Here is a 288,358-nt window from a genome sequence, read left to right on the forward strand (position 1 = left end):
GCTTTTAAAAGAACAGCAACTTTAACTAACTTCAACACAATATCATTTTGGAATGAATGCTGCTATAAGGCAGTATATTTCTAACTCACACCAATATGCTAACTACATACATAGACAGCGTTTAATGTTTAAAAAATAGATTCATACTGTTTTGCCGACAAATATCACCAATACCTAATCATATACCCTTTATTTTGTAGGCTGAGTGGTGTTGACAATCATCATTTAGATGCCATATGAACTTGATGTCAAAATCTTATTATGTCATCCATACATTTAGATGGACAGTTGTCCATCAGACCCATAAACTAGCAACATTTACCTGACGAAGATTCACTCCACTGGCTCCCTGGACTGGTGCAAGCTTCATTGCTCAGGAACCCCTTGCCGTCTAAAGTGTTTGTCATCCAGTGTGAGTCTTTCTCCAGTTGCTGGCATATCTGAAAGAGCAACACTGGACTGAGTACGGCTATAATATTTTGCACAATCTGAATTTTCTCACACTACACAGTCAATCGTATTATTTTGGCTATTACTACACAGGCCACACAGGCAGAATAAGACAAACATGGGTATTCCTGTCAATGAAAATTGCATGCTGTTGAGAGTAGGAGCAGAAGGCCATGCTTACCTGGATAATGTCGTCGGTATAGTCGTAATCTGGAAGATCACAGCAAAAAGAGAGAGAGAGAATAAAGGAGGGGATATGAGTACCGAACTTTGAAAATATAATATAACAAGCTATCTATTTGAATTCACTTAATTCCACTTGTGTTCATTCTGAACCACTTGTTAGGAAGGATGCAATACGTGTTGATGTCTTACCAGGGCTGTGTTCAGGTGAAACTTCAAATCTGTGACTGAGGCTGCTTGAAAAGCTCTCAGCACCAATCTCAACTGACAGAGACCAGTCGGGAACTTCAGATGGAGCCATAAATGTGAAGTCTGCAAAGTATAGCAAACAGTAGCATTAAATACACTTGCTGCTCCAGCTTTTAGTGACAAATTCAAGGCAGCATTCACTACACGCTGTAACCTAGCATTAAGAACATTTTATATTTAGCTTCTTGAACACACAGGACAAAGCATTTTGTATTGTGTTAATGTAGTTATCCACTTATTTGACAGTTTGGGCTCTATGCCGTGACATTACAGTATTCCTTCCTCACCTTGCTGCTCTGTGTGCACCGTGCTGTCGACTGTGTTCTCCTGTGTAGACAAAGTGTCTTCTGGCATTGACTGGTCCATTATAGGCTGGGTGTCACTGTAGTCCCCATCTTCCTCCACCTTGACCTCTGTGTTCTGCAGAGACAGATATAAAGTAGCATTTGGTGAGACTTGTGACATTCCCACGAGAAAACCACCTGTATGTCTAGCTACTGCACCTATGCCATTAAAATATCTGGGTCAGTGAGAGTGTGACATACTTTAAATAGACCTCTGACTGTAACAAGTGTCAGAGCATAAACAACAAAAGTAAAATGGCCATTAAATATCAACAGTATAGTACAGTATTTACCTTCTTCCTGGACTTTGTTTCCTTTGCTTTGCTTCGTTTATCTGTGCAGACGAAACAAAGATACTTCAATCACTTGTCATCTCAAACTGCTCATAATGCAACTGTAGAACAAACTGACTGAATAATGAGTGAAAAAGAAAAAGAAAAAAAGAAAAAGTAACCGGAAAACGGTGCACGCCTATGTTGATTCATATTAAACACAAAGAATTGCTCGCCCATTTCCTGTCAGTTATCTTACCTCTAGATTTTGGGGTGGGAGGCAACATCCTGAAGACGCGCATGGCTTGGTGGCCTTTGTTGACGCTCTTGTCTTTCACCTCCTCGATATCAGGCAGTGAGTTCATTGCACAGCGGAAGTTGGCTTTCCATGTCTTTGGGTCACAGGTCTGACCCTCCACGTATTTCCCTGCAGGAGACACTTTATTCACTTTCAAACTTTCAAACTATTCAAAGTTTCTGCTTTATCCGCATGAGCGTTCGTGCTTTGCTCACCTGTGTGGATGGCCCACTGTTTGAACAGACATGCGTCTTTGTCCAGCTCCCAGCCATGACGGGCTGCATGCTTCCAGGGGATAGAGAACATTGTCTTATCCTGGGAAAAACAAAAGGAAATATTGAGTTGGACGGAGGGCATTCTGCACTGGTTAAACATAAATATGAGTAAGCATTTTCAAGCATTGCAAGAGGCTGCCATTCAAACTGAGCATCTAATTCTTAGGCGAATAACAGCCAGGAAGTGTTAAGCCAAATGTCTCCCAACTAGCAACTGGTGCTTCAAACAAGCTCCTGTGAGAGTAACATGCAAATAATGTGAGGTACAATTGGGGACAAAAAGCCCTGTGCAGCATAGCAGAGATTACTCTGTACCTGGTGGGAAGTGCTCTGATCCTACAACAAAACACATTTCTAAATGTCTATCCCTGTTCTTATTTTAACACGCAGACTGCACGTTTTTTAGTAAATGGCATTTACATGACACAATCCGATTCGCTCACCTTGTCCACCCAAGTCAGACCCGAGATGGAGTTGGACTCGATCATCCGCTCCAGCCACGGCCTCATCCTCATCCTGGACACGGGCATATTTGCCTGAAATATGCGGAGGAGAGGAGTGCAGACTCGTTAGATAAAGCGAAGAATGCTGTGTGTGATATACAGTAGTGAGAGCAAATGGCCAGCAGCATCTGTTTCAGCTACGATTTACTGTTGCCTGCAGGCAGCTCAGGGAGGGGAGTTCACGGCCGGGGCAAGCTGGCGAACAGGGGGGCGTTTAGTGCGTAGGAGTCAGAAGTTCACAATAGATAAGAGTTTCCTCATTTGGCGATTTTTAGTACTTTTGCAATCAAGCGTTTTGGGATATTTTACAGTCAAAACCTGTTTTAAAACAAAGTTCTCGTGCAACTTTTTTTTTTTTTTTTTTAAATCGATTTTGTGATTTTATCCAAGCAGGGGCGATTTGTGGATTTGCGCCTTCAGGTCTCCAGAGCGCGTGGGGGAACACACGCCCCTTTGTGCATCGCAGCATGCACATCGTATTCAAGTTCACGCGCTCAAAAAGGTCAATTAATCCATCAGTTTGTGAGGTGAATAAAGTCCTACTAGACGCATGGTGTGCAAAAAAAATGACACAAATTTAACCATCAGTTATTAAAGCGTCCTCGCATTAGTTATTCAGAGATGTTAGAGGCTACTAACAACTTCACCTTCTTGTACATTTATTCAAAATTGTCCTTATTTAATTCAAAAATATCCCCTGCCAGTAATTACGGTCAAATTCGAGGCATCTCGTGTTAGTAGAAGTGATAAATGAATAACAAAATCACTTACAGACTTTGCTTGTTCTTTGATCCGTAAGAGGAAAACAAGAAATAGTCCGATTGGTTTAAGTTTGCTCCAGAGAAGCTTCTTCTCGTCTTTGTGTTATCCACTTGGACACTTGTCTCGATCTCTAGATGTTCAAGTTGCCACTGGCTGCTCACCGGAGATAAGGCGCCGCTTTTAAAGGATCTACAAGCGCTGGGTTTTCCCCGGACTGGCGTGCAGATCTGCACACTGTAAAAAGTGTCCACCCCGGAAAAAAAAAAAAAAAAAGTAAATCACATCGACTAAGAGTTCTGTTGTTTAAAGAGCACTTGAACATATTTTAATATAACTATCACTTAACAGGTTTCTACCACTACAAATTCATGTATTTTCATGATTTGTGTCTGAAATGAAGTGTGCATATCGCGAATAGAGGTAAAGAGAGCAGGTCATTGCATTTAACTCTAAAATAGATGAGCAAAATAAACAACTTTCACCCAAAGTGGCTTCGACAGTAAACACCTGATCTCATGTCGGCACGTTTGCATATCATTTCCGTCACGTTTACACTCCTGATTTGACTTAAAGACGCAACAGGACCAGGTAAAGAAATTAGGTTGTTATTACTTTTTACAGCGTGTTGGCGCATGCGCTCCTGCCTACCCCGTTTCAGCGCTAGAGCCGTTTCCGAGAAATCACGCAGTTGAAAGCAATGAGGAAGTTAGTAACCACACTAGGTGATCACAGCACCCTCCTGCACTTAGACGGGGTCTGCCCTCAGACCGTTAAGCCCTGACTCGTCTGTTACCGTCATGCTTTTTTGTTTTGTTCTGTATTTCACGTTTTTTTTTTTTAACATGAGAAAGTTCTGCACTTTACAGTTGACCTGCTTATTGCAAACGTTTACACACGCGCAGGTACACACATTGGAAAGTTCATCTCAGCGTGAAATTCACACATGAATGAAATACTAATGTATGTTTTATTATTATATTGATACTATAAAACGTGGATTATTATAATGCATCACATACAGTGCATAGTTAAAACTAATACCTGCCTTAGTTTTTAGTAGTAGTGTTGATATAATCTGTAATACCTGTAGTTTTGAGATTGTGCAAAGTGTATTTTACTGAAATAAGAACATGCATGATTAAGGGTCATAATAAACTTCAAATGCACGACTCCCACCCTAAACAGCAGGCACACACCCACGCACCTTCATCCATCCTCAAGGTTCAGCTATCTGCCTGGCACGGTCAGCATGTGTGTGGGACGTGGTCCCTTAGATTAAACAGCAGCCCAGCTGAGAAGTCAGGCATTTCCAAGAAATGGTGTAGTAATTTCAGTCACCAGTTGGGGCAGTGTGCTACAGGCTACAGGCTTTCTCGTGGACTGCTTGTATGTGCACGCAGTGTGACACAACGGTGAAAAGCAGCAGAGCCAAAGTAAGCAGCAAAACGCACACGTGCGGGCTCAGTACGGCAGGCTGCAGAGCGTTTCCACGCGCCTTACGTCGCATGTATGTGACAGTAATTCAGAGAAGGGATTAAAAACAAAAAATGAAGGAATGTGTGCACGAAACTGCAAAGGATGGACTGAAAGAGACAAGACATGATGTGCATTCAAAGATTTGCCTAAATCTTACAATATATTTTGAATTCCGGTGCTCGATTTTTTTTGCAGCTTTGCATGTAAACTCCACAGAATATAAATCCTCCTGTCATATAAGCCGAACAGAATGGAAACTGTGGCGTGCTTTTTTTTCCCGGGAGTTTGGGAAACCCCACGCCAGCCAGTGCTGTCGTGGTCACCGGTGATGTCCTCCCGTCCATCCGGGGGCTTCCCGCGTAACGTGTGTGCGCGCTCGTGCCCGCCCCTTAAAGTGTTTATGCGAGGAGGCGCGCGCCCTCTCTAGGAGGGAATAGCAGGGAGTTTTCCTGCGGAGTTTTCAGCCTGCCGTGGGACTTCCCGATGAAGGCAGAAATTTGGATTCGAGGGGGAAAATCATCCAGATTTTTACGACTTATTATTGTTTTATTTGAGCTCTCCGAGCCGTTAAACACACCCCGTGTCGATGAGTGACCGCAGCGTTGAAGGAAATATGTGAATTATAGGAATTCACTGCAGTGGCCGAGCCAAAGCACATGTGACAGCGCGGGGTTTATTCTCAGGCCAGGCTGTGTTGTTGTCTTTACAACTCAGGATAATCACAAGAAATTATGTAAGGGACTTTTTTATTTTTTATATAGAAATGGTTCCCAACCTGCCGGAAGGGACCTTCAAATGAATAAATACATCTTAGGAGAGGTTTGATAACATTGGAGAGAATTAAAAACAGTTCTTCCACGCAGAATTGTGTTCTTTCTTTTTTTTTTTTTTACTTCTTTTTAGTAATATTTCTTGTTTCCCAGTAAAAGTACTAGATACTTTTGATTCTTTACATGCATATAACAAAGCAATTTGACAAATCACAAATTGAAATCGCTTCATTTGATGAGAACATGAGCCAGAAGAACCACTATGAGAGAGCTATGCATTGGTAGCATGTGATTGATGTGCAACACATCTGTTATTTTATTAATAGTAAGTTCAAATATATCGCTTAACCAGAGTAGCTTTTTTTTTTTTTATTTGTACACGCTGTTTTCCTTCAGGAGGGAATCATTTGGTCACCACCCTGCTCACTATAGTTTCACGTTTCAGCCTAAATCTGCATTATTTACAACCTAATCCTGTGTTTTTCCCACCCACAGTGAAACATTCCTGGACATTTACTGCACCCCAGGCATGCAGTGATGGTAATTCTGATTATTTAGGGCACCTGCAAGGTTAAGACAGTAATTTGAGGCTTTGGGATGAGGCAAGCAGCTTGAGCATTCAATCTCCCCCTTGACCATCTGCTTTGACGGCTCACTGACACTGGATCAAGTCAAAGCCTTGTTAGTTAGCCAGCGACTGCACTGCCACCTCATGTAGGGTAAGAGTGATGGAGCGGGGGGGCATGAAGAGCAGCGTAGATTATCTACTTTTTACTTAAAAAAACATGTTTTACCCCAAATGGGAATTCTGTCCTTTTCTTGGGGCAGTTTTGCATATTGGTTATTTAGTGCTTTGTTTGGAGCTCAAAAGTTTCAGTGTGATTTAACTTTTAGTTTAGTTTAGTATCTCTAGATCCATGGCTGCAGGCACTACCATCACCTTCGACCTTTTAGCACCTTTTATCCTACGTTTTTAATTCAACTGTTGAGGTTGTATTGTGTGCACATTCTTAATTCAAACCTCTCAGGTAATTTTCTTTTTTTTTTTTAACAGTCATTGCTTGACTGCTTCAGTGCTAGTTAGGCTGCCTTCCTTTCTCACACGAGCAGTATTTGAATATCCACGACATCAAACACTGCTTAGAATCACATGTCAAGGCACCTGCAATATACCACCACATGACACACAGGTTTTTAATACAGCTGTTAAGTACAACACTTTATTTTATGGGTTTGTAACATTTCCCAAGAGAAAAAAACAGTATAATATGGTTTTAATCAAAAGCTCTGCACTGATTAATAACCTCTCTAGGTTGTGTTATTGAAATGAACTATTCTGAAGTGTACTGATTGAACACGGTCTCACAACATAGTTCTTTCCAGTAAACTTATTATTGATTGTTTGAAAATGATGGACCCTTAAAATAAAGCAGCACTGGTTTTAAGAAAAAATTTGATCAAATGAAAAAAGATTTTAAAATTCTCCTCAAAAAGTATCAAGGCATCTTCTCGTGATTTGTCTCATAATTTCGAATTCCGCAAGTATTTCCTCAACTTTTGACTTTTTACCCTTAAGTGTTTGTTTTTTTTGTGGCTCCGGCGGAGAGGGAGGGAGACAAGGAAGGTTGGAAAAAAAGAGATTTGATTATGTTGGATTATGGAGAAGGTGAGGAAGTGAAGGCAAAGAAGAAAAAGTGTGCTAAAAATACATTATTGCAACAAGTTGTACAACGTCTGCTTAGAATTTACAGACATGAGTAAACAAGTCAAGTTTCCATTAATAACACTCACATCCCTCAGGCCAATCAGACACAAATTACATCATCACTGCAGGTTTCACCCTAAGTGGCTTGTTGGTGCAGGCTATATATAATGTTTAGCACCTCCTTCAGTCCAATAAGTGTACTGTTAGGGAGTGCCACAGCACAGAGACACAATGCATCACCCTCTCTAAGTTCTTCAAGAGCAGATTAGTTTGTCTGAAATGTTTCAGGTGAGATACTTTTTTTTTCTTCTCATAAAAGTATCCACTCATGAGTAGAAGGCAGTGATGGAAATAATACTCAGATCCTTTTCTTAAGTAAAAGTGCATACATTTTATTGAGTAAATTTAAGTTTTAAAAGTAAAAGAAGGCCTGCTACTTCAATCTGCACCTGTGACTGGTGTTACTTCATTAACACTAATGCACTCACGCATAAGCAGCATTGAACTGGTGCAGCTGGTTTTAAGGACTTTAGAGAAAGTGAGGTAGTTCAGCCCAGTTGTGCCCATGTTCATCAGGGTCACCGGATGAATCTAGGAGGTCATACGTGTTGTAGGAAGAGTTACTTTCTCTGAGTTAGTAATCCATGTGAAAACATGGTTACTGATTAAACTGTGTCGAGCCAGGAACACGGAGGTGGCAGTAAAATATGTTAAAAGGGTCACTGGGTCAAAGTGATGTCACGGTCCAGACGGCTGTTTCTTATCTTTGGTGCTGTAAAACATTGTTGAAACATATGGTCAAATATAGAAACCACACACAGACAGACAGACAGACATCTTTTGTTCACATGAAACTACAGTTTATTGATTTCCATTCCTTTTGTGGGCATGCCAACATCATGTTTAGTCTTTACACAGATGTTTGTTTGTTTTTTCTTACAGATAATCGAAAAAAATAATAAAATACTGGAAATCTGTTTTATCGTCTATACCTATCTTATTTCATCTAAACTAAGACGGTGAACATGGTGCACATTATACCTGCTTAACATCATGTTAGCATTATCATTGTGAGCATGTTAGCATACTGACATTAGCCTTTAGCTCAAAGCACCACTATGCCTAAATAAAGCCTCACAACTCTGCAGGCAGCTGTAGACTCCCAGTCATGTATCATAACATTAACAGGGTGATACCATTGAGGTTTGAAATGTAACCGCTCCTGTTATCAAAACTAGGGATGCTAATTTATAGTTGTTAGAATGTCTTTTTCATGTAACATGCTAGACTCCGAGCTCGTAAACCTACATAAACTTCTTGAATGAATCTTGGACTACTCTCTTCATTACTACAACCACAGAAAAGCATCCCTACAATAGTTAAGTCAAGTCAAATTAAAACCCAGTTTCTTTTAAGCCATTTGCTCGTAGAATATAACTAGAAACATTCATATCCATTAATGAGTTTAAGAGTATCATAAAGAATACAGTGAAGGAGGAATGTCACTGTTTTCCTTGAGAGACCACTATCCTTAAATAGGTGTCAATCTGTTTTATTGTTTATTTTCTATTTGTGTGTCATGTATTTGTGTATCATGTATCTGGCTTTTGATTTTGTATGGCTGCTACCTTGGCCAGGTCTCCCTTGTAAAAGAGATTTCTGATCTCAATGGGACTTCCTGGTTAAATAAAGGTAAAATAAAAAAAAAAATTAAAAAAAGAATATGAGGTTTTTGAGGGACAACGGCCCTGCAGTCATGCTTCATGTCAAGAAACGACATTTTGACCTTGAAACATAAGGAATCCTCAATTCATTCCCATCCTGCCAGAGGAGGGATTTGGAAAGATAATCTCTGTTATTTATCCCTTTTGACACCGCCGACCTGAGCACAAACCTCCCATATCTGTGGTAATTTAAAACTGTTTAAGAATCTCAGTGTGAAGATTTACACACTGAGCAGAGTTTTTTTTTCTTTTTTCTTCTTTGACGCTGCATTTTTTTCCCTCTCCTGTGTACTTTGATCAAACTGCAAAATAAATACACAAAGTAATCAGTGCCCCCACCTAAACCACATTCCCTCTCCTGCTGGCAGACCGCAGGTGACTTGGTTAAGATTCGTGCCAGTTTGCAATTTGATTTGATTATTTCCCCTCGTGGAATATCTGTTTTGATCGTCTTTTTCTCCTCCTCCAATAACAAACGACGGCACCGTTTCTCCTCTTTGCTTCTGTCTTGCCTGATTTCTCTGCAGTGGCATCAGAGAGGAAAAAGAAGAAGAACAGGAGGTTGGCGAGTGGCACCGCTGCAAGTGAAGATTATAGGTCCTGACCCATTTAATAAGGTCAGTCACATGGCAGCTTGACAATAAGACAGTAAACGTGCCGGCCACACTACTCACTGGTAAGGAGTTTTGTGTTGAATAAACTCACAGGCAGAGTCAGTGAATCATTTAGGACAACTATTAGACTGTTGTGATTTGTTGCATGCTTGTTAAATGTTATTTATTTTTGATAAATCTGTTTGTTTGCACTGAAAATGGGGCATTAAAGGTGCCACAGAATTCAGAATTCACAATACAAATGTTACATTTTATTAAATCAGTTTTATTAACCCTTCCAGACAGAAAGATCAAATAAGGGTCAAAGTCATATTTAATACATTATAAGTCATATCAGTCTGAAAACGCTTGAGCTGGAAAATGTAAATGTCACTTTAAATGTAAGCACTGAAGTGGCAGAGAGCCAAGCGGAGATCTCCCAAATACACAGATAACCAAAAAAAAAAAAAAAAAGTAATACATTTCAGAATTTAATTTCATGTAAATTCATTATTTTGTGCTTTTTCTGTCTCATCTACGCGTCACTCACTCACTGTCTGTCACTTTGTCAGCCTTTCTCAAGGTTACTTTAGTTCACTGGGAGTGTCTTATTGCACCACGTGATCCTGATGTAAAGTTACTCTGTGTCAAAGCTGCGCTCAGCTGCAGGCACCGCCAGGCTGCACGGTGTGATGGAGCATGAGCCACAATAACACTTTCTTTTTTCTAGGTTTTTCTTTTTTCCAAATAAAACAACATTTATAACACTTTCAAAATGTATGAAAATACACCCATACATGCTTTGTTCACGAGCATATCTATTCATTTGAGACTTTACAAAATAAGTATTTAAATGATCAAATTCATAGCGTGGCTTTTAGCAACAACTAAACAGAAATTCATGGTTATTTTACAATAAATATGGGAATTAAGTGACGATCTTGGCTAATCCGTGTGCGTGCAGACATTACATTTCATCTCCAGTAACCTTGGCGTCGATCGCATCTTCCGTCCGACCTATAAACCCTCTCATTTCAGCAGGGGTGTCTGCCATTGCTCGGCAGCCAACTAGGTGAAGGTGGAAAATCCACCAGGAGGACGCATCCTTCAACAGACCCTGGGATAGTTGTTTCTTCGGACAGCACGCTCCGTCCCTCAGAAAAACCTGCAGGACACCGCCATTTCTGCCCGGCTCCCCCACTGTGGTCTGTCTCAGATATATTGTCGCCCCCCCCCTCCTTAATCTCCCAGATTGTCGGCGACTTGCTGCAGTCGATGCTGCAGTTTTGAGCCGCTCCTGCACCGGGACAGCTGACTCAATGAGAAAGACATGCTCGCATTCGTGTTGGTCTCTGGGTCGCTCTGGATTATATTAGGTGAGTTTTGAATACATGTTCGTCTTTTGCATTTGTTTTTATGGTTTGCACCTGCCACGCAGAGGCTGAGACGCATCGTGTGTCACCCACTGCCGGCTTTCTCCATCCATCGAGGGCTGGGGCATCTCTTATATTTAACCAACCCTGCTTCATCGAGTGGTTAATCATGCTCCATGGCTGCGGATGGCGCTTTACCTTTTACCTGCACGGAACTGACGCCGGAGACATTTTACATTTTTCTCCCCACACGTGTGTGAACCTCAGCCTCAATGCAAACGCGTGACATTTCACGTCGGCCTGCTCCAGCTTTAAATCGCAGTGCTTGAATCATCTGTGCTCCGGCACTTATTAGAACAACATCGAGGGATGGCTCCAGGTTGGCCTCACCTTAAATTAGGTGCACCGTGGTTGACATGCGGCTGAGCTGAATGCATGTGGGTCATTCTGCAGATCAGCGGTTTAATGTGCGCGTCAAAGTGTGTTTTTACGCAGAGAGCGAAGCAGTTATAGAAAGGATTCTCATTATTAAGCCAAACGGGATAAAAAAATGTGTGCATTTGAGGCCGGCCAGCTGCTAAGGTCGTGTGACATTGTGCGTAGAAACCGGACACACGTCATTTAAAAAAAAAAAAAAAAAACCTTTTAGGACACAGTCAGTCTTTCACGACCTCCTGGAGTAACTTCTGCTTCCAACCAAACGCGGCTGTGCAAACATCCATGCCCCCCCACCTGCTTTGATTCAGCACCAAACATGTCAGTTTGCCAGGAAGCCGGTTGTGAAACTCAGCATTTTGTCTGTGATGTCCTCCGCCATGCCTCGGTGATGGAGGGAGGGAGGATGAGGAAGGATGAAGAAGGGTGACGCGCTTCAAACGACCGCAGCTGATTGGACGGAGCTGTCCATGAGAAAGGGGTGCTGAAATCTGCTGCGGCCTACCGGCAAACTAGCACCGCATGCTCTGCTGTAACAGACAGACACCCCTCCACCCCCCCAAAAGCCGGTTGAGAGAACCGCTTTTAGGAGCATAAAACTGTTCAGAGATCCGGTTGTTGACCTTTAGTCGTCTGCGAGATATTAATAAAGAGATAATCCCTTTCAAAATCTGCTTTACAGTAGTGATAGAGACGAGAACGACACAATAGTGTGGGGTTATCAATGTTATCCAGGGTGTCATGAAAGAAGCCAAATGTTCAGTGAATGATTTCTGCAGTGCATCATGATGCCGGGTGTAGGGGATTATTCTATACATCAGAAATGACTTTATTCTATCCTAATATTATCTCTTCTGTTTCCTGATTAACTCTTTTACATGACACCAAGTGCTGTGCAGACAAAGTGGTCTAAATTGATTAACAGATCATTGTGTAAACTCTCTGAACTGTCCATCCGGGAAGATAAGCCGTGAGCCACTGATTAATTGAATCATATTGCATTGTTAAATAGCCAGTCCAGGTCTCCTTGAGCTCTGTTCAATCAGGCGTCTTGATTAGTCCAGCCCACAGCCTATTGTTTTAGTCTGCCGTTGTTGTTGTAATGGTATAAAAGCAGAGATTTCACCATTTCTCCCCTCTGAGCACCGAAATGCTCATCACAACCATCTGTGATTCTCCTGAATTTATGTAAAGATTCTTATTCCGCAAAGATTCTTCGCTGTAGGTAAGGCTAAGATTTAACGGTGAATAGGCCTAAGGGTAGTTGTTTATTACTCCGCCAAAGAGTATAGGTCTTGAGCCAGAGCTGCACTGCATGGTTGCTTAGTGACAAACAACCAGAAACAGTTGGGATTTTGGTTGGTGCGTTAATATTAATTTGCTGTTACAGGGTTGCAGGTGTTGCATATTTAATAACTGAGGCAGCCAATCGGCATCGAGGCCCAAAATTGTTTAAAACAGACAGAATTTTTTGGCTGAAAAATATACACCCGCGGGCCCCTTTGGGAGACTCATGACACCTTTTACCTGTCATCACATCCCAACACCCTGCTGCTGCTCAATCTAAATAATTCATTTTAATCACCATCTAGTGCAGCCCCACACAGCGTGTAAACCTATTCTTTTTCCCTCCTCAATATTTAATTAAAAGGATTCGTCAGACAATAACTAATGATGTTTTAGTATTCAAGGATTGCAACTCCTCTGCTTAACATGACACAAGGCCAATGTCTGCCAGAGGAATAATGGCTGATTGCTGTATGACTCTTAAGCATGACATGTTGCCTTTTTGTCATTCAAACAACTTTTTGAATGGTATCAAATGGAAATTGTAACAAGACGGAGGGAGGGAGTCTAAGGCGATTGTGAAAACCTGCAAATTAAAGACACACTGCATGACTGCACAATATAACAAAATGAGTGCTGAGTGCTAAGCCTTGCCTGCTGTGTAATAAATGTCCATCATTGTGCACTTGCACTGAGTGTTAGGAGATATGAGGCAAAGGCAGTTGTATGCATCACACTGAGACAGGTTTCTGTACAGTCTTGTCTGACAAATAGTTTTATTTAATTTAGAATTTGGCAGCTATCACATGTCAAGCTGGTGACTTTAGGATCTACTTTCCAAAGACAATACTCTAAAGTCTTAATTCTGGTGCAGTCAATAACATTTGCTGGTCTGGGTGCTCTCAGATCCACATGGCAGGTTTCCATCTGAGAGGCTTTTTGCTGTTACAGCATTCATTGCATCCTCTTCCTCGCACTGTGGGATGCTTGGGAGTAATGGCTCCGCCGAAAGTGCTGAACCAAGTCTGTCTGCCCACTGTGTGCTCAGAAAGTTCTCTTAAAGATCAGTCTTCAGAGTAATGTACAATATCGACGTCCTGCTCCTTTCAGATGAAAACAAGGAAGTAGCGATACGCAGGCGTTATCCTGGTGGTTGGCAGCCTTTTTTGACTCATATCCTCAAAAATGCAGTAGTTGCATGGTTATACGAATCATTTAAAATTTCCAGTATTAATCATAAAAAGATAAACAACCAAAAATGTAGCAAAAATGTGTTTTTCTCACCTTTTCTGACATAAATCGCACCATGACTGAGACAAATGAGTCTTGTGGCCCCTTCAGGGTCTTAACGCTTCATGTTGAAATCCACAGGCCTTTCTTCACTCTCACTTTAATAGTCAAATCCATCTGGGAGCAGCCTCATTGTCTATCGCAGTGTGTAATTTGTTTAAATGCGCAAATCTCAACAGTGTAAGCAAAACTCTTTATTTGCATATGTGTGCCTACTCGTGTGTGTTTGTGTGTATGTGTGTCCACGTATCATTTAGTGAAGGAGAGGATGAGCGCTGTGTGTAGGTAGGGGGAGGGTGTCAGAGAGAGAGAGAGAGAGAGAAAGAGAGAGAGTGACTGGTGGAGGGAGGGGCGGGTGGGTGTGGTGAGCGAGTGCAGCGTCTGTTGAGCTGAGGGTGGTGTGATACGGAGGCCAGCCAGGCCCAATCTAGGCCAAAACGCATCGCGCTGCCGTCCTCTTGCTTGCCTCAGCTTAATCTGGCTGGTGGCAATGGGAAGGTAATCACTAGTTTGCACAGGGTGATGTGATATCCGCCTGAGGCCCCTTGTCACACCACACACACATACACACACACACACACACACACGTAGACACAGACACAGACACATAGCACACCTCACCGGCTGCCTGGCTGCTTCCGACGCCTTTGTAAGTGCCACTGCATAGACCACAGCTGCTTTAACCCTTCTGCAACGCAATGACAGTTTAGATTGACCTGATATGCATTTTAGCCTTTGCCTGCTCTAGCTGTATCTTTTTACTTTTACTTCAGTGCTGCATTTTGTTTTTATATATACCTACAAACCCATTATATATAGCAGTCCTTCTTGCTCAGTTCATTCATAGTCTTTCTCTCGTCTGTAACTTGTATCATTATCTGATTTTATTTTCTGAGTGATTGCATGTAGACATACCTGTTGTGCCGCTGTATCTCACCTCAGGAGTGGCAATGACTGTTTTGTGCGTACAGGACGTGACAGTGTCACTGGCAGTGACCTGAAGAAGCTGTGATTTCACTCCTGGAGGGTGGTCTAAGTACTGGAATGGCAGGGGGCAATAAGGATGATTGGTGAAAGGAGAGAGAGTGAGGAAGTTGGCGTTGTGCAAAGATGATTAAGTATTGGTGGTTAAAATAGTTAAATACAAAGATGCAATGCTATGATGAGAGTGAATCATCAGAACAGAAAAACAGCATTAATAGAAAAGGAGAAAACCGAGTAGCATGTCTTTAAATAGAGTGCGGTAGTGAGGTTACTACTGGTCATCCGCCTTTGTGCTAATAGGCTGTAATCTCCCACGCTGGACTCTAATCATTGGTGACGGCCCTCGGATGGGCCGATGGGGTGGGACTTAAGGATGAAGGGTTGCATTTCCTCCACTTTAAGCCGCACAGGTCACAGGATGTCTAGCTGGCCCATTCATGGTGCTCACGCCACACAAAAATCTTTGCTAATTGGAAATTTCCTGCAGGATGCAGAGAAAGTGTGCTCATGTACAGGTTGTGCATAAAAGTATAGATGAAAAGCTGCTGCGTTAAACAGGCCTTGGTGCAGCTGAGCTTCATGACTAAAAATCAATATTATGACTCATGTTATTTGAATGGACTGAGAGGAGACTTTAGATGAGCCATTTATGGGAATGTAACATATTAACAATTCCTTTACAATCCCAAAATACTGCTGCTTCTCCAGCACATTTAGCTTTTTATGTGAGTGGAAACACATGGATTTTTTTTGTTGCTCTTTGTAAGTCATCTTTAAGTGGAGTGTCAAGTTAAATTGAACCCTTTGTACCCTTTTGTAGAAATGTTGCACCTCAGTATCCCCAAGTGCACACTAAGCCTTTTGTGTGATCTCATAAGCTTTAGGATCTTTTAACTCATGCTGTAGTTGAACTCACTAACAATATCTATCTTGAGCTATTTCAAGCTAGTTTAGACTGATATTTACGGCTGTTAAGATTTGTTCTGATCCATTTTATAGGTGAAACATTTCACCTGGCCCTTAGGACAAAGCCCTGCTCAGTCATCTTCATTCAGATGTCCTGTAGCATGGACAAAGTTCAAAAGTTTATTTGTTTAAATCCAGATGTTCGATGCACAGTATGTGCTCTAAATGTTTTGTAATAGATATGTTTCAGTTTGTGTTATGTTCCCCTGGTACAGTGTTCGACTGTGCACATCTGTCAAGTGTACGCCTGCTGATGTTGTCTCTAAACGCAAACACTGATCAATGTTTCATCAATTTATAAAAAACTAAATTAACTAACTAAAACTCTCAATTTTGTTTTAGTAGATAATTTTGGCTGTCTTGAAAGAAGTCACCTTAGATTAGACTGCAATGTCAGCTGACACCAATCCTGTCTCCCCATTATGTTTCAAAACATGACATACAGATGACAGTTGATGGGATTGAATATTCTCACTAAAATACCAAGAAATTATCCACAAAAAACATGTTATGAATTGTTCATCAAAAGAAAAGTTCACACGCCACAGGCTCTTTAAGAGAAAGCTTCAGCTGTCTATCTAAATCTACATGTTAGGTCTATTGCCTGTTAGTCCCAGATATTCTTGAAGCAAATGTATGCTTTTTTTAGTGGATCAGCAGTGACAGAGATTGTGCTATAAACTGTGGGATTGCACATTGTGCGCACATCAGCAGTCCTTGATATTTGCGCAAGTCCATCAGCTAAATGCTCGAGCTGTAAACGCAACAGGACTTCTGCTGCAGAGACAATGAAAATAACTCAATTTTCATGGTGTGATGTGCTCTTGATATCACAAATGGAACCCTGAGGTCTTTGAGTTTACATGCTGATAAAGGTCATTGTGGTTGCTGATGGCGATGCTGCTGACCTGCTGTTCTTCTGTCGCACCAGCTGTAGCAACAGTCTTTGTAGAAAGCAACAGGGATGGACTTGAAGACCTGAATGTGTACGTGCATGTTTGTGTGCGTGTGTGTGTGTGTGTGTGTGTGTGTGTCCCTGGGGTGTCTTATTTAGGTTACTACAGAACAGAGAGTTGGACACCAAGCAGGGCCATAGGCTGTAGTGGGGAGGAGGTTGAAACAGCTGAGCAAATGACCCTGTTAATCCAAAATAGTTATGCAAATTTAAACACGTGGTCTGATCCTGATGTGGTGCATTTTCATTTGTCTCCCATTTGTGAAAAATGTGTTTTATCAAAAAGAAAACTGTGTCAATCAAATGTGTTTTTGATTCCCACTTGAGCAACAGGATATTCCCTCTGAGAAAGAATAAAGACAGTCAGTCTCTATTCTGGTCCATTTTTAGGGGCTCCGTACACACATGTGGCTTTTAAAGGACTGACAGTTGGTTGGCTGAACCTGAAATGAGACATGTACTGGGAACTCACCCCAAAGTCACCTCTAGTGAAGGATACACTGGTTGTCATCCAAATTACGAAAAGGAAGACTGTCTGACAGGCTTTTGGTGCCGTTGTGGGGTTTTCGGTCCAGAAATATATACGTTGAAGGATTCTTTCCGCAAAGTGTGACACAGCCACTGTCTACGCTGAGGGCTAATTGATTCTTAAGACTTTCCACCATCTCCCACCCAGCACTCAACCCTGTTCTTGTCTTGCTACAGTCTTACATGGCTTTTTAAAGGGAAACATATCCAGTGAAGCATACAATTAAGGCTTAAGTGAGTCATCAGAAGTTGGCATTATGGTTATGGTCAGTGTAAGTCAGAGTCTGCTCTGTACATTTCCTGCTGTGTCTTGTTCTCATGTTTTATCTATTACATTAAACTGACTTTTTTCTTTTTTCTTTAATGGCAGCCAAACTGGAAAATGCAGAAGAGAACAGAACAAAAGCCGATGTTTGCATCACTCATGGTCGTAAATTAGTTGTCTGGCAGGCCGTGAGTCTCCTGCTGCTGTAGGGCTATTTCATGGCAGGAAGGTCTGGCACACTAGCATGCCTGTACTGTTAGTATCCGCTGTTGGTGCCTGCAGGCACCACATGAGAGCTTGTTCCTTCACAAACAGGGTCCAGGAGTGGGTGTCAAATTATGAGTCAGCCGATCATTGTACATTATTTCCAGATGTTGTCCAATTAACTTTGAAAGTTTCCAAAATATGCAATCTTGCATTACTTTGCAGAGATAAGCAACAACGCAATAGGCTTTACTGCCAGTAAAATTCAACATACATCAAATGTTACTGACTATAATCCAGATCTGAAGCATGTTCACGTGTTTGTGTGTCTGTTATTGAAATGTCAGAAAAGATTTTTTTGTTTACTCCTCCAAAGTTGAGTTACTCCAAATCCAGCCTCCTCCATTGCAGCTATCCACACAGAGGTGTCAGTGGGTTATGGAGTCCGTCTATATTTAGAGCTGGTTGAGTCCTGCTTCCCCTCCTCTGCCTCCCTTTTCAAAAACCAACTAATCCACTATGGCTCTGTCATCCCTGCAGCCAAGCCACATTCGCTATTGAGCACAACACAACAAGGCGCACGCAGCGAGCTACTGTTGCATTTATGTCATCTAAGCAGCTCATTTCTGATCAAAGTATTCCCACGGTGATGCTCAAGTGTTTATAGAGAACACTCGATTGGCTTTGATTACAAAATATATCAAGTATGCAGACAAAGCAAGTAAATGAACGCGTCAGCTGTCATTGTCAGCGTATGGTTTAACCTTTGCTTATGATGGGAGAAAGGGAGAACAAAGATCAGTGCCAAAATGTCTCCCTCTTCCAAGTTTTATTAGGTGTATCTGGGACATTCTAACCATAAGTTATAGCATCATCATTCAGCTAGTCAGTCTGTCTCAGTAAGGACATCTGTTTAACTTTAATCTAAGAAAAATGTTGAACTTTAATTGTGGATTATCCACTGAGCAAATCATTTTCCTAATTAGTTTAGTGGTTGTAGTCTCAACACATTTCTCTTAAACATAAAAGTCTCAAAATCATCTTCTGAGGTGGTCATTATAAAGATCAAATACGTTTTACATACATATGGTGGAGTTTTGTTGCTGTTGGCCTGTGTTTCCTAGCAGGGAGATGTGTTCATTTGTTTGTTTTAATGACACAGTTCAGGTCTTCCTGTCCTGTCGGCGCGACACAGACATGGAAATCATTCACTCTGTGTGTGTGTTGTGCTGCCTGCCTGGCTGCTGCTTTGCCATTGATCTCCCCATCAAAACTGTTTAGCTGCATGGGCTGTACTGTGATGTGGAACAGTACCGTATGTAATGTGGAAAATAACGTGTATGATACGAAAGCGTTCACTTGTTCTGTGCAAATCAATCAAGTTTTTAGACTTAATGAAACCACAACTAAACCACAGTAAGCTCAGCAGCTAAGACATGTTGTCTCACCACAGCCAAACACGTTTTTTACATATTCTTTTTTCCTTTTTGGAGTGTTTATCCACTGGCACAGCGCCACATTTTGGGAAATGTACTTATTTGCTTTATTTCCAAGAGGTAAATGATTAGATTGTTAGCAATCTCACGTCTTCGTTTTAAGTACAGAGATGGAGTGAGGATGTAGTTAGCTTAGCTTAGCTTAGCTTAGCATAAAATGTGAACACAGGGGAAACAGCTAGCATGGCTCTGTTCAAAATAGAAAATGAACTTCACCAACAACTGAAAAGCTGAGTAATTAATGAGTTGCATGTGGTTTGATATTCCTCATACATAAACAGAAATGTAAAAAAGACTATTTGGGGTTTTGGGGGGAGTTGCGTGCCCTCCAGTCTCTGTCTAGCAGCCACAATATAGCTTGAAATACTGTAGAAAATTTCACATTGGCATTTTTTACACTTTTATTTGTGTATGAATGAAATAAACCAGATACTATGAGCTTTAAGTTATGGTGGGCATATTTTTAACTTTAAACAGAGCCAGACTAGCCTGATACCCCCCTGTCTTTTTGCTAAGCTAGGCTAACTCCGCTTCACTTCCTTATGATAGTTAAGACACAGACAGGAGACGGATATTGAACACCATTTAACTGTTGAAAGTTAACTGACAGAAAGTGAATAAGCTTATTTCCAAGGAAACATTTCTTTCAATAGTGACAATGTTCAAAGTTTTTTGAGAAAATAGAATGAAATTAATTCTATCTATCTATCTATCTATCTATCTAGTCTGTACATTCCCAATTTGTTAATTTACACTTTTAAATTTACTTTTGAGATGATCTGCTATCGACGACATTCCTCTGAGTTCTCAGTCCATTCCAAAAACCTGAAGCTGTGCCAGGTTCTTTTTTTCAATTTGTCGTGTCTTTACGGTAATTAACTCTAACTCTCGGACAGACCCCTGCTGCACACAGTGGGCGACTCTGTGTACTCAACAGAGCAGTACCTTCATCCCAGAATTATCTTTGACAGTGTAGCTGGTTCCACATCCTTATGCATGCCAATAAACTGTTTTTTTCTTTTTAGTTCAGAACCATCATCAAGTGGTTCCTATTGTGTACTATTGAGCTTACAATTTCCCAGCAACTGAAATTCTCCATCAAGATTACTGGAACTACATAAAGAAGGGACACCAGAAAAAGAGGAAATATCTGTACATCAATCTAGTAAAAAGAGAAGCAAACAGTGCTGGAGTGTTAAAGAGGCAGTACTGTTTTCAGACACTTCAGAGTGAGCTGTCATGCTGTGGTTTTACCGTTACACCAGATAGTTTCAATCTTAACAGAAATGCGAGTTAAGTTGAATTAAAAGGAGTTGAGCCCAAAAGAGATTTTAGGAAGCAGCACCGGGGGAATTCACTGCAGAGCACTTGAAGGTACTGTGCTTCTGACTCTAATCACACCAGTGGAGATGACGAGCATTAGCTGTATGAAGTATGTCAGTACTGCTTCACAAATGACTGCTGATGTGCTGCCTGTTCACAGCATGTGAGTGTGGGTCATGTAGAAACAATGCTTAAGGTACATGAGGGCACGCAGAGGAAATATATAAATACATCTTTAATAATAATCCAAAAAGATTGACCTTGCTTTTGGTGTGTGGTCAAAATGTCTATCGCAGAGGTTTCACAGAGAGCTGAGCTGCTGCATGTACACGTGCCGCCATGTTGACTCTCACGGTTAGGGACGGTTATGACCTCAGTGTTTCTAAAATCCTTAGCAGCCTGTTTGCATCACCTTGTGTCACCCCCCCACCCCTCTGTTCCCTAGTTCATGTGGTCTTTTTCATGATTTCAACATTTTTTTTTTTTTTGATTTGTCGCTCACCTCTCCTCTCATTTCATTCCCTCCCATTGTTTCTCCCTTCACTGTTGATTGTGCCTCCGCCCTTACTCGGTTAACACCTATTTCTCTTTACCTGCCCGCCCTGGTGTACTTGGACTGCGTCTTTCCTTCCTTCTCTGCCAGTTTGTCTTTGTTCCTTTGTTCCACCATTGTCTCCTTGTATATGGTGCTCCCGGTTTGTTTGATCCTTGCTTGTTGCCTGACTTCGTCTCTGCCTAACCCTCTCTCGGATGGCTTGCCTGATCTCTGCGTGCCAACCTGTGCACCGACCTTTGCAAGTAAAGACTTTTTACCTTAACTGCCAGCTGTTTTAGTCGTGCTTTTGAGTCCCTCTGCCTGTGTCTTCCTCCAGTTGTAACACCGTTTATACAACCCATTTATACATCACCTTCATGTCAAAAAAGACTCTTTCATGTCTCATGTCTTAGTTTGGTCTTGCAATCAATTTTTGCTGCATGCATCTGGCCTCCTGTGCGGGTTCATACGATTCAGATTCTCTTTGGTGAAGTACTAGTGAGGAAATAATAGGTGAATAAGGAAGTCAATGTTCCCACGCCCTTCGATATTTATACCTATCAGCCATGCTGCCTATTTGTGTCTGTGGCTCTGTGCACATGTATGTGGGAGATAGCGAGCAGACAGGAAGAGATTCTGATTGGCTGTGAGCTGCAGCATTGCCCCCGCGCCATTCGCTCAGTCAGGTGGTGCTGTCTCTGACTCATTTCCCGGGGGACAGAAGGAAACCCTCCAGTCAGCTCTGCAGCCAGCCTCCCCCTCAGCTTCGGATAAATTATGCATCTCACGGTGTGTGTGCTTGTGTGTGTGTGTGTGTGTGTGTGAGAGAGAGATAGTGGCTGAGCCTTGTGCATGTCTGTGTTTTATCTACTTTCTAGTCCCACCTCTTCTCATTGCTGTAGTGTAGATCTATTCTGAGCTGCCTTTACAGTAAGAGCAAAAACGCGGGGGAAGACCGCTCATTCACCCTTTTTTGAAGCATTAACTGTGTGTTTAAGGTCACAGACACTGGGTGGGGGAGCAGTGAGGTTATTCATTAAACACTTTATATCAAACACAGGGTGGTTTTAAAATGACAGAGACATTTGTAGGAGGATCTGGTTTTGTGTTTCAGTGGTAAATATATGTGCCTGCATCTGGTCCGCTCACTTATCTTTTATCTTTTTTTTTTTCTGTCTTTGAACCCCCACAATTCCACTACCGGTGAAAATACTGTTTCCTCTTGTAGGTCAGACCAATTGCAAAATGTAAAATTGCCACCTAGATGTAGTGGCATTTTGTAGGTTTATATGTCAGCAGCTTGCAGAACTTAATACATTTAGAAATTCCCTGGAAAGTAAGTATTTAAAAAAAAAAAAGATGATTTCTATTTTAAAACAGCAGTGTCTCACAAACCTCTAAGCTAATCATTTAAATGACCCCCTTCATTTAAATACAGTGAATATGTTTGCCTCATAAATTTGTTTTCAGATTTTGGCTGTCATGACAATGCTAATACTGTATAGGTAAATATAGAAGAAAAATCATTCAGCAATCATAAGTCAAAGAGTGTCCTCTATCGTACAGAGCTCAGTTCAACCCTGATGGAGAAGATGCAGGCTCAGGAGATGATGAGTGGCCTGAGGATACCAGAGATGGACGAGCTTGGCCAGTTCTTCCGCTCCCTTCCGACCTCCACGCTGGTGGGCATCGGCGCTCTGACCGCCGTGCTGGCGTACTGGTTGGCCACCAGACCCCGTCCCATCAAGCCACCCTGCAGCCTGCTGCACCAGTCTGAGGAGGTGCTGGTAAGATGGAGCACAGGCTCGCACACACACAAATAGATTCATAGATGCTTGCATAAGCATATAAGGGTTATAGGATCTCATTCGGAAATGCTGATTATATTCAGGAAAGCCTTCACAAACATGCAAACAAACACACTCATTTGCAGACACGCTGGGTGGATAATTTACTCATTTCACATCTTAAAGGACCTATTTTTGTTCCAATAGTTTAGTTTGATTTACTTACCAAAGTCTTTCTTGTCGACCAGCTGCCAAAATGAGGACGAGAGAACTTTGAATTGATTTTAAAAACATGCTGATACAGTCCTTTAGGTCACCTTCAGCTGTTATCCCGCACTCACAGCAGTAAGCTTCAGCGCTTTTGTTTGTTTCTTTACCCTGGGTTTTACCTGCCCTACCAAACTGTATGGAGGAACATGCCTGGACAGTAGACTGAGAGGAAGACTTGCATGTACTAATGTGATCTATGTGATATATTTTTTATACTTTGATTCACACTTTAAATAAAGATTTAGGCACCAGTCAAAGATAAGGCAGTTAAGGACAGTTTAGTGAAGATTGTAGAAATAGTTATTGTTATAGAAATAGTGGTTGGCATTTGCCAGTGAAACTTCAAAGTAGGGTTTTTGTGCATGGTTAATACAGCTTTGTGTTGAACGGACATTATTATGGCACACACATTAACCAATCTATACATCCTTGACACACACAGACACAATTACACACTAGCAAACACACACACACCACATACACCCTTGTGAATGGACTGTTTTGGCCAGTGTGACACAACACACATGCAGTCCCTCTTATCCTAATGCCTAGACAGCAGTGGTATTAGATACACTGCACTTTTCCCTGTTTTGTTTGTTTTTACCTTTATGAAAGAGTCTCATTGAGTCATCTTAATGAGACTGCCTGACTAAATAAAGATTAATATAAAAAATATATATGATTTTTACTGGACGAGAACAACTATAATGTTGTTTTGTACATTTTCTTGTCTTTAACAGCATCATAGATATTTGCATCAAAGTTACATAATTAATAGAAATGGAAACAAAGAACTGTTTGACTTTGATTCAATACTGACAAGCCAGTAGTGCAACATGTCTTTGACTGAACCCCTGCACAAGCCTGCAACACAGACTTGTGCCTTCTCACTGCCAGGTGAGGCTGAAGTCAATGTGGAAATTCTTTTGAAAGGCTCTTTGTGGCTATGAGGTATTTTTTTTGCTAACCTGAGAAGGTGTTTGAAGCAGCGACACTACAGTCTAACAGACTGAGACGACCGTATATCTGACAAGCACACAAATGCAAGCGAAGACACAGAAACACTGTGGTGGGTTTCATGACACGGCTGGCTCCCTAAACTCTTCAATCTACATGACTCATTTGCAAAAAGGAATTTGCTTCAAGCGTTTTTTGTTTTCGTGAAAATAAATTCTAATCACCCAGAATGCATCAGCAGTGTACACACCAGGGAGGAAAATAAAGCTCAGCTCAACTCAGCAGCTCAACTATTTTTATGTGCATTTGTGAGCAAACAAAAGAGATGGACCATCATTTGTAAAACAAGGAAGAGGAGCAAGGAAAATAATTTTCTTCTTACTCTCCCTCAGGCTTTGGTATCTATGGTGTCTTTGGTATCAGGCATCAGACGTCTTTATGATAAAGACGAAGTTGATCTTGTTTTTTTGCAATTTTTGTTTTTCAATGTGACACCAACATAGAGAGTTTAAAGAAAAAGTCGTGAAAATGAATTATGGTGTTTCACTGTTTCTTTGCCTCTCTCTTTGTGTTAGCAAGAAGGCGGAGGTCGCAGGTCCATGATGGGTGACAGCACCAAGCTGCTGTCTCATTACCATGACGACGCCAGGACCATGTACGAGGTCTTCCAGAGAGGCCTCCACATATCTGGTGGGTATGATGTGAGGTGGAAAACATAGCAATATTTAATGATCGCTCACATGTTTCTATACAGACAGATTTACTTATGTATAAGAAAAGCTGAAGCCTGCCGACTATACAAGCTAGCCCCTGTTCCACTAAACGTTCTCCTTCCCCACTAAGAGTTTCTTTCTTCCTAAAATAAACATCATATTTAAGTTTTCTGTCCAAAGATTTTGGGTAAATCTGTCATATCTATAGTATAGCATACTGTATACCTTTATTTAACGAATACAGTTCTCTTATGCAGCGTGTCCTGGCCAAGTTAGATAGATAAGTTACACATAAGACTTAAAATGGCACAGATCAAATATGAAAGAGTAATCAAGGATCAACTAGTGATCAAAATGATAATGATAATGATCAAATACCACCTGTCAATTTACCTTTAGAGGGACTATGACAACAAGAGGTCAATTTCTGCTTTTAAAATAATTTTTGTGTCCTCACTCTTTTTAAACACGAGCAGCCAAAATCCACATGAGAGAAGTTCTGAGTTGATAAGAATCTTTATTTTTATGCAGTACACTATATAACTTATTATTAGATTAAAAATCCTGGCCATATCAGGAGCACATAGAGAATAGCGTATGAATATATAGTAAATGTTGCAGTAAAAAACGGTGTGATATTATTTTGCACAAGATAATTAGACACTCAGTGGTAGTTGTACAACGCTAATGAAAGTAATAACTCCAACTCCCATGAGCCTTAGCCAGAGATGCACTGAAAACATCATGGGAGCATTCAGTTGCTAACGTTCCCACGAGGGAACTGATGGCTTACAATGTTGTCATTGTATGTTGTTTCATCTTGATTAAATTGACGATGTGCTCAAAGTTTACTGCCCAGTACATTAGTAGATTGATTTAGCTTATGGACAAAATCCCTGTATCATTTTCCAGATTCACAGAAAGAAATGATCTATTTAAGATAGATATATGTCATTCGTAACAGAATGAAATACACAAATTAGTGAGAAAGGACTTAAGCAATGATGATCTACCCCTTTTTCGTCATCACAGACTGCTAGACGGTACACACACACACACACACACACACACACTGCAACACTGTACAGAGATAGCAGACAGTTTAACAAAGCTGTGATCTGACCATAACACCTCGAATCACGTCTCATGTCTCTGTCCTCGAGTCCCGTGTGTTACCAAGGTGATGGCCATCGTTGCTAACGGTAACTGTGTCAGGGCTCACAGAGAGTTATAGTAAGTGACTAAGTGACTGACTCACAATGCAGAGATACTCCAAATAGCTGTTCGACCACACCTGCATCCTCAGAAGTAACTCATTGATGGTAGTTTAAAACTTTTTTGAAGCAGTTTTAGAATAATTATACCAATGTCACTACTTAAAGGGACCGATTTTAATGAATGACTAGTTAGTTAAGCTACAAGATATCCCATTATCATAAGTTAAGGCTTCACCTACAAAATGTCAGTGCTGCGTGCTGTTCGATGCAGAGCATGTAGTGTACAGCGGGTTTTTAAAGGGCTGCCTGCTGTGGCAGAGAACTACACCATGAGAGTGAACCAAGACAGTAAAGATGTCTGCCAGGTAGTGAACCAGTGAGCTTGTTGTAAAACCGAAGGCAGCTGCAGATTTGTTTAATAATTCTCTGTAGTTTCATCGCTACACTTCACACTGTTTTACATTGCTATCTGATACATTGTTATTATAAAAATATTGACTATAGTTGCTGTAGGTGACTGTTTTATCTTACGTAGTCTGAGTTTACGGTATCAGGACTGTTCTGAATTACCTTTTCAGCCTCGGGGCGGTGCGTTTTCCAGCTGTTTCGTACACCAGGAAGGTTCTAAGGTTACATAGGTTTTGTGTTACCCTGATCTGTCCATCACCATCTGGACTGCTAAGTGTTATCTTCATATCCTGTATGTCAAAGTGTAATGGTTTGTTCACATTAAAGATGTTCATGTTATCATCACATAGGTTTTAAAATGTTTTGCTCAGACACTGATATGATGTCTCACTGTGTGTTTAACAGGTGATGGACCCTGCTTAGGCTCGCGGCTCCCCAACCAGCCTTACAAATGGATGTCGTACAAAGAGGTCAGTGCCATTCAGGGGACATGTTGCCTTCTAGTAACAATGACAGGTGCACTCCTAGAGGAAGAAGTGTGTTCACCGTGCTGTAAAATGCTTTTTAGAGTAGTAATAAAGCAGAATTAAGTTTAAAGGTCTTTGTTCACAGTGGTTCATGACCTTTTTTTTTGCAGACATTATCATATGTCTTTGGCAACACTTATAGGACATCTTTATAGTTTTAAACAACTTTATAGTTGTACATGGAACAACTTTACCATCATGTATTGGCTTCTGGCCATCAGAGTCATCATGAAACACAATTCATAGAGCATTTGAATAAGGAAGGTATAAAACAGACCAATCATGCACATCCACACACTTATCAGCCAATGGAGTACTGACACAGATGGGCTGGGCATATGGTCATGTGGCTTCAGGCCAATCACGTTCTCACACTGGCAGAAACGCAAGGGGAATCCCAATAAACGGCACACGTAACACCATATTTTGTCCATTAAAAGGAGGTGTACAACTAGGGGGTTGTACTTGAGTATGTAGAGGAGGTCTAAAGCCTTATGTGTGCCTATTTGATGTGGAAACTTTAAAAACACTTTACTTTAAAACCTTTTATAAAGTGCCACATGTAGAATATTCTATGTATAGGACTTTATAAAGATTGTACTGAGAATGACAACATCATTATCACTCAGCGTTAGACAATTGATGAGCTATAATCTACCCATCCAGTCCACTGTGTAAGTCTAGTCTGCAACCTGTGCACCACAGAGGCACTGTCGCACCAAAACTGCCTAGCAACCAAGTCTGGCGCCATCCTTGGTTTAAATAGATAACAACCAGCCCTAAAAATGTTGCAGTGTGAGTCTTCTAGATCTCAGTATGGTTGGTAGAAAAAGCCTTAAAGCTAGATTCCAGGAAATTTGACAGACAAAAGTCTGTTTGATATGCCTGGTTGTCAGATCACTATGCTGCCACAGTGGCATTAAAGTATTGTCATGAATCGCTTCCTTTCAAAGCTGCAACAACAAAGGTTATACATCTTTGCTATGTCACATCTACCGCGAGCTTCTTGTAAATAAGGTAGATAGTGAGTAGCAGGAATTTTAGAACTGATATTATCTAGATGAAAGTAGGACTGCAACGATTATTTTAATTATGAAATAGTTTTGCCAGATTATATAATTCATTGTTTAGTCTAGAAAATGCCATAATATAGTGAAATACGGCTTAGGTCATGAGTGAGTGTTGATGAACAATACCTTATTCTGGGGAAGTAAATCTGAATGGGTCACCTTCATTTTAAGAGATAAGATAATGTATTCCTTTATTAATCCCACGATGGAGAAAGGTACAATGTCACAGCAGACAGGAGGACATATTAAACTATATATATGTACAGTTAAAACAGAGGAAGTATAAAAATAGAATCAATAGGGGGAATATTTTAAAAAAAACAAAGCGGAGATATTAGAAAGTATTGCTAATTTTACAGAATGAGGTTGTTCTGAATAAATATATTGCACATTGTTGTACATCATAGTGTCGTTAACCGCACGGACGTGTTCATGTGTAAAATGGTAAAGTGGTGGATTTCAGTTGTAGCACCAATGGTTATATGTGGGACATACTGTAGATCAGCGCTGCCACACATGCGTTTCCCTCTTTTTTGCATTGCAGTCTATGAAGTCAATTGTAGCTGTCAGATAAAATACGTCCCTGTGTAGAAACAAGTTGTCTTCTCTTGAGTTTTATTTTTAAAATGTGACGTTGTGTGTAGTTTGGAGGCTTTGTCTGTCGTGAGCACTGTGCTGGCCAGACATAAGCAAATTTCACAAATGCATTGCAGTTTTTGGCAGCTCCTACGCCAGCATTGTTAGCTTGAGGCAGTTTCAGGTTCCAACGAATCCCTGAAGACAGGAGATAACCTGACATGTTTTGGAAAGTCATGGTCATGGTGGTGGCAGCTGGGGGGGAATTTTATTTAGACAAGTGGTGTAGAAATCTACTGTAAAGCAATGCGTAAGGCAATAAGAGAAATTACGCAACCTTCAGCATTTATTAATTACGTCATGTCATTTTACAACAAAGTGGTGGGTGGAAGGTTTTTTTTTCTATTCCCAGGAAAACCATCAGTTCAGTTTGGAAAATAATATACAGAGACTTCCAGTGAAGACAGAAACATGTGAAAGTTATTACTCTATAACTGTCCCTGTTGTCTGGTAATGTTGATCCTGTTTTGTTTGATGTCTGTCACAATCATGGTAACTCGGTTAGTAACATTTTGGCAATTCAACAGTTTACCTAAGAATTCTACAGTTTACAGATGAACTTTGATTGTGATTGTGATTTATTGCTAAGGCAAGGCAGAAGATAAACACCGCTCTATGACCAACACAACCATGCATTTCCCTTTATTTGTGGTAATGGTTCCCGAAATAGTTACTAAATAGTACCAAACTAAGCAATAAGGAGCTTCCCACTCTAATTGTTTCCCAAGAAGTTGAAAAGCAGAATGAAAATGAAAAAATGTATATTGTTCATTTAGAGTTTGTATTACCACATGAGGTAATGGCTAATTTTGGAAAAGTAGCTGGGCATTTCTCTGGTTTTTTTTCCACCTGGTGCAATCGGCTGATGTCCCACTCTTCCCACTCCGTAGGTGACGGCCCGGGCTGAACATCTGGGTTCAGGCCTTCTGCACCAGGGCTGCCAGCCCAACCCCAACCAGTTCATAGGAGTGTTCGCCCAGAACAGGCCAGAGGTGACTCTCACTCTTTGTCTCAATCTCCATCTCTCTGCTTCACTGTGTCGCACCCACTGGCTCGGACAAAATATGCTGAAACCACGTTATAGATGGTTTCATTCATACAGGCCACTGATGTAAACACAGACACACACACACACACACACACTGAAACAAACTGGACACACTTCTGTTAACAACTACACGTGGAGATCCTGTCTCCTTTTTACAGATTCATCTTTTCTGTCTTGAAAAATGTGGGAAAAATAAAAATGTATTGGCCTGAGGTGACAATAATAGGTATAAACATTGTCTAAAATCTAAATAAAAGAGTAACACATGTGCTTTAATTTTTAAGTATGGTGTGTCGTGGATGAATGAGCAACCTTTCCTTTGACCGCTGGCTTGTGTGTGTTTTTAGTGGATCATCTCAGAGCTAGCTTGCTACACCTATTCCATGGTGGTGGTGCCTCTTTATGACACACTGGGCCCAGATGCCATACGGTTCATCATTAATACTGGTGAGAACACACACACACACACACACACAAACGTAAACAAGAAAATAAACCTGCAGATAAATAACTTTACCTATTGCACATATAGAGTATGTGTCTGTATTTTAAGCAGTAGCATTTAGCAGTGGAGCTCCCCCCACTGGTGACTGAGAGCACTGTCGTCAGCTCAGCCATGATACACAGTGTGTTATTTCCTGGATAAGAACTTGTTTAAAGAGCGAAAATGTCATAGAAACGGTCATGATGTGACAGATCTGCTGCCCATATTTGGCTGCTGAACCATTAACCTTAAAAAACAGTGCTTGCATCTGCTTAGTTTTGTATTGAACCGATCTGTTTGAACCAGAAAAGGATTGAACTTCAAGCAAGTCAGTGAACTTAGTCATTAACATTTGATAAAAATGTCAACTGAATCTTTTCTGGGTCTTTTTGTTCCTTTTTCGTTTCTTATTCTGCTGATATTCACACAAGGGTGCGTGTGCTCTTGTGTGCTTGTGTCATTTCAGCCGACATCTCCACGGTCATCTGTGACAAAGTAGAGAAAGCTCAGGTGCTTTTGGAAAATGTGGAGCGGAAGGAGACCCCGGGCCTGACAAGAATCATCCTGATGGATGCCTTTGACTCCGCCCTGGTGGAGCACGGCAAGAGCTGTGGCGTCCATGTGCAGGCCATGCAGGAAGTAGAGGTATGCAGGAAAAAAACACAGGAAACCAACACACGCAACTACAGTTACAGTTACAGTCAAGTGCCCCCTTAACAGAGGCCAGAAAGTACTGGTGTGGTCTGAAATTACTCTTTAAAAGTTAGCTATTTTGATATATTGTTATGGGTGGTTGTGAATGGTATTTACATCTGACTTACATTTACTGCAAATCAAGAAGCAGTGCTTTACCTACTCTCCATCCCTGTCCGTTTTTACGCTACTCAGTTATATCTTCAAGGTTTACTGCACTCTAGGTTCATCTGAACAAATGCAGAATCATTAAAATCTTTCAAAATGTTATTTCATGTCAGAAAATGCAGGTTGTCACTTTTATTGTTCTCCAAAAAGTTGATTCCCTTTTATATTTCCCTTATTGTCCTAATCAAGATGTAAAGATGGTTCACAGATGTACAGTTTCATTCTAATGCCTAAGTTACAAAATTACTACAAGTTTGCTGATTGATAATTATCGACAAGTAAATTAGGTCTACTAGAACCTGCTGGTTAGGGCTATGTTACTGCACAGACTTTTCACATTCATCTTGTGGTCACATACATAATTAATCTTAGCCTAGTGACTGTGATTAAGCCAAACATGCACGCTTTGACTGTCGGTGAAAGTGCATTTACTTTACAACTATGCCACTCCAGTAATGGCAACAGTGATACCCTACTTTTTTACAGACTGCAATAAGAGCCTCAGCTATGCACAAGCTGAAATTCAACAAACAAGCAGTCAAAACAAAACTGATGTTTAAATTTGGTCTTGCACACGATCAGAAAATAAGTTGATTTGATAACATCTTTATCAACTCCGCTCTGGCTGCACAGAATCTGATAAATGTGGCATCACACAAGCACAAAATTATTCACAAAGAAAGCAAAAGTACAATAAAAATCCATGTGTTGTTACGCCTTTGTGTCTGAAGCTTTACCACCATTATAACGTCCATCATAACGACAAAGGCAGAGAAAAGGGGAAAACACTTTGCACGCTAGAATAAAATAACCAAGGGATTTTAAAACACATAGAGTACATTCCAATGAGTTGCAGAATGCCAAGACAATCACAACAAAGTGTCTGGAAGTCACATGTGCACATAGCTGTCATTTTCCTGTGATGATAAACCTACTTGTAAATATCCTAATTGTGTCAGTGTGAGAGACGCCCAGCCCAACAGGTTTACCTGGTGGCTTACAAGAAATGACAGGACTTATTGGACTTTTTAGCCACAAAGTGTGCACAAAGTGGGCTTGACAAATATTATATTATTATATTTCTGCAGAGGGCTTCTCTTGTTTTCTCTCCGTCAACATATAACCACCTTTGATAACCATGGTGATGGCCATGGTGTCTTTGGCTTAGAGTTAGGGTTATTTAAGGAGTCATGAGAAATAACACTGAAACTAACACCATCATTTTAATGTTATTAATGTATATAAAGTGTCAACTTCACTAACAGTTATATTCATGATGGCTTTTCTTGCAGGCTCTGGGCAGAGAACACCATAGAAAACCTGTAGTAAGTACTAATTTTGGTTTTTCAGTTTGGTCCACACTGAAATATCTCAACTATTGGATGGACTATGATGATATTTTGTAGAAACATTCATGTTCCCCAGATGGTCAGTCATACGTGAACATGAAAAACATTATATCCTCATAAGATCAGCATGTTAGCATGCCAGTGTTAGCCTTTATAGCACAGCCTCGCAGAGCCGCTCACATGGCTGCAGGGTCTTGCAAGTCTTGTTTTGCCTGTAAATGAAGATGAGACACAAAGTCTTGGTGTAAATATAAACTCAATTAATTTAATTGTCATTGAACTTGTTTAGAGCCTGTCTAGAGATGCATGTAATAGTCTGTGACATTCTGCTATAAATAAACACTACAGCAAAGCAACACACTGTTTAGCTGAAAGTTTTAACATTTTCTGTTCTGCCCAAAATAAAGCAAACGATTATCTTTAATGTGATAATTCATTTACATTTTGCCGGTGTGTACAGATAAAGTCTGCCCCTGCCCTCTGGCTACTGGGTGTTAACCTGCTAGTCTAGTATTTACACCCTGTTAAAAATTAAAGAGACTTTAAACACTAAACACTCTGGTTGACAGCATTTTGGCAACTTACACCTGAGTCCTGCACGTACTTCTGTCGGTACGATGACAGAGAAATGGGACAAGGCCAGTGAGTTTGAATACAGCTAAATGTATTTAAATATTCAACGTTCCTTATTCTATAGTGACATGTTGGTGCAGGTTGCTGTGAAGAAAGCTGAAAGAAAGTAGAAGCAAATCTCATGATAGCTTAGATGTCAATCTCATGCTCTGACCAACACTGTTATTTCTCCGCAGCCGCCAGTACCAGATGACCTCTCCATTGTGTGTTTCACCAGTGGAACCACGGGTAATAATTGCGGAAACTGTGTGAATGATATGAGTTACTTGTGTTTGGTGCTGAGAAACTCACTCTCAAGTCATTCAGGAACATGGGCAATGCAGCATTCTGCCTAAAAATGATGTCAGTGCTTTGTAATTCATGTTACCGTTGCTATTTTGAATAACAGATGTTACAACCTCTTAATAGCAGAGCCAGTCACACATGTTGATCTTTTAATGAGAAATAAGAAAAAAAAAAGTCTTGATAGTAAAAAATGCAACATTAGATTTGGTCCAAGTATCTAAAAAAACACAATTTGGGTCAAAATCTCTCATTTTGCTGCTGTTGAACTGCTTCTCTGTGCAGATCTGTGTGCATCCTCAAGCAAAATATTCCCAAGTCACACCATTCTCAAATATAATTAGCAGGCAACCACACCATTAACAAGGTTTCCCTCTCTGTTGTCAGACCAAATAATATTTTGTCAGCTTTTTACAGTTACAGCTGCACACTAAGTCCACTGACCTGATATTGTCTTGATACACCTTGCTGTTTATGCATTTACAAGCTATAAAACAGAATTTACTGTAAATCAAACCAGTTGCTTCATAGTAGTAAACTGACATAATCGTGAGACGGCAATTTACCCTCTTTTCATTATTTAACTGTTCGCTCTGGACTCGCTGGCATGATCTGGAATGCCAGAGAGCGGCACATTAATGTGAGTAGTGATGAATCACAGCTGCTTTTTTTAGGAGGTCTTATCCCACAGGAGCAACAGCCTCTGAAACCAACAAACAAGGGAACAAAAGCGAGGTCATCAGAGGACACACTGGTGTCAGTTTACAAGCGACACCAGCGCTGCCACCTGCTGGCTTTGAGAGAGACATGCAGCCGCCCCAACATGGGGTTAAATTTCCAGATATCGCCCTGCATTTCCCGAGAATCCGCTCTGTCTTGTTGCAACATCTGTCCAGCTCTGAACATAAAGCAGCAGTGATTGCAGCTGTGGGAGTAGGTGCCATTGCTTCACATACTGTGTGTCAGAAAAGGCTGAGCAATCACCGTAAATGAGAACAGAAATTAGAAAGTCTGTTATAGGAATTGCAAAACACTCCATAACAACTCAAGACAGACTCTAATTCAGGGTTTGTTTTTCCTGAGTAATGAGCTGACTAAGAGCAACAGTGCTCCCAGTCAGTAGATTGCTAATTTTACACTTAGTAACACTTGACTTACTAAATCACAGTCTAGTAATGTATTGAGGCCAATGATGATTCACTTGAATGTGTATATACAGTAATGCTTTGAGTATCACACAGCACAAAATTACAACATAAAAGCTCCTTTGTCAACACTAATTGTTCTTCCAAGACATGAAATGTGAGTAAAATGGATTATTCACAGAGCCCAGGTGTGTCTTTCCATGTCAGATTCCTTTTAGCTTCCATTTGGATGACTGCGTGCTCCTCGGGCAGGTGAGGGGAGTTTCAGTTCTGTGATGCATTTCTCCATGTGCTTACACAGGAAACCCAAAGGGAGTTATGCTGACCCATGGGAATGTGGTGGCAGATTTCTCAGGCTTCCTCAAAGTAACAGACGTGAGTGACTGTCTCTTCTTTTGTCCAGGAAATCTTTTCCACGACAGTCCCCGCACATCATTTAGTAATTTGGGACTTTGCCTGTTTTTTTTTAATTTAATTTCTTATGTGGGATTGTTTTTAAAGTTATCTGGGTTCTAAAGTTTCTTTTCTTCTGTCTCCTGCAGAAAGTCATTTTCCCAAACCAAGATGATTGCCTCATTTCCTTCCTGCCACTGGCCCACATGTTTGAGAGACTCATTGAGGTAAATGGGCCGAGATGTTTGACCACAGGAATGATAAAGCTTTGTTTGAAGATTTTAGGAGAGTGGTGGGGGCAGAGGAAGGATGTATGTGTACAGCAAGAATTTGAAGGTGGGTGTTAATTTGAGATGATTTAGCGAGTGGGAGGGAGAAAGAGAGGGAGGGACTCCTTTACCACTTTTCCTGTCCTTTCCTTTAGTTTCGTTTTCCAGCTCTGAGGATGAATGCCATACTTTCCTTTTACAGCCACTGGTGTGCATGTTGCAATACTTTCCTAGCATACTGAAGCATGCAAACACACACACATTCATACACATGTAAATGTGTGAGAACCCTCAATCTTACAAACAAGAAAGCATTTTTTTTAGATGATTCAGGGTAAGGCAGGAAATCAGAGGGCATATTTACATGCACTGCAGGAACCCATTTACTGTAAAACCTGTGTTTACTTGCAACTAGGTTTCTCCTCTACTGCACCTCCTACTGTATTTTTGCTCCAAAGCTGGCATATTTAAGTGTATTCAGTTTGTGAGAGCATGCAGTGTCACAGTGTCTGAACTTTACAAAGAGTCTACTGTTCAACTGTTAGAAACTGCTTGATTTTTCAGTTTCATTGAATTTTAGTCAGCAAAGCTACGCAGATAGTTATTAGATTGCATATAACCACACTAAAAATCCATTGGAGAATCTGTTCTCTAAAACCACAGCATTCACCACTGCATTTCAAAACTAAACCTTAAAAAAGTAAAGGATGACAAAATGACTCTGTTGAGGGATTTTCTCCATCTTTCTGTCCTGGCAAGGACAAGTGTTCCCCTGAGATACAAGGAGACATACACACACACATGCACAGTGCTTTAGAAGGGACCCTTGGTGTTTGTGTCTGTTTAGTCACCTGTCAAATCTGCGATATCAACAATACCACCACAAGACATAAAAGCACACAGGAAACATCATCTTTTCCTTTTTTTATTGTTTTCTCATCATACTCAGTTGGGTCAGCTTGGTGTGGCTTCCTTCCTATTGAGAACAAATGAAGAATAATTTTTGCAAAGATGTTAAATTTTCCATTTTGCAGAGACAGTTTGTTCCTTGGCATTCAGGTTTCAATGTTTCACAGACAGAATTGATTACATAAACTAAACTGTTTTAGTCTGAATCAGGCTTCCATCCAAATTTTGACCAAATGTTGACAGAAAATAAAACAGTGACCCTCCAGGCCTCAGTCAGAGTCAGAGTGTTAGCTGGCATTGTTTTTACTGAGAATCTGTGAAACCAAACCCTGTCAGTCAATAAGGCTTTTCATCACTGGTTCAGGATCAGTCATAAAATGTGACTTTAAGCACTAAACAACTGGAAGAAGTTGTGCCAGGACTGCAACTCGTCTCCTTAAGTGACTCATTAAGTCTCACAATGTATCTTTTTCATTAGGTGGATCATTAAGTATATGTATAGATCAGTACATAAATGTGAGTGTGCGTGTGTGTGTGTGTGTGCCTTCACATGTAATTGTCATATGCTATGTGTGTATCACGCAGCCAATCAGGTTGCATCAGGTTTAACCAGCCTGGTTCATTTGCCTGAAGCATCGTTGTCAGCAGTATGAGACTCAGACACAGGAAACCACCTAACTTCCCCAGAGCGCAGCACATCAGATCACACATTAGAAGCAAGTTCAAAAGTCTCTTCTCTCTCACACACACACACACACACACACACAACCACTGTCACTATGGGTGATGTCTCAACCGAAGGGAAGAAAAGATGGTGGACCTTCTGCCTCGCTCTGTCCTCAGATGGCTTTAGAAACAGGAAGAGGGTCACGTGCGGTGCATTTTTTCACAGCCAGCAAAAGAATGTGTGCTGAGCTAATCCTCCGTTCCGTAATCTCCGGTCCGTGAAAGTGCCACAATCTGCATATGATATCTAAATGTGGGTGTTGTGTGTATGGGGGGGATCAAAACACTTCAGGCCAACCGGACATGCAGTAGCTCTCAGTTAAAATATCTTTTGTATTTGCACTTGTCAATTTGCCCAGCGGTCTCCGGGTTGCAGCAAAATGTACACGCTGCACATCGGTTTTCTCGGTTTGCTGATTTGTTGGTTGTTGATATTTAACGTACTTAAGTAAAGGATCTGAGCACTTCTTACCACTGATAGAAAAATAAACAACAGCCTCTACGTGCTATAATCCTTATTTTAGCTTAGATAGATAATAGAGTGTGTAGGTCCTGGCGTGCATAAGCTCTTTGTCTGTTTTGAGGAATCATTGACATAATTGTAAAAAAAACAACAATAATGAAGCATTTTGTATTACATCACAATATAAAACAGTAAAACATTGACGTTTTGTTGTAACCCTTTACAACACATACAATGACTGATACATAAGCCGGCGTGTCACATGAATGCCTAACAGGTGCTTGTAAATGTATCTCTTATCCAGTGTAACGCAATAAGTATAGTGTAGTATGAATGTTGCCTATCAGCTTATGCTAACCTACATTTCTTGTTCTTGCACTTTTGAAAAGTGCTACATGAATACAGTTTACTTCCATGATCAAAGTTTTATCCAAAAGCTGGAAATAGACAGGGTTGTTTGCTGAGATTTTGTCTGTAACAAATATACCAGATATCTCAAAGCGTTAAGCTCACTGTTTGTGTGTGTGTGTGTGTGTGTGTGGTCTCTGCAGTCTGTGGTGTACTGCCATGGTGGACGGATCGGGTTCTATCAGGGTGATATCCGTCTCCTTCCAGATGACATGAAGGCCCTGCGGCCGACCATTTTCCCCGTGGTGCCTCGACTGCTCAACCGCATGTATGACAAGGTGAGAGGAACAGATTAAGAACAGGCTTTTACAGAAATTTTGGCTTGTACTGGCGATGAAGCGATTTAGCTTGTTCAGATGATGGTGAGTTCCTCTGAAACAGTCAGCTGTGAAACATTGGTACTGTTTGGGAAACTGGCAACTACACTAACAGGGATTTGTGGTTTAAAATTTGGTTACCACTACCTTGAGTCAGAAGGATTTTAGCCATCCAGTATGATAGCTGTGGTTTAGGGACAGATTGAATCGTTGGTTTGACTAATGTTTTTCAGCTGGTTTCTTGCATGCATGCTGTGTAATTATAACCTCTAAACTGCAAAACAATTGCTACAGAGAAATATGTCAGAGAAGAATTTAGAGTTTCGCTCTTGCACTCAGGGTGGTGTTATCTGCTTCCTGATAATTTGCACGTTTTTATTAGCTGGACTGAAAGGGACCGTCCCCATCCAAAAAAAAAATATGTGTTTTGTGTCTCCTCTGCAGATCTTCAGCCAGGCTAACAGCCCGTTGAAGCGCTGGCTGCTCAACTTCGCTGCCAAGAGAAAAGGTGCTGAAGTCAGCAGTGGGATCATTCGAAACGACAGCATTTGGGACAAAATCTTCTTTAGTAAGATTCAGGTAAACAGTGTTTCCTCTCGTGCGCCTTTGAAATGATCAGAAAGCTGTCGTGTAAAATAACAAGAAAATTACAAGAAAGCAAAAAAAAGCTGTATTTATTTTGTGTTTCCTCTCTGGACAGGCCAGCCTGGGAGGAAGGTTGAGGATGATTATAACAGGAGCAGCTCCTACCTCGCCCACTGTCCTGGGATTCCTCAGAGCAGCTCTGGGATGCCAGGTCAGACACACAAACACACACACACACACACACACACACACACACACACACACACACACACACACAAACACATGCGTTCTTCTGAGAAATCTCATTGACATAATGAATTCTCAAGGCCACAACCTCAACCAACATGCCTACCCCAAACCCTTACTCTGTCCTTAACCTAAACCTTGCTCTGACCTTAAAGTGGATGTAATATGTAATAATTTGTATGTATACATCAGATGACAATGTCACTATGTACAAGAGATCACTCATAATGATGAACCTGCAGGAAATTACCTGAATATTTAAAGCTTAAAGCTTAAGAAAGCAGATATTTTTCTCAGGAGTTGGAAGAGGTAATGTAGAAGGCTGTATTCACGAGATGGACACAGACATGATTCCATGTTGCTTCACAACTGCTAGATGTGTAATGTCTGCTAACAAGTTTGCAATTTCAACTTAAGAGGTGATTATAATTTGTTAATGCTGCCATTGAGTGGCCAAAAAAAATTAAATGAATCCTAAGTTTAAACCACCATCAAAGAGCCCTTTTAAGAAGTGGAGATCAGAGAAAATGTCTTTACTCTCAAGGTCCAAAAGTCAAATACAGGAAGCTATGTACAACCAGCATACAGACCATGCACACACACACACACACACACACACACACACACACACACACACGCTTCTAAACAACACATTCACTGCAGTTCACACGCTCATCTTCTCAACAATGTCTATGTCTATGTGTGTAGGTGTACGAGGCATACGGCCAGACAGAGTGCACAGCTGGCTGCACCTTCACCACACCTGGAGACTGGACTCCAGGTGAGCGTCAGCGTTCATGCAACATGCCTAGAAAAAAAAAAAAATCTATTATTGCTGCCCGACTCATTCAGCTTGTTTACTTGTCTAGAGGCTCAGTTCAAAGGTCTAAAATGATACGGTCCAGTCGTGACTGTAAGTAATAAACAACAGCTTGTTCAAACTTATAATAGTGTTTAATTGAGGTCACTGTGTAAACGTGAATTATTCAGAGCTGCTCCCTGAATTCTGATTAAACGTTTTTAGATGAGCCTGCCAAAGTTCAAAATTGCCACCATGCACTCCACACCTGCTAACCTGTAACTGCTCACATACACAGGCCTTATCTGTTCCCGATGAACATTTTATAGATCACACCCAGTGAGGACAAAAGCAGGGTGAGAATGAGGGGGAGGCTGTTACATGAAGTAGGTTGACAAAGAAAAAGAGGTTAGGAAGGGTGAGACAGATGGAAGAAGGAGCTAATAAGCCACGTCATAATACCTGCTTAGGTGATTGCCAACATCAACAAACGAATGTAAAAGACAAGTAGCTGTCATAACCGCCTGCATTTATGATCTAGTATGCAAAACTGTCGTGTTAAACCTGCTGATGTTGACTTTGACTTTCTCAGAGGACAATTACACCTAAGCTCTCCCTTCATTATAATAATAAGAATACCTTTTATTTATAGGCGCCTTTCAAGGCACTCAAGGTCGCCTTACAGTAAAAGACAATAAAATTATTAAGCGTTCTAGGCAATTGCATCTACTTTTGTCTCAGCAAAAACACACATAATGGGAACCACAATCTAGAGGGGTTGGCACAAAAATATATATATTAATTCTAAAGTCTAAAATTCTTATGGAAATGCCTAATTGTGAACATAATTGGAGATTTACAATAGATTTAGTGAAAGATTTGTTGTTGGCATCATGAGAACATCTTGGACACCTTTCCAATATGGAGGAAATTCATTGAAATGAATGAGAGCTGATTATGCCCGTACACCTAAAAAGATGTTTTCCACTTTAAGGCATTCACTTCTGTCTGACTGTCTGTCGATATAAATACAAAAAAAAAAAAGCAGTTGCACAAGTTTGCTCTGTGCAGCAGATCCTTAACAACAGTAGTCTTTGTATAAAATAGGCTCAGTAAGGAAACCACAGTGAGCAATTGAGCAATTTAATCTCTCTTTAAATTCACCAAATAAATCCACTTAATCCCTGAATGGAAGGTAAAGTCAGGATTTTAGTAATCTTGAAAGTCAACATCTGGATTCCGCACGCTGGGATACGACTTAACAGGAGAACGAGTCTCTTTGAGTCGTGTTTGTCAGATTTAGACATTGATACTGATGATGATTTCATACTGTATGTAAAACTTTTAGAATTTAGAAACTTGAAACCGAGTATCACTCATGGTGTCATTTCTTGCCCTTTGTATGGAGCACGTAGGCTGTTGTTTTGTGAACTCACTGGATTGAATAATGATGATTCGTCACCTTTATGACCTCGCATTGTTGATATGGAATCTAAATCCCCGATTACAGCCATTAACCTTTGAAACACAAAGAAGCTACTGCAATTTGTAAGACTGCATAGTCCTTTTCAACCAGATTAATTTTTCTTCTTGTACACGCACTGGAATTTATTTTTGTAAGTAATTAGGAATGGATAAACCGAGGAAGTAATAAACTAGAATTCTTTGAATTAACCATTATGTCTTTTGTCACTTATACTTTGTTATGATAATACTGTAATCAAAATTAAAATCAGTGACTCTAAAACATTCTCAACAAAGCACAAGACCACTAACAAGCTACTCAGTTACATTAACAGGAGTAAATGCAATTTGTTCTCTTGACCCTTGACTTCAATGTAAGCCCTCCTCCCACATATGTTTTACATTAGCGATGGGTGAAGCAAACACTGTACATGGTATGTGCCTCAGCCTGTTCTAACTCTCTACGCTGAGAAAAATCAACATGTAGTCTCGTATCACCCCCTGCTGCTCACTTCTGATACTCCATGAGATATTTGTAGTTCTAAGAAAAAAATGTAATGAATGACCTTTCTGTTTTTTTTTCTTTTCGATTTCATAGACATACGTTTGTTTCTTTTGAACGAATCCAAACCAAACGTTTGCGGTTGAAAATGATCCCTCCTCTCCACATGTTCGGTTTGATATGAACATCACGTGACTTTGCTTATTGTTGAGATTAGAGTACACTGTACAAAACATTATCATCGGTGGGAAATTCATTCAGCAGTGGACAGTGTTAGCAGTGACAGGGAAAAGGGGAACAAATATATGAGAAGAAAAAGGTTATTTTGTTGAGATTGAATTATTTCGCTTGTTCTGACCCTGTGAACAGGTCATGTCGGGGCTCCGCTGCCATGTAACCTCATCAGACTGGTGGATGTTCCTGAGAAAAACTACTTTGCCACTAAGGGAGAGGGAGAGGTGAGCAAAGGCACAACCATACTATGCATGTATGTGATATGAGATAAAGAAACAAGGCCCAACATGTGAAATTATTACTTGTGTAGGTGTTGTTTTTTTTAATCTAGGACATACAGTCCAAAGAAAGCTCATTACTTCTCATTGAGAAATGTATGTCCTGTTCAGATCATTTTTGCCACAGAATCTAGTGAATGGAAGTGTAGAATAAACATAACATATATGTTTTATAAGAATAAAAAGGTATTACCATTTCAGACTGCGTTAGTGGTTGTACAGAAAATAAAGTGTATATGGTTCCTCTACGACCTCGACCCTTTACCACTTTTCTAACCTCTCATCTAGGTTTGTGTGAAGGGACCAAACGTGTTTAAGGGCTACCTCAAAGACCCGGAGAGGACTTCCGAGACGCTGGACGCAGAAGGCTGGCTTCACACCGGAGACATCGGCAAATGGTTACCTGTACGTGCACACGGCTCACATCACACTCCATCATTTAGGCGTCATAATTAAGTATTTTATGTTATTCGCTTTGAATACTGTATTATTTTTACAAGAGGACCCCCCCCCCCAGGATGATTTGTTCGTTCTTTCCTCTCCTTTAGAATGGCACACTGAAGATCATTGACAGGAAGAAGCACATCTTCAAGTTGGCGCAGGGCGAGTACATCTCCCCTGAGAAGATCGAGAACATCTACATTAGGAGCCAACCTGTGGCGCAGCTCTATGTTCATGGGGATAGCCTGCAGGTGAGAGGACTAAACACCCACACACACACACATGCTCACTCTCTCAGCATCTTAAAGTCCTATAGACCTTAATCAATCTAAGATCTAAGATCCCCAAGGTATGAATGGATGTAGTGGTTCCTGAGATGGCAGTGCTTCCATTCTGAGCCAGGACAAATGAAACACACGATCGACCGTCTGATGCTCATTTCGTGTCGAATTAGTACACAATGTCTTAACTTTTCGCTCTTGTGTTTGTGTTTGTTCTTTCCAGTCCTGTTTGGTGGGGATTGTCGTTCCTGACCCTGAAGTCATGCCTGAATGGGCCAGGAAAAAAGGCATATTTGGCACCTACAAGGACCTGTGTAAAAACACAGTAGGTGGAACAAGCCTCGAACGCTCCACAACACTGGTAACAATAGACGCTGAGAATACTGAAGAATTCTGTGGAAGATAACGTCCTCCTTTTGTCTACAGGAATTAAAGAAGGCAATCCTTGAAGATTTGGTGCGTCTGGGCAAGGCCAGCGGTCTCCACTCCTTTGAGCAGGTGGGTGGGCAGTTAAATGTTTGGGTTTGGTGTAAAAGCAGCTAATATCTGGTCTGGCTTTTGTTGTAGCAGTATTCTTTATTATTTTTAGGATGCATGTACAATAAAGCTCCAGATATGTGCCAGCCGTATCTCGAATAAGATGTCTTTAATTGTGTTGTGATGTCTTTATATGGTGCTTGAGTAATGCAGTTATTCAAGGACTTACTCATTGTATTAAAGACAACTAAAGCTTATACCAAATAAGACAGAGTTGTTGACATAGGCTCTTGTTTTAGCAGAAACATTCTGTGTACTACAGTTCTTTTGCCAAGACTTGTGTCATTTATAATATTGCCTGAAATGACACTAACCCGGTTATCGTCTATTTTTGAAGTTATCTAGCCGATGAAGCTTACAGTAACTTGAGGGAGACTCTCAAGAGTCTCGGTCTCATTCAACATGTTTTCTATTCTTCTCCATTTTCCTTTAAAAGGTGAAGAACATCTACATCCACAACGACATGTTCTCCATTGAAAACGGCCTCCTGACTCCCACGCTAAAGGCGAAGAGGCCCGAGCTGAAGGAGTTCTTCAAGGCAAAGATCGACCAACTGTACAGCAGCATCTCCATGTGAAGGCCGGCAGACCTCATTTTCCCTCGAGCATCCTAAAACTAAGATCTGCTTTGGTGTCACATCTTTGTGGGACAAAGACAGCGACACCTTAGGCTTAACATGCTTGGGGAAAGCCAGCCAAAACTGGCCCTCCTACGGAAGATTTAAAATGCCCAACAAACAAATCAAAGAAATAAAGCGAAATACGATACACATTGTTATGTGTATTTCCTTTTTATGTATGCATTTACTGTGTCATAATTACATGAAGGCATATGTTAAAAGGAAAAATTACTTAGTTTTTAGCCTATCACGGAATGAATTGCTTTTGTTGTGACATGAATTTTCCATGCCACATTAAACAAGCAAGCATTGTACAAAGAAACACTTTTGGCACAGTTTTTGGTCAGTGTTGACGGTTAGCTAGCTTGTGTTAGCTTACAGTGAACTCTGGGAGGCCTAATGGAGGAGGTTAAGCTAATGCTAATAGACAGATAGCAAGAATTGCCAGACAGGCTGAATATGTTTTGCAATTTTGACTACTGCTCACAGTCAATTGTCACTATTACTTTTGTTCTGAAGTGCTACATTTCAGGAAATTACTGTAAGAAGGGGCCTAATATGTGTGTGTTCTTTTGTATCTGTAAGTTATTTGTTTTATTGTCAAAAACTTTGTGCTTTCATCAACACTAAGTTAGTGATGTTACATGGCAGATTTAAACTGCTCTCACACATTGACTTTGTTTTCAGCAGTCATTCGGTTGTTGAGGAGAAAAAGCTAAATTTAAACTGTCCTTTAACACGTGGTTTTCATTTCATTCATAAAGAAAAAGGAGGTACACATAACAATGTGTATGCCTATGTATTTCTCTTTATTGTTTTATGTGATTTGTTTTAATTCAGGCAGTTTGAATCTTTCGCACATTGTTACCTGCGATCCACTCAAACGACCATCAAATGCTCCGTCCCAAGCACCAAAAACTCATCGGCACCTTTGCGTTGCGCAATCCATTGCTACTTCTCGTCAGTCCGCTTCTCTTCTCTCCTCCATCAGTTTAAACCCACCAGCCAAACACGACCTAATTCCACAGTTGTACGACAGCAAGTGTGATGTCTTTGTGTATAGTGTAGCTCGAGGAGATGTCTAGATCTGTAATAACGCTGACACCTTGTAGGAAATGGACTTCATCCTCAGTGGAAAACAGTAGATTTTTTCATTTGATTGAACGACTTCTGATAGCTTGAACACCCCTCATGTGACACAACAAGGATTAAACCTATGTTCAACCCAGACATTGTGACAATTAGACCAAAAACACATCCTCCTGTTTGATGTCTAAATTAAGATAATAAGGTAGGGAGAGTAGACGCTTCTGCCTTACAAACCATTGCTGTCCACGCTGTTCCATGTGGAGCATCTGAATGTTTGAGCCACATCCAAATCACAGTCCATGTCATGCCAGCTAATCATCCACTCAAGCCACCTCTACATGGCTGTGATCAGCAGTATAGCATGCAAGCTCCTTGATTATATGAAGGACTGGCCCACTGTAACAATCATCGAGGTTCACACCCTGCAGTTGGCTCAATCACAACTTTCTTTACGTCTTTCTTTACACAAAGAGTATGTCAGGTAAAAGAAAAAAATAATGAAATAATGCAAAACCAGGGCTCAGGGCAAAGCATGCAGTTTGCCCTGCAATGCTGGGACCGATAGCATTTGACTTGAAAAAAGACCAGTATATCTTTGTGGCCATTAATAGCAGGTTGAATGCTGCTGCACGCAGCCACTGCTGCTAGTGCGAAGCTTTGTAATGTAGGCAAAGCTGATGAATTCCACCCACTGATGGAGAACAGAACAAACATGAACTTTTAAACAAAATAAACACATTTTTCTGGAGGGTTTACACATAGAAGTAATGTATAGGCTTTTTAAGTTGATTACCGTCCCAAAGCATAAACAACGTGGATGTACATAAATGAGGACAGCTAGATGTAATCATATTTATTAAATCAATGGTTTGAATGGATTTTTTTCTCTCTTTTTGCGTGTAGTGAGATGAATTGTACTTATTTATTTATCTATTCTGCTGTAAAATGGAATCAGCACCATATCCTTGTAATGATTGAGTGCAACAATAGGGATGAGGGAGGGTGGGGAAATAGGACACGGGCAATGAAATAAAAGATATTCTGGAATGATTTTGAAAAATAGTGTCTTGTTTGTTCTTTCATGCTGTGTTCAATGCATTTTTGTACAGGTTTTATTTTGAAGGTTTGCCTCCGTTAATGCCGGTGCCTCAATGTATGCAAGCAGCACTTTGGAACTGGTTTGAACTACAGTGAGATGGTTAACGAGGCAGGGAAGAAGGTTTTAATGTTTGAACAGCTCTCAAATTTTTACTATTTGTGAAACATTGGGAGCTTTTAACTCTTTGGGCCTCAAACAATTATGCAAAAGAAGCCGTCTGAGAAGTTAAGATAGGGGGAAAAAAATCTGGTAAAACTGTAACTTGTAAACACACGAAACACGACAAAGAGCCCCAGCCTGGTGCTTTATTGTTCAAGATCACATACCAAAAAGGTCAGGAACCACTGGTTTCTTCTTTAACAATAAATTGTATTTTATAAACATGTAATGTTTTTTTTTTACTAAATCTGAATCTGAAAAGTACATAGTAATTCAATCTGTCAAATAAATGTAGTGGAGTACAAAGCTGCCCTTTAAAATGTAGAGGAGTAAAAGTACTCAAGTAAAGTACAAGTGCCTCTTAAGTACTTAAGTATACTATAGTAATTGAGTAAATGTACCTAGTTACTTTCGACTAAGGCAGACTAGAAGGCAAATATATATTGTTATTAAGGCAATAATTTACAGTTATGATATTATTGTTGTCAGTTTTGTTTTATACTATTGTCCCTATATTTTTATGGTGTTGTAATTAGTCACTTTGACCACTAGAGGACAGCAAGTGCTCCTCATATACAGTCTGGGTTACACAGTCAAACTCCACCTTCTTCTAGGACACGTACTCAGTTACGTACCAAGACTTTGGTTGAATACTTAATAAAAAATAATAATAATAAAGAATAAAAATGTAACTAGTCTTATAGATATCACCATGATACAAGATGGATTTTTTTTTTTTGTATTACGAGTTTTTTTGTGTTTAAATATGCAAATGATGCATTACATGATTAAAAATGCACTAGGCATGCACACATCTTCAGACCAGAAATCTGAACAATATATAAAGCCAGGTTCAAAATGCTTGTTTCCTGTTTTTACAGAGGGAATTTTAAATATACTTTTTTTTATCCCACTATAAATCAGAAAATACTGTAAACAACCATAAGAGAACAACAGGAATTTAATGTAAATCAGAATAAAATGTAAATCAGGCTATGAACGATATATCAAACTGGATAAAACTGGAAAGTTGTATGTAAATGTTACTTTAGTACTAATTACTGGCTCAGACAAATTTGTATTCTGGTCATTTAATTTCCAGTAGTCTGACAAAAGATGTGATGTTATGGAAGCAAAATCACCCAAAAACATTATGAACATGAACTAGTGCGTGTTTTCTCTGCGGAGTCTCATCAGCGGCTGATTGATTGTGTGCAGGTGTGACCCGTTGCTAAGCAGCGCACCCTGAACAGTCTGGGTTTGAACTGTTTCTCCCACTTTTTACGAAGTAACATGACACTTTCAGCGAGGTTAATGTGCTTGTAATAAGTCTAACTCTAACGCTGATAGCTCTTCGTCTGCGATTTGGACGTGAATTTCATCAGGAAATGGGTCGAGTTAAGTGCCGAGAGGGTGGATTGACAAAGAAAGGAGATACACCCGTGAAACCAGCACCGAGAACACGAGACAGTAAGAAACCATCATCCAAACACACACAGGAAAGTAAAAATGAGGTGTGTTTCTCTATGATGGATAATTAGCCCATGATATGATCACAAAACACTAGTGTGATATTTAATTGTAAAATAAATGATCTCCTTTTGCTTTTTAACATCCTCCAATACCTTTATGCTGGACCCTACTTAAATGTAGTTAATGTTTTAGGATGAATTTATCAAGGAAAAGGAGAATTAAATGCAGATAAATTGTCGACCATCCTCTATAATCCTTCTCAATGTCTTGCAGAGTGCAGGAGGCTTCTGGCCAACAAGCATTATGAAGCATTTCCAGAGGAACCAGAGGAGATGAGTTTCCCCGCTGTCACACCAACCAGTCCAGTGTTGGTGAGCAATCTGATCTATAAATAGATGTTTGGATATCATGCTCTCATATCTGTTCTCATTATAATAGTATTGACATGCTGAGGTAAGGAAGCATTAATATGTCTAAAACAGCTAAACACTCAATTCAGCTGCTTTTACTGAATTTTAGTTTGAATGTCACTCTCTTTTTCTTGGATGTGGATGTCTGTCTGGGAATGTAGAGTTTCCACGTCTAGTTGTTTGTTGAGGTTCCTCAAAGTTTTCTTTTTTGTTTTACACTCCCCTCATTTTCTGTGCTTATCCTTTTACAGGCGACCATTAATCCTGCCCACTGCAGATCTGCGTTACGCTTGAACAGCCATGCATGTACTGAAAACCCCGGAGGCAAAGCGGCCCGGCCTGCCGCACCAGCTAATAAAAACTCTGGCTACCAGGTGTCACCTGCCGATCACCCGACCATTCAGATGACTCCCAACCCCGAGGCTTTTAGCATCACACCCTCTAGCGTGGAGTCAGACATGACGTTCAGCTCTGATGATGATGATGATGATGATGAGGAAGAAGTCTGTTTCTCCTCTGCTTCTACAGCTTCCAGCAGCCTTCCCTCCCCGGAGATCTTCAGAGGAGAGAGCTATGGTGTGTGTGTGTGCATTTTTGTGTATCCACAACCGAGATATAAGGTTATTCTATTCTAGTTTTTTTTGTCTCTTCACTTCACAGTGGAAACGTTGACCTTCCCCTTAAAGGAGGAGCTCCTGGGTCTCCACCTTCACATAAAAAACTCCACCTTGTTGGATGTGAGCCACGCCGAGAGCATCCACATGCATCACCCCCCCAACCTTTCTACCATCATCGGTAATAGTGTGAGGAAGGTCCCACACGTTTTTGATGTTGTGTATAAAACAGAAAACTATAGGTGACATAAGAAATCTGGTTATTATTGCTAATTTTCTAGGATATTTAGACCTGATCCCATAATATTGAGAAGTTTAGAAAAATGTCATGGTTTTTATTTTTGGAGTAACTCATGGTATGATTTTGCTAGTCATACTGGATTTCAAATTTTAAAAGAAAACCAGCCAGAGAACAATTATGAGAATATGAATAGTCCTTTTGATCACAACTTAAAGGCATATGATAGCAGTTGGAGCTGCAGGTGGATTGCATGCATATACACAATTGTTTGAATCCCATTTTTAAAAACTCATGTCATATACAACTTGTTATTTTAATGACAGAAGAACATGCGATAGCATAATATAACTTGGTGTCTCAGTTTATCTTTAACCGGTCGACAGATGGCTGATAAGAATTAAACCTCTGTCTGCAGATACCTCAGCGATTGTTGCTGAAAAGAACGATGAGATCAAGTGAGTTTTTCAGTTGAATTTGTTTTGGAAAAGTCACTTTACACCATTTAGTAGGATCAGTTTTATCAAAATAATAACACCGAAATATTTAATTTAGCTCTAAGCTCAACATTGACCAAACTTAGTTCAGTCACTCTCTTTTCTTTTTCTCACAGAGGACCTGAAGCTGAGACCAGAATACATACAAACTCACTTAAATCAGGTACAAACATTTTAATAGAGCTGTGTATGCAAAGTGTAAGTCTCACAATGAGCCAAATAATCATAATGTCAATCATTCATTACTGTGGGCTTTATTCATTCATTGTTTATTGCAAAAAACACAAATTCTTCACAAATTCCTAATCAGTAATTGGATGTTTTTTAATCTGTAGACAAATTCTTCAAGAGGAAATCCCCAGTAAAAGTAAGACAGACAGCTGGCTATCTATTACATGCGATCTAAAAATCTGAAAAAAAAAAAAAGTTGAAGTCAAAAGTAAGAGGGATTGTGGTCATAATCAAATATAGTTTTCTCCCTCAGCTCCCCAACAGAAGGCCCATTCTGTACAAGAAGAAAGTTTGGTTTAAAAGCCCCCTCGTTGCAGAGACCTTTGAGGCTAAACACGTCCCAGCCACCAAAGTAACCATTCTCAAAGCCAGTGAGCCAGTCCACACATCCAGCCCAGCGGAGCAGACCAAGGCCGGCGCAGACACATCCAGAGCGGCTGAGATGGAGTCCAAGGAAGAGCCGTTATGTCTGACTGTGACGCTTAAAAGGCCTGTAAAAAGTGACCCGGAGAGCGTCATGTTCTTTGACTTTGTCGACAGTGACCTGGACGCGTTCTTTCAGAGGATGAGAGAGAGGTGTGTCAAACTCAGAAGTGCTCCTTTATTTCCTCTCACAGCTTCTGTCCCGTGACGCCTGAAGCCCAAATATTGACTGGAAAGATTTGGGCTTTCTTCCATAATCTAGATCAAGGAAGTCTGTATGTGAAAACTCCTGTCAAGACTCAGTGTAAATGTATGAGACTGTCTGAACGCCTACAAATGAAATGTGGTGCACAGTTAAGTATTTAGATGTATTACTTGTACTAGTTAAAGAAAATAATTCAAAGGGAGGGCACACCTTGCCATGCATGTAGGTGTGAATGGCCTTTCTGCTTACATTGACCTCATTTTTTCTTTTGCACAGCCAACTGAATAAGCTGTGGCACGTAACTGGTCTTTTAAATAGATAAATTTATGAAACTACACTTTTCATTGTACTATTTTTACACACTGTAAACACTCAAACCCCCATCTTCTTTTTTGAATTTTCCATGTGCCTGTTGCAATTTGACCACTAGATGTCAGACCTGTATTTTCTTAGTTATCTTTGCTCTCTCCCCAGAGTAATTATTTTTCAAATTTAAATGTGAATTGTTCATGTTGTTTGTGCTTCTTTATCTGTATTTTTTTTTATTAACTCTTTGTAATGTGAGAATGCCATAAGAGCTTAATCTAAATGTTTAATGTAAGCTAAATGTAAAGTTAAAATGTAAGTTTGTTTTAGACATCATTTTATGGGTTTTCTTTATTTGTGAGTCAAATTGTGCAAATCTACACATTTATGAACGTCAAAAAAACATCCAAAATGAATTGATGAATAATAAATAAGAAATAAACCACTGCTGTTGGATACCTCTCTATTTGTTTAGCATAATTCTGGCTTTTGCTCTTAACTCTTTTTCTCATGTGGGTCTCCCGAGGATCTTCGATTGCCTCTTGCAAGCAGCTCATCGGTCGCACTTTGTACGATTTCTGTGCATAAATTTCATGCTGTCACGACTCCCGACAAAACATCAACACAGCGAATCCACTGACCACGTGGTACCGGGCCAAAAATACCAGCCAATCAGGTAATTTGTAGTAGCAGCAGCGTCCGGGCAGCCAATCAGAAAAATGTAGTGCGTTACCAAGCAGCTCCCGTGACTAATGCCTGTCATATGACTGTGACACCCATGGAGACAGTTACAAGGAACAAGATTTCCTCTCGGATTTGAAAAACTTACCTACTGTACCTACTTTTTAGAGGTACAAAATGCCTCCGACTCTCTTCCAGAAACTTTTCAACAAGAGAAATGCGTTTTCGTCGCCGCCCCCGAGATGTAGCAAAGAGGACCCAGCTTTCAGGTACCTATTGTGTGTGTGTGTGTGTGTGTGTGTGTGTTTCTGGTTTGTGTGTAACGTTGTACGTGTGTATGATAATGCTATTTCCGACTTTTCTCTAAGGTGCCCGGGTGCATATTTTAGCACTGGCTGACATTTTGAACTCGCGGCCACTTTACAAATCAACGCTGTGTAGTTTTATTAATTCAAAACGGACGTGCTGTGCCTGTTGGTGAGGTTAGCTAACATGCTAATGCTAGCCACAAGACGATAGCGGGGCTGCTGCACACGCTGTCTCTCGTGTTGGGACTCGGCTCGCCTCATTAGCTAGCACTTTTTTCTTTCTTTTTACCCGTTTAGACAGGCATGCTGTTCATAACAAGGCGACCATAAGTTGATAATACACGCTCTCTTCCTTCCTGGGGTGTGATATAACCAGCACATCTGCACTATCGCCTGGAAGTTGCAGAAGCAGTGTCCTGCTCTCTCCTTTGTCTCCCTCGTGTCCCCCCTTTGTGTTTCTTCGCCCTGCGTGGCAGCGGGAGGACAACAAGGCAGCCGTGACAGTACAGTCACGCTCTTTTGTCGCTTATTTCGTGCTAAATACCACCGGCGTTAACTTGGAGCGAAGTGCAGCTGGCTTCTCTCAGTCCTGCGACGGGCGCTGTACTCTTCGCCAGTGCCGTCAGACAGCAGAGGAGGACACAGTGTGCTCTGTGCTGGAGCACATGTGATCACTTCAGTGGGCCACCGATGACAGACAGATCCACCGCAAACCGAGACTTCAGCCGCCGTAGATAGACTACAGTCTGGGGAGGGAAGGGGAGTGTGCAAAATGTTAACATTTCCCCATAATCGCTTGTGTTCAGAGCAGCTGATATGGATGTTTTTCGTTTTGTGGAAATGCCATCACGTGTCTTGTTTACACCGGCGATGCCTAGCACCAAGGAAAGATGATCTGTGCTACGCTGGTTGCAGGTGTCTCACATTCACTAAAGAACATGATCAGGAATGACTGCAGTTTCACATGCTGAATACGTATAACAATTTAAAACCTCCGTGCACTTCGATTTCTATCTTTAAAGCTCACGTGTTGGGCCTGTTTGGGGAAAAAATGCGTCATATAAGTGTTTATCACTCATGTTGTAAAGCAGCCATTAATTAATTCTGACATGCTTTCTATAGTATTGTGCATCCCTAACAGAGGTTGCTTTTTTTTAAAATTTTGTTCCGAATGCAAGTCCACACAGGTAAAGCATGACACTTAATGTCACTAAAATAAGCAGTACTTGTTATGAGCTACTTAGAATTCAGCCGGACTGAGTAATGCACCATTGAGCTGGCTGGTATAGGATACTCTATTTTCCCAGAGTTGATTTGCAGCTTCCCTGTGTATATGCTGCACACATCGTGGTTCAGGGTCAGGTCAACCACCAAGGGGAAAGTGTTGTTTTTAGTTTTTAAATACACTTGCATTGGAAAATGTTCCTCTGGACCTGTCACCCATGCTGGATATATTTACCAGAGGACCTGAAAGCTCACCTCCTTGTGATGCTACTTGCACTTTGGCCTATGTGTGTGCCAGCACACGTTCCAGGGCCATAAAGGTGCCCAGTGAGATAAATGCTGCGTGTGAGTGTGGTTTAGCTGGCTTCAGTCCTAGAGCAAACAGGCAGACAGCAGGCGTTTCTGTTAACTCTGTGGTCAGCTGTGCTCCTCATACCTCTGGCATGAGCTCCCCATTCATCAGGCATGAATTGCCCTGGAGAGGGCAGAACTGTTTGAAGACAAAGGCAAGTAGGAGAGATGAATGGAGAGGACACTTCAGTGGTAGCAGGAATAGGCTAGAATACAGTATTTAAGTTATAGGGGATTCTAGGTTGGAGAAGATTGGTTTGTTTTGAAAGGAAAGAAGAGAACTATGATGGTGGGAGATAAGGTAGGATGACCATATCCAGTTTGAGGAAAAGAACAAGTAGAAGAAATGGGAATTACAGAATTCTGCAAAGGCCCTGCTTTTTGGGAGAGGGGTAAATAATGAAAACGGTAAAGTTTGGGTGGTTAGTAATTTAGAAGGCAAAGTTAGAGGATGTATAGAGTAGAAGAAAAATATGACTGGAGACGACTGACTGTGATGGACTGAGAAGATGATGACCCTCACAATATTTGGTTCTCCACCTATGAATTAATGGTTTAAAAACTGCAAACAAACACTAGGCACCTGCCTTATGTTTGTTTGCACCCAAGACCACTTATGTAAGAGAGCAGATACTATGAATACAGTTGGCCGGGTACAGTGGGTGTTGCAATCCATGTCAAGTAAGACACGGAAGGAAGACACCAACTTGAACTCCTCTGACAGATTGCCTCAGAATAATACTGTCCCTAATGAAAATACTAGAAAAGTACATTCATAAAGGAACCGGAGCTCCAAGCCCAAGCTTTCATTAACTAAATCTCTCACAACTTCTTAGAATCTCAGGCTAGATTTAACTTAGTATAGCCAGACCAGTATATCTTAAGAGGCAGTAAAAAAAATCCATTAAGGGTATATACAGTGTACTGTTAAACTAGCAGAGATCTTAGTGGGACTACTCCAGCAAAAGGCCATGCAGATGACAAAAACAAGCATTTGCTGCTTTGCAACTGTCTTGCCCATCTTAATGTGTCACCCAGAGTGCTGCGACAGCACAGCATTGTGCCCTCCAGAATACCACAGAGGGCAGCAGGTTGGCTGACCCAGGGAGGAAAGCCTAAAAAGCCTCTCCTGTTTCCCTGGCTGCAGCACCTGACAAGGGACAGCATACTGCACATTACACCGAGAGCTCCTGGCTCGTCCTGTAGCCAGTCAGTGGCCTGATTGCCAGCCAATAGCTTTGTCCTCCCCACCCACAGCCACGCTGCTTGTCCTGGCTGCCCCCTGCCACTGCAGCCTGCTGAGGAAACTTCCTTCTTGACCTGGGCCAACTCAGTAAAGCTGTGTTTATGCTGAGACACGAAAAGGAGGGATTGTGTGTCAGTGAGAGAGAGGATAGGATAGGATGGGTATGGACAGACTTTTTATTTTTACACACCATTTTGTAAGTCCTCAAAACCCAAATCAAATGTGTAAATGGGTAAAGTGATGCCTGAAAGCAAAGCAGTTTGCAGTTTCTGAGGTTTTATGCAAATGAGATGGTACTGATACTTGGACTGAATATTTCACCCATAACGCCATAAGATACTGCAAGATAAAGCATTTTTTATAAACCAGCTCACAGCCTTTACCTGATACATTTTCTTAGTGCACATTGCAATTTGTCGTATGAAATGGGCATTAGTCTGGGCCAAAGCAAAAACTTTGTGAAATCATGTGGTGAATTTAAAATGCAAATTCCATGATGCAGAACAAAATTTTACACCACATCAGATTTATTTATAGTGATACATTTTCCTTGGTAGTTTACAGGAGAAGTAGTGTCTCTGGTTCCTGATTGGCATCATGTCCTTCCTCCATTGCGCGCTTTCATAACTCAGTGTGTCATGTGAGGTTTTCATCAATCTCAGGCTGTCATGTTTGTGGGACAGTCACATGGCTGCGTTCTCAGTGCCTCACATACAGCTACCAGGAGGATAAGTAGAGAGAAGTGTGTCTGCTTGCCTCAGTGTTTTTGCTACTTGTGCATATAAAAGTCATAGATTCATGCATGTATTATAGCCTTGCATTTCAAGGTGGCTTTCCTGTGTGTGTGTGTGTTAGCACGCGTGTGTGTGAACGCTGCAGGCATGCCAGGGTTCTGTAAAGACAGCGGCTGTCATCAGGTTCCTATCAGGGCTATTTTAAGTGGCCACACTCTGGCTTCTCAGAACTGCAGGGTCGTGGTAAAGATATATGTAAAAGCTGCACACGCATCACACACAGTAGCGTTCTGCTGAGTGCTATTATGTCAGCTTAACATCTAGTTAGGCCTGCATGTATTCTAACTTTGTGAGGACACCAATTCAAGCAGTTCAATTCAAGTTTGTCCTTTCCAGATTATAGTCAACGGCCATATCACCATACTAACACATGAATTGTAAACATGGAGAACTACATGTTATATCTGTATTCATTGACAGATTTATGTAGTTTTAAATTTCAGGAGTCAGAATGATCACCAAGCAAAATGTTTGTTCGTGATCAGTTTCCAGGTTCACAGCTAATGCTGATACATGATACAAGGACAGCAAGACCTCACAAAGATACAGTGCTAAACATACTACGAACCGTATCCGGGATGTCCCTCTACAAGGGATGTTGTGAATTGGATATAGTGTGTGCTCTATATTCAGTTTAGAGTATATATCCTGTCACCTCAGTGACATGTTAACCCTCCAATTTAAAAACTTTAAGGGAAGCAGGGTACCAACATTTAGAGGAAGCATGCAAGACTGTAATCTGAAAATTCTTTTTACCTAAAATGAGCCTAAAGGCACCTGCTTTCTTCTCAGTATTGAAGACTTTTTTGCCTGTATAAATGTCTTTCGAGGACCATTTGCTGTTGAAATGACTGTATTGTAGAACATTGTTTCTGTCTACATTTACCATAAGTTTATTTGTTAATTCACAGGAAACACTACAACATGGTATATTTCTTTAACCTTGAAGGCAAATTAAATCTTACATGCAAACTTGCTTTGTAAATCATAAAACCTTTATCAGCACAGGACTGACATAGTGATGTTGCATTAAAATGTCCACAGATAACCAGCAATGTGATTAGTTTGTCTGCTTAAATCCTGAAAGTCAAACCAAAAAGTCACGTCACCTAATTAGCCTACTTTGAGCCTCTAGATGAGAAAGAGGGAGAAGAGAGAAATGAAGGGAAGGGAGGAAGATGGGGGAGGTGGTTTGACAGAGAGGCAGGATGTGCTGACTGACAGTATAATGACTTTGCTTTAACGCTGAGCAATTAATCATGTCTATCATATGACATTTTCTGTCCCTTTTTAATTTTCAAATGGAGCAAACAGGAAAGAAAAGTTTGATTTTAACGTGTAGCACTTGTTCATGGAGGCAAAAGACCTTTTCGCCTTGAAAGCTAAATTGACCATACGCCTCGATTTCCACATAGCTTACAACACTCCTGTTCAGTTTGATGATACGTTCATGTGATTCTCTGTGAGACAGTCATGCACCCGTTACTCTCATCACTCCCTCTCTCATGTGTTGCTGATTCCAAAGAAATTGTGACACAGGAGTAAGCCACTATGTACACATAGTCATTAGCAGACACACACACACACACACACGGACAGAAGCACACAATAAAGACCAACACAACAAACACATATGCAAGTACAACTTGTTTAATAACCTGCAAAGGTTTTACAGAAAATGTAAATCTTGGGTATTTAAAAAAGAAAAAAAAAAACTCTCTTGGCTCTAATATCTTTATGTGTGATCTCTTTGAGATGGAACAACATTTATTTTCGTCTATTGTCCACAAATCACTGTGAGTTGGACTCCTTTTGACGCGCTGAAAATGTACAGAGTGATTCCAGCTGATATCAGCCTCTGGTTATACGAGTCCCCTCAGTCAACTAGTTGGTATTTGAATGTGTTGTAGATGTGAGTACAGTGAGCTCTGGGCGTTGGAGCATCTTCACACACTCAGAATCATGTGATAGCTGGAATGCAGATGTTCGTAATGCAACATAACCAGCAGAGAAACCAGCAGGTATGCAGGTAGTCAGGTGCTTTTTGTTTGCCAGCTCCCTGAGGGACTCGCCGTTTACTCGAACTTAGTCAGAATGAAACAAGGGTTCGTTGAAGGAAGTGCAGTACTTGTGTCGGTGTGACAAGAGGCATATCCTGTATTCAGTTTCAACCTCTAGAAATTGGGACTTGACCTCTTTAGTAGCAAAGGAGTGTCTCCTATTAGGGGTTAATTTTCAGCCCATATAGCATTACACAGGTACACCAATCTCCACATGGAAGGTTTCAAATTTGACAAGAAGGCAGACTGTATTTCTGAGACTGTACTGTTGCTTATTTTATTTCTTTTCTCTCTATTACTGCTTATCTTGCCCTGCCTCTGTTGCTGCTGTAATATGTAAATTTCCCCCTATGGGGGATCAATAAAGTCTATCTAATCTAATCTACGTGCAGAAGGTGCCCCCACGAGACTCGAGATATCTAAAAGATTAGATGTGATTACTGTTGTTATGTGTCACTCCTGTGATGCATATCTTGTAGTATCACTAATACGCTTCCATCAGGAGAAGGATGACGGCACAGAACAAGCCACAGCTTGAAAAAACAGTGGTCAGACTCTTACATGTGTGTTAAACCTGTGATACATGAGGCAGTTTGTCAAGGTGACTCATGTGAGACACGGGGCTAAATACACACCTGCCATGCGATCAGTTTGAGCGTGTGGAGATTTGGGTTTGCTAGTGCTGCTTCGTAATGTTTTCTGAACGCTGGTCACCTCAGCAGTCATCGCCCACAGAGCCCATGGAAAAACAACCCTTTCTCCTTCAAGACTGTTTCTGGTGTGGTTTATTGGATACCACACTTGTGCTCAGTGTAAGGGGTTTCAGTTTTCACTTGAGACCTTCGTCACAGGTTGCCTATTTTATGCTATTTGCTCAGTATCCGATGGATTAGCCTTTTCACAGTAAATCAAATTTCAGCAGAAGAATAGCTATAATGTCAAATCCAGCACTGACAGTACTGGGGCAGCAGTGAAACCTCAACTACCTTAAGCTGGTACAAGAATTTACAAGTTAAATGTCACAGTGCAGATAACCCAGAAAAGCATGTCCGTGAGAATGCTAGATAACTGCTTTCTCACTGTATTAGTGTAGTCGTTTATATATATTTATCTTATCACAGCACTGAGTATCGGCTGTCTGCAGCATAAATGCCTTTTTAAAAATACTGTGGTGTGGCTGCAGGACGAGCTGCTGGACCTAACAGAAACCTCTGTCACACAGCCGGAAAAACGTCACACAGCTTGGACTCAGAGGATATTTATGTAACTGTCTCTCCGTCTCTGACAAACACCAACACACACACACACACGTGCACAGATGTTCCAGTGGCAGTGGAGGGAGAGCGAGGGCTCTTTGAGGTCAGCAAGTAGGCTGATGTCAGACTCACCACAGTTAAGGAAACTTGATTGCTTTGTTGTGACCTTTCATCACTTTACACCTTGGCCAGGAGCAGCTGTGGATGCTTTTTCCCCACTGTTGTATACTTTGTGTCACTGGCCGGTTCAAAGTAATTTTCCCAGGACTCCGATAGTGTCAACATATGTGGCTTCCATTCATATGCAATTGAAATTCCCAGTGCATCAACTTCAGTAGCATAACGTCTACCCTAACAGGTGTACTCTTTATATTCCTCAATTCTTAATTTTTCTGTTGGACCAAACTCTCTGGATGCATGGGTGTTGTTAAGATGCTGTGGGTGTTGGTTATAGTGGTTGTCAGAGTACATATCCTTTTTGGACACGAGCATCAGGTTAAGTTCCGAAATGTAAAATATTACTACACAATATATCAGCAGCATTTAGCAATTTATTTATAGAATTGGGTGTTAAAATATTAATATCTTTGAATTGTAATGTTTTTGCAGAGGTATCAAACTTTGTGGTGGAATCATTTATTCCCAGGCTGCTATACTACTAGAATGATGCAGTGTAAAACTTAAGTCCTCACCAATAGTCACCAGAGTTCAGGAACAGACATGATAATCCATTGGGATGTTGTGGCAGATGTGCAATGGCAAAAGTTTCAGTTCTCCCCACTGACTACTGCTCACTTTGCCGCAGACTTCAATAAGCTGCCATTTGTCATAAAACTAACCACTATCCAGTTATTTGTGAAGGAAGAATTAAAGAGGAATCAACATCTGAGAAGCTCTTACTTATACAAGCATCTGGATTTTAAACTGCTATTTGTCTCCCTGCTTTTACTTTGAAGACTTCTTTTATTATCAGGACAAATTGTACATTTATGCATGCCTGTTGTAAATTTATTGACGGAAGAAAGATAGAGAGAAGGAGAGGGAGCGCAAGGGAGAGAGGAACAAAAAGAGTGGGATTAAGAAACAACACACAAACAAATCCCCTCTGTCACCCTCTTATCGCAGTGCTTTCTGGCAGTCAGGAGTTCGGGCTCGCTGCTGTTGCTGCCTCTGTACTGTCCAGCACGCACAGTGCTCCTGCGATCACCTGACAGTCTCATGTTGTTGTGTGAATTTAGTTCACCGCTATTCTTAGACCCTGCTTTGGCTGGGAGAGGAGAGAAGAGAGAGGAATAGAGAGAGAGAGGGAGAGGGCTGGGGAAAGACTGGCAGACTCGCAATGATGCCCAGGTAGGAGTCGGTAATATTTAACCGGGCTTATGTGCTTCCAAGTGGGCACGGTGGTGTTGGTCAGAGGAGGTTTGAGCACAGTGTCTGTGGTGTCATTTGTTTTAAGCATTGTCTTCTGCCTCACTGTTGGCAACTTGTAGCTGCTTTCAGCCGAACGGCATTTGCAGTTTGACGTAGCCTGGGTGCAGTTTTCAGCATCAGGCGTTGTGGTGCTGACAAAGATTGATTCTATCATTTTAGGTCAATGTTATATAATGAAGATTAATAGGTTTGTGGTGAAGCATGCCGTTTATGTGTTGCTGTTTATGGATAAGAAAAAAATTGTGGCATACGTGGGTTTGGGTGGAGTTGTAGTTTAAAGGGAGCTTCTCTTTTTCACATGTGATCTCAGATTTGATCACTTATGCCAAGGAAGAAGATGAGTAATTTCAAAGAGGATAAGCTCGTCGTCCTGCTTGCTGCCTTCTTGGCATTTTGAAATGTAATCCAATCAAAACGGCTTCCTGGGCTCTCCCTTAAAAACAACAGGTTGTTCAAGGAAATGTATACCTGTCTGTGTGTGTGTGTGAGAAAGTTTGAGTCATTTTTAGTTCAGACAATAGAGGTCAAGGAAGTACAAGTATGTAACAGTCATGAAGTCATGTGCTGCTTTTATGAATGACTCCCCTCTCTCTTCTGTCAGCGCTGTGACTGTCACAAGCTCACTGATGGGACACTTCCTCCTTTGCTGTCGCCTGGTCTTTTCTTTCAAACGCCTTTCTGTCTGTTTCAGATGTTCTTGCATTTCTGTTCTCTGTTATGTTTTCTCTCCTTATCTAAGCTTAAATCAGGTTTTCTCTCCATTGACCTTCAATGTTAGCTGCGTTTTCTTATTCAACAATATTATTATCTTTTGTTGTTCTCTGCTTTTGTTCTTCGTTATTTCACGCCTACCTTTGCCGTGAACCCCATCTTTATTTCAGCTCTTTATCTTTTCCTTATTTTAGGAAGGATTTTTCACTCTGTTTTTGCTGCTGCTTATAAAAGGGCTCTGTCTTTTTGACTGTCTTTCTAGCTTTCTGCCTTGTGTTTATTCCTTCTTCCTCGCATCTCTCACTCTGTGTTTTCTCTCTGTTATGTTTAAAACAAAGGGAGCAGTGAACTTGGTGTCAAATTATGCAGATTTCCTCTGGGCTGATCTGAAAACAACACATCTTATTTTTGTAATTCTTTCACCCATATTTGGCCACAAAGTGAAACATGTCGCATATACAGTACCCTTTAAGCAACTTGATTTTTAGTTAATTAAGAAATGTATTTGGACCTCAGATATAATCTTGGTTAAAAAGAGCCTATTCAAAATGATAATTTAAGAGAGAAGGGCTGCAACTTGTTGAATAATCTGTCAAATATTTTCTTGACTAATCAATTAGTTGTTACTCTATAATATGCTAGAAAATGGTGGAGCATTTTAATTAGTCCAAGGTGACATCCTCAAATGTCTTCTTTTTTTTGTTGTCCACAACCTATAGATATTCAATTTACTGTCATAAGAAGAGTAAATAAACCAGAAAATATTCACATTTAAGAATTTAGAATCAGATCAATCAATTATCAAAATAGTTGCCAATTAATTTGTTGATAACTAATCAATTTATTGTTGCAGCGCTACATGAAAGGCACTAGTCCACTTACAAAAAGGCATGTGACCGACTAGAACGACCACCTGATGTGTAAGGTAATCTTACACACTAGTCTGAGAGCTTAACATCAACCCAGCCCCATACAATGCAATTTGAGCTCATTTTGTAGGCCAGGCAGGCATTACATCACCCATTTAGCATTCAGACTGGGAAAGAGGTTGGGGTCTTCCCTTGGATAGGAGCCGGGAGAAGAAAACCCAAGAGGTGATTGAGCACTCACTAATTAACTGTTTGTCTAACAAAAGAGCAGAAGAGCAACAATAGAACTGCCATTCACCAGAGGAGTATATCTTAATCACCTCCAACCCATGCAAATCCTGGTTGGATGTTTTCTTGGGTCTTGAGATAAATTTCCAACACATTACTGTAATGGTCTAAAAGGAGGGTGACCGTCAGTCTGGTCAGAGATGTGCCAGTGAATTATGAGCTACTGCCTGGTTATCACTTGCAGCTTGTGTACCTGTTACAATTGTCCCAGTTAAATGTAAAACTCCAAGTCTGGACAAATTTGAATGTTGCAGCCAAATTTTAGAATCACATCCATGTCAAGAGAGTGCTAGAGGCTTCTCACAGTGGTTATTATGGTAATTATATCAGACAACCTTCCAAACAACTTGTGACCAGAATACTAATGCACAAAGAACCTGCATGGCAAGACTCCGCCAATGCCCTGAATCATAAACCTGAGTGTCAACAATAGGTGCATGTTTTTGCTTAGTTTTTGAGAACTCATTACATGCCTAAGAGGTCAGTAATACTTGGCCTAGGTCCACAAGGGGCAATAGGAGTGTCCTAAATGGATGGAGCTGGTGTTAAAAGCTACGGACGAGGTGGATGTTATTTTGAATGCGTGTCTGAGGGAGACGGAGGTGTCTGTCTGTTGGATTCATTGCAGACGCATTGGAAGTGGTGTTATCCTGCAGCTTCATCATTGATTTGGCTTTTAAGGCAGAAACCCATAAATACATGGTGATGTTTGTATGTGTGTGTCAAACCTGGGCACAGACAACAGAAGACAGAAGCAGTGTGCCCGTACACCAAAAGCCACTTGCTTATTGTAGTTTAACTTTTCCTGCATGTGCATAATGAAATGGCAATGATAGGCTTCTGCTTTGAAACCACCCTAGGAAGTGTTGACACTGCCGACGTGGTTGGCTAATACTACTTAAGGTTGACTTAGTAAACTTTATCTAAAGATAGATTTTGACATTTAACTGTACTTTTTAATCTGAAGGTTGCCTTAAACCATTGCAAGGATACAATAAATGTTATGCATTATGCCTGGTAATGCATTTACTGGTGTTACATCTTAAGAATAAGGACCTTTACACTGGAACAACAGTATATGTTTTAGCAGTTCAAACACACACTCACACACACAATTCAGATCTTGGGTTTGCTCCATTTTGGTAGGCAGCGCTTCTGGTAAAAACGAAGAGAGCTACAGGATTGGATGCTGTGGATGTTTCCATGCAGAAAAGGCGCCTCACCATTATATAATACGTCCCCAAAAAGTGTACTTTTATATGATTGCCTCTCAAGGCTCCATCTGACAAATGACTTTGGTTTGACAACTTAACGCTGCGGCAAGTTGCAGCACATGACTCCCTGCCCCTGCTCCCCTGCAAGACTGTATTTTCTCGCCTCCAAGAATGCTGGTCATACTTTGACACCAGTGTTTGGTAAATAGTAGCTCACATGCATGGGAATGTACACATAGACACTCTCTCTAACACACACAGAACCATCCACCAACACAAAGGTATTCCCTGCCCTGCCAAGGCTCACTGACCAACAAGTGTTGTTTTTTTAATGTGGGCTTGTATGCGTGCTATTTTGTTGGCAAGTGAAATGGACTTAACTGTTCCTTTTCCAGCCCTCCCCGCCAGCCCTTTAACTGTAAACACTTTTGTTTGGTAACACTCCCTGCTCCCCAATAAAAAGCTATATTTAGGTCCAGCTCTGTGTCCATCTGCCTGACCCACCTATCTGTCCGATCAGACAGAAATCCTCGACTGTCTGTCTGTCTGTCCAATCTTCTGTCATCTTTATAGCCTCCACTAAATCAACCAGGGGTCAGTTTCCACTGAAGCGGAGGAGAGAGGCTGCCAAAGCCCCTTTAAGGCCTGCTAGTGCTCACAGTGGGGGGTAAATGTGCCACAACATCCTTCACAACATTACCTGAGAGGACCAGCATTAATAAAATGATCTGAATGAAATCAGTGGTAACCTAGCAACAGGCATGAGACAGAGGCTGCCAGTGAAAACAGCTTAACTATTATTTAACTGTTAGACTGTGTTTCCTGCCAGGAAAAATGTGCCACTGCTAAAGTCTATAACAGTGTAAAATCTTATTTTTTTTTAATGACTCAAGTTTGATTAAGGGCAGCCTTTGTAGTATTTCAAACAGCATTCAATTGTGGAGTAGTGGAGTCTTGATTGGCTAAGAATTTAGAATCTAATTGATTGATTTTATTTTAGAAATGTGGATATTTAAATGTTACATTGTGATTTAGTGGAAATGGAAAATGAGCAAATGTTAACTCAGCTAGTGGAGCTACACACTGGTTAAACTGGGTGACTGTCACTGTGTAACTATATGAATGCAGAGCAGGGAGGATTTGCAAACAACGTATGCTGAGCATAGGCAAATATTCCTAGGATTAGTAAGGAAAAAGTTAGCCTAGTTTTGAAACCAGCTGATTGAGTGTCAGAAGTGGCTGCTTGTTGTCTGTGTGCACTATAAATCTTTAGTGGTAGGTTGGAAGTAGATTGTCTTGGCATATATTTGTTGCTCCCTACTAGTTGCGATATGAGATGGATGAATGGTAGCTATGGCATGGAGGTGTTTGGCTCTGCCATGCCCACTGTGAGTGATGATGGCTCAAGCAGATTTTCTAAAGCTTGTTAGTACATTTTTTTTTCTACCTTTTCCCTCCTGCTCAAAGCATAGCCAGTTTTCTGGCCACATGGATCTTTGGAAGATGCCTTGCAGTAATTGGATACTCAGCTTAAATATGCTACGCAGCTTGAAATCAGCTTTAAATAGGAGCTCCATCGATATTACAAAGTCAAAGCCTGCATACAAGTCCTCTAAAAAGTGCTGCCACAAAAATTACTTAGTAATGACTTGTGTCAGTACTCCTGTGTCAGTTATCAGATTCATGTTCTAAAAAGTTGCAATGTTTCTCCACCGCTCCATTCACTACTATGTGTTGTCAATAATATGCAAATTCCCAGGAAGAAATAATCTGAGAAAAGCATGAAAGATGTAAGAATATGTAAAATTCTTCTTGACTTTACCGTTTCATCCTCACTGATCCCTGCCAAAATGCCACTTTGTTTGTACTAATGGCTATTTTCTCTCACCTTCCCACCCTACATCCAGCTCTCTTCATAGCTCTCTAATCTGTCCATTTATCCTTCCATCTAGCTGGCCAATACCCCAGCTGGAGCCCAGTCAGATCAGGCTGATAGTGTACCAGGACTGCGAGAGGCGCGGCAGAAATGTCCTCTTCGACTCCAATGCCAAAAAGAGGGGCACGGAGGAAACCCCCATCACTGTGAGTCCCATGTTTGGTTTGTGTGTGTGTGTGTCCTTCTACTTACCGCTACACAGCTACAGTTGTTTCTATTTTGTTCATTTGAATCCCAGGTAACATTTAAAAGGTTTTAAAAACTAAAATTTGGCATGAACAAAGATAAGAATAGAGAGGCATTCGCAGAGGCGTGCCATGCAATAGTGGTCATGTGATGGTTTCATGATGTTCAGAGGACACAAGCTGCACCTTATCCTGCTTATCCCGCGGGACGCCTCACTGCCCCACAGTGAACAGCGTCTGACCGCGGGATCAAGCATGGGATGGCAGGGAATGTGTCCCGCTGGACAGTGTGCAAGTCCTGTTTGTGATGTGTTCCTTGTTTATGAATCAGACATTTATTCACTTATTTAATGTCTTATTTTTTTATAAAAGGGCAGTAATTGACAACAGAATTTATTTTTCCCATTTGAGAGGAATGCTATTAATGTTAAAATGTTCCCGCAGGTTTGTAGCACCCAATGTTTTTTAGACATCTGTCTCACCCAACACGCCCATTTCAGCCAGTGAGATGATAAAAAGTGTTTTACAACAGCATAGCAGTGTTTTATCAGGGTGTGTGCAACAATAGCTTTTGATTGTCGATTATGTGTTTTGACTACCAGCCCTGGGTGTGCAACCTCTCCTGTACTGCAGCTGCCAGCTGATTTTTCCATCAAACAGTCACACAGTCGCTACTCTTTTCTTTTTTTTTTTTTTTTTCCCTTTTTTTTAAACATTTTTGAATGACATGCCTAATATTTTCACAACTCTGCTGCATGTTCTGTCTGACCCTGAGAGGTTTGTTCTGGTGCTCTTATCTCCAATAATAATAGCCTCAGCTGACAGCCCATGTCTAAGCAGCATTCTTTCATCCTCACATGACGGCTGTGTCACACGCTGCCTGTCTTTTTCGCTCTGTCAGTCAGTCTTCGTCTGTTTCTTCTTCTCCTGTCTCACACTCAGCCATTCTTTCTCCTTCTCTAAATCAGACTGTCTTTTCTGTCTCTCTTAATTCTGTCTCTCTTTAATGTCAGGATTACTGTCCTCTTCTAAAAAACCTTCCTATAAATTCATCTGGATATATTGGTCTTTCCTGCATTGTCTGTGTATTGTCTGCCTCTCTGTCTGCCAGCTATAACTACCCTTTTCTAATCCTCCCTTTCACTCTTTGAAATCTCACTACCCCTCTCCATTTAAGAAAATATCCACGATTTCTTTATTTTTCCAGATATTGCTCGACTTCAGCTTTCTTTTTTGCTTTTGCTCCTTTTTCTCCCTGCCATACAATTGTAGACACTCGACGAGTGTCTCACTCTACATTTGTCTTTTTCTCTCATCATGTTTCTTCACACCTGCCACTTTCACCTATCTTTTTGCTTCCTCTTTACTGACCAGGTTTTCTGTATTGCCTCACCTTCTCTTCACACCAGTCTGTCCATTTGCCTCATTGTCATGTCACAACCTTGTCATTATGAAACCCTGACATTAAGAATTGGATTGTCTGTTTGCTTAACTTTCTCAACTCACACATGCGGATTTACAGAAGCTGTACATTTGGGGTTGGACTGGTGCCGGGTATAGAGTGTGTGTGGGTGTTACTCAGTGATATTTGTTTGAAGTGAGCTTTTAAAATAATGCATAGAGAAATGCAGAAGAAATGAGTAAGCAAAGTCAGTGCAATGTGAATGTTTTCTAGTCCGATAACAATCATTTTGGTGCATTCTGCACCGTTAGGACTTTGCTAGCAACTATGTGACTTGACTTTTATCACATGATGGCTGTTTTTTTTTTTTGTTGTTTTTTTTTTTGTCCACTCAGGGGAATTTATTTTGGAGAGATCAACAGCGGGAACAAACAAAGCAAAGCAGGTCAGAGAGGAATATAGAAACAAGGAATTTACAGAGACGTTTGGAATGGGTGAAAAACTATTTAGAAATGAAGAAAAAGTACGGGGGTTGGGGGAAGAATAAAATGTAAAAAAGGAGAGAGCTGGAAATGAGAGATCTGGTCTGGAAAGATATTGAAGTATTAAAGGGGGAAAGGAAAGCTACAGTGGTAGATCAAGAAAGGGAGGGAGAGAGAGAGGGAGGGAGGGTATGATTGCAGTGCTGCTCGCTCACGAGTTCCCGAAAGAGTCATATGACTGGCAGTCACATGCTGCTGGCCTCTGTGTACACACCTCACACTGCACTGCAGTGGACACACACACACACACACCCATGTACACACTCAAACACACACACACACACTCGTTCAGAATCAGCGTGGCTTTATTAGCATGAGCACGTGTGTGTGCGCCACAAAATCGCTCCTATCAATGTATAAAAAATGTCGAGAGCAAGTTGCAAACATGTCTGCAGTGTTTACTAACATACAAAAGAGCAGAATGAAGTGTTTTCCTTCACTCCTCATCTCATTCTGTTTCTGACTCCCTCTCATTTTTCCCTTCCTCTCTCTTCCTCTCTTACATTGGCAGCAACAGTGGTTTCAAGTGAGCCATTACCAGAGCCTAGCTTAAAAAAAAAAAAAGACACACACACCCTCCCCCTCTGCTTCCCACCCTTCCAAATGCATTCCTCTTGAATAGACTGCCAAGTCAAGAAGGCACATGACACAGGCTGATTGAGCTCACGTTGCTTTTAGTTTGCTGTTTACACAAGTGCCTCAGGGTTAGGTTTCTATGTTTTCAACAATTTAACTTCATTTATGTTTTCCATTAAGAATTTTACTTAATATGGGCCAGTGACTTTGTATTTTTGGGACTTGTTAAAAGATCAGGGTGAAATTAGACAGAAAATTTGCCTTTTTATAGGTAAAGTGAGCACTCTGTCACTCACAGTCACAGAGGCCTCCATGAATGAAGTCCCACTACAATAAATCCTCTTGACTTTGTTGTCTATTCCCATGTGTATGGGCTGTTCTCACATGAATGGGCACAAACCTTTTTAAACAACTAAATGTCTGCATCTATCTTGGTAATCTCTGTCCCAGAGATATACAATATAGCTATGGATTCCAGTTATTTTAATTGTTGTACATTTTTTGTGTTGCTGATTTATTAGGATTAGTAAATACAGTTGCAACTAAAAAGCCATATTAACTGTTTAGCCATTGCCGGTGAATGTACTTAGTCTAAAGGGAGAGCATTTGTGTAGGCCTCTATATTTGAAAGAAAAAGGGGAAAAAACTCAACTTGGCTGATGAAACGATTGCAGTGGCTGGTATGCTTTGTACTGCACCGGTTTTATATATTTTCAGAGGCTGCTTAAGATTGTTTATATTCTTAATGACTGCAAACAAAGCAGTGAAAAGTGCTTTTTCATTACTAAGTCAAACTCAAGTTCAAATATGGGCATAAAATGAAGATTGTGGCTTTGAGTGAATAAAGTGTTGTGTAATTTTCTGATGTAACTCGAACCTTCTGCAGTTAAATGAGCCTGTGTTCACAGCATACTCTATTTTTTGTTTTTACTCCATAGAGCACTGAGGGCCAGGTGAAGATGTTCGGGAAATGCTGCCAGCTTCGTCCTACAGGAGGCAGCAGCAGTTCCCTGGACAGCAGCTCCTCCTGTACCTCAGAAACAAAGGAAACCAAGGAGCAGGGTCTACGCTTCCAGGTACCGCATATGAGACTGTGCAAAATTAATGTACTCCTCTGCAGTGCAGTATGTGTCTACCCATACATTCACAGCTAAATAAGCGGGCATACAGACAGAATGCTCACACATACACACATTGCTCTTTAAGGGTAACAACATTAAAAAATGTGTGCTCCTCCTCTCTCTCTCTCTCTCTCTCTCTCTCTCTCTCTCCTTCTCACCAGGGTTCGAGGTGTTCGTCCGATGTGGTAATGCTGGGAGAAATGATGTTTGGCTCAGTGGCTATGAGCTACAAAGGTTCCACTCTAAAAATCCACCAGATCAGGTAAGAAGAACAGGGATGCATTGATGCCCTTTTCCTCACAGCTGGTACTGGTAGAAAAACAAAATGACAAACAATTCTTTGAGATGGAGATGAAATATCTGTGGTAGAAAATCTAAAATTCTGTGACATTTTACATGGCAGTTGGTACAGATTTTTTGGGGGGAGGGATTCTTTTTTACATTGGTTGAAGGGTAGTAAGTGAACGAAGAGGAGGAACAAGAAAGAAAAGGAGAATTTGAATTATTGAAGTAGAAGGTTGGATTTGAAAGTGTGCACAAGCATATAAATTGAGCACACGTGCTGATGATCTTTGTCCCCGCACTATCGTCATATCAGATCGCCACCTCAGCTGATGCTGAGTAAGGTCTTCACTGCCAGGACGGGAGGCAGTGTGTATGGCAGCCTCAACACGTAAGCACACACGCGCTTATCAACACGTACACACACACACACACACTTCTCGCTCTGTTTCCTATGGCAGCCTCTTCCATAAGCCAGCACATGCAGATACACTTTGATGTCATCTTTGTCTCCCCCTCTCCATCTGTCTCATTTATGGTCTATGTTCTTTGTGTTTATGTCACCCAGGGACACTGTCCTTCTGTCTGTCTTTGTTTCTCAATGTCTTTTAGTCTCCATTTTCTGTCACTCTTCTGTATTTTTAGTTTAGTCGTAATTAGTTTTATCTTTATAGTTACTGTGTTTTCTCTGTTGTAAATGAGGTCAGCTTTCACAATAAAGTAAAAAGCACACTTTTTCAAATGTACATACAATACATGTCATGTTATATGTGCATGTTAATCAACCAATTAAACCCCATAAACCTAATTTGTATCCCCGTTGTTCTGTTTCATGTCCCTCAGGTTACAGGACAGCCTGGAGTTCATCGGACAGGACAGCAACACCCTAAGGCCTGATCAAAACACCGGGGCCAACAGTCTCCTTGGAAACATAGGTAACCACAGAAACCCGGTGCCACAACGAACCTTCTTAATCCACCATTGACACTCCTCCTGTTTCCTTTCAGTTCCCTTGTGAATTGTGAGTAGAAAGTGGTTGAAATGCTTTTGTTTTGATCGTAGCCAGAAACTCAGTGCAGTTACTTTCTTCTCAAAACGGCGTGTAGAGCATGTACAATTACATAGTTAGGTCTTATTTAGCATTTAAACCTTAAGTACAACTTGGATGGCCTTTTTTGTTTAATTTATGCACTTTATGGTGCCTTGGTAGGATTGTGAGGAAGCAGCTGATTTTGTTTCTCTCTTTCTGATCCTTTAACATTCCTGTTTGAATACAAACCAGGCTGGATAGACTCTGCCAACAGCTCTCCCTTGCTGCTACAATAAACTCGTGAACAGTTGGAGAACTTTCAAAGTGGCCTCGCAAGCGCACTTTCTTAGGAAATCGGCAGAATCAGCTGTTGCCTTGTCAAGAAGAATATAAAGAACTGTTGGCATATTCTATCCTTTTGTGTATTTCCTCTGTGTCATCCTCACAGAAAAGACAAAAATGATCAACTTGTACACATCAGAAGTATAAAGCCCGTCACAATTTCGTTGATCAGGTGTCTTCTCTGTGAGTGATACCAGGTTTTTTGTTTGTCACTGACTGACCGACCAACCTACTAGATGATGGTCATTGTTTCATTCCAGACTAAAATGCTCCTGTAACTCAATTCTCTACAAGATGTGTCGGACGACGTGAGGCAACCAGCCTTCCTCTTTGCTCACTCACTAACCATGGTTCATGTTTTTTTTTGTCTTCTTCCCTCTTCCTCCCTTTCTTCTTTTCCATGTTTTTGTTCGTGCTGCGCAGGATTTTCTCAGCTCTGCAGCCCTCGGCGGGCCTTCTCTGAACAGGGCCCTCTGCGCCTCATCAAGAGCGCATCTTTCTTTTCAGGTTGGCGCTTAAAACTGGCCATGACTGATTTGTGCCAGTTGCATGCGTGTGTGTAGGCATAGTGGTAGTACAGGCCGTGACTCTCAGCGGCTGCATGCCTGTGTGGTGATTCTGGCCCTAGAAGTGGTAGCAGTAGTCATAGCATGCAACGTCTGCAAATAACTTGGGTCAGATGGGACAAACAGAAACAATTCTTTGAGGTGGTTCCTATCAGATATGTTTGGTATGTTCTGGTATGTTCTTCTTCAAAAACAAGATAATGTCTTTGCTTAACTTGGTTCATTTGCACAGGTGAGAACATTCGGATTAAAATCCAGGCAGCATCAGATTACTGTGAAAATGCTGCTCTTTGCCCTTTCGCTCAGACATAGCCCCAATATTAAAGGGCCTATTTGCAAATGCAAGTTCACTTTAAATTGACAGGGAACCTAAACAACACAAACAGCCACTGGGAGGGATATGAATGGCTTCAACCACTTTCCATTCCTTTGTTTGGCTATTGGCAGTGTCAGATAAAACATCACCTGTCACCTCTAAGTGATCAAACAAATCATAAAATAAATCCGTCGGTACTATCTGACCCAAGCTTGCAGGTGTATCATGCGCGCACAAGTGTGCATGGGTCCTCACTGGTGTGCATGGGTCCTCACTGGTGTTGGTGGCTGTAGTTCTAGCTAAAGTTATTGCTGTTCCTTCTCCTTTTCTTTAAGTTCCTCACTCACACACCTCCACTAACTTGTCTCTGAAAGTGACTGTGATACTTGGGCAGTGACGTTTGTCTTTATGTGTGTTTTAATCATCAACTATGACAACAGCTTCAGTAGTCTGCCAGTATTTAATGAACAGTTGTATTTTAAGTTTTCGTTTTCCTTTATAAACCTTCAACGATGCAGTGAAAATTGCTCAAGCACGTATGTACACATCCAGGAACATCCTGGCTCACATCTGTAGCGGGCCACTGAGCCGCTCCACTTGAGCAGCTGGTGGTGTCTTGTTCAAAGGCACCTTGGCAGTAGTTGTTGAAGGAAAGGAAGAAGTCATTCAATATTCCGCTTTCTCCGCTATCCAGCAGCAATATTCAAGCCACAGTCCCACTTCCTAAAATGCTGTGCATATTATGGGTGGGCACATTGGGGCCATGCTAAAAACGGGTCCTTTACAGCCTGTGTGATATATTTGCTTTCATAGCTGTAACATAACACTCACTGCATTGCCCATGTATCATCACTGTAAAGCAATGAACTGAATTCTCCCCACATTAGCTTTTTGATCAGCGTGGTGTTTTCTAGCAAGAAGAGTACTTAAATATGCAAATACTCGACATCCAGATAGCTGTGCATTAAAAAGACAACTGGGAATGAGCGCAGCAATAGACTAATGAACTGTAATCTACTCAAATTCTTCCTGTCGTTCATTATATCATGCTGGTCAGAGAGCTCACTGTCAGAAGTATTCAGCAGTTATTCCTCCCTCCCTCTCACGTGGGGGGATAAAACCTCTGCCCTTGCTGTTGTAAAGTGATGGAGATCCTGTCTAGGGCGCCCTTCGGTTGGCATGGCATTTTGTTTGCGACTCTTCCTATTTTTTTGTGTTCGAAACAGGATGAGAATCAGTCAGTAATGGCAATCTCACATGAGAAATGAGCCCAGATCAGATAATCAATTTCAAACATTGTCAACCTAATGTTTACTATATGTACTTTTTGAGCCGTTACACATGGGGATTGGTTTGCCTTTGGGGACAAACTGAGACTTTCTTTCCAATAGCATTCACCGCTGTTGTTGTTTGTTGAGTAGAGGAGCACTGCGAGGCTCAGACTTGGTTGCGATAAGAGCTTCCTCAGCATGCTTGGTGTTCAGTTTTGTTGATCACATTTCCTGTATTTCACTGGTTTCACTGATTTCATTGGTTTTTATCACCCCCCTCATTTCTCTCTCTATATTTTTTGCTTTCCTTCTCTCTTCATCTTTGTCATTCTTGTCCATTTTTCTTGGTTTCCCTCTTTCTCTCCTCTCTGTTTCTTTGTCATCCATCTACGTTTTACCTTTGTTGCACCCTGCCCTCTCTCTTGACCCCTGTCCGTTACCTCTAACCCAATCCAACCCTTCACTCTCTCTTTCTTCCTCCTTTCCTCCAGGCCACAGTCACCCAATGGACATGCCTGGCCGAGGGCTTTACGACGAGAGAGACAGCGGCATCGCCAGATCAGGTAGGTTAATGAGACTAGGAGCCAAAGCCTGGATTGACCTACACTCAATGCAGCTTTCAGTCCTACAGCTGAGCTTTGAATTGGGTTCATTTTTATTCTTGTCAAGACCGAAGAGGTTAAGGAATAGAGAAGATCAAGTGTAAGTTTGGAAGTTGTTGGGCTATCACACTTTAGTTTTTCTTCCTTTTCACCTCAAAAACATCACAGGCTACCATGAATGTTTTCTATCTCCGACATGCATCGTTTGCATTGCCCAAAACACCAACCTGCCTTTACTTCACCGTTCAAGGTCAAGAGCATGACCAGTTACACAAGCAGTGGTTACTTTAACCGTCGGTGCTTAAGCTGCAACTTCACTCACATGGTATGCAGAGTCATATGCAAAGAGTTTTCCGTTCATTAAAATGACCCATAGGGGCACCCTGTCAAGGCTGATAGGGGTATGTACGGAAAGAAAAGGTGAACAAGGTGAGAGATGCGAGATAATGGAGAACATTCCTCTTTCCACTGCCAATACTGAAAAGTTGTTTGACCTAAAACCAGAAATAAGGAAGATGATGGTGGAAAGCAGTATGGAGGTATGTACAGAGCCTCAAGGGGCTGGCAGACCTTGTTCAATGGAAACTGACCCCTGCCACCCCCTGCTCTGCCCCCACCTCCCTCCTACAAACATCTCCATGCCCCACTAACATGACTGGTATGAGGGGAATTGTGCTTTCTGCTCAAACCCGGGTCACATGCAGTGGATTAAATATAGCAGCTCTCAAAACCCGCCACTAGTAAATGAGCTTCTAATTCAAGCCTCGTCCTCTCATCTCCACTCTCTCCTCCTCCCCACTGCGGTTGGGCTGGAGAGCTCTTTATCTAACTCTGACACACACAAATACACACACACGTCCTGCTGTGACTCAAAATCTCCTCCCGTCTACCTCCCTTCTTTTACTATAAGTCTTCTGCAATGTCCATAACTCTAGCACAGTTTTCTATTCACACATCATACATTCACTTACATCGTGAAGTTATCTCTCCTTATCTTTTCACACACACAAGCTTGCACACCATCTAAATGGTTCATGTGACCATTGATCAGAGCCTGCTGCCCGGGCTGTAAATAACCTTGTGATCAGGGCTTATATTCTGTGTCTGTGTGGGGAGGGGGGGGTAGGTTGTCATTACCATGCCAGCCTGGTGTAAAGCCAGGTTGTCCAACAACTGCAGCATGTGACTGTTAGGAGGCTCACTGACATTAGATCTCTTATGAAAGCTATTCTGTAATTAGGGGCTGTGTTTGAGGAAAAGGGGAAAGAGGGGTTTGTGTGTATTTCGGTCTGTGTATCTTTGTGGTTGTGTGCTGTATTTGTTTGCCCTTTTCAAGTTCTTTGTCTTAGTAAGAACAGTTATTGTCCTCTAGATTTCTGTCTAGCTCTGTGTGGTTGTGTGTGTGTGTACAATGTGTTGTTCAGAATGAGTAACCCTACGCATTTGTTGTCTGACTCACTCTTGTCCTTTTTCTCTTCTGTCACCCACCATTCCCTCCATCTGTTCCCTATTGCCTTCTGTTCTCCTTCTCATTTTTGCTCTCTTAATTTCTCTACCCATTCTCTCCTCTCTTTTCCCCCCCTGCACCTCCAACCCTCTCCATCTGACCCTTTTAGCTTCTCTGAGCAGCCTGTTGATCACTCCCTTCCCATCTCCTGGGTCCTCCCTGACCAGCAGCTGCGCGTCCAGCTACCAGCGCCGATGGCTCCGGAGCCAAACAACTAGCCTGGAAAATGGCGTCTTCCCCCGATGGTGAGGCACATAAAACCATATGTACACACACCTGTGTAATGTACCCGTTTAAAAATAATAATTTTATATTTGTGTGTTTACAACAAAAAAAAACTTGCACATATTGACTGTGCATGTCATGAAGAACTAAACAGTCAGCTTTGTCACACATACATTAACTTAGAGTAGTTAAAGTAACCCTTAGGAGAGGGAGACCATTGTTTTAAGATCCCTAGTCTTCATAGTCTTAACAGTCTCCCTCCCAATCACTAACCTCCCTCCCTTTTTCAGGGCCTCAGTCAGGCTTTTCTAAAGTTTATCCTGCAAGGACTTCCTTAGAATCCAGCAGGCAGCAGGGAAAATGACACACACTGCTGCTATGCACAACAACTGCACTCATAAGTACACATGCAGAGCTGTGACTAGACAGGATGCCATGTTAGCCTGTCACTGTAAATACAGCTGTCAGCCTCTAAGTGCTCTAATCTTATTAAATGTCTCTTTACTTGTTTTCTTTGCTTAATATGTGGCAAAGTATCTTTTTTTCTGCCTAACTGAAACAGGTAAAATGTTTGCTGTATGTACAATATTTACTGGTAAACCAGTAGCAGTCATCAGCATTAACTGGCCACAACTTAAAACAGTATTCTAACTAGTTATGTGAGCTCATATGTATGGTAAGATATAACCTTTTTTGATTTTCATGGGCAAAAGTAGTATTAGATCTGCCCCCGCTCAGAAGTTTACTCCCTGTTTATCCTGTCCCGATCAGGTCAGTTGAGGAGAGTTTCAACATGTCTGACGAAAGCGGTGGACCAAGCCTCGGTGTGGCTCGGAAGAAGAAGATTGCCATCGGAGTCATCTTCATGCTGTCCTCTAACCCGGAGGAGAACAACCGCTTTCAGGATTTCTTTTTCTCCCACTTTCCTCTCTTTGAAAGCCACATGAACAAACTCAAGAGCGCCATCGAACAGGTGAATTTATGTGTATGACTGGGATGATAAACCAACTGCATGTTGTTGAGTCTGACTTCTTTTTTGATGTCTTCTTTTTATTTACTCCAAATATGATTATTATGATGTTGTAGAGGTAGCAGCTTATTTCCCTTTATGCTTTTATATGGGCAGTGACAATTTTACTACATTTGTGTTCTTTATCAACTCCCTGATTGACATTGTGGACATTAGCCTGTCAGTGAAATCCATTTAGCAGTTAGATATGAATGGTAGCCAAATAATCCCTACACCCTTTGCTGTTGTAATGACCAGAGTTGCTGTCAGAATGATGGCCAATGGTCATGCCATCTCTTCGTTTCTGTTTACTGATGTCTGTTGTTGGCACAGTCAAAGTACTGGATGACTTCCAGTTTTACCCTCCCTATTCCCTTCTGCCCCCCTCCCCCCCTTTTCACTCACGAATTCCTTGCTCCACCTTTCCTGCAACTTTGAGATATTTGGCACCCATGACAAACAAAGTGCTTGTGTGTTGTGTCACTCTCAAGGCCATGAAGATGAGTCGGCGGTCAGCTGATGCCAGCCAGAGGGCCTTGGCTTACAGCCGAATGGTGGACGGTCTCAACGAGTTCAGGTTGGGCAACAACTCACATTCTCCATCTATAACATGGACAATAATCCATTCCAGTTTCTCTCAAGATCAGTCTGGCAAACAAGGCCTAAACACTGTTGCGTTGTTGAAAGCACCTTACAACATAATTGACTTTTTACGGAGTGCTTATCCCTAAATAAAGGGACATAATGTATTTAACAACTTTATTATTTAATTACTGAGATTATCCTGCATTATAACACAAGGATTGAGTAAAAAAAACGCAATCACTTACTCAAGACAGAATGTTTACTCTGTCTTTACTACACGCTTATCAGTGAAATCTCAAACACTCGTTTGACCAAAGCTAACATTGTGATGTCATTCGCCTTCATGCTGCAGAATGTAGCATTCGTTTTGTCGATAACAACCCTCACCACACATCATGAGATATTTGCTTGCTGTGTGGTTTGCAGGATTTTTGTTTCCTGGTAGTGAGGAAATATGGGCAGGTTAGGATGCGGTAAAGGCAGGTGTGATTAAAGGAGAAGGGAAAAACAAATGAGTAGCTGCTGCACTGATGAACAAAGGTGGAAAAATGGGATTGAAACTAAGCTTGCAGTGCCATATCTTTCAAATAGCTTCAGCTAACCTCTGTTTTTTTTTTTCCCCCCCAAACTAAGCTTTTTCAGTATTGCAATTTTGACAGAATTTCTTTAAGTGAAACATCTTTGTCATCACAAATTTGCCATTTTAAATCCTTAAATATAGTGCATCCATATCTAAACTGCTTATCCAAGGCCTAGTCCTCTTACAGTTACATACATCAGTAGCGAACTCTCACTGTTCCTTAAAATAGGTCACCCAGTGCCCATACTTATCCTATGCTGTTCATGTTATGGCACCAACATTTGGGCAGCTTTAATGACCCGAGAAGTATTTTGCACATCCCTTTCATTCCAAGCATAGTTTGTTAAGCTAGTGGGTTACCAGGCATCATTTATAGCAGTAAACTCTGTTTTTACTGATAACATCCGATACCGACCAGTTGCTGCAGCTTGCAGACAAAAGAAGCATCTCATCTATCAATGTGGTTTACAAGAGAACCATTTTTGCTCTCAACATTTGTCTAAATATAAATGTTCACTAGTCAATGGTCACGTTATGTTATTTTTAATTCAAACAATACAATACAATAGTGCTTTTTATTGCTAAGATGATAAAGGACTAGAGAAAGGGCTGTGTTAGCATGTGCCCCATGATAACTGTCAGTCTTTCAGTGTCTCAAGGTGATGTGAAGGAATTCTGTAATCCTGTGCCAGTTACTGATGCCGTGTGCTGAGGTGTCACAGCAATCAATAATAGATGAGTACTCACTGTGGTTTATGTTTGAGGATAGTGTGATGCTAACAGTCACTGGCCTTCCTCACATGTTCCTTTTTTGCTCCTTTTTAAATGAATTCATTGTTTTAAAAAAGTTGAACAACATGCAAACTAAACCCAGTAAGGGATGCTGAAATATGTTGAGTAAAAGAGAGGAGGAACACACTGTTCCCTACCTGTCTTGAGCAAACCATAGATGTTGCATTATAACTGCTGTGCATGCTGGAAGCTTTGGTCGTATTTAGAGAAGCTTATTTGAGTGTTCAGATGCTACCAGTTACTTCTCAACTCTGCACCACAACTACCCTTTTGTTATATTTAATCATTATTTGTGTTGACGTGAAATATAAAATCCTACATTTTTTACTGATTAGGTTGCAAAATGGTTCATTTGCATGTGTGACTGGATGAGATTTGCTTGTCAGCACTGTATGACTGTTTGTTACTCATTAAATACACAAACTTATGTGTACGTATGCATGACTATCTTCAACACGGCTTTCACTTCTCACACACACACACACACACACACACCCACACACACACACACACACACACACACACACACACACACACACACACACACACACACTGGCAGGCAGTTCCCTGTCTGAGGTCTCCTCAATGCTGCAGTCATATGCCTGTTGGCAGCTGGCCACAGCAACCCAAGCCTCCTGAGTGGCAACCCTATCTACCTCAGACACTGGCCACGAGCACCAGAATAGTAAATAATATGCGAGTGCCAGCAGGAGGAACGCTATTGCCTGGGACAAACAAAATATCTGTAAAATCTCACCTTCAGACAGCTGCCAAATATAAGTATAGCCACCTTTGCCATTAAGCGGTTTTAACATCATGGAACATCACAGAAGGAAACTGGAAAAAATGCCTTTGCTTGATGCTGATGCTGCTTTGACGTAGTTGGAGGGTGGGCCGGCACACATACCCACGCATGCTGGGAAAGATAAGCTGTGCACTTAGGAGAGGCATGTGTACATAAAAGTCACACCAGCCTATACTGGGGTTATGTTAAGGTTTACAGCCAGCTCTGAAAGCACTGTTCTGAAAAGCAAAACCACTGAACACACCAGGGATAGGAGTCCTGTTTTATCTCACATACATAAAAAATGCACTTTTCCTTTTCTGAAGCGTATTGAACAAAAAAAGTTTTGTTCAGAGTTTTGGTTTTTGGTGCCTATAATGGCATAAAATGAACTAAAACAAAAAAGCAGTGACTAAACAGAAGTTAAAATTGTAGTTTTATACTATACTAACCATCTGTCTTGTTATTTGCATAAAGGTGTTGGAAATGAACTGCTACTAAAAATACAGTTTTACTCCAAACTGAGATTATTGATTAGTAGCTGGATCCAGACTATAACTGTGCAGCTATAATTGGCAATATGCTAGAAGCTCTTCAAATAAAAAAAACACAGCACATAATAAAGTCAAAAGCAATAGATGAGGTCAGGCGCTCTTTAAAGTTCACCTGAACAGCTGCGACGGGCAGGCTGAGAGTAGATCGCCAGCTCATCTAGCGCTGGCTTGGCCTCAGACCTCTGCGCACTGGGGGACTTTCAGCAGGTGAATATACAGCAGACACAGCAGGGTCAAGTGGGGCTTCAAAAGGCCACTAATAAGTCAACCCATTTATAACACAGGAATGAATAAAGCATTATTAGCTCATTAGCTGAGTTCCAAGTGACATCAAGTCCGTTCTGGTTTACCTTGCAATGGACACTCAGCACTGAGTGTTAATGATTCATCAATCATGAATGAAGTCTTGTCAAGACTTTTATCAGTTAAGCTCAGACTATCCAACATAGCATTCAGTCAATGCAAAAATCATTGTAATTTTTCTTGCCAGAAATTAGATATTGAATCAACCTAAAGGTTTAAAAAAAAAAACACCAAAAAACCATGATATAGAAATAAACCAAGTGGTTTTTAAGGACCAGTCAATCAAGCAATTTTCTCAGAATTGAGATCCTAGTACTCTACCACAAAAACTGTTGCAATTCAGTTCAATTCATTAGTTCCTCTTTTCGCTCTCTGGTTTAAAAGAAGTAGCTATCAACTGAGACTACACACACTCATCCTGTTTTCTGCGAAAAAATACAACAACTTAAAATAGCTTGATTACTGGAGTCCCTGTGAAGGTCACTTTCACTGTGTGACACCTCTGCTTTCTCTCAGCATGCAGCCTGTCTGCATCTCCTCTGTCACTGGGCTCTTCATAGGTCAAGTAGGTTGTAGGTTTACTGCACAATTAACCTTGCTTATAGTCTTATATCTCCCACTGATTTCCGTAAGGATAAATCGAACTTGGAAAAAGAAAAGAGTTTTGCTGTTGAATTAGATGTAAGCAGATAAAACCGCCAGAAAAACCTCATCTCTTCTTTTTTGTGATCTGTACAGTTTTGCATTTTGAAACCCAGAATCAAGCAGCTGCAGTCCATATTTCAGCTCGGACTAAAAACGTCTGATTCTCCGCATTCCTCAGGCTGTAGAGATTCCCCTCTGCCCCTGTGTCAAAGCTTGGCCCCTAGCCGAGACATGCTCACCAACACGCCCCACGTTCCATGGAAACTCCAGTCCTTCTCAATGGACAAATGCCCCAACTGAGCCACATACAGATAGATGTACACACAAGCACACACGCACACTGTACAGAGCAAGAGACAGGGTTATGTGTGAGTGCGCGCAAGTTCGTCGGACTGTCCCAAACACATACACACACACAACCAGGGTCTCCCATGGCCTCAGTGCAGACAGCGAAGCTCTGTGAACTGAGATCTCTTTTGTTTACCCCGAGAGACAATAACGTGTCTGTTCCCCCTCTGTCTGTTTTCTCTCTTTTCCCCTGCTTCCCTTTCATTCGCTCTCTCCATGCCATCTCCCTCTTTCATCCCTCCCTCGCCGTACCTCATCTCCAGGATGACCATCTGCGACCTATACACCATGCCCCGAGTGGCTGAGCCCGTCTGGTTGACTATGATGTCTGGAGCATCGGAGAAGAACCAGCTCTGCGGTCACTTCATGAGGGAGCTCTCCCTGCTGATGGAGCAGGCCTCCAAGAACCAGTTGAGTGTCTGCCTGTACTGGCATCTAGTCTGTCATCAGTCACTGAATTTCCAAATTGAGATCAAGGGAACTTTATCAGAGTGCATTTAACATACACATGACATTACACGGTGGTTTTGAGCAGTTGTACGGCCACAGCAAACTCCCTATTGTAGAAACCTGACGCACACACTTACAGTATGGATCTTCTTTAAGCTGAAAGGCATAAAAAAGTAGATAGTATTCAAGCAAACTGTCAGATATAAAGAGGGACAGGACATGCAGAGTAGCACTCAAACGGTAAGAAATGTTACACATGCATAGTTTTTCCACATCTTTTGTTTGCTTGTACTTCCTAGACGACCGTGTCAACAAAGAAACATGCAGGTTCACACACACACTATTCATTCACATATACACATATTCTATGGTCTATTCTCTCCCTTTCTTACACATGCACACACGTGCACACTGTGAATGTTTCCCCCTCTTTGTATTTATTTGTCTGCCTCAGAGGGAGCTGTGAATGAGAAGATCCCTGCCAGTCTCTAATTGCTTATTGTTGCTGTTATAAAGCCTCGTCAAACCACTGCTAATTGTACATTTATGAATTGGTAGCAAGGCCTTTATTGAACATAGCACCCGTATCCACTACAGTTCATTTAAGTAGCATTCAGTACACTGAACTGAATTATTACGTCAAGTTGAACTTAAAGGACAGGAATAATTGCTAATATTTCTAAAAGATGAGTTTTTCCAATCTAGATCACTGACACAGTAAAGATTAAGCCTATATCTACTGCATGTTAGAAGCTTTTATGTTGTTAGTACAAGGGCTATAACTAATGCTTTTTCATTTAGTTACACAGTTATTTATACAGCAGTTAACAGTCTATACGACTTAACCAGTTAAAATTAACAACAGTTAACATGGGTATCCTGAGTACACAGGACAATAAAAGCAAAAATCCAAAGATTAGGCAAACAAAACTAAAACGCAAATGAATAAAATCTGAGCACAACATGATGAAGGCTAAGTTAACTCTAAAGATCTACACCTCTCTCAGGCCCGACCAAGTTTATTGCTACAAATCATTGCTTGATAAATGACTTAAACGATGGATTATGACAATGGTGTCTTATATGTTTCAGGTACGAGCAACAGTAGAAAAAAACAGAATAATTGTGTATTAAATGCAAATGACCATGGCCAACATTCAACCTTCAGCAAATTCAAACATGAGCAACAGAAACTTATCCATACCAGAAATTGATTCTTTTTTTTTTTTAAATGCACGACGTGGTCTAATGTAGTTTCTCATCTTCTCTAAATCCCTGCATGCTCTCTAAATGTTGACCATGAATAGAAACTGCATCTCCAAGGCAACCGTTGGAGTTGGTGTTTCTCTATCAGCATGACGTCTCAGACACTTTTACCACTAGCACTGGTTAGGATGACTTACTAAGCAACTACTTCAATGTCATGTCGATTCTTGAATGAAGCATTGTGTCTCCCTGACAACCACTGGTTTCACTGTATCACATCATGTCCCGAGGCACCCCCTCAGTATTCCCATGACTGATGCTTTTGATGACTGCAGCAGTTAAAACTGTGTTCTAGCACATGATTGAACTTGACCACCATGACGGTGTTGAGTCATGAGACAGGAAGGGAAGTAGACACTTGTGGTTGGGACTGAGAAGTGAATTGTGCTAATAGAATGTGTGTGTGTGTGTGTGTGTTTGCATGCTTCTGTGCATGTGTGTGTTGCAAACAATGATGTGTCTATATAATATCCAGTTTCCCGTATAGTGAGAGAACATGACCTAACCAAACATGGTCAGGCTGGAAACTGTAATTTCTGAGTGCAGCCAGTAAGGAAGTACATTTCTGGATTCTCCTCACCTTTCTGCTGACCAAACCGTTTGTTATATTCCAGATTCCTCCCTGCACTATTGACAGCCATCCTGACCAATCATCTGGCCTGGGTGCCCACCGTCATGCCCAATGGGCAGCCTCCAATCAAGATCTTCCTCGAGAAACACTCCTCCAAGAGTGTTGACATGCTGGCAAAGACGCACCCTTACAACCCGCTCTGGGCACAGCTAGGTGAGGCAGTCAAACACTCGGTCACATGCACACAGAGTGAGTTGGATGTACCTTTGTTTTCTGTCAAAGGACCAGGGTGGCTGTGGAGTAACACCTGTGTTTGCAATTCATCTTGGCTGAAGCTGAATTGCGTCCTAACCTGCCATTTTTAATTATTACCACAATCAAAACAAATTACAACTAGACTTTCTTCTCTACGTGCAAATCCATTAAGTTTTTAATGTCTTTTAGCTGTTTGTGTATCAGTGTCACAGGTCCACACTGAGACGTGAAGACATTTAGTTTTTCACTAGAGCATGTTGCATCAATAGAGATCCATATATTCATTTCATTGAAAATAGTTTGCAAGTAGCAATGTCATATAAATACACAGACATCTTAATAATATGTTGAGTAGTTCACACATTTCACCACAAGTGATATGGGAGACGTGTAGAAAGTGATTCCACGGTGACACCTAGTGTTAATAGCTGAGAACTGCACACCAGAGCACCACTGTCATATAAAAAAGTGGTAAAAACAGAGGTAAGCAAGAATGGTATGATCAAAAACTGTAAAGATGTTTTAGTCTTAAAAAGAGGAATTGTGTATGTTTAAATGATAATGGTTAAACATGCCCTTATCAATTTGGGAATGGTAAATTCTGTATTTCTTATTATTTCGCATTATTCACTAAGCACAATTAGTTCTCTCCCAACTGAAATATGCAAAGATAAATAAGAAAATTGGTGAATTTTAGTTGTATTTCCTGTTTTACAAATGATTGAATAGACGTCACTTTTTTAAAAGATGTTTTCTGTTCATCACTGTGTGTAGGCGACCTGTACGGCTCCATTGGGTCACCGGTGCGGCTCTCGAGGACGGTGGTGGTTGGCCGCAGACAGGAGCTGGTCCAGAGACTCCTCTACGTCCTCACCTACTTCATCCGCTGCTCGGAACTGCTGGAGACCCACATGCTGGACAGCGCCGAGGATGAGGCCATTGTCATGCCTGGATCCCTCATCACCACCTCCCTAAGGAAAGGAGAGGTGGAGGAGTCGGACTATGTCCTGGTTACTGTCCATAAACCCAGTGGAGACTATTTGTCCCAAGGGGCCCACGGCCGGCAGACTGAGGCAGAGGACAGCAGCTACCCTTCAGACAACAGCCTCCAGAGCAGCACATACACAGACACAGAGGTGGAGCACGGTGCTGGGGACACGCCCAAGGAGGAAGATGAGGAGGACGAGGAGGAGGAAGATGAGGAGGACAGCAGTGAGAGTCAGGGGTCCAGGAGCAGTGTGCTTCAGACGGGACACAGCCAGGGGAGCAACCCTGTTATCAGGACTGCTGAAGCAGCTGAACCCGGGGAACTACGCAGGGAGTCGAGCAGCCCACTGGCCACAGAGGCCCGACTGGAGACGGTGCTTCGTGTTGGCTCAGCCTCCCCCAGGGAGCAGGTCTGTGTGCTGGATACAGAGACCAAGGGGGACCTGAAACTAATCGTCCCATCTATACCCACAACCCTTGCATCGAGTCTATCCCCTACTCCTGCCACCACAGAGGGTAAAAACTCTGGGGCAGAGGCTGGGATGGATGTAGCCATGGGGAACCAGCCCACAAGAGTGCTGGCTACTCGTCCTTTGGGTATCCCTCTAGAGAAGAAACCCCCAGATAAGAACCTGGCTTCCGCAATGCCCGTACCAGTGATACCAGGAAACACAGCGACGGGGCCTATGGCTCTGACCTTAACAGAGGAGGAGGAGCCGGCAACAAAAGTCACTTTTCTCATCGGAGACTCCATGTCTCCTGAGTCAGACACAGAGAGCCGGAGAAGGAAGGTGGAGGAGGAAATCAAAAAGCACAAGAAACTCCACAAGGACAAGCATCCACTTCACCAGCAGCTGCTGCTGCATCAGCAACAACAGCATCATCAAGGGCAACATTATCAACATCAACCGCAGCAGCTGCAGAGAGGAGCAGATTCAAAGACCAGCAACACCAGTGCATCAGAGGACCAAACCAAACTGACCAAGGCGGCTCCAGCCCTGCAGTGGGTGTCCAGTCAGTGGAGCCCAAACTGTGTGGACGATTTTGATGAGTATTTCAGCCTGGAGAATCCTGTGGAGACTAGGACTATAGATGATTTGGCCAAACGACAGGAGGCCAGCACCAGAGACAGTATGCACAAAGACTTGCTAGACCCCTCGGGACGCACCCGGCCTGGTGACTTGGGGTGTCACAGCTTACAGGGTGCAGTCAGGGGTCAGAGTTTGGGTCTTTGTTTAGGTTCAAGTAGTGGAGAGATGGGGTCCATCCGGAAGGGGGAAACTTTACTTGATGTCCAGAGGAGGTGCAGGTGTGGGTCTACAGATTCCTCCGACACCTGCAGCTGCAGGGGCTGTTCTGCTGAGCAGGACAAGGGTCTTCTGTTGTCAGTCCCCGTCCCCCAGGATGGAAGCAGCAACAACAAAGAGGACCAAAAGCGGAAAGCGATGCCTGTCAACGACTGGGAGATACCACGCAACGAGAGCTCAGACAGCGCACTAGGGGACAGTGAGAGCGAGGAGACAGAGGACTGGCAGGAGGAAGTGCTGGTGCCCTTCCCTGGGTGAGCATCCACACGTTCGTTCAGACTTCCGTGCTGACTTTTCCAATAATCATCAGATTAATAATTCTAGGGAATATGTGAGATTAACAGTGTGTTCTCATTTGAAACCAAAAAAAACAAACGTGTGATGTCATATGTATGATTTATAGGTCCAAGCTAGTGGAGAACTACTCAAAGCCAAGCATTGCCAATTTCGGCCGCTCTCTGTTTGGAGGCTACTGCCCCACCTACGTGCCAGACTTTGTACTGCATGGGATGCCCAGCGACGAGAAGCTTCGGCAGAGCCTCATGGCTGAATTAACCCATGCTGTTCAGGTAAAGGACTGAAGTGTTTGGACCTGTTGTTTATGCAGGACTGGGTAAAGTAGTGAAAAATTTACTCTCAAGTAAAAGTTTAATCACTCCCATAAAAAACAACTACCATTTGAGGGACCTACTAAAGTAAAAAAAAAATTCCTATAAGCCAGTACTACTCAAAGTAGATAAATGCTAATTGTGAATTATTTACCAGCACTAATTCAAATGTTTTAAACTGTTTCACAGTGAAACAAGCAATTGTCTCATTACACCTTATTAGGTCCCACCATTCAGCAGTTTGAGGCATTAACATGGCTTCATTTGTGTTTCACTGGTTTAAATGACTGTTGTCTTGTCCTCTGTAGCATCCAGTGTTGGATGAGCCCATAGCAGAGGCCGTCTGCATTATAGCAGACACAGACAAGTGGACAGTGCAGGTGGCCAGCAGTCAGAGACGAGCCACAGACGTCAACAAGCTGGGGAAGGAGGTCCTGGTGTCCAGCCTGGTTTCCAGCTTATTGCAGTCCACTCACCAGCTCTACAAACTCAACCTCTCACCCAACTTTGTATGTTATACTCCTTAGTCTTTCTGCTCTAATGTTTTACTTGCCTGTATAAAGTAATCACCGCTTTGATTCTTGTGCTTTACCGACCATGTTTGTGTCTCTCTCTCCTCTCTTCCTTAGTGCATAATGCACCTTGAGGACCGTCTGCAGGAAATCTACTTTAAAAGTAAGATGCTTGCTGAGTATCTGAAGGGCCAGACAAGAGTCCATGTGAAAGAACTGGGCATGGTCTTGGGGTAAGCAGTTAACCTTTATTCTCAACTGAACATCATAAAATCATGATTTGAATTGACCCAGTAGTGCTGTGGAGCTGTTTTTGTTAGCAGGTCCCTGCTTTGTTTGATGCATATGAACACGCACTAACATGGATATTAAAATAAATAGTCAATTCAAACTATTCTGCTGATCTGCAGATGGCAGTAATGATCCAACATGCACAGCAAGGTGCCAAAAAAAGGCCAAAAAGAAGAGTGCTAGCTAGTAAATACATATGAAAACAATGCAGGGTTCAGACTTGGGAGAAATCCCACTGAGGTCAGAGTTGTGAAATCACAATCCTTATTGAATCACAGAACAATGGTGCTGTTATTGTAAGTAGGACGCTTACATGTTATCATGTTCTGATCTTTGCTCTGGTGTTTCTGCAGGATCGAGTCCAGCGACCTTCCCCTGTTGGCTGCAGTGGCCAGCACCCACTCCCCATACGTGGCCCAGATCCTACTATGAGACTGCGATGGCAGCGAGGTGCCTGAGGATGCCAGTCAGACCTGGGTGGTGCCAACCAGGCCCCAAAAACGGCCGTCCATGCTCCACAGCCGACCCCAGTCTTGGGTTCCTGACCTGCGTGCCTGGGCTAAGTGGGCTCTTTGCCCTGAGCCTGAGCAGTGCACATCTCCATGGACCACAGCCACAGCCAGCGCCTCCCCTCACCACCACCACCACCACCACCACCACCACTGCTGCTGAATTTGGTGCAACGCTGACGTTGCACCACAGGGGGGAACTAGAGACCAGAGTCCCACAGATGGAGGAAGGCTTTGCGGATGACTGAAGCATCCTCTGAAATGACCTTCTCCCGTTGTTTGAATGTTTCTTTTAAAACAAGACTCTTTTATTTTTGGACACAAAAGCCAAAGACTTTAGTCTTTTTTTTTTTTTTTCAGTTGAGAATGAAACTTTAAAATATCTCCAGTATAATAATAACAGTGGGTTTTGTTTCTTCTACTACTTTTTTTTCCCCTGTACAATCCAGTCGTACGAAGTGACGGACTGCAAGTTTAAAGGAAACAGATGAACATTTTTAAACATTACTTTGAGGTAAATATCATTGACAACTTTATCAATCTCATGCCAATTATGTTATTTCATTTATCTTCATGTATTTGTTTACAAGCCAAATTTTCCCTCAATGACAGCTTTTGTTTTCTCTCTCAAACTGAAATGCACACCTGACTTTAAAAGCTTGTTTTCAGTTCGTTTGGGGGTAATCGACGCTCTCTGTGATTTTTGCTTCTACAAACTGGTTTCAAAATGGCTAAAAGTGGCTTTGACATTCTTATCATAGGTACAGCACTACCTCAGATCTTCATATGGGCAGCGGATGACACACACATTTACAGCTGCTCCATAGAAAACCCTGAGGTATACTTTTTAAAGCTAATTTTAATCAGAGGAATGTCAGCGTCAACTGCGTGCAAACTCTATGCTGTGTTCTTTGAAAAAAGGGAAGGCTGGTAAATTCCTAAGGATGATCGTTACACAAAAAAATGGAGAGAAGAAAACATGTTTTTGCTTCAGAATGTGATGAAGGGAAGAGAGGGGGTCCCTTTCTACTGTGGAAAAGCTGAAACATGCATCATCTACATATATTTTAAAACCAAAATGCTGAAGTATTTTCACACTTTTATAGCTTCCCCACCTTTATACGACGTTTACAGCTTCGATGTTTGTTGCAGAGAGAAGAGGAACACAGTAGGCCTTATAGTGGGCGAAATATGTATCAGTCAACACTATTTTCAAACATGTTTCTATACTCGCAAAAACACACAGAATACAAAATACAAAACTATAGCGGCTCACTTTTTTCTTTTCTTTTTTTTTTTTTGTGATTTTTTCCATTACATTGACAGATTAAATGATTTTGATTGCTTTGCCATATAACAAGGGTGCGATTTGCGGAGCGTAAAAAGGAGCTCGAGTAGCTTTCACAGCTTCTGATTTTGGATTCTCTCCTGGGCATAAAGTGTAACCTGCAGCAGGGCCAGTGGGACATTATTTCACAGTTTCCATTATTACATTTTGCCGCCATCAGCTGGCAGCATAGGAAATTAATCTATATTTTCTTTTGATTTGTCACGGCCGTAAAAATTCCCCAAGGAGTGACTTCATCATTTGTAACAAAGACGGTCAGTTTTAAATGTATATGCGCGTCCATACAGTACTCCACAGCTGTACTGTGGGAGTTGCAGGCAGAGGGACTAAGTTGATTTTAGTCAGCAGATAGCTCAATAAAAAGCAGAGTAGTTTCTGGAAAGTCATTTCTAAATATCTTACCTAAAGATTGGGATGCGTCTCAGGCTTCTCAAGCACAGTTTGTCGAACTTCACGCAGAGATCGGCCTATATTGAGAGAGCAGGAATAACTGGCAGTGTAACTCTGAGAATAGTCTACAAACTCAAATCGCACCCTGTATACGACCCAAGTCTTAACGGAGATGTGGCACGAACGCTTCACATGCGTCTGGAAGAGCTCATTTTGCTGTTAAAATCGATATGTATACATGCTTGTTACTGTATTGAAGATGCTCCGCTGTATCAGCCTACGTTTTGTACAACCCAGCCATTATGTTTAAAAGGTATGACTTTATATCTGCTTTTTTTTTTTTTTCTTCTCTTTGTATATAAATAAATTATTTAGTTGCCCATGGTATGTGTAACGGTTCATGTAAACTGTACATACTCAGTTTATTTCCATGTATTTGTACAGAATGTCTTTTAAGAATTATCTCCACAGATTATTTTTTCCCAATTTTATGGGAATGTTGTGCAATAAAGATGCCGATGTTAAGAATTTTTGTGTCTCTGGGAATGTTTTCTGTTGCAGAATCAAAGGGATCCTGGAAAAGTAAATATTGGATGTGTGAATGTGAGGTAATTTTCCCAAAACTGAAAAGCAGACATCCAAGAGCTATAATTCAGACTCAGGAATTGATGAGAAGCGAAGGGGGAAACAAAGAACCGTACACACAGTGAGCGGTATTGCCCAGAGAGACTGTACAGCACTGTACAGTACCATCACACAGTTTGGTTTTTACTTGTTTAGAAGGAAATGCATTAAAGCAACATTACAAACCGTCGGCTTGGCTCTAATTAAACGGAGCAGCTCCACCTTAGTGTTTCCTCACAACAACAACAGCTGTGGTTTCTTTCCTCTTTTCCCACAAATCCCACTGAATAAACCGTCCCAAGACCGTATAATCATCACACGTGAACCAGTTTCAGACATTTGTCCCTCTTTCCCTCCAAAGATACACACATTTCAGTTTTAAACGTTTTATATTCGTTGTAATTTATCTGTGGCTCTAAAATTGCCTCAGACTGGAAAGTAGCTATAAATCAGTGCAAGAATAGCACTTCTGTTTTGATTGGTGGTGGTTTAACTCCTAATGCTCAACATCTGGATCACACATTTTACCCACCTTTGAATTCACCACCCTGCAACTGGTGCTGTGACTCCACCCCACCCTCCCCGCGGCACTGGAGGTAAAATGAAACACACACACACCGCAGTTATGCAATGAAGGAAGGAGTGTCCCTGCTGTAGGCAAATACACTGGCACCAAGTGTGAATGTGCCTCCTGTCAGTGAGGACATCAGTGTGATCCCACTCCATATGCACGTGAAGTAGGCATTTCGAGAGGCGAGCAAACACGTGGTGGTGATTTGATTTAACAGCACAAGTTGTAAAGTAAAATAAAAAAATAAAAAGAAGTAAAAAGGTGGGTGTGACGGGTGATTTTCTGCTTAAACCAGAGGACGTGAGCGTCTTGAGCGAGCTGCTGCTTCACTAATGTGATTGTTCCGCATTTGGAGCAGCAGGCGTCCATGCAGGCGGAGATCAGACTGTCAGGAGTCAGAGGGAGGATCTGTGCTGCGTTCACGGACTCCTGCCCAAGCTCCTACACTCCACCTCCAAGCCTAGTAAACGGCTCTCTATGCTTTTATAGTTAGATAATACAAACAGAAAAAAACATGTCTTACAAATGAAAAAATATGACTGTTCTCTTTGCTAGTTGTGCTACTGTTACAGTACTTTTTGTTTAACATCCCCTCTTCCCATAGTTGTAACTTGTTACACCATTTAGGTGATTTATTTTCTCTTGACTGTATCAGGTGACTGAAGAAAAAACTATTTAAATTATTTCAAGACAATTATTTTATTCCTCTATATTATACAAGATGTTGTTTGGTTAAGCTTACGTCTTTATAGAAGACAAAAAAAAGTTCAGGAGCAGCATTTCATTTGCAATAAATAAAGGAAAAGCAGGACATTAGCCGTGTGTGATATAACTTAAATAGCTGGACACAGAAAATCAACAATACCCGACCATATAAATCTAATTAATCAATCACAGTTTGTGTGGATCATGCCTACAAAAGTGACTCATTTTTGTTTTTATCTTCTTTTTTCTCCCCTTAAGCGATCTACCACATTAACTCTTACACAGACGACACCTCAAGTAGGTTAAGAAAACTGTAGGATAGGATACAACATTATGAATAAGATAAGATAAGATAAGATATTCCTTTATTTATCCCACAATGGGGAAATTTCAAGTCAGCAGCAGTTCTGATTCACACATACAAGATACAGTTCACACATACAAAGAAAGGGAATAAAAAATATAAAATATATATATGTTTACATGTACAGTATATACAAAAAATAATGTATGGTGAAAGAATGAAAGAATGAGGTGATAGAAAGGCTATTGCACATGGGGGAAAATATAAATATATAAATATATATGAAATATTGCACTTGTTCCTTTACTGAGGGAAATTATTGTGCGGCAGTTGCATAAGGACGCGTGCAAACACTAGAATATAAATATGAATGATCCACCATATGCTCAACCTCAGAAAAAAAAAAAGCAACATTTTCTCCAGTAAATATTTATTTCACAATGTGCAGCAAACAAATCCAGTGTCAATTTGTGTCATCCATGTGTCCCTGCTCCTGTAAGTTGTCTTTTTTCCCACAGCTTGTGAAGGCAGCATCCTGTCCGTGCAGACAGATGTCGTCAACTCCGATCTGCAGCAGCAGGAGGAGGAGGAGGAGGAGGAGGAGGAGGGATCTAAATCTGAACTCCTGGATCTGCTACCGAGGTGGACATGACTTTTCCTAAACATGCTCACGATTCAAGGCGGCAGGTCCCTCAGACTTCACTCTCCGTCTCACTCCTGTAGTGTTCACTCCGGCTCGGAGGGAGTTAGTGGTGAAAGTTAAAGTTTGCGTCTTTCTTCTCTATCGAGTAAAAAAAAACTCCATCCATGCCCGGCTCGGCTCGGCTCGGCTCGGCACGGCACGGAGAAGGACAAGACCCCACGGGGATGTGAGTTTGCTCGGCTCAAACTAGGAGACGTGAGGTTTACTGAAGAGGAAGTAAAAAAGAAAAGAAAAGAAAAGAAAAGAAAGGTGGATTTGAGCCGAAGTTATGAAAATGACCGGAGCCACGGAAACTTCTTTCAAACTGGCCCTGAAGAAGCCGCCCTCACTGCGGACAGCAGAGGTAAACAAAACTAATGTGTCTTTAATTAGCTTCGCCTGGCTAATGTTAGCTAAAGTCACACTGCTGCTACACCTACAGCACCAACTACACCCGAGCTCACAGGGCAGCCTGACTGACAGGAAGTTTGTGGACAATTGACATAATTGGGACTTTTCCACACGGTCACGTGGTAATTAGGACACACTGTACATGATCTAATTAACAGCCTGTAGCTCCACTGGAACCAGCTAGCTAGCTACAAGTCAAGGAACACACCGCTGAGGCAGCGCTCAGCCTTGTGGGATGCGTTTGGGTGTCAGTGCAGAGAAGCTCAGAGAAAAGTAAAAGGCACACAGGACAGAGTGAGTCAGAGGGGGCACCCAAACTAGGGTGCAGGGACCAAACTGGGCCCTTGAGAGGGGGTCAGGGGACCTCATCAAAGTGTGTGAGGCTTTCAGGGTAGTTTTATCATCTTTAGGCAGGGAAGATTTTTTTTTTTTTCAATCAGACAGCTGCAGGACTTTTTCCAACTTTTCAACCCAGAAACTGTTTGGTTTTGGTTCCCTAGTGTGGCTACAGGTGGGGGGAACCCTCTTATTCCTCTATGGGCCTGCAAACACAGTCCAACAAAACACAACATCACAGCTTCCCATCACAGGGCTCACGTCTAAGCCCTGGAGATAGTTTGCGTAAACTTTAGCCAGAAGGAGGCCAGTTAAATTTAATCACTGCTGCTTTCTCATCCCTCCTCCTCCTCCTCCTCCTAGTCCTCCTCCTCCTCCTCCTCCTCTCTCCTCCCTGTGGAAACACAGCTGGCTTGTCATTGCTTTAGTTACGCTCCGTGCCCAAAAATAGCTCACGCCGCTGTACTCCCATCCATGTTCAGCTGCTGGTAATAGTTTTGAAGTGTTAGCACTTCTCAAAGCACTATCGGAGTACAAAAAAAAAAAAAAGAAGTTTCACAAAGAACAGCCAGGCTTCAGTTTTGCATGACGCGTTTGAAAAAGGTCTCTTTTTATGGCTCTGATCCTCTGTTTGTTTGTGGGTGCACGGTAGGTAGAAAGCCTCTTTCACACCTTCATAGAGGGCTTTTGTGTGCACTGGAACAAACCATAACAACCGTGTTTAGTCCACAAATATACGACACAGTCACGGCAGTGAAGTGGATCTGTGTGATTTGCCATCAGCCACGCGATAGGCAGCACTTTGATTGTACGAGTCACTAAATTTAGCCAAATGAAGTGGATTTATTTTTCTTTTCCACGGATGCTGAACACACTGTTTCCCCTTCAAAGTTTGAAGCCAGCATTAACGTAGCTGAGTGGAAGACGGACAAGGTGAAATGTTTCCGTGCAGTTATTCATAATATGTAGGGATTGGTTGCGTTTTCGTGTTTTGCAAGTGTTTCTCAGAGGTAAAGCGCTTCTTTTTATGGTGGAAGTAATGCTTGCAGTTGAGAGAAAAACATTATACCTGTGATTGTGTTACACCTCGAATATCCACCTGAAACTGAAGCCGCAAGAAGCCGGTGTGTCAATGTGTTTAAAAAGCACAATAAAGCCATAATGTAGACTGCAGCCGTCTCAGCCTGTCGATCACGATTCATTGAACAGAACGTTGATATTAAGACACAAGTGGTGGTGGTGTCGCTCTCACCGAGCATCAGCAAAATCATTAATCACGTCCTCCGACAACCACAACACCAAGCAACTGCTCAGAATAAGAATAAAAAAATCTTGCCAGGTTGTGAGAAGGGTACAATCACAACATGCAAGTTCACAAATTCTCTCTTAATCTGATGAACTTCAGGAAATGTGAGACTGTTTAAGTTCCCCTGTTAGTGTTCATATTCTCCATTGTTAATCATTCAGAACCCAGATCTGAGCTGTTAGCTTGAGGTCACCCTGGCGCACGTGCGTGACCTCTTCTTCCTCACTCACTTGTGTTTTATTTGCATTGGTGTGTTGGTTGCATTGTGTTTTGCCAGACCATTTTTTTTCATGAGCCTGGACTTGCTCACAAGCACAGAAGTGTGGCCTCCGGACACAGAAAGTGATCCGAGGATTGTCTAGTCAGCGCAGGCCGAGGTGATCAGGCAGGAGGTACAAAGCAACACTCCAGCTTCCTTCACTAACTAACGTCCAGGGACCTTTCCCAGATTTCAAGGATGTTACTGTGAGACCGCTGGTGAAGTTCAAATAGTGCAAATTGGCAACTGTTTTGATAATCATTTCATTTGATGGTCATTTCTCAAGCAAAACGCCAAACATTTGCTGGATCTAGATTCTCCCAAGTGAGGCTTCACCTCTGTTCTTTATGACATCTGATAGGAAACTGAATATTTTGCAGCTCTGGATTGTTCATAAGACATTATTCAGCAGATTAATCAATAATGAAAATAATCGTTTGTTGCAGTGCTACTGAAGGAAGTCAGAGTAGTTGTTCTTCATGCTTAGATCCTGTGTACTGTTTCCACAATCATCACCGAAAGTGCCTCTGGTTTAGATTGCTGGCTAAATTTCTTGCATGCGAGCGTCTTCGAGCTGCTGTAGGTGCGTCTGTCTCCTGCACAGATGTTTGGCCGTGCGGGGGAATCTCTCCTACCGCAGATTTTATGCCTCGTCAACCTTTCCCAATTTCTTCGGTTTTCCGTCCAGCTCCTCCCTCCCTGCCTACCTTTCTCAGCGCCATCCGGACAGACAGCAAATCACGCCTGGTGATTTATAGTGGTTTTGCCTGCGCTCAGTGCAGATCGGACATTTATGGGAATTCCAACCATCACAAAGCCACAGGCTCCCAAGGGAAGGTGAAAGTGAGGGAGAGAAAGAGAAACACAGACTTAAGTGGCGACTTCTTGCTTTCTAAGCAAGCAGTGGAGCGAACAGAACAGAGGAGGAGATGCTGATCGGTGTGTGTGGTCGATGCCATATTCTTGGAGTGTGTGCAGAGAGATTCATTTCAAAGGAGCCTCTGTCTGCTTCAGCAGAAGCTACCAAAGAGAGTGGTTTGCTCGGTGCTGATGCAGCTCAGCAAATTAAAGGGTAATACCGGTGTGTTTTTTATCTAAAAAAAGTTTGTCGCTTCTTTTTAGAGGCCTTTGGCTTCCATTCATTCTTGTGCTGTATGATCCACGGCTTTCATCATCCTGGAAAATGCCCAGCCAAAATGATGCTTCATTGTTAATATGGCACGTGGTTTGCCAAACTTCACTGTGTCGGAGTTGTTCATTGGGTTCTGCATCCATGCACACAAGTTACAGTCAAAGTCGGTCATTCACATCTGAATGAGCAATTGAGAGGTCGGGAAATAATGTTCCCGTGTGAACCTTGCATGGCCTTATCTTCTTCTTTTAGGCATTTTCTGGGCAGAATGAAGTCTACCGTACAACACTTGCATGGCTAAAATTCTAAGTGTCTAAATGTGACCTGTCTTTTGTGGCCTTTTGGTTTGGGGTGTTTCGCTGCTTAAGGAAGTAAATGTAGGTCACATAGGACTGTGAGAAACAACAACAAGTTCACCTGTGTGTGTGCTTCCCTCTGTGCATCTTTATTTGTAGCTGTGTGTTCATGTACAAAGTGTGCCCACATACAACTGTGCACACGTACGTTTCAAGTAGTACAAGAACATGTCCATGCGTGTTTTTACACACTTATTTTTCATTCAGGTGCAAATCAAGACATATCTTTAACACTACGACTTAGTCTGCTTGTCTCTGGCTTCCGTTCCTTTTCGTGACGGCATTACTTCAGCTGTCTCCAGTGTTTCCCAGGGCGTCATTGTGTTGTTGGTACAAGATACCTGAAATATCCTCCCACTGCGATTTAACTCAGTGATACACGCAACAGTAATGTCCCACCTGCTTCACAAGTAGACAGAAATGAAGGCACAGTACTGCCAGACACTAGTAATTATAAAACAGGTATTTTTAGCTGTGATATCTGATTGGTCAGAGATGCATTCCTGCAAATATCTATAAAGCACTGGTAGCTGTAGCCATCAGCTGTTGGCAGTTATATGAAAAACAAGGATGTCATCCTTAAATGAATTGAGTTTTGGTTAATGGGTTCCTATTTATTGGACTGATGGAAGGACAAACCCCTTTACAGTTAAGCTGAGACAAGCCCAGTTGTGGGGTTTAATAAGTAAACACGACAAATGATGAAGCTTTGAGTGAAGTAATAATAACTTAACATACAACAGTATGAGATTTGTGAAGCGTTTATCTAAACTAATGTTCCAAAACTGTCAGTCTCATTTCTCACAGAAGTATTTCTGCATTTCTTTCAAATGTTAAAGAAAACAGGCGCAGTTTCACTTTCATGCAGTCCAATGTGGTGGGTTTCTGGTAGGCGATTCACCGAGAGAATTCAGTAAACCAGTGGTTCACAAACTTAGAGAAAAATATCTTTATCTGCGAAAGAAAGCCTTAGATAAAACACATGTACGGATATTGAAATAACATTGTCATCATTCATATTTTTCCATTTGGTCCAACCTTATTTGATTTAATTTTAATTCCCACAATGCTTTAGGGTTATGTTGACACTTATTTGTGACCTTATAGACAACTTTTCATGCAACGTACATGCGTTAGCAACTGTACTATCAAATACTACAAATGCAAAGACATGCATACTCGTCTCCTGTTGTTGTCATCCTGGACTAAACGCTGTAGTTTGCTCAGTATGTAAATACTCCATTCAGACATGAGCTTTCTTAAAATGTGAGCAAACATGCGTGTTCACACACAGCCAAGGTGAAAACCAGTTAGACATCAGTGTCGTCTTGACAGAGGCCCGAGGGCTCATCTTCACAGTTTGGGGTAGGTCCAAGTGCACTGCGTCTTATTCAAGGGAGACGCACAGATATATTGATCAGGTGGCCTTCTAGCAGTGGTTTTATTTGGAAAAAGAGGTTATGATATGTTATTATTATAGTGACTTCAACTTTGCTGATCAAAAATTGTCAAAAGTAAATTTTGAAAGCTAGAAATCTCAGCGTACCTTGGCACGAATTTAAAAGAATCTTTAATGTTTGTTGTGACATGTTTAAGAATTATGTCGTGCCGGGGCTTGGCTGCTTTTGCCTGGATTTCACCCTGAGGAGAAATTTGTCGAGGTGGATAATGTAGAAGTAGTGTTTTTAGAGGATGAATTAACCCTCCAAACCTAAAGTGGCTTTTTTAAAAAAAATACAAAATACATTCTTGGCTCTGGTTGTGCCGGAAACACGATTTTAAAAAAGGATGTTTGTCTAGACCTGAGTTTGTTGAGAATTTCTTCTTTAGTCAAAGTGTTTGGTTGGTGTTTTGTGTTAGTTTCTCACCTTGTTGGATGACTTGTGGGTTAGGGCAGCTGTTGATATGAAACTGTGGTGGTGCCATTTCCTGTCACATTGATATACTTTTAGCCGCATTACACAGCTGATAACTGACTTGTTAAACTAGACTGCAGGGGAACAACAAGTGAAATTCCTGTATATATAAATGAATCAAAAAAAGGGATATGAGACAGAAACAAGAATAGAGACATAGGAAGGTAAAGTGGTTGCTGAACAGAAAGCATGGGACAGATGCTCTCATTGTTACGGCTGATCTAGCAAGGTGTTGGAGGCTATCACCTGAGATTTGGCAGTGAGCATATTGGCAGGTAATCAGAAAAGATGTCTGATAGAGAGAGAGAGAGCTGGGAGGGAAGATATGGATGTTTAAATCGAGAAAGTGGGAGAGTCAGCATAGAGAGAAATAGGGCTTCACATAATCAATTTCTGGGCAAAGAGACTGAGATGAGAGCAGCAGAGACAGTTGGAAACAGAGAAAACTTCAAATGAAACTTGAGAGTTGGCAGAGAGCAGAAGACAGAAAGTGGGAGTGAGAGGTTGTACGTATTGCATGAGGTGAAAGAGTGTGGGTGAAGTATAGACTGATATTTCATGTCATAGGGCATGTGTGTGTGTGTGTGTGTGTGTGTGTGTGTGTGTGTGTGTGTGATCTAAAATTAACTTTCTTACTACCATGCGGAGGAGGAAAATAATTAAAACCACTCGGCTTCGCCTGGACTCACTAACGCTTCAGAAACGGAGGGAAAGCAGCATGGCAAAAAAAAAAAAACTCACTAGTTCTAGGCTTTTCTTAACCTGAACCTGAAAACTTGGCATCAGAAACTTAAGTAGTTCTCATCCATCTGCTTCATCAGGACCATGTGGGTGTGGTTTGATCGGACTTGACTGACAAAGACCAAACAATCCACCGACGGTCATCAGATTCTGATCAGATGTTACTGGATTGTGATTGGTGCAATGAATGAATGAATGAATTAATGATAGAAATCTCCCATTAGAAATAACCACATTTCAGCAGGAAATTTTTGGGTTCACGTAGAAGCCCTTGGCATTACACTGATTCAGAAAAGATGTTGTCGGGGCTTTTAAAGTGTCCACGTCCAAGATGACAACTCTGAGTGTCTGTTTGCTGCCTGCGTCACCACATTTGGTGACATTTGTAGGGGAAATCTGCCAACGTCTTCAAGCTGAGGCTGTTTTTTTTTTTTTTTTTCCCCTGTAAAGTTTTAGTAAATCCAGCATGACGTAAATGCACTTCACACACACCTACAGTACCCACACTCAAAATACACGTACAAACACACACACACACACACACACACACACGCCAATAACAACATCAACAAACCTGAATGTGCCAGCAAACTGCCGGCTTGAGAGAGAGTCCACAACGAAAAGGATACAGAGGAGTCAGTGTGTGTGAAACAGGCAGCCGTGGAAGACGGTGTGTTTGTGTGTGTGTGTGTGTGTTTGTGTTTAAATGGGTGAATAAACACAGCCTTCCCCTGACCCGGAGTACTGAAAGCTGTCCTTGTGGAGCCAATAAAGGCCCCTCCTAAGGAGCTGAAGGGCCTGTGGACTGGAGGGCAGACAGACGCTAACAAACTGTAGTGACTCGAGCTTCGAGTGCAAGTTCTTGGTCGTCCCTGCTCCACGGTTTGAGGGGGTTTGGTTTCAAAGTTCTGTGACACCAGTTCCCCACTGTGTTCATATATTTCAGCTGCATGGTGAAACCTGAGAAACAGCACCAGGGCGACATGACACCATTTTAAAGATGCTTTAAGATGTGTGTGTGTGTGTGTGTGTGTGTTTTGAATGGTTGATGCACCTCCGCTGTGTAATGATGCATTACACTCGCATTTGCATCCAAGTTTGATTTTAATGCACTGTTTGGCAGGACAGACCAGCAGTGTATTAAAGACAGCATTTGTTCTATTTTCTAGCATGTTATTCATCAGATGATGCATCGATTAATGCAATAATGGATCGATAACCCTTAGTTTCAGCTTTTAGATGCACGGAAGTGAAGTGAAACAGCAGTCCTCCAGCGAGGTCGGTTTTCTTTAGTCAGTTGATCCTTTCTGAGAAGAGCAGTCTAGTTGGAGTTTTGGGTTTACTGCTTTAATGATGCTGTAATCCACTGTGTTTACTTCATGTATTTAATTATGAGCTTGTCGGTGAAACAGAACCACATGTAATGCCAAGTTTGTAATAGCTTGGCTTTTTAAAACCTGTTCTGAAGTCCCTCATTCACACAGTGGGCCACAACAACAGCCGAGCTTTGTGCTGCTGGGTATTGTTTGAATGTAAACATGTCAGCTTTTCCTGTGGGTGCTGCGCCAACCTCACAGCACAGCAGCCCAGGGTTCCCAGTGCGCACATGTTTTCCTGCGCATGCACGTGTCGTGTAGTGTGTGTGTGTGTGTGTGTGTGAGATGTGGGAAGTGTAGCTACATTCCACGCAGGACAACAGGCGTGAACAGACACATATTGTCAGCTCTGACCTGTTTGTTTGTAGGGAATGCAGACCGAGGCTACAGGTGGACTCACCTTGCAGTGTTTACTCAGCCAATGACTCGGTTACCTTGACATTTTAGAACATCACTTGATCATTTGCTTTCCTCACGAGGCTAGCTGTTATCAGCCACCTCCTCTGCACGTACACGGCACGATTCAGAGACTGTGTGTAGAACGCCAGGCAGAGCAGAGCTAAGTCTTCAAGAGTGGAGCAGACGTGGTAATGTCGCTGACGGAGCAATGTCTGGGAAATTAACTTAGTGGGCTTTTTTTTTTTTTTTTTTTTTCTTTCATTGTCCTCCGTTTGCGGGCACTGACCAGATCAGGCAATGGGCTGATTCTGAAGATGAACAAAGTTACAAACAACCACCAGTAAGGAGTCAAATGACAGATAATTGAAATTAAGGGCAAGGAAGATGTTTTGGGTTATGGTCAGATAAAAAAGATGAAGGTAGTATTAAGGAGTAGGTCTGTATCCACTTATGATTTTCAATTAATATAATGTTATTAGTACAGCTGCCCATTTTCAGTTCCTGCAGGAAAGTATGGATTAGGATTAGATTTATTTGCCCCTTTTTCCTGAGCAACAGCAAATCTCAGTATTTGCAAAACTGCAATTACTGGCATTTGTGCCCCATCTAAAGTTTGGTATTTTTACTTGATAGAGGACATAAAATGACTGATTATTGAAATTGTTCTTAGTTAAACTTCAGTCCCATTGCTTTTGCACTAAAAGGGTGTGAGACGAGAAATACCTCAATTTTCACTTTTTCACTATTTTGGTTTTACCATTTCCTCCTGAGCAGAAGTAGGCCAAAAAGCAGCCTGTATAACAACCTGTTGCCACAGTAGTCTTATTAAAGCAGTTTTATGAGCTTGCAAAACTGGTAAGGAATGTTTGTCAGAAAAGGGAAGCAGCAGCAGATACTTCTAGCTGTGTGTTTGTGTGTGAGTCTGCTGGACTCATTTTAATTGTACACATTTTTATTTTATGTGCAATGTAACGATTTACGGCTGGATAATGGTGGACAAATAAGAGCAATAGTAGTATGGTTTTATTTATTTTTATTTCTTTTATGCACAAACAATAAAATTACATAATGCCACCACATGTATGCAACAACATTGTTACAATATTATATTGTCCAGCTCTGAAGGAGTTTCTTTAAGGGAAAATCTGTAAGAAACGATATGATTCTCTTGATATTCCCCCATTGCTTCTCTTTATTGCTACATATAACAACTTATTTAGGAGTGCAACTAACAATTATTTTCATTATTGATTTATCACTATTGACTATTTTCTTCATCTATTGATTAATTGTTTAATCATAAATGTCAGAATGTCAAAAAATACCCATCATAGCATCCCGAAGGGGAAGGGGACGTCTTCAATTCGTCCAATCAATAGTCTAAAACCAAAAGATAGTCTAATTACTATGACTATCTAAATAGTTTGCTTACATCAACTAATCATTTCAGCTCCAAGCACAAGAGTAAATTAACTTGCCCTCCTTTTATGGAAGCTGTCAGTTTTGCTGTTTGCTGCTGGCAACTTCATGTACTATTTCTTCTGTGGGTGTTTACAAAATGACACTGTAGCTTTAAACTCTGCAGTATGGCAAGTACTTTTTTTAAGAACCAAATATACTCCTCTCCACATTTTGAAAATTACCAGTTGATCCCAGTTGGATATCCTACACTATATGTGGTGAAGCTGCCAGCTGTGACTACATTTTGAAAGCAGAGTGAGGTTAGAGATACAAACCTTCTGCAAAGCACTATTGCATGCAAGGTCACAAAAATCCCCCCCGACTGTTGACCCCACAGAGATCTGGCAGATGTTTGCAGCTGTGGGGTTCCCTCAGGTAGCTTGGCCATGCTGGTATGCAGAAAAACTCATAGACTGCGCTTTGAAAGCCCTGAAATCAAGTTGTGCGGAAATGATCCCAATCCTGCTCACAATTCAAAATGTTAAAGGAACTGACAGAATCTGGCTGAGATTTCCCATTCACGTCAATGGTACTTTGACTTACAGCACAACCCCATCTGTTTATCATCTTTGTGTTTTCTGTAATTCATAGTTAGTGTTGCATTTGGTAAAGCCACGCTGCCTTCACGTTAAGCAGAGAAAGCATTTAGCATCTTTCCACACTGACTTGATGAATGAACTTAGTTATGAGACACAGTCTCCATAACCTGTGTGATACATCTCTGATTCACCTATCTTTGTGAAGATGGAAAGAAAAGGAGAGGAAAGAAAAATTCTTGAGGCCTACATGGCAAAACAAATTTATTCCAGTCCCAAAAAACGGGTTACAAAAATGCACAAAAGTCCTTTCAATTTGTTGCTGACACGGCTTCTCGTTCTTGCATTTTTGACCTTTCTGATTTTGAAAACATTTGTTTGTCGCCACAGTAATAAAGCATGCTGCCTATGTGGGGAGGGTTAGCAGAGCACAGGCAGCATGTAGGCTTCAAACATCCTGTCCTGTAAATCCCAAAGAGACTGGGCTGTAGTCGACAGCAGCAGCATTCCTCGCAGTAACCAAGCAGTGCTGATACACCAGGGAGCACAACCTGGAAAAAGAACTGATGTGCTTTCTTATTTTAAACTTGTACCTGCCCCTTTGTTTTGCCCATGAAGAGAAAAGATGTTAAGAACAGTGCAAGGTCAGTGCACAAATTCTCTCCAGAGGTCTGAGCTATTGACAGTGAGTTATGCAGTCTGCTGAGATGAGTCAGGGCTTTGAAGACAACAGATTAAAAATGTTTCAGTGTCTTTGTCTGTGTGGCTTTTTCCACTGCTTGTGTGACCGGTCTGTGATTAGTGCTACACACTGATACAATGGCAAGCGATTTAGAGGCAAGATTAATTCAGATCCACTTATTAAAACTCATATAGCTCTGATAGCAGCTGTTTCTGATTTTCCCCATTTGCATTTCAGTCAGTACGTTGTGCATGATGATCGGAAGCTGGTTTGAATTTTGCTTTATAAACAGTTACTAGGCATAAAGAGCAAATATCTCAGCTGTGCATGTGGGAAAGCGTGTAGACTAGCACATGTGTTCTGTGTTTGTGCGAGAGGAAATGACTACTCAGCTATTTGTAATCCAGAAAATATTGCATTAGATAAACTGTCCAACCCGTGTCATGTCAGCGTGAATCTCTCGTCTGATTGACTCATTATGTGCTCAGATTTCTAGAAGATCCCATATTCTGGTCATTTTCAAGGTCATATTTGTATTTGGAGGTCTTACGGGAACAGGTCCAGAAAACGCATGAATCTTCTCCCACAGATTCAATTCAGTTCAATTCAATTTATTTGTATAGCCCAATATCACAACAGAGTGTCTCACAGTGCTTTACAAAGTTCACTGAAATAAACAAGTGTAAGCGAACAAACAATCTAATAAAGAGTCCAGCAGTCGATGAGGCCAATGGATCAGTCTGATGGATCAGTCCGAGGCATCACCCGCCCTTTATGACCCTCCTTCTTCGGGAAGGAAAAGCTCAAAAAACCCAGTGGGAAAAGAGAAACCTCCGGGAGCACCACAGTGAAGGAGAGATCCAGCTCCCAAGGACGGACAGGCTGTAGCCTTGGACAGACGCACATCCATTGGCTGATGGAGAACCACATCAGCGGGACCAGGACCAGGATCCATAGGAACCAGGGAACCACATCAGCAGAACCAGGACCAGGACCCACAGGAACCAGAGAACCACATCAGTAGGGCCAGGACCAGGATCCACAGGATCAACTTGAACCTGAGAGATGAGAAAGCACAGAAAGGCTCCGGGGAAGGTAGCAAGTTAGAGGCAGACATTTGGCTGACATGAGACATAACGATGCAGATGTGTCTGCTTCAGACAGCGAGGTGGATTCAGAAGGTTTTCAGTGGGCGGGGACAGTCGGCCTGCTGAAGAGCTAAAGGGGTCACATGATCAACAGATCCACCTATGACATCATAAAGAGAGCCAAATCTAAACTGAGTGTTTTTACAGGTTTACTTAAAGATGGAGCAGGAGAAACAGAGAGGATGGTCTTTTCTCATAGTTTGAGGGTCTGTAAACACACCGTAGACACATTGTTTTGTTGAAAAGTGCATTTTGTACAACATGGGACCTTTAGTAGAACACTATCCTGATAAAGCCCAAACTCCTCACTTATTCAGTCAAAAGTAACAAATTATGTTTTTGCTTAGTCTGACTGTTCTTTTTTTTTTGCAAGTTTTTTGGAGCTCTGCCTTTCACATGTTTTTCGTGGAATTTTTGGAAGCCACTTTGTAGTTCTTGGCAGGGTGCACAGGTAGAGGGTTATACAAAGAGGCACACCTGCTACACATCCTTCAAGACTTTGTATATATTCTTTAACTTTTTCCAGCCTGGGACCTTTAGACATGTTGTCTCACCAAGGGATTCCTGCTCAGTTACTGTTATTCTTGTATGTGGTTGCACATCAGTTACAAACCGTGACCAGTTTCTGACCCTAATCTATAGCATTGTGTTATGAAGGGGTCAAATACGATGCTTTTGTGGGGGCCCAGAATTCCTGTGTGTACAACATGGGGGAAAAAAAACTGTGGGAGCAGGTGAAATTAAGCTGCTTAGCAGAAGATGACCACAACTCCTCCTTGTTCTACTTTTTCACCCTTTTAGTGCACCAAAATTTAGGCCTAACAACATTGTAGCAAAATCTGATAGCAGTTGTGTGGTTGTTTGCTTATTTTGCCACCACTGCCAGTCAAATCTGATCCAACCACACCTACACAGTTGTGATAGCAGATTAGCTAGATTTTGAAATATTCTCAATAAGTATTCATAATAAATAATAAATAATGGTAATAAAGAAGAAATATTTTTGTAATTTTATTTTAGTTATTAATTGTTTTTACTTAAAAGCAAGTTTTCAGAGGTTGTAAGAGTCATATTTCTCCATTGTAGTCCTTCAGATAACTAAGTTGAAACAAGTTCTTTCCACAGTGAGGGGAGATGCACAGTAGAGTGGGTAATAGTTACCAGTAATCTGTGGTTGTTTCTGCTGAGTCTGCCATTTCACTCGCCATTTTGGATCCTGGCAGGGTCCAACTCATGGTCTGAAGTGTTTTTTCCATTCCAAATTTGTATATGGTTCATCAAATACAGAAAGTGTATCCTGAGTGTATGAATCCACCAGTCACTAGTGGATTTCAAAAGTATAACTTCCTGCACAGTTGATATTTCAAAAGTTTGTGCTAACTGTCTCATCACATCTATTTGAAACTGAGCAGCTGCCAGCTGCTCCTATTGAGTGTGATTGTGTCTGGAGCGCTGACAGAAGCCGTGTTGTGGGAGGCCCCATGTTTGGCAGATCCCACTGTGGAAACACTGAGTCACTGTCCACTTCACAACGAAACCCCGGGATGATGACTACCGTCAGCCCTCTGCTTCATAGTCACTCTTGGCTCAAACACCACTCTTTGCTGAAATATTAGCATCCTGGTTTTGTCTGACAAAGTATTACACAGCCTTTTGAGATAAAAAAAGAAGGAACAATCTTTTAAATTGTGTTATATCTTTTCCAGTTAATAATTGTTCTAAAATCTAAATGATTAGATTTTCAGATCATTTGTAGATAATAGCATATTCTGTTGGGTGGGAAAAATGCAAAAGTAGTCCGTGTAAAAGAGGTTGTTTGTGCATATGTGTGCTAGCAGGCAGCTACATTTATTTGTTCACATCCTTTACTAAATCTTATATAATATATAAGCCGGAGATTTTGTCTTTAAATCTGATTTTTTAAAACTTTATTTCTATCTCTATCTATACTCCTTCCATCAATGCGTGCCTCACACACACTGAGAGCAGCAGCTTACCTGTTATTTTGATAATATTTTGGAGCTTATGCGGTTGGAGCTAGCTTTGGGCCTGCAGATGTGGGATCAGATCAGTGTTGGGTTAAGTGAAAACAAGACACTTACAGACAGGAATGTTGCTTCTGTTGCTACATTCCCATCTGAGAGACTGAAGCCAAGTCAGTTTGTCTTCACTTTCTCCGACATTTCACAAGACTGAAGCTGGTCTGGAGAGGACGGATGCAAACATGACTGAACAATGCGAAGGTGGTTAAGTTTGTTGACACAGTCACATAATTGGCACACACTTACCAAGTATTAGAATTAGATGCACAACATTATCTTATTAAATGCGCAGGTCTCATTTGATCAGGGCTGTTTTTAACATTGTAAGTGACCTCTGTATACACTGACATGCTACAAGAATATAAGGTTATTCTTTATATAAGAGTATAATTACAGTATCTGCAAGTTTGTGCAGTAACCGACCTTCCAGCGAAAGCTCATGTGGCCTGCGTGGAATTCAGCAGTGTGCACCTGGAGGCTAGCAGCGTGATTGAGCAACATATGGTTAACCAGAGTTGGAAGTACATGAGATGGTCTGTGAGCAGCGATGTTGTTCCCGGAGGCGTACGTGGTTTGGTTTACAAAGGCATCTGAGCAGTGCAAGTCAAGTCGCACAAGGTGATGACAATCTGTATGCAAACATAATGACATATGTAGTTGGTGCAGGCAATCCAAGATGACAGCGAGAATGCAGTCCGTTTGATGCTTGAACTGTGCGTGATTCTGATCTACTCCATCCCTTGTGTGACAAGTCATCCATTTTCTGCCTTCCTCACTTCATGAATCACTTGTTTGCTTACTTACTGTTTAATTCAGTTAATTTATTCGATCCCTTGCATGCTCAATTACCTGTTCACTCACTCACATTTTCGCAATTGTCTGGTTATTAATTTGCTTCTTTTATTTGTTCAATCACATTCACTTGTGTCCTTGTTTGGTTCATTGCCTCATTCTCTCATTTTTCTGCTTTCTCTACACGCTCACTAAAGTATATGTAGTCAGTCTTTGACTCACAGAAAATGCTGTCGGACATTTGCATGCTCACTCATGTCACTCACTGGAGCACTTGTTGGCTTGTTCGGTCAACTTCTTCGCTGACAAGTATAAAAAGAATGCAGAGCGCTCACCTCTGGAATGCTGGGAATGTGACGGCTGGATTCCCTGAACTTCCTGCCTGCCTCAGCTGCACCATTGTAAAAAAAACAATGAATGAGGAATTCAGAAAAACAACATTACGTTCCCATTGGCAGTAACACAGTATTTACTCTATTAGAGCTTCAAAGATTAGTCAGTTCATTAATTAGTTGTTTGACCAAACATTAATCTGCAACTATTTTGGTATTCAATTAAGCATTATAAGTTATTTATGATAAAGAAAAAAATATTGGCAAAATAATTTGGTTCTAGTTTCTCAGATGTACATTTTGTAGTTTCCTTACTGTTTACTGGAGGTCTTTGGGTAATAGATTGTTGGTTAAACAAAACAAGACATTTGAAGATCTAACTTTTTAGTTTTTTCTTTTTCTTTTTTGAATTTGCGTCACAATTTCTCATATCAATCTCATAGACAAATGACATATTGATTAATTGAGAAAATAGTCTTCAGATTAATAGATGAGAATAATCATTAAAAAAAAGTAAAAAGTATAGCAGTCCAGTTATACATTAACAGTTATTTCTAACATTCATTCAGATAACTCGTATAATGGCCAGCTTCATGTGCAATACATTTATCGCAAGAAACCTAATCCTAACAAATAATGTTCCAACCTTTGGGGAGCGGATCAGAGATGCTTGTCAGTATTTGGTAACAGATCTAACAGAAAGCTGAATGTAACAAAGTCAGTTAAGCAATAACTGTAATCGACTGTGCCAGTTAGGGTTACTATAGCAGCCAACTATAAAAACCACTCGCTGCTGGCAGACTATTTCTTTTCTAGATGAACCCTGAATTGTCATTTTGTATAGAGTTTATGTAAAACGGTGTTATTGTTTTAAAGTAATATAATATTCTGCACTGAGGTTTTGTCCTTCAGGCTTAACTGCTGTACGTGCTGGTCTTATCAGCACAGTCTTGGCCTGCCCTTTTCACACAGTCAAAGCATGTATCACACCCCTCTACCAGATCAAATCATAGCCGCTCATTCCATTCTTATCAGGCACTTACACAAAACCATAACTGACACATTTATGTAAGGCCAGTGTGTGCAAATGTGCAGCTTGGGGAAAATACTGTGCCACAATTCAACACTTTCCTACAATACAGAAGTTTTCAAAGTATTCAAAGCCTTGACATTAATTAATTTCATCATTAAATCTCTGATTCAGATTCAAATTTCCAAACTTTTGCTAAAGATGAATTGTTTTGAGGACCTTGCATGATTGGCAAAACAAATCAAAAAGTAAGTTAGAAAATTATAAGTGCCTAGATTTCAAATTTTACAGTATAATTGTGCAATATAGTTACAAGAAACTGCTGACCTAGGATCAATTAGTTCAGTTACTTTTTGGCAGATGATTTGATGATTAGCTTGCAGTTAATACTCCTCAAAGTGCTTCGCCCCGGTGACAACCAGAGCAGAGATCATGACGTGGGAAGTTTCTGTGTCTGCTCTCAGTTGGAGCTGACCCAGTCCAGTTCATTGATACAGATCAGATCAACTTCAATGGCCTGACTGACATTGTGTTTAGGAGGAGGGTGGGGTGGGGTGGGGCTGCACTTCACGGGAGTACGTCCATTGATTCAGCAACGGTGAGCAGACAGCGGCGCAAAGTAGGTGTGTTAGAGGAACAGATGGAGACAGATTGATCTCTCCATATGGAAGCAACTTCCACGCACGTATCCTTTTAGATGACTAAAGTGAGGTTAGGCTTTAGTGATGTCAGTGATCACTTACTGTATCTGCCTTCAACACAAAAAATGTGATGACCATGCGTCTGATACATGCGGTAATGTGCCTTTGTACTTTAGTGTCGCAAATTCTTCTATGCATTCTTACAATACTGTAGTTTGTTAGGCCTGCTTTACCTGATCACCTGCTAAAACTTAATCACACTACGTAATGTGACTTTACATCAATGACTTAGATGACTTAGAAAGTAGAAAGAAGCACCAGATAAAGTTAGATGCCTACTTTGGATGGATTTTCTCACAAAAAAAAAAAAAATAACACAAATAAACTAATCTGACAACAGCAATAAACAAACATGGCAGACAACTTGCACAGTTTCTATTATGTATAATTTTATTATTGAATATGTCGTAGGTTTAGTAGCAATATACATACATATACATGTAATATCATCACATTAATAACTTATCTTTCTTACCCATTCGTAGATGAATTTAGCATTTTCTCAGCGTGAAAGTGATGAACCAGATCAGAACAGGTTTAATCTAGAACAGAAAACTTCATACAGTCACGATCACGCTGCTCTTTGAGATTAGGAGTTGCTTTTTAATGAAATAATTTTCTCTTGAAGAGTGTGATACACAGTCCTTAAAATTCCTTTAAATGCTTCTGGATTACACTTTTTTCCTGTCATGTCTTGATGCTGGTTGCACCAAAGCTACATGCATTAGATTTTTTGCTTCAACGGGGTGGTCTGGACTGCATTAGCCTTTTTCATTCGACTGGTTTTCAAGGCAGAAACTATATTTGTCCACGGGCTGGGAAAGTTTCAAGTACCTAGAGTTGAGTAAGTGAGGGAAATGTTTTTTTCGCCAGCCTCTGTGGCCTAATCTGCAGTTGGTGAGCTCAGTCAAATAGTCCACCGTTCAGTCAGTCCACTGTTAACTGAAAATTACATTGGGTTATGCCTACACAGATAAGACGCCGTTCACTGGCAGGGATTTTGTGTGCGTGCGTGTCAGTGTAAGGCCACTGGGCGTTTGGCAATCTAATTTAGGTGATAACATGTTGTACTGGCCTCTGATGGCTCGATTCAGCTTGAGGCACCGTGATATTTTCCATGCAAACATATTCAAACTATATGTGAATGATGGCACATGTTCATGCACAGGCTTATTTTAATGTTCTGGGGGAGACAACCAGAAAATGTGGATTTATATAGTGTCATCACAATGCTTCTGGACATGGAGGGAACATTTTGGCCAAGATTTTTTTATGAATCTATTCTTTTTATACATTTTTTTAAAAAAATAGCTCACTATGCTCGCTGCCACTTTTTTCCAGCATCAATGGAGATTATACATTTCTATTTAGCATTTGTACTGAGTTTGCAATTTCTTGGCTATGGCTACATTTACACACACAGGATTTTAGCCTTGATTTTCCTCTTGCTGTCTGTTTTTAGAGACAAAAGCCCACAGATCAGAGGTACATCGGCATTCGCTTGGCGCTCACAAATCTGCGCGTGGTCGCTATGTGTGAACTGTTGCAAAAAGACAATCAGAAAGGTCGCTGATGCTTTGCATATGCCCGACAGATATCAAGCAGGCTAAATATCTGGTTGTGCTGGGTGTGGGTCGGGGAGCCATGCAACAGGCTCCAGTCAATGAGAGCAGACACAGGCTCTGGAAGGGGAGGAGTCCAGAAGGAGAGACAGAAGAGACGGAGCAGCCGCCAGAACCTACGTACAACACAACAACAGCAACTGCTACATGGCTACAAGAAAGGCTATATTACCTTTTCGGACTTCTTCCATGTCTCTTCACCCGTGTGTTTTTATAGCAAAATGTGGTTTGGAGATCAGACAGACTCTGTCGCTGACCAGTCATATCAGCGTAAACCACAACAACCTCAAAAATGCTGCTTACAAGGCAGAAAGTTGAGTATTGTGAACAATACAGCAATCTGGCGACTTTGAACGTCATGTAGACCAACCATTAACTTCTTATAATCCCTCGTCAGCCCCTGTGCCCCCAACATAAATGAAGGTTTAACTCTCTCACTTTCTGAATCCTTCAATGGATGTTTGCTGTTTTTTAATTTTTTCCTCTGACCAAGAGTAGTCAAGCTTACATATGAGTCCCATTTCTTCAGCGTTCGTGGTGGTAACATTTTTGCTGATGTTTGCGCTGATCTCACTAGAGAAACCATGCATTCCAGGTTCACCTGGTTCGTACACGACCCTGGGGGCTTCAGAAACATCTGAGGCTTGCATGAAACCAAACCAAACAAAACCAGAATTATTTCTTAAAGTCCCACAGGCTTGCTAAAGCTAGTGAGCTCATCTGTAAGACACTTGGTGGTTTTTGTCTTTGCGGTCTCATACCATCTCCTATGCAAACTTCAGAATAGTTTGAGAGCACGGGGCTATGCTTGGCGGTTCTGTTTTTGATTTATGCCGCTGCAGTGAGAGTGTGAGAAGCGGAGCACAGCTGCCTGTCTGAACACATTGGTGAAACAGATCAGCTCTCTGTTCCATATCTTGGCTATCTGACAGCCCGCCTATGGCTCCGAGGCCGTATACTGCAGACGACAGCTATGCATAGGCCAAGTGGGTGTGTGCATCAGCTACTTTAATTTGACTCCTGTAGAGAACCAGAGCTGCAGCATTCATTTACACGCTTCTTCATACTTGCGTTTGCACGTCTGTTTGTGTGCCTGCCTAAACTTAGAAACCCACCCTCAAACTTCGCCTGACAGCCGAGCTCTGTCTGGAAGGAACCTGCAGTAACTGCGTTCAGCTCGGTACTGTGTGTTCACTCTCTTAACATCTGCTTCTTTGAACACACACAGACCTCTCTGGCTGCTGTGTCCTCCAGGCCGGCAGAGCTGGAGAAGGGAAATGACGGAGAAGTTAGAGAGGCAGATGCATGAAAGACAAATGAGTTTATAACCGCAGGTGATGAAAAGCTAAGCAGCTAAGTGTCGAACTCTCAAAACTTATTGCTGGAATAATTAAGATTAACTGTGGAATAATGTTAACAGCTGAGTAAATGAGAGCGTGTAACAAAAGTGCAGACTGTGCTCTTGTCAAGCAAGGGAAATGATAGATGAGTGCAAAATGAGTTGGTAATGAGAGGGAGCCGGATGGAGTGAAAAACACATGAAATTATTTTGAAGGGTGTTTAAGATGTCTTTGAAATGTTTGAATCCCAACAACTAGTTTGGGCAAGAAGTGCAGTATAATTAGTACAGATGAAACATCAATCCTAGATATGAAATTGCTACAACTCATATAGCTAATTAGAGTTGTAGCTTTTTTTCTATTCATGGAACATAATTGACACACAGGGAAATTATATATTGTTTTTGACTGCATAAAGCTGATATTGATGGGGTGCGTCACACGTTTTTGAGTAAGGGTAATGATTTTTTCCATCCATAAAACATCCTGAAAATAGCTTTTTTCTTTTGCAATGTAGCCTTCAGCCAAAACCACCAAATCACAGCCAGTGAAGATGTTTGATTGTGCAGTGGAAAGATAAATAAATGCTTCAAACAGCCACCGCTGAAGTATTATCAGTAACAAAGAAAGCTTAAAATGTGAATGTGGGCCTTTTCCCGCCGCCACAGAAAGTTCATCGCAGCCAAAAGAACTGTGTATGCCTACTTCATTCATTTCAGCAAAATAAAAAAAAAAAAAACTGCAGCCAAGATTGCATAAAGGGTCAGATTTTCCACATCTGTGTGTGGCAGTGTTTTTGTGCGTATGTGTGTGGCTGTTTGGTTTGGCTGGTAGAGAGGAGGCAGCTGGTATGGCGCTCTCTGGGCCAGACTCACTCTTCACCCTCATTTCTAGTAGGAGGTAAGATGGAGCACACCATCCCAATACAGAGTCTGAAATTATAGTACAGTACTAACAAAGTCACAGTGTGAGCTTTTTTATTTTTTGCACTTAAGTGGTAAGGATTTGCCATTCTGCACAGTTGGCATCCTTCCCAGGAGGGAAGTAGTGATTCATCAAGTGTTCATACCCTCTGTGTACACAAATTGGGCCATTCATTTTCTGTTTAGCTGTGTTTAGAGATGTTATTTTCTCCAACTCCACATGTTTTGCTGGTGATTTGACAAGCCAATACTGTAAATGCAGTCATCTGGTCCATATGCTGGTCTGAGTCGAGTCGAGTTCTCTCTACTGGTCATGACTGACGCCTCCCCCTGCCCTCCCTCCCTCCCTCCCTCCCTCCCTCTCGCTGTTTCCATAACCCGCTCCACCACCAGCACCACCACTGTCGTCACTGGGCTTTTTATGAACCCAACTCCTTAGTTTTCAGTGCGGAAACTCTCAGGATCCAGGACTTGCACCGTATTTGTTTTCAGCGTTCTTTTGCTTAGCAGACATTGGCAAGTGTCTGTGCGTTATTTAGACGATGTGCCAAATGATCTGATTCCTGATTTAATTGTGCTGGATCACGTTTTGGTGAAAGCTCGGGGGAAAAAAAAAGCTCTTTGAAGCTTTTTGTGCGAGCAGTTTCAAGCCCCTTTCTTCAACCTGAAAATAATTTCTTTGTAGTGGAGAGGAGGCTGAGCTGTGAGCACAAAGAGGGGATTTAAGATTTAAGTGCTGGAAGTGTACTTGAAACCGCACACTGACGCTGACAGTGATAAGGCCGGGCTGCGCAATAGAGCAGGGGATTGCCAGTGAGCCTCTGTGTTGTACGGATAATGATCCCGTCTGGAGTTATGATACCATGGGATCATAGTTGACCTTGTAGGCACTTGTAGGTTTAAACCATTAAGGCTTTAGGAATATTAATGTTATGTCGTGCTTGATGTTAAGCTTTCACTTGAGCCTTTAAATGTCGGGTAAGGAGATTGCGGAGCCATGAGAAATGACCATTGGTACATTTTTCTCGGCTTCTGCAGTGTTTTATTTAACGCTGACATGATGTTTTATCAATAATAAATGCATAGTGTCATAATCACCATAATATAGTAAACATAACCAGTCAATTTCTTTAATGCTTGGATTCATGATGAGCAAAGTTTTCATCATGTGCGCACAGTTGGATGAATTTCAAATCTCAAAACACTGAAATTATAATGATTTCAACAAAACAAAAGCTCCAGAATCTAATCAAATCATCTTCTCCCTGTGGAAAGCCTGGCGGTGTTGAGCAGGACATTTCTGTCACCATAACGGCTAAGTAGGTGGTGGCCCATAAAACCAGCGACTAAAGCACACAGACATTAATCTTTTATTGATGTTCCTTGTCAGTATCATCATGGTATCTACGATAGGTTCTCTAGAAAGTGACCTGGAGGAGTACAGGCCCTACGACTGCTTGTCATGACTTTCCTTTAAATGACAAGCAATAGATAGCTATTGAAGCTCAGTCTCCATCTAATTCCCATGACCCACTGGCTCTCTTCGGTTTATGGTACAGTAGAGACCACTCATGTTGAATTCCCATCTCATGCAACCTCTGACAATCTGACATTTCTGGCCCATTTGCAGTCCCGGTGTCCATTACTGAAATTGAAACAGATCTCCATTACTTTAGTTTATAGAGTAGAGTCGACCTGTTTTTCCACAGACTGAGTATTGCAGCTATGGTCCACAGGCTGAGCAGAGACACTGTGTGATTTTTGTATATGTCAGAATATTTAAACATAAACTAAATGGCTGTTAGACAGGACTTAATAGCTCTAATACCCCCCCCCCCCATTTGATCCACCATTTCACATATAACTTGAATATAATTGTTTTCTGTGGTTTGCTGTGCCTTTCTAGTTGTGCAACTATGTGCAATGAATAGAAAGATTCCCTCCAAGTCAAACATTACACCATTTTAAAGGCCTTAGATAATGATCATGAGGGTGAATCACAGATAAGCAGATGGTATTACTATGTTATGATATGACTCCTCAGCCTCACCACAAGTAAACCGAACATTGAGGGTGTTTAGACAACTTGATCACCTTTGTTTGGTTTGAAATGTTTACTGATGCATTTCTCTTTTGCAACTTTAAATCATCATATTCTTCTTATTTTCCTCTGTGCAATTCATACAAATGTTTTTGAAGACTTTCCCAAGTATTAATATAAGTGCATTCTTATTATTCTGTACTCTAAAGCATTTTGTTCCCTGGCTTTTAGTCATGTTGTTACAGCACAGCACAATGTTGACACAGAGACTTGGGGAGTCAGTAGTCTATGTAATGTAAATGTTAAAAGCCGGCTATGCAGGCAGGATGTAAGCCAAGCTGTTTGTGCGGCTGGCTTGAATGGACGTGTTGTATCATCGGTCCACAATATCCTCTCTGTGTCGGTGGCGGACTCGACTAGCATACTGTACATTCTGGTGGAGGCGGGTGTGGGCTGAGGGGTGATTGAACTCTCTACAAAGGCAGGCTTAGCTGGAGACGGACCTTCAGGTTCTTCCTGAAAAGTCTTTTTTTTTCCTCAGATATCCAGCGGAAGAATTTTGAACTGCAACAGGTTTTCAATGTTTTTACTGCCACCACAAGTTCATGACCCCATCTTTATGTGGCATTTCAAACCAGCAAATGAAAGCAACGGCACTCTTAACAGCATGTATTAAAAAAGATTACATCCATGCTTTTGTTACAGGCCTCAAAGGGCTGAAAGGATTTTGAAGGCCTCAGGGACATTAAACATACCTGGTACGTAAAAAAAACCCAGCTCAAATTACAATCAGTTCAAGTTAGAAATGAAAAAAGCAGACCTTCCTCAGCTGGAATTTCAAGGTTTTTGCACAACAGCATCCTGCTTTTTCCGATTCACGTAGGAGTGGCTCAGAGTATCATGAATTCTGTGTCTCTTGATGAGACATGGAGAAATGTGGTGGGTGGAACAGCAGCTTCTTTACTGCAGCAACTTGCGTTTGTATGACTGGTCCTAGTTGTGTGCTGCCACGGCTTGTTTATGTTTGAGTAACAGTCATACAGTCATGGCAGGTCACATGTCAAAATGTCAGTATCCTGTCAGGGTTAGGGGTGCTAGAAAAAAACACACACAGATGTACTGTTACTGTAAAGCATTTACACAATTCACCAAATTAAGGTGAGTCGAGGTATGTGGTCAGGTCACATGACCGCTCAGACACAGACGGCAAACTGGTTTCAGGTCATCATTCTAAAAAAAAAAAAAAAAAAAGTAAGTTTTTTGTTTGGTAACTGTAATTATAAATTTTTTACAGCAAATGTTAATTCTTGAATGTGTTCTTGCTGCTACTACTTCCCTAATGAGAAATGTAACAAATATTTTTTAGATTTGTAACATTTTTTTGCTTTTTAGTGTCTTTTTTTTCCACTTTTTTTTTCTTTTTTAGATTTGTTTGCATTTTCTTATAAATCTGTCAGTAGGTAGATATACAGTGTCTGTTGGACCAAGTCTTATTAAAGCAATGATGTTGCTGCCAGGAGGTGGCAGCAGCACTGTAGCTACCTGACTCACACACATGGCGCCAGTCAGCACACACACACACACACTAGGAACAAGCACATCGGACTCAGACCATCACTGATCAGCTCGGTGGATCACCTTCATTTGTCTTACTTACTAGTTTGACAGCCACAGTCCTGAAGATGAGACTAGACTTGATTTTTAGAAATATTTCTGCTCTTCAGTAACTTGGAGAAACAGCCCTTTTTCTCTCGATTGAATTCTGCTCGTGTGCTGTGAAGCAGACTGCAACTTCAAATAACACATGAATAACATACTGCTGCAACAATAGTAACTCATTATCTTTGTTTTGATACTCACTCATCCCCAGACTCACACTTGTCACTATGAAAAAATATCACCATAATATTGTGATGTAAAAATATGAAAAAATAAAACCATCTTTTCTCTGCTTTTTAATGAAATGAGACGCTAGAGCCTCAGCTGGTGATGAGTTAACGGATGTCTCTCCTGAGGTTATGACGGCCTAATCACAGGTTGGGTCATCAGGCCACTTCACGAGCCTCTAGGGAGGACAGGCCAGAGGTCAGAGGTCACATGGGAGGGTTGTGCCGCTGCTCTGTGCTGTCCCGAGGGAGGGGAGGACAGCGAGACAACAATGCATGGCGTGTTGGCTTGAGCCGAATGACATAAAGGACATGGCTTTGATAGCTGCACATGTAAACCTAGATCCAAACACACCGTTTTCAGACCTTATTTAACAACGAGAACTGTGTGTGTCGTTTTAGACATGCAGAAGATTTGGCCCTCTGATAATCAAATCAGGGGCATCAGAGATGTTTTATAGTAGACTTGAGTAGTTTCTGTTTATGTTAAAGCAAAGCAAACCTTGTTAGAAAACAAAAGAGGAATTACTGTCTACGAAGAACAGCCTTTAAACTTGAATGAATCCTGTACATGTAACATATTTAACAAAAAAAGCGAGGCTGTGTGTTGGGAAAATTCTATTACATTGGAGTCAGGTTTTCCATGTGGGTTTGGGAATGGAGGCATCATTGCACGATAGATATGTGGATTGACACCGCTACACTAAAACATGGGGATCGTTTCCCTAGTGTTGGCCAACTAAAACCAGACCGCAGCCACTACACCTCCATTCAAGTCTAAGCAGCGTGTATGTATGTATTTGGGGCACAGCAAGAGAGAGATTGGCGTGGGCGGTGTAGTGATCACATTACCATCCTCTCTCTGAGAGACCACCGATTGAAGCGACACAGCAGAGATCCCTTCCTCGGACATCCTGCTATCTGTCTGTCTGGGTCTATTGATGACCTGCTTTACACTAATCAATACATGAAACGGGGACGGTGGGCTTCATGGATGTATGTACTAGCAGCTGTAGAAGAACTACATGTGTTGTTTATGGGTCATGCTGTAAAATAAATCCATACATTTGCTATTTATGGGTTGTATGTGCCGTTACAGCAGATCAGTAACATCATATTTTGCTTCAAATGGATTCACCTAAGCAGTCAGATGATCCCAGGTTATGTCAGTTAAGATCATTATTTAAGCCTGAGACAAAGTCTGACTTAGTGGTGGAGGGAGGCTGATTTTTCAGCGCTCAGATGTTGCAGACAAGAGACGAGGCAGCGGTTTAGAAAGTTCACTAAAGCCACTGAATTAGCCCTGAATAAGCAAAATAAATTTTTGAGCTGTGGGGGACTTTTTAGGAAGTATAGATGTGAATGTAGATCTGTGACTTTAAAGGTATTGATGTGGGACATGTCTCTAATCAAGTTGCTCCAATAAGCCAACCCCAGTTAAGAAAAATGTGTCACAGCGACATTATACATGGTAAAATAATGTGGTTGGTGCTACCATGTCTTTTTTTTTTAATCAGGCGGTGTATGTAATGTAACCCAGGAACACTAACAAGCAGGAGAGTGGTGTGTGTGTAAGGGCTGTCTTGCCTAATCCAAGCCCCCATGCTAGCTAGTCGCCTCAGGCCTGTATGTCTTGCACACACACACACACACACACACACACACTTACTGTACATACACATGCACTAACACACATGCGTGCTCAGCAACATGACAGGAGTGCTTACTGCTGCAGTTTGTTGTGCTCACTAACCCAGTTAACTGTGATTCGAAGTCAATACAGTTCCACTTCCTCACCACCGTGATCCAGGCCCGCTCTCCGCTCACTGTTTCTGCCTCAGGATCAGTAAGCGGAGGTTACAATTCTCCCTGTGAAGCAGCTGGCCAGGTCAGGCTCTCTGTCCTTCAGCATTTAACTCTTATTTAAACAGCTGAGACAGAGTGCCCAGTTGTCAGTGTCTTAAATGGCTTGCTGTGGTTTCCTCATCGGGGAAACTAAGTTGGTTCCTCTTCAGTGAATGGTAAATGGTCTGTATTCTTATAGCGCCTTTGTAGTCATTTCAATTACTTTTTAAGTGCTTCACACATCATCCCTACAGGAGGAATCTAAGTTCTTTCACACACGTTCATGCACTGAAGCTATGCTTCAGAAGCAAGTTTGGGGTCCAGTGTCTTGCCCAAGGACACTTCGACATACAGACATGTGAGCATTTGAGCCCTCTGCTTTGTGACCATAATGAATAAATGGGGAGAAGAACAGAATCCAACAGGGCGATTACAGCAGAGAAGCTTTCCCAGGGGACGAAGCACCTTTTGAGGAACTAAGGAACTAAACTTGCATTTGACTAGAGGAACTAGAAACTAAATGTGATTCCTGTACGACAGCTGCAGGTGCTACAGAAATCCCCCTCCAGAGCTACTGCTTGCTTGTTGCTGGCTGGTCAAACATAGACACAACAGCAACTACAGCTTGTCTACCACCTCATTCATAAAGCAAGGAAGTGCTCTAGCATCACCACCATCTACATTTCTTTTGTTAATTAACATTAGAAGCACAGTTGTGGCAATTAAATCTATGAATAAGTCTATGAACTTTCTCTCTGGCATTACTGGTGACAGTTGTACAAACCTAACAGACTGTTATTCATCTGATTTATTTTTCCACCTTTGTCTTTTATGCTTAATGTTTAACCCTCACCTACTTCCCTTGTTTCTGTCTTTCTGTCTTGGTATCTCCTTTGTCTCCCTTCCTCCTTTCTCTCTGTCTCCTCCTCCTCTTCACTGAAGTCCTTCCCTCTTACATCAGACAGAGCCAGTAACACATCAGAGGTGTGTTGGTCCATTGCATTAAAGGCTCCCAAGTCCTTAGTGATCACCTCTGCTTCCGCTGACTCCCACTGCTTGACTCTTTTCACCAGTGCACACATGCCATGTTCACACACACACACACACACACACACACACACCACAACGCTTTCACAAAAGCATGTTCCTTTTCTCTTTCGCTCTCTCTCTGCTGTATTGCTGTTATACTGCTGTAAAACTCTGCAATACCTTCTTCCTGTGTTTGGTTCGTTTTTGTGTTCGTGCATTCATTCCTTCGCCAATCTGTAATATCTGTTATACTACCTCAGACACCACTGATCAGAATTTGTGGGATCTTGGTAAGAGTTTGCATCTCATCGCTGTTGTTTACAACATATCAGCAAAATGGCTTTAGCTGTTTGAAAACACAGTTCATCATTTCTTACTTTGTGAAATATCTGCACATTTGCATATATCTTTGATGGGTGAGATTTCAAGCTGCACACTCTCTAAGTACATGTGAAAGTTGTGCTCTGTTGTCAGTGTTTGTTTGAGGATTTGCTTTTCAGCCCAGAATTGATAATCCAGCATTTCAGTCTGCTTAAGCACAATGTAAACAAAACCACTGGTGAGGAAATGGAGTTTCAACAAAGGCAACACACTGCAAATATGAATTTGTGCTCTAGGGATTTTTTGATTTATTAGTTTCAGATTAGTGCAGTAGCTGTCCCAGTTTCTTGTGAAATTCTTGCTAAACTGCAGATGTATTTTGGCTTCACCCTAAAGAGGGATGATTGTTGGGAAAAACTATGCTGTACAGATACGAGGGTGGTGTCAATCCTCTTGTACTTTCTTGCCAAAAGTGACATATCTCCCCAAATGTTTTGATGTACTCCTCTAACCTGCTGATTTACTTTAAACTCTTATGCATTGCAGTCTTACAATACGCGATACGCAGCATATCATCAGGCAGACTGGAATAGAGAATAGACAGATTTCCTAGCAGAGAGAAGACCTGTGGCTTGTCTCTGTGTGTGTCTTTGTGTGTGTGTGTGTGTGTGTGTGTGTGTGTGTGTGTGTGTGAAAGTATGTGTGTGTGTGTGTACATAACCAGCCAACCATACCCTCCACCTGTTTAAAGTAGTTGTCCAGTGGCCTCTCTTGCCGCTGTGTTTGCTTGATCCTACAGATGCTTATATGAAGCTGTTTCCCTCACACACACACACACTCTGTCAGCCTCTTAATGTTTTGACAGCTGGCCCTGATAGAGTACTATTTTAAGGCCGTGGGTGGATATATCTGTGCTTGTCTCACTGCTGTCATGTGCGTACATAAGTGGTATGCCTGCCTGTCTGGTTTGAGGGTGTCAATTTGACAGGCAGTGTTTGGCATAGTCCAAGTGGCCTCTGTCAAAGTGCTGCACTCGATGTGATTTAGATGGTGCTGAGACATTCCACACACTCTAAACAATGAGCTAATCCTTTTAAAGCTTTCACTTTTTACACTCTAAACATACTCTCAGCAGTTTACAGAATTTGCAAGCTTGTGTGTGAATATATATTATTATTTTGAAAAAGGCAGTGAAATTTGTTTCTCAAACGGCCTCCCACTAGTCGCACTGATCACCACAGCGTGTGCACACACCATGTCTTAGGACGTGAGAGTGTTTCCTTTTGTGTGCATGTGTGAAAATGTGAGATCATTTAATAATTTCTCTTAATTTCTATGTTCTTGGTGACATGTTTACTAGTACTGACTTCACTGCCTTTCTGCCCTGCAGGACCTGCACACCATCTACTGCCACCTCTACCACATGGACGTCCTCTCTCACCTTAGGGAACATCAGCTTAGGTGAGTCGCTTTTATTCTCCTTCCAGAGTAGCCTTTAGGCTTACTGTCTGTGTTTAACTGCCGTATGTTGCACACCCTATGCAAACGAGTTGTAGAGTGGTTAGAATTTTTTTGCAAATGCCTTTTGCCCCAGGTTGGCTTTCCACCCAGGCTTTATCATTCACATTATCATTCGTGCTGAGGTGCCTTTTAGACACTCACATCCTCATACCAAGCATGTTTGAAATGTCCTGTTTTAACTCTGGGATATTTTCTTTGCTGATTTGAGTTTCATTTCAGCAGGTGATAATGATTTGTGACATTTGAACAAGTGTTCATATCAAATTCTGGGTCTTAGCCCTCTTCCTAACAAAAAAATGGCGTGAGATTATAATCTGAACCATTTACAAGAAATAATTCCACAATGGAGTGTGTTAGGGTCACACAGAGACAGATATAAACATCCGATAGACAGCAGTTTCTCACGCTTGGTAAATAAATGATAAAATGCTCCCAAATCTCTGTCCAATTATCAAGACACAATACTTGTGAGTCAGTTTGACTTGTGTCTACAAACCCTGGTTCGCTTGTGATTGGATTCAATCGACCAAAGACGCAGCACATTTCTGCTACAACTCAGACCAAAGAAAATGAAATGCGGGTTGGGCTGCAGCCAGAAATTGAGCAGCAGGTCACCTTTACCACTCTGAGCTGACAGACAGTAATGACAGTGTCCAAAATGGGAGAGCTCTGTGGCTTTTTGGAGAAAATGTTTAGGATGCATACGTGACGGATTGTGAGAGATAAAGAAATGTAACGGGAGAGAAAAAGTTAACATCTTTGCCTTTCTGTCTCAGGTCGATGTGCACCTCGGCCAGGTATGAGAGACATGATGCTAACCACGTCCTGTTCTAGTAAGTACACGCTCTCACGCTGAGCAGGAAGTGCTCTGCTGTGTTTTGCTTGCACTCACCCTCTCATCTTATTGAAATATCTGCTGAGGAATGTTTGTTTTATTCAAGTGGAAGCAGTTATCTTTTATTGTTTACCCATTCATAATATTTTTACAAGAATGTCCTGCTTCACAATCAAAGCATCCTTGACATTACCATTTTGTAGCCGCGTGGAATTACTAAGCAGCTGCACTAGAGAAAATGATGCCTTGTTCAAGAGCGCATTAGCCTAGTTGACTTACAATAAGTGCATTCAAACTGTGAGTGCATCTCTCTCAAAGAGAGTTTTGCACGAGTATTTCGAGTCTTATCCTGTTTTCTCAGTTTGTTGTGTTCTTGTGTGTATTTTGTTTAAAAAAACTGGATTAAACTTGGTCTTAAATGCGGTGTGAAAGGATATGTCTGGTGAAATTTTCTATGCTTGTCATTATCAACAAATCCTATTAAAAAGATCAAAAACAGCACCGTCACATACAGCCTTAGAGTCTTTGAAATTAAGAACTGGCTACTGTGGTTTTAAACAAACATTACCCAAACGGGAATGGATCGTCCATTTGTGGCCGTGCGTATGCTAATGAAGGAGTAGCTGTTGGATCACTTAATTGGTTTTGGGCTTTTAATGGGATTTGCTGATAATAAACAAAAAAATATTTCTACATTTACCCTTTAGTTTAGCCTGGAACGGGCAAAATTCAGCGTTGTCAAACTTGCAGGTATTGTGAAGCAGGTGATATCTACCTATGATCATTTCAAGAGACACCTCATTGGTTATGTTTCTAAACGTTCATATCTCACAAAATATTGCAAGGAAAAATGTAAATTATGGCTGCTGTAGAATCATCCACAATCCATGTTGCTTTTTTAAATAAGCTCATCAAAACCTCAAGCCCTCTGCTGGATGTGGTTTTGCATTTATTTTATGTTACTTTTTCTGAGGCCCACTTCAGTTTTAAAACACCATTGTCTGAGTAAGAACATAAGTTTAGAGCTGACTGTAATGTTGACACATCCCCTGATAGCCTGTCTGCCTCCCTTTCTGCCTGTTTGTCAGGATGTGTGAATAATTGGATACTGAGATGGATGAGTCAGATGGGGGGGGGGGAATCATTTTAGTATCATATGCGGTATGGATTCGGAGGAAAAATAGTCAAGAGGAAGGTTGATTAGAAGAAGAGGAATGAGAGATAAGGGGACGAGGTAATGGAGGCTGCTGAAAAGAAGAGAGAGTATGTGATGAGGTGAGAGGAGAAGGGAGGAATTGGCGGCAAATGAGAGATGTGAGGAGGTATATTAAAAGAGAGGACATGAGAGGAGAGGACTTCAGAGGCGGAGAGAAAACAAGAGGTGAATACGCTAAAAACAACAAAGGAGGGAGGGATAGCAATGTCGAGAGGGAGGAGACATGAGAAAATTAAGTGAGGGGAGAAATTAGGATTTTGCGGCAAGGTAGAAGAGGGAGGGCGGCCGAGATGTGGCGGAAGAGTGAGAGCTAGAAGGAGGACAGAGACAGATGGAAGGATGAGAGATAAGCTTCACATACTGTTGATGTATTATCACGCTCACCAGAATCACATTAGACACTCAGTGCTTTAATTTGCCATCAAATAAACACACATACACACACAAAATCTCTCTCTCTCTCTCTCTCTCCATTACACCCTCCTGTCTCTCTACCAGGGGTTAGTCTTAAGTACCTTAACCCAGAACAAAGCGCCTGCCATGTCCAATTAGTCAGCTGTTACACACACACACACACACACAGACACACACACACACACACACTCACAGACTCTACAGACAGCAGATGAAAGCAATCAAGGTCTCTCCAATGAAACCATGATAGTTAATCATGTTGGCCTCACTTAAACCCAAACAGTGCAACAAGAAACAAAATCTTTTTTATTTCTTCCTCAAACATGCTTATGTTGGCCTGCTATTACTATACATAACATTCACTGATAGATGAGCCCCAACGACACCGAAGTCAACAAAAAAGATGTGTGAGAAGAGTGAATGAATTGTGCATTGTGTTTTGTTATTCAACAGTTATTTTCTAATCAGTTGGTTAATTTATAAATGTCCCCTCACAATTTTCCAATGCCAAATGTATTTTTGAATTGCGGTTTACAATGACATTTCAAAAAAGCTCTAAATCTTCAAATTTAGAAACTTGAACCAGTGAGTTTTTGGCATTTCTGCACAATAAATGATTTTCTATTTTGCTCTGCACTTCCCATAGATCCCTTTTTAGTGTATCCAGCACTATTACATCTTTTTGGGTTTCTGTAGATGAAACAATAGCTTCTGCAAATATCACTGTTTTCTTTTTTAAATCACAGTGTCTGTTATTGCTTCTTCTGTGTAGTACAAACAGATCAGCTCCTGCCACACGAAAATCTTGTATAGTATTCTTTGGTATTTGTTGAGCAGGACTTTCCCAAAGTGTTTGAACCACAAAGAGGCTGAATCAACACTTAATACAATACTTATCATATAATCACACATGAAGTGTTTCAGTCTCCTGGAAAAAAAGAAAGAAGAAAACACCTCCCAAACCAATTATAGCAATATTCAGGTTTGTGTTGTGCTCAGAATACTTTGTATGTAGTTTGGATGCACCTCAGCGACTGTGTGCACCCAAGTGATGCAAAGACATAGATAGTGTGGTAGGAGATGGTTTACTAGAACAGACACTTATGGAGATGTATAATGATAATTTTCAGTCTCAGTGTGGATACGTGTGAGTATCATCTTATAAAATCTGAGTTTGCGAATTCGATTTAAAAATACCCAGTGAAAGGACAAATAAACCTGAGGTGAAGGGAGTTTATTGTATCATGTTACCGTCGGCTGGAAGCTAATTTAGTTAAAACTCCCGATATGGCATAATAAATCAAATGTGAATAACTGCTGATGATGTCTGGAAATTCATCTGCACCAAAATGAGATTAACAGTGTTTAGACAGGGTCAGTAGGAGGAATGCAGCATCATTATTTAGCAATTAATTATTTTCTATTAGCTAATTGATCGATGCAGCTTATCGATTCAGTGCTCACATTTTAATCCTTGATTTTCTTACACAACCATCTCGCAGAGCCACGTTTTATTTCAGTCCTTTATTAGTGATTTATCATGGAAGAGAGATAATACCAGTTTCCTGAAATGCAGACTCTCCTTTTAAATATCCTATCTGTAATTTTAGCGCGAATGTCGTCCTGTTTTGAGGGAGAAAGACGCTTTTGTGGTGAGCCAGTGCATTTATATTTATTCATTCATGTTCTTGAAATGAAATCTCTATTTGGTGGAGATCTACTTGGTCTGTAGCTGCCAATGTGTTTCACCTTGTAGATAAATAAGCTCTTTGTTCTATCCAATTTGTTCAGCGCATCTAGAAATTGTTTGTGTACATAAATCACACAGAAAAGCTACTGTCCTTCGTTTTGTCAGGCCAAGACATTACATTCTCTCCATATGGCGTTTCTCTTCCCATTGTGGTGCACCTCTTATCTCCACTCTCACAACGGCCCTAATTTCTCAGTCCACATTCCCAGACCATGTTCCCGGACTCTGAGACTATTCATATTCATAACCACAGGCGCGGACGCAGTCTGGTCTCCTCTGACTTCTGACTCTTCTTCATGTATGATTGCATCTTGGCTTGCTGCTGACTTGAGTACCCAGCTTATTATGAAGGATTTAGATTTAGGACTAGGAATTAGACTGGTGTACATGAAATAGCACGGACGTGTCGCATTGCCCATGTTTTCCATTTGTTTATTGTCAGATGAAATAACTTCACGTTGCAGCTGCTGTGAATGAATCAGATTATGTGACTGTGTTCTGTGTGGTTTATTCCAGCCTTTTTAGCGTGGCTGCCTGTCTTTAATGGATTCTCTCCATCCACCTTGCAGTGATGGCACATTATATCATGGCTCTATAGTGCTTGGCATCCTAAGAATACATTTATGCTAATGTAAAATGCACTACTTGGGATTCAAAGCTCGGATGCGCACTACATTTTTTCTTTCAGACATTTCGGTCTTCAATTCTTTTTATACGACTGATATATTTTTCTAAGCCTTCCGTAATGGCACAAAATAATCCTGGCTTGTATTAAACTGTTCCTCCCACTACATTGAGCCATAAATGTACGGATGCCCATGATGAATCGCGTAGCCTTCGGTGCAGAAATCGTCTTTAGCTCACAATCATAAAGCTTAAGGTGACACCTATAGCAAGGCTACAGCAGAGGTGGTGGAAGAAAATCACAAAAATGTATCAGTTTTAACTTCAGGAAACTTTTAATCTCTCCAAAAAAGAACTGCATAAACTCTTCTTTGGGAACAACCCAGACTCATTAGAAATACATGGCTGAACCTGTTGTAAATGTGTCTTCTTCACAGCCTTATCGTTATTCTCATATTTAAAATATGCTGCTATTTTGCTTCTAAAAATGTTCAAAATTTCACAGTGCAGATTTAAATTGTACTACTATTACTACTATCACTACTACTACTACTACTACTGATAATAATAATAATAGGGTATTACTTGCTGATAGAAAATAAATATGTGCACATAAGGCACAGAGTACAGTCCATTAACCATTAGACTGTGAGGTGTAACGACTGTTGAAGTGTTTCACACCAGTATGTTCCTCCTCTCTGTTCCAGCCCAGACAGCATCGCTACCTGTTGGTACATCCTGCTCTCTGGATCCGTCTTCGTCAAAGAGCACATGTACCTGGCGAGGTGCTGGTATGTAACAATCACAGACACACACATACACGTACATACACACACACACACACACACACACACACACACACACACACACACACACACACACAGGAAACATGAGAACAACATCAAGGTGGGGTGAAACAAGAGGGTGTCATACGTAGTGAGAGGAGGTGGGATTTGTCTGACATTGCAGCTGACGCTACCCTGTCATGTCGTCTTGTCAGACAGAGTATTTGTGTGTGTGCTTCTGTCTGTCTGTCTGTCTGTCTGTGTGTTCATCTGTAACATGAAAAGGGAGACGGCATGTCACAGAGCTGTAAGGAAGGTATGAAAAGACAGGTTTAACTGGCATGTAAGGGAATGCCGTACACATAAAGGAGAAAAACGCACGCACTCACACTTGTATGTCACACTCGTGTGATTTAGTGTCAGGTTGAGCTGCGTAAAAAAGATCTCTAGTCTCACATGATGTCTCACCTCCTTCAGCAAGATTTTTTTGACTGTCGAAATGTCGTGCAGTAGCTCGAATGTGACCTAGTGAACCGTTTTTAAAGAGAAAATCCAATTTAAGTAGATGTGTTCCACTCTTCCACTGTGTCCTCATTTTAGGTGATGTTGTTTCTTGCATTTGGTTTCATTGTATTTGTATTACGGGCAAATATGGGAATAGTTTAAATGTGTTGCAAGTGCATGAATTTAGTGGACTAATCTTGATCAGGTTTTATGATGACATGTCCTGTCATGGGGCATGTCAGCTGTAAGAAACACCAAAAAGAAAGCGTGCAGATATTTGGAATTGAAAGACTTTCTGTAAGTGAGACCTGCCTATCTTGAAAATACAAACTGTGTGTTCTGACATTTGTCAGAGAGGAGCCTTGAGGTCTGGGTGTAGATTCATCTGGAACGCCATGTGGTCTGATAAACCCATATTGTAAGAAAATATAAGGCACCCCCTACCAAAGAACGCCTTTAAATACCTAAACTGAGATGGTGCACCTGTTTAAACAATGGATTTGATTGTAATAGGGAAAGCTCTGACAGAAATTGCAAGAGGTCGCCCTTCAACTCCATGTTTACCTTTCCGCTGTTGTTGTAGTTGGACTGAACAGAAGGAACACATGCCAGCAATGGGAAGGAGGGGGCAGGTACCTTCTGTTCAGTAATGTCTAAATTTAAATAATTATGACCGTCTGACACAGAGCTTCACCTGCTAAAGGGTGTTGGTCATGAATTGAAAATAACAGCCGAACTGTGGTCTCACACACCATCATACGTTCATTTTAGCCTCGCAGTCGTGGAATTATTGGAAAAAGAAGCAGCTTTTTTGGGAGCTGTATCCCAAAGAGGACCAGGCAATTTACCATTGCCATTGATTTTTCCGGAACTAAGTGAAAGCCATGAAAATGTATGGATTGCTTGACCTGCATGTTCCATATGAATACATTTCATTATAGTACAGACTCCAGGAAAGAACAACATGTTTTGGTAACATCCTCGCATATCTTCTGTTGTCCAATCAACACTTCAAAGCCTAAACATATTAAATTTCCTATCACATAAGTTGAAGAACAGCATCAAATCCTCCGAACTGATGTGGTAGATTTGTGGAAGGTTTGGCATTTTGTCTTATAACTGTTTCATTCTTCTCTGTATTGCTAGAAAAAGAAAACAGCTACGTGCAGTAAATGTCCTCAGCGGAAGTGCTGGACACCTACTTTGGCTGAATGGGCTTAGCTGAAATATAGCCTTAATGGAACAGTTGATGTAGTTGCTTGTAGTGAAGACTGACTTTCTACTGGCTGCATGTTGAAGGAGCAGATAGATAAAAGTGGCTGGTGTGATGTTAAGGCAGTTTATCCAACAACAACAATGGCACAAAGCACCAACTGTAGCAGAAAGAATAGCCGGCCAATTATCAATAACCTCAGGGCAGCTAGCACTGATTGTGTGTGTGTGTGTGTGTGTGTGTGTGTGTTCATTCCAGTGTGGACTAGTTGATAACAGAGTTGAGGGTGGGGTGGGGGAAGGTTGGTGCCCTGCAAAAGTACTGGAGGGTGTGTGTCTGTGGGTTGGAGTACACACAGGGAGCAGGGGGGCTTGGAAAGGGTCACAGAGGGTGCTAGTGGGAGAGTGGGGAGGGGAGGGCACTGCACTGCACTGTGTGTGTGTGTGTGCGTGTGTGTGTGTGTGTGTGCGCGTGGAATGCGGAACCCCTGGCAGAACAGTGGCTGGCCATGTGTTCCTGAGCAGCCTGCCCGCCTGGAGCCCAGAAGCACATCCAGGCAGGAAATGAGCAGCCTACACACACACACACACACACACTCCCTCTGACACACATGCACACACCATGATACGCACACACACACACACACACACACACACACACACCTCCCTGGAGCCAGCAGACAGACAGACAGACAGACAGAACAGAACAGAGTAGAGCGGGAGGGAGCACACACTCCTCCCTCAGTTTAAGACAAACTTAAGGGCTTGACAGTCACCCACTTCTGCTTTCTGAGGAAACTTTTTACTTGCTCACTCAGTGGAGTATAAACTAAACACACTTGGATCTAAACCGGGATTACTGGAATATTGTACTACCCCTCTCCTCATTGTGGATACTATGCTGGATATTATTTCACTGACAAGGAATCCAAAGAAGTGGACCCCCAAAACTCCTGTTCTTGGTTAGTGATCTTAAAGTTTTTGTTTCTCCGTCACGCTGATTTGTATCTTTTAATTCAGGGACAGTTGCTGTAATGTAATCGTGAGTGCTGGCTTATTCCGTTGAGATTTTTCAAAACTCCCTCTCTTTCTCTGTGCGTTGTTCAACTCGGCATGCTCCATTTCCTGCCTGCCATCATTTACCAACTGGATAGCAAGGAATTCCCCACGGCGCTGTGGCAGGATAGCTAACTACCACTGGGCCCCACAGCTCTGAAAAACACACAGCTAACTCCTTTTTTTATCTACACTGATTATCTTAACAATAGCATTACAATGCAAGTATATTACAATACAGTTACAAGACAATAAAACATTAAATAAGTCAGAAGTGGAGCAGACTTTTGGTCAAAATACTCATATATAATTGAATGTGCAGAGAAAAGTGACAAAAACAATGTGAGAAAGAGGAAATAATGTGGATCAAGTCCTGATTTGTATGCAAACCCCCAACATCAGGAACACATACTATGTGCAAGACCAAACTCTATGTGTCCTGATATATTCTGTTGGAATAGCGAGGGGTGTTAATAACTAGTTCTATTTTGGATGCTTTTCCAGCTCTGCAAAATACCCAGTTTCATTAAGCCACGATGCTAACTAATCTCTTATTAATCCTTGTATCTCTCCTTGTTCGACAAAGACCAATTTTTGAATCATGCAGGTAATGTTAGCAGGCTTCTCATTTATAGCCAGTGCTGACGGTCGCTTCGCTGGTGTTGGATTATTCCAGCTGTAGCTAATTGCTGCTAATTCTCAAAGAGTTGCACTGAAACATTTGTCTGTTGATTAATGCGCTCTCTCTCCAAGCCCCACACACTGTGCTCTGTCACAGATTGTTTGTTAGAGAAAAGACATATCGCTCTGTAACATCGCTCAATCATGGGCCGCTGGTGAACTGTGTTTTTTTTTGTTCAACAGAGTAGCAACTCTTCCCTAGAAAATTGCAACTTTATTCTGCGTAGCAAATCAATATTTTGAACTCATTAACCTCGTAGCTCTGAATCAGGACCTTAATTTTTTGGATCAACTGGTGAAAGATTGGGTGCAGAGGTCAGTATGTTGTTATTAAGTGTCCCAGAACAATCAGTATCAATCAATAATCAACAGTTCATATCTAAGGTTGCTCCCGTCATTTTTGGGTTGCAGCTAAAATTAATTAGGTTAGCTTAATTAATGTTAATGTTGATTAATTTTGCAGCTACCAGTAAAAACTGTAGTATTTGTGGCTTCTCCCCCAACAACTGGTGATCATAGATCTAAACTAAATCGCTATCATGCTATCAAACCCCATGCTGGAAGAGGGATTGTTCATGCATCACTGTGTTAACCACAAATTTGTTTGAAAGCTAACTTTCTTGAAGCTCCACAAGTAAAACATTGACAGCGCTTCTCACTTTTCATCTTTTATGTAATGTGCTTTCTTGGATCTTGCTGCACTACAAGAAAGTAAAGATTACAGCAAGATAGTCTACAGTAGTGTGCAATGACTATACTGTCAACCAAGTGGGAATGGTTTCATCTCTCTAAGCTGTGAGGATACCTTAACTCGCTGCATTGGAGTCTAGCAGCAGCTGTCCTGGTTGCTCTTATAAGCTTGAGGTTTGAATTAGCCCCTTTAACTGATCACCCTGTTGTTTTGCAAATGAATTCTAATGTTTTTGAATGACCCACTACGTCATTCCTTGGAGCCTGTCTGGCAGTTTGTGTGTGTGTGTGTGTGTGTCTTTGTGTGTGTGTGTGTGTCTGTGTGTGTCTGTGTGTGTGTGTCTGTGTGTGTGTGTCTGTGTGTGTGTGTGTGTGTGTGTGTGTGTTGGTGGTCTGCCTGTAGTGTTGACTGCTGGCCAGCTCTCCAGTCTTTTTTGATGTGTGTGTGAGTCAGAGTGGTCAGTGTTAGCCATCCAAACAGTAAATCTGAGAGGAAGAACGAAGCAGAATAACCTATAAGTGTGTGTGTGTGTGTGTGTGTGTGTGTGTGTGTGTGTGTGTGTGTGTGTGTGTGTGTGTGTGTTAGACTGTGGTCTGCGGTTTTCTTTCTTTACTGTTGGTCATCATTACCATGGAAACACTGGTGCCAAATGGGCTCGGATCTCTGTTTGGGTTTGATTTTTTTTGACCAAAACACTCTCAGACTTTCTATTGACTTAAATTACTCTGCACAGTTGTTGTCCACATATTGTACAGCGTCGCATAGCATGAAGTTCTTACCGGTGGAAAAAAAACAAACCTTTCTAGAGTGTGAAAAGTTAAGAGGAAGGATGTTTGTAGGATGTTTTGCTGACTGGGCTGCATTCAGACCAACTTTAGCCCTGCCAGAAAAAATGCAGGCCTCTCATTCACTTGGATTACTTTACATCCCATTTCTACTGTTAGCCTCACGATCATTGCCATGGAAGATGAAATAATTGCAGCCATGATAACCTTCCAGAGTTGCAAAATGATGTCTAAGAGTTATTAGAAACTGGTAGGAAATGTAGCTGATTAAGATGCTGGTACGTACATTTGTTGATGATTTCCAGTTGTAGCTGATCTGTAACCAGTAACATCCACACAACACAAAAATGATACAACAATTGTTGTAATCAGAAATTTCTAGAAGTTCAGTTTTTCTTGCTTCCTTGCAACAGCTTATGTGGCTTCTTTCCCCGTCAGCGTGTCCTTTAGCAACGCAGTCGGAGCTCCAGGAGGAGCTGCTTCAACTCTTATCATTCTTTTCAAAAATGTGCATGCCCGTGACTCTCAAATGAATGCAGTGTGAATCAGATTCTTGATTACACCGAGAGAATGATAAGAAATATTCTAAAACTTTGTACAGCATGCCCTAACATGAAAACGAAAACTTACACATTTGTTGTCAAATAAGACAAAGTCAAAAGCAGCATCAAGCACAGAAGAACATCAAATCACAAAAAACAGGTACAACAGAAATGCATCACATAATGCAGTGAATAAACATAGTCAATTATTATTATTTACTCATGTTTGTAGTTTAAAAAACTGCAGCCAACAGTTACCACTTATACTAATTTTGAAAGCTCGATCGAAGGACTAAAACTGAAGCCATCATAATATTCATATGAACCCATCATTTTATTTTATGCATCCTTTAATTAAATATTACTATTTTGCACTCTTGGCCACATCAGTTTTTTGACAGTAGTTCTGTGTGTGTGTGTGTGTGTGTGTGTGTGTGTGTGTGTGTGTGTGTGTGTGTGTGGGGCCTTAGTTTCTGTGCCGGCTGTCATGGTTTATTGCCCTGAGCACTGCAGCTGTCACTGGACCGGGGCTGAACCTGTTCTCCCCTCTGCCAACAACTTGTTTCTGCAGGAAAAGGGGGCAGAGGAATCATCACCTGCTAAAATCCAGCACAGGCACAGTGTCAGAGCTTTTTATTCCAGGGGACGGTGACTTATTTGGGAAAAAAACAAAACGGCAACAACAACTTAATAGCTCATCTGACAAATTGTTGCTATGAGAGCAGTAGATTACTTAAGGTTTGTCTCAAAGGCAAGACATAATTGTTTCAGTGATCCTGAATTATTCTCTGTCATAATAAAGTTTGCCTGTGTGGCAGATAGGACAATATAATAGTCTTGTTTCAAATTGTCTGGTGTTGGTAATTTATTTTGGTCTGACTGGATCCAGATGGTTCATAATTGCAGGAAAGCATTAAAATGCTGTTTCCTGTTTCTTGTGATTTACAACTCATCAGGCTCTACCTGAACTGTGAGATGGTCATTCACGTCGTTGTCAGTCTGATATTCTGACGAGGTCTGAACACACGGTAGTTTGTTATTCAAACTGAAATGTTTTGGAGGTTTTTGGAGCGTTTTCTTTAGGTTCGCTCATCATTCAAAACTTCAGCTACATGCAAAAGTGAAGAGTAACCACTGAACAACTGGTGTAGACCTACAACAGTAGTTTTTCCTCCACGCTTTCAGCTCCACATGGAGGGACAAATATATTTGTAGAATAAATACTTCTACACTGAAGCCATGGTTCATGGTCAATACGTCTATCAGCGTGTTTGTTTGACAAGTTCATGAAACTTTTCTTTTAAATCTACTTTTATTGTGTTAGACTTATGCTCAGGCCATAGCTTTGGCTTTAGAGGTTTGTCCTGTTCGCTCTGTGTGACACTCTGACTAAAGGAAGGTGTCAGATCTCAGTTCCCTTTCAAGCAACAGCATTATTTGATGGGTACACACACGTGCGCACCCCCCCCCCCCCCACAAGCTCAATTACTCAGAGTTGACTCAAGTTTGTTGTTTCTTCGACTTTCGTGGGAATGCAGTAAATCAGAGAAAGGAGCAAACGTGGGAAGTTTTTGTTCGCCTACAAACTACGTACAGTCGTCTGAAAACTCTAATCCTCCTCTTGCTCCTTTATTAGTGGCAAACTGTATTTTTCCCTTGTCTCACACAATCTGTCTCACCGCCCTGCGTGCACTCACACACAAACACACACACAGCGAGGAGACAGGCTTGGCAGGCTTTGTGTGGCGCTGACAGGGACCATGCGTCTCGCCTCAGTGGAGTGTGGAGAGATCTGTCAGAGTCGGGCTGACCTCCAGGCTAAGGGCTCTGAGAGAACTCCGAGCCCAGCAGACTGTAGTCCTCCCTGGGATCTCTTAAAACAATACTTGGGTGTTCATGTCCTGGTGGGAGCTGCTGTGTAGATAGAATATGATTTTTGTTGTATTTGGTCATTCACTCACCAGGCTTTGTGATGCAGGACTATATGCTTCTATTTTCATTTTTTTTGTTGTGTTACCGATCAAACCGGTTCAAAACATTTAAAGAAACCTGATACTTATTTCGCAAATAACCACATAAACACAGAACAGACAATTCCTGGGGTGTGAAACAATTTGGGGAATTTTAACTAGTGGACCTGGTGGTCCTGGTGGTCTAGCCCATGTGTTGGCATGCATCTTCCTCACTGACGTGTCATTGACAGATGATAGTAAACCCCTCACAGTTCCAGGAATGCTTTCTGCAGCTGACACTGACCTCTGACCTCAATGCAGGGAGGCCAGCAAAAGCTGGATTTCCCGAGATGGGAAATATCACTTGGTTTAGTGATGCAGATACAAAAAATTAGCAATACAAATGTTGAATCCCCTTTGCCTCATTTCAGTTGTTGGAAGTTGGAAAAATCCCTTCCTAACTAATGTGCTTCTGTCTTTTTCCGTGCTATTAATAGTATTAAAATAAGACAAGTCAGTACAAAGGAATAATGACTGTTCCTGGATTCCAGAACCAGTACACTTTAGGAAAGGAAATAAGCATTTGATATTTTGTACATTTAGTGAATAATTAAGTCTCCACCAAATAAAATCCTTTTAGCCTTCATTTTGTTGCCAGTGAGCATTAAGATTATATCAGCAGGGATAGATTCTTAGACATGAACCTCTGTTTCACCTCATCTGCTGAGTCTCGAGTCTCAACATGTGGCTACACGGTGTATTTGAGTGCATGTAGCAGTAAAGTGTCAAATAAATCCACTCACAGCTATTTCGGGCCTAGTCTCAGCTTCAGTTAGAGAGGTTCCCAGCAACTACATGGCCATGGTTTTCATCCAATTGCAGCTTTATTCAACTTGAGCCACTGTGAATATCACTCCACCCTTAGAAGAAATCTATGTGACGCACCAAAGCTTTGATTTCACAACCGCTTCCTTTACTATTTCATATGAAATCTATCTGTCTGAAGGATAACTGCTCATCCACTCCTGAAACGTGTAAAAAGAGGACTTTCATCATTGTTTCCATCATCAGAACACATTATGAAGACAGGCTTTCATCTGAGCACGAAATCAAGAGGCTGAAATTGTGAGCGCGGTGTCTGCGCCGGTGTGAAACTGTGATTAAGGATGTGATGAGATGAAAGTTTGCCTTTTTTTTTTTTTAGGATGAAGCTCAGAGATAGGAGGGCCTACAGTAAGATGAAAGGGAATGCAGAATACATTGAGGAGAAAGGGGAAGAAAACAGCAAAGCAGGAAAGAAAATGTAAAAGGGACAGAAGTAAAGTTGACAGGACATCGGAAAGGAGGCGAAGGAAGAACAACAGGAAGGAGAGGATTAAGAAATGAAAGTAAATGGAGTGGGAGAGATGGAGTGTGGAAAGGGTCAACAGAAGAAGAGAACAATGTGAAAGAGTAGGGGCGACAAAAAGAGCTTAAAGGGAGGAAATATTTAGAAATGGCATGGGGCAGAAGAAGAGAACGGAAGAGAAAGTATGGGGGGAGCAAGTGGAGATAAAGGGCAAAAGAGAGAGATCTGAAGGAAGGGAGGAGAGAAGTAACTGGGGAGAGCAAAAAGCTGGAAACCGAAGGCGAGGAGGGAGCCGCCGTGGAAGAGACAGTGTGAGAACGTAACCAGAGAGGAGATGTGAGAGTGAAAGTTGGCCGTCTCCCAGCTCAGCACGCTTCCATAATTAAAACCAGCCGCTCCTCCAGGCCTTCAACAATGCTGAGTCGCCACTTTTAGCATGCCAAGGGGAGCGAGACATGTTCACAAGCCAGTCTGTTCTCAGGGATCACCGCACACAGCGATCGAGCTGCTCGGATGGAGTATCTCTCACACACTCACACACTTAGACAGTACATGGGAACACAAAGAGACGTGCATAATCACCAAACGCGTAAACACAGACAGCCACAGTTGCAGTTTGTAAAGAAACGTCTTAAAAATCAAACGCATTTTAAAACTGTACACACTCCCAGACACTCTCACATCCCAACAGACATGCAGAGACTCTGTACAGTGTCACATCTACATGTCTCAAATAAGAGTTGATCAATAAAGGTTTTTGCCAACTAGGGGTGACCATGCCATGGTCCTGAGTCATGGCTCAAGCTGTGTCAGATTTGTCACTTATGGAAACTTAGAGAATTGGGAACATTGGCAAATGCCAGCAGCATCACATCATGCACCATGTGTATGTGTACTTACGTGATGGTACATTTTTTAATGTAAAATGCCAAACAATGAAGTCTTCCAGCTTCTCAAATGACAGAATTGGCAACTCTTCATGCTTCTGCGTCAGCAGTAGCTGTAGCCGGAGGATTTTAGTTTTCAGCTAGTACGTCTGGCTCGTTCTTTCATGTTTTTTACTCTAACTCACTGGTTCCCAAACTTTTTTTGCAGCGCCCCCCAGCCCCCCCTTTTGGAGATAAAATTATTTTCAGGCCCCCCCCACCCACTGGTACCAACCACATGCTCTCAAATAAATACACTCTCAGACATGTGCTTTGCTTGCAAACATGCAAAGGCCTGATTTATTTGAACTTGAAACTGGAAGTCTCCAAAATCAACTTGTTCGGCTTCATACTATCAGAAGACAGCATTTTGAGACACACCACACACTGTGGTCTCTCTTCATGACCCACCGTTGTACTGGCGAAGCCGAGGGCGAGATAGGCCTCGTCATTTTTTCTCGTCTTTGCTTTGGTCAGCGTACTTGTGGCGTTTGATGTTGATTCGTCGTCTGCTTTGCGTTTACTTGGTAGTCCTGTCACAAACCTGTCCATGCTAGCGGTGAAAAATTGTGTGTGCATTGTTTACATTTTTAAGCGGCCCCTCCTCTGTGGTGTTTTTAAGGTGGTTGGTAGTAAAATTATCGCCATCTGCTGGACGTAATTCTTCAGGAAGAGAATTTCCTCAAATTTGGTACAAACATCCTGAACTCAAGGATGAACCGATTAGAATTTGGTGGTCAAAGGTCACTGTGGCCTCACAAAGCACATTTTTTGTCCATAACTCAAGAATTCATGTGCTAATTATGGCAGCATTTCACACAAAGGTCTAATTGGATAAAAGGATGAACTGATGACATTTTAGATAAAAAAGGTCAGAAATCACCTCCCCTGTGACATCATAATGTTCTGCATTTTTTTTCAGGCTGTTATTGAACACCATAACTCACATGACTATGAACTCACTCAGAACAGTATACTTCCAATCTCCCCCTTTGGACAGACTAATTGGTGGAGGCATAGAAACATGAGGCAGTAATTCTAGTCTTTGCCATATATGATGGTAAACTGAATTGTGTTGGTCAGACTAAACAAACAATTTAAAGACGTCACTTTTGGCCTCATGAAATTGTAACGGGCATTTTCTCTCTTGTAATCCATTTATAAACAGCGTGTTGATTCATAGGTAAATATCCTATGGTGTAAATATTTATTTCAAAATATCCTATGGTGTAAATATTTATTTCATTTCATCACAATCCATATATTTATATTTATATTTATATTTGCTATTTTTTGTCTTTTCTATTGCTTTGTTTCTTTCACTCTCCCTGTTTATATTGTTGCTGCTGTAACAAGAAAATTTCCCCCTATGGGGGATAAAATAAAGAAGTCTAAGTCTATTGATCAACAGATGACTTGATTCTAAACATGATCATTGGTTGAGGCTCCAATCAGCACGCTGAAGGTTAATTGAATGAATGTTATTTCTGTGCGCATGTTTTGCACAAAAGCTGCAAATGGCCTTTTCATATCAACACTTTTTGTGCTTTGACCGGCGAAGGACAAAAGGCTGACTAAGAAAATCCTAACACATGGTTTTCACTGTTACCGAACACATCCACAATGTGAACTAAGACATCATGCAGAATCTTCATGTGACCAGTAGAGAGAAGACTGACCACATGGTCCTCACCACAGCATCAGCTGCTCTCCTCCCGCTTATCAGAGGACACAACCGCCAACAGCCCAGCTGACTGGGGCTGAACCTGTGAGGCCGTCAGACAAAGACTCACATTGTGCAAAAACCGTAGCTGTCACCATGGTAGCATATTTCGCCAAAGGTTTTCAGTCCTAACACATTTCCCATAACTCCAAAAAATCCATGTAAGTCCGCTCAAGTATTCAAACTGAAATGTTTGTTCGGTGGTATCTTTTTGATTTGAGTGATATCTCCAAGAATTCCACTTTTTAATAGCAATTATTGCAATTATGCTTTTAATCTCTTCAGGCTGTGTACAGTCGGGATGTCGACAATGAGGGCTTATTGATCTACACTCTCTTTTCTTTCAGTATTTAGCCCTTCACCACAAACTGCTGTTTCAATTGTACCAACAGAATTACAGACTGCTTTATGTTGACAGCCAGTCTTTGATATTTTAGGAAAACTCATTAATCCATGTTTCTCTTACCCACACTTGATAGACCTAGTGTCTCTCACACAGAAGAAAGGTTTCATGAGGATAAACGTTTATTCAAAAATGCCGTAAAATATTGGAGGAAATGCTTATCTCAAATCATCTCTTCAGGGCACTTTAAACATGTGTTATCCGTAGCTGCTTGATAGAAAATTATAGCCACTTGTGAGAAATTCTGTCTTTTAATTATAGTTTATTTTAGTTATTCGCTCAACAAATGTTTATAGGGCTTGCTGATTATTAACACCAATTATCGGATGACGAACTGATTATTATGGCCTACAGAGAAAGATCAGTAGTCTGATGTGAAGGATCAAAGTTCTATCTGAACTTGTACGTACTGTAGGCATTAACCAGATATAACAAATACAACAAATTTGCACCCATGTCATCTTCTCCAACTCATATTTATCCAGACATTTTTCATATCATGTATGTGGATAGGAAGTGGATCAAAATGCCAAAACATCAACAGTCAGGGAGTCTTTGCCAAATGTTGATATCTGAATGTAGACAGATACACCTCAGGTTACCGGTACACATCACACCAAACAGATGTTACTTCTCATACAGTGTAAAAACATGAAACACATACATGCTCCCTTGGTATCATTTTACATTTAATCCCAGGGCATGTCAGTTTGGATTGGGGCAGTTGCTGCCATTCAGTGGCATATAATACTGGGGTTTATCTGTGGGTGGGCGAATGTGATTGATTGTCTTATCTTTGGCCTTTGGTTTGTTCACTTATTTTGTTTGTGTGTGTGTGTGTGTGTGTGTGTGTGTGTGCATGCATGTTCTCTCTTCAGTTTTGGCAAGCAGCTGGGGGGCAGACGAGGCTGTGAATGCATCACTTTGGAGCCGTCAGAAATGATTGTGGTGAGTAGAGACACTGCCTCTCTTTTTTAGACTCCATCTCCTTGTCTTTGTCTCTCTCCCCCAAGCGCCTCCCTTTATATCCACCCACCCCTCCCATCTCCGTCCTTTGATATCATTCCTGTTTTTTCTGTCTTCAATTGATGTCTACGTCACCTTTTCCCCCCTCTACTCCTCATTGTTCATCCTTTTTCTCACTTTCTTTCATCTCTCTCCCTCTTCCTCTCTGTTTTCCCCCATCTCTGTTCCTCCCCTCCGCCCTCCCTCTGTATGTGCCGTGTGTCGGTCCTCGAATTCAAATTCAAATGAGCTTCATTGACAGGACATGTCGCCAAACCTTTTTCCATTTAAAAAAAATAATTTTCGAAAATAAAATCTAACTACTCGCGTTGAATAAAACATATGCTATATATTTTTATACCATTTTTTCTCAAATTTAAGATTTTTAACAGGATTGAATATGTTTGAGGACTAGAAAATTGCGTATTCCCAACATCAGATATGTATTTTGAGGGTAATGGTGTAACGCTAAGCTTCTAGATGTTCTGGTAGCGTAATAGTTGAGATACCTGCTTGTTCAGAGGACGTAGCCTAATATCTTGATGAGTGAAAACGATTCAAAAGGGTTTTTCAACATCTTTTTACTGCACACATAAAAGGAGGTCTCAGTGCGGGGTGGCTTAAAGGAAGCCTGTTTTTTTGCTGCTTTACAAACCTTTTTCATTGATCACAGTAGTGTCATGTCAGGTTGAAATGTTCCTGTTTCAGTGTAGTTTTCACCAATTACATAGACTACACATCTGCTCAATTATTGGTAAAACTTTTCCCTAAACTTGGGAGAATGTCTGTCTGAAAGTACTTATCCAGCTCAAGGTTAGCATGCTGTAATTTGCATATACAAATATAGTGTGTTTCTTTCTGCCTTCACGAGGCTGCAGCGCTTACAAAGTCTCTGTCTCCTCCCTAAATGTCCCTCCTGCTCTCCTCTGGAGAAGCAGTGGAGTTTTACACATAAAGCAGTAGCACCAGTTCCACTGACACTAAAGAGGGAATCTAAAACCCCGAACAGATTTGACCTTCTGACTTCTTGGTCGTTACCTGTCCATTATCCTTGACCTGTAACAGTAAGGTCAAAGGACTCTCGGATGTTTCATGAAATCCCCTGCCAGTTTTCGTTCTGACTTTTCTAAGAAACCGTCTTCTGAGATTTCTATTGCTGTGACTGTACAGCATTATATAACCGTCATTACTGTAGCCAGGGGAACAATGATGGAACCTTATCATCCTTATACAGACTGTCACTAAAACTGAGGTAATAATGTGCAAGATCTTCATGTAAATTAATGTCATTTTCGCGACTCTCTATCATTTCTCATTGTAACGCAATAATGATTTAACCAGTTTTGCTCTGAATGTATTTATATTTAATGCTTCAGGCAGTTTTACTTGACTGGGAAAATCCTCCGTTTCGCTGGAAGTCAAGTTTCCTCTACAGCTGAAAAGAAGAAAAATAGAGTGTCTCTTGCAGAAACTTTAAATGTTAATGCACCAGTCATTGGTTCTACAGGGAGGTTGATTGTCATTTTGTTTTTTGTACAGATTAAACAAACCAGATTCAGATTTTGTTCCCTTTAGATAGAGCCAGTCTAGCTGTTTGTCCCTGTTTCCAGTCTTTATGCTAAGCTAAGTTAGCCAGCTGCTGGTGGTGGGTTCATATTTTACCATGTAGATGTGAAAGTGGTCTTCATCTTCTCACGTAACTTTCAGCAATAATTAGCGGATCTCCTAAAGTGGTGGTAATGGTAAATAATGGGCACTTGTCCCCTACAGGTGAAAGATTGAATGTTTGGAACAAAACTACAGATGTTGAGAAGGGGAAAGTAAATGAGCTATGCTCTACCATCATCAACTAATGACACTTATTGATCAAATAAGTCTGAGGAAACAAACCTACAGCAACTAAAGTCAGGCACTAAAAGCCCCTTTTGCTTCTTGCATAACTACAGCTTCCAAAGAAGCAAGACAGTTAGATAAGTTAGAGTGATAACAGAGGCGTGATAAAGCAACAACTGTGACACAGAATCACCAGGTTTTTGTTACTGCCTGACTGTGATGTGCAAAAAACGTGGATGTTGAAAGGGAGACATACAAAAGTAGAAAGGGAGTAGTTGGAGTTCTACTATCTAACAACAAGGTCAACTGATTGAAATCAGTTTGAATTAAAAAGATGAGTTTGTGGCTGAGGGAATAAAATTGGTCTCAATTAATCTTGCCTGAGTTTGTATAAAATCACCTGTCCTGGGGGAGTAGGAAGAGATGTAGTGGGGTGGTGATGTGGTGATGGAGGAGGAAGCTGCAGAGGAGTAGTACAAAGTAGATCAGATGATTGGAGCCTTAGGGAGAACATGAGGTGTTGTTCTGTGTCTGTGCCTTCACATATGAACATGTCTGAGAACTAGGAAAGGGGATTACGTGGAGGCTGTAATTGTTGTTAATATCCAAGCTTATCCCCGTCTTTTCCTCCTTTAATGGTCTGTATCGTTTCCACCAGCCAAAACACACCAGAGCAGGAAGGGTCTTTGGATCCGAAGTATCTGAGTCATAGGAAGTGAATAGTGTAGCACAAAATAGTAAAGACGCAGTAGTAGTATTTGTAATAACCACAACAACAGTAATAAAAATAATAATCATCAACATGATAAAACTGAGTTTACAAAGTGCTTTGACAGACAAAGCAAAGCAGGATTCTCAGGTTGTAATAAAAGTAAGACAGAATTAAGGTAAGAATTAAGATAAAGTTAAAGCAAGAAGACAAAAGATGTAGAAACAGAGCAGGGAAAAGACAGAAGATAAGGACAGTAAAAAGTAATACGTAAAAAAAATAAGAATAAATACAATAAAAGAATAAAAGCAATGAAAATTCAAAACATAAACACACAGTTTGGCAAATAATAAGGACTTTACATTAATGTAACATGTAGTGTCCGTGGGGTGGGATAAAAGGCTGTGTCAGGGTTATATATAATGATACTCGTCATTATGATCTCCTGTCAAATATTAAGCGCACAGTGTTGTAACAGTCAGGTAAATATCTCATCTTTGAGACTGTCAGGGTGTTTCTTCTAAATTTAGACAACTTTGTGCTCCTCTAAGCGGAGCTGAGCCAAAAAATATTCCAGTTGTCAAATGCAAAAGTCTTAAACACCCCGTAGTTGTTACACCGCTCAGCTCATTTGGCCCACAAGGGTTTGACAGAGCACCTCTGTGTTAGACTAATGGGAGCTGTTGTTCAATGCCGCAAGAGAACTGTTGTCTTTTCTTTGTAAAGATACCCACTCAGCTTAGAATATGGAGAGAAACATGATTCACCCTTTCAGAAAGACAAGTGACTGGTGTGGCTTTTTTTCAAATTACCTCTGATTGTCTAGTCTATGACCAAAATGTAGCTACTTCTTGTAGCTAATATGTATAAATATTCATTTGATTAAGTGCTGCTTGTGTCCAAATGAAGAATTAGTGTGAGTAGATGAAGATTTTGATACCAATCTGCAACATATCTAGTTAAAATAATAATAATAATTTTTTTTTGCCGTCAAGTGACACTTTACTGGGAAAACCCATCTGACTCACTGTAGTTGCACGTTACGTTTCAGGCAGAAAGGGACTGTCAGCTTGAATGGTAATAGCTGAACAGACAAAGAAAACAGCACAGCCTTTTCCCCAATCCAAAAAAAGACACCGTAGCACTGGCTGAATGACGAGTGGTTTCTGGGAAGCCCCTGAGCAGTGAGTCCTTATTATGAATGATACCCTCAGAAATAGAAATAAAGGAATTCTTGGATCACTGAGGAATAAGAATCTCTTGCACACACAGATAAATCCATGAACACACAAGAGCAGTGGGACTGTGGTCTAGTCACACTGCATTGCTGCCAATCAGCTAATTTGGGCCATGGGAATAGTAGAGGGGGTGTAATTTGTGGCTGTCGTCATGACTCTGGTCACAGGATGGACAGGAGTGACATTCACAGACTGACAGGGTGGGGTTGTTTTGAGGGAATGTGTGTGTTTGTGTGTGTGGTGGGAATGGAAGGGAATTGAAGGAAATAAGTAGTGGGAAGAGGGGAGTAAGAAATGAATGAATAGAGCAAAAGAAAAAAAAAAAGTTAGCAAAAGGGGATGACTCACCCTGGCAGGGAAACCATCAGATAGACAGAAAGGAATGAAGGAATGTAAACTGACAGATGAGTAGATGTGAAGTTAGTCACACACACACACATTTAAATAGATAGGAAACAGGAAATGTGGTCACATTATGGCCGTGATAGTCAGTCAGAAACATAAAGGCAAGAATTCTTAATGGCTGAGAGAACTGGTGGTCATTGGATAGACAGGGGTTTTAGTGAGTCAAGCAGCCAGAGAGGCACATACACAGTGAGACAACAGTATGTTTATATGGTCACAGGGTCGGCATAAAAGTCTGGTACACTTCACAACTTACCCCCCCCCCCAAGAATTTTGAGTGCATTACCTTCAGGCTGTCTGTCTCGCGCAGCTTGTTAAAACGAGGCGATATGACACTTTTTTGCCGTGAGAAGGGACCCATCGATACCAATACCGGCCCCTTTTTACAGCTGTCAGATTTTATAGCTGAACTGTCCCTTGTACGGTTGTTTCAGAGTCCATTAACAGCTAGACTATCCACGTTGCAGAAGTTATTCTGTGTATTACAACAGAACTCTGTTTCAACCCCTAGCAGCTACCGAGTCCTGTTTCAGCAGTGACATCTACTTGTAATGTATGAATCGAGTTTAATTAAAGGGGAACTACACAAATTTTGCATGATTAAGTCTGTTTACAGGTCCTGGGGAGTACTACTGAAACGAAGCCTTTTGTGGCTCCCGAGAAAGCTGCACAAAATCTGGTAAATTGTGATGTCACTCGAGGATGTCAAGTGACATCACCTGAGGTCAATTGGTGCTAAAAAAAAATCAAGTTTCAAAATGAAACAAACCTGAGGGTGTGGAACTGTCCTGTGCAGCCCGGTTCTCACCTCTGCATGACGCTAGCTTGACGCTTGAGGCTGTATTTGCTGCTATTAGCATAACACACCCCAATATCCAACCAAAGTGTCATTAGTCGATTGCATTGTTGGTAATGTAGGTGCCAGGTTTTAACAAGGAAAAACAAGGTGTCGAACAAAAATGACATGTCGCCAGTTCTGTTGCATCCATTGATATTTTGTTTTTAAACTGTCCATTGTGAGTCTGCCGGTGTTATAAAAGTGCAACGCTAAATCGCTGAAGGACTCTTTCAACCGACATGTTTTGTAAGAAAACAATGAAGATGTGAAAAAATGAAGAAAAGACCATAACAGGGAGTGTTTGAGTTGGAATATGTACAGTAGTATTTCTGCTCTATCTAGCACAACACAAGCTATAACATTCAAACTATCAATCACAAAACTTACAGCTGTAAGAAAATAAAACAAAACAGAAGAAAATAAAAGATGCTGAAGCAAGATTAAAAAGCAGCTCACAAAGTTGAGGCAAAGTCCGTCCTCAAGGTTTGTTAACGCATTTCAAATGTTTCTGAAATATCGTCATTCCTGACATAAAGAGGCTATTGACTCACTTAACATCATGCAATTGAGAAAGAAAACAAATTCCTCCTGCAACAACAGACCGGCACAAGAAGCCTGTGGGGAACGAATTGTATGGCTGGAATCTGTATGCAGTGCGTTTTTTTTCTTTTTCTGCCTGGTGAGGATATTTGTATATTTACGGTTTCCTGGAGGAAACAGTGTATGCTCTGTGCGCGTGTCAGACAGCGAGCGAGGGAGAGCGAGCGAGCATGTGAGTAAGACAGTCAGTCAGTATGCAACGTGTTGAGCTGCTGAACTCTGCTCTAAACTCAGAAGAGGACAACTCCTGCCAAATCTGAGAAAACAAGAGACACAACCCTTGTTTTTTTTTTTTTTTTTGTCCTCATTGTCTCTCTCTTTGTTTATTTAATTTGGTTCTTTTTTTCTTTTTTTGTGGATCACTTCCCCAAAGGATGTAATGTTGCAGGATCCCTCAAGTTTTGGACCTTTTTTTAAAATTTGGATGCGACTCCGTTCATCTTTTGTATGAAACTATTTCCTTGCTGCCTTGGTATTTCCTGCCTTTATGTGTTGTTCTGATCCCGTCCTCGCGTCCGGATGAGTGTGCTCCGTTGGCACCGGCTCTCTGCGCTCTGGAAGAACTGGATGTTCAACCAGGAGCCAACAGAAGAGCAGGACCAGATCTCAGAAGCTCCGGGACATGAAGCCGAGCCACAGGAAAAGGAAAGGAACACATTCAAGGATCGCAGTTCAGACTCTCAGAACTTAAAAGAACTTAAGACCCAAAACTTGGATTATAAGAGCCAGGAATCACAAATTGAGAACCAGAACTTGTTCACAAATCGCCACTCGGCTCCTAAGATCCAAAAGTCTGACCCACTAAAACACAGCAGCTCTGAGCCGTGTTCTCAGCTCTCAAACAGCGAGGGTCAGTCTTCCAGCTGTTCCCACACACCTGACGGTTGTGGGTGCGAATCCCCTAGAGGCTACTGTTCTGAGGAGGGTTTCGACTGTGTATTGCAGGTGGATAACGGCAGTGAGGGGGACGACAGTTTCTTGCAGAGAGAGGGATCTCAACGCAGGTCCAGACGACGCTTCAGGAGGGTCAACCCCAGGGGAGAGCGCGAACTCATCACAGACGGCCAAGAACCTGCCAGCTACAACACGGTAGGAGTTAATAACAATAGCTCTCACAACATGTATTTAACGTGTAAATAGTAAAAGAGAGTTTGCATTATCTCTCACTGCCACTGATGGTGTCATACAATGTAAAACAATTAACAACTTCCATAGTATGAACTTATCCAACCACAGTTACACAGTTTCACCCTTAACGTTTGATTTCTTTTACCAAATATTCATAGCTGGTTAGGTTTTATATGATTTATAACAGTATTATGCAGTTTTCAGAGGTTTCTGGAAAGGAAAAGGCTTTTTGACCGTTTGTTTTTGTCACCCACATTTTCACTCCAATTAGAAAGGAATTTGGAAGAGAGAAACAAACTTGGTCAACTGATTCTGTGGCAGGAGTTTTCTTTCGGTCCTTTGTATGAGGTTGGGTTTCCCTCCCTCTGATAGGATCACGGGGGCCAGCCGTGTGTCAGTTACTGCTCTGACTAATCACCAGAAGCCACACTTTGCCACACACAGTCACAAAGGCTTACACACACACACACACACACACACACACACACACACACACACACAAACACAGAGCCACACAAACTTTAGCACTTAGCTCACGTACACACTTTTCCCAGCTCATGCAAAGCTCCCTGGGGTGTTACAAAGGAACTTAATGGAGAGCTTTAAGTGTCCTCTGCTGACCCTATGTGCCTTTGTGGTCTCATGGTGATTGTTCCACTTTTTAAAAATTACGTTTCTAGCCCTCAGAGTCACCGAATCCCACCTCCTTCTTTTTTGTTACTGCATTTATTTTTCTAAAGGCTAACCACTCTGATTTGCTAGCGCAGCACCACTCCAAAGAAGCAGGGCAAAAACAAACGGCACAGTGGGAGAGTCCTGGAATTACAAAAGAGAATTACATTAGTCCTGCATTAAATTTGAGCACAATAGGAGGAAGGGTGAGATACAGACATATTTGGTAAAAGGAAAGCACCCCTAACACAAGAGATTGTAGTACTATGACATGTATTGTACTCTGGTCATTGTTAAGTGACTAAATGGGGCCCTTGACATGCTCACTTTTCTTTTATTAAATGAGAATATAGATTACAAGAATCTGATATGCTACTCTGTAGCCACTTTACTCTCACCACGCACACATGTGGAGAGTTTGCATGCTGTCCCTTTGTGACTGTATCTTGTTTCTTTCTCTTCCTTTTTCATGTTCCTGCTGACATCTCTTGTCTTCAGAATTATGTCAACAACCAGGTAGGAAGAAATACCAAATCAACCTTTCCCTACATTTTAAGTCTGTCTCTGCTCCAACCTTTTGTCCTGCAGTGTGTCTGCATCCATCAGAGGTTTTCTGTTGATGTGTCTGGCATACATGCGAGTCAGTCCCGGTACATGCACCTGTTGTTTAGAAAGCGTTGAGAAAAGCGGGTAATTTTAAGGCTGCCACACACATGCACGCACTGCTGTCGACTGACACTGTGGGTGGCAGATGGGAAGGGGGCTAACTGTGGAGTAAACAGATGCATGCTGGGAACCACAACTGACTGGTTAACAAATGAAGGATGAGGTGGGCTGTTTTTTTTTTGTTTTTTTTTCAGATTTAAACTGGACTGGACATAGACAGATTTGAGACCACTCTCAATAGTGTCATTTTTGGTTTTTCCCACAAATTTTCAAGTTCAAGTCTGCTGCTGTGGAGATGCCTTAAGAAATAATTGACTTATTCGTTTATTGATTGATTGTTTGATCAATTGAATACATATCTTTTCTCTGTAATTACTAAACCAACATGGCAAATAACTGGTCACAGCAGCAAAACACACTCCAAGCTCCAATGAGACACTGAGTGGGATTTTTCTTTGCTTTTTTTCTATGTATCTTAGGGTTTTGCCCATTTATGATGATATAACAGTAATGAATGGATGTTACACAGGCCATAACTGTATGTTGTTCTCACACACACACACACACACACACACACAGAACTGTTTTTCTGGCAGTGGATCAGAGGATGTTGTTTAGAGGCCTTATTAAACCATAATGACATCAGTAATCCATTATCACGGGTGTGCACTAGTGTCTGGTGTCTCTCTCCCTCTTTCTCTTAATGGCTCGCCCTGGACTGAATGAAGTTCCTGAAGCTATGATTTGAGAGGTGTCCAGTAAATGGTGTAGAAAGAGGAAGAAAATGTAGCATCTCTTGCATCTTGAGCGTAAAATCTAAGACAATACAGCTTCTACCTATAAATCACACCAATGAGAGGGCCTACTGGATGTGGCAGGAAATACAAGCCGGTGTTTTGATCAAGCTTCATTTCATTAATTTATGTTACTTATTATATTTTCTGCGATGACTCTGTTTGTGATGGATTCCCATTGATACACAGAAGGCCCTATGCATTCTGTCACTACCACAACAGACCACTGGGATTCACTAATGTCAGACTCATACACCACACACACACTGCACAGAAAAAGAAACACAGCACAGAACAACTCACACTTGGATAAAGAGAAAGTCAGTTCAGTAAGACATCAGATGCCTCACTGGGTTGCTGTCTTTCTCTCACTGGACCTAGATAGATAGATGTACCCATCACCTCACTTGCCTTGCAGGGGAAACCTGCTGTAAGGCTTTTACAGCCAGGCTATTCCGTGGCGCCCCGGGATCATTAATTTAACTCGATGCTGGTTCAGCCATCTGCACTGGATACTTCAGCAGCGCTAGAATAAAATCAGCAAAGAGTAATACTACGCTATCTTAGTGATCCAAGTTGTGCTAAATTCAGAGTTGAGCCACTAACACACTGCATCATATGACTATATACACACAGATGTTTGCACACTATGTGAAGTCCTCTGTGTTATAAGCAGCTAGATTTGTCTTGAGCATGCCTTTCATGCTTCTGAAACGTTCAAAGCATGAAGCAGCATCCTCTCTCGCTGTTTTGAAGCAATCGAGTGTCGGTACACTCCGGAAAACACCAGGTCTCTTGCAGCGTCTGTGGTTAGCTAGCTTCCTGTGTTACACGGCTAAACGTCAGACGTCTGCCTCTCTTTTTTTCATCCAAACACAACCTCTCTGGCTAACCTGTGGCACACATGAGCTAAGTGTTCAAACCCGAATTGATAATTACAGCATCAGACATCAGTGAATTTGTAATGAAGTTCCTTTAGGCAGAGGTGGAGGTTGGTGCATGCTACTCCAAGCAAGATCTCTAAAAGTAAACTTTTTACTGTAGACGCCTCCTGCTTGCCCACATTAGTTAGCTGGTGTGTTTAGCCACTGATTAGACATCCCTGCATGCAGGAAACAACAAATCACAACTTCTCTCACCCTCACTAAGAAGAATTTGAGGTCTGAGAAAGGGACTCTGTGTACTAAGCTTCAGAACAGCCACTGAATGACCTTAGAGGTGAATTTGTTTCCAGGGTCAAAAATAAATTCAAGAATGCAGCTTATGCTTAAAAAAAACATGCTAGTTTTTCGGTATTTTTCATTGTTGTAACTAGATCTAGTAAAAGCTTACGTGGCCTCGTGTGTTTGGTATGAGGCTTTAACACTTCAAAACAAAATTAACTCTTGCTTCAAATGATAGTAGTTCATTTTTAGGGAGCCATTAGCAATGACGTTACCTAGATGATGCTGATTTTGGTCGCATCATATTACCCCAATTGGATGAGTCTATGCCCATCATGCAGAGTGACATTGCTCAGGTTACTCTAACGTCACTGCTTACAATCAGGTTAAATCTAAGGTTGCATTCATCATGCAGTGAGCAAGTCATTGTGTGACTCATACAAATGCTTTGTCATAACCTGGTGTGAAGAGTAATGCAAAAATTACCCTGCATCATCCTTCGACCTCCCTTCAGGTTTGAAGGTCATCGGGATGGGGTGATGGCAAGATGCATTTGCTTTGTCGTATCTGTTATTTCTGGTGAATTTGATATGGCCTTCGAAGTGTGCTTCTACCAGCCACATTGGCAAGTAAAATGTGACTAATCTGAGCCTGCTTATGTTAAAACGTCTGGTTAAACAGTAAACATGTCTGGGAAGTCTGTGGAGCACCAGTCACTGTGGTGGTTTGTTGAAAAAGTCAATTTCCTGTGCTGATTGTGTTGGAATGAGCTCACTGGTGTCGGTCAAATTTATAGAGTTTTGCTTGGCATCATGTAATGATGAAGCTGTTAACATTCCCGTAATATTCCTGGCTTCATTTTCATTGTCATTAATGTGTGTGTGCGTGTGCGTGTTTTTAAAAAATCTGTGTGGCGGTAAAACTGCATGCGTGCTGTGCGTGCGACTATTTCTCAGTGTTTGGGTGTGTCTGGCTTTTTAGTACTTTTTTTGTAGTACTTTGCAGCTGTGAGTTTAACTGCGCACGCATACAGTGTGTAGGTTTTATGTACGTCTGCCTCGCTGAACTTCTGCAGAGCTAAAACATTCTGGAGTGCTTATGTTTTAAAGCCCTTTGCTGCTTTAATGCATCCAGTCCGTTCCTGAGCTCATCTGGTCTCATTCTATCAGAATGCAGGTGGGGCCAGCTAAACCCCAAGGCCCTCCAGCCAGCTCTGCCACTGCTACACCAAGCAGGGCCCAAGGGAGAGACAGGGAGTCGGGAAGAAGGGGGGAGGAAAGGAATAAGGCGATGAGACAATGAGGAAAGTTGTATGTTTTCACTCAGAAAATGGTGCAATGTAAGGAAGGCTGCAGTGCATAACATGGTATCTTTCTAGTTTTATAGCTTCAAGTAAACTGTGTGAATGTTAATACAGTATAGATTTATTTAGATTTACTTTTAATCATCTCACTGTCTTCCTCAGTAGTGGGGTAATGTTACCTGGTTCGGGAAATTAGCTGTCTGTCCTGATGAACCCAACTCCTACTATTTGCATAATAGAAGGGAATTGAAAGACAACTCACTGCTATTTAACTGGATTTTCTGTTGAAATTTGCACTGAACTTGATGAATGATTTCCACACAATTTGTCATTCCTTCTTATTCTGCTTACTAGTAGGACATTAAAACCTGTAAAGCAAATCTGAAAGGACTAACAAAGACAGAAAACTGTAACTTGGCAATGTTATTTTGATCTAGGTTTTCGGCCGTCGTCAAACATCCTCTTCCTCTTTTCCTGTTTTTCCGTTCACTCTCCGATGTCAAGTGAAGAAGAGATGCCATGAGAATAACCTTTTAAAAAAATCAAAGAGGAGAGGAAGGAGGACTGCGGGTAGAAGGACAGAATGAGGGGAGGAAGTGGGAGAAGTAAGAGAAAGTGGGATGAGAGAATGGGAAGCTAAGTTGACAACTATATAAAATGCAACATAACACTGAGCAAAGATGAAAAAGATACGGAAGAGGTATGGAACCGGCAAGAAATCGCAATGTGTCTTTGAACACGGTGAAGACAGACGGTCATAAAAGAGTGAGGGAGTGATAAGAAACTGAGGATTAAGAAAAGACGGATACTGCAGGCGTGAGGAGCTCTGAAGGACCAAGAGCTGGCTGAGATGGAGAGCAGGGATTGAGGGAGGAGAGAGGAAGGTGAAATGAAGACTGGAAGATAATGGGGGTTGACAGGTAATGAAAAAAAATGAGTGGGCGTGCAGCCGAAGGGGCGGTGAGGCACGGGGATGTGGCAGAAAGGTGAAGGTTGTGGGAAGGTCAGATGAGGATTTAATGGGAGGCAGGAAGGATGGGTTGAAAGAAAGGCAGGGTCAAGAGGGGTTAAGACAGGAGAGTGACGTAGGGAGGTCAGAGGCAGCGGAGGAATGATCCATCCGGGGTTAACTGCACTTGAATGTAACCCATGATATTATTTTAGACCGTCAGTGAGGTGGACTTCAGTGTGTCAAGACTAACTGGCAAGCGCCTTAAAGCTGGGAGTTTTATTATTATTATTATTATTATCATAAAACATTTCGAGAAGTGACCGTGGATGTCACCTGTACTGAATTTTTAATTCTCCTCCTCGCCTTTTTAATTTTTAATGCAAAGTCTTGTTCTTTGCTTGCATGACAGGTGTGCCAGGTTATGAAACTAAGCTGCACTACTATGGAGGGTTTTAAGGGCCAAAACTAAATATATCAATACATAAATAGTCAAATGTGCAGATAAATGTGTGATTATATAATTGAATATGCAAATAAATGAATCATTTCTTTTATTAATGTATTTATTAATTCATTTATACACTTAATTATACATGTACTTATATATATCGTTTTGGCCCTTAACACCCTCCATACACTACTACAAAATGTCCAGCATTGTTCTTATATACCAGCTTAAAGTCTACTGCAAGGGAGGACAAACAAGAAATAGGGAAGAGCTATAGATAAGATAATAGTCAAAGCGGAAAAAAACAAAGCCAAAAAGATCAAAATATTTTTCATCCAAACAGCTGGCGTGGTCCAGTACAGCGATCATGTGCCAATCAATGACTTGTTTACTTCCTCAATTTGTGACTCAGGCTCCAAATACTCAACTCAGTCTTGGACTGATGCCTCCAAACAACCAACAAAACCACAGACCTCAGTTGCCCAGCGGTGCTCCGGCCTACTGCTGGACTCCTGCTGCATTCATCGTCCATGCAGAAAGGCCATATTGAAACACTTCCACAGGCCTGTAAATAGTCTGACCTGAAATAAATGATCTGGCACAAAATTATGAAAGGCAGTATTATAACACGCAATGGCGGGTTTAGATGTAACACCTCAGAGTTCCTTAGCAGTGTATCGGCAAGCTTTCTTTCTTGTGTGCTCTGCAGACATCCCTATGTGCATGAGGGTGTGTAGATACAGTACGGTGGGCAGCGCAGTGTACCAGTGGGGCACTATCTGCGGCTGTTATTGCTGCTAATTTTAGGGATTACATCAGCAGCACTAAGAGGACAACGCTGTTGAACTCCTCCTCTATATTCCTCTCTGCTTCTTCTCTTCTCCTCCTTCCCTCCCTCCCTCCTTCTACCTCTGTCGCTTATCCTCCTGTCATCTTCCCTCCCTGCCATTTCCCTCTGTCTAACCTTCATCTTCCCTGTTCTGAGGCCTCTGTGTGATAATGTTTTATGTTTGTCTATGAAACATGTGCAGGCGTATAGATACATAGTATACATACATTATATTATCCATTCATATTAATACATTTTCAGGCTTTTGTCCATGTTTCTTTCTCTTTTGGCCCTTGTTTTTCTTAGAATGTGATTGAAAGTGCTTCAAGACAGCATTGACCCAAAGGTTTTAAAATGCAAACAAAGCATTCTCCCTTTTTCCAAAATTAGTTTGTGAACAGCCGGTTTGTGCTAAGGGGCAGTTAAGGATATCTTTAGTTCATGCTGTCGACAAGGCTCAGCAACAAAGGATCTTGACAGTGGAAATAAATGGATGAAAGTAAACAGAACCTATATCCTGAAATAAAACACAAGCTTTACACTCCCTTACCTCTCCTTCACCTCATGAATCCTGCCTCTCCCTTCTTCTCACCCCACCCCCCCTTTCCTTCTGTTTGTCTAAATTTTTCATTTGGGAGTCTGCTCCTCTCACTTAACTTTTTTTTTTTTTTCCTCTTGCGTGCTCATCTCTGACTCACTGTCTTTTCTTATTCAGTTTCAATATGTCTTACTCCAGTCCTGACCGTTTTTGTCAATATGTCTTGCTCTTTATGATGACCCACTCATCTCTGTTTAATTAGTGTGTTTGCTCATCATATGCGTCATGTGAGGCGCCACTTGTGAAGTTATTTTAAGGAAAACTCCAAAAATTGCACACTGTTGCATTCTCAGAGTTTCCGCTACAGTTGAAGGTCAAAAGATACATGAATTGGTCAAGAGTTTGATTCCACCATATTTATGGAATATATATGGAATACACACCTTGTCCATCTTTGCGGTTATTTTTCAGCCTTTTTCATTACCTGTTTTATGTTTTTCCATCTCTGTGTCCTCGGGGCTTGAATCTCTCTCGCTGGCTCTCTCTGTGGGTTTCAGTCGGAAAGGGAAGGGCCGGTTTAAATGGCAGGAATTCCTGTCTTGTCCTTCAGACAGACGCACGCACTCACACAAGCAGACACTGAGTGTCTGCACACAAGAACACAGGAGTTCAGATGGCTGCAGTCAGCGCATTCATACAGTTGCCGCTTTGTTTCTGAATGTTTTTGTGTGAGCAGGACTTTCTGCTCTTTGTGTACTTGTCTACGGTACACAGGAAACCATCAGATTATAGTTGGCTTTGAACAACTGTACTTTACCGGCTACTCTCTGCTGTGACATTATAATACTTTTAGAAGGCAAGGAGTCATGCAATTTAAAAAAAAAGAGTTAGTAAGATTTTTAATGATGATCTTTTTTACTTGTGTTCAAATGGGGTAAGGAAAAGAAGGAATAAAAATCTGCATGAGTTGTTAGAATATGCCAACTTTGGCTCTGGGAATTGCCATATTCACAAATCTTTGGCATTTTATAGGCCAAATGATTAATCCCTTAATTAGGAAAATATACATCAGACTAATCCAGTCTCACCTTGACGTGGCAAAAAGATGTGTGATGCATCAAAGCAGCACTGCTCTCTTTCTGCTTCATTAGTTATGTTGTAAAATAGGCACAGTGTCCATGGAAATGACTGTGTGGCCGCCCAGCAGAGAGATACAGGCCTTTAAAACCTCAGCACTTCTCTCTGTGTATGTGCACGCACATTTGTGTGTTACAGAGCTACAGGGGCTTTAGTCAGCTGACTCTTTTTAATTAGCCTGGCAGGACTGATTAGCTGTGAGCAGTAGCCACACACACACACGCACGCACACACACACACGTACCCACTTACCGGGTGCAGTTGGCTACTTTGTGCAAGCATGTGAGGGTGTTCATATTTGTATGTTTGGTGTCCCAGGGGGGCTATTTTCTCAGCAGCACCAGGCCGAATGACAAAAGAGAGACAGGACCCCCTTAGAAATCACAGAGCCATGTCACGCCCCAGTGAGCACTACACACAACACACACACACACCCACACACACACACACACACACACACACACACAGGATGCATGTCTAGTCGGTGCAAACTGTCTGATGTGTGCGAGTCCGTCTGTCTGACAGCTTGCCATTGGTCAGGTCACATTTCCTGTCTTTTGGTGCTTGCCCAAATTTGTCATGCTTTCCAAAAACATTTAAGTTTTTCAGTTCTACACACACTTTCTGTTATTGTTGATCTCTCCCTCTCTCTCTCTCTCTCTCTCTCTCTCTCTCACATTCCCTCTATGTCTTAAACTGTGTCTCATTCTTGCTCTTTAATTTACTGACTTTCTCCCTGATCGTCGTTTATTGCTCTTCCTCTTTCTTCTCCATCTTGTCCATAATCACCTGACTTTACCTAGCACTCGCTCTCAAACGCCCACAATCGCTGACAGAGTGTTCCAGGAAGTGTTTCCTGTGTGACGCGTATCCTGCTCCGTGTTTTGCAGACAGATCCTACATAATCATGTGCTGAATTACAGTAAACGGTCCTCTGAGGCGCGTTATGCAGATGAGCATATGTCTTTACTTTTTCTGTTTGAACTGAGAAATCAGGGCAGTCACACAGTAAAATGTTTGAACTTGCATAATTTGAAACCACATCACGATGTATTACTAGAAATTACTATGTAAATGAGTAAAGATCTCACATATTGTTTTTTTTACTTTAATTCCCCTAAATCCTCTTCTCAAATGGAAATCAATTTAGATAAAATGCTTATAAGCTGCTACAATACAGTGATATGTGGAGATTTCCTTTATCTGGTATTTATTAGTGTCACATTGAATCCATCATTTCTTTTCTTTTGTCTCTTTTTATCTTTTTAAATTTCATCTCTTTATGTATCCTTCTGGCTACTGTGAGGTAAGTTATTCCATCAAGCTATTTTTTTTAAACCGGCGAGGCGAGTGTTATGAAACTCTTCTGTTTTTCGATTTTGGCTGCACCTTTGGTCATTGCTTAGTTCTGCAGCAATGTCCTACAGATCACTTTGTGTCCCCCAAAAACACGCTCCTGTTGCCACCACATGAAATGTAAAACTCATCAATGTGCAGCAGAGCTCTTTATGACAGGATGAGCTGAATTATAAATGTCTCTCATCAATCATTGACCAAGAAAATCAAAACAGTTTCTCATGTGACAAAAAAAATTGGTTTGTAACTTAATTAATGTTTATTAATGAATTAAAGTTTTTCTACCTGTTGCATTGTAAATATTTAATGAAAAAATTGATTGGTGATAAGACCAGCTGTTTCTCCAAAGCTACGCTTCACCACAGTCTTGCTGTGTTACTGCAGACCGGCAGAGGCTTAACTATGGAAGCTCCAAACTTAGAAAAGTGATTTTCTTTTTTATTTTTCTTTTCTATGTTCTTTCTAATGTTCTATTTTATTTCTTTGAGAAAGCTAACACAGCAACTGTGTGTTTGTGTGTGTGTGTGTGTGTGTGTCCATGTGGGCTTTGACAGCAGGGCAAGGGAATGATGTAGTGCTGCGCACATCGTATGCGAAAGGGGGAAAGACTGCAGTTAGTGCACACTGAGGCACTCTCTCTCTCTCTCTCTCTCTCTCTCTCTCTCTCTCTCTCTCTCACACACACACAATCTTATGAGACACTCTTTACTTTCACATTTACTTTCACTCCCCTCTTCTCTCCATCTTTCTATCTATCTTTCAATCTATCCATCTATATCTCGCTCCATCCACCTGTCTGCTTTCTCTCTCCCCATCTATTTCTGTCTCTCATGCTCTGTCTGTCTCTCTTGTGTACATAACACTTCTCTGAAGGCAGGGCTCCATGTGCTTGTATCTGATTGGCTGCAGAGTGAAAAGATGATGTCATTCCTAGTCGGGAGGTGCGTATCGTTTCACATACACACACAGAGGAGAGAGGATTGAGGGTAGAGATCCTGGTTCAGAGCAGCAGGCAGAAAGAGAGTGAAAATGGGAGCACAGACAGAGGAGCCTGGATAGATGGACAGCTGATAAAACAGAGAGAAGAGGAGATCTTCAAAGGGAGTTGGTGCTGAAAAGAGACAATGATCGACGCCAGCACAGATATTGAGGCAGGAAATAAAAGATTTTAAGTCGGAGCGAGTGAGGAAGGAGAACGGTCAGAGGCAGACAGGGAATACTGAATGAGGGGGAGGGAGGTCAGGAAGAGAGAAAGGGAGAGAACGATCCTCCCCTCTCCGAAGTGTCTGGTAATAAGAGCTTGCATCTCTCCTCTGCTGGAGGAGAATCAGCCGTCCAAACATCCAAACAGCTCCTATTGTCTCTGCGTTCACTTCATCCCTCTCTCATCTTTTTCTCAGTGTCACAAACACCACAGTACACAAGCAGGCTAATACAGGAGGAGCAGAAGAAGAAAGAAGGAAAGGAGGGCAGTAATGCCGAGCACCAAAAATAGAATATAATTTCATTATTTAAATCTTCACAAAAGGTCTCTTATTTGAAGGGTTTTAAGTTGTTCACATGCGTGTAACTTAAGCTCTTTTACCTCTTCAGGGAGTGAAGCAGAACATGCAGCTGCTGCATTAAAGCAGTAAATAATTAAATTTTACACAGAAGTCATTGGCAGGTGCTTTACAGAGGAACTTCAGCTCACGAACTTCTATTGTGTAACTGCCTTTGCGTGTACACAGTACAGTGATGTAAAGCTCTTCTGTGTTCTTTTGATTTGCTTGTAGTGTCAAGTTGCACATGGTTTCATTGTTGAGATTGAGAGGAAAAAAACAAAACAGAAATTGAGTTTAGATTTCATATCCTGCTTTACTTTTTGAGTTAAATATCTTTGTGTCCACTTATAATGAATGAAGTAAAACCACCATGAAAAAGTAAAGTGTTGTTCAACATGTAGGACCTGCTTCATATCGAAATGAAGTCCCTTCAAATGCCGTGAGACATTGTCAACCATAATTAGCTTGGTTTAAAATCACCACATTAGAATCGAATTTGATGTACATTTCTCACTTTCTCTGATGGTATCCCACAGTCAGAACCAGGGCTGCTTCTAATAGTGTACAATTACAGACTTCTTCTCAGCCTAATGCCTTTATTACCTCAGCATTTTGCTCAGCAGTGCCCAGTATTAGAGTGATTTATCTGGGATTGTAATGTGCCTTTCTTGTACGTCAAATCCTGTCTACTGTGTCGCAAATCCTCCAGACGGGGACTTTTTAAGGGGGGAAGCCCATTATCGGCTTGTGCTATTGTGTCGCGTGTTCACATTTGCCAAAATGTTGCCCCCCAATCCCCCCTCCCTCTTTTTTTGTAATTTATGCGACATGCTCACAAAGGGGAGAGGGTTGCCTCAATACACTCAGCTTTATGTTACCAGCAGATCAATAAAGATGCCCCCTCTCTTTCCTCTCTATCTCTGTCTTTCCCATTCTCTCTCCCTGTCCATCTCTCTCTCTTTCTCATCCACATCTGCTCAGCAGCCAATCCATCTAATGCAGTTTCCCTCTGCCTGCTCGCGCTTCATCCACGCCACCTCCCATTCCCACTCTCTCCCTCGCTCTCTCTCCCTCTCCCTCTCGCTGCACAGGTGATGTCATTCTTTTTCAGCTGGATTCTCCTCCCTTCTCCCTCCTTCCCCGCTCTCAGTCTCTTCTCCGTTTCCCATTACCGGCTGGCTCGCCACAGCACAGCATCCTAGCCACGGTAGCTTCTCTCTGAGGGTGGGAGGGGGAGGAGGAATGCCGGCGTGAGGTGAGAGCGCTAACCAGGGAGGAGAGCTCGAAGCTGGGGTAAGAGAGCGGGATCACTGGCCCCTGCCATGGAGCTGCACTGCTGGGCACACACATGCACCGCTGGAGCTCTGTAGAGAGATTAAGAGTTGCAAACAGGCAGAGAGTTTGACAGATGTAGATGGTGATTGCAGATGAGAGAAGATCTGCAGGCAAATGATCCGGGCTTTTGGGAGGTGAGAGGGGACTGTTTGGAGGACTTTCAGCCAAGCAAGAGGCTTCTTCCCAGGGGGCTGCAGATGCAGAGACAAGCCCCTCTTCTCATCCAGCACTGGCTCACCTGCTGAGGAAAGGAACCTCTGCTTCTTTAAAGAAGGAAAGTGAATCTAGAGGAAGAAATAATGACTCAATGAGTTTCTACTTTTATCTTCTAACCGAAAAATCTACTGAATTTGGACGTTTAGTTGGATTGCTTTCTGCAACATCCCTCACATCTGGGGTTACTTTTGAATATTCTGCAGATTTCCAGTACTCAAGATTTATAGGAGTGTTTTAAGCTTCTCTGTTGCAGTCCCTTAGTAGAAGACAGAAAGCTTGACATATAAATGGATTGGCCTTGACTTTAAGTCTCCTTCTGTAACGACATCTGATATTCAGCCATTCCTCTGCCTTTTACTGCCAAATCAACACTGAGGATTTTTAAAAATCACCTTCTGGACAAATTCTCCCCTTGCAGCGAAGAGATCGCCGTCAGCCCTTTCCCTCCTCTTTTTCTCTTTTTATTTATTTTTTTCTTCATCTTTTGGTGAACGAGGGGAAACTTCCCCTCGCTGGCACCCTCCCTCCCGTGGAAATGGCTTTCCTGGTCCGTTGCTATGCCAACTGCTTGCAGCCGTGGTCCTCCAAAGTAAGCGATGTCGTAATCCCTTTTCTGGCCAGTGCCTCAGGCTTAGGATGCTGTTGCATATGTGTGTCTGTGGGTGTTTGTGTGTGTGTGTGTGTCTGTGTATTACTGAGAAGAAGAGATAGGGTGGGGATGAGAGAAAATGGGCTTGCTTTTATATGCATATGATGAATTTTTATTATGTGTGTTTATAAATGCATTCATGCTTTGCTTCTTCCATTAATTTTTATCTAACTGTTGTGTCCTGAAAAATACTGATATCCACAACAGCTAGTACCATGCCAAAGCCTGTTCCTATGCCCCCTTACTGTAAGGGAGGATGAATTTAAAAGAAATATTTTTTAAATCTCTATGTAGAAGTGTTGGAAAAAAGATCCCTATATATCATGTCCTTATTCTTGTACAGTATTTAGTCATCTGAGAGGGTAAACCTCACATCTCAAAACATTGCGCTGTACTCTGTGTGGTCACCGAAGAGCGTTAATGTAACAAAGATTCAGGAAAAAAAAAAATTCTATCGTTGCACCAGTGTTTTATTATTCCTGCTGGAAGAAGCTGAATTAAAGGGTTTCTAAAAATAATGCTTAGAAGCCAATGTTACGGACCTATGGTTATGGATTACATTCTTAAAATGTTTTTTTCACTTGATGATGAAACAAAGGTTGCGACAAAGATCGCGCTATTTATAGCATATTGATCTATGTATAGTGATTATAGTTTGTGAAATTTAATCAGCATCATCAAGATTCCATTTGATACTAATAATGGTAATTAATAGTCATTAACACAGAATCTAACGAAATATTTGGTATTGGCATTGTTTGCAAAAAGTCCGATGAACTTAAGTCATAAAGTCTTTGGCCGGTGCAGGAAGGTGCTGTTGTAATCAATGGTGTACATCTTTGTATTCTTCTTTATTTTTCTTTATATCTGTCATTGTACACATGCAGTCCATCTGATCTGTCTGTTGGCTCCCAATTGTCAGCAGTAGACTGGTAATGATGTAGTTGTGTTTATAATTAACAGTTTGATGTCCTAGTTTAAGTTGCTCAGAATAATCTGCCAGAGTTAGCCCAGCCCCTGGTGAACTTCATGATGATGCAACTACTGAGCATGAAATGTGCCTTTTTTTTTTTATGGGTTCTTGTTTTGTTGTTTGTTCTATTTTTTTTTTCATTTTCAAACTAAAAGGTTGGGTGAAGAACCAGTCAGAACACGCCATGACCCCCCTGCTTTACGGCCCATTGGTTGTCCTAGCAGAATGGATAGATCCCGATGTGTCTGTCTCTTTGGGAACGCCTGTCTGGGTGCCAAAAGCCTCAGAGATGTTTGTCTTCAATGTGTGTGCGTGTGCCTGTGTGTGTGTGTGTGTGTGTGTGTGTGTGTGCGCACATGCTGTCAGTAGGATAAGTAATAATGAGGTCCCAGGAGATGAAAGGGGATAGAGTGAGAAGATTCTGTCTAAGATAACACATTAAATCTGTACCACACGCAGTCACAGAACTTAGATACCTTATTACTCGTCTTTACTGCTCCTCATCTCTTGTGGGATCCACATTATGTATAGATCTCTCATTGCTTGCAAGAGGTCTAATGTCAGTGCCACTGAATGAAAACCTTGTAAATCCAGTTCTTAGGTTGTATTTCTCTTTGTTATTTTACTTTATGATAGCTCATCAGTGCTTCCATGTAAACACATTTTAATTGCAATTTTGACACATCCAATTTGCTTATCTTAAGTGACATTTTACGTGACCTTCGGGGTATATGCTGCATGATTTAGCTCCTTCGGGCACGCAAAGTCTTCATATTCACGACTAGACCAATACAGGCTTTCGGAGGCTGAAAGCAATATAGATTTTTCACTTTAGAAAAATTGTCTGATGTTATTATGTTGGATAAGCGACAAAAAAATTACCCGATTATGAACATTTTCTAAATGACCTCAGACTTACCAATATTGATTGAATGTACCTAGATTAGGTTTCTGTTCAGTCAAATGTTTACTCATTAACATTTTAGGTATTAATTAAATGCTTAAGCTCCACTTTTGTGTAATGTTATTACAACCAAAACTGCAAATTAGACAAAACTTGTATCTTGTAACTTGTCACTGTTGTATCAGTATGTTATTACTGGCCCATCTTTGCTGCATATGAGTGTAGCTAATTTATCCTCAGTTTAGAGCCGCTGAGGTTTTCATCCACCTCGCCCTGTTTGAAGTCTATAGTTAATTGGCCAGCGTCTGTGATGAGCCCACCTTTTGCAAAGGTTAATTAAGTTTCCTTTTTCCTCCCATTAGGTAACGTGCGCTCTGTCTGGAGATACAGTAGCAATCAAAACACCGCAGTCAGGTTGGAGGGAAGAGAGGCAAACTGGAAGACAGAGTGTGAGGGTGGTCTGCAAAGGGATTTTAATTCCCTGAAAAGGTTTTGTGAATTGACTCTGGGATCTCAAGGAAGGAGGGATGAGGGAAGAAAGAAAGATGGCTGAGAAATTTGAGGAAAAAAAAAGAGAAAGCCCTCTAAAGCAGTGAATGTTTTTGTCTTTATTCCACAATAGACTTTCACAATTTTATCATTGACTGCCTTCTCAGAATGGCAGCCAATTATTTTCTCTAGAATTTGGTCTCTTTTGATAGTTTAGCTGTCTGGAATTGGTGATATCCTTCACTGCAGTGATGATGTATTCATCTTGAATGAGCCAGCACACCACCAGTGCAGGTAATGTCAGCTTTGCATTTAATACATGTCCCACCAGTCAGAGGCCTAATTAACATAAACGCAATTTTGGTTTGAAAATATAACCAGTCGACTCACTACAAAAGATCAGATGACAAAAAGTTGTGAGCAGGCTGTTGTTTCGTGTAATTCGCTTAGTTTTACTTCTCTACTGGGAATCTACAGCTGCCAACAGGCTTTTACAGTCTTTTCTACTGCCTTGTTTACGGCAGACTTAGAGAATAACCCTCTGGGCTGAACTGCAGTGGAAAGTAAACAGTTTATTTTGCCATTTAGGCACTTTTGTTTGTAACCTCTGTTCTAAACTGCGGGTCTTACCATAGACTATGTCATACTCTCTTGCTCTAATTTCTAACGTCAGAGGATAGTTATTGAAATATTGACTGTGTGGCTGGAAATTTGGCATCAGATGACAGACAGCGAAATGTAGGCCAGTGGAGCTGCTCTGTGGGGCCAGCGAGGCCTTTTTTCTGATGCAGTCTGGAGACTTAGATTTATTTACATCTCCAATAAACACAGAACTGAAAAAGGGTGGTCTGCTTGAGCTCGAATACCCTTCTCCCAAGAGTCAGTAGTCAGTTGTCTTTAAGAGGCTTTCAACATCTTGCTTACATTTTATTGTTTTATTGTGTTGTGTTTATGGGTGAACTGTCCCTTTAAATCACGTCCTGCTCATCCCGGTGGAACACAACCTCAGTCCACATCCTCCCGCTGCTGGAGGACTTGTCAAAATGTTCTGCTGCCGAACTCTTTGACCCTCCCTGCTGCCAACATGGGATCTGTTCTTTGCCGAGCTTTGCAAGCTTCCTTTGTGTGTTTTTTTTTTTTTTGGGGCTTCTCCCATATTTGTGTTGTTCCCATGTCCTCTCACCCTGTCTTTATCTTTATCACTCCTTTCCTTCTGTTTTCAGCAAGGACTTCCCACTGTCTTCCTCTTTCCCCTTGCGTTCCTTTCTCATCTGTTTTTAGTAAGGGACTCTTGCATCCCCTACTACTTGTTCATCTCTTCTCCTCCCTCACCCTCACTCTATCCCCATCTATTATTTAAACATCGATAATGGGGCCTGTTGTTGTTGTTACCAGTCTGATGCTGCTGTTGTTGCTGCCCTGCTGGGCTGTATCCTCATTTATCTGCTGCTTCCTGCCTTATAAATCACACCAACTCCTTTTAAAACCATCTGCATCCTCACATCCAATCTTTGCTCTCTGCTTCTGCACCAAATGGCACCCATCACTTATTCCCCTTCCAGATGCCGTGTATTTCCTTTTCACTCCTTTCTCTGTAGCTTCTCAGTAGTGTGACGTAACAATGAACTTAAAATTACCTCTGAAGATTGGTTCAAGTTTGGCAACTTTCCATGTTGGTGGCACGAAATGGCAGTGTAACGTTTTGAGTTTATTTACTCTCAAAGTTTGCTTAAAACTTTGAAACATTGGAGAAAAAAAAGTGTCAGGAAGTGTTTTGCTGATAACTGAGATTGAAAATAATTAGAGGAATTCCCTCTTGCAGTTGTAAACTTCTTTGACAGAGTGCAGCAAGTTCAGACTCAGGTTGACCCAAGCGGCTGCCTTTGCTTCCCTCAGCAATCAATGGGCCTTGCTGAACATTGGCATAATCAGTTTGTGTGGACCCATGCTGTGTCGAATAGTAATGGGGCTGTGGAGGCAGTGGTAGCGGAGAGTTACAATGGGATGATGGATTCAGTGCCAAGGCAGGAAGGACAAGGCGAGGCAGGTGAGACAGATGAACAGGTGGACTGACAAAACGTCTGGCATGTCCAATCGCTACTATTCACCAGCAGGATCCATGGAAACCTAACAAGTTTCTAACAAATCATTTTATAGGGTACAAAGTCGATTTGACAAAAAAAGAAATCCTCTTCACCACTTTGCTGATCCACCATGTAGTCAGACTGTTCAAACAGTCAGATGCTCTATTTGATTCAATCTAGAGTTACTGGCCTACCATTCATCATCAGATCAGATAGGATAGATGGCTATATTAAAATGCTGAACCTCTATTGAGTGTAATAAGGAGATTAATTATTCTTCAGTACAGTCTATTGACCCATTATCTCAGTGCTGTGGCTTCATGCCCAGACAGCGTTGCAAGTCTGATTAGGAACTGAGCACCTCGAAGCCCACTTTTTTCCAGATGTTCAGATGTCACTGAAATAATTACTAAACCGATTTGAATGCAAAGATAAAATAAAGCGATTGAATTGGAGGAGCAATTGGCAAAATCCTTAACCAACAAAGTATGGTCATATCACGCATGTATGTGGTTTAATTTGGTTGCCAAAGTTAAGAGAGACTTCTCTCATACTGATGAGTTCCAGGCTTGATCCTTTCGGCAGCCCTGCCTGTCCTGTCATGGTGCCTTTGAGTCAAGACAATAAAAGACAATACATTTGTTGAAGTCCATTAATTTGAAGAAGCTTTGTGTCAGCGTAACATGAAATGTACTTTTTAAAGTTTTAAAGCCAAAGAGTAATCACAGCATCCAGGTTTTGCACTTTCCAAACCGACAAAATCTTGAGGATTTCAGTGTTGTTTTCACTTGGAAAAGCAGCAGGAAAACATGTTTTTCTCTCATTACTTGAGAGGAACACTAACTTACTAACTTGCAAACTTGCAGAGTTTCTGAATCCCAGGGGCCCATTTAATGACTATTGCAGACCAAAACAAGACCTTGGACATTCAAATTAGCCGTTGTAGCACAGAAGGTGACATTTGAATACTGTTGGAGTCCAGTGCGGTCATGGTAATTGCACCCTGTATCATCATTAAGTTACAAACAAGTCAAATAAGCAAAAAAGAGGAGTAATCCTAGTTTATGTGGATTGGATTTGCTGTGTTAGATAAAAAATAAGTTACTACAAAAAGTAAAAAAAAAAAGCCAACAAAAGTGTTTTCTGAATCTTGATGATATTTGGTTTAGTAAGAAAACGCTGGGGTCAACTGGTCGTAGTAAGAGCAGCTGTCGTTAATAAAATGCACTTTGTATTGTAATCCTCTGCATCATCAGATCAGTGGATGGAAACTGCAGGCACCATTAACTGACTATTAGCTAGTTGCATCGTGGCTCCCTTGGTACCTGAATATGTTGACAGAAACATTTTTGTGCACTAAGAGGGTGACCTTTGCCAGGGGATGTAATGCCACAGCCTCTTCACACTGGCTGCAGATTTACTCTGACCTCCAGCCCACGGACAGGCTGCTTGACAGACTGACAGAACTCACACGGGGTGTCAAGGTAATGTGGCCTTTGAGCCCCGAGAGATGGGGGGGAAGAGAGAGTAAAGGACTGGGAGACAAAGACAGAAAGCAGAGGAAGGGAAGATAATCTGAGCAAGAGGCAACGATGGAGAGAGAGAGAAGGCTTTTAGCATGCCGAGGGAGGTCTAGGATATCATATGCACAGGAAGTAGGGGTGATAAAGATCGATATGGGTTGCATTAGTCCAGGCCATGCTCAACTCACCTCTCATATGTCTTAAATTACTTCAATCCTCCTAAACTAATACACACGTTGTTGCTCATTTTTTCTTCTTCGTTTGCATGTGCATTTCTTTCATAAGGTCCCTTTGTAAGGCGAAAACAAAGCTGAAACATCATCACATATTATGCGGACACAGCAAAACATGCAGTATTGCTCGCTTGTAAGCATGCCGTAGAGCATCAAACGCCATAAACTGTTGTGTAAAACAATATTTGTTCTTTAAGTGAAAATTGAGGCCTCAGAAATCATTTTGCTTTTTGTTGGCTTTTTTAGACTTTTTTTTTTTCCTCTGTATGGAACGTCAGAGCTCCATGTTTGCTGGATGTTAACTTTGCCAGATGTTGAGAAAGATAGCATATTCACTATCAGTTTGCTGCTGTTTTGCACAGAAGCCAATTTTATAGCTGATAACTTGCTGCCTACCAGGTTACTTCAATGTAGCCTCTGTTAGAGTTTGAATGGACTCCATTTTGTCCCTGTCACTTTTGGAGTTTTGTGGAATTACCGAGACGCGTTCATCATACTGAGTATAATGTTGGAATACTGCAAGTGCTCTATTTAAGTCAGTTTGGTATGTGGACGTAGCTGTTATCCATTGCGATTCGGGTTGAATGAGCACAGAGCAGCACAGCGTCTCGCTCAAGGACGCTACAACTGAAGATATAAATGTAGTTTCTTTTCTTTCATTTTTTTAAACCTTTTTTTATTATAAATGAACAGCTGATTAAGCATGGTAGTTCTTTTCCAATCTTCTACATTTTTTCTTTAATACAATGTCACCCCTGAGATCTGGTCAGTAAATATCCCTAGTAAAGCTTTTACACATTCAGTGTATTCAAAGGTATATTGTTGGCAGTCTTTGAGTCACTTTTTGCATATTTTTCACAGCTGATCTTGGGGATATGATCAGCTGATGTCCAGCCACTTATTGGGCACAATAAGTGGCACAATAATGCACATAAAAATCCACATGATCCCACTAATTCTTATTCTAGTTATGGTGCATACAAAGGTCACAGGTGACCATTCCCAGCTGAAAAGGCACTCAGCAGCTTAGTAGTTTACCACACTTCACCTTTTGATGTTAAACTCAGGAAAAAAAGTGCTATTTGATTGTTTCAGTGGGTACAGTGGCATAAAAGAGCCAGCATTGTGTCCTGAATGGTGTAATTACTGTCCATTAGCTATGATAGGCTGAAATTTTAGAGTGAAAAGCCCACTCAAGCCCTTCTATGCATTACATGCCCTAGCTGGTCAACATTACTGGGCTAAATGGACTGAAAAGTGAGGCTGCTCATGTGGAGATGCACTCTAGCCTTTGTGCACAAACGTATACACACACACACACATGTACTCATTGTCTGTACGGATATACACCCATGCATGTGACCTACGACCTTGCTGGCATCTCACTTTTAGATACAGTTTGACACACGCACACGCACACACCCACACAGGATTACATACTTCCAATGATCATAACACCCACATGCATACATATGCACATACACATGAATTATTCCCCCTCACTCGATATATGCAGACTCCACCTACCAGAGCTCTGTCACTCATGAGCTGCTACCCCCATCCGTACACACAAAAGTACACACACACACACACATTCGAGTGCTGATATTTCAGCCACCCATAGCCCCCACCTCCCCCAATTTCCCTTGCTCCCATTATCTCACTGCTATTGATCCACATCCCCTCCTCTGCCTGCACATCCAGAGTCTTCACTGGATAATTTTCAAGGGCATTTATAAACACAAGAAGCGATGAATGTGTGATGGCTCTGTGGGTGTTTTTGATTTTTTTTGTGAGAAAGAGAGAAAAACAAAGAGAGGGAGAGAGACAGTTGGGTGGGGGTGCCTGTGTGAAAACAAATATGATCAGGTAGGAAGAAGGTCTGTTTGGCAATGTAAAAATGCTAAACTATTAATTCACTTATTCTTTCTTAAATATGCCGAATTACACAGACACACCGACCAACCGGTGACCAACTCTAAAGTAAGCAGTTCCTTGCACATGCCTACAATAACACCTGCTGTTTGCGTGTTGGGTTCAGTTAAGAGAAAAGCAATTCTGCCCTTTCTTTTGGTTTGAATTTATTTATTTTCTGTGCTTTTAACTATTATTATAACCACATTTCAACACTCACATTTTCACACTGAATATTCATTAACACATTAAACTCCTTTTTAAATACAAATGCACATCTGTGCACTGTCACATTTAGACATCTTGGCAGCAACATGGAACATTCACACCTAAAGCCGCCAAATGATTATAAATTTAAACCATAACAGAAAAAAAGAGTAGTTTAGCTCATATCTAGCAGCTGCTCTGACTTCTGTTTGTTGTCAAGAAAAGTTTTTGTCAAGTATAATAATAAAATGATGAATGTGAGGGTTTGGGATTAGGTTTAGATTGGAGGGCAAACAAAGTTAATTTCCTGTCCTGTCAGTGGTACTGAACTTGTAGTCGGCTCTGTCTGGGCTGAGGTGACGGGGGCCAACAGACTGGAACTGGATCCAACATTTACAAAAACACCACAGGAGAACCAAAGGGTGGAGCTGCCACTCCACCTGGCCCCTGGGTCAACCTGTAGGGGTGCCAGGGACGTGCTGCGTGTGTGTGTTTGTATGTGTGAAGTAGTGTGCAGGGCAGGAAGCATCTGTTAACAGAGGGGAGCCAGGAGGTACTAAGGTGTGTGTGTGTGTGTCTGTGTGTGTGTGCGTGCACAAGTAGTTGTGTCAGTATTAAAGGCAAGCATTTAGCCTTCCCTCCTGTTTCCGGCAGACCTGGCCATGGCCCACCTTCCTCATGGGGCTCAGACGGAGACGGCTTACAGCTTCCTGTAACATGCACACACACAAAATAAAAGAAAGAGTTGATAGTGAACACAATCAAGTTCAAAACCTCCTGCACACACACTTGATAGGACCAGGTTGGGAGAAAAAGAGATGCATGGGAATGAAAAAGCGGAAACAGCTAAAATGAAAAAAAATAAATTTAACTGACCACATGTCCATCAGAAAATGAGAAAATGTAGATTTAAACCCCCCAAAAACGGACTTCTTGTGTGTCAATGGCAGCAACATGTGTAGTTGTTGGTCTTAACTGTCATGATATAGTCAACCTCAAACATTTTGTACTCAAAGCAGATTTAAATCACAAACTCCCTCTTTTCTTACAATGAAATTTTACTCTCTCAGGTGTTAAAACGGATAGAGGAGGGGGGCAAGATGGGCTGTGACAGCCTGAATACCCCTTTAAGAAACAGCCAACACTGTTTGGCAGCAACCAGCGTCTGATGCCTGGTGCCATACATACACACACACACACACACACACACACACACACAAAATACTTTGTCTTTATACCTACTGGAGGGAATTTCCACTAGCGCCTGGTTGTAACACCCACAGTCCTCCAGAGAAGAATACTTGACTCTGCAGGGGTGCTGACCCATGCTAATTGCCTTCTTCACTGCGTAAGCCGGCAGAAAACTGAATGAGTGGTAAAGACTATGTGGGACAAATTAGCAGACAGCCAATTTACTCACCAAGAAAAGCCAGACTGGCACAGCTTATTCTGACAAAGAGACTGGGGCTGAAACATGATTAATGTTTCGGGCTGTTATTACATTAACAAGTCAAGTACTTTACCCACATAGCTCTTGTACATCTTGTACACTAGCAGACAAACAATTGATAACTTGTTTAGGGCTTGAAGCAAATGATTTAGGAACTTTGACCTGGTAACCTGTCTTGATTGTCATGACTTTACTCAGACTTCATAGCCAAGACTTCAGGCTTGTGCTAAATAATGCTAAATAATAACTTTGCCCCACCCTCACTAATTTCAAGATATGTAATTTTCCATGGAAATGTACACATTTAGTTCCAATTCCAATAAAACGTTTGAGTAACAATACAGTTCTGATCCAGGGCGGACTCAGGATAGTGGCCCATTGTTCTTTAATCCCAGTGTTTGGCATCACAGTAATGCGTCGATGTTTTTGGAATGTGTAGATGATTCATTTAACATGAAATGAAAGTACACATACTCTCTTTTTCTTTTGCCTCTTTCATTCCAATTCATTTTCCTTTGTTTGTCCTTCCTTCCTCTTCTCCCCGTGTCTCCCTCTCTGCACCTCTCTCCTCCATCACGCAGACAACTGGGGCAAAAGTCACAGGCCCTTGGCAGTGTTGGTGACAGTGCCATTCAGCATCCCGTCTGTCACAATACTGGCACAATAGAGTGTGGATATTGCCAACTAATAGCTGTTTACCCACTGTAGAAGCTTGCCAGCCACTCTCTATCCAGGCTAAAAACTTGCCAGCCAATGACTGTTGAACCTTGTACCTCAAAAGCCAATGCCTGCCAAATCACAGGATGCAGTTTTTCCGTAACCGAGATAGAAATGTGTTTCAAAGAGATTTCTAGGCAATGTGTTGCTATGCAGAATCCCCACCTTGTGTTGGAAACAAAGTTTTTATTTCAAGCTGCCACTTTTTTAGGCTCCAACAGTCAGTGTCTCATTTTCTCTTCCAAAACATTTTAAGCTCATGACATGTCAGGCATGCTGAAAACAGGAACTTCACTAAAAATATCTTGCTTCTGTTTCCTTTAGCAGTACCTATTGTCTCTTTTCATGTTGAGATGAGTTTAACATGCCGTATACTTTACTTTTGCCACTTGCTGTGGCAAATGCAGTCAAAAATCATCAAAATCAAAGCAGCAAAGGCAGAAATATTCAGAATTTTAGACCCCAATAGAGGTCACAACAAAAAATCTCTGGATCCTACACTTACCAAAATGCAACCTGACAGGTAAATGCCTTCAAACTGCACACCCTCAGTTTGTAGCACACACGTTCTGTTACACATTTGTCATATAATGTCTAAACTGAGATAACAGATTAAACTGAACATGTCTAATATTAGTGCCCTTTGATCAGACTACACATGCTTTCTGAACAAACTAGTGGAACTCCTCTCAATGCATGATCTAGTGTGCTGTGAGTGTATTATTCTGGGAACGGGTGTATATTCTCTTAACGGTGGTTTAATCTTTGTTAGTCATCCAATTTAAAAATAGATGGATGCGCAATTTAAAGCGGCATTAACACACATTTTTATCAAAGATGTCCACTGCACTGTAAGAAAGAGAGAGAGAGAGAATGCGTGTTTGAATTCTCGTTTGTGTGTATCTACATGCAGTCCTCTCTGCTTGACAGTATTTGATTCCTCATCTCTTCATGTGTTTCCCTGCTAACTCCACCCTCTCTCTCTCTCTCTATCTTTCGCTCTCGCTCTCTCTCTGTATCTTTCGCTCTCGCTCTCTCGCTCTCTCTCTCTCTCTCTCTCTCTCTCCCTCCCCCCTGCCTGTCTGCCTTTGCACTTGTCACCTCCAATTCCAGCTTCAATTCATTACATCTCCCCTTTCCCCAGCTGGTACACACACACATAGATATGCACACACACACACACACACACACACACACACAGTGAGAGGATCACACTGCCATGGTGCCAGAGATATGGTGGCCTGGGCTGAGTTAGAACTGGATTCTTAAGAGAATATTTGAGACTTTTTGTCTTCATCTGTTCCCTCCCTCTCACTTCATCCTCATTCCACCACTCGCTGTCGATGCAGTCTCTATTATACACCCTCTCCTACCTTTGCTCTCTCTCTCTCTCCCACACACACTCACGCAATCCAGTTTCAATCATACGCTGCACTCTGCCTCTCTCACTGTTTCCTCTTGCACTCATTCCTTTAGGCTCGCTCAGTCATATTCACCTCAGGACCCTCTATTTTCTCCCCATCTCCATCTGGCTCCTCGCACTGTATCTTAATTCAACTGTCTGTGGACTTGCCAGTAATAGAATGGAGCATGGTTGTGTGCTGAGCCTATTCAATAAACACTGCGTATGCTTTAGCCAATGGAGCCCATAGATGCATGCGGTTCACATATAGTATTATTTAGCATGATTTTGTGTTGTGCATTTCTTTTCCTATGTGTTGTGTTGTGTGTGCATGTGTGTGTGTGTATATATATATATATATATATATATATATATATATATATATATATGCGTTTTCTGACACTATTCCCCTCTCACAACGTTACACCAAGCCAACAGTGGCCTTGATTGATCAAAGCTTTCTGCAGAGCCACAGGACTAAATCTGGAGTGTGAGTGTGTGTGTGTGTGTGTCTGTGCGTCCTATTCCAGACAGCAGAGCCAATGTCCTCACCTGGCCAGTCTGATGAGGCTACTTGCAGTCATTTCACTCCTCCTTGCTCCCTTTGATGCAGAATTGCATATGAGAGCAGAGATTGGGGGTTGACCTAGTAGAGAAAAATGTAAGAATGGAGAACATATCCAAAAAACTACACGGGGGGAATGAAGGCCAAAAGAGACGATGACAGGGACTAAGACTGAAGCCATCACAGAGAATCTGGAGATTGGAGGGGAATGAATTGTTGAACATAGAGATAGAGAGAGAGAGAGAGACAGGAAAGAAAAGAAAACCAAAGTGAAGATGTGAGATGTTTGGGAAGAGACGATGCAAAGAGACAGAGCAACTCAGAGAGCAGAGAAATGAATAAACCAGCGGAAATCAGATTCATACATCGAGTTAAGTGCTACATCAAAGGAAATATAACTCATTTGTGCTGTGAGACTGCAGCTACATTGCTGTCTGTGCAGGGGTGAACTGCTGCTGTCTGTGCTGTGGTTTCTGGTGGAACAACCTGCTCTGAGGTAACTGAGCACATGGTGTCAGTTGTTATGAGTGAAGACATATGTTAACAGCTAAGGTTTCCTGATTTAGTCTGTAATTACCTCGTAAATCCATAGTGGGGAGGCCTTTTATGGAATTTACTCTCTAATGAACACCTTTTTCCTTTGAGGCTTCTATTTAAAAAGTTGTTGCAAGATACTCTTATGCACCTCTCACAGTTCTTGTAAGGATCAAGTTAGTGATCTAGAAAATGGGGATTATTTTACTCCTGTAACATTTGAGTCGTTCTGGGTTAAAAAAAAAGTTACAAAAGTTAACTTTTAATTTTACAAGAATATTAATTAGTTATTTTAATATGTTAATCTGGTTGAATGTCATTGCTGAGTGATGGCTGTGTTGCTTTGCCCAGTTTAGAATTTAGGTCACGTCAAGGCAGTTGTCACTGCTGACATCTACAGGCCGACGGTGTTCATGCCAGATACCCCAGCAGTGACCTCATTATACATTACCATGCCTGTGTTTACTTAGCTGTGGGGTTATGAGTAGTGTGTAGCTGGTAAGGGAGCAAGTTCTAAAACAGGATTTGATAATTATTGTTACCTAAACCTCTACAGCCTGTTGATATTTTCAGTCAGTAGAAATGAGTTAGCAACTCGGCTGCTGGGGATATTTTTTTGTGGGTGAATGAATAAATGTTTTGTATCTGTTTTCAGCACCATCATTACATTATACTGTAGTTTTAAGTACATAGTTTTTGGCTGGTTGGATTAAGTATAGTGTTTAACAAGGAAAGTTCAAATTGGGCTATGCAGCGGTCGTCCTTTGTCATGTTGTTAGAAACATCTTTAACAGTGCAGCGCCTGCAGAAGCACCAGCTTGGTATCTCTTTGGATTTGTGAACACAGAGACACATGAATAGACACATTTCTGCAACCTTATTTCTGTTCTTTGAGTATACATCAGCAAAGTGAACAACCCTCGAGTCTGAACTTCTCAGAAGATGCTTTATTACACTTAAGCATCTGTTTGGAAACACTGAACGGTTACCTATTGCTTTATGACACTGTCATTTTGTTGTCTACTGGCTAATACAACAACTCTGTCTGTAAATATTCAATGCGCTTTGTTTGTGTCACTGTTTGTTGAACCCATTTTAATTATCATCCTCATCAGGATTCACAAGCCTCATTGTATTTTCCTTAATTACTTAGCTAAGCCATTTGTCCTCTTTATTATTCATCTTAATGTATTGTTCTCGCTCTTTCTTCTGTTCCTCTCTGTCTCATTGTGTGTGTTGGTGTATATGTCCTCGTCATGCTCCATCTGTGTAGATAAATCTTTTTGCTTATTCTCCTCTCCTATTAACTGGTATCTGTTTCTGTCATTGTCTAGCTATCTGTCTGTGTAGATGTCTCTCTTTCTCTCTTATTGGCAGTGGTTTAGTGAAGTCTCAGGTGTGTCCTGCCATACCATTAAATGGTATCTTTGTATCCTAATGAAGCCACTAAACGCTAAAACAATACTGGGTCAGGAAGCTATTAACTAATAATTGATGCAAAACATAATTCAAGGTGAAGTAGCTGCACTGTTTCAAGATTGATTTCAGAATTGGCTTTTGCCACGTCCTCCTCCTATCCTCGTCTTGCCTTTTAATGGTGTGGCCCCTTCTGGGACCCTTAACCAACCAATTCCAGACTATTATGCTAGACAGACCAGGCATCATCCATTAGTGTCTCCAAGGTTTCCCAAAACATCTCTCTATGCATTGACCTACAATGTAGCAAAGATTATCCCAACAATAAATTGCTTTTGGGAAACCCAGTCTCTTGTCTGTGTAGCCAAATGGCCAGTCTGGGCTTTATAGTCCATTTTATCACTGAGGAAATAGGGGGAACAGAGCACTCAGGCCCACAGCTAGTTAATCTCATTGTTAAAATTGGATGCTATAAGTGAAACAGAGTTGGGTTTTATAGGAGAACGAAAAAGAAGATATCAGTCTAATATGTTTAGACTGGTTTGTTTTTTTCTCCCTTGGACTTCAGTAGGTCTTCAGAAAGACTAATGTATTCATAAAGTTAACTAAAAATGCAGAGTGATTCAGTCATTTTTATGTCGATTAATGTGCTTTTAACGTGGATGGGTGTCTTGAAGTCCTCATAGTCAAATTAGCTTTTATTCAGATATAACTTCATTTTATTTAGTTCTAACCACAATGTCTTTGTGATGTATTATTGGTGATTTTACAATTGCTGATTTAAAACACACGTATATCCACATGCATCATTAACAACAGCATAATAAATGTAAAGTGATCGCATAAAATGACAATCTGTATGACTCATGTCGCAGTATGTTGCCCAGCCCTACCAGTTATGGTCTTTGTTCATGACATTAGCAAATAATTCATTTATAAACCACCAATCTAGGCAACAACTTGATGTTCAAGGCTTGTTCCGCATGATTTTTCTCGGATTGAATCTTTTCTCTCCCATATCATGATAGATGATGGGTTTGTTTCTCTGGAGTTAATCAAACTCTGTAAGTGATTGCTGTTGTGAAAGCTTGGTCTGTTTGACGGCGACACAACATTTACAGCCAGCTTGATCCTCCTATGATTTTGCCCGCTCGTTGACATGATAGAAGGAACCTTGCACATTCATATTTAATCTCCTAACTCTCATCGTTAATGCATGAGGAAAATGGGAGACCCCCCGCACATACACCCCACCCCACCCCACCCCCCACACTCGACTCAGCCCACTGGGAGAGGGAAAGAGGAGGATTAGAGTAGGATTAAGTCTGTGGTGTGAATAGGAGCCACGAGACCGCCACAATTATTCACTTCCCCAACACACCCTCACCCGACTTTCCCCTTCCATCTTTCCTTCTCTCATACACACAAATACTTGAACTCCCTCTGTCTGTCCTTGCCCTATTTCATTCCTGGCACCCACCCACACACTTCTGGGGAACTTCATCTCTCATATCGAACTTTATTTGCATCCCTTAAATCTTTTTCTTAGGACCCAAATCAATCAAAGTAAGCAGGAGCAGAACAGTATAATTGCATGATTAGATCACAAACCAACCTCCAACCAGGACTTCCTAACAGCGAGAAATCAGAGCCCTGGGCTTATTTATTTATGTATCTATTTAATGCAGAAAGTGATTTTTTTTTTCTTATGTTGGGGCCAATAAAACTAGAGTCAGAATGTTGGATATTATAAAACATGCATTAGAATTTGTTCTATATTAATGTTAAAAGATTAAATGAATGTAAAAATATATCATTGAATTCACCTTGAAAAGTGGTGGCGAGTGTCCATCATGCTCACAATGGTCATAAAGGCTTCAACAGCAAAATACATTTTAAAATCCATCAGTGATGCATCCTATGAGAGAGCAGAACACACTCCTCTTCCTTGCTATTATAACATGTATAGCTCACCGTATAACTCTCTTGCACCAGGTGCCAAATATGGCACAAGCATGGTGCTCTTTGCATTAATGTGCTGTCACATATATAAATGAAGATGTAAGGACAATTAACATTAAGTCACCTGTGTCTGAATGACAAATAGCCTGTACTTTAACAGCTGGATGAAGATGATGTCGATGATTGTCTGTAAAGGATGTGCTGTGAGTGTATTTCTCAAAACGTCAAATTTTTCCATTACTTCTTAAGTACCCTCCTTCCTGTCCACAGCTCTTCCCTATAGCGGCTCTTAGATTATCAAATATCAGTGTCAGCAGGAGCCACAGCAAAATCAAGTGTTAGTCAGGCTGTAATGGTGGGTTGGATGAGATTACAGAGATTACAAGATGAAGGTCTCACTGTCATGGGTTTTTTTCTGCATGTTTTTTTTCAGTAACTTTTCCCAGAGTCCTGATTGGCCCAGCAGTTTGACACATTAATTTCTGTGTCTATACATGCAATCTCAGATGGATATATTAAATGGATGCAAGGTGGGAGCTTCATCATTACTGTCTTATAACCGCTCCATCACACAGAAATCAATAAGTGTTTACCTGTGATGAAAATAACAATCACTCTCTGTCCCCCTTCGGCTTTATCCGTCTCCTCTTATTCACACACAAACACAGCAAACTGGTAGTGAAGAGTGTTGGTCAACAGCAAGCATCTGGGATGCGATTAGAGAGGTCTACAGTACTGCACTGTTCCATACTCGTGTATCGCCTGCGGCTCAATAAGTGAAATACACAAAGCATTACAGCGCCGTACCTAATGGGAAATGGATTTCACTTAAATGCTCATTCAGTAACACTAAAACTAATGACCGACCTGTGAGTAAGTATGCATGTGTGAATGTTAGAATAGCACGGTTTGAAATCAGAATCATTCTGTTTAAGTGTTGATAATAGCATTATTATCATTACCATTGATTATTACTATTGTCATTAAAAATATAACTGAGTAACAGATGGACCAAGCATGCATAAATATTTAACTGGTACACTACGTTGATATATGGGTGTGTGAAGTGTAGAAAGAAGGTGGCCTTTAAAGTCCATAGATGCTAACTAGGGCTAGACTAATGGAACGAATAAAGTCAGATATTTAGCCCTATAATTAGTCACAATAAATCCACAGTGAATGCAGTACCCATGGCTAAGGTTTGGTCCAAAAAGAATGTACTGTTAAAGTTTTTTGCCAGCTGATGATAGCATAACTAAATCAGTGCAACCACAATAAATCAATCCCTGAATTGCTTTTGCTTTCACCACAGTGTTTAGCTCCACATATTACATTTCGTAGGCTGGAGTCCATTCTCGCATTTCTTTCCCTCAAAATCATGAAAACAAGGATGACATTGGGTAGAAAAACGTGTATATTCGGTCACATAGTCTGTTTACTGAAGGTGCATCTGCATTTGCTTCTTAAAAGTGTAAGTACTTTTTGAGTCTCTAATCCTGTTTAGTAACTTCCATTCTACAGACGCTTTGTGTATAACTTTATGCTTTAAAAGGTTGCTCTGCAGTCTAGGGATATCTAATTGTCGTTTATCCACGAGGATAAATGGTGATTTCGGACAGACCACTACAGTCCCTAATGTTTAATCCACTGCACATGAAATCATTTTATTTGAGCGTTCACTTTAATGTGCCCACATTAAGAACAAGCCATTGAACTTCTTAAACTCCACCCCCAATACTGTGTTTCCCTGTGGCTTTGGGGGAGGGGGTTAAGTGCTGATGGGGGTCATACAGTACAACGGGCCTAGTAGAAGAGAGTACTGAGGGGGCAGCACCCCCAGACTCAACGTCTTTAATATTGCATGTTGGCACCATGGTTCCCCGCAGCCCCAGCCAGCCTCCGAGCTCCAGTTTGGCTTGCAAGTGTGGAAGTGAGTGTTCATGTGCATTTGGACGGCCAGCGCTGCCCGATATGGCGATGGAGGAGGTGTGCTGTAGGTTTGCTCGGTGTCGTAGGAGGACATCTTCCCTTACCCTGACACTGCCCCGATCCAAACTGGTAAGGCTTGAGAATCAGAGGTTTGGCTCTCTTCTAGAGCAGAGGGGGCACCAAGTGCATTTGTGCACATGCCCAGGAAATGGAGATTACACTTAGCTCCCTCGCTTTGCTTTATGAGAAATCGCATTGTTAAACCACTCAGTCAGTCTCTAAATACTGTTTGCAGCAGCAACCTTTGGAGAGACACCTTTTCGTTTTCCTTTCATCTTCGTCCATCATGTATTCATTTTGTAGACCAGTTCTTTCTTCATGGCTGTACAGTAGAGAAATATGTTAGTATTAGATGCTAAATTTGGGAATACACGTGAACTTGACCTTTGGTTGAACTGCATGTACACACTGGATAAAGGTACTTTGTTATGTTAACTGACCTCTAAGACGTACCCAGCTTATCTCCCTGACGGTAGAACCATGACGTTCTTTACCAAGTGGTCAATTAATTGATGCTATAAAATAAGAGAAGATAAGATAGAAACTAATTTCTAGTATTTTGCTTTGATCACCAGCACACAAGCTGGGGATGAAAATGTGTTTCTTAATTGTAAGATGCAATCCTTCAGATTGAACATAATGTGAATTAAAGGCTTAGAACTATGGTGCACAGATAAAACCATTTCATTATAGTAAGTAATGCCCAATGTCTCAAACCCAGTCCTAAACTAGCCTTATTGTTTAAAGGGGACTTGGAAAACAGTTAACATTACAATGATTAAGTTATGTGTGGTCAGTCTATCAGTGTGTGCAGTGATTCTGAGTTTAATACATACTGGAAAGTTGGACAACAGTCCTGTTTGTCACCGTTTCTATGTTTCTGCAGCAGTTCTTGTCAGAAAGTTGAAAGTTTGCATGTTGTCCTCTTGCACAGTGAACTGCTCTTTGGATGGGTGAGATATTTGTGAGAACACTCACAGGTTTTTAGAAGTCACTTGACGGCTTGACTGACAACTTTGTCTCATTCTGAATCTGAGGGGTTTGTTTTAGAATGAGTTCTTAGCAATTTGGAGTTTTTGGAGTAATCTTGGGAAAGGGTGATAACAAAAAAGAAACAAATGAATTTTGTTTGTGTCTATGCTCAAACTTTGCCTTGTGCAAATTGTTTTCTTATCCTGAAGTAAACAATCTGACCAGCATGAACAGATTTGTTTAAGGAAATTATTGTGTTTGTGGGTTAACATCAGTGTTTGTTTGGGCAAGCATAAGTACATTTCTGTCTCATGATGTGGCTCTAAATGAGTTTCAGTGTTCTTGGTTGTATGTGCATATGCATGTTTTGTCTTTTACAACATATAATGTTTGCATTAAAAAAAAAAAAATCCAGCCATGCTGTCATAATAAGACGGCCACAGCCACGATTTACAGTTTTATCTTTTTGTTAAGGTCACTCCAAAACTATAAAACCACCAACCCCCCTCTGTTTATCAGAAATCATCTCAACTTCCAGCCTTGGATCATAATTTACAACAGTCTTCAGCCCCATCCTCTTCATGTTAATTATCTTGGAGTGTAGCATGTCAAACTATGCCAGACCAGCTTTGGCTTTCAGTCTGATGAAACTGTGTGTGAGTGTGTGTGGCTGTGGTGTGTGTTTGTGTGCATGCATGCGAGTTTGTATGTTTGCCTCCACTGAACTCAACCGTTTCTTTTTTCTCCGTCTGTCTTTCTACTACTTCCTGTCTGAACAGCTTCCTGCTGACCTCAATAAGATGCACCTAACAGACCACGCCCATCAGCAGGTGATGCACATGCCTCCCAGCCAATCAGGATGCAGCATCGCCAGCGACTCTGGGAGTAGCAGCCTATCAGATATTTACCAGGTGGGTACTTAGTTGCTTGTTTGGTTTTATAGTTTTATAGTTACAATTATTATATTTTCTTTTTTCGTCTTTTTTTCTGTACATGTTTTAGGTTTTATACTAATGAGGAACAATATTAGAATCATGACATATTGATAATCCCCTGAAGTTCTATGAAACCTCGTGTTTTTCGTAATTTTATTGTCAAAGTTCTGTTCTGTGTTACATATTTTAAAGTGTCATCGGTACAATCTAAAATAGAGAGAGTCCAAACTCTAGAAGAATAATGCTCCACTTTATTAGGCTAACTCCTGTCTCACAATTTAGGTTTTGGAATTCCCTCTTGTTTTTACTGTTATTGAAAAATTTAAAAAAAGACAGCTGTGATGAATGTGAAAGTATTTCTTTTTGTTTCCACCATTTTTCAGTTTTGTACAAAGAAATAATGAAGCCTGTGCAATCTATTGAAAAGCCCTATCTAGCTTAGCTCCTCTACCATCACACTGTGACAACATGTGCTCTGTGGCTAAAGTGTGTTGTTGATGGTAGATTCTCCCTGGCTTCATTTCCTCTAACTCGGTCTACTTGAAACATGTCTGTCAACCTTCTACCCTCCCTCCTTGTAACCCTTTCTGCCTCGCTAATTATTGCACTTTAGCTGTGCATCCTGGTGATCCGCCTCCTTCTGTACACCCTGCTGCGGATGTAAGGTCACATGCAGGAAAATAAACTTAACCTTTCATGCTCTACCTATACCCATGCCACAGGTGTAGAAGCTGTCACACTGTCGGTGTAGCTGGGTTTGGCTATCTCCTTGCAGGTATTCCTTTTGTCTGCTTCCCAAGATAATATGGAAGGAACAGAGGCAGGGAAATAGTGTGACATCCAGTCTACACCAGTTACGAAGATGGTGTCGTCATAAAGTTCGATTTAGGTTTCTTTAAGCATGTGAGGAATCCTTGATCATGGGACTTAATCTCACCATTGGACAACTAAATCAAATGTTAAATGTACATTTAAAATGGTTATTGCCAGACCTGTGAGTCTTTATATTTTGCTCTCTCCCCTTGTATCAGCCTTATCTTTTACGTGACACTTGGAGCATTCAGTAGCTCAGTGTGCTTTGGAATTAAATGCCTCTCTTGAGTGCAGGGTATTTGAATGGCTGCGAATCAATAATCCATAGAAGGGTACATGACAAGGCTGTCATCTCATCGGTTTAATCCTTCAGATCTCCTAATCTCCCCTCTCTACACAGAAAGCGGTAATAAATCCAATATTACCTTTCAGTCTTGACTCGTCTTCACAGTGTTTTAGTTTGCGGATCCTCTTTATAACCTACATGCCATATTCTTATATTCTTCATACATGTTTGTGCATGGGTTGGGAGGGGTCCCATTTGACACCAGCTCTTTAACATTGTCAGCATTCATCAATGGAGCTGGTGAGCTCCGTTAGCCACAAACTAATGAGCTAGTTGCAAGTTAATGAGCTGCTATGATCAATGGGTACTGCTGGCCACAAAACTAATGAGCAGGTTTGTTTCAGTGAGGAATGTTAATATTCTTATTAGGTGCCAGTGTATCGGTTTTATTTTACTCACATTGTAGCAAGTCGAGGGTGAGAAATACTAATCACAGATCATGGGCAGGTACGTTGCCCCAGCTACCTTGTCTTGCCAAATGAATTAGAGGCCTCATTTTCTATTCAACGTGTATCTTACTGTCAGGTTATTTTCTACAATTGAGACATTGTGGAATATTTATTAAGGGCTGCTGCACATTATCATCAGGGCTGCACTAGTAACCACAAAAGTAATAGTACAAGGAGCCGATGAATACTGCAATCCCTTAGTCTTTGGCAGTAGACTCTCACAAACTCACCTGTGCTTTCAATAGGCTAAAATGACATTATTTTGGTATTTTAGCCCTGTTATCTGCCCCTACCAGCCCTCCCTCCTCAGCCTGTCTGCAAGTGTTTGCAGATTGATGCACGTCAGGTCAACCGGGGTCAGACGTTTAACACACAGACGTGATCTCTTCATCCTGAGATTAGATATTAATCACACGGATCTGATCCCATCAGTTTGTCACTGACCCGGCTCCGTGTTTGTTTACAGCTGTCTTAAAGCGCTGACCCACCAGTCGGCTGTGGTCCTCGGCTGTCAAAGCAAGAGACTGTTTTTGTTATGGGTTTCTCCCACTCGTTCTCTGAGTCACATTTCTCTGTCTCCTCAACTTTTCAGCCCTTTCTGCCTCCTCCTGTTCTCACTTCTCATATTCCTCCCTTCTGCCCTTTCTCATCATTGCATCCCTGTCCTGGCAGGCAATATTCTATTCTATTCTATTCTCACATTGTTCTCTATCCCTCCCTTATCGCTCTATTCTTTTCTTTGCTTTTCCCCTCCTTTTTTTCATCTCCTGGCTGTATCCTGAACGTCTGTGTATCCCTCCCTCATTTTTGTCTCTTTTATGTCTCTGAAAAATGTGGGGAGTCTTTGGCAGATCTGATGTCCCTCATCTCTAGGAAATGGCTCAAACTCATTGTGAGACCAGGGGAATTAGGCTGAAAGGGCAAATCCTGCATTCTGAATGAACTGGCCTCTCAAAAGTACTGAAAGATGTGTCGGTGGCTGAAGGTTTGAGGAAAAGCAAGGTTCCATTGTTCTTTCCCACTACCTTAATGCCTCTGGAATTTAAGAAGAATTTAACACCTCCATAACAGCCTCTATCTGACAATACAGAGTTTTTTTTCCTTGTTCGGAACAATAAAATGTATTTTAACTGTAACTGTATTTTTTGGCCTTGGTCTTGTCATGTCTTGTCAGAAAGGATATGCCTCCACCAAGTCCAGTTCATTAAATCATCACAAGTCATTCTGTTTCTTATATAGTGTTAGTCATTTATTATTGGTGTCAAAATAAAATAAAATTGGGATTCATATTATGTTTTGGACAGGAAAGTGCATTTTCTTGCTTGTCTATTCTTTCTACTTGGCCAAATTGAAAGTATCAGGTGCAAAACAGGACGGAGCCGAGCAGCTGGTGTTTTTGAAAAGTACTCTAAATAGCTTGTCCAACCTAATTTATGAAAACAAGAGAGGACTGTGCCTAAATTCTGGATGGACTGTTAGCTTAATCCCCTTGCCTCAGAGAAACTTTTAAAACCTTTTGGCCAGGTACGAAATCTCTGTAGAACCTGAGAGCTCAACTGCATTGTTGGTTATGGAGTCCTTCTTGTAGTGTTTAGGGCAGGAAATTAACTTTTCTCCCCAACAGCTACAACATTTAATATCACAATCAAATCTACTCCACTCTTTTAAATCAACAACTAACAAATTTTACAATGGTGCCCACAGGATAATGTCTCATTTGTTCCACTGTGACTCCCTTTTTACACATTGCAAACAGGGGAAAAATTAAAACAAAGTAAGTGGAGAGCCGTCAAGTAAATAAATTGAGAATTGAGCCAATAAGCACACTGGTAAATATTCAGTAGTTACTTAAAAGTTGCCATTGTTATTTTAACAAACTTAGCAGGATTAGTTAAGTTCTAGTTAACAAATAAGCATATCATGATACATTGATCACCTTCATTTCCTGTTCAGGAAAACATAGTCTTGAAAACATAGTCACTTAAATATTTCTCCTTTCAAAATGGCACAATACAGCACCAACGTTTTATTTTAGTTTTGTACACTGGGCTAAGCCAAAAAATGCATATAATTAACAATGGGTAACAAAATAGTGCTGTCTGTGGCCCCTTAAGTAGCTTTCACTGGCAATTATTGGAGTAAATAAATTCTTTGCCTGGTTTCTTCACAGTAATTAATTGAATAGATATATAAAGGTTCAATTAAACAGCAGACAGAGACAGAGCTAAAAAATCCATATCAGTTTTGCTTTCCCCTTTTAGGCCTACCTGCAAGAGTGTAACAGATGGCCTGCAGTGCTGCCACTAGCACCGGAGAGCTCCTCTTTTCACCTCTCAGTTGATGGTTCAATTCCCACATGATCCAAAAACCTGTATGCCCCTTCAGAGCCATATTCTGCCAACCATCTGTCTGCCCTGCACAGGGAAATATGGTTGAATATGAATTATTACTACTGGACTTAAATATTTGGCTGTTTTCCTCCGTTTTTTAGTTTGGAACTTGGTGTCATGGTTTTAGCTCAGGGTCACAGATACAGCTGCTTGTTCCAAGGTTAAGCTTCACAAATTTCGACGTTACTCACTGTACTTGAAGACATATTTTTCCGTAACTGACATAGGCTACTGAATACCCTCAAGCCTCATGTGTGTGCTTTGAATCAAATCTCTATAATGTCACAATATTGTACTGCCTGAAACTGAATACCACTTAAACTACGTTATTTCAAGGCCTGCAAACCATCTTGTCATGGTACACTGCTCCAATAATAATTTCGAGGCCACATTATTAAAGATTTCAATAGTCTGGGCAAATGAAACCCAATCTAAAATTATTACGTTCTGAAAATCCATAAATTGCAGTTATTCCTTGATAAGACATAACAAGCTGAAAGCTTCATTCACTTTCCAAGAATTCTCCAATCTTCATCCTTCCTTCTTCGTACTGTTACCAACTACTGTGCTGCCTTCTCTGCTGTCTCTGCTCCAGGCCACAGAGAGTGAACTGGGAGATGTGGACCTGTCTGGACTTCCAGAGGCTGCGGTGGACAGTGAGGAAGAGGAGGAAGAAGATGAGGACCTGGAGAGAGCGTCAGACACTCTTCTGGGCCGAGACCTGGTCCGAGAGTGTCTGGAAAAAGACCCAGCCGACCGCAACGACGACGACATTGGTCAGTGTAACTCAAGTGTTTTTCTGTCCAGCAAGTCTTTATGTTCACTTTAAATTGCATTTAGGATTGTAAAATAGCTTGAGAAGGTCGTTATTTCTTGCTTGTCTATAATCAACTAGTAAATAGCTCACATGCACACAATAAACACATGGTATATTTGAAGATCTTAAGCCAGTTGCTATTTTTAGACTTCATGTAGACAAGACACGGCCCTCAGAGACACCATTTATCATTCAGTAAGCACAGGGGAGATGCACAAATGCCCCTCTCACAAAAAGACCCCTCACAGTGGTCTCTAAACACCAGTGCCCTTCCAGTGTGTATTTTTAAGCAAGTAATCAGAGAGATGACCTCATTAGCGGGACCCAGTGGGGTCCTGGAGGAGAAGGTGACCACATCAGAGAGCTGAGAGAGTTGTAAAGGCCTGGCCTGCTGTGTGCCTGTTGGGAAGCTGGCCTTCAACACTGACTGTTACACTCGGCTCATTTAGAGGACAGAGATACCGCACACAGGAGCTGAGGAGAGTATGTGTCCAACCCAAGTGCAAGTTTCAAATGTAAATGAAAACATTACATCTAGTCTATCACTCAGTATTGTACTGTACATTTTATGATAACTGACTTTGATTACATTTTATGTTACCAAGTCAGTCTGTATATCTAATGGATGTATTTTTTAATAAATAGCCAGAGATTGTAATGCTTCAGCCCAGTGGTTCCCAACCTAGTGGTCAAAAACCCATGTGAGAGGTCACTTGACGTATTCCTGTCCCTTATTAATTACTGTATAATTGTACCTCCTCTGGAAATATTCAAACGAAACAATCCTGGAGCAAAAAATGACGTGGATGACATGAAGACTTAGCTTTGTTTTAAGGGGTCAAGAGCCACAAATGTTGCGAAGCGGTTCTTTAACCAATCTTGAAATCTGTCATGAAAATATTTATAATAGGATTACAACCTTAGAATTTATACAGATTCTGTTACTGCCTAGTAATAACATTGCATTTACTTATTATTGGTCAATTTTGCCTTTTTACTGTCCTCAACCAAGAGTCTTTAATCTGATGAGAAGTGTTTATTTTTACATGTGGAACCTTGCCTAGTGTAGCTTTACTTTGCTTGGCTCACCAGATTGTCAGTTTAACACATCAGGATTTTTTCCACTCATAGTAATATACATACACTAAATTGAATCTTAATGATTTTTTTTTCCATTTGACACATTTCCATCCATCTGGCACTAAAAACTGTTTAAAAACACAAAGAATTACATAAAAATCCTGTGACTGCCTAGCCCAAGTTTTTTTTTTTTGTAAAGACCAAAAGAAAGAGGGACAGAGATGAAGAGGAAGACAGGAAATGAATGAGGCAATAACAGCAGGGTGAATAAAAGGAAGCTGCTGAGCCAGACTGCACAGTGTGCAGGTTGGAGCTAGGTCACTCTGTTCTCAGCCACAGCGCAGAGGAAGATCAGCAGGAGAGAAACAGAGTGTCAAAGTTTGGCATTAGGCTTGAAAATCTTAAGCACTGATAATATGCACTAATCCAGTCCAGGATACATGTTATCTGTGTGTGTATGTTATTATAATGGCTTCTTTCTGAAAGTAACAGTTCAGTAGTGTTTTGAGGAGCATGGATATGTAGATATATAAGAAAAACGGATGCTTCGGGAACAAATGTTACATCAATACATGGTTTTTACATGTTTCACAGGAGTTTGTTTCACTTACTTTCTTCTCTCCCCTTCTGCATTTTTCTGCCAAACAGAGCAACTACTGGAGTTCATGCACCAGCTGCCTGCCTTTGCCAACATGACCATGTCTGTTCGCAGAGACTTATGCAGCGTCATGGTTTTCGAGGTTGTGGAGCAGGCAGGCACAGTCATACTGCACAACAGACAAGAGGTATGAATGAACACACACAGAAATCTGTAAACCGCAGGCTATCACGCACACTGTAAACGTGCCCTATAGAAGTCTGAGAGTGTTTTAAGTCAATGTCCTGAATCTAAGGCTTTAAAGTATAAAGAATATTATGTATACAGTTATCAATTTATTTTTTTTATTATCTTAAGGTTATTCAAATACACTGAATTACTTGTACAATTAAGCTAGTTTTTGTTTTTTATTTAGTTAGAAACTAAACTGTGTGTTTGCTGATGATTTCAGTTCAACAATTTTAGTCTTTCCATGGCAGAAAAACAAAAACATAACGAAGAGATTTGTAGTGGGCCAGCATGGGTGAACATGCAAAAATACACAAGATGAAAGAAACGGCACACAAAAACACACATAGATACATGGAACCACACACACACACACACACACACACACACACTCAAAAGTGTTGACACCCTTTCATGTGTACACACAAAACCTCAGCTTTCTCCAGTCTATTCAAAGCTAATTCACATAGAGAAACTGGTATGTGCAAAGTCACTGCAGAGCAAGAGCCCCGTCAATCACCTGAACTGCTACACAGCTAATTAATTAAGTTACACGCCTGAGAAACGGGAGGTCTGTCATGGCTGTTTGGTTACACACAGCAGAATTAGAACCAACAGGGTGATAAATGGCAATGAACGTCTAGCCGCCAAGCTCCGGGAGGAGGGGAACCCACGTCAGCAGGACCAAACCACACACACTAACACACACACTTAAAAGCGTTGCGCATCATATGGGTGTCTGTGCCTCCATGCTGTGTGTGTGTGTGGAGTCAGTTGATGTACACGTCTGCTCCTCTCCATGGAGTCGCGTTGAAGGTCAAAGAGAAGCACTTGGCTGCTCTCACAAGTGAACACAACTCTGCTAAGTGAGCGAGAGATGGGAAAGGATGATGAAAAAAAAAAACTAAAACTAAAGTGGTCTAACAGAAGTAGAACGAGAGGTAAAGTGTCTCAAAGGACGGAGAGGAAGAGAAAAGGAAGCAGACGCAGCCAGCAAGGGACTACCAACTAAACTTTCCTTACTCACAGTTTTATATGACAATAATACCTAATACGCACCTTTGCAGGCCCACTTGAATATTCATGATATAAAATGATAGTGTATGTGCTATGAGACAGGTTAGACTTAAGCCAACGTCGTAAAAATAGCCACTCAAGGACTTCTGTGTTCAGTATATATTGTATGTGGTTGATTACCTTACCTCACCTTACTTATTACCATTTCATCATGAGAGCCTGACTAGAGATAGAGAAGATGATGGGGAAAGAAAGTGAGGGGCACTGAGAGAATTGGAGATTTGCTAGGCGTGAAACAGTGATAGAATGAAAAGGCAATGAGGGGGAAATATCAGTTATAGTTGTGGAGGGAGCCCAGGGCTCGTTCATCCTCCCTCCATCCTCTCACACTTGCGATGAATGGCTTGTTATATTATGCCTGCCAGCATTTCCTTTTCAAAAGCTGCCACTGGAGACACAATACCTTTTCAGCACCATACTCATACCTCACGCAACACACATTATGCTCCCAGTATACTAATGTCAGTTAGTGTTATATAGCCATTTTAACAGTCAGTCTTGTGCAGTGGTATAGGTCTTCTGCTTGCATAGGTCCACTACTTCAAATTATTCAAACATAGCAGCTTTATTGCATTACAGTGATATCTAGTGTGCTCTTTGAAATCTAATGACCTAAGATAAAGCTGTGACAAGTGACTGAAGGTTCAACATTTCTGCTGATCTAAAATTAAACATTACATATTTGGCATTGTCACTTGTGTTGCATCTGCTTCCCATTTACCATATAAGAGCAGTTTCAACACTCTAATATATTCCACATAAGAACACATTGATGTACAGTGTATTGAGTTAACTGTGGATAAGGCTTAATAGAAAGCAATAAGATCCATGAGCAAGTATTTGTACCGACAGTGTAACTTATGCAGATAACTTTGAGGATGTCATCTCTGTGCGCCTGTCTGCAGCTGGACCTCTGGTATGTTATCTTGAACGGAGCGGTGGAGATCAGCCATCCAGAGGGAAGAGTGGAGACTCTTTGTATGGGCAACAGTTTCGGCATCTCACCCTCACTGGACAAACAGTACATGAATGGAGAAGTTCGCACCAAGTTAGACGACTGCCAGGTAAAGAAGACCGACAAAAGACTAAAAAACATCTAATGATTGTTGAAGTGCTCTCTACACACTTACAGCCTCAATGTGACTGTTAACAAAAATAACTGTGTGACCCGCTGTTGTGGTAGTTAAGAAAGACAGTTGCAGCATTTCAGGTTACTTAAAAACACTGCACTGACACATGACAGACTACGGCAAGTATTTGTCAAGGTGCCACTAAAAAACCAGAGCAAGTGTATATGATAGTACCATTGTCATGTCATGTATTGATAATAATAATTGATTTTCATCACCTTGTTTATTAGATTTTAGCATTACGCTTGGTATATCTCAATACAGGTTTTCAGTTAAGTCACAGGCCTATTGTACATTGTCATTGAGTGGTGAATTACTCAGATGTGTTCACAAATAGCTTTCTAGGTTTTTCACAGAGAGACGGTCTTGATATAGCACTGTGCTGTGCTGTTAACCATTTGACAAAGCTAAAGAAGCCCAGCATGTACTTATGGTAACTCATGTTTCACTGGCCAGTTCCTCCCTTGCACATATCATTTCCTGTCTTCAGATACAGAGGAAGTTGCAGAGGTAGGGCTTAAGTGAGGCAAATGCAGAAATTGATGATTTAGTCAAGGGAAGCGCAGCGAGGGACGATGTTGTAGGGTGGTGACGAGCCATGTCTTAGCACTTTCTCTTCACTGTGATATAATAGGAAGATAGTTTAGCGTTTACCTTATTTAATTGAGTTTAGTTAGTGTAAGAAATAGTCTTGCTGGATCTTCCTTCCGTCATCCATCTATCCCTCCCATGCCTCTCCCTGTCCATCCTCATGCTTCATCTGTGCTGTTGTTTGAGTACCCGTATGTGGTGCAGAGCAGTGTTTTGCTCTTCTACAAGTTCACCCGCCTTCCCCATGTTATCCTCGACCAGTTCGTCTGCATCGCCCAGGAGGACTACTGGCGCATCCTCAACCATGTGGAGAAGAACACGCACAAGGTGGAGGAGGAGGGGGAGATTGTGATGGTGAAGGAGCACCGTGAGCTCGACCGCAGCGGGACCAGGAAGGGACACATTGTCATCAAGGTTCGTGATTTTAAATGTTTAAGTGTTTTGTTGTTAGATTTCAAGGAACTAGAGTTCAACCGGAGTTGGAGAAAGCATTTAGCATTAGTATGTTGACTTAATGTGAACCTGTTGTGGATGGAGAAGTAGGGATGCAGGATGGCTCAGGCTTTAAACTTAACACAAGTTAGAGGTTTGACTGGTGCTTCACCCAGAGCTGAACCACTGTTAAATGACTCAATATAGGAATCCATTTAACCTTGTTCAAGAACTTACCCTAAACAAGATGAGTCAGGAAGGAGACAAGGAAACTGGGAAGGTTTAATGTTCAAGGTCAAACTGCATGGCAGCAGGCAGCACATTTAATCTCACCCTAAACTTGGATTAACATGAATAATTTCTCCAAATCAGAAAATCAAGTTATCACCTTTATTTCCATTATTATGTACTAAATACACTAAAAAGCCTTTAATTGATTTGAGTACCACCTCATTATGAATCAGCCTTGCCCTCCCATACACTAACTTGCAAAAACATCAATGCAGCTGCTCAGTGTTCTTAGTTGATTGTTTAGAGGCACCGTTAGCACTATTAGTGTTTGCTGGGCATTTTCTTGTACGCTACATTGCAAAGCGCTCCAAGGCCTTTTGATCCTTCTCCTGAGCCTCCAGAGGCAGCCAGGTATTGATCGGATAATGGGCCTGAACGATTCTCTTGGCCACTGCTCCGAGAAAGGCTGTTGGCTCCAAAACATATCCAGTGGAGATGAGTCAATTCACAAGTGTTAGCATTTCCGCTTCTGTTTTTGGCTTTGTTCTTTTTGTGTCAGACAAAAGTGGGTGGCTTTCTAGTTTCTGTTCCCTGTCAAATGAATCGTTTCCCCCAGAAACCTCTGCTCTGATAACATTAACAAACATGCTGAAACCAGAAAGTTTATGATGAGTTTATGATTCTGATGAGACATTGTATATTATCTGCTTATGAATGCAAATGAAAAGTTCAAATGAATAAATATTTTGTTCCCAATTATAAATTTAGATTTTGGTCTTATACCAATCCAGGATAGTTTTGATATCTCAGCAACAAAAGCTTGAGTGTGCTCTTGCAAAAGTGTATATGTGTATATGTGTGTGTGTGTGTGTGTGTGTGCGCACATATCTTTGTTGTATTGATGAGTGACTGACAGTTCAGTTCAATAGCTTCATCTTTATAGTTTATGTCCTTGTCGCTTTTATGATTAACTGACATAAATTATTCAAATTGGTGTGTACACATGCTCTTGTGCTCACTTGCTTCAAGGTGTGTGCGTGTGTGTGTGTGTGTGTGTGTGTGTGCGTGTGTGTGTGTATGCATGCTTCAGTGTATATGTTTTTTTTAAATACTCGTGTCATATACCCTTGTGTATGTATGAATGTGCATCTTGTGTTTTTCTATGTGTATCCTTATATGTTTGTGTGTGTGTGTGTGTATTTTTCACCCCAGGGAACCCCGGAGCGTCTAATCATGCACCTGGTAGAGGAACCTTCGGTGGTGGACCCCACCTACATCGAAGACTTTCTTCTGACCTACAGGACCTTCCTGTCAAATCCCATGGAGGTCGGCAAGAAACTGCTGGAGTGGTTCCAGGTGGACAGCCTCCGTGACACGGTGAGTGTGTGTGTGTGTGTGTGTCTGTGTGTCTGTGTGTGTGTTTGTGGAGCAGTTGACTTTGGTTAGTTAATGTTTATGTGCGATATGTGGTTCGATGTTAGAAAGAATGCACAGATTTGTGTGTCTGCACAGGTGAGGGGTAATAAAGAAAGAAGTTTGGAAAGTTTGTGTGTGGATTAACAAGACTTGTACGTGTGACTATACTTTTGAGATTGTGTGTGTGTGTATTGGGGTTAGAGTCCACATGAAAAGTCAAGTGCGTTAGCTGACTGGGATGGGAATGTTAATGTAAATAGTGCAGGGTCGTAGTGTAGAGTACACATACCAAGCTAAACTCTATATACCATTCCCATATATCTTCCATTCTGTACTTTTTATGTGTGCTGTTTAAAGGTCCTTGTGCTCCTGTCAGCACTCTTAATGTTTTGTATTCATGCATGTTGATGGAAATTCATGCGTTATGCCGCTCACACGCCGATCAATACAAGTTCAGCTAGCTCAGCTGTCCTTGAGCCCAGCAGTGATTCGTTCACGCCTGACACTCCCATTGTCCATAACTGCTTTAACCAAAGATTAGTCTTGTACTGTCAATAGTCTTTATGCGGTTGTCATTCAGGCTTGAAGTCTCCAGCTCCGTTAAATAGGATCTAATCCTGTACTGGATGAGCAGTGAGAAAGTAGCAGAATGTGGAAAGAGAGGTGGAGAGATGGCGTGAGAAAGGAAAGAGAGTTGGAAAGTGGGCATTGATTGATGCTCTGTGTTGATGTATTGGTTGCTGCTTTGACCTTTTGCAAAGGTTAGAACAACGTTACCACTCTTGTAAATTTGCAGAAATAATTGTTTCCGAATGCCCCTTGCATTAGGTTTTTTTTCTAATTATTGTTGGACAAAATTAAGCAGTCAACCAGTGGTTTAACATTTTTTCTGCAGGCCTGCACATGGTCATTATTTAGCTCCCCTGCTGTTTCCCATGTTTTACAAACTACTTCAGATTTGTTTTTCAGGAAATAAAGCAAGATGTACTTGATTGCACTGAGTAAAAACACAAATTTGAGAACAGTTGCATTATTTTGCAGCAATTGAAGTATTTGGAACTGATTTAACCATTTTATATAGATGAGAAATGTTTAACGTCAGTGCTTTAACAGCAGGGTAGCTTAGTAAATAAAACTGCATTTAAAGCATTAGAGCATTTAGAGCAACTACCAGCTTCTGAGGTCGTATTTAAATATGAAGGATTCTGCAAGAGCTCTCAACAAATTTATCAAAGCAGCTCATGCTAAAATAGTGCAAAGACTAGAGGGTGAAAATAAATTGTATGAAAATAAGGGTGCATTTTGAACAAAGCTCTCATTGTGTCTCACAGGTAACGAGAATAGTGCTGCTGTGGGTCAACAACCACTTCAATGACTTTGAGGGTGACCCGGCTATGACACACTTCCTGGAGGACTTTGAGAAACGCCTAGAAACGACAGTAAGATCAATCCAAACTTGGTTATTACTTTGTTATTGACTGTCAGTTCATTTTCAGTCCCCAAAGACATATGTGCAGTCAATTATTGAGATATCATTTGTATTCTCATTGTATATGTAAAAACAGCTGTGTGTTTAAATCACATGATTACACATTATTACATTTGCAGGTTGTTTTTCATTCCAATCCAGGTTGCAAACAAAAGCTAATTTAAATGCTAGACACCCCAGACTCATCATTCAGTTCATACAAGTTTTCCCTCCTCAGAAAATGAAGGGCCACTTGCGGCTGCTGAACATAGCATGCGCAGCCAAGGCTAAGTGGAGACAAATCACCCTGCAGAAGGCGTCCAGAGAGTCGCCGCTCTACTTCAGTGTGCAGGGCGGCAGCGAGAGAGGGTTTGGCATCTTTGTTGAGTCGGTGGAGGAAGGGAGTAAGGCAGCAGAGACTGGACTCAAACGGGGAGATCAGGTGAGAAGACATAATGCAATATCACTTGGTGAGATCCAAAGTGGAATCAGTAGATATGATACATTGCTATCTGTGCTTTATGGCTGTAAACAATTAGCCAGTTCGTTTTTTTCACAAAATCGTGTAAAGCGTGCATATGTGCTGTCTTATGTGACAGGATGAAATATGATGTGAAACATAGAACATGGACATTTAACTACATTATGAGATGCATGGACAAATCTGTAAACGTGACATTAACTAGTTAAAAGTCACAATAATGTCGTGCTCCTAACAGGAGTGCAGTCAAAGTATGACTACTTTGTCTGTGAGGTTTTAGGTTGCGCAGTCTTTAGATAGACCAGTCAGAAGGTCAGCAGTCTTACTTTAAGCATATGTTCAGACATTTTAACAAATCTGTTTTACACGTTTTACACGTTTTGCGCCCATATTCAGCCCTTACAATATCACCAAACTGAAGTGACTGATACTGGGAAGCCGTTTGGATGATTTTAAGATAAGAAGAGCATGGTTTGCATGTGGGGAGAACAAATACCAAGAGATCTCTAGAGAAAAGAGATCATTCCACATTTCAACCATCTCTGCAGTATCTCATCTGTTATGTTTTTATGGTTATCGAGTGTCTAAACAGAAGCCAGTGCTGAGTCAGTTTCTCTGAAAGCCCGAGAAAAGATTTCCCCTCATTGTCTGGCTACAATGAAGCATTGTTTTGATAGCATCATGCAGTTCTTGCAGCAGCAACCTGGAGTGTGGTCAGTATTTAGGGAATGGAAAATGGAACCGTTTATAGTATAGGGGAGCCCATAGGCACAACATACTCTAGAGTGCACATGACCTCAAACTGCAGTAAAGATTCACCTCTCAGCACAACAACCTGAAGATCAGGTCACTGGAGTGACTTTGGGAACAAACTCCAAATTTTATTCTTCCATTCATCCATAAGTGCCCTCCATAAAGTCTGGTAAGGCCGGACTGTTTGTGAGGAGGTCTGAGAAACAATAGGAACATAATTATGCATCTGACACCCGCGTTTTGATCAGAGGCAGCTTTTATTCGAAGATCCATCTTGGCTGTCCTCAAAAAATGTCACCCTTGGATATTTATTCTGCTGGATACATAATTGAAAAGCTCTGACGTGGCCCGCCTAAAGCTCGAAGATAACCTTGAGTTAAAAAAAGATTGTTTTGTTTTGTCGATGGTTAATTTTAACTCCAGCAAACTACAGAAGCATCTCTTCTAAAGGCGACATGAAACGGCAGTGTTCAAATCGAGCTCCCCAGCAGTCACACTGCACTGCTCGCTTCCCTTTTTGTTTCATTTAGAGTAACTGAGTGACCACATTGTTCACTCTTTGCATTTAGTAAACTGCTTTGCACAGAGTAATACCATGACAGGCAAACCAGAATACAATTAATGTGTGTCAGATTTCAGTCAAGTATAATTGTTTCAAGAGGAAATCAATGTTTTATTTTTTGTTTTTTTTGTTACCCCAAAGAAACCCATGCGAAGGATTTGCATTATTTTGACCTGCTATAATGTTGTCATGTCATGTGTCTTGTTTCAGATCATGGAGATCAATGGTCAGAACTTTGAGAACATCTCCATCTCCAAAGCTGTTGACATCCTTAGAAATAACACACACCTCTCTCTCACCGTCAAAACCAACATATTTGGTGAGCAAACTTGCACAGTAATTCACATAGAGTGCAATTCATCCACTTCACCTGAGATTGGTGCTAATTATTTCAGATGGTAATATCCCTCCTTCTCTCTCTGTACCTCCATCCATATAGTCTTCAAAGAGCTCCTTAGCAGGATTGTGCATGAGAAGAAGAACGGTGGCCCTCACATTCCCAAGATCCAGGAGAAAAAAGGCAATCGCTTCTCCATCCCCGACCTTCCCGGAGACATGGAGTTTCCTACAGACCACAAGAGCACTAGGAAAATGAAGGCTAACACTGTGTCAGGAGGACGGAACAAAATCAGAAAGATGCTGGAGAAGACGCGCTTCAGTATACTGCCACCTAAACCATTCAGGTAAGAGAATTTATGTTAACGTTGTTGTTGTTATGGTTGTAGGAAATGTGTGAAGTGGATAGAAATGTATTAAAATGAATTTTCTAATTTAAATGTATTGATATATAACAAGCAGAAGGACATTGGTTGAATACAGGTATATGTGGGACACTTTCTCTGTGACAGCAGAAACCACATTCCCTACATACACACCACAGAATGGTCAGAAAATGTTGATGTAAATTATGGTCAGAAAATCTGGTAATTAGTCATAAACACAACATGGCATGGTTTTATGTCACAAAGATTTAAAATAGAGTTTTAAAGCAATGTTTTTTTTAAAATAATGTGTCATATGACAATGTGAAAGAGGTCGCTTGTAGCGATGAACGTGCAGAGAATTTTCACCTGAGGCTGCAGCAGCCCTCGGCTTTACAGAGCTTCTTGTGAATTTCAGCTCATTTTTTAGTTGTCTGGCCTGCAACTGAACTGGGACATTTTCAACAGCAGCAGGCAGCTGTTTCCAGTATAAAAGCTCTAAAAACAGACTGTACACTACCTCCTCAGTACCAAACCACCAACAGACACAGTGGTTAGCAACTTTTGGGTAAACATAGTGGTGCATTTAGCAGATATAGAGACAGATATATCCCTCAGAAGTTTGTAGAGACCACAAACAGCTAAATGAGAATGAATATTGGACTTACTTTAGTCACACGGACAGAAGTGTGACTCCAAATGAATGGTAAGGTCGGGTTTTGTTTAAAACTGCTGTAGGTATAAATATGTGCTGTGTTCACAACTTCCACTTTCCGCTGAAAATTAAAAGTCTGATTTTGTAGTTTTAAAAGGTCAGTTTAGGCGGGTTTACCTTCCTCAAATACCACTCTGGAGTTGGTCTTCTCTGACTGGATTCGTCTACTGTCTCTGCATCAGTGGTGTAGCAACCATTTTAATGTTAATCTCCAAAAGCCTGTAGCTTTGCTATTACTTATTGCACCGCTTCAAAAATGATAGACAAGCACATTTCAGTGTCCTGTCGTAGCTTGTATGGGCAGGAAATGGAGAGATTTCACATAAATTTCACTAAAATCCATACCAACATTTATTAGAGAGTGGTGGTACCCAAATAAGTAACGTTGACCTATTCTAAACTGTAGTAACAGGATTATTGTTCTAAACATGTGCCATTTACTTTAACATTTTCTTATTTATGGTTGTCTGCGATGCAACACTCTTTCTACTCACAATGCACTTATCTTCAGCTGCTGTTATGTCGCAATCGCAAAAATGTAAAAGGCATCGTCGTCGTCGTCGTCATCATATAACCATTGTCGTTGTCATCTGTAACCAGCCATTGTTCTCGTAGCATCTGGAGCAATAGAAAGCAATCGTGCAGATGGAGACTCGCATTCAATATTCCACCCGTAACATGCTGATACAGGCTTGATTTCATTTCAAAATTCATGCCTCTCCCGGCCTCATTTAACTCCATACTGTGTCAGAGTGTGCGAGAGAAGATGCTGTTCTCGCCTGGTTAATTATAGAGAAAACCATCAGCGTGGCTCTCGTGCACTGTAAAGTCAGACTCACTCACACAGACACGACATGCATATCTGTGCCCCCTCACTTGTCTCTCTCACTGTTTCTACTCCATCAGTTTCTAGCTCTGCAGTGATTATGTCTACAAAGCCACACAGTTTGCATGGAAACTAATTTGCTCTGTCTCATAATGCAAACACGCCATCACACGGCCATTGATCTGACTCGATGCACAGCTTCCAAAGGCTCTCTGCTGCGTTCTATTTATCGACCAAACAAGGGGCTTTCATTGCTTCTTATTTTGTTGGTCGGCACCATTCAAACTACTCTTTGGTTCAAAGGAATTGATGGCTGATTAAAGAGACTGCAGATGAGAGTGGAGATGAGGGGTGATTTGGGTCACTAGGATTCATCAGTGCATGTTGTAGGATGAAAATCAGACGGGTATCTACAGGGTGTGTCTTTCTGGGTGTGTATGTGTGAGCACATGCATTAATACAAAAGTTACGGGCTGCTCTAAGGACAATGTGATTTAAGATGTTTTAAGTATGCCCACACACGCACTTGACTCACTGTCGTTTTAAGGACACACTTGCTCTTACAAGGATGCAACCTGTGACCAATGTTGCTATATAACAACTCTCTGTCTCAATGCCTTCGCTTACATCTTAAACATCTGTTAATGTGTGGCGACAATTTGAAATCCAATTCAGATGCTCTTACATACCTACATACGTACATACATGCACAGACTCACGGTTACTGCTGCGGCTTCCTTCTGTTCTTGGCTGACATTGTGCTCCACTTCAGACGAGGATTTTATATGACAAGGACACATTGGCAATAAACAAGTCGTTTTTCTGCCAAATTAAGATGTCAGGGCCTGTGCATGCACCTTTACACACATCCCATATTGACAAGCCCAGTTGATTTACATTCCATAGATTGGAAAGCAATAGACAGAGGTTTTAGCCTTTAGTCAGTTTGTCTCAGAAGTCCATGTGATTTAGTGGGATGACAATAAAGTAGTAACCCTATGTCTCATGATGCCATTTCCATCCTCTCTACTTCTTTGTGATACAGTTATATATACTAAATCATGCTGCATATCACTATCGGCCATTGTGTTATTGAGTGTTTGTGCAACTCCACATTCACCCATACAAGAAGTCCACATTTTATTGCATGCTCACTACATCACTGATGCACTGCTGCTCCAACTGAAAGAAGAACTGTTCAGGGAATTATTACTCTGTTGGCATTTAGAATTATCACTCTGTTACAGTTAAAGACCTGCCTAAAATCAATAAATTCACCTAAAATATAATCATCTGCAAGAAATGACTTTCTGTGGAAGAGAAGGAATGCATGATAAAGCTATGTTTCTGTACTTGCGTGTTTTATGTGGTCAAACAAGCTATTGATAATTCTGTTTTCTTGAATTTTTTTCTTAAGATATAATCTTTAAGTGTTTCCTGCCTCTCTCTGACAGATCAGGTCAACAGGTCAAATAATCGAGTTGGATTTCCTCACAAAACCTGCAATTTCCTGTCATGTGCTGTGTATGAAACTATTGCTTTTCAGCCATCCTGTCAGCGTGTCCAGACTTTTATCTATTGTATACTCTGTCAACCTACATGTGTGTTTGCGCTGTTTTCAGTCTGTGAGAAATGAGAGGCCTTGTCACTCTGCTGCACTTGTATCGCTAAATCACTTCAGTAGAGCTCTGCTTCTGTTTTTCTTTTGTTTTGTTTCTTTTTGTTTTTCACGCTTTTCAATGTCGTCTCTCTTCCTGTTCGTCTCCGCTGCTTCAGGGGCCTGTTTGGGTAAGACTTCTCGCGTAACTCACCATTCTCTAACCATTTAATTCAGTATCCATCTGCAGACCTGCGCACAGCAGGCAGCCACAAACACACACACACACACACACAAACTCACCAGCACCACTGACCTCCAGCAGCATTTCTAGAGGACTGCAGTTGTAGATTTCATGCTAATTCCTTTAACACACAAATCCCATTTTTCTCCAGAGTCAAGGTGCTCCTTCCCTTTGTATTCACATTCAAACTTTCAGGTTAAATTTGTGTTCACCAGTCAGACATGTTCTGTTATTCAACAATATGTACTGCATTCTGCAGGGACGTTGTAGAAAATATCAAGGAACAGTTTTTTGTCCAAACCTGACACACATTTGTTTGTCATCATCGTGTATAATTATGTCTGTCCTGATTTGCCTTGGTCAGACTCACAAGTCAATCAAGTCTTCTTTGAGCCCTATTCCTGCTCATCTCTGTTTTACTGTCCTTCCATCTTTTTCTCTCCTCTCTTTCCTCCATCTTGTCGGTGCAGTAACCTCAAGATTACAGAGGCTTTGCTACAGTCGCACTCGGCTGTGTTAGTGGAAGCCCCGCATTGTTGCACCGTTTTCGGTACATACTGTACCGACACACACAGCTAGAGGGGAGCTATAGTCAAGCATGCAGGCAGAATGAGATTAACTCTGTCTCAATTTAAATCAATGAAGTCAATGCTAGATACTGCTAAAGGTCTTAGATTGACAGGGTGCCTGCAGGTCTTAGAAAAATACACATACACATTAAATTGAAAACAAATATGAAGGTGTTAAAGGTGAAGGTAAAGTTATTAAATGATTCTATATCCGATTGCACACTGTTTTGTGTTTCAGTCAGCTCCATCAGACCTGCCAGTGTCTCTTTTAAAAAAAACTAAAGTGAACCTAAATGAATGAGTCTTCTTTAATCAGTTAATCCATGTTCTATTTTATGCTGCTTGTCTTGGTCCCAATTTATTGTTACATGCTGTTTGGAAGCACTAGAAAATGTGATATAATAATAATAATAATTATTATTATTATTATTAGGAAAAGTGCCATATCATCCCTACTAATTGTCCATCATTCTTTTGTACTTTGTCTGGAAAATAGTTTAATTTCACTCTATGCAGTATTAAAAAAGGTCTTTAAATGTCTTACATTTTACTGAGTGAACCCTGCAGAAACCCTGGTTGAGGTGAAATTCACCACAAAGAAAGTGCTATCCAGCCTTCAGGAACACATTTATCATTTGAGGCATTTAGAATCACAAAACCCAACCTATCTGTCTGTGTGTTTGCCCCAAAGGAGTTGCCATTTCCATCACAAGTATGCAGATCCAGGCAGTCTAATGAGGCCACTAATGTAAAGGTTGATGTTTGCATATCCCTGAACACCGCTGAGGAGTCAGGTAGAAAGGCGCCTGTCCAGTTATAATGTGGCCGTGGACACACATGAGAGCAGAGGGCTAGATGCTAACACCAACAGATGGATTCAGAAGCCAAAATTAAAAGCAGGGACACAATGTACAGATTTGCAAATAAAAAGAATACCTGCAAAGTCATGGGAAAACATCTGAATGAGCTAAAATCCTCATTATTTTTTGTTTCTTTTCATTTGTGCTCTGCTGTTTGCAATGCTTGTTTATGTCTCTGTTTGTGTGCGTGTGTTTTTTTGTGTGGGTTTGGTGAACTTGTTTGTCTCTGTCTGTGGATGCTCCTTATCAGTTCCTGCCACTCATGAAACCGCCTCATGGATGACTTTCAGCTGTGCCTCTGCTGCATATTAAAAGACAAATATATTGATACTGATATTTGGTGTAGTCACTCTGCAAGAGTAGACATTTTGATTAAATCTGCTGATATATATATTATTTGTTATGAGATCTTATTTTTTATATGTTCTCAAGATGAAGGGAAAGACACTCACTCTAATACTTGTGCTTAAAACTCAAAAAATAAAAATAAAAATATTCAGGCAGTTTAAAAAAAAAAAAAATGTCTACTGCTGCAAAAGAACAGCCTAAAATTGATTTTAGAACATTAAGCTTGTCTTTGATTGAGAAAATCTAATTTTCCTCTTTTTCTCTCTCTCTCATATCACACCCTTCTTCTTTAATCCCATCCCCTCCTTTCCCCCACTCCAACCTCTCCCCGCCATCCCTGCTTTCCTGTATAGTGACGGTGGCATGGGTCAGTCTCAGGACGACAGCATTGTGGGTACCAAGCAATGTCGTCACAGCGTGGCCATCATGCCAATCCCTGGTAACCTGTCGTCCAGCAGCCCCGACCTGCTGCAGCCAGCGACCAGTGTCCTCGACTTCTCCAACCCCGCAGGTAAGAAAAGATGCTGACTTCATAAAAATCAAGGAGATAATTTTCCATCATTACGTTCCACGTTACACCAATTGGCCCATGGATGGCGTTTAATGTTCAGTAGTTTATTATAACTTAGGTCTTACTGTATTGTAGTAGTTTTGGCCATCATTCCTCCCGTCAATAACAATTAAATTGTAACTGAAATAAAAGGTCACTGCCAATTGAACTTGACACTCAAAAATCTATTATATTTGATATACTTCTATAGTACATTTAATTCTGGCACTTTTCCAGTGCAAACACAGTACATAAACCTGCAGGGAAATAGTGTTTAGTATTGAATTTGGACACAGCTATCTTCCAACCTCTTTTCTTTCCAATGAGGGATTATTATTGACATATTGAGGTGTGCGTTTTCCCTCCAGAAAAAGGGTTTTATACAATGGCTTGTTTACAAGCCGTCTGATTGTCTCTTACTTACTGGATTTTTTTGGCCTATAAGCAAACTTAAGATTCCACCAATGTTGGTACGTAGCAACAAAGAAAAACAATGACCATAACTTCAAAACATAAGATCCATATTCTAATAAAACTGTATTTGCTACTGATTGTCCCATCAGTTTTGGGGGACGGCGTGTTGTATTTGATGGTTAACTCATTTATATTTCGGAACACATATCTTGAGAAAAACAACAGCCTGAAACTTGAGGTGAATTTTCGATAAAAGTCCTATTTGTGTACTTCACAACAGCAAGTGCTTCGGCTATAAAGGAAGCAAAACTTTCATTTAACGTACTCCCAGTTCTACACGACCTTCATGGCCTCAGCTAAGGTGGCTCAGCCAAACAGTTCAGTGCTGCTTTCCTGAATCTGTTTGTTACACTTGAATTGAGACCTCAGCCTCATTGAACAGTGAAAGCCACTTGTGGGGTGAAGGACTCAATGCTCGGAGACACTTTACAGACAACTTGTCACCTTTCAACATAATCGCATCGAGCAGCCATACTGTATGAGAAATGGAGTGTCATGTGCCCTCTTTTATCTTTCTGTTTCCTTGAAAAAAAACCACTCATGCTCACTTGTGCTGACAAAGGAACACACACACACTCAAAGCAACTGGAGGTTTCCAGCATAGATGTACACACACATTCACTCACACACACACAGACTCACAGAGCCAGGGGTCTTTCTTTTTGAAGTGCCACAGAGCTGTTGCAGAATTGTGCCACTCTGACAAGAATTATCCTCCTGGACTATAAAACTTATTTATTCCTTTCCTGTCAGACGGGTTTCTGCACCCATAATTATGTAAACCAACATGGAGCACTCCCTGTGGATTTGCGTGTCTATGTGTTTGTGTGTTGGCGAGATTGAAATATTGAGAGAGGAGAGAAGAAGAAAGAGAAAGTGAAAAGGTGAAAGCGAGCGAGAGAGCGAATATGGTCCTGATTTATTCCACCAGCCATTTGTCAATGAGCTCCACACGTTCAGACAGACACACACACACACACACGTTCACACACCTGCACGTACATCCCTGGTTTGCAGACCCATATATCACATGTGGTTGTGTTGCGCTGGAGTACAAACACACACCAACTGGGCCTCATTAATCATCTCCCATTAGATCAAGTTTCCTTTAGTCCTCTGGTCTCCCATTAGATTTAATAGTAGGGGGGAGAACAGCCCGCTCAAACAAAACCCTGTTCCAGATGCTCTGCAGGACTTTTAATGCCTCCAAAGTCCTACCTGTAATTATATTAGTGTAAGGATCAGAAGCTGATGCATCAATATCACCTTTCCACTGTGCATAATGGGAACTATGAGCAACCTGGTTGTCAATTTGTCTGGGTATGGGTAAAATCTTCATTAAACTTTTCAGAATATAGTTTATAAAGTGCTTCAGGTTTGACTGTAACCATCGAAAGTACATATATACTTCCCAAATAATGATAAATCAAAAAAGAATATGCAAAACAGAGAAAAGAATATGTAAAATCAAAGACAGATCAAAGTTTTGATCACAAGCCCTCCAGTTGTGTGACATGAATTGATTGGACACATTGGGACTCATTTTCTAAGCCTTTTATATCATATCATGTTTGTATCTGAGTAAATGTGAACTCTTAAATCCTCTGTTTCTCTCTTTCACTCTGCTCTGTTTCCCTTTCTCCTCTTGCGTCTCTCTTGCTGTAATTTTAAACAAATGTTCTAGTGTCGACATGATGAGTCATACTCAGCCACTCTGGTTAGCACATGAACAGATTAAGGCTAGGCTAGAAACTCCACTGGTCTTCCCTCCTTTTTCTCCTCTGTCAGGATGTTTCCAGCCACTATGTCTCTTCGCACTCCTCCCACACTCTCTTTCTCTCATGTTCACTGTGTTTTCTCTTTCCCTTCTCCGCTTGCCAAGCCCTGGGACTGTACTGTAAGTATACATACCTTCAGTGCCACAGTTTGATTGTGCCTCAGTAAATATCCCTCCCTAATGTCCCCTCCATCTTGACTTTTTTTTTTTTTTTAAACCTTTAATCCATGAACTTATTTTTCCACACTCGTCCGTTCTATCAACCAGAAAGCAGCCTGCGACACCACACAGACTTTGAACAACCACATTAGCATTCCTGCGAAGATTCATTCTTATCTCACTGTCAAACATAAACATGCGTCTTAGTTTGCTGAACGAGCCACCAAACAAGCATTCACTGGGGAAAAGTGTGCTGCTAACATCAGTTTGCTATGGAGTCAGATCAGTCTCAGTTGTAATAAATGCACGCAGAAGGATGCACAAAAGTTTGGGTTTTCTATATAAAATGACTGTCCACTTAAGTATTTATCAACACTACATGATCACATTGAATGATACTCTCAAATCCAGGCTTATCTCCACCCTTAAACAGAGGGAGCCACAAATGCATCAAAAGTACATTTGTTAACCTTATTAATGAACCTTAACCTTATTTAATGTTTTTTTTTTATATTTATATAAAAAAATATCTGCGGCATTAAAAATATTTATATGGAGACAGTCATTTAATATATAAATCCTGAAATAGATTTGTGAATTCATCTGTGTGCGTTCATTAATATTGAGACTGATCTGAATAGTTTTGCAGGTTAGATGCTCAGCCACAGCACATTAAACAGCACGTAGACATATCACTTTGGTCCAGTTAGATCCTGCTCTGGTCCTTTGTACCAACTAACAACACATTGTCTGCCTATGGCTAATAGGCTACAACTGTTTGTTTACTTTGTCTATTATTTCCAGCAGTACCAGAGCCAAGCCTGCAGGCTGCTGTCAATCAAACACAGCCACCAATACTCCCCTCCAGCCACTGAGACAAAAAGGAGCATGACGAAATATAGCACTTCATGCAACCATTTGGCTTCAATGTGTTTTTAATAGTAGTGCTCTTTTTTTTAATAATAGTGTCCTCCTGTTTGACAGGTTCATTGTTGGTTTCAGTCTCTTTATGGAGATTGGTGATAATAATAGAAAGAAAATGATAATACCAACCTTATCATTAATAGACTGAGTCTTACAAGGATGTTCCGGAGTGAAACATCCTCCTAACATGAACATAAAGAGACATTCTTTCTCTTCGCGTTCAACTCTAGCTACTTTACTCCACTCCTCACAGCACCTGAAGCCAACACGTGCTACTCTATTTTGCTCTGTATGCTTTCACATGTGATTTATAGTCTTCCGACTATATGGAGGAAGGCGAGGATGAGGATGGGGAGACTGAGGCGTACGTCTCTCCGTGCTGTGTTTGCAAAAACCTAAGACTGTGTAGAAATCCTCTTTGGCTTCAGTCCCTGAATAAATTCTCTGGTAATGATGAAAATGAATGATGCCTCATTAAAGGTGATAATTGATTCGATGTTTGGCAGGATGGGCAGTGACTGTCCTCCCGTGTGCAGGTCCGGTCACAGCCCGTCCAGAGAACTAAATATGATTAAGCCCCCCAAAATATGATAGCCACCTATTTAGCCAAGGGCTTCCCACACTAATCACAAATCACAGTTAATGAGACACAAAGCATTTAGCTTCCAGTCAGCGCACCCTCGCCACCCTGCTGCACATAAACAGTGAGGAGCTCTGCTACTGCAGCAACGCAGAAAACATGGAGGGAGCCACACACTTATTCCTCTGATGCAGTAGTTGTGTTTTTGATTCTATGAATCAGTGTTTCTACACATATCGCCTTCTTCAGGATAAAAGTCGGTAATCGTTTGACTGTCATATTAAGTGAATTTGTCACGTGATCTAAATCAGTAAGCTCACATAGATTGGCTGCCATCATCGGAACATCAATATGTCCACATTCCAGGAACCATTAAATTACAAAAAGGCAAAGTAAGATTCACACATTACACAAAGCAGATAAACATCGGAATGCTTGCATTCAAATCAAGAAGCAAATCAAGACACAAATGTGTGTTCAAGGTACACATAAATGGACAATATACATAAAGAGTAGGTCAGCAGAAACCACAGAATAGATGATTTGGGTGCACACCAGTACATATGAAAGAAAAACAGAGCATATTTGAATACGTTCTAGTCAGAATAGTATGTGCAGTAAGTCTACACACGGACAGTTCCAGACTTTGCTCAAAATCCTCACTTCTTTCATTCATATATCACAATATTGAAAATAGAATGAATCCTGTACACACACAGGGACACACACACACACACACACACCAACAGCCTCTTTAAACAAGCAGAGGTGATTGATTATCAGCATTCGCTCAACGTTATTGTTATTGGCTTTGCCTTCAGCAACTTGTTTCTGCCCATTGTGCTGCTGCTGCTGCTGCTGCTGCTGCTGCAATGATGATGATAATAAAGCTGCCCCAGCTATTGTCATGTACACACACACATATACACACACACACTCTAATAAAGGTGAAGGTAATGTCTTTGTGTCTGAGCACGCCTAAGCCCTTTCTGCATGGTAAACAGGAGGATGTGTGTGTGTGTGTGTGTGTGTGTGTGTGTGTGTGTGTGTATGTGTGTGTACTTGGAACAAACTCATCTGTCAAACGGACCTTTTATTTTTTTCTAGATGATCCCTTCGTGATCTCCCACCATTTTCAGTTTACGTGATCAAGCTCTTTGGCTGCCTGTGGCTAATGGGCCATACACTCTTCCTTACTCAAACACACGGATCTTTAATGCAGTATTTCACTCAGGGGGAACATTTCCATTATTTAACACACATCGCACCATGCAAGCTGCTCCAGCATCAGCTGTCCCAAGAATCTGTAGCTTTTATTGTGGCCTCTTACTGTTGAATATCTCAAATCAATGAAACAATAATACAGTATGTCATCTAACATGGAGTCTTTGTAGGAAATGATCCAGTTGTATATTTTTTAATGGATTATTTTGCATTCATAGCCTTTAAATGGTACATTACATAATATCGCTCAGTAAATTATTTAAATTTTGATTTAAAAGTGATTAATTATTGAAGGAAGAATGTGAAGGAAGTGTTTTGATGTACATTTTTTCTGATTTCCTGATCTGTAGCTATTAGAAACAAAAGTATGACCAGATCACATAACAGAGAGTGAGAGATGATAATGTTTGGATGTCCCGTTACCCCCCCACATGCTGCCTTTACCATTGTTTCACAGCACACTGTTGTTTCTTTTTCTATTCTTGCTGCATGGGTCCTTGTTTCTTGACCTTGCTTAAGCTTTGTGGGAGGCTCAAAAAAGGCTGCAGTGTACATGTTTACGTACAATTTATGCACTGCCTCTAACATAAAAAGTGCAAATGATGTTATTCTACTAAATACAAGCATGTAGAGATTTTCAGCAGGGAGACAAATATCGTTACAGCTATGTGTGGCATCGTCATACACATACATTAGAAAATTGGAGTGTTGTAACAGTAGGACACTTTTGCAGTTGAATTTAATTTTTAAATGTAGTTTACTGTACTAACAGAAACTGTTATGTCTTTGACCCATTGCCCATTTGGTTTTACACCAAAGATGTTTTGGCAGGAGAGGATCAAACTCAGCAAATCTGTTCAGAATAGAGGAAATAAGTCTTGTCACCTGACATCCTCAATAATGTAATGAAAATAAAATATAGAAACCACCTTATAACTCTCATTAGTGGCACAGCCCACATTTCATAATGATCACATTATTGGTACATTACTCAAGACAAAGATAAAAGCCAAAAGTTGCAAAACTGCTTTCGGATGACTGTTTTATTGTGTTGTCGACCTCATTACATTTAGTTTTATTGCTTTATTGGCATCTGTTACAGTATTGGCCTTCACATACTGTAACCATCAACTCATCCAACCCTAATTACTCATTACTCTCCCGCTCTCAGACATCCCGGACCAGGTGATTCGGGTGTTCAAGGCCGACCAGCAGAGCTGCTACATCATCATCAGTAAGGACACTACTGCCAAGGATGTGGTCGCCCACACTGTGAATGAGTTTGGCCTCATCGCAGCACCTGAGACCTACTCTCTGTGTGAGGTATCAGTCAGCCCGGAGGGAGTCATTAAACAGCGCCGCCTGCCCGACCAGCTCTCCAAACTGGCTGATCGGATTCAGCTCAATGGCAGGTAAGAGAACACAAGAATTACACCATTGTCGATTTATTTATTAAAAATCTTATCCTAAGGACTTAAACAAATGGTTGACTTTAAAGTTGAATAAGTTTTATGATGATAGTTTGCGCCAGCGGCTTTTTCCCCAAAGTGAGCCCAGATCTTGCAGACATGAGAGCTTTTCTGTCTTTGCAAAACCAGGAAGCAACAATGTTGTATGTAAGGGAAGCACATTGGTCATGGAAAAAGGCATGGCCATGTATTTACACGGTGGGAATCTTATACAGAAAGCAGCTGGAAGTGGAACAAAGAATTTGAGAATTTATATAGACCTGTGTCATGTTGAAGGCTTGAATGACTGCACCAAAGCCATGACCTGCAGTGCTTGGACTCAAAGCCCAGAATCCTGAGAACAGGGAGATTTTCCATCTTTTTCTTTTTTAAATGCTATCTGGACTGGTTTAACAAACACAAGGCCAAACAGTGTTAAGTATGTTGTACAACAAGTGAGCTTTATTCTGTAAATAGATTTCTAGTCCTGTACTGCAGTAGAATTTAATCTAGTACCACATCTTTCACAAAGCACTGCTAACACAGGCACTCCAGACTTCAGACCATACAACAGTTTGAGCTTAGCTCTACTAGAAAGCTGATCATGCACAGTGCAAATATATTGATTGAATTCTCGCTGAGCAGTGGTTCTCAGCACTGTTCCTGGAAATATATGGTACGAATCTGTGATGAAGTTAATTCATTTATCATTTCCAAGCTGTAAATCAGTTCTTGACTAAATGGATCAAATGAAAGCCAGCAGGCCTCCAGGTGCTGAGGAACAGGATTCAGAATCACTGTCCTAGTTCAGTGGAATGATAAATCATGTGGCGTTACCACATAAAAGGGCTGAGAAACATTTTTAGTCGGTACTCTGAGCAGAACACAAGCCTCAGTTTGTCCCATTAATAAACAAAAACAACAGTAAACAGTTCCCAGTGAATTGCATGTGATGCTGGTTAAGTGCTGCAGTACGACTTTACAATCCCAAAGGGTTTGGATTTCTTTTCTGTTTCAATGTGAAAATTTTCTTTGCTTTGTTTGCTAACTCAGAAATTTCCCATTTATTAGTTATGTAGACACTTAGCGCTTGTGTGATGATGTGGGGGTTTATTTTGCACCAAAAAAACCATTGCCAGTATGTTTTTTTTAAGATGTCTCCCAGTTTGTGGCACATCACACTGTCTTCTTGATGCCAGATACATTCCCTTTTAAGATGAAAGTCAGTAAGACATGAAGGATAATTGGACTGCAGCCGCAAAGTCTGCTTTAAAACGGCTTCTCCGTCAGTTTTTTCAGTTTTCTCCCTCTCTCCTAGTCTCCTGTGGTCCCTCATCAGTCCCCTCCCAACTAGGTTAGCATGAATATTTCATCCTCTGTCAGGGGCGGAGGCCTCAGCAGACAGCAGGGCACGTCTGGAATTATTCATACACACACTCACATGCACACACAGGCACGTATAAAAGATATAGATACAGACAAGTCACTTTCTTCTACACAGTCATGCATTTATACACATATAGACGTGTATATACTGTCACACAACCGTGCGTATTTATATTCACGAATTCTATGTGCATTCATCTATCGATGCAAATTCTTACCAAGGAAGTCTCAAACATGTATAGAGTCATACACATTCAGAGATACACTCACTCACTCGGAAGACACCCTCGGTAACACCCTCCCTGTGCTTTTGATGGATGGCGGAGCTGCAGGGAAAAAGCTGTCATATTGTGAAATATTGGTAGGAAAAGGGTTGGCTTTCACTGTAAAGGTATGAACAAGCAACATCTATAGATGTCTCCTCTATCCAATACTTCTTTGATTATTTATAACAAACTAAAGCATTTGCCCTTACGGTTACATCTATCTACATCTATCTTGTGACATTACTGACATATTGACAATCCACTGTCATGTTTGGCAGTATTTTTTACATATAGTATATACATACACATGCTGCAGTGTCAGCAGAATGTACATGCAGTATGTGCTCAGCACAGTTTGCAGGAGTTGTATTTGTCAGGAGTGGTGGGCAAATATATCTCTGCCTTCCTCCTCTTTCACTGTATCCCGCCTCATCCGTCTCTCCCTCTCTGCAGCTGATTGACAGAAGGTCTAACGGGACAGGCCTAAGCCAATAGCAAGCCTTGTTCACACTGCCAAAACACATAGACAGATCTTATGCTCAGCACACACACACACACAAACCACCAATGGCCATTTACTCTGGCTTGGTTCCAGCGACTTTGCCTCGTCCAGCTCTGTTTAGGGCCACTTTGCCCATCATTAATTTATTTTCCTCTCCTCTCCTCTCCTCTCCTCTCCTCTCCTCTCCTCTCCTCTCCTCTCCTCTCCTCTCCTCTCCTCTCCTCTCCTCTCCTCTCCTCTCCAGGATTGTATATGTTTTTATTTTTTGTTTCATAAGTCTTAGGTTTATTAATGTAATTTTAATTTGTAGGTGAAAATTATAAATTAAATTAAATAGATTAAAGGATCGGTTAAAGGTGCCCTGTTCTCTCCTTTTCTCTTCTCCAATTGTCTCATCTCATCTCCTTTTGGCTCTTGTCCTTGTCTCTTTTTCTTCTCTCCTATCCTCTTATCTCCTCTTCTTTCCTTTTGTCTTGACTCCTCTCCTCTCCTCATCTCCTCTTTGTCTCCTCTCCTCTCCTCTCCCATTCTCCTCTTTTCTCCCGTCCTCTCCTCCTCTCATCTCCTCTTCTATCCTCTTGGCTCCTCTCGTCTCAGTTGTCCTTAACTTATGCTAATGCTTTGTGTATCCACAGTTTTATAGAAAGCTGTCGTAACTTTAAAATTAGCTTTATCTTCTCACCCCACATCCTCACAGTTCATCCTCTTGGTTACTCTTAGCTCCGGCTCTTCTGGCAGAGTAACAGAGGGCAATTTAGAGTCACATCCATGCCAACACGTTGCCCCTGAGGGCTGTAGGTCTACGGGGAGCTAAGGTGCTGTGTTTTCAGAAGACCGCATTACAGCTCCATTAGAGTGGAAGTGGGGGGGGGATTTTAGATTTATAAACATAGAAGCACATAACAAGGTAAGAGCGATGGCCTGCTGCTGGAAGCTCTCCCGGAAAACTGTTGGAGATCAAGCCCAAAGAGAAACGGCTCTTTTTTCCTCTCCCTCATACACCTGTCGTCTTTCTTACCGCTCTTAAGCTGAGAGCCCCTCTCTTCTGTCTCACTCGGTGTCTCTGCTACTTTATACCACGGTAAAATATAGCCTTAATGTATCTGTATTTTCTCCCTTTCCTCAAACTAATCATATGTTGGAGACAGGAAATGGGTGCCTTTTAAGATGAAATGTGAATCAGAGGAACATTCAAGAGATCTATCAAGGTTTTTTTTTAACATTTGCAGAAAGTTACAGCAGGCTGAAAAACTGGATCCTGTCCTCCTACCTGACTGCCTTTGCAGCCAATATTAAAGCATCTGAGGATACTGCAGATCTAGTGCCTACTGCTCTAAAAATACAGAGATGGTACAAATTAATAACTTAATAAATAGTAGAAATATAGTTTCTTAACAGAAGACCTTCTTTGCATTAGATTGTGGTTTTCATGTGTGTGACTCTACATCAGGACCAGCTACAATAGAGGCTAAATTCTTCTCCTCTGTAAAACGTTTGTCAGTTGTTAAAAAGGGTTAAAAGGGTCTCCCTTCCCTGTAGGTATTACCTGAAGAACAATATGGAGACGGAGACGTTGTGTTCAGACGAGGATGCCCAGGACCTCCTCAGAGAGAGTCAGATCTCTCTGCTGCAGCTCAGCACCATGGAGGTTGCGGCCCAGCTCTCCATGAGAGACTTTGAGCTCTTCAGGAACATCGAGTCCACAGAGTATGTAATTGTTTTTTTAAGAGGTCAACAAAGTTTTTTGACTGAGGTGACTTAATTTGTATTTCCACTCAATGAAATGATTCACAGTCAAGACAAAACATAAAAAACAGCTCAGACAAAAGAAATAATATTGTTACACAGGATGTTGATGTTTTAGCAATGACTATTTTTAACTGTTTTGTCTTGGTTGCCAGGTATGTGGACGACTTGTTCAAACTAGACTCCTCAATGGCAAGTGGTAATCTTAAACAATTTGAGGAGGTGATAAACCAGGAGACCTTCTGGGTCGCCACAGAGATCCTTAAGGAGCCCAATGCCCTGAAGAGGATGAAGACCATCAAACACTTCATCAAGATCGCCCTGCACTGCAGAGAGTGCAAGAACTTCAACTCCATGTTCGCTATTATCAGGTGGGTTCAGTGTCTTAAGTGTGTGGTATATATTGGCCTCCAAAATTAAGTGTAGTGACACATTGTTTCATCATTTTCCTCATTTTTGTCTCAGTTGTCATATAGTAGCAGCATCAAAGACAGGATTCTTGTTTTGTGATGGCTGCTAGCATTTATTCTGTCTCAGCTTTTTGTGCCAAATGAGCTTTGGCCACTCTTTGGTCTCCTTCCTCACATCCTCAGGAGAACCTGCCTCACCCCCTCCCCTCTCCCTCCCTGCACTGCCAGCTCACCGAATCATTGCTCCCAAACCCCACAGACTCTGTCCCTGCGCCCTTACAGCCTTTAAAACAAGGGTCCCATAGAATAAATAATAGATGGGAAGAAAACTACTGCAAATATTAATAACAGCCTTTTAATGAGAGCAGAGACAGAAGAGGACCTCAGTTGTTAAGCCTCTGTTGTGCATCCTGACAATGATTAAGTTCAATTATTTCTTCATACATACTGTACAGTAGCATCATTATGGCATCGCTGCCAGACTGCGTCAATGGGACCTGAAGACATTGCCACTCGACATCTCCTACTTCTTACTCCACATGTGCTCATTCATTGCTGCAGCAGTGTCCCAGTCCTGAAAGCAATTAATCAAAAATGGCACGTTTTGTTCACTCTGGAGCCTCGTCTGGTTGTTTAGACACATTAGTGCTTTGTGTTGCAGTTTTCTTTACAGTATAAATTATTGAAGATGATATTGACTGCATTATTACTGTAGCACACATTTAAATTTAAATATAAATGCGTGAATGTGCTGCAACAACTATCACTGTAGATTGAACATATTTTGATTAATTGAAGTGATCACAGTCTTTGCAAAACAATCTCCGCTTGACCTTTTCTTTCTCAATGTACCAAGAATCCATGTTAGAGTCTTGCTCATACTAAGCTGTCCTCTTGTCACTTCGGGTCATGTGGGACAGAGCCCACTTAAGATCCGGACTCAGTTTAAGGAGCTCAGCCGTATGGTAATCTTCTGCACTCTGTTGTAGGTGACACTTTAGGGCAGAAGTTTCTGACCTCCATGTCCCCACAGCAGGTTGTCTTTGCACATATGGCTCTCTGATGCATAACCTGCCTGGTGACAGGGGCATTGCTGCTGCTGTGTGTGTGTGTTTTGTGTATAAGAAAGATAATATACAGGGTTTCCCATGGAGTTTTATAGCGAATACATCCCACTCAGCTAGCCTGGAATGAAGATAATTCCACTGATTTAAATTATGCAGGAGACACTGGATTATTTGTTTATGGGTTGAGGTGTTTGAAAATAAAGGAAGTGGTATATATATGATGAATTGAGAAATAAAGATGGAACCAAGAGGATGGATTGAGAGATAAGATCCGATAAGATAAAAATATAGTCCTGGTTTTTGATCGGACCTACCTGGGGGAGGAGTGGAGAATTGATTAGCAGAAGAGAAAGGACCAAGAAAATGAAAGAAGAGAGCAGAAATAAATGCTGTGCCAGTCATAATTATCAGCTGTCTAAATGAGTCTGCTCTCAGATGACATTGCCTCAAGGGGTCTTCTGCTCTGGAAAATGGAGTCCTCACTAAGTGGAGATGGTTAGCTCGAAAAGTAGTTATCAAGCAAATGCCAGAAAAGGGTTTTGAATGGAATAAATGTATTGAATGCATACTCTTTTTGTCCTTCTCCTTTACCCCCCCCCCCGTTTCTACCTCTATACTTCCGCTCCTTTCTTCCCACCATAACCTATTTATCTCTGCCTGCCTCGTTCCCCTCTCCCGCCCTCTTTGCACCTTTTTCCTCACTCACACAGCGGCCTGAACTTGGCACCCGTGGCTCGGCTGCGGAGTTCATGGGAGAAATTGCCCAGCAAGTACGAGAAACTGTTTGGAGACCTGCAGGATGTCTTTGACCCGTCCAGGAACATGGCCAAGTACCGCAACATCCTGAGCAGCCAGAGCATGCAACCGCCCATCATCCCATTGTTCCCTGTGGTCAAGAAGGACCTCACCTTCTTACATGAAGGTAGATGGCTTTGTGGACAGTCCAGAATTTCATTATGTGTATTAGTTATTTCCTTTATTTGTCTGTAAACTTTAAGAGGCCTAAAAGATTGTGGCCATTTCTGAAAGTTAGCATGATTCTGTGCAGCCCAATGTCCCCCTACTTCCTCTGTGTTGTGCGGAAGGTCAAATTAAGTTTCACAGAGGAGGTTTACTTCTGCTAAAGGCTTCCCCATCTTGCCTTTTTCAAGACAGCACTCTGAGTCAGGCCAAAACTAACTGACTTCTCTTTTAAGATTTTTCTTTTAAATGTACAGCCATGTTAGGAATGCAAAAGAAAGTTCCCTAATTATGCAAGATGCTAAAAATTCTCAAATGACCCACTATGACTGAATATGAAAGACAGACTCCACTTTGATCTCCTAGAGAAAAGACGAGGAGACCAGAACAAGGAGATTGGTACTTTGAAGATTCAAGAGTATTGTTGCAAATTGCGTCATGCAAATGTCCCAAAATATGAATCATTTATCTCTTTAAAAGTGGTGACAGCTAACTTCACACTCACTGTTTGTGCATGTATTTGTGTGTGTGCGTTTTGTACTTGTTCATCCTTTCAGGCAATGACTCCAGTGTAGACGGCCTTGTGAACTTTGAGAAACTGAGGATGATCGCCAAGGAGATAAGACACGTGGTGCGGTTGACCTCAGCCAACATGGACCCTGCCCTCATGTTCAGACAGAGGTTGGTTGTTTTATTCTCATCTACCAATTTTGCTTTAACTTGATGCTGTTGGGGCCAGTTTCACAGATACGGGTCACGTACTGCTGTTTTAAATCACCAGTGATTAGACTACAAGCCCTATGTGGGGCTTAATTAGCTGTATCACAAGAGTGTCACACCCAAAAACACCAGAAAAACCAAGATTTTCAGGGGCTAATGTCATTAAACTGCAACTTTTTCAGGTTTTCAGGAGCTAGAGGTAAACTCTGTGGTTCAGAAATCATCATAGACCCTTATAAACAGTAATGTGAGTAGTGGGACAGAATTGAATTCAGTTACTGTTGACTTAAAAACAAGTCAATTGGTACTTGTTTAGTAAGTGATAGCAAATCAGCAACTCCCTTCAGTCAGTGTGTCTTTGAAACGGACTCTTCCTGTTTACCATCAGCCAGACTGTAGCAAAACTGTCACTTCTCAGAAAGATAGAAAATGCTTATTTACTACAAAAAGGGAACTACTACACCATACCTCCACCAGCAAAAACCTTGATCCTTCACCAGCGGGGGTCAGGCACACACTCAAGGTCTGGTTAGATCAATTCCCTTTCACTTCTTGTCCAGTTCATGGCTCTTGTTGGTTCGATTGCATTCGCCCCTGCTGGAATGTAACGGCACAAGGACACAAGGCATGGATCGACTGGAAGTGGCAAAGAATTGATGCCAAACACAGTGTGTAGTTCGTTTCACTCAATTTGTGTGTGTTTAATCACAGTCTGTCACTGCCGAAGTGCATGACTGCCCCCTGCAGACTCTCCCTTCATACTACAAGATCAAGACGTCAGAGGAGATATTTTTCACTAGACTTTTATTCTAAAAGTCTTGTTTCAACATCCTATCATATATGACGTGAAGCTTTCAAAAACCCCAAAGGACGACACAGTGAACTGTTTTCATGAGAGCGTGATGCACAAGGCCATAGCACACTCTTTAGGTTGATATGGGGAGATGTCATGTGTCCGGTGTCCTCCCATCTCCAATCATTTCCTGTTTGTTTGTCGTGGCATGACCTCTACATAGTCTTGTTCACCCCGATCCCTGAACTTGTCTTTAAGTCACGCTTCAATCTTCACGCCTCTTGCTTGCAGGAAGAAGAGGTGGAAGAGTTTAGGGTAAGTTTGTCCTGGTCCTGGTTTCATCCTGTTTCAGTCTGGACCAGCAGAAATTCAGTCCACCCTGCATCCCCACCACCATAAGCTCTGCATGTCCCCCCCCTTACTTTAACTGAGTGTACTTGTGTGTCTGCCTGTGCTTGTGTGTGATTAACCCTTCCATTTGCAGTGCCCATTCACCTGAACCATACTGAAGTCCATCATTGATCCATTAATTGTTTGTTCATAAGATTGTATGTTTGAGTCATATAGTAGCTTCAAATAAAAAGAAACTCAAATAAAATGTGAGGTTTCTAGCATTTCAAGTTCATATTTATTGTCATTCTTTTGTGTACAAGTGTAGAGCTGAATGAGTTATCAAATAAGCAAGTCCCAGAGAGACCGTGCGTGACTGCACAATAGATAATAAATATGATATTAGATAATGAAATTAAAATATAAAATACATCAACTAATTAACAGCCAAAAACCCCTGATCAGACAATCTCACCTCAAGGTCCAAGGTGAAGAATTAACTTTGAATTTCAGCCGAAAACCCTGTGTGGTAAACCCCAACCATCTGCTAAATAAAGTAATAAAGTAAAACAAACCACCAGAAGTATTTATAGATACTATTTGACTCAGGTTTGGTGTTTGTTCATATCTGCATCCTGGCATAATATTCCCCATATCGAATCTTGTGCATCTTTTGTTTCCTAATCCTTTTTGCCTCCATCTGACAGAATGTTCTGCTGTTCTGTACTGTGATAGCATGGCACACGAGCGAGAGCTGCCTCCCTCCCAGATGCATGGTCCTGTTTTAAAATGCTATGCTGCGGCACAAAGACTTATGTGCAGATTTTATAGTAGACGAGGTGTTTGATAAGAAAGCTGTTGTCCCTATTCTACCGGTGATTGTACTGATTGTTGTTTCTCATTCTTTCCTTCCCACTTTCAATCTGTCTTATTGTTTTCTGTCTCCATACTTTTATGTGAATTTCATCTGTTCCTGTCTTCATTTATCTCTCTCATATTTTTTAATCTTTTTTTTAACCTTCTGCTCACCCATCAACGCTTAATCCATTTCTCTCACCTCTTTAAATTCTCTCTGCATCCCATTGTCCATCTTTTAATCTGTTCATACTTTCGTTTCCTTCGTAATTGTTTTCTTCCTCTCATCTCCTCGTCTTCTGTCTTTACTCATTGTCCTCCTCCTTTTCCTCTCCTACTGTTTTCTGCCTTCGTCCCCCTCATTAGGTCTTTGAGTCAGGGCAGCACAAACTCCAACATGCTAGACGTGCAGGGCGGCGCCCATAAGAAGCGAGTGCGTCGCAGCTCGCTCCTCAACGCTAAGAAGCTGTACGAAGACGCTCAGATGGCTAGAAAGGTGAAGCAGTACCTGTCCAACCTGACGGTGGAGACAGACGAGGAGAAACACCAAATCATGTCGCTGCAGTGTGAGCCGTCCTACAGCACCTGTGAGTAACACAGAATCTGAGCCAACCTGCTGAGTGAAGCTTTCATCAGTAATGTAAATGTTTAAATGTTTTCTGTGGCATGAATAATTGCAGATGAGTCAAAAAAAAAGCCTTTGACTCTCACTCTACCAGGTACAAACAAGAATACATTTGGGGTTTAACAGAAGGAAAAAATGGAGGGTAATTTAATGTTATTTGTCAAGTGTTTTTTAATCTAAATAGCTGTAATGCCATGAACTGCTCTGACAGTACTGTACACAGATTACGGTTGTATTATTGGCTTGCACTGCCACCTAGTGCATTTGGAATTGTCCTGCAGAAAATAACAAGAATATATTGACCAATCAGTTGACAGATGCAGAAGTATGTATTGTATCATCCAAAACCTCTGCACAGCAAAACATGAGCACTGTTATATTAGATTGTTTTCCTTAGCAGTTTAGCAATAAACTAAATGTAAAATTATTTAGATTCATTCTGATTTATTTTGGTTAAATTCCTTTTCTTTGTTAATCTGAATTTTATCATGCATTATTGGTTCATCATGGCTGTGAGATACCAATGTTTGACCATTATATTAATCAAGCCATTCCTCAAAATAGATATAATAATAGACACTGCTGAGAGATGGAAGTTTGTTAAATGATACTTTAATCAGTTCATTTAATGTAATAGAATATGAAACTTTTGATGACTGTAAGACAGAACCACAGTATGGGTTCTGCTTAGGTCAAGAACATCTTGAAACAATATGTATCCACTTGAGTGACATGTTGGCTTTTTGACTATGATATTTCCCTGCCATTAATATATCTTACACTGAATAATTGCGTCAGAAGGAAAGATAACATCTTACAAAATTCCAAAATGGTCAATGTTTTAAGCGAAGACATTTTGTTTATACATTTCCCGTCTTTGTCCTGTGGTTGCAGTGTCGAAGAACTTGAGTGAGAGACGATCCACCAAGTCAGACATGTCTCCAGTGTCTCTGCGGTCGGCTCTGCCCTCAGGGAAAACACAAAACAGGGTGTCACAAGTCCTTCAGGTTCAGGTCCCACTGAACCCTCTACGAAAGAAGAGCACTGCCAAGGACATAGGCACTCCTAGTTAGTACACCTGCATCATACTGTTATATCATCAGTACACTAATATGTCGACCTTTGTCTTACTCACTAAATGTGTGTGTGTGTGTGTGTGTGTGTATCCATGCTAAAACCTAAATTCCTAAGTCAAGCTTCAGTGTATGTAATTATTTGTACATACTGGTAAACCCTTAGTGAAAAGAACCTCACATTTCCCAGCTCTGTATTCAACAGACTTCCTCCCTTCAGGTTAATTTACTTTTCTTTGACCTTTTTTCCTCCCCACTTTTTCTTCTCCAGACTCCATTTCTCCTCAGGTGGTAAAGAAACCTCCCGTGAACTCATCAGAGGAGTGGAGCACCAAGAGACCATCTGATGACACCGTCTCCACCATCTCCTCTCTGCACTCCAGCCCCACGGTGTCGCCGCAGGGCTCCCCACGCAAAGGTCTGCTATGGAAACTGTGCTTTTCACCCTGTATTTTTTCTTCTAAGAAAGGTTATCCTTGGCGAAGAGTTGTCTCAGAGTAGATTTAGTGAGACAGTAACCTCCAAGCAGAGCTCTGAAACACTAATAACAATCTTACTGAGTTGTCTTTCTCATAAAGTGAAGTTATGCTTCATTTCACACTTTACCCCTCTTGAAAACTTTTCGGATTGCATAGAATATCTCTTTCATCTGTATTTTTGCATGCGTTTTTGCTATAAATAGTTAATAAGATAATCACTTTACCCTGAAGGTCCTTTAGACATCCTGTGACTTAAACTTCCAACCACACTCTTGTTTCACACTGAATAAAAAGCCCATATTTTTATCTCTTACTTTGGCTTCCTTTCCCCTCTTTTCAGTAGGAGGTGTGGCCAAGTCCCAGAACTCCAGCCAGATGAACTTGTCGGGATCTTCGTCATCACTGACCAGCGACGCCAGCACAAAGGCCGGCACCATCAGCCTGCGCAGTTACGGCATAGGTGGGGCTCTCCTCCACAAGAGGATCTTGCTGATGACCAGGCAGCACAGCCGAGAGAGTAGCAGGGAGAGAGAGAATCAGGCAGAGGAGCAGAGAAGAAGTGGAGTGGAAAAGGAGAAGGAGGAGTTGATGCAGGAGGAGACACAGGCATTTCAGAGAGGATTGTTTCCTATAGAGCAAAGGAGAGGGAGATCCAGGCAGCAGGACAACCAGGGTGAACAGGCAGATACGGGGCTAATGCTACAGAGGGTAAGAGCAGAAAGCCCGACACAGAACCGGACAGGTACGCATGGGGAGCATCCTGTGATCCACACTGGGTCTCCTCCCAGTACACCAGTGTCGGGACCCTTGACTCTTTCACCTCTCTCCAAGCCCCAGTTAATGAGCCCGAAACCCCCAGAGTCTCCCGTCAGGATGAGGCTGATGTCTCCATTCAGGATACTGAGGGAAAGGAGTCAGTCCAGGGAGAAAGCAATGGCAGTGAGGCCACATCTGAACGGTGGGGAGGGAACGGGAGAGGCTGTGCCCTCCTCACCTCAGGATGAGAGACAAGGACAGGCAGAGCAGAGAGTCAGGAGGTCGGTCAGCCCCAACCCCTTCCTTTGGCTCTGCAGGGACAGACACACCAGAGAAAGACTGTCTAACACAGATAACTGACTGATGCAGTTATTTGCTGAGCATAAACAGTGAAGTGAGATAAAATGGAAGGAAAATGGGTTAAAAAAAAAAAGCTAGTGATATTTCAAAGGGAATGTTTGGCAGAGGCTGATTGGTCGATTATGTTTATTGAGAATCCATCACCGCCTGCTTCAGTGATGCCATCACAAAAGCACAAAAAGCAAGTGTCAGCTGAGAGAAATGAGTCTCATGTCCACCATAGAAAGGTGACCTGAGAGAGGGTTTTCACAGCCAGCATTTGAATCAGATAAGAGAATGTAGATCTTATTTGAGGCAGTAACCACAAATCGAAAACCATCTCAGTTTGTTCTCCCAGTATTTCTTCATGGTGATAATGCTGTGCAGCAAAATAAGTCATTGTCAAGGCAGGAAGCTTATTCACAACTTTTTCATCCTAAAACAAAGGATATTTTGTCACTGTGAAACCATCTTGTGAGATCCAATTTTAAATTCCATTTTCGCAAAAAGGGGTTGAATGTTAATTCATTTTTTTTCGTTGATAAGTGGAGGTCGTTCTGTGTCCTTCTTCTGTGACATGCAGTGTTTTCTCACCAAGTTCGTTTCGTTCCCCTGCAGTCAAAGTTGATGTGGTTCAGCAGATTTTTGTAATATAAAGTTTTAAGACACCAACAGTGGCCTTCACATTAATTTCCACACAATTCAGAGTCTCACATTTAACACATTTAACTTCATATTTTAGAAGTTTTCCTAACTTTACTGCTGCACAGTTCCTGAAACTACCCGCTGTCCTGTGTAAGTGTTGATGGAAGACAGTGTTATCTTGTATGTATTTGGCATTAAAAAGGGCAGATGAATTTGTTTTAGGTTTTGTCATCTTTTGGGTGATTTCAAGTGTAGTGATCCTCCAACATTCCACTAGGGTAGAAATACTCACTTGTACTGCCAGGGTTTGTTTGAAATAATCACCAAGGCCATCTAGATTAGCATTACTTACCTGTCTTTCTCCTCTGTCCAGGTTACACCCTCCTACCAGCCGGTAAAGCAGACAACCTGTCAGACTCGAGTCACAGCGAGATCTCCTCCCGCTCCAGCATCTGTTCGGTTGACTCTGTGCCGGCTCCCGGGCCCGATGACCGGTGTAATAGCAGCAACAGGACCTGCATTACTACTGCTACGAGTACTACCACATCTACTACTGCAACGGCTGCTCCGGTTGTCGAGAGCGCAGCAGCAACACACGCACACTTGAATGCTGATTACAACCAGCCCAGCACAAGGTACAGTAACGAACTTCAGCTTAATTCAATCTACTCTGTCTGTTCAGGTTAATTAATTTAGGTTACTTTTTTTTATTTTCAATGCGTTTATATGCTCTCATTAAGTAAGGTTTCAGTCAGCTTTTGCCAACAAGATGGTGACATGGCATGTAAATGAGAAAGCTGGTTTACCCAGTTAGATTTCTCCTGGAGAGCGCAGATTTCTTGGTCATGTATGTGTAACGAGGTTTCGAATTGCCTTTTTATATGCACACATGACTGCAGACAGGAGAAGTAGTAGTGTGACAGAGAAGGATCACAGGAATGAAAGGAAACAAAACACAAAGTATCCTCTGGAAGTCTAGATAAGTTGGTTTCCACTTCCAAACACTTGACTGTTTGCAACTTTTTGTTGAAATCTAGTAACTGTTCTGCTGCATGTACTACTGTTACTACCACCCACGTGAACGCACTGTCCTTTGTAATCATAGTCAAGCGTCAAGCCTCGCACCACCATGATGCACTCACACACAAGCACATCATCATCAGAAACCTTCCCAACGGCCAACACGAGCAAAAGGGCACCGCACGTAGACGGGCTGCTGCCTCAAGCCGCTCCTCCATTTCTTCTCCCAGCTGGATTCCAATTATGTCCTCCTCTCATTAAAAGTCTGAAAACAGGAAGTCATAAAACACGGCAGGTTTTTATTAGCACCCCACATTTACTGCCCTCCTCTCTCCTCCTTTTCTCTGTTAACAATGTATCGGTTTTCACGCGGGCAGCTTTTTAATCTGGCGGAGTAAACAGCACACCTTTTTTATTGTCTGCTGTTTGTTTATTGTTCCTCCATGATCAGGCCATTCTGTCTCACAAAGTGGAGACTATAAAATATTGCTGGATGCAATAATTTGTCTGCTTCTCTGATATTATATTACCTCGGCAGCCTTGTTGTATAACACGGGACTGTTTTATGAAATATGGCTCAGTTTCATTGAGTGGCTTGTTTGTCCAGTAAAACCGTGCCAGTGAATCAAACTGCTGGTTTCTGAAAAGCAGCTGAGAAGAAAAACTTTTTTGGTTAAAGTATTTTTTTTTAAAGCCAGACGTAGTGATTTATCATACAGGAAACAGTCCGTTTTTTTTTTTTTGTGATTTTTGTGTACAGATGAGGCATAAACTTTAATAGCCGAACATTAAGAGTTGCCATATTTTACAAGTTAAACAAAAAAAAAAATGAAAAGACTAGTGGAGCTGCTATTCTAGCAAGATTTTTGTTGAAAGTTGAAGACAACACGGATCAGCTATGTAATACTGAACTTTATCCTACTTTCATTTGTCTTCATTTGTCAGTGTTTTGACCCACTCGTCCTCCAGCAAACAGCCTTTTATAGTTATTGAACTCCTCCGTTGCCCTCCTCTTCATCCCTCTCTCTGTTCATTGTCAGCTCTGTTCAGGATGACTTATGTCCACCTTTACCACCACTCCTAACTGTCTGCTGTAATGTCGTGCTTCACACTTTTCAACTTTCCCTCTCAGTTTCTTTCTTTTATAGTTCATGGCTTGGTGCAATACAGTAACTCTACTTCTCAACAAGCCTTTGCCTCATGTTCTGTCCCACTAAATGTGCTTATGTTACCTTGGCTCTGGTCATATTTTTGATATAATGTTTACCCAGAACATCAGACACCCGGTTATTATCAGAGCTCTCAAATAACTCTAGCTGTGTATTCAGAGAGGACAGTGTGCATTGACTAATGCTGAAAGCATCAAAGTAAATATTCCAGGGTGAACGGTACATTCCTACCTGTTAACAATTTCACTCTGTCTCTTTTATCTGCAGTAGTTCGTCGTCTTTGGCTCGAGGATACGCAGCGCGAGCCTCCACCTTCACCTCCTCCATCTCGACAGAGGAGCTGACCCCGGACCACACATCTCTGGACTCTGTGGCCGACAGCGGCCGCGGCAGCTGGACGTCCTGCTCCTCCAACTCCCATGACTCCTTCCAGAGCCTCCCCACCTCCTCCTGCCGGCCTTGGGACCACGGCATCCACGGGCATCCGCTCTCCCTCCAGCACACGCACCTGGGCGGCTTCAAGCACACGCAGCTGGCCGGGCCGATAGCCGAGGTCGAGGCGGCCGGTCACACGTGGGCGAACGAGGACGCCACCAAGCAACACTCCAGAGAGTCCAGCTCGGATCTGTCCAATCAGTCACGGCAGAGCTGGGCGTCGTCCAGCTCGCTGTCGGACACCTACGAGGGCAATTATGGGACGATAAAGCGGCGAAACACCTCGGAGCACCCCTCCTCGCCAACCAACGAGGAAGGAGGGCAAAGCACAGACCCTGTCTACAAAACGGTGACATCAAGCACAGAGAAGGGCCTGATAGGTGAGGGGTCAAGTTGCTAGTTTGATTCCCTGTAAGCACAGTGTGACCGTAGTCAACTGTCGCTACGTGTGTGAGCATCTGTTGAGGGGTGTGTGGTTTTCTAGATAGTAGCAGTAGAAAATAAATCTTCCCCATTACTCTGTAAATTAGTTTAAACCTGCTGTTTTAGGTGAATTACTGCAGCTCTCTGTTGCTTGACTTGCCATTAGGATCCAGTGAACAGCTGGCTAATGCTGCACTTTGGCATTTGTCAGATCTTGGGCTAAAATCCCAAGCAGATCTCATGCTTGTCGCTGTTGGTTCTGACAGGAGTTATGGAGCATCATCGTCAGCCAGAGTGTAAATTTGTCTGTTGGATCCCCCGCTGTAGTTTCATGATAAACTATAAGACTATGCAATTTGTTGGTTATATGAGGAGAACAAAACTGGCAGAAAAAAGAGCAGTAGAGGAATATTAGTAGAACCACCGATAAGTAACTGACAAACATTTTGATAGTTGACTAATCTTGTCTTGGTCAGTCGTTCTCTGCTGCAGCTTCTCACGTGTGAGAATTTGCTAGATATCTTTAGGTTTTGGACTGACAGAACAGTTTATCTGAGGTCGTCTTCTTGGGCTGTGGGAACTTATGATGAGCTCCACTTTGACTATTTTCTGATGTTTTAAGAACCAAACGACAAATCGATTAATCTGGTAAATAACTGACAGATTATTTAATGAAAGTAATCAATAGTCCAGCTCCAGTTCTGTCTGTTTCCGCTGCAGCCATCCATCTCATTGGTTGTATATTTTTCTTTTAATTTCCAACACGTTTTGATGCATGTATAGTTGTGTATTGTGTTCGTGAAACATCACATTGATTTCATTTTTCCATCATTTTTTTTTTTTCTCCCCTCCTCACACAACTCCTCATCCCTCACCCCCCCCCCTACTTTACTCCATCCCTCCTTTCTTTTGATCTACACCTCCACCCAGTGTACTGTGTCACCTCCCCCGCCAAGGATGAGCGTTACCGAGCTCCCCCTCCCACCCCTCCAGGCTACCAGGGTCTGGCTCTGGGGGATCTCGGCCTCACAGACGGAGTAGTAGGTGGGCCAGGAGGTCTCCTCCCCAGGCTTCCTCACCTCAGACCTCCAGACTACAGTGTGGCCCTGCAGAGGAGCAAACTCCTACAGAGCCCCGGAGCGGCCGGCGGTCTGGCTGAGGCGCGGAGGCTGGCCGGTAACCATCACCTCCATCACCCAGAGGCCCGGACTGCCGGCCCCACGCAGGGCCACTCCCGACCGCCCAGCATCTGCCTCCCACCACAGGACCTGGCTGACAGTGAGGATGGTAGGTCACACAAGATGGTGAAATGGTTAATTCAAAAGTTCGACAAGTTAGTTTCCTGACACCTAAAAACCTAAAAAAAGAGAAAGAAAAGAAAAGCAAGAGATGCACTTTATTACTAAAACTAGTCAAATTATCCCTTTAAGTTAGACTAGAGATCATTACTGTTCTCAGACAGTGTCATACAATATCCCCCAGGGGTCATTGGTTTATGTTTTATAAATAAATAAGTAGATTAAAGTAGATAAACTTTGTAAAACATGCACATTTGATGTAAGAAAAAAAAAAACCAATTGTATTTTTTTTAAGATTTTAAGAAAAGCACTTCCACTGCATTTCCTCTGCAGTAACTGTTTGTTTATTGAGCATTCGAAGGGAGTACGGTGCTCGAGCGTTCATCTGCTGCTCAGTGTGTTTCTCTTCACTCTCTCTCACACTTAAGATTCTCTGAGCTCAACGCAAGCGAAACTTGTTTACTGTAAGATGCAGTGATCATAATGTTTTACAGCAGCCTTAAGGTGCATGGAGACATTTCAGGCTAATTCACCACTAATTCTTTTCTTTTTTTTTTTTATGAGGGAAACATTTGCCTTAAACATTTCATACACTTCAGCAGAAATGACAGCACGTAAGAGTGTTTTAGTCGTCCACACCTATGGCTGTTTAGTCTTTTTCTTGTGGAGTTTCTGTCAGAAGCAAAAGTGTAAAGAATTTTTATCTCAATTCATTTTTATCTAATTATGTGTTGGTTTTGTTCATCATGTTATTAGGAATTATCGTAGTTTACTGTTGGGAAATAAAAATGTAATGCGTTAAAATCTGAACACTGTCCTCTCCTCTCTTTTCCAGATGAACAAGTGTCGGCGGTGTAGAGACGACGACGGCGGCACGCTCACACACCTGCACACACTCATTCTCACACATGGACCAAGTCGTGTTGATCAGGCAGTGGACTAAGTTAGCATCCTGCCGTCACCGCGTGTCAGAGCACATTGTCCATGCCCGCAAGCCCTGTGTGACATCACCACGGACCATAATGCACCCGTGGACCAGAGCAGCGGGTCATGTGACCTCCCTCCACCTCCGGGGACTTGTACAATCTTCTCTTTTAAAACCCTGTTTCACAAAAGATAGAAGACAAGAACGATTTTAGATACTTTTTAAAAACTCTCGAACAAACCGGGAAGGCGTCGTGATGGAGTCGCATCGCGGTAGACGGACATAAAAACATGGACAAATAAAAGAAGGAAAGAGCGACGGTAACAATGTCTCATGAGAAGACGTCTGCTTCCTTGAAAACAGACCACCATGTACCTCCATTTTGCGCTCCACGTTCTCTTTTCTAAAGATGTTTCACATTGTTTTTTACAGGTCTAACATGCTGTACATTTGCTTTTTTCTGTAAACTGATGTCTTTCTTCTTTTCATTGGCATCTCTGAGCTTTGCAAAGTCTTTTTTTTTTTTTTTTTAATGTGAGAGTTATGAGGAAGAGCAGACAAAGGGATGGAAAGCTGTAGCCATTATTAGCTCATTGGGGATTGTTTTCTTTGGTTTGTAGTTTGCTGTCAGCTCAAAAGATGATGAGTGTAGATATGTCAGAAACAAGGAAAAAAATAATTATGATTTTGATTTTTATTAAGGGTGTTCATTGGCCTCTTTCAAACCAAATGCACCAAAAAACAGCTACAAAACCAACTTTATGAATCCCAATACTTACACTTTTGACAGCTTGTGAGGTCAGAAGGACTCACAGAGAGCCCCTCGACATGATTTTCAAAAATAGAGAAATTAAACTAAACTAAAGTCTGTTTGTGTTTACCACCAACTGGACTGTTGAGCTGTTCTAACAGCATCTCTCAGGCAGTTCTGTGTCATCACGTCGTCCTCTCCGCCTCCCAGCCACCTCTTCTTTTTTCTTTTTTTCTTTTTCTCCGCTCGTTCAGTCTGATGCGAGGTACTTTAGCGGCATGCTGCCTCCGGGATGTAAAAACTGTATTATAACTTGTTTTTAATGAGCTGAAGAACAAATGCCTCGCTGCTTCCTGTAGAGTAAAACGCTTGACGTTATTCTATTGCAGCAGCTACAATAAAACGATAAATTAGCACTGTGTGGTCGCACCACGTGCATGCAGATACACACTCACACACACGCACCAAAATCTTAGTTGGTGTGCATAAAGACAAAGGACAGTGTTTACACCGGCGCTTACACGTTTTGTTTACAGTGTTTATTAGACTAGATGTCTATTGAATTACAAGCTGAAATACTAAAGAATAATGCTCCGGGTTCATTTGACCTTGTAAATTTGTTTATAATCCAGCAGGAATATGAGATGCAGCATAAACGTTGACTATGTGCTCACAGTGTACCTCTCGTATCGGTTTATGCTTCTTATTTAAAAGAACGAGCAACAAAACAAAAGTCAACAGATAATGTACTTTAATAATGCCTGGCTTGCGTCTCCATTCCATGTTCATAGTACATTTTGTAGAATATTTAAAGGATTTGCTTGAAAATTGTTTATTTGTAATGGAAACCGAAGCAAATTTGTACATTCTGAGTAATGTTTTGGAAACGGAAACTTGTTTTTTTTTTTTTTTTTTTCACGATGTTTGTCTGCAGTGCAGCAGGGGTGTAACTGGAATTAGACGTTCTTCTCTTCTCCTTCTGCTGTCTGTCTCACGCTCTGTGATGCTTCTTTGGTTTTGTTTTGCCACACAAAGACTTGAAATGATTAATGCTAATATATACATTGCATATATATGAATTTATACATATATATTTTTGTTGTTTCTTTGCCATAAATTAATGTTATCTGATCATGTATAGTTAAGAGAAGAGAGTCCTCTATAAAGGCTATTTTTGAATATTTTGTTATAAGAAATAATCCGAGGTTGTGATCGCTCTGTTTCTATCTTCGGGCAGGAGTCTTTTAAGGAATTTCTGTTACTTCTTGTCATTGTTTATGACTCGTTTTCTCCCCTCTCACGCTCTGTTGTTGGTGCCATTTCTGCTCTGTCTGTAATTGTAATTGCTGCTGTGTTTTGGGATATGACTGTGTGCGTGTGTTGTGGAATTACATTTGCGAGGTTGGGGGGTCAACATTCTTTTTTTAAACCCATTTTTGATTGAGTCTGAGCGTACAGCACATAAGGACGGGCTCAGAAGTCATCTTCAGCCAGAAGGGCACTCAGAGAGCACACACCTCCTCCAATTCCAATAGTCCAGGTCCCCTATTAACTGGCTGTTTGTGAGTCGGATCCAGATCCGTTCCACCCAGCCAACAAGGTTTCTGAAAATCGGACCAGTGGTTTTTCTGTAATCCTGGTCACAAATAGACAAACGGCACTGAAAACATCATCTCTGGATGGACGTCAGTGTGCAGCTTTGATTGCTCCTGCCTCTCTTGGCACAAAGCGAGTTTATTTGAACTCATACTGATGATTGATTGATTGATTGATTGATTTTTTTTTATGCTATTATATCCCATTCTGTTTGAGTTGAACAGAACAAGCCTCGCCACAGCTCCATGTCTTGTTTGGCCTCTCAGCCCCGTCAGCTCAGCATGACTCCTCTCTGGACTGATGGATTTCACTGTGTCCACTGTGACTTTTGTCCCTTTTCCCTTTTCAGTCAACAATAGAAACTTTGAAACAGACTGATAACTGACAGTTCCTTCTTTTTTTTCTCCTCCTTTTTTTTTGCACATCCGAATTCTTCAGATTCTCAACCATGAATCAGTATTAATTATTATTAGAAATAGCAGCATATAAGGCAACATTTTTGTTTTTGTGTTTGTTTCCATAAAATTATTATACAGATTATTGCACAGACTTAACTATTAACTCTGTGCACACATTAATCTTTCAGCATTGTAGCTTAGTTCCTCACATGTTGCTCTATAAGCACTCCAAAGTTCTATTTTTTATTTATTAATGTTTTGCTTTGTTTTTTTTCTCTTTTCAGGGCAAAATTTCATTTAGTAGTAATTCCCCCCCCCCCCTTTTCTCCCACTTCACATACAAGTAGGTATGTTTTAATGGAGGATCTGGCAGTGAGCACCTCTTGGCACTGTGAACACAACATGTCACAAACCGGAGAGGATAAACTTCACACCCCTCAAAGCTTGATTAAATTATCTGGCTGCCCCCCACCCCACCCGCCCCCCCATGTTACGTGGAATGCAATAAGAGAGATGTGAATGTGTTTTTATGTAGACATCTTTTGGCATTACAGCAGAAATGCACAACAATAAGCTTAAATGTGGTGAATGTGCTGCACAATCTGTACAAAGAGGTATTAACTTGGTCTGTGGCTTAAAGTTTGCTTTCGTCTCACACTTCTCATAGCTGTTGTAACTTATGTCTTTTAGAAAGACAACATGATTTTGCTCGTATGCTTTTTATGTATTTTTTACGAGTGATTGTAAATAGTTGTTATATTTTTGTTTAAGAGAATGTTTAAAAAGGAAAAATACCTTTTATTTCTCCAAGTCTACTGATATGAATTTGGACAATGAATAAAATGTTAAGCAGAAATGTTTTTTTTGTCTGTTTTCAGTATTGATAGTTCTCTAAACCAAAACCTGTGGTCATTTATTGTTGACTTTTCTGTAATCTTTTTAAACCCCTTAGCTTTTTAAACATTGACCACAAGATACTTTTACTTCTTCAGGAATCTAAAACAATTCACAATAAATTCATAGTAGCAAAACTGATTTGTAGGAAACGTGCTGTCATCTGGAAAATCTGTTTTTATCGGCCATGCTAGCAACAGGGATGGTGAAGTCCGGAGGTCCACCACTTTGTTCCAGACTGACAAAGTCGGTCAACTTCTGGATGGATGGATGGATTTTCTTTCAGACATTTACGGTTCCCAGAGGGTGACTCCTACGACGTGTGTGATTTGGACTGAAATATTTGAAATAGGCTGGTACAGACATTTATTCTCCTTTCAACCATTTTAAGTATGAGACATAGATGTTTAACCAGAATCTTTCCCCACGATAACCAAGTAAAGAGTAAACAGTGAGCAAACACTATATCACAGACTATAAAGACTGGGCCTTAATCTCAATACTTATCAGTGCTCACTGTCAAACACCACATCGCATTTTGTCTTCAGGTTGTCCGGTGGTTTAACATCAGAAACAAAGTGGCAGCAGCGACATAAACTTGTGACAGAGACAGAAGTGAATCATCCCAGTGGGTGTGCTTTGGTAAGATCCATGTCAGAATACATCAACAAGTTAAAAATCTGATAGAAAAGGGACCATTTACACTTTTCAGCCAAATGTATCCTGGTTTGAAGCAAAGCTTGTTGTCTTTTGACCTTCAAACTAGTCTTGTTTATTATCCACTCTCTGATACTTTTGACCAGTAAATCTTCACACAAAACAGAGGGAGCCTAATCCTTCCTCGTGTTGTTCGGATGCCCTCGGTTTCGTCCTTGGTGTCTCTCTGCCGTCTCTCTGCCGTCTGCTGCGTTCAGCTCTGTATCGGATCTGATCGGAGCTGGAGAGCGTCACACTGTGCTCAAGGTCAGGCTTCTTTTATTACTCATTAAAGGTTTACTGTCACACAGAGGGGCACGAAGTCATGCTGGTTGCTCTGTCTGTCTGTCTGTGTGTGTCTGTGTGTGTGTGTGTGTGTGTGTGTGACAGGAAGAGTGCACTCTGCGGGTGTATCCATCACTGGCTGCAGTGCTCTGTAGTATATGGTGCGTGTCTACTGCAGATGCATGTGTGCACTCTGAGTCACACACAGAATTGACTGTCAAACACATCTGAAGCTTTTTTTCATGATGACAGGCTTGTTGGTGCTTACATACGAGACCTAAATGTCATTCTTAGACTGTTATCACCTGGAATGACTGCATTTTTTGCAAGTAGTGAGTAGCAACCCATGAAAGTAACCTTTACAGGGCTGGTTCACCTAAATCACAACAACTAAAAACATTCTCTTGGAGACAGGGCAAAACAAAATCACTACTTAAAGTCCATTTATTAGCTTTTTCCAGAGCCTTCAATCCTATCACATGGTCTTAATCAGCTCAGTTGTAATGGTGATGGATCTATTGATGCGCAAGCTAAGTAGCTGTTTGATTGATTTCATCAATAGCACTTTCGGACTTCTCCATCATGTTGGCTTAAACGTTAAGCACAAAAAATTCAATGTTGACCTCGGAGGCACTAATCTGACCAAATAATCCCAGCTCAAGGTCCACTTACTCACTATTTTCCGAAGTGTTCAACCACTTCATATGGTGGCGAGAAAACAGGCAAGAGGACACAAGCAGGAAAAACATAAGGCAGTTAACTCAACTTATGGAAAGGAGAGGCCCACAGTCGGCGTTTAGTAAACTTTTGCTCAATCTGACTTTGATAGTATCTGAACTGCTTTTTAAAGACACTCCTTTTCTGCAATAAAGTTAGAAGATGTGTAATGGACACGGGTCAGGGCTGTGTGTGGGTGAGGGTGAAGTGTAGGGGGGAGTTATGTTAACAAGCCTGTTCAAAGAGCCGGCTTCTCCACTTCAGAGAGAATATTCCAGAACGATGAGAGAAGTGAAAGTTCAGCTCCGAGTGGGATACGGCCGGGAACGAGTCAGTGAAATTACACACAGCTTCAATTATACATCACAAAGGGCGAAAGAGCCCCACTGGATGGCAGGGGAGGAAATGTGGAAAAACGGGAACGCTCAGGTCTTGTAATATGTGCGGCCTGCGTGTGTGCGTGTGTGTGTGTGTGTGTGCGTGTGTGTGTGTGTGTGTGTGTGTCACACCTCTTCTCTGTTTTGACTTTGAAGTTGTGACTTTGTCAGGAGCAGAAGCCGAGAGCAGGAGGTGGGAGTGGGAAAACGGAAACTTTTCCACCTGAGGGTTGTGCACACACACACTGGGGTTGGCTTTTAGCATATTCCTGTCTAAATGAAAATTTGTGAAGCAAAACAGTTCGGAAAAAAAAAAAAAAATTCTGTCACCTGTACAGTGTCGCCCTTGAGCGCACATACGTGTCAGTGTGCATTTGCTCTCACATACAGAAATGAAAAATGAGCTGGTTTACTTCATGTGGTGTTCACCTTTCCTGTTTTTCTGCATGATCATAAAGATTTGTTGTTTGTCCACAAGTGTTTTTTTTTTTACATCCTTCTCTTTATGTCTTGTTTTTTTGAAAAAAACTTAAACATTACACATCTTTAAAACTGGTCAAAATCAAAGCAACTGGTGTAAACGATTGGCCTAAGAGTTTAAGATGCTGCACATGTGATCCCTCTAACATCATTTCCTCAGTCTGAAAAACAAAAACACTGGATCCTAATTGCGTTCCCATAATGCAGCTCTGTTGTTAGACCCTCCTTGCATGTTCTAAGGGCCAGGTTATGCTAGAAAAAAAACTGGGGTTTGATGTGTTATCTGATTCTGCCCGAAAAGCAGAAATGATGATAGTTGTGTGGCACACTCAGAGGTAGCGAGACACAATACGATAACAGCGCACACTTTCAGACAGCTTGCTTAGTGTTGCACTATTTTTTGCACTGATTAAAACCCTGCATAATTTCACCCATCCCACATCTGGCAATTCATTGTGTGAAGTGGGCATGAATGTCAGACTGATGACTTCAGGAAGTCACAAAAATTGTTGGATGCAGCAACTTCCAACGCTGGAATTTCTCATTAATTTCATATCTTGTTCGTTAAGTGTGGATCTATCACACTTTGCAAACTGGCTTTGCACGTCGAAAGTTGTCATGGAGCAATGTTTTTTTTTGTGGGGGGGGAGGGGTTGTACTTTTTGCTCTGTAGTTGCATTACATGGGGGACGACATGACCTTAAGTTTCAGCCACTCTTTCTGTCCGGGTCAAAGGCCAGTCAGTGATCAACGAGGCTGTCCGAAGACGGCTGATGTCCAGCAGAGTCATTATTACAGTTCATCTTCTTGTTCTTCACCTGCTCTGCCATGCATCACATAAGGTCACCTGGGTTGTTTTTCATGAAACCTGTAGCTCTTTAGCCAGAGTCACACTAATCTTTGTGTTCTCAACTCTTAAGAGTTGCACTGACTAGAATTTATCAGAGCAGTGTACCCAAACAGCTTTAACCAGAGTCAACCCTTTCCCTGGTTTAGTTACTGATCTCCTGGAAAAAAAAAAAAGTGAGACTCCACTCTGGTTAATTAGCAGCTTCTCCTGTTTCATTTTTCAGACCTTGTCTTGAAAATGTTGACAAGGTCTCACAACAACTGACACTTTTCCTGTTAGCTTGTTAGCAGTGCCACCCCCCTGTGAGCCTCTCAGAACTATGAAAAAGGTTTGTTGAACTATTTCAGCATTTAACAAGAGTTACAGGGTATGGCATTTTTCGTATAGTTTTGATAACATCAAGGTTTTAGTTGTGTTCACGTCCAGGTTCATTTCCAGCCATTTGTCAAAAGTCATAAAAATACTGACTACTGGCTGATGTCACTTCTGATTTTGTGTAGGAGTGACACGGGAGCAACTGCGGTCTCGACTCAACAGAAAATCAGAGGCTAAAACGTCATCGACCTGGAAAAAAAGAGTGCAAATCTGCCGCTTTTGCTGTGCCGCATAGAAATGAGGAAAAGCTGATTTTCTTTTCTCTCGATAAATTCTCCAAGACTCTCAAGTCCACCTGTCTGGGCCACTTGTGGGGCCGGTGTTACATGTTGAGGTGGCACCCTCCGGAGTCGTGCCGGCCATTTGTCACCAGTCCTCAAGGCTTCCTGCAGCTTGTAAAGAGGTTGAGGTCAGCGTCCTTGCATCTCACTGTCCTCAACAATGTCAGCAGTGCAGCACAGATAAATGACCTGACAAGCTCACGGAGTGTAACCCAATGTTAAAAGGCCTCCAAGTATTTCTTCAAACTCCTTTTTTTCTTATCCACTTTTCCTTTTTATGAAATTCAGGTGTCACTGTTGACTAATTTACTGAATCGTCAGACATATGCAGGGATAAACAGTGCTGGTTTCAGAGTTGGACTGATACCAGAAATCAAAATCATCTTTATCTCCTTTTGGCCATTTTGCCAACAATCTATGAATTTCCCTCCCAAGCTTTATCCCCTCCCACAAAAATGAGTAATTCCAGTTGAACTTAATAAGAGGAGCCTTTAAATATCTCAGTTTGGTCTTCCTGTCAAATCAACAAGCTCTCTCCATGTTGAGCTTTGTCCTCGTTTGAAAGTTTCATCTGAAATCATAAATTTCCTTTTCCTATTTTCCCCAAATTCACGTGTTCATTCAAGCACTACAAGCAGTTTCACTGGCTGACTCATCTCTTTGCATGTGCTCTCCCATTCTTTACGTTGTGAAGATAACATGTTCGTTGTAAATAAAATAATGGGCTTTGGATTGGAGCATAAGAGGTGACTCCAGTGAGCCTGAGAATTAGCTCTCCTGCTGACGACCATGGGGGGGCAGTGCTGCATTGTGAGAAACACTTCCCGTGGAAGGGCTCAGCATCTGCATCTCCACACCCACAGGCATTCTGCATGATATCAGAGAGAAGGCCATTTGTGGCCCCCTGAGCATGGCCATCCTATTAAGGTGCAAATTACGAACAAGTTGTCTGTGTTTGAGCAATGCAATCCAGCTTTGTGGGGATGATGATCATATCTGTCTCAAATGTCTTTCGCAAAAGTCTCCGCTCATCCCTTACCTTGTAAATGTTGCCTCCTGAAGGGAGAATGGCTGCCACTCCTCCATACTGAGATCTAATTGTTGTTTTTAATGGCTGGTTGCCTCAGATTGTGTGTGTGTGTGCATGTCTCTGCATTATTTAACTGACTTAGTGGGTGTGCAGAGGGTGTGTAACTTCATTTGGTGTTTGAGCGTGAATGAGTGTTACTTTAAATGAAAGTCAGGCCTTTAAAGTATTTTGTTTTGTATAATGTGTAGTGTGTGTGTGTTTGTGTGTGTGTGTGTGTGTGTGTGTGTGTGTGAGTGAGCGAGCGTGAGCGAGAGAGAGAGAGAGAGAGAGAGAGAGAGAGAGAGAAATTATTTAGGAATATAATCCATCCTCCCTGTCTGTAGAAAAAGCAGTTGCGGCTGCACATAAGGGCCTCATCATCATCATCATCAAATATCATCATCATCATCTGTATATCATTACCTTAACCAGCAGAGTGAGATGCCGAGAAGGAAGCAGAGCATCTTTTTGAGAAAATTGCAGTCAGAGTAAACTCTATCTATCTATCAAAACATTTTGCCCATTCTTGTCACCGTCCAGTCCACACACACACACACACACACACATCATTTCTTAAGAACAAGAGGTGAGCTGCAGTTCACATCCTCTCGTCCTTCGTGAGCAAGGTCAGCGAAGGATCACTCCAAAAAAATGTGTGCTTATGTGTGTGTGTATATGTGTGTGTGTGTGTGTGTGTGTGTGTGTGTGTTTGAGTGTGCAACCCTGTGTGTGTGAGAGGAAAAGTGTGAGACAGTGTTTGTGTGTTTCTGAGCTTCACGAGAGCGTCTTTATCCTCACCAACACTAAGACTGACTGGGTTTCCACGTGAATATGTGAGCAGTAATGTGTGTGTGTGTGTGTGTGTGTGTGTGTGTGTGTGTGTGTGTGTGTGTGTGTGTGTGTGTGTGTGTGTGTGTGTGTGTGTGTGTGTGCGCGCGCTCACGTTTAAGTGTCAGTAACTCTTGCAGGGAGAGCTGCTATGGTTGACAGAGTAAAGTAGCTAGACGCCACTTTCCCAATAATGAGTCAGGGTCAAATGGTTCAGGGGAGCAGGAGAAGGTCAAGAGTTTCAATAGGACAATCGATCAGATCCACACGTTGCCTTTATGCACACACACACACACACACACACACACACACACACGTGGATGGACATGCTTGACTTTTTGCCTCTTTATAGGAAGCAAGTCAAGAGTGGCGAAGGGTGGAGGGAAATGGGGAGAGGCTGGAGGGGAAATAGGAGGAGATGGGAGTCGATTTATGTGTGTGGTAGGAGGTAGAGGGGTGAGATGGAGAAGGGCATCTCAGCAGGATGCCTTCTTTGCCTGAAGCAGTCCCAGAAGAAGAAAGAAGAGAAGAACGAAGGGGAGGAGGTGGAATGGGAAAGAGGAAAGGGGAAAGAGGTGGATAAGTGGGAGGGCAAAAGTGCTCATAGCTCGAAAGCGGAGTGAAAATCTGGGTGTCATAGAGAGGCACGATATCGTTGGAACACTGGGGATGATGGGGCATGTTTCCAGACCGTCTCTTGCCAGATTGTCACTGTCAGAAATTACAGAAACGGATGGATGCAGCAACTCTGATGCTGGATAGTTGTCGGGGGAGGGGTTTCAAAAGCTGCTCAACCATCCGACAAGCACTTCTGTTAAAGCATACTGGCCTCCTCAGCAAGCCAAATCCCCCAAATACATCTTTTTCTCTCAAATTAGGCCCGCTGTATACACTAGGCCGACATGTTTCGCTCACAAAAACTGAAAACGGGAACTGATCAGCTCGTCTGACATTTGAAATGAGTGATCACTGAAAAAGTTTAGAGGAGACAGAAGGTCGTCTTGTCTTTCCTGCCAGGTTAAACCGTTTCTTTAGGTGTGTGAAAGTGGACAGGGATCTTTACATAAGCGACTGGAAACGACGCCAGTGTGGACGTGTTTCCGTTTCATACACTATGGGTATTTTTAGATTTAGCCAGTTTAGTGAGGACATATGGCCCCAAGCTGTTCATAGGTGAACATGTGACATGGTTATGGTTTTTAACTACAGCATGTACATGTTTTTCTTTTCTGTCATACACATCTCCTGATAGAAGTTGTGCAGATCTCCATGACACAGTAGCCAAGACTTGGGTAATGTGTACGTCAGCTCTCCTGCAAACCAGGGGTGGGAAGAATAAGTAAAAGTACTGTTTTTAGTAGAAATTGTACTAAAAAAAATAGAATTACATTAAAAGGAAAAAGTAGATCCATTAAAAAGTTAAACATTACTGCGTTTTTGTGGATAAGCGTCAGTTATCCTTTCCTATGGAGCACTGTGAGGATTTTTACCTGAAGTCGTCAAGGAAGCACAGTTCCAGTCAAAGAGGGAAGAGACACAGAAGAAGCAGCAGCAGAGAAAGACGGGAAAGTGAGAATGAGAGAAGGAAGACAGTGGGAGATGAAGGGAGAAAAAAGAGAAAGTGAGGGAGTGTCGGGGGGGAAAACCCAAATACCCCCGACTGAGGAAGAGCTGCAGAGAAATGGATGAGAGAGGTGATGGGGGGTACTTAGTGGGAGGCCCCTCCTTTGAACTAGATGTCAGGAGAGAGAAAAAGGGAAAGAGAGAGAGAGAAGGGGAGAGAGAGGGGGGGGGGCACCTCAGAACAGATCAGAATGTAGCAGAGCAGATTAAAGACGGCAAGATCACAACAGAGTTAAGGTAATGGGAGAGGAGAGGAGAGGAAAGGAGAGAGGAGAGGAGGGGAGAGAGGAGAGGAGAGAGGAGAGGAGGGGAGAGGAGAGAGGAGAGGAGGGGAGAGAGGAGGGGAGAGGAGAGGATGCTGAAGGTCTAACCTCCTCCGGTGCCTCTGAGCTGCAGCCAGGTCTTTGATCCTGCTCTTCATTTAGCTCCACTGTAGGAGACCCCCCCCCCCCCAATCTGATGCAGAGGATTAAAGGCCTATTCCAGAGTTTATTTGACATATGAATTATTATTTTTCAGAATACAGCAGCACTACCGCTCGTGGCTGAGCAATCTAAGAGATGTCTGACGCTCATGGGTTATTTTTGGGTCCATGTCATCTCTCTCTTTGTGCCCCTTTCCTGGTTGCTTTTCATTCACAACTGTCATACAGGCAAATTGTGAATAAACAATTTTAAATAAACACACATTTCCTTTAGCTCAAGACTGAAATTCTGTCATTTGAAATTCTGACTTATTTGACTTATGCCGCCATCAAAACACAGCAAGGTAGCTGCATTAGTATTATAAAGAGCTGGGGGAAACTAATGTTTTGTATAGAGTAGAAAAGGAAAAGGGTTTTTAATCAATCATCTCTCAGTCTGAGAAAGGTAGCTGTGAAAGGCCTAAAGGTGAGTTTCGGTAACTGTAAAGGCATCTGTAATAGTTGTCAACCTCATGAAACCGCTCCTTATACTATACGGTGTGTTATCGTTACCATCTGCTATGGGAAAGTAAAATCTGATGTGCAAGAGCTGTGAGGGAGGATGGTTCTGAGCTACCTGACCATCTGACAAGCACTTCTGATGGAGCAGAGGCCTTCTGGCACCTTAAATTGCACCAAATATTTGCTGACCAGCCAGAAAAGGACACAAAACACTTTACACATTCGCTCTCAGATCAACTGCTTTTGTACACAAGTACTTGTTACACTTAGATGTCTCTAAGCACGTTGGGTTGATTCTACAAGAGTTCAGCAAATTGATTCCTGAACTTCCCCACAAAACGAAAGAAAACAAACAAGTGTTTGCATGCAACATGTGTCCGAGCGAGTAGACGTAAGTCTTCCCTGATCTGGTTCCCACATTATTAGATGAAATAAAAGATAAATAAATGAACAGTGCTGATTTGACACTGAGCACTTTCTCCCTGTTTCCTGAAGGCCCGCTAGCCTCTCTCACGTATTATTATTAGTCTCTCATCTAGTTTCTTAAGACTGGTTTGGAGGCAACACATGCTCTTTCATGTACAAACACCTATTCACTACTCAGTGAGGACACAGCATGCATTTATATTAGATTCTGATTATTTCTGCATTGAGGATTCTGGTGTTCTTTGAGTTACAGCGTTGTTAAGTGACCAGACATCATTTTATTTAAAAAAAGATTAACTGAGACCAAGGTCCTTAACACAAAAATGAACAGATTGAAGAGTTACTCTGCCCGTTGGCTCTGCCAGTGGGAAATTCTTCAGATCTTTCAAAGTGCTCGCTGCTGTTGTCTGTTCCTATTAATGACAAAGACTTCTGTCTCACTTCTCTTCTCTTGAGTCAAGCAGAGAAAAAAAAAAAGAAATTGCCCAAATTTATGCTGTATTGAACGCAGTGTTACCCAAAAGGAGCCTTAGTAGTATCTTTCTGTTACTGAAATATTCAGTGAGATTTGCCTGGTGTTCAGTTACAGCCTTCTGTGTGAATAACACAAAAACATACAAAAAAAAAGTTCACATTATTCAGACTTCCATACTCCTGTTAGTGCTCTGCGCTGACAAACTCATACAGGAGTGTTTATCTGTGGTGTTATTCGGCTCTCTACTGGTCTTTGCTGGTATAAGTAACAACTGATCAATCAATCAATCAATCTTTATTTATACAGCGCCAATTCACAACAGCGTTATCTCAAGACGCTTTACATAAAGAGCAGGTCTAGACCAAACTCTTTAATTAGAGAGAGACCCAACGATTCATGAATTCAAAATTAAGGATTCAAGAATCCCCACATGGACAAGCATCAGATGTTATATTGAACAACAGTGGCAGGAAGAACTCCCCTTTAACGGGAAGAAACCTCGAACAGACCCAGGCTCAGATGTGGGCGGCTTTCTGTCAGAGTCCGTGTTGGGTGGAGGGAGAGGGAGAGAGAGAGAGACAACACAAACAGCAACCAACGTCCTAGCAGTGACTATAGCACTAGCAATAGGAATGTGACTAAAAGATCAGCAGTATGATATTAATGATGAACTGATGGATGAATGTTGGAGTTTTCGTATATTGAATTCATGTTTATAATAATCTGTATGTGAAAAACTACTTTAATCAGCCAAGACTTTTTAAGCACGTGTGCTTGATTTACTAGAAAATATTTTATTATGAAATAAAGTCAAACAACAAAGGGCATTCTTGTGAAACATGTGGTCTGGTTGATAAACTCAACATTCAGTCTGAGTGGTTTTGGATTATAAAACAAACAAACATAAAACTATTGCTTATTAACTCTGAGCCAGCCTTACTCTCCCACCCACACCTATAGCATTAACCTCTAACTAACCCTGTTAATGCTGGTGTGGATAGAAATGTAAAAAAAAAAAAAAAAAAGTCTGCATTCACCCTTTAATCTGTCAGCAGGGCGCCCACGGGTGCTCCTGACCCTCGAAGCTTGATGCTGAACTGCCTCTGTTGCTCCTCACCGTCAGTACAGCGACATAAACAAGCCCGCGCGGCTGCCTCGTGGAGGACACACAGGAGTCCATGAACCACCTGAACGCCACTTTAAACCGGAAGTCACGTTCGCGGTCTACCTGTTGACAGGTGACGTCCCCCCCTCCTCCCCCCTCTCCCCCCTCCCTGAAGGATTTATCCCCTCTGAGGTGTCACACAGCTTGACTTCGCTTCACAGAGCTACTGTACTGTAAGTATCGCTCGCTGTAAACGTGCTGATTGTAAGCTGCTGCTGTCTGAGGCTCGAGGCTCGAGGCTCGTGGCTCGTGGCTCGGTGTCTGCTGGCTGCCAGCCATCTGCCACCGTTTGCTTTGCCATCAAAGTTACTTTGTTGAAGTGGTTTTACTTGTGTTTTTTTTTTTTTTTTTTCCCACGTTATGGTTTCATGCTGTTGATTCACTTTGTGCTGAAACATCACTACCAGCGTTTTAGTGTTGTTGACTGTTATGGGCTGAATTGAATTTGTGGCACATTTTGCTGACTTTTTTTTTTTTTTTAGATGATTACATCACCCTTTACACACCTTTTCCTGTGGCTAAGTGGGAAACTCCACTTTCCTCACACACATAGGTAGTCGCATGCACACACAGAGCTAGGAATTAAAGAATGATTTTACTCCAGAATAATCCGACAGCTTGCTTTTATTTAGATTTATTTGCACATAACTTGTGGTGCTAGCACTCATACAGCACATCCATGTGTTGATGGTCGTCTGCTGCCACACATTTCTAGAAAAGAGGGCCTCTCTGCTCCAAAATGTTAGTAGTGTTGTTTTTAATGAATATCTGCTGCAATATATTTTAGTCTCTGCTGGACTGGTGGGTTTTAGATTTGTTCACCTCCTCAGCTTTACAGATGATTCTCTTTCCTGCAGCGGTTGGGAAAGTCCAGGCCAGTGGTTGGGTGGATGCTGTTCAACCCTCACATAGCGGGTTCATAACGAGCGGAGTGCTGCTCTGTATCGAATGAAATTTTGGCAGGTGTGTTTGATAAGGTCACTGGCCGGCCCCCGCTGTGCCGAGGTTGGTATTTGCTTGCCGGCGAGGTCAAAGCTGTTCCATGTGAGGTTGCTAACTGGAATGTTTTCCGCATAACATTTAAGTGTTATAAAACTTTGCCACACGTGCACCGTTTAAATTTTCAGTTCACGATTATGATTCATTAAAAAAAAAAAAAAAAAAAAAAAACCTTGAATGGAAGCGCGGCTTGTCTGCTTCTCTCCTGCTGTCTCTCCGTCTCTTTCAGGACTCCTTTGATACGTAGCTCCTTCCTTTCATTGCAGCATGTGGTCAGTTTAACAGAAGCTGTAATAATGTGTTGAGGTAAAACCGTGATGTGTCACTTCACCCACTTCCTCTGAAAGATAAGATGTACTTCATTGTCTCCCAAGGAACTTTGTCTCGGACTCCCAAGCCGCTGGATCACACAACACAAAATCTTCCCAGCTTCACTTGCAGAGTAGAATTTCTTTGACTTTAAACCAAAATTAGGAGATAAGGGATATGCTCAGTCGAGTTTAAAATCCAAAGTTTAGTCTTTTGTGTGATGTTAGTAAAGGCAGTTACAAAAAAGATTCCTACTTCTGAAATTCAGTTAGTTTTCTAGTGTTCTCACAAATGCTTCTTGGTCTCTTTCCATCGCTCTCCCCTTTATGTTTGCATAACTCGTACTATGTGCGTGAGATTTTCAGATTGATGGATGATGACGGTGCCTGGAGGCACCTGTTTCAGCCTACAAGCCTGTCTGTGTTTTCAAGCCAGTGTTCATATCATGTAGAAGAAGACACACACACACACACACACACACACACACACACAGGAATTGGTAGATTTCAGTCTTGGTGTTATCAGTCAGCTTTAACTGGACCTCCTAGAGACTCATTGTGACGGTTAGGATGGATACGTGTGTGTGTGTGTGTGTAGGGCATTTAAAATGTGTGTAGGTGTGTGTATCTACCTTAATTTGACTCAAACATGCTCCGCTCACGGGGAAAGAATTATGTTTTCTGTGTTGTTGAGATGCAAACAGTTTCTCTGTCGTCCCTGAGTGTTGCAGAGGTATGTGTGGGTGAGCTATGTAATATGTCGATTCTCATTAGCAGAGAGACTGTGATGTCTTCAGTGTGCTGCTTAGACCTTAACCACCCATGTATGTGTGTGTGTGCAAGATAGTGGATATGGCTGTTTTTATTTTTGCCAATGTTTGCATTTGTTAGTACCTGTGTGTGTGTGTGTGTGTGCACTTCTTATAATGTTTGTGTGTGCCAGTCAGTCAGCTCGCTGTTAGTATGCACTGGCTGTGGGTCCAGATTACTGTCGTGATTGATGTAGCTGCGCAAACGCTGGATCTGAGAGCTGTCCGCCAGAATGGATCGTCCATTCCCTCGATTTTATTCTCTGAGCTCCTTCCTTCTCCTCTTCATCCTCCCTCCCACTCCTTGTTCTACTCTTTTCTGTCCGAGACCACAGAAAAGAGTCGGCGACAAAAAGGTAAAGCCTCACAAAGCAATGGCTGTACATCTGTAAATAGTGTCTCAGTGCATGAACAGACTTGTCGATGTCTGAGCCCTTTTTAGTGTGTATGTGGTGACAGTTATGACCCTGCTGAGTGCTTAACTGTGACTGCCTTTCCTTTTAGTTCTGAATCTATTGGCCTTGCAAGGAAAATTAATTGATAACAATTTTTATAACAAATGAGAAGTCCCTTTTCAATTTTCTATATTTGCGGATTTGCTGCTTTTCTCCATTTAATATCACTGTCAACTCATTTCTTAGCTTGTGTAAACTAAACAAATAATTGATTCATGGGAAAACATTATCAACACACTCTCCACTGGCCTAACCTTGGTGACCTCTGTGTAAAAACTACAGTGACCCTGGACCCTGGAGGAATTTGTTATGCAGCCAGATAAAGGATAGAATGCGCACAGACTTGAACATGGGATAGGTAACACATAAAAATGACACAAAACATATGATAAAAACATGTAAAACAAAGCTATCATCAATTCCAATCAGGGATCACCACCATCACCCACCGATCTCATACACAAAATACGCCTGCAGACTTATCACGGACATTTAAAAGCACAAGAGATGAAATAATGTCTCAGTTGCTGAAACTGCTAGCATAACTGACCCTCTGATCCAAGTGAGGCTCACTGTCAGTCACTGGGATGTTGAACAACATGCTTTTTGCATTAGCTGAGCTGCTCTACAATCTTGTGGATGTGACCCCACCTATTTGCACACGTACCCATTACCCTGCTTGGGAATCACTACTTTAAACCATAGTCTGGAAAAGGTGTGTTCACTAAGGTTACAAAGTAACAGCCGCCTGATGCTGACTCACACTTTGGATATGAGTCCACATTAGGTAGTCTCTGTTTTCTACAATGATGCCTAAAGGCTTAAGTGCTTGTGGTTTTTCTGCTTTGTGTCTGTGGTTATGCTTTCATAATTGGAAACAGTACTTACCTGAAGCTGCTCACTTACTTGCAAGTTCAAATTTATCCTCAGTGGGGTTGTTTTCTTCTCTCACTGCAGGTGAGATGGGATGACACATCCCAGTAGTTTTGCGATCACATCCATTCAAGTCCTATAATAGCCCCACAGGCTGGATGATTACTTGGAATACGACAGAGATATCATCACTGCAAGCTGCTGTGATCAGAGTCTGTGATGAGAGTAAAGGGGCAAAAATGCATTGTGGGAATGGATGACATGTTAAAGGCTCGATGTTCTTCAAGAACTGCAGTGGGCGCCAGTTACGTGCAAGTCTTCTTCACAATTTCACAATTCCTTTGTTGTATGTGGTGTGTGCTCATTTTGATACCTTAGAAGGGCAACTGGAGGTGAATGATCACCTCTGTTTAATCGGATGGAGACTTTATGCCTATCGGCTCTCTCTACCAGCACACACACACACACACACACACACACACACACACACCTAGTCCATCAGTGACCGATGTATAGCATTCAGCCATTTAGGAGTCATTTCAATGCAACAGTCATTTTCCTTCAGGCAGGAAAAAGGGTGTTGATCTGCCCATGGACACATATAATTTTCTGCAGTCTGAAGTCTCTCCTGCTCCACTTCTGACTGATGGACTTGATGATCCAACTCTGTTCTCTAAATGTCTCTCAGTCCATACCTACTCTTTCAGCATCCTTCTTTCTCTTTTAAGCCAAAGGCTCTCTTTATCCTTTCCTCACTCTTTTCTGCTCAGGTGTGAGATCATTTTTACCTCTGTGGTGTAGGGGAACCAGAGGTAAAGGATGGTGTAATAACATTAAAAGAGACCTGTGCTGTAGCCTTGTGTTGGCAAAACTACGTAAGTGTTTGGAACATGGATTTTAATTGTATTTCATATGTCCTACAGAGGAAACTGTCCTCTTTGGCCACTTTTTACCAGCCATCTTAGAGCAGAACCTCACAGAAAGTCAAAAGCTAGTGTGATATTTAATCTCCAGTCATTTTTTGAAAGAAAAGCTTTTTTAAAAGCTGCCTCCAGCCCCCCGGCGACTCTGAGGGATAGTTTCAGCTTTACACTGGGTTCATAATTACACATAAGTCAGCTTGAGCTTTTGGAAACTGACTTTTGCATTTTTGTTTAGTATTTTTGATATTTTATTGACCAAACAATAGATTTAATTAAGAAAATTAGTGTCAGATTACTTGATTTTGAAATCATTTGGCTCTGGGACTTGTAATTGCCATATATGATTATTTTCTGACATTTCATTGATTTGTATTTTTTTTTCTATTGATCTATAATGAAAAGAAACCTGTAAATGCTTGGCGATGGTTTGGTTTATGTCACATGAGCCACATATGGAATTTGGTTGATTTGATAACGGGTGTTACTGTATTTGGGGGATATCTCTATTCAGAGATGACCTCTGATGTCAAATGTGAATGACCTCCCTGAGCTTTCACTGGCCGTCCACTGACTCCTGTTTGATGACTTTGAACCCCCTCCAAGTCGATGCTGAGTCCAGTTTTGTACAACTTGTGGTTAATAGGCTGGGCATGGTTTGTTTTCTTTTCTTTTCTTTTTCTAAGTTCTAGTCTACAAGTGAACGCAAACTAATCATGAATGCAAACTCACTCCCATTTGGATTTAGAATTTAATTTCATTATCATCCAGTTGGAGTTTGCTACGTGGACCTTTGTCTGCCTGTTGAAGCATAAAAAAATTGCAGCAGGTGTATGATACTCCAGAGGTGTGTTTGTAGGTGTATGGAAACTTAAATTATGGTAATGTGTGTGTGTGTGTGTCTGTGTGAGTGTGTATTCCTTCCGCAGTCAGATATGAGAGGTTCTGTGCGGCAGAGTCGGAGTGCTCATTACCTGCTAAATTACCCAGGATCCTGTGGGAGGTCTGCTCTGTCTTTGCTGCTACAGTAACTCAGTAGGAGATGGAGAAGCCCAGACTTCAGACTCCTGAAGTGCTTCTCAACTTTGGATAACTGGACTCGACTTGTCCAACTCTGACTATGAAAACTGAATGTGTTCTATGTCATTCTACATATTGAAATGAAATCTGCTGAAATCACTGATCTGCTTCACAGACAGTTTTCTGTTTCGGGAACATCTGGCAAAAACGCTGTTTTTCAGTAACACCCTCCTTTTAGATTCTTGACTTGACTCCACCCCATACGAGCAGGACTCTCTGTTGACCAACTTGAGGATTGACTTTGCTCAAGGGCACTCCAGTAGTAGTTGCTTTATTATGCCATACTATATAACAAGTACATTCTGACCTTGATCTTGGCGCCCCATTAGTCCTTGTTTGTTTCAAGCCTCACTCTTGTTACTGTAATATATTTCATTAAAGAGTTATTTGTCTCTCACAGATCTGCACTGACATTTGTGAACTATGGGATCACAGCTAGATCCTACAACACTGACCCTGATCCCCAGGAGTTTTCAGGCTGAGCTCCTTTGGGTTTAACTTCTACCTCCAATGACCTACATCAGATTAATGACCACAACTGTAGCTCCAGCAGGGCTGTACTGGTGCTCAACCAAGATATCTGTCTAGCACTATTAAAAGACTTTTGTTGAATATGTTTGAAACTTTTATTGGAATATAAAAGTATAGCAGTTCGTGGTGCATGAGACATCACAATTTAAAGTGTTTTTTCTGCACTTCACTGGCTCTATTGTTTACTGATGTACGCTCTTCTGTGACATTTCCAAGCAATCAATATTTTGTGTGTGACATTTGCAAGCAGTTCATAATTTGATATGACTGCAGATTTAATGGTTTTGACCAGGGTGTACCAGCGAAGGTTCAACCAGTGATCCAGACTACAGAAAACCCTGATAACGCTTGCTGATTGCACACCATGTATAGATGTGTTTCTGCTTGCCTCCAAGAAATCATTGCAGCCTTTTAAGATGGAGCCATGAAGCAAATACCAGAATGCTCACGGGGAGGTGGAAAAGGAAATTAATCCATGACCTTGAGTTGGAAAGGTTATAGCATTGTCAGGCTTGTGCTGTATTGCAGAGCGCTGACAGTCTTGTTATAAATGAAACGGCGAGTTATTTAAAAGTACACAGGGTCTAATATAAGCAATCCTTGTTCTACACTGAGTGAGATCTTTATTAGAAACCTAGGTTGCATGTTAGAGGGAAATGGTGGATGAGAGTGGGTTTGATTTGATGAAATGTTATCCGGACTTTTGTCCCAACCACAATATGCCTATAGGACGACTGACTCTTATGGGATCAAAGAGCCCTTATTATGTACGGGTTCATTACATTTTTCAAAGTAATTTTCCTACCTTCCTGGTAGCCACTAGAATTCACTGCAATAAGAAAATCTTTATAACTTAAATAAAAGATGCCTTGGAAATAAATGAACCCTCTTTGGGCCTGAATTAATTTTTTTTTTTTACATTTACAGTAACAAATCTCTAGTAATAAAATGAGTAAGCACTGTTGCATGCACACATTACACCATGCATTGATTCTTTTTTTTTTCATTTACCTCCAACCAAGTAGCTTTTACTGTACACTCTACCTTTAGTTCTTGCGGTCGGCTCTGGTTTAGTTATTTAGAAATTTGGTTTAGAAATGTATACAGTTTTTAGCTCCTTTTTTTTTTTAGTTGGCTGTTCATCTAGAAAATCTTCATACTGGAAAGTTTGTTGCATTAGTATTGACACCCAGAAACTGTGACCTTCTGTCAACAGTCTCAGCTGTGGAATAACTGCATCTGAAACAGGGCTTCACCCTTGTGAATCATTTTACACATTGTTCAGTGAGAAAGAGAAAATGAAGTTTGGCTCCCACTTCAGCAACTTTTGCTCTAAAGCCATCAACCCTGGAACCAATGCAACACCGAGGTAACCAAAACTCTTATACAGTACTTGACTCTCGCCAGTAATATAGTCGTGGATATTTCACATCACAGGAGCTGTTTTGTTTCCAATATTTATTATCAAGAGGAAGTTAATCAGAATGCTTTGAATAATTCAAATGAATTGTGTCTTTCTAGGCATATCAGAATAAATAGTTTATAAATATCTGTGGGCATAATTTAATTGCCATTGCACTTCTTTGAACAGAGAAAACACACAGCAGGGTTTCGACTTTCCCTAATCAGATCTTAACTGGCAGGTTATGAGTTGTGCCAGACCGAAGAGACCATCAGTAACTCTGACTCAGAGGAAGAAGGCCCTTTGCCACTCATACTTGTGAGAGACAAGGAGTGTGTTTATGTGTGTGTGTGTGTTGCATTAAAGGATATAATGTATACCAACGTTATAAAGTGTAAATCAACAATATCAATCCACCTCACAAATGAGATTCTTGGAGGTATTGTCAGTTGGCTCCACTGTTGCTTTGATTAATGACTCCATGGTGTGTGTGTGTTTTTGTGTGAGTGCACTCGTGGCTTAGAGGTGCTCAGGTCAGACTCTGCTGCTTGGGATTGCAGCGCCGTACCTATGCCAATTAGGAGAAAGGGAGAGCGAGGATACGGAAGGTTTAAGAAAAGGGAAGAAGAGGCCGGTAAGGGGGCAAGACCCTCTGAGAAAGGAGGTAAAGGGTGCAGGAAAGGAGGAGCAGTTGAGGGGTCACACTATCAGGAATGGATGAGAACTATCATAGGTGAACAAAAATTGCAGTTTTCTCGACCCCTTGCTTGGAGTTGTTTGCCTTTTAAGAGGGCCTCCTCTCATTCCTCAGAAACTTAAAACCAAAGCTGTGACTGCACACACACACACACACACACACACTCCATCACCACAGACCCATAGTTCACCACCCCCTGAAATGCCTACACACCCAGTACCACCTGCATTATTGAAATAAACCTGTCACTGCAAAAGTAGGGGGGCCAGGCTCAGATCAAACGGCAGGCGGTGTGACAGAGACAGAGGGGAGGCCCTGCTGAAGTAGAAAGACCTCGTTCACAGCAGGGTAGTCAAAATTTCTTTTTGGCAACAGTTGTGGAAGAAAGTTGGGTTTTTTTTCCCCCTTGCATCCCTGGTAAAGGAACAATTCACCCAAAAGAAAAAAAAATCTTGTCAACTTGAGTCAAAGATTCTTGTATAGATGTTTGACAACTAGAGTAAGAGTTAGGCTCTTCTGTTCCCAAACTTATACAAAGATTCACTGAACGGACATTTCCAAACCACTCACGCCACATCATCCATTGTATGTGGCCACATGATTGTGTGTTGCCAAAGATGCATGGTAACATAACTGAGTGTTGTGTGACAAGCTAAATGTGGAGAAGGGATATTCTTAAATAAAATTGCTATAGCCTATAGATATTAAGAACGTACTGTCCATCAAAGATGATACTACTGTCTGCACTCTGAAAAGTGTTAAGCATTTAATTTAGGCTTTTATACATATGGTGCCTTTGTTTGGCTAAAGTTTCTCAGAGAAATTTGATTGTAATAAACAATTACTTGATTAATCAATGAGAAGAAGATAAAAATTAAGCGATGATTTTGATAATCATTAAATTATGTGTCATTTGTGAAGCTAAAGTGCTAAAAATTCACTGCATGGTCCATTTTCTTAAATATGAGTGTTTTCTGGTTTTCTTTGTACTCTGATATTAAATTGAAAATCTTGGAAAGTTTTTTTTTCCCTCTATCTTCTGACATTTTATAGTCTGATGGAATGGAAAAATGGGATTATACAAAAAGAATAAATGATGTTGCAGTGAAAGGAGTAACTGAGTTTGACCATGGAGAGAGAGAGAGACAAAGAGACTGCGTTTATATTTTTCAACACTATAGAGAGGTACACCTTATTCTGGGTTTTTAAACAAAGCTAGAGGAAAATCACTCGGGAGAGTAGCTTAAAAAATCCACAATATTTGTCTCTTTATCTTCTATTTGTATATCATACCAAGGTATGACTCCCTTGTGCTTATTTTTATTGTATCCAACAGATTCTGGGTAACAATGGAGCATGAGCAAACATGATTGAATGAGAATGTGAAAGACCTCACTTCAATTAATTATGTCTTCGACGTGGCGATGCTTGGTTTAAAGACACTCAGTTCTTCAGGATTTTTTTCTAACAAAAAAAGACAGATCCAATTTGCATATTATTTAGTGAAACTCAAAAGTATGTGTGAGAGTACAGTTTTTAAATAGTAGAAACAGCTGCAAGGAACATGGAGAGAAAGAAGGGTGACACTTATGGTCGCTGTCTCCATTTTGGCTTTGGCTTTGTTGACCACCTGCCAAGACCTCAGTTCACAGTGACTGTATGTGACTCTGCCTTTTTAATTTTCAAGAATGATTTCCTTCTGTCTTTCTCTGTCACCACCTCCGTCTTTCTTTCTTGCACCCATAAACTCACTCATGCTGTTTTATCTCTCACATACTTCCTCACGCACATTCATAGTTTCTCCCCCTGCTATTCATCTCTGTGGCACTTTTCACAGACGCCAGAGCACAAGATGCACCTGAGACCTCCGCTGCATTGTCATGCTCGTACTTCATCTCAGTGGGGCGCGCTTCACAGATCTTTGTTACTGTATGTGCTACGGAGGACGATAGAGGGGGGCAGAGGTCAATATGAACAAAAGCTGAACTGTCCATCAGCAGCCTGTGAACCACAACTTATATAAGCAAGCTAAACAACAAAAGTAACTAAATTATCAAAATCGGAAAGGATGAAAAAAGTAACTGAGCTTCTAGCCTCAAGCGAAGATACAATAGTCTGGTTACTTCACTTCTTTCTAACTCCCACTCCCCAGATTTTTTTCATTTTCAGAATTGCAATCTTCAGACGGCACCGGCTCAAGTGGCATCATTTGCGGCAGTTTATCAGATGTCATGCAGGACCCTTTGGAGAAACAAAAGGCTTTCATCTTCAGCTTTTTTTCACATATGCAGCACTTCTTCTCAAGACTATCACGTCGAGTGAGACCTGCCACCCTGTGGAGAAACATCTTCTTGGCTGCTTGTCTGTGAAATCATTCTTTCAGTCACTGCCAAAAGCTTGTGACCGCACGTCATGGCTTTAAAGATGATTGACTGGTAAATTGCAGCCAAGGCTCCCAACCAGCTGTCAATTGTATGATGTTTTTTTTTTTTTTTTTATCATTACTTGTGAATAAGACAGTGTATACTGAGTTTTATTCTCATGAGTATAGCTGGGACCTTGACTGACTATTTTCTGGATGTGAAGTTCCAATTTTCCATGGATATTGCTGTTTCAGACATTGCCTCCACTGCTTGCTTTTAGACTTGCATTTACCCCTCAAACCTGGCAGGGTGTAATGAGACGCTCTTTAAAACATTTGTTAATCGGATGATTACATTTTTACTTTAATTAGGTACTCTGAATTTGTAATGTCTGCATACATTTTAAGATTTAATTGATAATAATAAGACCTGTAGCAGTAGCTCTCAGCCAGCTCTGGCTGTGGATTCAAAAAAATAGGCTCAGTAGTTGTGACTGTTTTTCTCCATTAGCTGTGCATCAATAGCACTGCTAATGCATGCCAGAGCTAATAAGTGACCAGCTGGTGCTTAGAAAAGTAAGCGCCTGCAGCCTAGTCAGGAAGCCTGCAGTCACAGACTACTTCCCCCCCCGCCACAAAACAAATTTCTGGTGACAGCATGACATACACTTAAAACAGAAGACCATGGCACTCCGCTTCTGTCCTCGCTATTAATTAGCAGTAGGTGTGTCAGTGCCAGAAGTACAGACTGTTGACAGAGAGTGTGGGCACCTGCACCTTATTAGTTTTTCATGGAAGTAGGTAGAAGTGTCAAACATAGGCCCACCTGCCACCCTGCACTTCTATTGTCAGACAACGTATTAAAAGCCATTGATGTTGATATACAATATCATTTGACTTAAAGCTTATTGATATTCCTGTTACCTTGGAATATGCTTTTAACTGAAGCTGCAGCTGCTGGGTAATGAGCATGTAGCACCGTGAATCTTTGTGTGTGATTTTAATACAATTGATGGAAATGGAAGCAAAGCTTGTGCAAATAATACAGTAGAAAACTGCTATTCACAATCATCTGTTCAACAAGCAGCCTGGTGCCCCAACTCTAATGGCTTTATTTTTCACACGTGGGGCAATTTTTGGTCTGAACATTTGCATCACGGGTCCCCTCCATCATACTGTGCTCACAGCCAGCTGTGAGGGAAATGTAGGACATTGTTTTCTCTACAAAGTCTACATATCAAAATGACTACCCAACATGGATTGGGGCCCTGAGCTGCTCTTTGCACCATCTACCCACCTGCTGTCATCGCATTGTTGTATTGTCTCAAACACAATGTAATTCTAGCTATCTATGTGTGTCTTCTATGTAGGCAAAAGAGAATATCCATGAATATTGACTTGTGTTACTGTTAATCTCCCATTTGTTGTTACTTGTTTTGCATTATGTACTTTTAGCATCCTCTAACGGCCAAATTAATTTCCGTACAGTGCAACACATCACGGAATGTCGGATGTCGTAGATAACGTGTTCCCCTTTTGTGTGTTGAAAACCATCCTTCATAGCACCAGAAATCCAGTGAAACTTATCCTAGGTGCCCAAACCTTGCTGATCTCATTTTTCTGACCTCAGATGGGATCCTAGAAAGTACTGCTGGAAGTATTTTGGCTTTTACCCCCCTCCCAAACTACCAGCTTCAGAATCCCATACCAATGAAAGCCCCTCTTATCTGTCCTCATGAATTTTAATACAGACACGCAGATTACATTTCTGTAGATACTGCAAAGCCAGAGGAAAGAAATTGCCAAGATTCAGATTGTACGCATGTGGAGGAACACTTATTGTTTTCTATGAATATATCAGCAGGCCCAGGGATGGATAAAGCAAAATTAAATTGTTCCTCTAAAAAGGGATCCGTGAAAATGTTGAATCTTAAAACATCTTTTGCCAAGATTCAAAGTACATTATAAATCTACTTTCAAACTTTGATTTTGGAATGATAAATACTATGTTTTGTTTCTCAGCTGGTGTAGTGCAGAGTTTTGCCATCATGGCTTCCACTTGGGAGTGAGGAGGATAATCTTAAGATCGATGACGATGAGTGATTTTATTTTGCAGATTATATAGAAATATTTACTGCCATTTATGTTTGTGTAAAGTCCCTTAAAAAGTTTTAGTTTACTGCACAATTAACCACTCAAACTCATTCCAAACTTTAATTTTTCACAACGCATGCAAAATCATTGAGCCAACAAAGAGTTTTTATATTGTTGTCTCTGTAATTTGTAGCTACCACACAGCCTTGACCAAAATGTCCTTCCTTGTCATTGTCAACAACTTGAGTTTTCCCATACGCTCACACTGCATCAAACACTTTTCTTTGTTGCTATGCTGATAGGAAAATGCCTATTTGTCTTGTTTAATATCCCCAGAAGATCAGATGCTCTCAATTTTTCCCTTTTTTTTCTTTAGTGTCAATGACAAGGGATCACCTTGTCCTTGAAGATGAAAACAAGTTGCACTTAGCCGCCAAGCTGCAGTAGTGTGTCAGGAGATGCTTTGCTCTACATTTAGAAACCAGCTCAGGGACTGGCAGGAGCATCTTTACTAACACAACTGTATCTGACAAGGGAAATTACTGCCACTGAATGACTGCCAGCCCGCACACATACACATTATATACACACACTTGTTTTGTTTTTCGTATGCAAACACAGAAAGACATAAAACCACCTTCTGGCCATCTCATCTGCTCCCAGTTGGCTTCCTCCCTATTCATATATAACCAGGAAAATAAAGCTGTTTTGTGACTTTGTTTCGACTTGTGGCAATTTCACCAATTTCCGACGCTCAATTACTGACCCCTGAGAGAAAGGGACAGAAAATTGCGAAGAAAGGCAGTGACCCCCCATCTCAGTGGAGGTTCAACTCATTTTCGATATTTTCACCCCCTTTGGAGCAATGGTGTCCTTTGGAAAGGCCCATATGCCACAACAGGGGTGTGATGATAAGATTTACCATTAGTGTGTATGTGGGTGTCGTGTGCCACCTCTGCTGCTCAGAACACCATTTAGATTACTTTCACCTCATCAGCCCACACACACTTGGCTGAGGCCATTGGGACATATTCCCCCGAGGATAGATGTTTTCATTGCACCATGAGCATACGTTTCTTACTGTGTGTGTGGGTGTGAGAGAGAGAGAGAGAGAGGAGAAGAGAAGGCAGTGACTCAGAGAAATTGAGGGAACTCCATAAACGCAGAAAATTGTATATCTAGAGTGCTTGTCAGCATTACCCCCATATTCTGTTGCGGAGAAAGAACCTAGATGTGCTGATCCCACATTAGAATCTAAAATGAACACACATAATGCATACATAAATAAACTATTTAAGTTGTTGAGAACCGTAGCAGCCAAATAATTTTCTCCTTTTTAAAGAGAACACTAAGAAGAATACAGATTTTCTGAAAAAAACATCACTACTCCCGAATACAGAACCTTATAATACTTGTTTAGACAATATTATCATCCACATCATGCAACTTATTCCACAGTCAGACAGTACACATTTTCCATGAAGGGGCCTTCACACCATACCTCACGTACAGGTGAAGCTGGTGCATATTTCTGCCCTCTCCATAAATATCAGATGGCTCAGTTATGGATGTCTTCACTCTTGGGATAACTCGGATGACTCCAAAATAAAGTATGGGAAAAACACTGAGCTGAAAGAGTTTTGTGTATGTGAGAAATCCAATAACTTGTATTGACTTAGTTTTGCCAGTTAATCCCAAAGTGCCCTTCTTGGAGACTCAGAGGAGAGTGGTTGCATCTCATCCAAAAATGACATCTCACCCCATTACTTGTACAACTTTGTAAAGTTTATCTTATTCTTATTATAAAAATAAAAACGATGCATGCTAGACAAGAATTGGGGATTAGAAACTACTAATTAATGAATTGCCATATTGATTGACAGTTAAATCACAAGTCTATTGATAATTAATAATCGAAGTAGTCTATTAAACCAGAATGAACTGTTTGACGTTTACAGTAAACGTAACCTCTTTAGGTTTTGGTGACACAACTTTAATGGACATTTTTTCACAACTTTCTGACATTCCATGCACAAGTGATTGGTAATTTAATTGAAAAAGTAATCATAAGATGAATCTACGATAAAGTAATTTAGCTGCAACTCTAGATAGGACAGCAACATCATCCGCATGCATTGGCCTCTCGACCTTACACCACAAACGATGGCTTAATTGCCAAGTCATTTATAAAAACTGCAGTTAAAGGGGGATTTAAAGCACCTCCCTCTTTTAGCCTCAAGAAGGTTGGAGACAAATTAGAACTAGAAAAAACTCTTTTATTCTAATGCATACCAGAATATACTGTATTTAGTCAAAGCAGAGGCAAACAAGGAGCAGCATCAGAATAAGACTTGACTGCAGGGCCACAGCTTCACACCCACACAAAACGCTAACTTCACTCTGAGCACCGGTGCTCCAAGGTTGCGGGCAAAGCAATTGGAGGCTGTCAATCATATCACATCCATTGAATAAAAGTAATATTTTCTGTGGTTGGCTCATGCTGTTCTCACCTCTAAATGACACTGAGCTCCTTGGTGGCTGTCCGCAGGAAGCACAAAGGAGGCGGCTGACTATCAGATAAATTAGACATTTTGAGCATTTTCATGCTTTGCTGCCTCACTTCCCCTCATTATGTGTACTGGCTAGATGTCCTCATTTCAACTGGAGACTGAGGTGGATGGGTCAAAAGACGGGGCGACGGGCCGATCAACAGCCTGTCAGTTCACAGGGGACACAGACATCCTGTTTATGTTCAGCCATTTACTCCAGCAATCATTTCATGGCTGGCAATGAACAGGGGATCTGTAATAACATTTCCCTGTTCAGTCTGTACTTAGCAGTTAGCATTTACATAATATAGATACAGAAATGCGAATGGAGGTCAAATGTTTTCAATTTCATTGAGCATTTGCCATTTCTCTTGTCAGTTTGTGAATGATCAAGGAAAAATGGATTACGCTTGTTATCTCAACTCATTAAAGCCATTCTCCTCATGAGCAATTGATTTTTTACGAATAATCTAGATGAGTATAGATATTGACTCTCTTGCCTGCCTTGTAGTTCAGTGTGAAGCAATGGACCGCTTGGTGTTTAGTCTGCTTTTTAGATGGATGGAGTGTGTTTACTGTGTTTACTTATGAATGTCCTTTTAATAATAACGCATGAATAACGCATTTTTTCTGCTGCAGAGACATCAACAACATGCACAATAACATAACTGGTATTTTGTTATACTGACAACCATCTCATGCAGAACCAGGGATTGTGCAGGATGTACAATAGGCATAACACGATGCAGCTCATGTGACTCTGAAGATACATACACCGTATTGGTATATTCAGTGGAAATGGAACATAAAGCAGTGCACATTGTTTTATAGCAAGCACTAAGCCAAGAGAAAACAATCTTTACAAAGGATATTGATGATGAAAATGATGGCCAGACATCTGATGTAATGTCATATTGAGTCATTTCACATCACTGCTGCTACAAGATATGCGCTATGTTTGGTAATGCAAGCAGAGGTTCACATATATAATGTCCTTCAGTATTGTTGCTTCTTGTAACTCTGACACATAATGTATTTACATTTCTCTGTATTAGAGGCCCAGGAGTCCTTTTTCCTATGTATGAAAAAAGTCTTTCTAGTGCTCTCATGTGCTGTCACTTTGAAACTTTGACAACTGTCCAGTGCAGAGGACGGCAGAGATCGGTGTTGCTAAAACACCAGCGTATGGTTTTTGTCCATCTCTCCAATGTGGGAGTCCGTCATATTTGTTAGGCCTTAGACCTCTTCTTTCAGAAAAGCTTATGCTCCATCCTTCGATCCCTCTCCTCCTGTCGTTTCTGTCGCTTTCTCCCGTCCCTTTTGCCATCCTTCGAGGCTCTACGGCCAAAGCCGACATTATTAAACTTACAACCATCAAGATAAGACTCAAGTACCCTGAAGCTCTGCATTGGCATCCAAGATCAATACAATGAACGAGCCAGGTTTTCAAGCCCCACCAGAACATGCAGTCAGGTTTCCCATAAGGACTCAATTGCATGCATGTCGACTTTATCCAGCTTTACTCACAGAAACAGAAGGGGTTGAAGGGGTTTACTTCAAGCAATACTGGGCCTTCAGTAAAGAGTATCAGAAGTTGCCTCAGTGTTCATACAATGTGGAATATCTTTAACCATTATTTTGAAAAACTATGAGCAAGTACAATACACTCCAACTATGTTGTAAAGTGTAGAGTGCTTCACTCACTCCCATACCAATCAGCTAAAATGATCTATTGATTAATTTAATTTTGTTTGGTGTTGTAAAAATTATTTGTTTTGTATATTGTTGATCCGTTTTAGTTGATTGCTTCATTTGTTTTAATTTCAATGTTTTCATCCAAGTATTTGTTTCTTTGGGTATTGTTTGATTCAGTGCTTGGGTTTGTGTCATCCTTCTGAATTTGGCATTTTCAATAATGCTGTATCGACGTGCTTCACTGCAAATAAAATTGCACATGCATGGCTTTAGTAACAGGTAATTGCCTTCAACCGAGTTGTGTAATTGCCAAGTGAATTGTTCTCCACACCCCACTTGTACACACAGCGGAAGATAAAGTCTGTTTACAGGTTCACATGCATCTTCACAAGTATACAATGTGCTGCGTTTGGAACCTGGTGTTAAGGATAACTTTGTTATTTCACTACACAGTAGATAGTATTTTCATGGATGATGACTGATTCTTCACAATGAAGAAATATGTACAGCATCATTAAATATGAATGTGTAGTCACTGAGGAAATATTTACCTGATAACTTATTCAAATTCAGATGAAAGTGCCTATGGTGTACTAATGTATTCAGACTGGATACAGCTATAATTTCAGGTTCATTTTGGTTTATTATGATGGGATTTCAGTTCCAATTAAAGCTCTGTTAAAGTTTGAAGCAGGGTGTTCTGGTTGTGTCTGTTATACTAACCTAATAGATGCATCACACTCTTTTCTGTCTTTTCCACACATGTACGTTTCAAATCACAACACTATGAAACACACACACACGCACATCTCCCTCTCCCCCTTGGCTGTCTCTATCGCTGTGTCTTTCTCTGTATTGCTGCTGCAGCAGTGAGCATAAATAGCATATCAGAAATATTCAAATTGGGCCATGCTTAGAGGAGCATGAAAGATGTATAACTCTGGTCCCCTAAATTCCTGCCTGTCCATTAGCTTTTGCCCACTCTTGCCGAATTAAACTCTCGCTGCCTGGACGTGTACATCATCAGATCAGCTCAATTGAGGAATAGTTAGATTATTGAAAATCATCAGAGTAGAACAGAATGACGTCAGGGTAGAGGACCTACTTTGCTTCAACATATTGGCTCACCCCATCTTAATGTCACCTTAGCTGCAAATGGTCCTCAACAAATGCACTCGTAACTCCTGTTTGAGTGATACTTGCTAAAAACCAATAGATTTAAAATACTCAGCACTAAAACAATTAAAATTAATATTTGTGACTCATTTCTAAAGATTAACGGCTTCAGCAGGAACCAATAGTTTGTTGCTGAGTGCCACATACAGACTGGGGAAGTAGGAAAGTACATAAGAGATGGATTAACATATTGTTTTTTGTCTTGTGGTTTTGTTTATATTAACATGATGCAGTTTTTTTGTCAGCCTATTTTAAAATCGGGGGTTTTAGAGTTTAAGCGGACACGAACGGATATGAAAACATCAAAGCTGCATGATTGAACGAGACTACAAATTGGAATTATGTGCTCATAAAAAACAAAATGCAACCATGTCTACAGAACAAGATTCTGGCATCCAAACAATGTTTTTGACTCAAAGGATGCCAGTGGCTAGAAAAAGGATGGCCTCCTAGTTTATCAGCCAAAGGAGATATGCCTAGCCAATAGACATCCAAATATATGATGTTGTTACAACCAGTTACAGCAAATCTGGCTGAGATATCACTCCTGGAATCTCATTAGTTTTGGTGTTACTTTTATGCTTTTATGTTTTCTGTTGCAGAAATAATTAATCTCTTGGTGGCATTGCAGGTATCTAAGTATGCCAGTGGTTTAACTGTGTGTTGATGGAAGTGAGAGTTTGAGAAAGTTCAGTGAGAGGTTATATAAGGTCACAAACAACCAGTAAAAAGCTTGGCCGTGAGGTGGATTCGGGCAAAAAAAATGGTCTCTTCTCAAACAGCTCCTAGGCTGTTTCATTGCATTGTATTTTTCAATTTTATGATGATTTTCATTGAGGTTGAAGGAAAGAATCGTGCAGATATTTCCAGCTCGTCTGCCTCTGTGTGTTGACTCAAGGGATGGACACAAACAGTATTGCTGGTAGGTTGCAATGTTGTTTTATATCACTTACTATAGCTGGAAGCTTCACAGACACACAGCGGGGGCAAATGATGTTGAAGAGGCCACTGAGGTAGAGAAGGGAAGAAGACTGTTACAAAGTGTGGGGGCTTTAGGTATCTCTCACAGAGTTCAGTGAGAGCCAGTGCATGGCTTGACTCCCTGACCAGACCTCCTCCTAAGTCCTCCAGACACATAATGGTGATTACAAGGTTCTTTAGGGACCACAAGGTGAAAGCACCAACACTCCTGGCTCATCAGAAAATGGAAGGGAGGCATCAATGAAACAGGATCCTGCGATTATTTAGGTTCACAAGCTGTTAGTGCGATGGCTTTTTAATCGTTGCTAATGGAGTTGCCGCTAACATAAGCATCCAGTGGGAGTTCGGATTGAGTTTGGTCTACTCCTTCCCCCTATACTCTCACTATCTCTATCACTTCATGAGATCTAGCCTCTTGTCCTTCATTGTTTTCCTCTCTCTCTCTCTCTCTCTCTTCCACCTCCTTGGACAGCAATTATGTACTGGAAAAGGAGTGGCTGTTATTTTTAACATAGCACCAGCCTTTTAAAAAGCAAACACAAACACAATATTGCACTCAGCAGCAGCCAGACTCACCCCAGGGCGATGTATTAGCTGCTGAAGTGGCTATTTAGAGTGAAAGTAAATGAGTCAAGGGATGACAGGTGAGCCGCACATTTTGAGTTTGCAACAACCAAGGACATCCCTCCATCATGTGTCTTTCTCACACTCTTTTTTTTATTAAATAGAAAGACAGGCAGGGAGATTTTCTTTCCAACGTAATCTGTTTTCCCCATATATCTACCTCTTCGTTCTTTCCCTCCCTTAGTCTGCCGTAGTGAAGGGCATCCTGCTGTGTGCTGTGTCTTTCCTGCCCGCCTACCATCCCTCCCTCTTTCTCTCACTTTCCGTCTCCACCTTTCCGCTTGCTGGTGCTGACTGTGGGTAAAAGCTGATATGAGATTTGAAAGGCCTATGTGTTGGAAAGGTGCACTGCATTGTGAGCAGCCCTCGACACCCAAACCTCCCCTGCTGTGCTCCAAGTTGAGCCGTCAGGCAGACCGTGCATGGCTAAAGCGAGGTGGGGAGCAGAGAAAAAAGCATCAAAGTTAAATGACTGAGAGAGAAATATGAAGGAAAAGCAAGTTAACATGCAATTTAAGAAAATGAATAGCAGCTAATATACTGTTAACTGAATTAAAACTACTTCATCAAGTGACAATTTAAAATAAAAAACCTGAATGAATTTGTGTAGAGACAACAAATTGTGCTTCCATCCATGCTAAATGAATAGTTTGAGCATGAAAATCACATGCTGTGGCCTTCCAGTCACCTTAACCAAAAATATAAAACTACTGCAGCAGACATTTGATCTCTCCTGAATACTTGAATTAAATTACTGACTTTTCTAACAAAAAAACAAAATGGTGAGAACACAGCCTTAAGGATGACTTTCCCACAAATGTTCTCCACCTAACCTCCACCAAGGCAAACCTAGCCCCAGTCCTCTGCCACTGATTCAGCATTCTCCTTTCATATGCCTCATTGGTGCCTCCTCCCATGGCACCACGAGCGCTGCCACACATTTGACCGAAACACCAATTCTGGCCTTAAGCTAGTGCTCATGATTTCCCATAGGATTATTTGCACTTTTCTCAAATCCACCATCATGCCTCCATTTCCAATTTTTTATTTATTTTTTTTTGTCCATCCTGAACATGTGCCACTCTGATGGAGCTGTAGCAACTCTCCAGGAGCACACAATCAATATGCTATCCTTTTTTCTAATGGCTTGAGATTTTTGATGAGCAGAGACTGAGCTGGAAGGAGACGCAGGGAGATGTGGTCAGGTGGCGACGCATTCAACAGCCATTAGTAATTTTTAAATGAACACAGTCCAGCGTGTTTTGTAGTGATTCTGAGGACATGCCTGTAGAATTCAGGAAAAACTAAATTAGATATTATAAAAGTACTATCAGTTCAAATAATAATTGATCATTTGTCTACTTATGGCTTTATTCAGCTACTGCATTGCATTTTAGAGTTGCTGTCTAGGTGGATTCGGCAGTACACAGTGGTGATAAATACACTGGTGTATGCTTAAACAAATACAAAGGCTATCATTTTATCGATGATTTCCATATCTGGGGTGCATTGTCCCCTCTGTGAATTTCCATCAGGGATTCTTAGAGCTTGGGAGCGGTGTTGTTGGGTGCAATAACTTCTGGTGAGTCTCCCAATGCATAGTGGTTCAATGCAAGGCTCAAACTAAGAGCAATTCAAGGACCATTATAAAAAAGATCCATCTCTACTCCCCCTCCTGGTGCCATGAATGCCATGAATGGTAAAGTAGGTATAGGGCCTGTATTCATGAGGCCTGGTTGGGATCAGCCTGCATAAACAACGTAAGGCTTCCACAGTGTGGGCCCACCGCCTACAAGGACATGCCTATTGGCCCAGCGCAAGTACGAGGGTCGTTCAGTTTAGGGCATTGGTCTGCTGTATTGTAATTGAGCAAGGTCTTTATTTGCTGTTGCAGAGTGTGACAGAGCCCATTTTGTGATAGTGGAGGTTTTGACCCAAGCTGACTTACTGTAGCTTCACTTAGCTGGACTCTCTTGCCCCTGTCCTTGGCTTGTTGCGCCGTTTCTGGTTTCATATCATGCTGTTCAAAGGCAAACATGGGGCTAGGCTACATCACTGAACTGCGAGGTCTGAAGGGTAGAATTAGGCAACTTGGGGAATACAGTTTTTTGTTATGTGTTGTTGGTTACTCCATTTTATTTCATGTTGTGTGCTCGCCTGAAGTATCTTTTGTCATTCCTATTTCAGCAGAGGCTTATTTTAGTCTGGGCAGTCGCCTGCCGCAAATAAAATCCTGAACAAAGGATTTCCAGCGAGGGCTTGTATTTATGCTGTGATATTACTACTAGTGTGTAACTCTTATTACATTTGTGTTCTGAGGAAGCTCTTTTCCATCATTATGATTGTAGACTCAGTGTTAAATTCGACCGGGGATGCACAATGGTAGTTGTGGGAACATCCCAATGAACAGCAAGAACACCTTAATGTTATTTCTGTCTTCTTTCTAATGGTAAATGGATGCCGTCCCACCCTTAATTACCCCCAGCAGTACTTTTGATATTTCACAGTATAATTTAAGGTATATGAGGTTATCTATTTTAATAATCTGATCAAATGTCCCCTGGCAACCATATTGAATATCCTCAAAGAATCTGTTTGATATGTGCTCAGAGTCCATATCTGTTACATCATCTTGACTGCTGTAGCGAGATATTAGAAATCCATACACTCAAAATATGATGTATGACTTGGCAGCAGTGGAATTGACTGGGGCTTTGGTGTGTTGCAGCACATTTTCTTTTCTGGGGGAGGAGAAAAGGGAAAAAGGGGGGAAAAAAATCACAGGCTACAAAATCAAGACTAATTTGCACATTCTGTATAGTGGAAAAGGTCAGACCCATAAGGCAGTTCAAGAAAGAGGCTATTACTCTTGATGAGGACAGATAGCACGTATTTGTGGGCCACATGTGGCAGTTAAGTGGCTCAGATGGCTATGATATAGCATGGCTGAGGCAATTGGGCTAAATTGTATGTGTGTGTGTCACCATACTTTCACAGTTGGGGGGAATTTCTCACTTGTCTTTGTAGTGTCATTTAAGTAAATTACCCAGATAAGAACACATAGCTAAGGGCCATGTATGGATATGGCATGCCTTGAAAAGAGTACGTTAAGTGGGTGACGCTCAGATAACGATGCATAATTCCATAACTCGGCTACTGTTCCACTGGCTGTTTAGTGTCTGGTCTGTCTGTAACCAGGAGAATGTCATTTTCTAGTTGAAGAGTTAAAAAAATTCACTAACGACCTGGTAGAAAGACAGAGGATAGTTGTGAGAAATTTCTTGTGTACATTCAGCCTTGATATTTGCTAATTGAGATATGGATTGATGGATGTTATAGAATTCTGTGTATTATATTATTTTATAACTGATGTTAGTCAGTTATAAAATAGAAGACTAGGAGTTGATCTAGTGTGTGGAGTAATCAGCACGATAACACTGCTGATATACAAATAGAAATAGAGAATAAAATTAAAAATAAAAGACAAGCTTCATGCTTTTCTCATTCCTGTCTCTACACTCTTGTGATCCTGACATCAGCTTCTGCCAAGCCTCCGTACCCCTCAGTTCTCTGCTCTCTCTTTTAACATGGAGCTCTGTGTTTGAATGCTCTTGACAACACGTGTGTTGTCGTAACACCAGCTGAACCAACTGCAAGACTTGGCTCCCTTCGACTGCAAGCATTTGTTAAAAGGACGGAGAAAGAGGGCTCCAGATGGCAGATTAATGTAAAGACGTGAGATAAAGATTATTTAGGTGTGCAGCTATTTGTTCTCTGTAGTGCACATACGCAGATCTTTCTTCTTATGAATTTGGGCTGGAGTCATCTGTGTGAATGCTTTCTAAGTGCTGCTAGAATTGCAAATGTTGAAGTATGACTTTGCTCTTGCCCCTCTGATGATGATGATGGTGATGATGATGGCATACCTGAAAATGTTAAAAATTAAACTCTGGATGTCTCCAAACATGGAAGAAAACATTAATAGAAGTCATGTTCCCACACAGGCTTGTTTATGTTAGCAAAAATCATTTTCACTGCATAGTCTTTTTTTATGGGTTTGAACTGTAAAGTGTGTGTATGCGTCCATGTCTGGGCGTGTATGCAGTTTCAGCAAAGTGTGTATGAAACCGTGAGTAACCGGATTACTTCACTGTTTTACTGCCTGTCCCAAGGCAGACATTTGCGGAGTCCGTCCAGTAACTGCTGCATATGCCATCCTAATCTGTTTCCCCTGCTGTGCCAGGTGTGTGGGCAGCAGGCACTTCTGCAAGGACGCCGAACGATGAAGAAACTCTGCACTCAAGGCAAAGCTGAGCGACAGTAGTGCCGTAAATCCTCTTGTAATTATGCTGTAAATAGAGATGGAACAATAAAGCTTTGTTGGGTTTGATGGGTGCTGCAACAGAGTGGGAGGCTCAGTCTGAGAAGAATTGCTTGCTACATTGGTGGCTTTGTCTACGCTCTTCATTTCTCTGCGTATGGAAGTGACTGAATGTTGGTAATGCTGGTTGCCAAGTGACGGACTGGTCACAGGACACTATATCAGTTGCCTATAACGACTATGGATCAGGTTCATAGTAACCTAGCATTTAAGAAAATGTCACCGTGTGACAGTTGACTGAAAAACCAAAAGGCAGTGATACCAGTTAAACGCTGTCCTGATTATTGTTTAAGTAATACCTACCTGTGTTATTTTTGAAGACCTTCAGATGGTTTATGCTTAGAGAGATAAGAGATTTCCCAATCCTATTTATGTCCCCAATCCCCATCAGAGTCTTTTAATAGCAGGTTTACTGTTATTGTCCCCTATAGTAAGCACTTGAAGCTGGCTGACAGTAATAAGTGGAGTAGATCAAATTTGTTTTAAGAAAATAATTCTGGCACTGCAGCTTTCTTTTGCTCATTTCCTATGTTTTGTGTTGTGCATTATAGTGTATTGTATAATATCCATTTTTTGGCAGCCCCCCTTTATCTCCTTTGTCACCAAAATACTGAAGTTCAAATACAGTTTTCAACAAGTAGCGCTTTAGAAGATCTGTGTATTTGTCTCTCTTGATGTTGCATGTAGTGTTAATCACTACGTATTTTAAAACGATAAATGTCAGTTTTAAGTAATGCTTACAAGTTGTCTGTTTTAGGGCTATATGCTCGCCCCAATTGTCTGAAAATGCATCCCATCATAGTTTCCTCTTTGCATGTCCGTTTGTCTGCCTTGAAACAGTAGAAAGACATATCTGTATCATAATTCTCTTACATTCTGTTAGATCGAGACAAATTGACTGTCTAACTGTGCAAATTCCCCCTTTCCTTTGCTACATTTCACACAAATCCGCTGAGATTGCGCTGTAACCTGACAGAACTATCTTCAGACTTTTCAGAGAAACCAATCATCCTTTCATTCTGTCTGCTTTCAGTGGCAGAAAGGCAGGGGGGCCATGTTGTTTGAGCTTCCTCCATGCTGACCTGTTGTCATATCTCCCATTGCACCGAGGGAGATAAAGGCATAAAATGTGTTCTGCCCCAGCCTGATAGATCCCCAGCTCTGAGATCACCACTTGTGTGCCTGTATTTGTTTGAGGTTGTGAAACACTGCGAGCTCTTTTGCTGATTATCTCTCCGAGATTGTGTCTCTTTATTTTGCTGTCATGCCTTCTGAAGTGACCAAAGTGGTTTCTAGTGTTAACAGGAGAGAATTCAGGAGCACTGAATTCTGTGTTGCTGTGTTATCTGATACATCTGTAACAAATGGCCACTTCTCTACGAGATAATGCTTTAGTTTGATCTGGCCAAGGCTGGTGTGTAGTGTTGTAAACACACAAATATGTATTTGCAAACCAACATGCATACTGTCTGCTTGTCTGGCGCATAATGTGAGGCTTGCACAGTCCTTTAAATACCTGTGTCTTTCATCCTTTCACTCGCACTTAAGTTAAAGTGAGAAGAGAGAGTTTGATTGAAAGGTAGACTTCAGAACCTCAGGAGAAAGTTTGTTAGTACTAAGCAGCAGGGGGTGATAATGAGTGTAGCAACAAAGTCGGCGTAGGGAGGAGGTTGGGGTGGACACAGGACTCTCACGCAGGCGACTGGGGTTTCTTTTCGCAGGTGAAATGAAAAGTCAAGGTTGAGTAATTTAAGTACCTTGCGCTTAACTAACTTTACTTCCGCAACTAACAAGCATACTGTAACCCAAACCATCATCTTTTCCTAAACATGTCCACTGGTTTTCTAACCACCTAATCACATCTAACCACCTCGCACTTTATTTTGAAAGTGTATATTGTATTTTTATTATTTTCTAAGTTCAACTCAGAATGAGAATTATCAGTTTTGATGCTTAGATGGGACAAAAAGTGACATTGACACACATCCTGTAGTGGACCAGCAAGTCTTTTACACTCTTGTTTGTTGTATCAACAAAAGCAAGAGTGGGTTTGCACCAGTTAGGCCACCTTAACCCAGTTTTGGTAGTTTTATTATCAGTTTATTTTAAACAAGAATAAACCAACGATTGTAGGAGTGCTCGAAAACTGTGCTATACAGGCGTGCTTTTCTTTCCAGTTTGTAAATGCAACCTTATGCATCCCACTCTACAATTGACTGAGCAAATCATAGGGTAGCACCAAGCTGATCTGCTCCTGAGTTTGCATCTTGACTGAAAAACAGTCTTTTTAATGGATAACATGATGTGTCTGGCTGGTTTTTTACAGTTGTGAAAGCCTGTATTTTATTCAATTTTCTCTCACATGGGAAGGGTACCATGACCAGAGAGTGCTATAGAGTCCTTTTTGATGGACAAGCCTGAGAGGGATGGTGGGAATCGGGTTGAGCACGAAAAAAGGAAAGAGGGGAAGAAGTAAAGACAGGAAAAAAGGTAGAATTGTTCAAAAAGGAAATATATATTTTCATGCCTCTCATCCTGATTTTCAGACGACAGTTTAATCTTTCCTCCCTTTTTTTAGAATTATTGCACTTTGAATGCAGGGAAATGGGGATTTCTGGGAGCAGCTGTTAATTAATATAATCATCAAGTAGGGGGTCCAAAGGGCCATTGGCCGTCCTGCCTGAGCATGAGACAGGAAAGGACAGCTATCGAGCTGGAACCACGCACTGAGCAGTGCCAACCATGAAAGCGTATGCAATTTGTGCTGATTGGAGGTGCGAGCGCGTCTGTGTGTTTATACGCACGTACACATGTATGTAAGAGGGGGACAGAGAGACGGGTAGAGGTTGCAAGCGTGCATCTTTTTCTGCTGAAGCTCTGATTTATTTGCTCACAGTTGCATAAACAAAATGCAAATAAAATGGAATCATCCTTTATTATTTAAAAAAATGTTTTAAATTGATAGCTAATGTCCTTGTTGTACTTGTTCCACCTATTTTAGCATGGGCATGATTTACAGAATTTTAAAAAGTTATTTTGTCAAGCACCCTCTTTGCAACTGTGTTAAAATCGTGTTGTTAAAAATGACCCTGTGGTGGTGTAAGACACACACACACACACACACACACACACACATGCTCTTCTTGGGACCACGAGGAGCCAGATGCACAATTCAAGACCAGATTACTAAGCATATTGAAATGCAGGGTCTTGCACTTGCTGTGCACTGGCAAATTTCCCAAAAATCTTTCCTCTGTACCATCGCTTTAACATCACCATACCAGCTTCCCAAGAGCGATCAACCTGATTGAACAAGCCCTTCCAAGAATCAACCTGGGCTTGCCCACACAAGCTCACTCTCCCGATCTGTGCTGACTGTAAGCCCAATATTCTGTATATCTCAAACAACTAAGGTGCAAGGTGTTTCTGGTCTGCTTTATGTAGAAATACATATTGATTTGTCGTGCTGAAGCATAGCAAATTGGCTACTTGTAATTAATGTTTTGCTTTCAAACTGTAACATGGAACATTGGGCCAAAGGAGCACTTTTATGTTTCAGGTATCATGAAAGCACCAGAAAAGTGTCAATCACCTACTGTTTTCGGCTGACTGTGTTGAGTAACTGTTCTCTGTGTTCATATTTCCATCCTTTTGACATGACCTTGAGGAAAATGCAGTTCAATGGCTTGCATTTGCATCATATCCATCTCCAAACATGGTTGGTGCCACGGAGGTGTAAGAAAATTCATTCAACCTTTTTAAAACACTGATAAACACTGATATCTAACATTTGACTGAATAAATATATAACACCAGTATTTTGAGAAATATAGAAAAATTTAGTCCCAATTAAAATTGCATATCTCATGCTGAGAGCTGCTGTCCTTCACTTCCTGCCTGACTTGTGAAGCCCATCTCTAGATGTGGAAGAAACAAATTCCCATTTACAATGTGTGTAATAAGGTGATTCAGAGGCCCTCTCCCCCTTTTTCAAGTTACTGGAGGGAAGCTAATGGGCTCTATGCAAATTAGAGTTGGCATTTGGTTCTTCTCGATGGACCTGAAAGGTGAGGTGAGGGGGTCAAGAGGAGGGACAGCCATTATCATGACTCATATGAAGGCCATATCCATATCCATGTTCTTCACATCTCTGGCCTTGAGGCTGGGGGAAAGAAATTAGAGAGTGCAGAGGGGTTAAGGAGTTGCTGAAGGAGACGAACACACAGAAAATGAGAGAAAGAATGGGGAAAGAGCTGGAAAGACAACGAGAGAGGGGCAGAAACACAAGATGGAGCAAAGACGAAAGAGAGGGGGGCGTTGTTCTGTCCTTGCTATTAGTCACTTCGTCACAGCTCCCTGGCTTTATGGAGAGTTTCCTGTCATGGTGCTGCTTTTTAATTGACATTAAAATGCACTGACCAGTGTGTCAGCGCTCCTCCTCTCCCTCTCTCTATACCCACACTCCTCTTTTCACTCGCTATAACTTCAACTCTCCGTGCTTGACTGACGTGGGCTGTCATTTACATACAGTGTGGCGTGACAGAAATGCCACCCTAACCTCACATCTCACCAGCATTTGTGACGGCCAGCATTTCCTTCCCGTCAGAACGGTTTTGCTTGTAAAACCATGTTCTGTATTCTGCCTATCTGTACAAGCACCAGCTTCTGCGTGTCAATGTCATATTTCATGGCCTTGTCATGTTTCGAAAAAAAAAAAAAAGTCCTCTTGCTAAGACGAAAAGCAGCGTTCCCACTGGAATGCGAAGCGAGCTCCCACGGGTGCAGTACAGCTTTCAGATGTTATGAAGGGGAGGAGATGGAGACTAATGCCTTTGAGGTCAAAGGAATGCAGATCTATGAAGCAGAAAGTGTGCACTATTAAGGCAGTGCTTGGCGGAGATGATGGGAGCACATTGTGTGGAAATGTATCTTGGCTGATAAATCCTAAAAGTTTTTTAAAGTAGTAACATGCAAGATCTGTTTTCTCCTCTGCATATGTTGCGGTGATTGTTGACACTCTCCTTGTTTATCCTTTTATTTGCAACACATTGTTTGCAACACTTCCAATGTCGGCTGGATTGGCACCATCCTCCTGCGACCCTCTAAGGATAAGCAGTGTAGATAATGGATGTTTGCAGCGCTTTGCAGCAGCGTCCTAGCAGTTCCACAGACTGCACAGGTTGATGCTGTGATGAAGAGCTGTTCACAGGTACAGAACTTCAGACCTGATCTGAATCAGACATTTTGAAAACCTTCCCAAACTCTTCATGCATACATTTATTTTCAAAAAAGGAGACCTGATCTGAAAGCGAGACCTATATGAGCTGCAACATCATCAATATGTATATATCATATCACATATCACATTTCTGCAATTTACTGCTCATATTCTCCATCTCAAAAATACCTTGATGATGGCTGATAGTGAGTTTGCTTGGATAATGGTGGACCTAAGATAATTTCCACTGAGGACCATTATTGTGATGAATTTCTGTAAGAGGTGCTCCAGTCTTTTGATGCTGATGTTGATGCTTATGGTACTTAACTTCTGTTTTTATTAAAAAAAAAAAGCTAAATTCTACGACATACCTTGTGATTAGACCGCATGGCTTGCTGTCACATAAATCTGAACATATTAAGTGGTGGGGTTAATTAGTTGGCACCTGATTTTTTTTTTTTTGAAAACATGACCGCTCTAAACGGGTATAAATAAATGTATTATTTCTGAACCTGTCATACATTTTGACATCAAATTAAAGCGAACAAACAGGGGACACTGATAAGATGTAAGATTTTAAAGTTTGCCACTAGATGTATTAAATATGAGCTAAAGTCTATTGGTAGATGCTGTCATCACTTCAGGAGTACTTTCATGTTGGTGACAGATACAAAACAAAGTTCATATGCTTGTAAGTAAAAACGACGCTATGTGTGCTACACCAGCATGTCGGTTTCAATATGTGGCATAGAGTCGCACAGTTCTTTGTGAGGCATGTTAAGTAGTTTGAGCAGAGAACAGCCTCACCTCAGCATTTTACCTTCGTTCCTTTTTGCTCCACAGATCAATGAAATGATAGACTGCTGAGAGAGGACCGAGTTCCTCTGCTGAGGCAGAGTAAGTGATTGTGTGTCTCTGTGTGAGTCAGTTAATGTGTGTCTGTGTGTTAACATTATGCGTTTCTACACATTTTTGCACGAGTGCGTGCCTGGGCATAATATGAGTCTGTTAATGTCCAAATGAGTGCATGATTGAATGTGCTGTGTGTGTGTGTGTTTTAAACTTTAGTAAAAGCGTGTTATTCTGTGTGGGCTTATGTGTTGTGTATGTCAAATGATTTTCCTAAGAAGATGACCAGGCTCTTTGCACACATACAAACACACTTTGAGAGCATCACAACTCTCAGAGCAATCCGAAGGTACACGGGTTAGTGAGTGGTCTGTAGAGGTCAGTTAGCGGAGTTACTTGATGGATAGATACTAATGGACAGAAAAGGGAAGATGAAGATGGATAGAATGTTGGACAGGAAAAGAGACATGGGCAATTGGAGACCGATAAAAGAGGAGAGATGGATAAATATACAGTAATAGAGAGCAAGATGACACATGGAGAGAGAAGGAGACATTGAGTGTGTAGATGTCATACTGTGCAGCCACCGTGCCAAAGCCAATTCAAGGACACACTCATCCTCTTGGTCTTCCTCTCAGAGGAAGAGATGTTTCTGGATCCAAAGTTCAGGAGTTCACGTCCACCAAGACTGCTGCTCTGCTCTGCTTCACATGCTCTGCTTTGTCCACTGTTGATGACTTGTGTGAGCTACAGCCCCCACCCCAATCCATCAGCAAACAGACACATCTACAAGAAAGACACACACACACACCATTTCCATGTAAAACAGGAGTTAAACCTTACTCTGCTAAATTTGTTCACTGGTTACCCAGATTTCATGGTCTCATGGTCATGATGCTGCTGATTCTGCAGTAGTCTCAGCCAGGAAGTGGAGACAGATTCTGCCAATTAGCTTTCCTCACTTTTAATGATGATGCTGGCCATGGCTTAGCATTAATTTAATTGAGAATAACTTCCTCTGCAGCTGTGCCCCCAACACATATCTGATCGGGAGATGACTGATGTGTGCCTCAGGAAGTGTTTCAAACCAACACAAAAAGGAAAACAAAAACTTGTACTTACCTTGACAACTTATCTTGAACCTGTACTGTTTTTTAAGATATCTTCTTCCTGTGTGATATTTGGAGAGGTCTTATTCCAGTGAAAGAAAACATTTACGGCATGACCTGGAAACGTTTTCAGAGAAAGGAACCAGTCCTCCTGTTAAAGCTGGTAAAGATTAAGTGTGTTTTCACCAATGTAGCTTAGTTCAGTTGGTCAAGACCAAGGACAAAAATGGATTTACTATTGTTGCCTTTCAGTTCTGTTTCATGTTCACACAATGAACCAAGAGCTGTAAACATGTAGTCATATGGACCGATGGGTAACTCAATTTATTAGACAGTTTTGATGATGCCATCTTACATCATCTGCAGTACATGGACCCACGTGAAGAAATCAAATTCTGGTGTCTAACACAAAGTACACAAAGTTTGTGTTTGTCTTAAAAAGCTCACAAAAAAGTCATTTTGAGTATTGAGTGCTATTAGTCGAGACTGCAACCCAGATCACCATGTTACAGGGAAGGTTTCTGTGTGTGACTCACTTTTTAATGAGGAACTGATAAAATACATGGAGGAGGACACAAGCCCAACACGCCAGTATTTCCATCTCTGGTTGACCAGGGAACATCTCCTCACTGACACGCATATGTGTTACCATGGTTACCAAATGAGATCTGCATTTATAAATCTGCAGATTTTACAGATTGTGTGTGAGAAGGCTTTCTTAACAGTTGCTGCTGCTTCTCAAATCATGCTAAAATTACATCCTGTGCTTGGTCAGCTTTACACTGCACCACAGTCCACTTGAAACCTTCTCAGGTGATTTTGGTCCAGTTGTGTAGTCCACACCAGAGTTTGAGTGACAGCTTTCATGCCAGCCTAAATAAAAGAAACTAAAGAGGAAAACACATGAAAGTACATTTGACCAAACAGGTAAGGTGGGAAAGCACCTTAGCTAGTTTGTAACTGTCCATCTTCTGTGGCCAGGTGGTGTCTACATTAACGTACCAGACCAGAAACTCATATCACACCTTTTTAGCTTCTTAGTGACAAACCCTTTCTCATATCTACTTCCTCAACTTGAAAGACAAAAAAAAAAATTCTCTCTTTTTGCACTTAGTTTCATACCTTTCAAAGAAATATGTGTCTTGGCAATTGGTAATTCACAATGTTGTCGATCCCAGATAATTTATTCTCCCGCTGCACTCTTCTTAAGTGGCTCTGGGTAAGAATGACAGCTAAATGCCTAAAATGTAAACACCTTATGGTTACCCTGAATAGTTTCCAGCTTCCACATATGCTGGCTGCTGTTGGAGATGGCAGATAATGATACGGGCAAGTGCTTTTTCAGCTATGGAGAAAAGGAAAACTTCTGCAGTTTCCATAGTTGGGTTTATCACACCTGGAAATGGTTTCTTTTGGTTGGTGATTGTGGTATGTTCAGAATGTAAAGATTGGAATATCTTAAACATCTTATATCTTGTTTTCTTGTGTACATATTATTACATATTACATTACATGTATACCATCTGCTCTAGTGCTGAAATGATTAGTCAATCAATAAGAACAGCTATGTCATCAATTCATAATTTTAGTAATTTATCAAATGGAAGTGCTGAACATTTGTTAGTTCTAGTTTCACCAGTACATAACACTTGGGCATCTGCCTTTGTCTGACCTTTAATGCATTAAACAAGTGATGCTTCTTCTGCAAAAATAGTCACTAGATTTGGTTGCAGCATGAACTATCGGAAACCTCTACTTACACAATGGGTGTCTCTCCATTAACACCTTGTCAAGGAGATTTTGTTTGGCTCATGACTGCCAATAGCATTTCTGTCTAATATTTTCTAATGTATTGTTGGTTAGTTTTCATAACTTTTTCCTTGTACGTTTCTTAATACTATCTAGTTTGTGTTGTGTTGAGTCTTTTTTGTCTGCTTTCTGCTTGATATGCAGAGACACCACATTTCGGAGACGAGGCTTTTGGATATGCGAGATGCGTGCTATTTTGTCCTTGTTTTTTAGAATTTTCAGAGTGTACTCGTACCGGTGCTGGTCATACCGAGTCCTTCATACTGGTGCTCTTCCAATGTATTCTTATTTTGATGGATTATTAAAAGTGTGACATTTATTCTTGCACACACCTCCTGTGAAAAGTTATGGAAATGTCACCCAGTTAGGCAATTCTATTTATAATCAGGAGCATGATTTGCTGTGATTTCTAATGGTAGAATTTTATGTAGTATCAACTGCTTCTGAATATACCACTGATGGTTTCCCAGTCCTAATGCATATTAAATCAGTTAACACCCTTTAGTGCATCTTAATCTTTTCTTGCTAAAGATTAAGATGAAAATGATTTATCAATTGAACGCAGGTTGAATTCTTGTGTAGTCGTGGTCTTGGAAAGGGACCCCATGTCTTGGCCTTGACTTATTTGAACAGCCTTTAGACCCCATCAGGCTCGGCTCCAATCGAGGACTTGACGTGAACTTGACAAACCTGATCCTGACGCCAGCTCTCTCAGTCTGTGCTGTTTCTCTGGGGACCAGAGGCTGATTTTATAGCACTGCAGAAGCTGTGTTTTGTTGGTGTCAGCACATAATTGGGTATGTGCAACAATTTGTGTCACTTGATGGCACACACGCTCACACACACACACACACACACACACACTTTGATGGCTGCATTGTTTTGAGGTTTGAGAAACCAAGCCTGTAAAAGTAATAATCTGTGACATTTTCACATAAATGAATTCCTGTTTTTCTACACTCTGTCATTTATTGATAAAGCGCAATGATGACTGAGCTTAGAGCCAGCTTGTCGAAGATTTTCACATTTGCTGTTCTAAATAGCAAGCTTGTTTTTTTTTTTTTTAATCCCATGCTCACAGGAAAGGGGTTCATTTTAGGTTTCTAGGAGCAGCATGCCCATACAGTTCTTTCAGACCTCAGTTTTCCCCTGAACCCCTAACAGATATGAATTAGACCACACAGTAGTCTACACTTTCAATTCAATAGAGATTTGTGCCTTGTGACTGTTGAGGTATTCATTTTAACATTTTTGTAGGAAGAAGAGCTGTAAAAGGGACCAACTCATGTACAGCCTGTATAATATGTCCTGATAAAGGATAATCAACCTCCTCTATCATGTGAACTGGACAGGGGAAAAGCTTGCTTTTCTCTTCTATTGCATCCTTTTCTTTGCTCTTGCTCACCTGCCCTCGTTTGTCCACGTGGCTCTGACTTCCTTCTCCTCTCTACCACTCTCTTCCCTACTTCCTCTCTCCTCTCTCTCCTGTTTTGATTTTAAAGGTACATCCAGTACCATGTTGTGTTTTCTCTTGTCGAAAAAAAGATGTAGCTGCTTGTTCCTCCTCTATCCTCTATCCTCCTCTAGCTTCATTTTGTTCTGAACAGTGAGGACAAAGATAAGCAATGATAATGGGCCTTGATAATGGGCAAATCAGAATTTTGCTGAGTAACACCAAGGTGACATTCAGTCTCTGTGGTTGGAATAGTGGAATAGTTGGAAAAACGTTATATTATTTAAAAACATTTTTTTTTTCTTGTTTTGTACTTTATAACAATCTCACTTTGTGCCGGAAACAATAGATTTAGATTTCTGGCACACACTGCAGTTTTGGATGATAGCTATATATAGATGTTAAAGTTTTAATCCTCAGGATTTTCATGACATGATGAAATCATGCATGCGTGTAACCTGTTTGTCATTTTATGTTATTGATATCTCTCTATGGTTTGTATTCAGCATCAGAGCTGTATTAACAGCTAACACAAACCAATCATGTCCACCTGGTGCTGCTTCACACTTTTCTACTATTGACTACTATTGAAAAACGTTTGTTTGGGTGCTAAACGGATACACCAGTTGCTCTTCTGTTGTGTTTCTCACAAAGTAGCTGCTCAAAGTTAGCTGCCTCCAGATTTCTGGGACCTGTAATATCGAACTGAGGTTGTCTACACCACCACTGTCACCAAATCACAAGAAAATAACTTAAAATTGAATTATGTCCCCTTCCTCTTTTGTCTTTAAGCTGCAACTTTGGCCTATTTTTGATCTTACTCTCTGTCTCACCCTACCATTTTCCCAACAATGACTTCCAAGACCCAGTGTGGCACTAGCTTTCTTTATTCCTTTCTTCATAGGAAATAGAAACAGAATGGTGCACTGTAGTCATTCATCAAATCCAGCTAATCATTCATCAAATCCAGCTAATCCCCCCTCCCACGCTCGCACACGCGCACACACACACACACACACACATACACACACGCAAACTTATTCTCCAAAGGTAGCTCTGCTGAATATTCGATCTCTTACCAGGAAGTCATTTTTAATTAATGATCATATCACTAAGTATAATGTTGATTGCATGCTTTCAACTGAAACCTGGCTAATAGCAGAAATGCACCATTTCTAATTCAGTCAGCCCCTCCAAACTTTAACTTTAGGAATGTTTCATGGTGTATAGGTGTATAAATCTTACAATTCTGAAATAAATACAGCTGGACAAATCTTTTTCTGTAACATCATCAGCAAGAATATCAATTCTCCCACCACTGGGAAACTAATGACTCATCCCCCACCACATTTAATACCTGATTTCCAGTCTCTGAATATGTGTAACAAGTTTGCATCTTTAGTAAATGAAAAAGATCAAAAATTTGAGAGTGGCCATAAATTAATTTGAACCAGACCACCGTTGTGACCTCTTTAGATACTAAAACTCTGGAGGATCATCTTAATTCCTCCACCTGCCCTATTCACACCCTGCCAACCACCTTTTTAAAAAATGTTTTTAGTTGCTTGGAAATGGATGTGCTGAAAATTGTATAAATGGCTCGCTCCTATCAGGCATTTGTCCCAAATCACTGAAGACTGCAGTTGTTAAGCCCTTTGTAAAAAGAGGCATCCTGGAATCTTCAATTCTGAATAATTACAGACTTATCTTAAATCTTACATTTATTGGAAAAAAATATTGGCAAAGCTGCTTTGATCTTACTCTGTAACTTTGTAAATGTAAATTGACTTTAGGATTGGAAGGATTTCAGTTTGGCTTAAAACAACATCACATCCCTGAGACTGTTCTAATAAAGGTGCTAAATGATCAACCTGTTGTTTTAGCTGTTTGTTCCCTTTATCGGTTGATGTTTCGAATGTCATTTCAATGTTTTCTTTGTAAAGCACTAGAATTGCTTTTGTGCTTGAAATGTGCTAGATTAATTAAGCTGCCTTGCCTTTTCTTCTTTTCTTCTCCTCTCAACCTCCCACTCTGTACTTTTGTCAACATGGACAAATTCAGCCAGAAGAAGTGCTACTTGATAATTATAAAATAATAATAATAATAAAGTCCTGGTTGTTCCCTTCTTTCGTCCTTACTCCACATCACCCAGCATTATTTTGGTACAAGAAAGAACAAGATATTATAATATTATTATTAATATTATAATATTTAATCAGCATATTGGAGTTTTCACATTGAGAAACCATTGCGCTCAGTGGAATGCCCATATATATATCCACATTGTAAAAAAGGTGAGAATGAGACCATAGCCACGTGAGTGGCACTCATGACCTACTATCTTTATTTAGATATATCAGTTGGTAAATTCATATAATTGCCATTGGATTGATAGAGTGGATCTCATCCTCCCAAAGTCCACAGGATGAAGTTTTAAGAACAGATCGAATGTGACATCTTCACAGTTTAATCAGTAAGATGACCAAAAGAGCAGTGTTTGGATCTACCAAGCTGGAATCATTAGGTTAGAAGAGAAATACATCATGTGGTGAAAACAAGGTGACCTGGCCAAGTTATTATACTTGCTAACTAGCTGCATGGTGCCCTCATCTGTGTTTGGCTGATAGCACTCTTGCACAAGTTACTTTTTTCATTTCATACAGCCTCAATTGCGGTACAGACCAAAACCTTGGTGTATTAGACTTTGTTTGAAATAAAGCTAAATGTATCTGACTGAAAGTGAGTTCCATGTGGGAAATGCTACATATTACAAGGTTAAGTAAATATGGCTTGACATGGGCTTAGCATTCCAAAAAGGTATTTGGTTTTTTCCCATTTGGTCTTAGTCTCTTAGAGTATAATAAAATGGCTTCATATTTGGGTCTGCAATGTATTGTGCTGAGGGAAATGCATTCAACACATTTGTTAGACCTCAAGGACATGCACAATGTGTTTTGGTAACACTGAGTGTACACATTATTATTGTCTATTTACAAGAAGCTGTTGAAGTTAGAACCCATGATTAATCCCAGGTTGTTAGGTTTGGATGCAAAAACACTCTGCCATCCCATCTTCTCCATCTTTACTTTCCCCTGCAGTACTGAAATCAAACTACAACCTTTTTCTGGATGTGTACTCAAAAAAAAAAAAAACGTTTATATGGTGAGAAATAATTTCCCTCCTACAGTTGCTGCATAATATTTGCATTTTAAGACCACACTCATCGTTTCACAAAATATTATGAGACAGACCAGGCTATCTAATCGCAGTGAAGCCACATGGGAGTAATTGCTCACACAGCCATAAACTTAACGGAGGTGTGCCACAAAGAGATAAAATCATCACATTTGCTGTCATGTAAATGAAATCTACAAGCCAGTAAATAGCAGCTTCAGTGGGAGGACGGACAAATGTTCTGTCAGGCAGCTAATAGGCAGAACAAAGTTGTAGAGTGCATGTTCCTCCTCAGACAATATCATTTTTAAGCCACATGTGTAACAAATCTTGAAGTAATTTTTGTTTTGCTGGCCTTTGACAATGACACCTACATGGACCTTTACATATTTATTTGTCTCCACCATTGCAAAGTCAATGTGACAAGCTTTTCTCCACATGGATGTGACTGACAGGGAAGTGATCCCTCTCATAATTCAGCTCCTCCACAGCTCTCTTATTACTCATCATCAGACCATTTTACCAGATTTTTTTTTTAAAGAAGTTATTAAGTATGAGTTAGGCTATATTCTATGTTTTCTAACTGTCAACAAATCCAAAGAACAGACCAAAACCAAAGCTTGCCATTGCTCACTGACCTGTGCGGACGACATGTTCCTTCATTGTATGTGTGTGTGTGTGTGTGTGTGTGTATATATAAGGAGATTGTAGTGTGGATCACTCATTGCAACATTTAACCTGATTCTCTTGTACTGCTGCTTAACAGATCATTTATGCTGCTGCCCGCTGACTTGGTTTCAGACCTATTGTTATCCAACCTGTCGCTCTCCAAATGTCTTAAAATACACATATTTAGATCAGGGAAATCAAATGTTTTTTTCAGGGAGGCATGCCCCTGAACTGCCCTTGCAAACTCGGATATGGGACCTCTGTATTTGTAAAATCCTGCGTATGGCCACGACTGTAACTAATTATATAAATAACTTAATGAGTTTATTAGCTGGCTCATAAAGGACTGATGAAAAGCTCAGCATCCATTCATTACAGCAGGGCTTCATCAAGGCTTCTAACAAGTGAACACTCGACTCTAATATATGTATTAATGTAGCTAAGCAGGTGGGTAATTATTGGCAATTTTCTGGCAAGTTACCTGGTGCTTTAATTGCAAATTTGCTCACTTTTTCTGGCCTTACACAGTACTTTGAGCATAATTGTTGTCAACATATTGACATGAAAAGGATAGATGGAAAAACAAACACGTCTATATCCGTAATCATCCTTTAAACTAACTATAAATAGGATGTGTTTCTGTTTTATCAAAGCTTTCACAGGAATTAAGTGTTGATTCAGATGGGATCTGATATGGATGCCACACTGTCTGTTCATACTGCTGTGGCAGGGATTTGTTATATATGTCTTTGCAACATGTAACCAGAAACATTTTAAAATTAACCTTAATCCCTTTTCAATTCCTCTTTATAGTCAAAACGATTTGCTTTTATGGGATGTTTTTGCCATGTAACAAAACAGGCTGAAGCCCAACAGGAGAAAATTATTTCCATATAATCCTCTGATACAGACCAGCCCACACACACACACACACACACACACACACACACACACACACACACTTTAGTTCAGTATCTTTCACTCCTGGAGGCACAGGCACACGCAAACACACAAGTATATACACCCACTCATCAGGACTGTTTAACTGAGGCAGTCCTGCAGGTATTCCCTACGTGTTGATAAGAGCGAGCAGTTGTGTGCTGACCAAGCAGACCCCTGCAGCCTGCAGCCCACAGTGAGAAAATGTTTAGTCCGCTGACCTCCCATACATCACTGAGTGGCCAGTATCTGAGTAAGCACAGACAGGAAGGTTTGTTTGTGTGTGTCTGAGCGAGAGCGAGTGGGTGTAGATATCTGTATGGTCACTGTAAAAGGAATGCTGAGCAGGAAATACTGAGATTGTACTTGTGTGAGCAGGAAAGTGTATATCTGTTTGTAATTGTGTGTGTGTGTGTGTGTGCACTGTAAGTTGTATGTGTACTGTGAGTGCGTGTGCTCTTGCGCTGCTCTCGTTGTGGCACAGTAGGAGTATTAGATTTTTGAAGTGAGGGCATAAGGTTCTGGTCAGCTCTAAAAGAACAAACAGGAGAACTGTTTGGGTCTGGCTGAGGATTCACAGGAAAAGTTCACCTGAAACCCTTTTATTTTAAAAGGTTATTGATAATTGATCTACTGTATATTACAAGAACATGATTATGTGAGATGATGCCATGCAGTGTAAAGAACCTATGAAACGCTAAGCGTATGGGTGCAGATGTCTTGTGAATGCTTTGCTTTTAATAGCTCACAGTTGTTTTCCCCATTTATGTGTCTCAGTCAAACAGTACACCTGAGTTCATCACAAACAAACGAGCTTTTCACGTGAGACATTTTGACTTGTTAAAGCTGGTCCAGTACTGGCAAAACTAATCTCGTTAATCTGGTTCATCCCTTTAAGTGTGAGCCATTAAGTGAGTCAATGAGCCAGACTATTGAGCCACCAATACCAGGATTCTGAGACTAGCTCACCTAGATGGGAAGCAGTGCAGTGATTTTTTGAATGTAATCGGCTTCAAACAAACATCAAACATTGGATTAAGACTTTATTCACCAAACCCAATTCTCATCCTTGTTCTTGAGAAAACAGACATAAGTAAGTGTGTCAGATATGTATCTAATATATCCATGTTGACAGTGTGATGGAAATATTTCCTGTAAGCAGGGAAAGTACCTGAAAGAAGAACTGAAAGTGAAAGACAATCTTAAGTTTTCTGTTCTTGCGTCATCACACAGAGACGGTTTGATATGTGTTTAAGTGAAAGTTTGATGAAAGGAATACAAATTTGTGAGGAAAAAGTTGGACTGGTCAGAGAAATGTTGAAAAGCCACTGCTGTTTTTACTGAAAATTCTTTTCTGAGTTTAAATGAATAATCAATAACTGATTTGCATTAAGATGGAGACTGTGTGTTTTAAACATGAGGAACTCCAATGGGACCATGAGGCAACGTGTTGTAACAGCTGCAGGGTGCATGTGTGACTTTTCTGTGCGTCTGTTTGAGAGTAGAAAACTCCCACTACTCCCTATTGAACTGACCATGTGCACAAACTAGATAAATTTATATTTGACTCATTTGGCTAGTATGTATGTTCCAAACTGGTAGTGAAATAGGACATTCATTTTAGCATGTTCTATATTCTGGCTCTTGTTTCCAGTTTTCAGTTTCATGTTTTTTGCTGTCAATATTTATATTTTACTTTTCAGCATCTATGACCCTAAACTGAATCACATTCAGCTTCCAAATTCTTAAACATGAATAAATAGGATTTACTAGCGATCATCTGATTTGGCAGATCATGTATCAGCCCTGATACTGACCTTTTTAAGCAGCCAGATGTGACAGATCCACATTAAATACTTGAATATTTTTAATTCTCATTCATTCATGTTGTTCCTGTGAGCTCATTTTGATTTTTGGAAGCTACTGCTGTAACTCATTAGTGACTGCAAGTGCTTCACAATAAATGCATTTTAGTATGAGGCAGTAGTTGGCTTTCACTGTGATAGTGGAGGTGTTGACAATGCCACTGACAGTTGGCTAACGCTAAAAGAAATTGGAAAAAAAATTAAAGAGATTTTTAGCACTTTCTGTGTGGAGTGTTTTGAAACATTAAATGTGACATTTCGTACATGTTCAACAAAGCCTTACAAAGGATAGGAGCTCAGAAAAGTTTTAGTAGCTAGATTAGAATAAAATGGAAATACTGACAGTTTAGCAGGAGTGCAGCAGTGGCTCTGTTTACTGTTTGCATTAGTTAGAGCCGTTCAACCACGTTTCTAAGGTGACAACATCAGTCATATTACATCAAGGTCTCTGTGTCACATATGTTAGACCAGATGAACATGATGTGTCTGCCTTTAGATCAGGCATTACGATGAGGCGGTCTCATAAGCTTGGTGAAACAAAAAACATAGAACAAACAAAACAATCATGGTGTATGAATATCTCTTAAGTTGTGTTCTATTACAGCCAGTGTCATCTTAACTTATCCATTTTAGTTCCATGCAGCAAAGAAGAATTTTTGATCACTGAAATGACTACTATCTGAGCACTACTATCAGATCTGTTTTCTGTGTCCTCACATACTCTGACTTTGGGTATTAGAATCGGTATTGTGGGAGAAAAAAATCAGATCGATGCATCCCTAGTAAACATGAGAGTTGGGCTGTTAGCAGACTTTGTAAGGATGAAGGGGAAGGGTTTTCAGTTTCACTTAAAGGGAAATGGATAAAGATTTTTGCTGTCTTATGGCACAGAATAACTATCTCTTCTGTGTCAAACCTTCCTCTGCAGGGGTTGAATGTGTTTTGATCAATACCAATCACTGAGCAAATACTTAGCGAAAGAGTGGAAAAGCTGCTGTTTGTATCAGGGATGACTGTGGTTTTCTCATTCCAACCACTTTTCGGAGGGCAATTGAGGTTATATATTATGTAATGCTCCTTTAATTCATAATGAAAACAACTCAGGATGGGTTCAAAATTGGTGGCCTCCAAGAACTGATGTTTTGGTTGCGCAGAAAGTCATTACTGGGAGTGAGTGAAAAGGGACAACACATGCCAGTACCAGTCTAATATTGATTTTCGTTCACCACAGATGTTGTTTCAGATCTTTCTCCCTGCCTTTCATCCACTTTTTCCATCCATCCCTCCCTTTTCTCTCTCTCTCTCTCTCATACCTCCGTCTTTGTCTCTACTCCATCCAGACTGCTGTATCTCAGGCCAAATTGGTCCTTATGAATGTTGCTGAGGGAGGCATAGGGCTGGAGCGCTGCAGGGTGTGAGCAGAAGATTGCCCAATACATCATAAACCCCATCATATGGTTGACCCATTAAATAGGCTGTTATTAGGTTTTCTAGGTTGTGTGTTTGCAGGGGGCATACCATCTGTGTTTGATCTATCATTTTTATCCATTGCATGTGCTGAGTGGGAGAGTGTTTCCACAGCTAGCTGGGTTAAATCAAACTTGACCTAAAACAGTGGGAGATGCTACATCACAACTCCTCATATTCTACTTTTTTGGGGTGTCAAAGAATATCTGGCATGTGAAAAAAAAAAAAGAAAAAATCAGCGTGTAAAACAAAACTCCAGAATATGTCAAGGGTCTGTTTACTGCAGCTTGTCCACTTTTTCTGGACACAAACAAGAAAAACGATGGAACAGCTCTGAGCCAGTCTGCTCTATAATTACACTGTGTGACAGTGCTGTAAGCTGCAGCAGCACTGTATTGTCCTGCGCTGTCATTTGTGTGTGTCTGACAGATGTCACAACTCACACCAAATGCTACCTGTCACCTACAGTGGTAACAGATGCAACCAGATGTACTTTTGCACCCATAAGGTGTGTGTGTGTGTGTGTGTGTGTGTGCACGAGCATGTGTATCTGCTTAAGTGCATAAAGCTCTTGTTTAACGTTGCGATAATCAGTTTGATTGTGATTTTCTCTCAATCAAGTAATTGACTAAGAATCCATGATAATTTTAAAGTAAAAACTGCCCTACATTGCTGCTCAAATGTTGCTGCTTTTCTCTGTCGCCATATGTGTTGATGACGTGGGCGTTCCTGTGCTTGAGCACCCACTGAAACGGTTGAGCAGCCACAGGGAAAACCGATCAAAAAAATAAGTGCCTTCTATTGTACTGCTGTACTATTGTAGATTCAACCATGTAGTGTTATGTTGTGGCCAATGTGTATCCTGTAAATACTCTCCCATCAAGACAGTGTGCTGGTATGGTCTAGCCTCTTATTATTTGTTGCTGTTTTTTCCCCCTACCTTTAATAAACAGTAGATTAGGCTACATCACAGTAATTACTGAAGCAAGCACAGTAAAAGTAATTTTGTGACAATTATCAACTTGGTGGTATTCACTTAATTTGAGCACCCATGGGCAAAAATGTAAATCAGCGTTTATGTTTAAATAATTGTAAATTGGATATCTTCCATGTTGCAATGTTGGTCAGACAAAAAAAAAAATTGCAATTTGAAGATGTCGTTGTTTTGATGGACATTTTCTTTAGATTTTTAGAAGTAGGTATATTGTAGGTTATCAAACCAATTGAAAAACAGCTTTGCTGTGCTATGGCATTGATTCTACATGTCTCTGGAACTCTACTGGAAGGATGAACACCATTCTTCCAAAAGGTATTCTCTCATTTGGGGTTTTGATGATGGTGGAGGAGAGTGCTATCTCTTTGGTTAAAGTCTTCCATGGGTGTGCAATTGGGTTGAGATCTGATGACTGCAAAGGTCAATCAATATATATAGCGCTAATTCATAACAGTGTTATCTCAAGACCAAACTCTTTAAGAGAGAGACCCAACGATTCAAGAATTCAAAATTAATGATTCAAGAACACCCACATGAGCAAGCATCAGGTATTAGGCAACAGTTGCAAGAGACCACAGTCTCACAACAGTGTTTCATCATAGGATAAAGGCGATCACTTGTATTGATTTGCAGTGACCCTGCCTTCTAAGGGGACAAGTTGACCTAAACAATGCCATCAAAATGAGCCCACACCACAACAGAGCCCCTCACTGTAGGTGTCACACAGCCCTGCTTTGTTTTCCTGGTGTACACCACACATGCACTTGTGCACTTGTGCAAATGGTGAGGGATGACTAAATGCAAGCATCACTTCAGCCACTGTTTCAACTGAAACACTTGCCAGTTAAGCGGTCATTGTGACTGAAGCTCCTGCCATCGGTGCCCCAACAGTGAACCCTCCTCTTCACTTGGGACTTTCTGGGCCTGCCTTTTGTTTGTTTATTTTATACACTCCACAGAGCATGATTGGATGTAAATTGCCTAGTTATACCATGAAGTGCACCTGTATGGACGCATCTGCATTTGTTATGATTCTCCACTTAAGGTTTTTCCTCAGAAGACGGTTTATCCTCTGGACTTACTGTGACACATTTGTAGCAAGATTCTGAAATCTTTCCACCAACTTACTAGCAGACTAAAGCGCCTGACCTCCAATGGAGAAAAAAAGAGCAAAACTATATTTTTCCTAAACACTTGGTGTTGAGGGAGCGAAGATGTGTCAGTAGTTGAAGTGCACATGTGATAAAAAGTAGTAATTCTATAGTGGCCTGCGTGTCTGTGCACATCTGAGCTTGCGTAACGGAATTATAAAGCGGGAGATTGACTTCACTCCCAGAACTGCAAAGCGAAGCATCATGGTACATTGGCCACGGATCCTTGGTTCCCAGCCTCGTGCTGCTTCTCTGTCCCTCTCCCTGTTTTCTCCCTCTGTATTGCCGTGAGATGCCTGAAGAGCCTCGAGTCATCCCAAATGGAAAACAATGGCAGTCGCCTGAGAGGAGAACTTAGTGCCGACACAAAACGGGAGAAATGGAGCAGCAAGCCAAGAGAGCAAGAACAAATTTTGAGAGATGAATGTGCCAAGACAGGATGGAGGAGGAAGAGTGCTTACTGAGAAGATGCGATGTGAGGAGAGCGAGATCTTTGTTTCATACTGGTTTTGTAGTTTGCAATGGCTGAAGTTGTCAAAGTTAAAGAAACGTGCGACTGCTAGTTTTTCAGACATCTGCTGATACCAAAATGCATACATTAGGATAACACTTGATAAAACTTTATGTGATGTTTATATCAACATACTGTGTGAAATTCACATGCAATCTGTTCCTTTCACACATTCAGCATTATTTATTTTGTTGAGTATTAATTTTGATGTACACCATCATTCTTCTGCCCTCACTGTGCATGCAGGTGCACAGCTATGCACTGAGCTAAAAACACTTCCAATAGAGCTTGAAGACAACAGTTGGCCTCTCAAATCTTTTCTGTGAGCAATTTGTGAAACTGAAACAGTAGTGGACAACACATCATTTTCTGAATTGAAATTACAATTACTGAATGAGATTCTGTGAATATGAGTAAAAGGTGTTGTTAAAATTAAGTATGGCTCATGCCAGGAAGAAACAAATGAACTAAAGAGTCCAAGACAGAGTAAAATACATAGCATCCAAAGTTACCCTAACAATAAATGTACTATTTACGCCTATTTTTTTTTTTTTTGTTTGTGCTATATACATACTCTCATAGATTCTCATTGGCATATGATGTTAATACAGGTGTTATTTCCATTCTGTGGTCCTTTCCTAACCATCTGGCTGGAGTAGCAGCTGCTGTTCCAGGTATAAATAGCAGAACACTGGCTAACTGCAGCTCCCATTTATGCCTCTCCCATGCAACTGCAGGTATTGTCTGAGAGCTTGATAAGATTGAAAAGCGCCAGCAGAGAGACGGTGTCATACATGAACATGATGTATTCCTGGACAGTTGCCGTAAACACAAAACACAGCCCTGCTGATAACTGTGATAAGCAGTAATGTTAACCATGATGAACAGCATGCCAACGGCTATGTTCTGACACCCCACAAATACACACACCTGCGAGCCACTCATTGTAGAGCTGCTAGCCCTGCTACATCACAGGTACCCACTGAGTGACTCTCAAAGGGACATAAATGTGCTTTTAGCAACTGTCAAAGAACTGCTTTTCCAGTGGACCGGTGGAGCTTTGACAGCTCCAGTCTGTGACTGTCCCACAGTACCTGCTCATGGCTGGTTAGCTCTGACTATCACTGCTTCTTCGCTAACCATGCTGAGCGGTGGTCAGTCAATGCCCCCCCCCCTCCATCACACACTCCATAGCCTTGAGGTCATGCCTCCTACAGTCATTCGCCCCTTACTCATCGGTTTCATTTTTTAAATATGCTACTCTTTAACCATCACTTAAAATGTTGTATTTAAGTTTCAGACAAAGCTCAAGACTTGGCACAAACCACACATAAAGATAGTTTCCACCAACTTACACTGATTCTTTTACTGTTTGACACACACTGAGCGTAATGATTGAAGTTAGTCTGTAGACAACCTCACAAATCCCAAGAACATTAATTGTCACGTGCTGTTGTAACAAAATCATGAACTGCAACCAGCTTCTTGCACTGTTTATATGCAGTGCAATTAGTGCTCACCGAGGAGGAAAAAGCACAGAGTGCTTGGATGGTGAGGTGTTCAACACAGACTGTACTGCCTACAGAGGGATTTGAAAGTGAGTGGAAACTAACTTCAGGTTAGGAAGAGCAGATTTAATTTGATGGTCATCAGGTGCACATATCAAACACAAAAATTGAAAAAAAATCTTGAAGAGAACTACTGACTTGAGCTGAAGACTTCAGTTTTTTTTTAAAGACTTTTCCTTATCATGCTCTATATGGTTTTATCTGCAGACTGTCAACACCAACTGGCCCAGACTGGAACAACCATCCATTGTCTTTACCATTTATCCTTAACGGTCGCAGGGAGGCTGGAGCCAATCCCAGTTTACACTGGGTGTGTGGGGGGGGTACACCCTGGACTGATCGCTAGTCAATCACGGGCCAACACATATAGACATACAACCATTCACACTCAGACTCACCTACGGACAATTAAGAGTCACCAATTAACCTAACCTTCATGTCTTTGGACTGTGGGAGAAAACACATGGAGAACATGCAAACTGCAAACCAACGCACCACCATGCAAACAGACTTGGTCCAACTTGGACCCATCAGTTCTCACAGCCAAATCCTATTCATAATAAGCTCCACAGTCTTAATGTGTGTCCTTGCCTTTAGCAACACATTATCCACTGGCAGCAAGTATAACCATAAG

The 288,358-nt window shown here is 41.3% G+C and overlaps 4 protein-coding genes across 10 annotated transcripts in view; 3 read left to right on the plus strand and 1 right to left on the minus strand.

The window, feature by feature from the left end:
- Positions 1 to 3,481, minus strand: part of irf1b (interferon regulatory factor 1b) — a 4,574-nt gene extending 1,093 nt beyond the window's left edge. Inside the window, exons 1-9 of the mRNA XM_070843577.1 lie at positions 3,346 to 3,481; positions 2,515 to 2,607; positions 2,012 to 2,111; positions 1,758 to 1,925; positions 1,520 to 1,560; positions 1,170 to 1,302; positions 826 to 945; positions 632 to 660; positions 323 to 440 (exon numbers count right to left, since the gene is read on the minus strand). Coding sequence (XP_070699678.1) covers positions 323 to 440; positions 632 to 660; positions 826 to 945; positions 1,170 to 1,302; positions 1,520 to 1,560; positions 1,758 to 1,925; positions 2,012 to 2,111; positions 2,515 to 2,601 — 796 coding nt within the window. The 5' untranslated portion in view covers positions 2,602 to 2,607; positions 3,346 to 3,481. The remainder of the gene's footprint in view (positions 1 to 322; positions 441 to 631; positions 661 to 825; positions 946 to 1,169; positions 1,303 to 1,519; positions 1,561 to 1,757; positions 1,926 to 2,011; positions 2,112 to 2,514; positions 2,608 to 3,345) is intronic.
- Positions 3,482 to 22,801: 19,320 nt separating this feature from the next.
- Positions 22,802 to 46,169, plus strand: acsl6 (acyl-CoA synthetase long chain family member 6). The gene is made up of 20 exons (XM_070843173.1): positions 22,802 to 23,032; positions 24,835 to 24,949; positions 27,003 to 27,067; positions 29,721 to 29,822; positions 30,226 to 30,325; positions 30,829 to 31,007; positions 32,516 to 32,548; positions 33,382 to 33,433; positions 34,934 to 35,007; positions 35,175 to 35,252; positions 37,944 to 38,078; positions 38,562 to 38,696; positions 38,818 to 38,913; positions 39,657 to 39,729; positions 42,083 to 42,171; positions 42,514 to 42,630; positions 42,774 to 42,917; positions 43,171 to 43,272; positions 43,374 to 43,445; positions 43,921 to 46,169. Exons 1-20 carry the CDS (start codon positions 22,829 to 22,831, stop codon positions 44,059 to 44,061), a joined length of 2,106 nt encoding a protein of 701 aa, XP_070699274.1. The 5' UTR covers positions 22,802 to 22,828; the 3' UTR covers positions 44,062 to 46,169.
- A 5,457-nt stretch (positions 46,170 to 51,626) lies between these two features.
- On the plus strand, positions 51,627 to 89,789 carry fnip1 (folliculin interacting protein 1). Of its 3 annotated transcripts, XM_070844102.1 has the most exons (18): positions 51,627 to 51,797; positions 65,233 to 65,362; positions 68,860 to 68,997; positions 69,204 to 69,304; positions 69,641 to 69,715; positions 70,168 to 70,259; positions 71,120 to 71,203; positions 73,341 to 73,412; positions 75,068 to 75,203; positions 75,955 to 76,156; positions 76,684 to 76,769; positions 81,047 to 81,193; positions 83,114 to 83,283; positions 84,100 to 85,873; positions 86,023 to 86,188; positions 86,536 to 86,736; positions 86,857 to 86,972; positions 87,384 to 89,789. In XM_070844102.1, exons 1-18 carry the CDS (start codon positions 51,706 to 51,708, stop codon positions 87,460 to 87,462), a joined length of 3,861 nt encoding a protein of 1,286 aa, XP_070700203.1. In that variant the 5' UTR covers positions 51,627 to 51,705; the 3' UTR covers positions 87,463 to 89,789. The 3 variants fall into 3 exon arrangements, with proteins under 3 accessions (XP_070700203.1, XP_070700204.1, XP_070700206.1); XM_070844103.1 differs by lacking the exon at positions 71,120 to 71,203; XM_070844105.1 differs by lacking the exons at positions 51,627 to 51,797; positions 65,233 to 65,362 and adding an exon at positions 67,232 to 67,248.
- A 2,386-nt stretch (positions 89,790 to 92,175) lies between these two features.
- On the plus strand, positions 92,176 to 227,090 carry LOC139213416 (rap guanine nucleotide exchange factor 6-like). Of its 5 annotated transcripts, XM_070844100.1 has the most exons (31): positions 92,176 to 92,527; positions 121,517 to 121,587; positions 122,424 to 122,480; positions 127,194 to 127,277; positions 139,973 to 140,042; positions 146,668 to 146,811; positions 180,566 to 180,697; positions 185,315 to 185,495; positions 187,265 to 187,401; positions 189,425 to 189,583; positions 190,502 to 190,654; positions 192,116 to 192,280; positions 193,651 to 193,758; positions 194,026 to 194,229; positions 195,794 to 195,902; positions 196,023 to 196,266; positions 201,797 to 201,954; positions 208,303 to 208,543; positions 212,273 to 212,440; positions 212,635 to 212,850; positions 214,667 to 214,878; positions 215,474 to 215,597; positions 216,721 to 216,744; positions 217,981 to 218,201; positions 219,134 to 219,307; positions 219,584 to 219,730; positions 220,132 to 220,251; positions 221,905 to 222,166; positions 223,988 to 224,535; positions 225,509 to 225,865; positions 226,712 to 227,090. In XM_070844100.1, exons 1-31 carry the CDS (start codon positions 92,453 to 92,455, stop codon positions 226,732 to 226,734), a joined length of 5,088 nt encoding a protein of 1,695 aa, XP_070700201.1. In that variant the 5' UTR covers positions 92,176 to 92,452; the 3' UTR covers positions 226,735 to 227,090. The 5 variants fall into 5 exon arrangements, with proteins under 5 accessions (XP_070700201.1, XP_070700202.1, XP_070700198.1 ...); XM_070844101.1 differs by lacking the exon at positions 216,721 to 216,744; XM_070844097.1 differs by lacking the exons at positions 92,176 to 92,527; positions 121,517 to 121,587; positions 122,424 to 122,480; positions 127,194 to 127,277; positions 139,973 to 140,042 and having other exon boundaries at positions 146,083 to 146,811.
- The last annotated feature ends 61,268 nt before the right edge of the window (positions 227,091 to 288,358 follow it).

The sequence above is a fragment of the Pempheris klunzingeri genome, chromosome 14 (assembly GCF_042242105.1).
Source record: "Pempheris klunzingeri isolate RE-2024b chromosome 14, fPemKlu1.hap1, whole genome shotgun sequence".
Taxonomy (NCBI): Eukaryota; Metazoa; Chordata; class Actinopteri; order Acropomatiformes; family Pempheridae; genus Pempheris; species Pempheris klunzingeri.

Excerpts from the sequence above, each read along its gene's own strand:
- fnip1 (XM_070844102.1), top strand. The coding sequence starts at position 51,706 with ATGCCTCCGACTCTCTTCCAGAAACTTTTCAACAAGAGAAATGCGTTT. Across the intron at positions 76,157-76,683 it reads TCAAGAGCGCCATCGAACAG|GCCATGAAGATGAGTCGGCG; the intron begins GTGAATTTATGT and ends GTCACTCTCAAG. Across the intron at positions 86,973-87,383 it reads GAACTGGGCATGGTCTTGGG|GATCGAGTCCAGCGACCTTC; the intron begins GTAAGCAGTTAA and ends GTGTTTCTGCAG.
- LOC139213416 (XM_070844097.1), top strand. The coding sequence starts at position 146,242 with ATGAGTGTGCTCCGTTGGCACCGGCTCTCTGCGCTCTGGAAGAACTGG. Across the intron at positions 185,496-187,264 it reads CCGCAACGACGACGACATTG|AGCAACTACTGGAGTTCATG; the intron begins GTCAGTGTAACT and ends TCTGCCAAACAG. Across the intron at positions 187,402-189,424 it reads TACTGCACAACAGACAAGAG|CTGGACCTCTGGTATGTTAT; the intron begins GTATGAATGAAC and ends GCCTGTCTGCAG.
- acsl6 (XM_070843173.1), top strand. The coding sequence starts at position 22,829 with ATGGAGAAGATGCAGGCTCAGGAGATGATGAGTGGCCTGAGGATACCA. Across the intron at positions 31,008-32,515 it reads AGGCCATGCAGGAAGTAGAG|GCTCTGGGCAGAGAACACCA; the intron begins GTATGCAGGAAA and ends CTTTTCTTGCAG. Across the intron at positions 32,549-33,381 it reads AACACCATAGAAAACCTGTA|CCGCCAGTACCAGATGACCT; the intron begins GTAAGTACTAAT and ends ATTTCTCCGCAG.